The 288,358-nt window shown below is 38.9% G+C and overlaps 1 protein-coding gene and 1 long non-coding RNA gene across 15 annotated transcripts; one reads left to right on the top strand and one right to left on the bottom strand.

The window, feature by feature from the left end:
* Positions 1-16,468: 16,468 nt before the first annotated feature.
* Positions 16,469-71,562, bottom strand: LOC112132672 (uncharacterized). Of its 13 annotated transcripts, none has more exons than XR_010139294.1 (5): positions 71,029-71,562; positions 65,982-66,163; positions 31,157-31,362; positions 24,914-25,099; positions 16,469-18,458 (listed from the first exon to the last, which is right to left on the bottom strand). It is a non-coding gene; the product is annotated as an uncharacterized LOC112132672 (long non-coding RNA). The 13 variants fall into 13 exon arrangements; XR_010139287.1 differs by having other exon boundaries at positions 16,469-18,545; positions 31,157-31,365; XR_010139293.1 differs by lacking the exons at positions 16,469-18,458; positions 24,914-25,099 and adding exons at positions 25,345-29,970; positions 39,837-39,967.
* Positions 20,201-209,440, top strand: IQCJ (IQ motif containing J). Of its 2 annotated transcripts, XM_009239468.2 has the most exons (5): positions 20,201-20,321; positions 189,413-189,477; positions 196,296-196,376; positions 205,672-205,807; positions 208,348-209,440. In XM_009239468.2, the coding sequence occupies exons 1-5, from the start codon at positions 20,313-20,315 to the stop codon at positions 208,534-208,536; spliced, it is 480 nt and encodes a 159-aa protein (XP_009237743.1). In that variant the 5' UTR covers positions 20,201-20,312; the 3' UTR covers positions 208,537-209,440. The 2 variants fall into 2 exon arrangements, with proteins under 2 accessions (XP_009237743.1, XP_009237744.1); XM_009239469.2 differs by lacking the exon at positions 196,296-196,376.
* The last annotated feature ends 78,918 nt before the right edge of the window (positions 209,441-288,358 follow it).

A 288,358-nucleotide genomic window follows, 5' to 3' on the forward strand; every position in this document is an offset into this window, starting at 1 on the left:
CAACACAAATTTATTAAGGTCCTACTACATGCTATGGATTTTTCAATGTTCTGGAAATAAGAGTGAATAAAGTACAGTTTCTGCCTCTTGTGGGTACAGTGAAGCAGGGCAAGACCTGCAAATAGATAATGACCATGCAATGGAGAAGTGCCACAATGATAGCCAATAGAGGAACTTACTATGCTCAAGAAACTACTGTAGGCACTGAACATGTACTAATGTGAATGTAGTCCCCTGCAAACCCCTGTAAGGTATATACGACTATTAACCCATTTTACAGTTGAAGAAACTGAAACAGAAGTGGTTAAGCAACTTTTCCAATGTTATACAACTAGCAAGTAGTTGACCTAGGCAGCCTGGCCCATGAATTACCTAATTTCTGCTCAGTAGGATAATGCCTCCATTTTGAACCTCAGGATCTACTGTGCCTCAAATCTTTGCCTACTCCCCACCCCAATACATGCAACAGATCCTTGCTCTTCAAGGCGCATAGGAGGCGTCGATGTTCCTGTACTTCACAGCTTTTCTTGATGGGCCTCTCTTTTGGCCAGCTCCATGTCTTTTTCTTTCCCCTGATTTTGTGCTGTCTGAATTGATTTGATAGGTTAAAGCCTTATAAAAAGTAAGCAAAGTAAGTATGGGAAATCTACTTTCTTACACCTTCCCTATTACGGAAAGAAAAATAATGCACGCCAGTAATAAAATATCACTCTGAGTTCCAGGCTTTCAAATGGTACTCGGGTACATGGTTTTGGAGAACTTTGAGATCTGAGACAATGGCTGAAGCTATTTATCTTTTTAACATTCCCAAGGTATGTAAACCATTTCTAATGTAAATTAGAAAACCTATAGGCTTCAACAGTATGCTAGATTTAACATGATCCTTCATTATGGAAAAAGTATTTCCTGTTGTTTAGTTTTGTCTCACTAATGCTGTGTATTTTCTGAAACCTAAATCCATATCTTGTATCTATACACGTATAGCTATACTTTTTGAGGATTGATCAACCTCGCTACACACAGGGATCCATAACAAATTTTGGTTCTTCAGGGTAGAAGAGGATTCTAGGAAGGAATCATAGTTTATACACATAGCTTAACATCATGGATTATGTGGGGATATTGAGGGAATTTCTTATTCTCTGAAGAAATGGTCTGATGAGATACCACTAGAAAAATACACTAATCTCTAAGACAAGTGCTCAGGAGGATCAGATTTCAATACCTTTGCTATAATCCTTTCAAACAGGGGTCCAGTAGAATTATGGATATACATCAAATTCTAAAATACATATGGCCTGACTTTAATGATGCATTGCTGTCTCAATAATAAACTCATTTGTCTAATTATTCAGGTGGTTTCATAAAACAAAACAAAACACCACAACACATTGACAGCCTTCCTACTGTACTCCCTATCCCACCTCATCCATGTTTTTGTTTTCTTTATTTTTCAGGGAAGTATGCATAAGTATTTGAGCATATTTCCTCCTTTACCACTATACGTTAACTTTCACCATGTCTTAGTATTAATATTAATGAAAATAATATTTTCACTTTAATCATTAAAGACCAATGGAATTTCATTGGCATATGGCTGAGGTATAAAAAATTATAATTAATGGTGGATTTGTTTGAAGTCATCTTGAATCTAATAAATAATTATTATCATTGGCCGGGTGCAGTGGCTCACACCTGTAATCCCAGCACTTTGGGAAGGTGAGGCGGGCAGATCACCTGAAATCAGGACTTCGAGACCAGCCTGACCAACATGGTGAAACCCCATCTCTACTAAAAATACAAAATTAGCCAGGCATGGTGGCACATGCCTGTAATCCCAGCTACTCGGGAGGTTGAGGCAGGAGACTTGCTTGAACCTGGGAGGCGGAGGTTGCCATGAGCCAAGATCACGCCATTGCACTCCAGCATGGGCAACAAGAGCGAAACTCTGTCTCAAAAAAAAAAAAAAAAAAAAAAATATCGTTATTATTATAAGGCACAAGTGGCATAGTGGAAAAAGCATGGACTTTAGAGTCAGGAAGACTGACATCCAATCATAGATCTACTTCCTACCCGCATGATCTTGGACGATTTATAAACTTCTCTGAGCTTTGTTCCCTCATTTTTATAATGGAGATGACATCTGCCTTGGGAACGTTTTACTTTGTTTTGTTTTTGAGAATTGTATGTATATGAAATTTCTAACACAAGATCTAGAATGTAGTAAGTGGTAGCTATTATTATTTTTTGAAATCTAAATTTAAAAAATTTTAAGTTTATTTTTAATTTTTGTGGGTGCATAGTAGTGTATATACTTAGGTAATTTGTGTGCTACATATACACTATACTATATATAGTGTACATATAGTGTATATGTGTATATATATACTACACATGGTGTGTATATGTAGCACACAATTAATATTGGATTTTTTTGAGTATTGTTTAAAATTTACTTTGATTATTGAACATATACCTCCTTACAGAGTCTTATGAAGATAGGGATCATGTTCCCAACCAATTTAGAAATCTCACTTTCAGAACTACCTCTTCAAAAACAAAAATGTGGTTGGCCTGGGATCCACTCTCTCCAAGACCTTGCTTATCATACGTATTTTCTATTATCTTTGTGGGCCTTCTAGAAAATATAAAAAGAGATGCAGGTAATTCCAGGACCATAAACAATTCTTAACAATTGGCTCCAGATGGACTGTTTGGGTTGGGCTAGGCTTATCACTTGATAGAAACGTAGGTGCCTAGAGAAACCAAGAAGAGTCTGGGTGCAGTGGTGCATGCATGTAGTCCCAACTACTCAGCAGCCTGAGGTGGGAGAATCTCTTGAGCCCCAGGAATTCAAGGCTGCAATGAGCTAGGATTGCACTGCTGCACTCTAGCCTGGTGATATGGTTTGGCTGTGTCCCTACCAGAATCTCAACTTGAATTTTATCTCCCAGAATTCCCATGTGTTGTGGGAGGGACCCAGGGAGAGGTAATTGAATCATGGGGGCCAGTCTTCCCTATGCTATTCTTCTGATAGTGAATAAGTCTCATGAGATCTGATGGGTTTATTAGGGGTTTCCACTTTTGCTTCTTCCTCATTTTTCTCTTGCTGCTGCCATGTAAGAAGTGCCTTTTGCCTCCCACCATGATTCTGAGGCCTCCCCAGCCATGTGGAACTGTAAGTCCAATTAAACCTCTTTTTGTTCCCACTTCTGGGTATGTCTTTTTCAGCAGTGTGAAAATGAACTAATATAGTAAATTGGTACCAGTAGAGTAGGGTGTTACTGAAAAGATATACAAAAATGTGGAAGCGACTTTGGAACAGGGTTACAGGCAGAGGTTGGAACAGTTTGGAGGGCTCAGAAGACAAGAAGATGTGGGAAGGTTTGGAATCGCCTAGAGGCTTGTTGAATGGTTTTGACAGAAATGCTGATAATTATATGAACAATAAGGTCCAGGCTGAGGTGGTCTCAGATGGAGATGAGGAACTTGTTGGGAACTGCAGCAAAGGTGAATCTTGTTGTGTTTTAGCAAAGAGACTGGTGGCATTTTGCCCCTGCCTTAGAGACTTGTGAAACTTTGAGCTTGGGAGAGATGATTTAGGGTATCTGGCGGACGAAATTTCTAAGCAGCAAAGCATTCAAAAGATGACTTGGGTGCTGTTAAAAACATTCCATTTTAAAAGGGAAATAGGCATAAAAGTTCAGGAAATTTGCAGCCTGATGATGTAGTAAAGAAAAACCCATGTTTTGAGGAGAAATTTAAGCCAGCTGCAGAAATTTGCATAAGTAGCAAGGAGCCTAATGTTAATCCCCAAGACCAAGGGGAAAATGTCTCTAGGCCATGTCAGAGACCTCATGGCAGGCCCTCCCATCTCAGGCCTGGAGGCCCAGGAGGAAAAAGTGGTTTCATAGACTGGGCCCAGGGTCCCGTCCTGTGTGCAGCCTAGAGACTTATGTGCCCTGTGTCCCAGCTGCTTCAGCCATGGCTGAGAGGGGCCAATGTAGAGCTCAGTCTATGGCTTCAGAGGGTGGAAGCCCCAAGCCTTGGCAGCTTCCATGTGGTGTTGAGCCTGTGGGTGCACAGAAGTCAAGAATTGAGGCTTGGGAACCTCCACCTAGCTTTCAGAAGATGTATGGAAATGCCTGCATGCCCAGGCAAAAGTTTGCTGCAAGGGCGGGGCCCTCATGGAGAACCTCTGCTAGGGCAGTGCAGAAGGGAAATACAGGGTCAGAGCCCCCACACAGAGTCCCTACTGGGGCACCGCCTAGTGGAGCTGTGAGAAGGTCCTCCAGACTCCATAATGGTAGATCCACCAACAGCTTGCACCATGCACCTGGAAAAGTCAGAGACACTCAATGCCAGCCCATGAAAACAGCCAGGAGGGAGACCATACCTGCAAAGCCACAAGGGCAGTGCTTCTCAAGACCATGAGAACTCACCTCTTGCATCGGCATGACCTGAATGTGAGACCTGGAGTCAAAGGAGATCATTTTGGAGCTTTAAAATTTGAGTGCACTGCTGGATTTTAGACTTGTATGGGCCCTGTAACCCCTTTGTTTTGGCCAATTTCTCCCATTTGGAATGGCTTTATTTACCCAATACCTGTACCCCCATTGTATCTAGCTTGCTTTCGTTTTACAGGTTTGTAGGCGGAAGGGAGTTGCCTCAGGTGAGACTTTGGACTATGAACTTTTGGGTTAATGCTGAAATGAGTTAAGACCTTGGGGGACTGTTGGGAAGGCATGATTGGTTTTGAAATGTGAGGACATGAGATTTGGAGGAATCAGGAGCAGAATGATATGGTTTGACTGTGTCACCACCCAAATCTTAACTTGAATTGTATCTCCCAGAATTTCCATGTGTTGTGGGAGGGACCCAGGGAGAGGTAATTGAATTATGGGGGCCAGTCTTTCCCGTGCTATTCTCATGATAGTGAATAAGTCTCACGAGGTCTGATGAGTTTATCAGGGGTTTCTGCTTTTGCTTCTTCTTCATTTTTCTCTTGCTGCCACCATGTAAGAAGCGCCTTTCACCTCCTGCCATGATTCTGAGGCCTCCCCAGCCATGTGGAATTGTAAGTCCAATTAAATCTCTTTTTGTTACCAGTTTCAGGTATGTCTTTATCAGCAGCAAGAAAATGAACTAATACACCTGGGCAACATAGTGAGACCCCATCTCTAAAAAATTTCAACCAACTAACCAAACAAAACAACCAAGAAGAGGGAAAAACCAGTATGGCTATTCTGACTCAGTTTTGGCTTTAAATTCAGGATTCTTTTTGGGTTCGGAAACATCCATATAAGAAGCAAGGATCTCTTTATTTATTCAATATACATTAATGAGACATACATGTTGCTTTTCCTGTCTTTGGGCAATGTACTATTTATCTTGGAAAACAAGACATGTACACATTAATTCAATAATAAAACAAATTCCAGGAGTTACATTAACAACTAAATAGAATAGATTGTGTGTCAAAAAATTGTTCTAACATTGGAGGCCAAATTTTTATTATTGGCTTATAGAATGTTAGAATGAGAAAGAACTTCAGGAATAATTTTATTCACTGTTTCTCAACTTGAAGTCAGTAGATGCTGCTTTTTCAAGATGTTTCTTATATTTATGTAGTTAACACCTATATATTATTTAGCTAATATTTTTCTTCTTTTTAGTTAAATAAACCAGATTATACCATGAATGAAAAGAAACCAGTCTTATATGCTATAAATATAAACTCAGATACAATTAGTTAAATTCTAGCTAGAGACTTTGCCTTTGGAAGGCCCTAAACTTGAAGTCTGCCCTCTCTTCATTAATAAAGGAGATTTGCTGCTATTAGGGATGTGTAAAAGCTATACCAGCACCAAACTGAGACTTTCTTTTTGACTTTCATAGAAAAGTTAAAAAGAACATTGATAAGAAAATAATTTTCTTACTTTGAAATTCAGTCGTATTTAATACTTTTTGCCAACTTATCTACTACTTCTGCTAGTACAGATCTCAAACTTTGGGACACATTAATTTAGTTTAATCTCTTTAGTTTTCAAACTAGAAAACCTAGATTTACAGAGGTCAATATTGGACAAGACAGCACTAAAACCTGGGTCTCCTGATCCCAAATCTCTTCCCTGTGCCCTCTCTCCATAATTAAAAACACACAAAAGTAGGATGCTTTTTAGACATAACCTGTCAATTTAGAATATGGCATATCTGAACTCTCTTGTAGCCAGTTATGGATGATGCCCTTGGTAATAGAGTGATCTCTGCTTTCCTGTCTTTTGTTTAAGTGGATTTACTATTCCCTTTACATATCTGCTTGCTCATTTGTATGTCTTATTTGTAGTTAAACATAATATATGAATTTGAATTTGAATTTTGGAGGTTCTTGAAATTAAGAGACTGAATTAAACTCAACTTCAGCAAATCAATGATAACCATAAGTACCATTCCGCTCCCTCTCCCCCTGACACTGCATGTGATGAAGTGATGAACAGCTGGAGTTTTGCTATTACCCTGGGAACAGTTTATTTTGACCTTGTCGCAGTCTACCTGCTTGCTATTCCTAGTACAGTACCTCTTCTCATCAGAGAACTTGAAGCAACTATTATTTTATGCTGTTTAAAATTAAAGCCACAGTAAGGTTTAGGACTATACCAAAGCAATACACTAGGGAGAGGGGGAGGGATCTAAGATATCATTTTTCTCAGAGACAGTTCATCACATTTAAAAAAAGATGTTTTACACTTTACCTCATTGTGAATGAAAAAGAGCCCCACAGTAGCCCAACAAGGGCAGATTTAAAATCACACACATGCTTTTGGGTTTTAGTTCAGTTTTTTTTTCCCCCCTGGAAATAAGAACCATATTATCCTATTTGAATCTTCTTGTTATTTTTTTATTACTCTTGCTTTTGGTTCACTTGTTTTATTGATGTTGCAAACTATTCTTTCTAATTGTACAGTTTTATTTCCTTTTGTTGTAAGTGAATTTGTGATTAATGTCAAATAAATAGTGGTCTGAAGGCTTTAAAATGTTTGGCCTTTGTATTCATTTTTCCTTTCCTTTGTTTTTTTTTTTTTTTGAGACCAAGTCTCACTCTGTTGCCCAGGCTGGAGTGCAGTGGTGCGTGGTGCAGTCTTGGCTCACTGCAACCTCCTCCACCTCCCGGGTTCAAGCGATTCTCTTGCCTCAGCCTCCCAAGTAGATGGAATTACAGGTGTGCACCATCACGCCTGGCAAATTTTTGTATTTTTAGTAGAGACGGGGTTTCACCATGTTGGCCAGGCTGGTCTCGAACTCCTGACTTCAGTTGATCCAACCACCTTGGCCTCTCAAAGTGCTGGGATTACAGGCATGAGCCACATCACCTGGTCTGTATTCATTTTCTGTTGCTGCTATAAAGTTACCACAGACTTAGTGTCTTAGAACAATACAAATTTATTATGGTATGTTTCTGGAGGTCATATATCCAACACAGGTCTCACTGGCTAAAATCAAGGTGTCCTTAGGGCTGCATTCCTTTCTAGAGGCTCTAGGGGAGAATCTGTTTTCAGCTTCCAGAGGCTGCCAACATTCTGTGGCTGGTGGCCCTTCTCCATCTTCAAAGCCAGCAATGGCTGCTCGAGTCTTCCTTACATCACAGCACTGTGACACAAATTCTTCCTCCCTCTTCCACTTTTAGGAGTCCTTGTAATTACATTGGGTTCACCTGGATTTTCCAGAAAAACTCCTTATCTTGAAGTCAGTCAATTAGCGCACTTAATTCCATCTACAACCTTATGTCTCCTTTGCCATTTAATGCAAGATATTCAGTTTCCAGAGATTAGGATGTGGACATCTTTGGGGGGGTGTCATTATTGTGCCTACTTCATTCTTTTCTTCAAAGTCAACTCTTTAGTAGGTGGAGTTTATGAGGTCTGGTTGTGATGTGCTTTTCAAATCACTGGTCTTTCCTGCTCTCCTCCAGTCTATTCTCTCTACCCGATCCCTGTATTTCCTTCTACCCAAAGCTTTTCAGCATGTAATTATAGACATAAGTCAACGTCAACACTTCCAACAGAGGCCTGAGAGCTTCAGTTATCGAGATAAGATTATATTCTACCTTGGTCTGACCTAATTTTAATTTGGGGTGGCCTAATACAAAATGATTCACAGATTATGAATCATTCATTGCACTGACAGATATTACAAGTTGTCACCTACTATGTGCAAAAGTGCTTTTCAAAGAAGTTAAAATGTATATTTTATATGGTTTCTGTTCTTAGTGTTAGGAAAGCAAGATGAAGAAATTAAAGCAACATAAGAATAATGTATTAATACAGATTGACAAGACAAGAAATGTCACAGGCAGCACATGATCAATGATTAATTGGCAAATCAGTGCAACAGCACATAAGAGTAACGAGTTCTGAGAAAGAACTCTTTGTGTTGTGTATACCTCTTGCCCCTATATTATCCATTACTACTTAACTAACTCCATCAAGCATGGCTCCAAATCTATGGCAATTCTCCATATCATCCTTAACCTGTCCTTGTAAAAGGAAAAATCTGATACTAGATGTAAATAGGGCTTAGAAGCTCACGGCCAGATTTGGAGAAATTATGACTATTCTCATATATCAGTGTTAATAGGGCCATTTGCAGGAGGTGGTCAGCACAAAGTACTCACAGTGAGTCAGCAAATAGTTATTAACATGAAATGATACTGACTCAGCTTTTATTATTTTTTCCAAGTTGATAGACACTTTCCTAACATTTTGCTATATATTATTCAAATATTTTCATGACTTTTATTTGTTTTGGGAGGGGGTTTCAAGTTGTTATCTTCATTGCTCAATTTAAAATCAATAGTGGATTTAATTGATATAATGTTTTCTAATCATTAATGAGTATTAAAACCTAGTCTAATAGCATTTTAAGTAACATTTTGTGTCAAAGAAGTATCTGAACCATTTTCTTTCACTCAAAACCTTGATTTAATTATGATACTGGTATTATTGTACATGTTCACATGGGATGGGCTCATTTGACTATAATTATATAACTTTAGTCCCATCCTAAGAAATTTACAACTATAGAAGGCTATTTTTAAAAAGGCTTTTTTTTTGGCTTGTTAGTTTAAGATGAAAGGGTAGAATTTTTAAACCATATACTTTGTTCATTAGAGACGATTTACATCCCGACCTATTCTCTAGTAATCATGTTCTTCTTAGATGTGGATTGCTTTTGAAAGTTTTAATTAAACTGTTTTTGATATCTAAAAAGACTTTCCATAGAGTAATCCAATTCCATTGTCTGACTCTAATTTCTTGCCTCCCTAACACTGATATTTTCTTTCCATTATTTATAATTTAATTTTGTAATGACTATGATGCCTCAATTTTAATTTTGCATATGTAATCTCCATATGAGTCTCATAACAGTCTTGCCAATGTAAAAAGCTGAGATGAGGAAATTCAGAGAGCAACTGGTTATTGAGTTACAGCTAGATCTTGTGAACCTATGGAGGCAGGTGAAGTAGGGGCCGTGATATGATTTTCTGTCTATGCACACTTCCCCTCTCATCACACTGTCTCCTGTTTGAGTCTGCATCAATACCTTCATTTCATCATATCTCTTTCACCATTACTCCCATTTTGGTAACATTAAACTTCTTGACCGATGGAATTGTTTTGGCTGGCAGCAGATAATCAGGGATTCTCTGTTTCTGGTCTCATTTTGTCACTGTTACTAGTGCCAGTTATTATTAACATAGAGGCCACTTTATAGGCAGTTTTGTTGTGATGCATATGTGTATTGCAAAGCAACAAAACACAGGGCTAGCAGGAAGAGGGCTGGCCTGGTAGAGACTGGCTAGCTGCTTACCAAATTCCTTTTTCTCATCTTTCGGCTGGACTGCATTTCCCAGGCTCCGTTGTGGCAGGGGGTGGCCACGTGACTAAATTATGGACAATGAGTGTGAGCAGAAGTGATGTGCCCCACAATCCACCAGTCTGGCCCTATTACAAACCTCCTATATGTGATCCTCCATAATCTCTCCCTATCAGACACAAGAGATTGACAATGTGAGCCTGGGAGACACATGTTGAAGATGGCAGACATAATATGGAAGGAGCCTGGGTCCTTGAATCACTGCTTGGAGGAGAGTCCCGTAGTGCCCTGGGGCACTGGTATAATAATTTACCTCAACAAGACATGTACTTCTCTTAAGTTTGAGTCATTGTTAATTCTGTTACAGCAGCTAAGTTTAACTTAATTGATACACTTGGGTCTGCCAAAGATATTTCTGCAGGCCTCAATTTCTTCTTTCATAAAATGAAGGAATTTGCCACATGGGCCTTCTTGCTGTTCCCCAACCACACTAGACAGTCAGGACTTCCGCACTTGCTGTTTCCTCTGCCTGAAAAAATCCTTCTTCAGAAACTCACATGGACTGCACCCTCAACCCTCAGTCCTCAGCCTGAATGTGACCTTATCAGTGAGACCTCCTGTAGCCACCCTTAGGTATAATAACATTTCTCCCTTCCTCATCACTCCCTCTTCCTCTTAGCTTGCTCCAGTTTTTAAAAAATATATATAACACAATCGCTAAACAACTTACCTATGTATGTATTTGGCACTTGGTTAAATATTTGTTGAACAATTGCATGAGTGAAGTGCTCTCTAAGGTGACAAGCAGCTGTAAAGGATTATGTTTCCTAATTTCAAGACGTTGTAATCTAAGGAGAAATGTAAAACAGATTACAAAAGACAAATCTTAAATACACAAATGACATATGAACTTTGTTAACATATTTCTAAATATATAAGGAAAAGAGAGATTCTAAACATTACTGGCCACTTACAAGTGTTATACATTAAATTTTTCAAAATGTCATTTCATTTGATGACTCTACAAAGTCAGTATTATTGTACCCATTTTATAGATAAGGAAAGAGGTTTACAGGGCTGGAATGGAAGCTTCATGAGAGCAGGATCACATCTATCTTTTTTACTACTGTATCACTGGCATCTAGCAAAGTTCTGACAAGGTAGCAAGAAATAAAGAATATTAAGAATAAAAAGTAAAGAGTGGGTTAAATAGCTTGTCCATGGTGGGACAGTTGGCATTAGAACATACATTTGCCTGAATCTAAAGTCTGTGCTTTTTTTTTTTTTTTTTTTTTTTTTTTTTTTTTTTTTTTACTATCTGGGAATGGCAAATATGCAGCGCTGTGATCCCCTTTCTGATTCTGGGCTGTTGCTTTTTTCTGTTCTTCCTGGTGAGAGGCTGTCCCCTTAATGTCCTTATGTCTGGGATGTTTCCATTCTTCAGGCATCAGTCCAGCCATGGCCTCATGGAATGGCTTTCCCTGACCCCTTGGTTGTAAGATTGGAAGTAGCTTTCTCCGGTTACTCTCTGTGCATCACCTGTTTATTGCCTACGTCACCTTCACAACACCTACTACTGTATAAAATTATCTTGTTTGCTTTTCAGTTGTCCCTCTACCTACTATAATGTAAGCTCTGCAAAGATAGTGACTTTTTCTGCCTCTACTCTGTGCATACTGTGTGACACATTGTTAATCAATAGGTGTGTGTTGAATATATCAGTGAATCACTGAATAATTTGATCGATGTTGGCATTCACTCTTCCTGTGCTCGTGACAGGCATTACTAATCAATCATGACACTCTCTACTACTAAATCCAAACTCATACTCAGAAAAATTTGTAATATAGCTCTCTAGGCATTTGGAACTTGAAGTGTGGCCCACTGATCAATAACATCAGTGTCACCTGAGAGCTTATTGGAAATGCTCGTTCTCAGGCCCACCCAGCTCTACTGTATCGGAATATGCATTTTAACAGGATCCCAGATGATTCCTGTGCACATCAAAAGTGTATGCAACATGATTCACTCTAGGAATACATAATACTAGTCAGTAGGTTTGGCAAACAATAGGAATCCCCTTTACCATCTCTGTGTTCTCCTCCATTTCACTTGTACAAAGATAGAACCCCAACCTTAGCATTATTGTGTGTTATCTGGAGTGATTAGGTCTTGGTGGGGTTAATGTAGAAATACTTTATAGAGAAGATGAGCATCAAGTGTTTAAAAAAATTGGTTTCCCCAGTTTGAGAGCTGCTGACTATGGAAATAGATGAACATTTTTGTGTAAAGTTGAAAGAATCCCTGGTGCAAAGAATGGATGTAGGAGGAAGGGAAAGAAAAGTAGGTGCAGAGGAAATGCTAGGTTAGTGCAAAAGTAATTGCCATTACTTTTTATGGCAAAGACCACGAGGTTGGTGCAAAAGTAATCGTGGTCTTTGCCATTAAAAGTAATGGCAATTACTTTTGCACCAGTCTAATAGGATTAGGATCAAGGGCACATATGCAAAGAGCAAGGCTAGATAAGGTCTAGATGGAGAGTGATATTAGCAGTTAAAAGCAAAAAACAAAAAAAACTTCTCAAATTAAACGGGCAAATAAATTTGATATGAAGAAAGTTAGGTGCTCTTAGTGAAAATAGTTTTACTACATGGTAAAGACACAGATTATAATCTGAGGATGGCAAAAAATCAAGGCTTTAACAAAAAAGTTAATGGATAAATAGAACCATGGATATAGATTATTTGTTCATCAAGTTTTACCATTAAGGGAATCACAGTGGGGAAAGAGTTCCCCTGGAAGGGTGTTGGGTTCAATAAGTACCTCTTTAGACCCAGGCATCCAGGGTCCCTGCCCTGCCCTGACTGTATCTTAGAGGGCCTGGCTTGTGGCTTTCACTGGTCAGTGGCCTTCCTTATGGTATGAAGGATTCAAGGAACCAAGAGGACATGCCCACTTGGAGTCTTTGGCCCCCTTTTTAGTGCGTGGTCCCCTAACTCAGACTCCAGAAGTCCCTGTGTAAGTGACTCTCAGGTTGTTTCCAAGGCCTGTGAAGACCTCTCTCCTATGGCCCGGGTCTAAAATCCTGAGGGTGTGAGTACATAACTAGTGTCCACATATCCAGGCCCACAGAGTGTGCAATGAGGGTGTTTGTGGGTATTGGATGGTGGTGTGAAGAGTAGTAGCCTTGTCTTCTGGATTGTCCACACACACACCTGTGAGGCTCCAGCTATTGCAGGATGGAGGTGGGGACATGAAGAGAAGGGCGCTAGGCTAAGTGGGAGTGGTGGGAGGCTTCATCATTGCCCTAGGGCTAATATTGGACTCAGTGATGTTCTCAGTCCATTCTGTACTCCATGAATATTTTTCCCCTTAGGGGGAAGATATTTTCATAACTTATGAATTTAATTAATTTTGCTTGGATCTTCAATTAAAGAAGTTGATACACAGCTGAATGCAGTATATTTACTAATTCTTCAAACATTCAGAAGGCACCACTATGGTATTAATAAATATTTGCACTCCCACTGCAGATGTGGGACAAATCAGAGTGCTATAGGGGAAGATATGAATTTGACTCAGTCCTTATCTCTAATTCACTTCCATTTTTAGAAAATGTCTTTTATCATGAGAGCCATTCATAATACACTAAAATTAACCACCGTGTGATCGTAGCATTTGCAGTAACATCATGCTTGCGCCTGGCATCTGTGTTTGTCTCCTTGTTAATTCCTCAACCTTTCCATTTATTTTTCATGTTCACAAAGGTTAATTGACATCGACTACTATTTATATGAGGAATTCCTTGGTGAGTCTTAGTGGTGGCCACTTTGTAAGGTTTCAGTTCAGTTGAGCAGGAACTTTGATAGTCAATCTGCAAGGCTTTCTGTAAGCCTAGCACTTAATTGAAGTGTACTACCCCTGACTGGGCTGCATTGTCAGGCATGGGGGATGTTTGATGTTTTTGCTTTCTTTTTCATATGGCTTAATCCTCCATACAGAGAGTCCCTCTTAGGGTTCTTATAGGCACTTTCCTTTTTGCTAGGACATTATGCTGATAAAACAGTAGTGATTTATTGGTGATGCTCTGATGCCTTGGGCTGAGGTTGTGCAGTATGGATACAATACATCTGTATACTGCTTTTCACTTGGTATGCAAATTGGCATACATAATGTGGTTTTTACACAACAACACTGTAAAGCAGGCAGAGCACTACTTCCTCCTACACTGGTCCCTCTATAGCGATGGGAGACTTAAGGCTCTGGTCACAGTGGTAGGTGATGGAACAACAACCGAGATCCTTCTGACCAGTGCTTATCCCCTACACCAGTGGCACATGGATCCATTTCCCTTGTCATGAGGGTCAATTGTGACTGCTGTGGAAGCCCCCAGTGCTCTGTACAATTTGAGAATCAGTGACCCACACAGATGTTACTTTTTGATTCTGAGTTGGTAATTGGCCCCTAGTTACTCACTTCCCATGCCTTAGGTTTCTGTGGGTGGTGTTTGCACATTGCTCTCATTTATGTCCACTGGCTTGCCTTTCGAGGCTTAAAAGTATTGTCACCTGTTGTCACTTAAAGACAAAAATATATTTGTCTTATAGCAAAAGGTATAGCCATATATATAGAATGATACATATGTGTGCATACATACTATATTTTCTTGTGATTTTGTATTAATTTATCACCAGCTAAAATTGATGTAAAAAGATAGGCTAGTAACAGTTTATCCTCCTTGTTCATGGTTTGCTGCGGTTAAGGGGAATCAGATCAATTTTCCCTTAGATGAATAAGTGTTTAGGGTTGAGATGTCTGTCTAGCATGGCGCTATCACGCTCTTATAAAATCACCTTTTTATCCTTTGTCCTTTGGATCCAGAGAAATAACATCCATAATATCAGGGAAATAGGATTCACTACCCCCATCTAGCTTCCTGTTCCAAGTCCATGGCCAGCACCTTGGCTGAGGCTTCTCAGCAGATCCATGGTGGTCTGCCTGGGAAATATCTGTAACTGGTGGCCCCAAGGCAGTGCCAAAGCCTCTGGGGAAGGGTGGACACCAGAAACGTCCAAGTTTCCAACCCTTCTGCCTGACATGGCCTGCCAGCTTCTAACAGAATTCCCTCTAATGCCTCTGCTCACAGTATCAACGGACTCCCAGATGAGCCTGAAATGGACATGAGCATACCTCTGCCCATGCTGACATGAGTGTAGGCTTTTCAGGTTAATGGAAGAAACTGGGTGGCTTTGGAGTTCACTTTGTACAGCCCCTGACTGGTTTGATGAGTGGGGATTATCAACAATTTGCCAGGCAGCAAGCATGAGTTTACAAAAAGCAAAACCCATAGGTGGAACAATCTTGCCAAACTGCCAGCTATGATATTCTGGGTTTCATTTAATTTTAAATCCATTTACCCCCAGGTGCAAGTGGCATGGAATTACAGTATCCCCTGTGGTCCCTCCCTGGATTTAGGTGTGTGGTAGATCAGCACTTGTAGAAGCTGAATTCTTATCTAATGCTGTTTGCTGAGAGTCTTGTAGCCAAAGCCTTTTAAATCAAAGGGAATCATCAGGGAGAACAAAAAAGTAATCCCCTACCCTTAAGAGAAAGGCCCTTATGCTGTTCCCTTAACTGTCTGCCTTAAACATCTGAATGGTTTAAATAACTAGAGTGCATTTGTCTCCTTGCCTCTGTCGTCATTAGGCAGGATAAGTTTAAACACACAAGTATACATACACACACATGCATACACGCTTCTGTGGGGATACAGCCCATGTCACTATTTGTCATTCATCACAGTATATGAGATCTCTGTTATGAAATGTTCTGTCTCCAAAAACAGATATTGCTTCTCTTTTAGAAAAATATCCTTGGCTGGATCCCTGGAACTTTAATTAAAATCCTTGTTGCTCTTTAAAAAATGTTATTGCATTTCAGACAGCTTGGATGTAACACAGTGAAGCCAGGAACCAGAACGTTTTGCCGGTGGGATAAGGGACTGTGAACAGATCAAAGGATTGCCTGGCCTAGCTTGAGAAGTCTCAGGAGACAGCTCCTGGGAGAGACCTGCCACTTAACGAGGGACACACCATCAGCCCCCCAGGTTTAAAGGTAATTGTCTGAAGCAGTCACAAATTTTCTTCCATTTGTGCCCTTGACATTGTCTGGGTTGTTTTCAATAAAAAACTAAGAAGATTATTATTAACTAATTAGTTAATTCATTTATGATTTTTGGTCATTTATGGTACTCCTTAACATTGATCTCTTCAATAGACTGTGAACCACATGAGGACAGGAGCTACACCTGTTTGTTCACTGCCATGTCTCTGGCACATAACTCAGAATGTGGTAGTGAAAGTAGGTAGGCAATAAACATTTTTGGAATGGATGTAGAGGCCCATGATGTTCTGGATATGAAGGATGGGATATGAAGGTGGCTAAGACATAGTCCTTGTCCTCATGGAGCTTTCAGGCTATAGGGAATATCAAAGGTAATTAGAACTTTTGGTTATTAGGAGTTACTATTTCTTTAGTGACTTATGATGTGCCAAGTACTTTTCAGACTTTTAACTCTCAAAGGAACTTCATAAGATAGGTTGTTTTTTTTTTTTATTTTACAGAGCATGAAACAGTATGAGAGAATTTAAATGGTTTACCCAAAGACACATGGCTACTAAATAGAGAATGCTGTCTTTCAACTTGGACCTATCTGTCTCTAATAATCTTGATGGTGCTACCACCTTTGAACATTTATCTCTTGGTGTTTCAATGTCAGGATTTTCTGCTTGTTCTTAATGGAGAACTAGAGGAGATTGAAAAACACATTTTTTTTAAGTAAAGTTACTAAATGGTTTGCATTACATTTATTTGGTCAGATGAGCTTTGTCTTCATAAAATGGGAATGGGAATATCTATCCTATGCTTGTCCCACCATTGTAGTTTGGAAGTAGACAGCTCGTTTGATTTCATAGGCTCATGGCTGGAAATAATTTGCCTCATGATGTGTTGTGCCTTGAGTCTCACCTGTATTTGATTTAGATGAGTCTCTGGACTTTAGATGAGACTGGTGCTGAAATGAATTAAAACTTTGGGGCATTTGGGATGAGATGAACATATTTTTCACTGTGAGAAGAACATACATTTGGGGGGGCTAGGGGTGAAATACTATGGTTTGAATGTGTCCCCCAAAAAGCATGTGTTGGAAACCTAATCCCCAATGCAACAGTTTTGGAAGGTGGGGCCTAACACGAGATGATTAGACCATGAAGGCTCTGCCCTCATGAATGGATTAATGCTGTTATCACTAGACTGCGGTCATAAAAGAGCGAGTTCAGTTCTCTCTCTCTCACTGTCTCTTGCCCTTCATCCTTCCACCAAGTTATGATCAGGAAGAAGGCCCTCACCAGGTGTTAGCCCCTTGATATTGGACTTCTGAGCCTTTGGACCATGAGCTCATAAATACCTGTTCATTATAAATTATTCAGTCTCAGGTGTTTTGTTATACCAGCACAAAACAGACTAAGACAGTACCTGTGAAGGTTAGACTCTTCCTGAGTGAGTGAAGGTGGTGCTGAGTGCGGGGCAGTCAGGTGGAGTGGGGGAAGCAGAGTGAACCCTCTGCTCTGAGCTATTCTGAGCTTTTCTTATTTTTACTGTGGGTGAGCTTGCAGGATATAGATCAGCTGGTGCTGACAGTTTGGGCAGGGGGCAGGCAGACCAGCTGTAGAGGATGCTGTGGCCATATTCTTCTCTTATGTTTCTGAGGAAAGACATGGGACACTCTGCCGCCACCAGAGATTTAGGAATAGAGCTGGTGGTTGGGGGTGCTGTTCTTGTGGGCACTGAACCCCCTTCTCAGTTTCTTACACTCATTTGAAGAGGATCTGTTGTGGTGGAGCCGGGCGGTAACCGGGCTTCTGGCAGCATGTGACCCCTTGCTTGAAGACGCCAGGATCTACTACTCACTAGGAGGTCCTTTGGGTCTGGAGCTGAGGCAGACGCTGAAGCAAAGGATGAAGGGAATTGGCAGATAATGTGCTTTCTCATGCAAATTCCTCAGTGGTCCTCCCATGAAGAAGGGTAGAAGAATGCTGGGACTCTCGCTCCTCAGCAGAAGTGACCACATTTGACTTGCTGCCTGGGTGCCTTTAAGTCAGAAATTCTGAGTTCTTGTCTCAGGTGTGCTCTTGCATAGAGCCAGGATGCCACAGAACTGGCTTCCTCTTATGTTTTGGGCAGAGGATATATAGACTCAAAGCCTGCCCTGCCCTCTCATTCTACAGATTAAAATCAAACCAAAACAAAACAGAGGCCCAGAGAGGTTATACAAACAAACCAAAAGATTTGGGGTTGTTTCTTTTGCCTTCAGCTTTGGCTTCCAAATCCATTTTCAGCCTTGTGCACTCAGGCTCTGGGTGAACCAAGGAAGTCCAGACCTTCCTGTGGTAGAGGGATCCACAAGAGCAGAAGTGCAGGTCAGCTCAAGCAGCTGTGTTGCTTGAGTCTGGAGGCAGTGGTGGATGGGATGCCTTCCTCCTTGAATGACTCCAAGGCTCTGTAACAGCAGTCTTGAATTGCAGCTGCTATTATGGGTGAGAGGGAGGACTTCATCAGAATCACCTGGAGAGAGTTTCAAAACACACGTCCGAACTCTGCTTGCCTCATGCTACCTAGGTGTAATCCACAGTGCAAGAGATGGCAGTGAGCATGAGTTTTGTAAGTAATTCTGTTATGTCCATCCCCTGCTGAGTCCCTTGTGGTACTATTTGACAATGGTAAGCCCCTTGAGGGAGTTCTCATCTTAAGGGTCATTGTATTCTCCACAGCATCTGATGTGTAATTCAGTGGATGTTTGTTGAACGAATGGATGAAGCAAATGGCAGTGGAGAGATAAGAACAGAATCTAGGCAAATAGGCCTGAGCACTGGAATGTGAGGGGGACTGGCAGTGCCTCGGTCAATACGTATTAATCGAGCGTGCTTAAAGGTGAGTCTGGCCTTCTGCAGCAGTCTGACCACTGACTCTTTATCAGTAAACATAAATACTGTTCTGCCCTTGACCTCAAGAGTTAAAATAATAAATAGCTTAATTGGTCATCATCAATTCCACTTCAAATTTACTATAGGCATGTGTGGCCTTGAACAGAATGACTCCCATGCTCAGCCCAGGCATTTTATCCCCGAACCTCCCAAAGGAGTGTCCTTGGTAAAACAAATAAAATCAGCCTCCCACCTCCTCCCACCCATCAATAGCACATTTGCTATTGAGTCCAGGCAAATGGCCATTTGCAAGGTTGGATGAGTAGTTAAGCCACACAGGCACAATGTAATATGACAACATTCTTCATGGTAATATCGTCCTCCTCCTCATTACATTTGAATATAGATTGCCACTGTGCAATGCCTTCGACCTCACTCTCTATTTGTGAGGTTTAGGAGTTCTTCAGACAAGGTGATGTCCACGTGTGCTCCTCAGAAATTATTAGCCTATTTGTAAACCTAAACAAAATAACAGCTATCGTCTCTAAGAACTTAATTTGCCAAATCTCTTTTCTTCCTATCCTTAATTATGTATAAATTTATAGACTTAAGCCACCTGCCTGCTCAATGCTTGTATATAATCGTACCTCTTAGCTACCACTTAATGGCTCAGGGCTCTTCCTTTATACTCTCTTTGCTTCAAACTGTACATTTAAATATCAGTACTCAGCTCAGCTTCTGAGTATTAAACATTTTTTTTCTCCACTTCCTTGAAAAGCTGTGAACAAGCCTTTTAGCATTTTTTCTGGACCAAACAGTAGTGGTTTTACAAGAGAAACGAGAACTCTGCAAGTAAATCTATGTGTTTATATGTCTAAAGTGCATTGTAAAAAGCAATAAATCTAGTTTTCTACATAAAAGGAATTAGATTTTCCAGTTTACCTCTGCACTGGGATTAATAAAATGTGCAACAAATAGCTGATGGAATGATCCATTTGAAGTTTGTAAAGGTATCTAGGGAAGCTGGCTGGAGTAGGCTATTCATTTTTTCAAAAGGAGGATGCCTCTTAATTTTTTGATTCAGTCTTGTTTCTCAATGACTGGTTTAAAATGAGCTGAGAGGCTGTTACCTGCCTATTTCTGCATGGCTGAGCAAATTCACCCGTAAATCCAAGTTTCTCTTCATTTCCATCACTATACGTCTCCAAATTACAGAGAATTCATTCCTGAGCTGGAGAGGTGCCAGAAGTTTCTCATCTAGCTGTCTGTGGGCTGCCTTTTTCTTTCCCCTCTTTGAGGCTTTCTGATGCCTAGAGTGAGCTCAACTCAAAGGTTTCCAGCCTCATACTCGCCTCACATTCCCCCACAGTCACATTGAGCTCTGTGATTCTGAGGAATACAGTGTGCCAGCATCCGATCCAGTCTCCTTTCACCTGCAGGTGTTCCAGAAACTTCAAAATGCGTCTGGTAATGTATTTGCTTTTCTAAACGTGCCACTTTGATGTGCATTATATGCAGCTGCTTATTATTTTTTAAAAATCTGTCTTCTGAATTAACATGCATGCAAAAAATGTGAAAAAGAGCTTACAGAACAGTGTGGGCTTAATTATTGGTCTAGGTGTGTGTGCATGTGTCCTTGTTAATGTAGGCATGTGTGCATAAATATGTATTATTTATGTATATATGTGTCTGTGCAGACAGATTTCACTAAAGGAATCTCATTGAAAGCAACACTTTTTATGAACATCCAGATTTTCTAGTCAGATCTGTAAATATCTTACACAACAACAGCAAGTAGAGGAAAAATACATTTTTCACACCCATGCAAATGGTATGTTTTAAACACTTATTTAAAAAGCCCTCCTTTCTTGTGTGTGTGTGCGTGTGCGTGTGTATGGGGAGGAGGTGTTGATTTTTGAAAATTGGGAGAGAAGAGTTATATTGCTGCTGCACAAGAATTTCTACCCCATGTTACCTGCCTTCTTAAAACTCAGTAAGCACTGAGGGGAAGAGATGTGGTTCTGCTTTGGAGAACCCCAGGGGGATGTTGATCCGCAGTGTTCAGCAGGCATTTTAGGTATTCTAAATACTAGTGCTTGAATAATAAGTAGATGGGGTAGATTTGCTATAGCCAAATCCTCCTATGTTTTCTGGCTTGTAGGAATCACATTCACACTGTACATTTAGAATCTGCATGTGTTTATTGAACTGTAGTAAAGCAACGTTGAGAGTGCAGGCTCATAAATCACATTATTTATTTGCTAGCGTTGGGTGCTAGATTCTAAAATTAAGAGATTACTTAGCAATTAATAATGCATTCAGCATCCCTTGTCTCATTGGGTGAGATTTACATCCTTGGGACTTGCTCTTCTAGTTATAAAGATGAATTATTTAAGGTTCATACTTAATTGCTATTTCAAATTCTTAAGCTAGAAAGATACTTGCAACACTATATTTAAAAGACTTATTTTGTATATTTTGTATATTTCTAACTGGCAGTGAGCTAATTATGACTGCAATGTGCCATATGCTTAAAAATAACTGATCTTGAGTATTGCTTACTTTTGTAATAGAAACTTGTTTTCTCGTCTTCAGATTATAATAATTATTTCACTTTGCATTATGCTCTTTTTGAGATCAATATTAACTAGTTGTTGTAAAGAAGAGAAAATGAGGTAGCAAGTCAAATAGCATTCACAAAGTAGGTTTTCTTTGAACTAGTAGTTTTCTAAGAAATTAAAATAGTTTTTCACAAGTAGGTTTTCTAAATGTACAATGGGTAGTGATACTTGAAAATGGAAGCATCTTAAATATTAACTTGTTAAGTGGAGCAGATTAGCATAGCATTAATGCCATCTTGTAGTTTCTTAATATATTTAAGATGAGGTAGTAAATAGGCTAATTATTTTATATTGGCTATTATTTTTGCTTCACGATAATGATTATAAAAGCAAAAATTGCTTTTGATTTACTTCGCATTGTGGACAATTGCAAACTTTAGTAGAATAGTGGACTGAGTTGTAACAATAAAAATGAATATTATTAAGGTCAGTGTGAAAGCTACTTTTACTTTTTAGCATCCAAGATCTAATATTTTATCACATATAGAGCTGTGTACTTATAGAGGATTATGTATATTTTTAAAAATTTATATAACTCTAAATGCTGATTTTATCAACCATGTTCAATTTATAATTAAAGTATAATAGTGCAGTAAAAATGCATTTCAGTATGTAGAAATGGCCCCTTGAAACAGCATATTATATTAGGAGCCATTAAAAATCTGTGTAGGCTATTAATGTTATACTCATACATTGTTCTGTGTGTAACTGATTTCTATTTTAGGTCCTATTCATTTCCAATGGTATAAATGAACCTAAGATTGTGTCTTATTTAATGTGGGAATCTTGCCCTGAATGTAAATATCTTAATGAAGGTTTTAAATTGAATGAATAGGATGGCTGAAGATTTACTAGCACCTTTTTTCATGTGTATTGCAATATGCATAAATACATATATAGAAATATTAAGCTATGTAAAAATATTCCTTGCCTTCAATCACATTACAAAATACTCTCACTTTACTTTTGAAGTCAATTATTTTGTTTGAGGTTTCATAGGTGTAAAAAGAGATTTTGTTTTTCAGAGCTTATGTAGTACTGTGTGGTAACAGAAAAACATTCAGTGCCATTTTGTAGTGAATATCATATGTACTAAAAAGTGAGAGGAAAGAATGCTGCATTTGCCATCTGTCTCTAAGTATGACCTCCTACTGGCTTTAGACATATTGTAGACCAGGACTTTATTTTATGAAACAAATTTGTATTACCCCAAAATACCTAAAATGATTATAAAACAGTTACTTCCCCTCATGCAATAGTTTCCCTATTATGTGACCGGGACTGTCTTAACAAACATTTTATTTTTAAGGCACACATATAGAATGAAGACATAAAAAATATAATTTGTAGGCTGACCATGCATCCATAGCTGAAAATATTCATCCTTTAAGTAAGCATTTAGTAAGCATCACATTGCCAAGCTGGCTTCTAGCTTTGGGACAAAAGGAGGTGTCAAGGAGGGAAGCTCCTGTTTAAAGATACCATTCCTGCTATTTCATTATTAACCATTATTTATGGAGGCAAGACACCTTCAATATGGTTTGAGAATTGCTTTGGATTTTTTGTTTTTTGTACTACTTAGTTTCAAAAGGACAAAATCCTTGGGAGCATTTGCCAATAGAGAAGAACAATCACAGTTAGGGTGGGGAGGGCATGCTGGTCAAGAAAGACTCTCTGGAGAAGATGAGTTCTCAACCAAGCGGGGGAAGAGGTTATTAGCAAAAATTGATAGAAAGGAGAGTAATAGGAGAATTTGGGGGTGGATGGAAAAGAAAGGAGAAGTAAATCACGAGAGGAGACAAGAAGGTGATGACATTGTATGGAGAGAGGAGCCATATTGGAAATAAGAGGAAATCAAATTTAAAAAAAATTACAGAGTTGGGCTTTAAATTTTTCAAAATTAATATTCACTAACCTTATTAGAGTCTGTGGAAAATTATTTGATTAAGTAAACATTTCTCCTATTTTGTTATGCCAAACAACCTCTGTAAATGCATTTTAAAGTCTACATAATAATTTTAATTCATATTTATTGAGTATTTACTATGGGGCAGCTATGGGCCAGGCACTGCACTAAATACTTTAAATGCACTATCTTTTGTAGTCCTCATTGACTATTAATATCCACATTCTACTGGTGAAGAAACTGAGGTACCGAGAAGTTTAATTAACTTGTCTGTGTTTGTATAAGGTCAGAAATGGAGGAGTGGGATTTGAACCCAGATTCTAGAGCCCAGCCTTCTATCCACTACACAAAAAAATCACAGTTAGCTTATTTCATCTCTAGTTCCAGGTCCAGATTGGTATGGCTAGTTGTTCACTGGGTGTGTCATTTAGGTTCTCTGGGAAGAGATTCTGAGACAGAATTAGTAGTGCAAGTTGTTTATTTGAGAGTAAAGACAAATGGGGAAGGAAGCAAAATTGGGCAGGGACAGCCTTCTGACCACACAATGCAGATCTGACAAAATCTCACCCAACCCAATGGCAACCTCTGGAGGGAAGATTGCCCATTAAAGGAGTCTCACAGTGGGCAGAAATGACCAGGCCTAGTACTCCTGCTATGCTCAATCGCTGGCTGGGGTTTCCCCGAAAGAGCATGGCTGTGGCTTAAAAGTTGAGGAAGATCCTGAAAGTCCTGTAGCTGGATGTTGTCAGCTAACTGCACTTCTTGCAGCTGAATAGCAAGTTCTTTCTTGAAGGAAGATCTGAGCAGTGTACCTCCCTGGCTGCCAAGGTGATATCTCTACAAAATGTATCATAGGAACTTAGCGGTAAGGTGAGCTAAGGTGAAGAATTTAAGGAAGTACGTATGCTTTGGGTCATTCAAGTGCTGAGTGGGCACCTCAGAGTAAGTGTCTCCTTAAGTTTTGCACTCTCAGGCATCTTGCCTGTCTCGTCCTAGTCCCCAGAACCTCACATTCAACACACTTAGAATTGATCTCATCATAGTCCCTCCAAATGTACTTTCAGTCTTATCTCTCAGGAAAATCCAAGAACTGCTCAGTGCATCCTCCCACTAGTCTCTTTGCTCCCATCCAGTTCAGTCTCTCCACTGCCACAGCACCATCTATGTTAAATACAACTCTGATTTAGAATTCCAATGCATAATACTCTTCACTGGTTCCCTGTAGCCTAAAGAATGAATTCCAAGGTTCTTTCTGTGGCATGTAAAGACCCGGTATGATCTGACTGCATGGACAATCTGGACTGAAGGCTGAAGCAATTTCAATGCTTATATCTAAGGAACATTAGAATTGTTTATTTTTAAATATAGAATAGGTCATATTTAAATCTGGGGTTGAAAGATGTGTGGGAATTTGTAGAGTTAAGATTTTCCATATGGAGGAAGCAGAATCAGATGATTTGGAGGTGATTAGAAGGAATGGGGGTAGTTTGACTGAAATTTGGAGAATATATGGAAATTAATGGGAGACATACCTGCAAAAGTAAATTGGAGCTGACCGAAGAACTGCGGTCATGGAGTTTAACTTTTCTTTTGAAGAGATCTGATCAGAGAAGTAACATGATCAAAATAGGCTTGCGTGAAGGTGAATGAGGCTGCGATGTGGAGGCTCCACTGGAGAGCAATCAGGAGTCAGGGAGACCAGTAAGGAGGCTGTGTTGCTATTCCAGGTGAGAAGAAATGAGGTCTTGAGTTAGGAATGTAAAAAATAAAAAAGACATGAAAAAATATGAAGTAAAGATAAAGTAGGATTTTAAGTCTTATTAAAAGAAGACATGAGGGGAAGATAGTACTCAAAAGGGACTTAAACGTTTGAACTGAGTGATGGGAGACTTATGTATGGGAACCAGAAATGGACAGGAGGAGGATCTTGTTGAGGAAAGATGACAAGGGTCTAAGAGGTGTCTGCAGATGAACCATCTCATTTATTTCCCCAAATGAATATTACACAAATCTTTCATTTTTCTTTCATCTCAGGCACTGCTCGTTCAACTCCTCAAGTTTTGCTTGATTTTCAATTTACTGTCATTTAGAGATTTTCACGATAATCCTTTAAACAAAAGATTAAGGCATCAAAGACAAAAGTTATGTTTACAGACACCAACGATTCTAACAAAATTTAGGTTCTTTTTTCTAAATTCAACTGTAAAAACACCTTTTTGAGATCCACACAATTTCTTACAGCCAATTTGAGTAATGAATTATTATTATATTTTATTTTTTAAGAAGTTGTTTGGCTTCATATAGACCTGATCCTGCCCAGCAGAGGCTGACAAGACTGGCCTATCTAATTAAAGGTCTTTGTTCCTGGGGTAGATAGAAGAGCCAACACTGCTATCATGACTTGCAGACATCTTCTCATAGAGGAAATCTGAAACTGCTGCCTCCCACTGCCCAACTAACAAAGGGACAAAGGTAATTGATTTAACATGAACAGAAAAAAAGCTTTGCAAATAAAGATTCACATTATATATGATTGTGACACATAATTAAAAACTCGATTTTCAATAAAATGGAAATAATGGCAAAGACTTGATGCTAAATAAGCTTTAGGTACAGAAATGAATAGTAAGTTTTATAGGAATTTGCAATGCAATATGAGAAGCTCAAAGCAAATATTTAATTGCCCTGAAAACTGAACAACATAACAGTCATGTTTGCATATTCTTCCAGGCTGACTTGTTTTACTGTAGAGTGCAGGAAAGCCCTTGTAGGAATATTACATTAGCATCCATGGTGTGCAAAAAAATTTTTTTTGAGATAATCAAATTAACCTCCAAATCTGACTGAATAACTGCCTACATTGACTTGTGCCTAACAAGCTGTGACAATCAAAAGATAAGCTGGTAACCTGTTGTTTGTTTTGTGACAGCGATAACAGACATCTAATGCCTCATTCGTAACTAGGGCTGCCAGACATAGAAATACAGGATTTGCATACTCTGACCTCCAGAGCATGGAGCTATCATAAGCCATGAGTATAAATTCCCTTTTTTGTCTCAGACTTAGATATAGGACAATATGTTTTCCTGATTTCATTAAAAAAATGAATAAGACACTGAAACATAAAAGGGAGGGGTCTGTGTATGTAGACATTTGTAATTCTGTGCTCTGACTCAAAACTTTAGGGAAGCAGTCTGTATGGACGATGATTAATCTTCATGGCAGATGAATGGGGCAGGCACTGTTGGTTACTGCCTATCTTACAGATGAGGAAAACTGCTGGGGAGGCTTGATAACCTGTTAAAGGTAACACAGTGGTCAAGTAGCAGAGTGGATTTGGACCCGGGGCCTGAGCTCTTAGACATTGAGCTGGGCATGGAGGGTGTGAGCAGAAGCAGTGATTGGCTGGTGGGGTTTGCCCACCCAGAAGGCTCTTCTCTGAAGCTCTCCATCCTTGGGCTGCTCTTCTTACCTTTCCTGGGCTCTCAAACTTTCCTATATACTGTAAGGAAATATAGTTGTAAATTCAGGAACCAGCACCAAACCTATTTTTTTGATGGACTGATAATGAATTTCTCACTGAGCTTAAAAATATGTTGCTACCATATTCTAGTGATGTATGTCTCTGCAGTGTGGGAGTCCATCTGCTCATCCTCACCTAACTATATCATTCTTTTAAAATGGGCTTTGTTGATACTTGAATTGGGAGACTTTAATTCTGCCTTCAATTTTAGTCCATACTGGACAATTTGAGCTCATACTTTATGGGAGATAGCAAATTGCCACTATATGCTACTCTATGACCATGTATATGTAATTAAATATACATGAATATTCCAACTGTATAGCAGTCTGATGAAGGAAGAACTAGATGTGATGGAGCTCCCTGGTAGGCTCTGTTTGTTAGCAAGGATGACCCCATTTAAAACCCCTTATATGTCTCATTCTGAAGTCTTGATTTTCTTATCTGTAAAATGAATATTATGACAACTAGTTCCTAAAAAGAAGCATGGTGTAGTGGAATAAATACAGGCTTTGGAATCGGACATGCCCCGGTGCACATCCCCTTGCTGTCACTTCGGAAAGCCACTTTAATATCTGTGGAACAGGAATAATACTTCTTAGTATTGCTGTGAGGATAAGAGGGTGCATGTATCAGTCCTGGCATAGGGTAGGTATTCAACAAATGTGTTTAGCATATCATTAGGAGCACAGAGACAGAATGCATAAGTGGTTAAGAGCACCTGACCCTGGACCCAAACTTCCTAGGCTCAAATCTGAGCATTATCATTTATCAGCCGAGTGACCTTGGGGAATTAACTTCTCTGTGCCTTAGCCTTAGTTTTTTTTTGTCTGTAAAATGGAAATGACTAAAGCACCTTTTTATTAGAGTTGTTGGGAATTATAGGAGACTTAAGGTATATAAAGTACTTAGAACAGTGCCTGGCATGCAATAGACACTCCATGAGTGTTAAGCCCCTCTTTTGAGATTTATTTCACTTCAACGTGATTTCTTCTCAGAGCTCAAGGCCTGGAGATTCACAGTACATCTAGGGGCAGGCATTTACATTTTCTTGTTATCTAAGACCTAAAAAAATACTTGTTTTAATCCAGTGTCCACTGAAAATTAATAGTATCCATCTGAGTTTAATAGGTTCTCGTATCATCTATACCCATTGTTGGCAAAGGCGGGGCTCTCAATAGCAAGGGTGGGGGAAAAGCAAATTAGTACAACCAGCTTTAGATGGTAATTTGCATTTAAAAAATCTATCAACACTTGATTAGCACCTCCCTTTTGACCTATCAATTTTACTTATAAGAATTTTTCTACAGATGAGCTCACATAACTGAGCAAAGACATGTGGTGAAGTTTTGGTTGCAGCATTGTTTGTGTTATTAAAAATCCATAAACAACTAAGCATTCACCCAGAGAAAAATATTGAAATAATTTATGCTATATCCAAGCAATGGAATACTGCAGAGGAGAGAGCTTAAAACTGAGCAATACATGAGAATATTAAAGAGTATACAAACATACTTTTAGGAAAAAAGCATTTTGGGGGCAGTCTGTAGCATGAATGATACTGTGTTAAAAATAGTTATATATTTTCATCCATTTGCTTGTATAGTCATAGAAAAATTCTCAAAGCATGTATGAGAAACTAGTGTTTACCATTGGAAGTAGAATGTATGTGGAGTGAGTACTTTTCCATTTCACTTTATGTACCCTCTTTGAATTTTAAAACATGGGCATATATTGCTTTTACAACTTAAAAAAAGTTATTTTTAAAAATAGTCAATAAAAAATTCCTTTGTTCCTTTTACTGCCATATATTAGTTTTTTTAAAAAATTAGTCCTTCTTGCAAATGTAATCCTAAGCCTTGGTATAATATTTTTGAGTAATTGAGCCAACTATCATCTTTAGTTAAAACAGAATGTGTATCAGCTCACGGCCAAAGCTCTAATTTGCTCCCAGGGAGCACAGACCAAAATGACTAAGGAGATACCTTAACGTCAAGTCACAGGAGACTCTTAAGTCTTGTGGCAAAATTTCCTGCATTTCAAAAATTCATGCACTTAGAGATGAAACATTAAATCAAAAGCATTAGATGGGGGCAAGGAGCATTGAGTCAATGACTTTTCCTCAGGACTTGTTAATGCTAAACATGGGGAAACATTACACAGGGGACTCTTTTACATTAAGGTTTCTCTGTATTTCTAAAACCCCTCACTCGGTCTTTTGCAAAATGCTATATAAAAGTTACATTGCTTTTGGGTTTTGAGGGCGGAGGTAATTTGCATGAGGAGTAATCAAGATTCCTTGCCCTTTGTTACTTTCAAAAGTGCCTATACACACATTGTCTTATTTGATACTCACAAACAAGGTATTTAGGACAAGAATAAAGCTCATTTTCTACATAGGGATCTGAGGTTTGGAAAAGTTAAGTGACAAGCAAGTCAGCGTGGAGCTGAACACAGAAGGACTCTTGGCTGTGTCTTGGCCCAACCCTCCCCCCCTTTTTTTTTTTTGCCACCAGCAGTCAAGGGCATGGCTATACAGCAGAATCACTCCTATGGTTGTGAAATGTGAAGTGGTTTAGTATTTTCTTGGAATTACTTTTAACTCTGGTCTAGAAGGACCCAGGAATGGCAAATTGAACTTTCTCCCCAAAGTGAATTATAAACATCCTTATTTAATTGGTTAAGGAACCTCTAGTAAAATCCAGGTAGATCGAGTTTCTCATTTTGCCTCTAGTCCTTACTAGCCATATAATCTTGGGCAAACTGTTTCCTCATCTATAAAATGAGGATAATGATAGCTTTAACCTTCCATGGCTGCTGTTAAGATTTTAAATGAAATAATGTGTGCAAAGTGCTTGGCAAAGTGCATGGTAGATAGCAGAGGGTCAATAAACACCCAAGGCAATAATAATTATTAATAATATGATAACTAAATCAGGGTCCAGGTCAGCATGGCAGGCAGGGTTCTGATAGAGGCCAGAACTTTTGTCTACTTGGAGGTGACAGCCAGGAGCTGCATCCCAGAGTGGGTGCCAATCAGCTTCTTCTGTTTTGAAGGATTCTTCCCTGGAAACACAAAGAACCAACTAAGCATGGGCAGGAAAGCTACTTTAGACTTCCCTGCATGTCATTGTAGGGGCTTGGGCATTTCTGACTGAAGAGAATACCCCCAGTTTAAAACAGAGTTCACCACCTTTCCAGTTTATGATCAACAGTAAGATGAGGGAGCAGTCACCTCCCCTAAAAGGGCAACCTGATGATCTTCTTGCTCTGGGGAGTTGGTCTTCAGCCTCCTAAAATTCAACTTTAAAAATCAGATTTTGGCTGAAATCTGAGAAGCCAGAGTTCAGAATCTAGATAATAAACAATGAAAGGTCTATTTGCTAGTTATTTAGCTTAAAAGTATTTTACTGATTTCTCATTTGCGTTTTTAAAAATTATTTTTCTTTATTACACAGTTTATACTTACTGAAAAAAATATACAGAATCAAGATGAAAGAAAATAAAAATCCTTAGAAGCATTTCATATTCGTTTTGGTATATAGCCATTGAAACTTTAAAAAATAAATATGTTTTCATGAAAAGTCTAAAGCACTGAATGCACAGTTTATGACCTCAAAATCTAGGAATATATCATGTACATCTTTCCATGTCAATAGATTTTTTTCCTATGATTTCATTTTCAATGGTTGCATAGTATTTGATTGGGTAGACATTCCATAATTTAATCTTTGGATCTTAAATGCTTAGGTTGTTTTCTTCCTGCAAGAAAAATTCTTGAAAAATTATTGCAGAAATCTTTATTTCTTTATAAAAAATAAATTCCTAAAAGTGGAATTTTTAGGTCAAAGAGTAAATGCATTTTAAAGGGTTTTGATGTCAAATTGTCTTCCAGTTAAATTTGCCAATTTTACCCTCATTATTAGTACAAGCATGTGATTAATAACTATTTAGGTAAACATGGCTTCTATTTATTTATTGCAAAAGTTGAATACCTTTACAATAGCCTGTATTACTACACCAGAAATAAAGAGGATTTCTTGCTGACACCAACTCCTACTTTTGTTTTTATAATCCAAACACAATATATCTTAAGACAGTGTGTTAATTAATTCTATTCTGGAGCTTGGTAATCATGATCAGTAGAATAAACTTTACTTTTAGTGGAATATAATGGAAAGTGTAGAAATAATTTGGAGGAAAAGTTATTACGAGCACACTTCCCTGGAGCCCATTAATTCCACCCACATACCTTTTTTAAGGTGTGAGAATAAAACAATCAGGGGCGTATAAACTCTTTCACTGTGGTTATCGTCACATCAATTTTCTCTATGGTTGGAAGTAACCCTGCCTGATCCCTTCTTCACCACACTAGGCTTCACAGTAGGAACGTGAAGATTGGAACCTTTTCAGCAGAAATTATTCTTGATGACACCAGCCCCGCTGTCAGAGTAATTCCTGCTGGAAAGAAGGCATCTGAATTAATGGTCTAATAAACTGAGTTAGTGTTTCATCTTGGCAAAGGATTAATTAGGGGAAGAGAAACTAACATTTATTTGGGTTCCTATTTGACAGGGTGTATTGCATTTAATACGCCCTATCAACTTATGAGGTAGGTATTGCTGTAGGCATTTTACAGTGAAGGAACTGAAATTCAGTCAAATAAAGTGTCTTGCCTAAGGCCACACAGCTGGTGAGCTGCAAAGGTGAGATTTGAACCTGGACTCCCTGCTTCGGGAGTCTGTGTTCTTTATACTGTTCCTTCTCACTGGTTGTACAAGTCTGACTGTCTCTCCTCTAGAATAGTCATTGTAAGTATTTAGCCAACTAAACTGCAGGTTTCCTCTTAAAATCAGTATGTCAGGTTTACTTAGAGCACTCAGAATGCTGAGTCTGTTTAGAAACTTTTGTAGGCCAGAAACAGAAAATCTGCTAAACTGGCCAGACAATAAAGAGTTTATTATCTTAGGTAACAAGATATCCTGAGACAGAGGTACTCCTGCCTTTTTTCAGAGGCTCAGTGATTTCATCATGGACTCACGTCCCCCACCTTGCTGCTCTGCCATTCTCAGTGCTGTCTTGTAGGTGTCTTTTATTGTGTGATGACTTCAGAAGCTCTGAGTGCAACATCTTCATGAATACTACAATGTTCAGAGACAGGAAAATGAAATGGCTCCTCCTCACACATCCTTTTTCTTTTGTAAGAGCAAGACAAACTTCCCAGTAGACTCTCTCTTGTGCCTCATTGCCCAGGACTGTGCCATAGGCCCCTTCCTAAACCAAACATTGGCATTGGGAATGACTTAGGCCAAGATTCACCTGAGGTTGGGGAGGGTGAATGCTGATATCAGAGCCAGGCTTTGTGGCAGGAAGAACCACCAAAAATACTGCCAATACAGCATTCGAGAGATTTTGAGATTTCTTTTTGTAGTTAATTGTGTATATATTCTGGGATTCTTCAGTGGTATAAAAGTATACTGTTGCTTTTCTAGATGGTTTTATTTTTATATAACTACCAACTACAAATGAGCATGTCATTTTTTCAGTGTGGTTGACCAAATCCTTCCCATTTCCATCACCTTCTCCAATATAATTTATATTCTTCTTCTTTACCCAAATGTTCATCTATTCTAACTCTTCTTCACAGTCCTTCTGAATACAACTTCTTCCAAGAATGTGGGGAAAGTATGATTTTAATGCAAAATGAAGAAGAACCCAATATTCCCTGTCTATTAGGGTTAGTGTAATTTTTGCCCTTAAACAAAAAAGAGTATTGTCTTGTTGGAGAGACTTAAATAGAATAAACATACTTTTCTGTCATTAATAAATAATCTGATCATCTTTTATGTCAGCAATTCATTTAACCCTCACTCTTGTATTCAAACAAAACAAAAATTGAAGTGGAAGGATGTCCATTAATTGCCAAAATAATTAGTTCAGTAAAACAACTTGTTGATTCAAGGGGAAAGGTAAGTTATTTTTTTCATTGTATTGGCTTATTAAATTTGAACAGCCAATTTAGTTCAAATGTTCATCAAAATCTATGACGTACTAACATTGTGGGAAAGTAAGAGGAGCTATAGAAACTCTTATACAACCTGGTAGAGAAGAAGAATAAATAATCAACTTAGGAAAAGTATCTATAATAAACTATTACATAAGATACAACAAAGGTATATGAAAATTATAACATCAATAACAAATGTATTGAGCACTGATTATGGCCTAGATTGTGCTTCTATTTGCTTTACAGGTATTAACTCATTTAGTTCCCAAACAACTCTATAAGTTTTTTTTTTTTTGTTAGCCCTATTTTACAGATGAAAAAAACAGAGGCAGTAAAGAAGCATAAGGAGAGTTTCATGGGAATTTGGATGAGGATGCAATTCTTCCTGGGAAGTTAGGGGAGCAAGTGTTTTAGGGGAAGGATATGTGAAAAAGGTGACCTTCCAACTAGTGTTGAGGCGAGAGGCCCAGGAAAAAAAAATGGCTTTGTAGTGGGGAAAAGTGGCATCTGCAAAGCATCTCTGAAAGAGCTTTGTGTGTCCTGTGTGGCTGAAGCACTGTGAAAATATGTGGAGGTTAAGGAAAGGGAAGCTGTGGTTGGGTTGTCTAAATGGTGTATGCCCAGCTAAAGGGCTAGAGGTCTGTCATCATGAGTCAATACCCATCTAAGGTGTTTACGCAGGAGAGTGACATGATGAAATGTGGCTTTAAGAAAATGATTCTGGGACAGATAGAGACAACCAGATTGGATGGGGGAGGGCATGAAAAGGAAGAGGGAGACCCACAGGCTCTATAACCCCTCTGTGAATAGCAATGTCATTGTTCAAAATGTGAGAGAAATCTGATATCCTTCAGCAAGAACACGAACCTCGACCACATGCCTTATACAAAAAGTACCTCATAACGGATCACACACTTGAATGTAAAATGGAAAACTATAAAAAGTTTAGAAAAAAATAGAAAAATTTTGAAACCTCAGATGAGGTAAAGCCTTCTTAAACTTGTCACCAATAGCACTATTCATAAAAGAAGAAAACTGTCAAATTGGACGTTATCAACATTAAAAACTTTTGTTCTGTGAAAGACCTTGTCAACAGAAAGAAAAGTCAAGCTATAGACTGGGGGACAATATTTGCAAATGGCATATCTAATAAAGGAATTGTATCTGGAATATATACAATGAACTCTTTCAACAATAAATAACCCAAACAATCCTTTTGGAAAATGGACAAAATACATATACATACATTTCACTTGAAGAGGATATATAGATGGCAAATAAGCACATGAAAGGATGTCCAACATCATTAGCCATTGGTGAAGTGCAAATTAAAATGACAATGGGATATCACTATGTATCAAATCAGAACGGCTAAAATTAAAAGTAATGATAACATCAAATGCTGATGAGGATGCAGAAAAACTGGACCACTCAGACACTGGTGAGAATGCAATGTGGTACAACCACTCTAGAGTAAAATATGGCAATTTCTTACAGAACTAAAATGTGCTTACCATGCAACACTATAATTGCACTGTTGGACATTTATCTCACAAAAATGAAAACTGTATTCATGTAAACAACTGTACACAAATGCACATAGCAGCTTTAGTCTTAATAGCCCCAAACTGGAAACAACTCCAGTATACTTTAATGTGTGACTGGTTAGTCAAACTGGTGTGTGTCATAAACTGGAATACCATTCCGTGGTATTCTCCACTGAGTGAAGAAAAGCAGTATCAAAAAATTATATATTGTATGATTCCATTCATATAACATTCTTGGAGCGACAAAATTATATAGATGGGGAACAGATTCATTGTTGCCACAAGTTGGGAAAAGAAGAGGGAAGGAAGCGGGTGGGCTATAAAAGGGTAAAAGGAGGGATCCTTGTGATGGAACTCTTCTGTGTATGGACTGTGGTAGTCATTACATGAACCCATATATGTGATAAAATTATATAGAACTAAAACCACACGCACACATATACAGTTCATGTAAAACTGGTGAAACTTGATTAAGCTTGGTGGATTGTATCAATATCAATTTCCTGGTTGTGATATTATACTATAGTTATGTAAGATGTCATCATTGGGGGAAACTAGAGAAAGAGTATACAAGATTTTTCTTTATTATTTCCTACAACGAAAATTGCATGAATCTACAATTATCTAAAAATAAGTAAAAAAAAAAAAATAAATAACGAGGGAGAAAAATGAGTGTACTAAAAGAAGATGAATTCGGTTTGGAAATGTTGAGTTTGAGAAGCTAGAAAAGTCTAGTAGGATGTTCGTAGGACAGTTTTAGAGTGGAAGAATGGAAGACTAATTTGAAGATATTGGTAAATCTGGGAGTTGTTTGCATAAAAATAGGAAAGTCTTTGATGAGATTGCCCAGCAAGTGAGAATAAAGCCATAATCATAATAAGAGCTCACATAATTGACCTATCACTGTGAGACATTGTGCATCCTGTAGACATGTTCCTTATTCACTCTTCACAACAATCCTATGATGTAGCTACTATTACTATATCCACTTTACAGATGAGGAAACCAAAGCCTAGAAGGGTTAAGCAACTTGCCAGGGTCACACAGCTGGTAATCAGAGGAGCTAGTCTATGTGACTCCAGAGGTTACCTTCCCTTCAGCATGAAAGGAAAGCACTGAATAAAAGCACAGAAATATGATCATTTCAAGTTTTAGCAGAAACTAGAAAAACTCATGAAAATGACAGAGGAGGCAGCCCCATTAAGACCCAGGTTTTATATCCTGAGCCTTGACGGGGATTTACTCTAGTCCTGTCTTTCAGGTCTTGGAGGCACATCCTAGTTACTTGTTATCAAGGGGAATGTATAAGTTCTGTTTGTACAAGATTGTTGGATGCTGGGTCAGTTCTGAGAAGCACATGTTCCGTAGAGTTGGTGGGTGGGGATGGTCTGGGTCTATTCATGGAGTCAGTGGACCATGGGAGGGAAGTCAGACTTGTCCGGGGCTGAAAACTCAGAGACACATATGGGTGTGTCATATTGGAGGAACTGGGGGAAGGGAATGAAATGAAGGTCAGCTGTGAGGAAGCTGAGGTAAGAGTAGGAGAAATGAGCTGAACCTAGGGCTGTGGAGAGTGTACAGCGGCCTCCATTTCCACAAGGTCTGGGACAGCCAGGCCTCTCCCTTGAAGGGCAGAGCTGGGACTCACAGCCCATTTGCCTGACCTAGACTTGGGCTTCCCACCTTTTCTTTTCACAAAATTAATCAATTGGAAGGAATCGACAAAATTGATCAGTTGTCTAGTTTCATGTGGACATAACATAAAAGCCTTAACAGCTTTCAGGAATAAGGGATAAAATGTGGTTTTGTTCTTTCTTAATTTCCCCAGTTGATTTGTATCATAATTCCTGCAGATGTAGCTAAAGACTAAATCCCTAAAATATAGTGGAAAGCATTAATTGAGGAAGTTTCAAAATGATGTTAATATAATTAATGTTGACCTATGGAAACCCTAACTTGAATTTTTCTTAGGGCCTTTTTTGTTTTAGAACTATAGTACTGTCATCTTCATAATTCATCAGCTTTTGCTACAATAACATTGATTAGAAAGAATGCTCCTGGATGAAATGCGTGAATACAGGTGTAGGGCAGAGACAATATCTTAGTCTATTCAGGCGGTTAACAACAAATAACATAGACTGGATGGCTTATTAACAACAAAAATTATTTCTCTTGGTTCTGTAGGCTGGAAGTCCAAGATCAGGGTGCAGACATGGTTGGGCTCTTGTGAGGACCCTCTTCTAGGTTGCCTATTGCTGACTTCTCAACTTCTTGTTGTATTCCTACCTTGTGGAAAGAGTTATAGAGAGCTCTTTGGGGTCCCTAATGGGATTAATGGCACTAATCCCATTCATAAGGGCTCCACCTTCATGACCCAATTACCTCCCAAAGACTGCACTTTCTAATATCATCACCTTGGGGATTAGAATTTCAACAGATGAATTTGAGAGGGACACAAACATTCAGACCATAGCAGTGAGTCTGCAGTGTCAGAAATTAAGACAGTTACCAAAACCTAAAAGGGTATTTACATACACGCACACAAGGCAGCTTGAAGGACTCCCTTTGGTTAAAATTTGGGACAATTTGAATATCAGAACAATAATGGCACTAAAATATTATAACTTTTTAATAAAAATTTTAAAAGCCCATGGGTTCATAGTGAGTCTAAAAAGAAAGAGAAAGGAGGAAAGAGTGGTGCAGAAAGCTATGCTTCATAGAATTTCAGCTAATAAATGTAGAAGGAATAATAGAATTAGATAATAACTATTTTGAAATTTCTAATAAATTAAGCAAAGAGTATCAGTGGATGCTAAAATCATTTCAGGGATTCAGAATATTCTCATACTCTCAGTCTCACCCCTCAGATGAGGAAATGTGCCTCTACACATTTCCTACCACAAGGGGGAAATGTGCCTCTACAGTGGAAAGATCTGGAGGACATCACCTTCCCCAACCTAGCATCACCAAGAGGGAGTCCACTTGACATTATCTGCTTCCTGATGAGTTGCAGTAAGATGAATACAATATCACCTACATAGTACTCTTGGCAAAAATGTTAAATCAGAATATAATCACAAGGATACAGTCAGACAAATCCAGAATGGGTTTTTTTGTAAGACATTTTGTAAGACACGTGGCTGGTATCTTTGGGACTGTTCTAGCTATGGAAAGACTAAACAGAAACATAGCATCCAAATGCACTATGTGGACCTTGATTGGATCCTGGATTCTCCTCTCTACCCTGTACAAAGACCATAAAAGACATTTTAGGCCGGGCGCTGTGGCTCACCACGCCTGTAATCCCAGCACTTTGGGAGGCCAAGGTGGGTGGATCACGAGATCAGGAGATGGAGACAATCCTGGCTAACACAGTGAAACCCTGTCTCTACTAAAATACAAAAAGTTAGCCAGGTGTGGTGACAGGTGCCTGTAGTCCCAGCTACTCGGGAGGCTGAGGCAGGAGAATGGTGTGAACTCGGAAGGCGGAGCTTGCAGTGAGCCGAGATTGCACCACTGCACTCCAGCCTGGGTGACAGAATGAGACTCCATCTCAAAAAAAAAAAAAAAAAAATTTAGAAAAAATGGGGGAATGTCAATGTAAACTGTTTAAAAGATAATATTTCTGAATTAACTATTTTTTTTAAGCCAGGATAGTATATTGTGGTCATGTAAGAGAATACTCTTATTCTTAGGAGACATGTGCTGAGGTATTTAGGGGTGAAGTTTCACGATCTCTACAATGTACTTTCAAATAGCTAAATTTTCAGTGGACTTATGAGCTGATACAATTGGTTTAGGCTGTTAATTTATTGGTGACTTATTTGGACTTTCCTTATTTCTCAAAGTTATGACAGTTCATTTGAAATCCCTTGGTGGTAGTTCAAACTTTGACTTCAATTTTTATCTGCTTTTTGATTCCTTTTCACCTCCATACCTTCTTAGCAACGATGAAGCAAATGCCTGGATTTGTATTAATCTTCTGTGTCCTTCAGAATCTTCTACTCACATCTCAGTCAGCAGGTATAGGTTAGCATATAAGCCTGTAGGATTCTTACCATTTTATTAGACTCTCGTGACAATTTGGCAAGAAGCATTTAGTGTTTTCCTTGTTTCCAGCTAGCCTTTGCCTGAAAATGAATCTACCTCAGTTTCCTAGAGATTGATCATTTACAAAGAGAAAAGTCAGGGGCTTTTATATCACCACTTCCAACTCCTTTTGCTAACTAATTCTTCGATAATAGATGATATTCTCTGTATAAAGGTTTTACGTCTTTTTGTCAAGATTTGGCTCCGACATTTCCAATAAAATGCTCCACCTTTGAGTGGTGACCTCAGTTAGCTGTATTGTGCCCTGCCCTCGAAACTGACCTCACCATAATCTGGGGAGCCTGGCAGGACAGGGTCCACCTTCATTTTCATGATGAGGAGGTAGAGGCTGGGAAAGCCAGTGTATTAGTCAGTTTGCATGCTGCTATAAAGAACTGCCTGAGATTGGGTAGTTTATAAAGGAAAGAGGTTTAATTGATTCACAGTTCTGCATGGCTGGGGAGGCCTCAGTAAACTTATTAACACAATCATGGCGAAAGGGGAAGCAAACACATCCTTCTTCACATGGCAGCAGGAGAGAGAAGTGCAGAGCAAAGGGAGGAAAAGCCCTTTATAAAACCATTAGATCTCCTGAGAACTTGCTCACTATCACAAGAACAGCATGGGGGAACCTCCCCCATGACCTAATCACCTCCCATGAGGTCCCTCCCCAAACACGTGGGGATTACAATTCAGATTACAATTCAAGATGAGATTTTGGGTGGGGCACAGCCAAATCATATCAGCCAGGAAGGAGCCTTTGTCAGTCACACAGGCAATTAGTTGGTTAGGGATAGGAACAGGGCCTGGGCCTCCTGGCTCTTTGACTAGAGCTTTTTCTCCTTTACATGTTTTCTCTTGGCACAGTCCAAAATCTCTGCTCCTAGCCATTTTCAAAGTGACATTTCCTTCATTCACAATAATGGATTGAGAAGCTGCTATAGGTCCAGACCAGGACAGACACTGGAGACAAAGACAAATATTGGCCTCAAGGTTCTCATATTTGGTTCAAAAGAGCTAGATATTAGATATTACAGATATTGTAGAAACTAGATATTGGATAGCAGAGGTTTGATATTATAGAAAAGGAAGGTGGAAAATTCGTTCAGAGGGCACCTCAGTGGTCTTCAGGATCTTTTTTGTTTGAATTCTCTGCAGTTTTTTGGACAGGATCTGCTATTTTTTTTTTAACTATTGGAAGTTTTAAATATATGTCCATGATAATTTCTTTGATTCTAGAGCCAGCATAGGTCTGGGGAAGTTTTAGGAGGACAGATATCAGACCCTACCTTACACGATTCTGTCCTTCGGTGTTGTCTTTCTTTGTACATCTACAAAATGGAGAGAGCCAATGTGTCACCCTGGATGAGTTCACTGAGAAGCAGAGAATACAGGGAATCCTTGTGAATCCCTTAGAATCCTTAGAACAGAAAAATGAGATTAGAATTGCTAAAAGATGTGTGATCTCTATCAGGTCTTAACTTCATGGACTTTTGTTTTGGGAAATAGGACTTGAACTTGGATGGGTCAAATAATGAATGATATTTTAGAGGCATCTTCTTTATTATCCATGTTGGTTGATGTAACTTCATTCTCATCATAAGCAAGTTGATATTTATCTAATATGTACCTGTATCAGTAGTTACAGTATTGAAGTTATTCCACATCAGGTGTTAATAACTGCTGCCTCATGAGAACATTCACCTCTGCTCTCTCAGCATCTTCCCTGGGACAGGTTTCCCCATTCCCACTTCCAAATCCAGCAACCCAAGGATTAGTTCTTGGCACAGCAAGGACACTGGTGGTCACATATTTTGAATATCTCTTTTTCTCTAGTTATTATTATACTGTAGTTCTTAATTTCTTGCCAATCAATTGCACAATTCTTACTCTAAAATACCCTTATACCTTAGAAGTTGGCAAACCGACTGTTAAGCTATATTTCAAAACCGTGACATCAAGTGAAAAATCACAATCTGAATTTTTAAATTTAAAATAGTAAATGTGTATAGACAGCATTCTTATTCCTGTATGCTTGATAGAGGAGCTGCTTATTTTTGGAATATAGAGACCACAGATCAAGAGGAAAATTTAAATGGAATCAAGCATAAGCGAGCCTGGCGTACCTGAGGTGCTCTCTGAACACTGGTGGTTGGTCCTGTTGGAGGCAAGGTTGCTTCATGGGAAGGAGAGAGCCACTCAGTGGGCATCAGCTATCATCCCCATGTGTTTCATTATAAAGGCAACCTTCTTTGATCATTGACATCTTCTCCGCACCTCATCTTTGCCAACAGAGCTCTGGGGAGTGATCTCACAGGAGCTGGCTTTAGCTGTCCTTGACAATGCTCCTTTTTGGACACGGACCCAAGCCCGTCTACTGTGTTCCTGACTGATCTTCTTTGTGTTCAGGTTTCACCAGATACAACCCCAGGTCTTTCTGAGATCAACACTTTCTTAATGTCAAGACCCCAGCCCTTAGTTCATGCTCAGTTAACATAGTTTTTCTTAACTGTCGGAAAGACTAGACTCATTAAATTATTTTATAGTTAAATTAAAAACATTTCTATCCAATCTCCATGAGCATATACTTCAGTATACAGTTTTATGTATCTACTACTTACACACAGCAGCTGCACATTTTTAGCTACTGAGGTGTTTGACTGCTTTTCATCTTCAGAAAAAAGTAATCACATCTGGTGTGAGACGTGCAAAATGGCAGTCCTTGTATTTTCTCTTGCTCTTTTGCTATAATGAATGTCATACTAGTAGCCAGTTAAAAGCATGTTCATCTAAAATGATTCCTTTTACAAACAAGAAACAGGACTTTGAGTGCTGTACATCAGTTGTCAGGCTAATAAGATAATCTGCTTTTCATTTCAAAGTCCGTACTCTAATCTGAAAGCAGAAATCTTCTCTCTTCTCTTTGAAATAGTCACTAGATAAAGATTCTGTTATCATAATCCTATTAAAATGTATTCACTTTTGCAGTACACCTTGGTAATAGTATTTATCCTTCTAAGCACCTAGGGAGAAGAGTGATAGAAGACAAATCTATTCAAAATTTCAGGAAAAAAATAGTTGCAGAGATTGGGTATGGTAAAAGCTTAGAAATGAATAGCAACTAATATCTGTAACAGGAAAGAATAAGCATTAATTCATGAATTAGGCTTCTATTTAGGCTCTGATTGGGAAAGGTAGTAATTTTCCTACTGAAATGTCCCATACCAATCTCATGGGTCTGCATGGGTGAATGCTGGCTAACTAAACTGAATTTCTTGAGCACTGATATTCACCTGTGGCATTTCTAATACATTACTGTTTATTGGCACTAACGGCTTTGAGGTTGCAACACCATTTTAAAAAATAAATAATTAGCTTTGATAGGAGATGTGCAATCAGAACCATAATTAATGAACTGACTGCTGAGAACAGTAGCTAGTGCCCAAACTTTTAGTTGGTATGGATATTGTGCTTTCTTTTCTTCATTTTGTATGAGCAATTAAAATTCCTGGTGACTTCTGACATTCTTGCCTTGAGTGAGGGGATCTCCAACTTCCCCACACAGATGAACCAGGGGTGGTAGATTTTATTCTTGTTATGATCATCCTGTATTGATCTAACTTCATTGATATAAAAGCTACATAAAATGATTTGCCATTTCCACAGGCCTTCCTCTACACATTTTTGCTTCAAATCAAAGTGCATTTTCAAGCATCTCTGTATCTTACACTAGCCTCTAGCACTAGGCTTTTCATTTATTTCTATATAGGTCTGTCTATTGTGAATTAATGGTATATTTCAGTTATGTCTCTGATTCACATCATGGAAAATTATCCACTTTCATTCACAAAGATTTCACCTGAAGATTATTTACAAATTAGTATAAACGTAATGTTTAATGTTATTAAATGTCCTCTCAGTTGTAAAACGTATACACAATATTTGTATATTTGCAGGAAATCTGTGGATTTCCTGTCTTTTACATTTTAAAAACCTGGAGAATTACTTCTTTTGTAGGTAAATTGACTTGACTTATGCTTTCCCCTTTTAGGCACTGTCATATGATTTGATAGACATTTATAAAGCTTCCTGAGATATGTCATACTCCACTCTTGAGGTACTTGATGACTAAATTAAACACAAAATGGAGTTGTCATAGCTTATGGCTTGAATTAAGGGTATTTTAGGATCGACATTCTCCTCATGTAAAGAGCAAACATGTTTTACAGGACAATTTAGGACAAAAAGCCAAAACTAAAGCTCACCGTTTTGAAATAAAATATTTATGAAACAAGTTTTGTATTTTCCTTTTCTGGGATAAGTCTAAAATTCCCTAATGTGGGTTTTTCTCATAGAAACTTGCCAGGAATCATTCCAGTGCTGACATTTAATCATTCACTTGTCCATGGTGTTTCACATCTAAGTTGCTGGTTTGCTAGGACAGAAGCAGCACTCTCTTCTCTTTACATCAGAAAGGAACACTTTAAATGCCCAGCAACTGCTGAAGCTTAAATCTGGAATAGGTACATTGTTTTGAGAAGTAATAATGCTAGGTAGTTTTAGTTCTCCGTTTTGAAATGGAAATACTGCATTGATTTAATTTAATGTATATTCAAATGGCATACACCTATGTGGATTTCTTTGCTTCATTTCATTTTTGGGGCCCCATCTAGTGAGGCAGAGAAAGCCTTCATCCAGTCTCTGTGCTTCTTGGCCTATAGGCCTCAGCAGGGCTGGTTGGTGGGGAGTGGATAGTTTAGAAATGAGCAAAGCAGATATGGGCTGTGGCCTCATGGGGCTATCAAGCCATAAAGGGCCATTTACTCTTCCCCAAATGTCCCATAAATATTCTTTCCTAGGACTGCTGGTCATCCAGTCTCTGGCCTTCTCCCACTTCACCCCTCCTGTTTTTCCTTCCCTTCGGACCTGGATTTAGAAGTGAACTAACCCACTCCTTAGTTCTTTGGACACTTTCACTGACAGTCCATGCAAGGTCCCTCTTGTGAATTTATTTTCCTCTTAGCTCCTAATGATCACACTCATCCCTCTTCCCCAAATCATCCACTAGAATGTGTTCAGTATGAGTACAGTGATGTGTGATTCTTTGTAAAATATGTAGTCACTGTGTGTAAGTGTAATTTTATGTGTTAATGTGCTATAGTTCTCATTCTTTCTTACCTTTTCCCTTTAATACATTTTAAATATCTATTCATGTACGTGTAGCTAGTTCATTGCTTCTACTACTGCGTAGTTGTTTTGGAATAAATCCCCCATGCATTATTTACCTGTTCTCCTGGAGCTCCTCCCACCTTAGTGGTCTCCTTGCCCACCATTTTTCCACATCCTGCCATTCTAGTCGTGGTGTCTTCTCTACATCCCTCTAAAGAAGCAGAAGATATTTGCAAATCCTGTTTGCCCTTGTGAGCACCACCTAAGTAGCACTTATTATTATATACCCTTAGATTTCTCTTTAAATGTAATTTAATTCAGGAAACCTTTTCTTATCTCCCCTCAGAATATGTTTAGACCTCTGTTCTCTGCTTTATTATACCCTGTACTTCCCTTATTGAAACCAAGGTCACACATTGTTATAATGCTGTACTAGTCAATAAGCTCCCAAGGGCCTGGCTCATGTCTGCCTTCCTCACTGTTGAATGGTTGACTTCTCAGTAATTAGCCCAATGTCTGGAACATAGTAGATACTTGATAAAAATGTTTTGTTGATTGAATAAACAAATGTGTGAATGAAATCAAGACATGGCCACTGAATCCAAGAAGTTCTTAGTGCACCCAATGACACAACCAGTAAGTAATAGCATTTCCATCTTGCTGAGAAGGAAACTGAAGCTCTGAAAGATAAAATAAATTGTTAAAGTCACATATACATAAGTTATGGAGTTGGAATTTGAACACATGTGTATCTGACTCTGTATGGTCATATTTTAGACTCAGAAGCCTTTGGGGACTCAAGTATGGCTTTTTCTCATGGATGAGTTTGTTACATTTACCAACCTCCTACCTGTGGATATCTACCATTGCTTAGCCCACCTCTTCTGGAGCTGTAGGCTGAAGGGGAAGATAACAGACTAATTCATTAAGACAATTTTATTTAGCATCTACTACATTCTGGGTACTATCTTAGGACACAATGGTAGGGGTAACCGGCAAAATCTCTGTCTCAATGGAGCTTACACTCTCATGGGGGAAGACAAGGAGTAAGTAAAGGTAGAGTTGCAGATGATGTTACGAGGCTTGAGAGTGAGCCTCTGCTGGTAGTGGATATTTAGACTGGTTGGTCAGGATATTTGAATAAAGATGTGCATGAGGAGGAGCCAGCCATGAAAAAATCCAAGGCAAGAGTGATCCAGAGAAAACACTGGGGCTGGGGTGGAGGGTGGGAAAACACGTCTGGTGGTATAAGGAAGAACAAAGAGGCCCCTGAGATTGCAGCTTGGTGAACACATGTGGGAGTAGAGGAGGTAAGGTGGATAGATAGATAGATACATCATGCACAGCCGTATAGGACATGATGAGGACTTTGGATATCATCGTAAGTGTAGCAGGAAGCCATCTGAAGGTTTTTAAGCCAGGGAGTTATGTGATCTATGTTTTCAAAAAGATCAGTTTGGCTGATAAGGGAAAAAAGAGTAGAAGGAGAGTGACCAATTAGGAGATTATTGCAACAGCCTGAAGTTGTGGCTGTGAGAATGGTGAGAAGTTGTCAGATCTGGATACATTTCAGAAGTAGAGCAAATAACATTTGCTAGTTCATGGAATGTGTGTATGGAGGAGAGGAGGAGAATGGAACTGGGGAGGTGAGAGAAAGGAACTAAGGTGAATTGATTACAGGGGAATGAGAGGGAAAGGCTGACAATGGAGCAGGTTTCAAGTGGAAGGCTGGGAGCTCTGTTTTGGACATGCTTGGTTTGAGATATCTGCTAGACATTCAGAGACCTTTTCAAGTAGGAAGTTAGAATAATAGCCCAGGGCTCAGAGGATAGGTTAGATCTTGAGATATAAACATGAGAGTCGTCTGTATATAGATGGTGCTAAAGCCAGACCCCTGGAGGAGATCATTCAAGGAGTGAGGGAAGCTAGAGAGTGGAGGGCTTAGCCTCAGAATACCTCACCACTTAGTCAGGAATTTGAGGAGCAACCAGCAAGAGAGATTGAAGGAATGGCCATTGAGGTAGGAGGGTGGGGTGGGGTGGGGTGGGGGAAGCGGGGAGAGAGAGAGACATTTACTACTATTAGAATCTTTATTTCACCCACTGAACACCAAATGTTTGGGGTTTTTCCTTACACCAATAAGCCTGTAATTCTCCAGACACTGACTAGGTGTCCTACAATTAAATTCAATTATAACACTATCTACGTGGAGTTAGTGTCATACCCCACAAGTTAGGGGCTCACTTCCATAAGACTGCCCCCATTTTAGACACCAATCACAAGTTTAGGCCACCCATATTTCTGACTGATCAGCTATAAATTGGGGTTCCCATGACCCCTTCTTTGGGTTTGATAATTTGTTAATGGCTCACAGAACTATTCTATTTCACAGAAAATAGTTTACTTAAAGCTAATGTGTATGCTTTTTCATTTGCTGTTTATAATTTTATAAATCAAGTCTGCTTTATAGGAGCCACAGGTCCTATTACTTTGATTGTACAGATAGGATTACTTTTGTGAAGTCAAATATTCTGTTGTTCTGCAAATTATGACCCCTACTTTTTTTTCTTAGAGTTGTTATTCATATTCAAGTTGTCCTTTCTTTCTCAAGTAAAACTCTGATTCCTTTATCTGCCCCACCTGCTGTGGTTTAAATTTTTGTGTCTCCTCTACCCCAAACTTCATAAGTTAAAAATCCTAACTCCCAAGGCTGTAGTATTAGGAGGTAGGGCCTTTGGAAAGGTGATTAAATGATAAGGGCAGGGCCCTTATGAATGGGCTTAGTGCCCTTATAAAAAAGACTCCAGAGAGTCCCTTTTGCCATTTGTGGACACAGCTAGAAGATACCTTCCAGTAACCAAGAGTAACAGCAAATCTGCTGGCACCTTAATCTTGGACTTTCCCGTTCCAAAACTGTGAAAAATAATTTTTTTATCAGCTATCCAGTTGATAGTATTTTGTTACATGAGCCCAAGCCGACTGAGACGCTACCTAACTGCTTAAGGGGCTTAAAGCCTTTAAATTTATTTTCTGAGAAGTGACAGTCTACCAGATAATGAAGCTTCTGTCCAATTCATTTAAGAACGGTGTGGCTGAGTGTGATAATACTATTATTAATAATTTATTTAGCATTTACCGTTTTCCAGGCATTGCTCTAAGTGCTTTACATTTATTAACTAATCCTAAGGGCAACCAATGAGCTAAGTTCAGTTGGTACTCCATTTTATGGATGAAGAAACTGACGTACAGAGAGGGTTAGCACATTACCAAAAATCAAGCATCTAGTAAGTGGGGGACCTGAGCACCCAAAGCCTGAGCTTTCTAACCAACAAGATTGTCTTTATTCATTCACTGGATGTCCTGGACAAGTTGAGCATTGGGGACAGACAGGCATAACAGGCAGCTTCTCCCCTGAAGAACTCACTGTCACACTCTGCTCCTGCTTACAGGCTTCCTTACCCTAGCTGTGCGAATTGAGATTGTGCATGTTGCACCTGTGGTTTTCCGAAAAAAAAAAAAAAATTCTAGAAAATGACCAATGGGCATGAAAAGAACTTTAATATAGGGTTGGCAGAGAGGATATTACTCCCTAGTTCAGGTTAGTGAAAAGAGAATTTGCACAGTGTAAGTGGCCTGCCAGAGGTCCCAAGAAGCTACCATTGTGTTTGCTATTTTATTTAGACATTGTAAATATTGACAAATTGCAATTAAATTTCCCAGCTCTCCTTTTATGTCAGCAATAATGACACTGAAGATCTGGTTAAAATTAGTTACTTCATTTGCATGTATTTTGTTAATCATTCATTCCTTATAAACTGGAATATTTTCTTATCTCAGCAAATAAAACAAAGATAGCATCAACATTAAAAGAGATAAAAGCTTAAATCTATGCTAGTTTCCACTTATTCAAAAGTAAAGGCAGTGTTTTGTCATCTTAGGTATTTAATTTCTTGGATTGAAGGGGAGTTTCCTCTTCCTTACATAAAATAGGTGATGAGAAAAGAAAATAAAAAATTATTTTTGGTTTATTTGTAAAAATACCTTATACTCTATCAGTTACTTACATTGAGCCTTTCTTAAGGAAAAGATTCTCAGTTATTTGCATAGATATATTAGCTGTGAAACTAATGTAATGATTCACATACCTGTATTAGCTGTGAAACTCTGCAGCAATAATTTATTGGTAAATTTCATCCCCCAAGACTGGGCTCAGCAGTAAATTCCTATCATCTTGATACTTTCATATGCCTACCACTTGGTCACAGAAGCAACTATTTGAAATCACCAAAAACATCAAAAGATTATGCCATCAACTCCTTGTGCTTTGTTGTTTTTATTTTTGTCTTCAGCTGTCTAAGAAACTACTGTAATATTAAATGGCACTCACGACCATGATAGAGGAGGGAGTGGGGTTTGTGTGGGAAAGAGGATGGGGCCAACCAGCATCAAATGCCTCCTGGGTCCCAGGACTGTACTAGACACTTTAAACACATTATCTAATTTAATTCTTCCAGCAATATATAGAGGTAGGTATAATTGCTCTCAATTTACCAATGACAAGCCCTGAACTGAAAGCTCTAGACATGAGATCTCCAGGGTTATGGCAGCTTGAGTTGAGTGGAACCCAGGTTGAATAAATCTTGTACTCAGTACTTACTGAGTAGGTTGATGGAAAGCTGTTTCCATGTGTGCTGTTTTGTTATGGTTTTCCTTTTGTAGTGAAGAAGGGATTAGTTCCCATAAAAGACCTTTCTCCAACTGTGGTAATTTGAATATGTAAATCCACCTTTCTGTCAGGCTTACTTGAGGAGGGCAAGACATTTATAAAGAAATGATCACACAGCCCACAAGAGTTACTTGGAGCCTTAAGGAGCCTTAAGTTAATGATCTCACATTCTCTTGACTTGGGAGAGAACTGCATTTTAACTCACAAATAGCCAAATTTAAAAAAACAGCAAATAAAATTTCTCAAAAGCTAAGAAAGTACATAAGGCTGTAGAGTAGTCTTACTTGTATTAACTAAAAAAAAAAAAAAAAAACCAGTTGTCATTTTGTTTTGCTTTGCCAATTAAATGCTCCACTTGTCCAGCAAGAAATAATCATCATCTTTACTGGTTTCTCAAGACAGCCTCGGCACTTTCTTTGCGGGGGGGGGGTGTGTGTGTGTGTGGCCTGAACCTTCACGTGCAAATGCCTCTGTGTGTGTTGTGATTTCCAAACATGGGATTGGGACACATGGACTGCAAAAGGATTTTGTCTGATTTGTGAATTTATTTACAGGTGAACATCTTAAGATGTTCCACTTCAGTATTTCAAACAATAAATAAACACAAAAAGTCCTACCTGTTCTGACAAGGATGAAATCAGGGACTGGTACAGCAAGGGTCACTAATACCTATATACACTAGGTATTAGTATACATTAGGAGTGTATGGAGCATCACTCCTAACCTTTGTGACATTGGAGGTTTTACTATATTTAATAGTCACACAGATCAGTGTTGATAAAATGTAGTATTTTAGCAATCAGATGTGTTTTTCTCTCTGCCTTCAACTTCATGCTTTAGCAATATCAGACTATTTATAGCTTTCTATAGCTTTTTGAACACTAGAGTGGAGAGGTGGACAACGTAGGCTGCATAAACCTCATTCCTGGTTTGGCCTGAACTGTGTGGCTTAATAGCTATAGGATCTTGGGCAGATTAATTTGTCTAAGGTTTACATTTCTTATCAATAAAATGGGGATGAATCTCTTGTGAAGATTGAATGAAACAGTCCCAAAGTGCTTATTTTTGGCACAGTGCCTGGCACACAGAACCACTAAGTGAAGGTTAGCTATTATGATTATCATCAGCATCATCAACACCTGATACTTTTTTATGCTTTGTACCTTTGCATCTGTTTCCTCTGCATCTTTCCCCACTTGGTCTTCGTTCTAGCAAACTCCTTTTCATTTATTTAAAGAATGTCACTTCCTCCAGGAAGGCTTTCTTCATGTCCAATCCAGACACAATGATTTGTTCCTCTTTAGTGCTCCTTCTTCACCTTTTACTTGATTCTTCTGTGGCCTTACACGCCCTGCCATGATAGTTGTTTACAGGACCAGTCTCCTCATGTAGACCGTGACTGTTAGGAGGGTCCGTCTTTCTTACTCATCACTGTATCCCCAGCACCCAGCGCAGTCCTGGCAGACAGGGTGCTCCATGGATGATTACTCAATTGAATTTCTAACAGACATAAGCTGTTCTGCATCTGGCATAAATGGGCCCAAGGATTCTAAATCTGAGAATTGGGATGTTTAACAATAAACATGTCCTTCTCTCCACCTGCTGCATCAAGTTGAGATCCGTTATGCTTAAAAAACAAAAGCAAACAAAATAAAATCAAACCTGAAATTGTGGTTAAAGGGACTTTAGTGCAACATTGTAGACAATAGAGATGAAAAGAAAATGACCTGCATATGACTAGATCCTTTATGATAACAGAAGAGGGTTTCAGCAAACCTTACTGATGTGGCTTTGCAAGTAATAGTTTCAGATGTTTGCCCTGGGCCTCACTGCTCTGGCTGCAGGCCTACTGCTGCTGATACTCCCACATTTTATGTAACTGTCACACAGTTTTGATGTACATTTATAATTTTAATATTCTCAGAAAGCTCTAGAATAAAACCTTTATGAATACAGAGAGTGTCTTCTAATCTTTTACCAGGAAATGGATGAAAAACATTTGTCGTAGACAAAGGAGTTCCAGTATCGAAATGATTCTCTAATTTGAAGTGATACAAAACTATCCAGTAAAAACTCTTTTGTCTTGAATCATATCATATTGAACATACTTATATTTGAACTAGCTCTCTTCTCTTTGATTATATGATTTTAAATTGAAAATGATGAAAAAAAAAACTTGAAATAATAAGTTGACCGGTATTTCTCAAACTGATCTGGGGCTATATTCTTGGGGTTACATGTGTGTTCTGGGAGAATCTTGAAGGTTAGGGCTCTTGATCTGATGACAGTCTGCAGCTAATCTAAGCATCTTCTGGACCATCCTGTAACTGAATACTGGGCTTGCATTCTGCTCCTGTGGGTGCCAAATGATCACAACTTCCTAGTCTAAGGAGAAAGACCAGGAGGGGCCAAATGACATCACCCCTCACACGGTGGAATGCATCTGCTTGACCCCAAAGAATCTGCACCTTAGCAGTCAGCACTGCATTCACATTCCCAGAGGTGATTCAGTTTCAGCAAGAGCACATAAAATGGTCACATTAAAGTAATACTATTAGTTGGATTTTACTGGTTTTGTAGTTTTATTTGCATTTAATTTTAAAACTTGTTTTAGTGTGATGCTTGCTTAAAAGAGCAATAAGCATATGGGTTTAGTTTTACATTTATACATACTTAAATAACATAATTTTTGATGTAATGTGACTTTGTGTCTTGGGTTTTTTTTCCCCTCAATTGTCTGAAAGCTAATCATATAACCAGTCCATTTTGAGAAATTCTGCAATGGGTTCCATTTATGATGCTGACTTTTCTGGAAAAGTTTGTCAGTGACCAAATAGCCTCTTGTATGGCACACTGTATGCCATAGGCACTCAATAAATCCTCATGATATAAGGACAGCCCTTGGGTCTTGCCCTCATTCTGCCACATGCTTGTGAGCAAGTCTCTGGTTGATATGACCAAGTAAGTGCTTGGATTTAAGGATCTCTTTAGCTCCTTCCATCTCTAAAATTTGAGTCAAGAAACCCCAGAGATTTCTGCCATTTGTTTATTTTTCTGCCTCACTGTGCCACTTATCCTGACCCATAAAATTGGATTTATTTTCAACTTCTTAGACATCAGCAACAACAATGCCATATTTGAGTACATTCAATCAGTTTTCTTGAAACACAAACTCAACCTTTCTTGTTGGAAGTTGTAGTCTTTTTTATTTTCCTTGAAAGAAAATAAATAAAAGGAAAGCACTTAACCTAGACCTTTGGACATATAGAACTAATACATCCCTTCAGAAAGAACCTTAATATCTCTGACAAAGGCTGCTGGACAGAGGCTGAAGCATGTTAACAGTCGCCTCCCTGTCTCTGATCCTGAGGCCGTTAGTTCTCTTGGTGTGAAATCGCCCTTGCAGTGTGATAGACCCGGATGCTGACCGTAGCCTTGCACACCATTTCGTTGGGGCTTTGGGGAGCAGGAACTGCTCAGCTATGGGAGACACAAGCTGGGGTCCTCAGGGCAGTCCTTATGCTTAATGAATCAGTGAGCTTGTTTGAACAATTTTAATGTAGCCCAGATTACTAGCTACCTTAGTTTCTTTGAGTGGGACCAGCAGACCTGGAGAAAAATGGAAAGAGAAGGTGCTTTCCCAATGGAGTAGAGACTACCAGCCTCTGACATGGTCAACTAGCCCCAACTAGAGGCCTAAATCAACTTCAAAAGTTCCCAAAGAAACAGTACATTTAAGAAGATTTCTCTCTAATGTGTGGTTAATTCGGGCTGCTCTGTGCTGGGTGGCATGTTGGAAAAGGGGAATGTAATCTTATAATAACTTTTTGGTTGATGGGCTGTAGGTGAACTCAGGTTTGATTTGAAGTGAAAAACCGTGCCATGAAAAAAATGTTTATGGTTGCCATTTGGTTTAAAGAGCCCTGGGGTTCCCATCTTTATTGTGAAATATAGTCTTAGAATAAAAATATTTAGCTGTGCTTCTGTAAATTAAAATCTAGTTTCTCCTTAGGTTTATGATTTGAAGTCAAGTTTCTGACTTAAGTGAGATAATTAAAAGAAAAACAGAAGCAAGAGGATGATAGATGTGACCTGCAGCCTTGGCATACACAAAAGCCCTGGCCGTTTTTCTTCTGCTCAGTGTAGACTGTAGATTTATCATCAGGACAGCAAACGTATTTAGGAGAAGAAAAAGAAAGAGAAGTTATATATGAGCCTTTTGACAGCATCTGTCACAGAGAAGCAAATGAATATTCTTACAGGGACATTCCATTTAAAGAATTGCTTTTTATTGTCCTTTGAGTTGCTTTATGTTCATTTAATAAGCAATACTGAGTTCAAAGATAGCTCTGCCCTTACATCACTTACAATGGGAAGTGATATTCTTGGCACCTTAGTGTAACAGGCTGAGATAGTAATTACATCATCAATACCTGTCAGATGCTGGGGCAGGAAAGTGCAGAGGCAGAGTGGAGAAAGCATTTAGTGATGGAAGACTCATAACTCTAATTAACTACTGCTTATTCAATGATCTCTGACCATATAAATTGTACAAACTCTATGGAGCCTAAAATAGTGAATAAGATGAATGATAGCATAATAAGGGGGAAAGACCCCAAAACATTTCTTTTTATACATTGAAAAATGAGGAGGCAGTGATCGTTTAAGAACAGATGCAAATGTTTGAGAACATCAGACAATAGAAAGTCAAAGAACAGTTCTAGTGGATTATTCCTTTCAGCTCTATACTTGGCTGCCAAGGGTGATTTTGTTATTATTTTCTTCTCTTTCTCCCCACCCTGAAGCAAAAGAAGAAATTAGCCAGAGGTAATTTCTGGTAATTTAGTGTAAAATTGGCACTTGCTAATTTGCTGACCTGATTTTTCTGAGTTGAGGAAGGATGGAAGCTGACCTCGCACTCTCTGCATGCACTGGGTGTCTGGGCAATCTTCCCATAGGAACAGTACACTGTATTTTCTAGGTTCCTTTGGTGTATGAATAATCTTTTGTCTCTCACACTTATCAGTGACATAGGTTTAATTTCACGCGAGACTTCTTGTTTCTAAATTTTTTTTTTTTTTTTTGAGACATAGTCTTGCTATGTTGCCCAGGCTGGAGTGCAGTGGCATGATCTCAGCTCACTGCAACCTCCGTCTCCCAGGTTCAAGCAATCCTCCTGCCTCAGCCCCCCTCATAGCTGGGACTACAGGCATGTGCCACCATGCCGGGCTAATTTTTGTATTTTTAGTAGAGAAGGGGTTTCGCCATGTTGGCCAGGGTGGTCTCGAACTCCTGACCCAGTGATCCACCCCACCCTTGGCCTCCCAAAGTGCTGGGATTACAGATGTGAGCCACCGCACCCAGCCCTAAAAGGTTTTAAGTGGTCTCTTTGGGCTAAATTCGGAACTCCCTTTGCACTCTCAACCTAATGAAAATGGAACTGGTAAGCTGGAGAGCCACAGCCTCTGCTCTGGAGTGCTCTGCGCATCTGCCACAAGAAGCCTGAGACTTCAAAGCTGCTCCTGGTTTCCAAACTGCCAAAACAATACCCCCTTCTCTTAGCTTTTCCATTTCCTCTCTTCTATTTCTCTGGATCTGCTCCAGAAGCTCAAATAAAGCTGAAGAGATTTGTCAGTAAAATCGTGCAAATTTTAGTAGTCAGGTTTCCTGCCCCCCTGCCCCCTGGGCTAGTGAGGAAGGGCTAGTGTGTAATTCATGCTTTAAAAATAGCCCGTCAAATCTGGAATAGTTAGCTCAAGTAGTACTTCAAGATTTTCCATATTTCTAGTCCCTTAACTAGAAAGCACATAATATGGTTCACCCTATCTAGAAAGGGCTTTTCAACCACCTTCAGGAGGTAGTGTGTTAGTTTGAGTAGGAAAGTTGCTTGTTGACAAGTAATCCCCAAATTTCAGTGGTTTCATATAATAAAAGTTTATTTCTTGTCCACTCTCCGTTTTGGATTTGTGAAGGAGTGGAGACAGAGGCTTCCTGTCCTCCATGGCTCTGTCATCTTCTAGGCTAGACCTCATCCCTTCAACACCCCCACCCTCATTAACACATGGATGGTGAAAAAGGTGAGAGAATGGAGGATTGCATGGGCGAATTTAGAGGCAAGTCCTAGAAGTGGTATATCTAATTTCTGCCCAATTTCCATGGGTCAAAATTTGGTTTGGGAGACTCAACTAACTGCAGGGAAGGCTGGGAGCCTAGCTGTGCACCCAGAAAGAGTGTAAGTTGTAGTGAACACGTAACACTTTCTCTGCCACAGATAGTAAAATTTGCCTTCTGTCTTACTCATTCTAGTGAGGAAGATTAGGAGCGACTGGAAGCCATGGTGAAAAATACTTCATTTGCCTTTTGTCTGATCAACATAGCAAGTTCTTTGTCTTGTTTAGTTCTTCCAGAATTAATTTTTCTGCAATTGATGTTTGTCTCATGCAATTGGCTTGTATTTGCAGATCCTACAAGAGGTAATTTTAGCCTGGGAAATACAGGGAGACCCCATCTCTAAAAAAATGTTTTTTTAAAAAAAATAGCCAGCATTCTCAGCAAACTAACACAAGAACAGAAAACCAAACACCACATGTTCTCACTCATAAGTGGGAGCTGAACAATGAGAACACATGGACACTGCTTGGGGCAGGGGGCACGGGTATCATACACTGGGGCCTGTCAGGGATGGGAGGGCTAGGGGAGGAATAGCATTAGGAGAAATACCTAATGTAGATGATGGGTTGATGGGTGCAGCAAACCACCATGGCATGTGTATACCTATGTAACAAACCTGCATGTTCTGCACATGTACCCCAGAACTTAAAGTATAATAATTAAAAATAAATAAATACTGGGCATGGGTGGGGCACAACTGTGGTCCCAGCTACTCAGGAGGCTGAGATTGGAGGATCCCTTGAGCCTGGGAGGTCAGGTTGTAGTAAGCCATGTTAGTGCCACTGCACTCCAGCCTGGACAACAGAGAAAGACTCTGTCTCAAAGAGAAGAAGGAGAAGGAGAAGAGGAACAAGAGGAAGAATAAGAGGAAAAAGAAGAGGAAGACGAAGAAGAAAAATAATCTTTCAAAATTCTCACTGGTATCTGGTTCAGGGGTATATGGAAGTCTTTGTTCACTTTCTCCAACACTGTCTCTTTTTAAAAGATCTTTGGAAGAAATTTAATCTTCTCCTCAGCAGTGGCTGTATTTTCAGTTCAAGAAGATTGTGGATCTCTTAAGTTAGTCTGTTACCCTTTGCACTGTTGCCATTTTGAAGTTGAGTTAACATTCCACCTCAGGCCACCTGTAGCATCTGTTAACATGCATTTCTATGAAAGAGCTATACCTCTTGTTCTATTTTAGCGTCCTGCTCATATATATATATATATACCCGTCATCTAGATTTTCTCATCTGCTCTCTTTTATTTTATTTTGAACATCTTGAACATTTGCATATCTAAACATCTCTGTAAACCTTCACAGATCTTTTGTGCAATTGAAAAAGGGTAAAAATAAGAACCAAACCACACAAGCACACCACTTGGAAATAATCTGAGTCTTAAAAGTCTCTTCTTGAGCTTTCTGTTTAAGTTGAGATGTTCCTGAGAAGGATCACTGTTTGCTACCAGCCCCTGAGAAAGAATGAGCAGAAATAGGAGACCTGGGGTGAATGAAGGTAGGGAGGAAAGAAGAGTAGAAGTTTCAGCAGCCTGAAAATACTTTAGTTAACATTAAGGAATTATTACTTGCTAATTAATTACATTTTTGTTATACTACTCTTCTGTAAAACATTTTGAAAGAGTAATGTCTACTTGCTGCCTTTGCCACCTTGCTTTCCCCTAATTCCTTAATCCTTAGCACAACCCCCAACTAAAGCCCACATGAATGTCACTGATCCCCTTAGTTACTGCATTCTGTAGCCTTTTCCTCCCAAACCTACAGATTGTTGAAGCTCTCTTCTTCTTTGCTCTGTCCAGGTTCTCCTCCACTATTTCCGTTGTTGGAGATGGCTTAGGAGGAAGCTGGGCAACTACTAGTTGTGATGGTATGGGGAGAATTCACGTGTTAGAAAAGGGCTGTGCTTCCGACCCAGGAACTTTTAGATTCCTTCCAATTCCAGGCTCTAGATTCTGTGGTTCGCTGCCTAATCCTTTTTGGCGTTATTTCCCGTTTAGTCCTTTCACTTATTTAATCATTTAATAAAATGTTGAGTTCATTGTATGTACAAAGCATATGCTAGGAACTCTGAGCATAGCAAAGTGATTAAAATTTTGTAAAAGCTGAATTAGTAAAGAGTCATAGAACATAGTGGAAAGAGCTCTTGGCTCAGGTTCTGGTTCTGGTTCTGGATCTTCCATTGATAAACTGTGGGACACCATGAAGCCACTCAACAGTTCATTCACTCAACAAATAGTTATTGAGTATCTTCTATGTGATAGGTACCCTGCTAGGCCTGGAGACACAATGCTGAATAGAAGAGACAGTTTCTGCCCTCAGGGAGCTTACGATCTATCAGAGAAGACACAATAATATTGCCAGCTTATTTAAAAGAATGAAACAGTTTTAACACGTTTATAACTTACCCGGCATCAGATTTACTAGCTACTGTGCTAGGAGCTTCCACGTGCATCATTTCACTTAATTTTCATAATTACTCCATGATGCACCTTACCCCCAGCTCTGCCTTAAGATGATCGAACCGAGGTGCAAAGTAGTTTAAAAAATAATTCCATAAAAATAGTAAAAAGTAATTTTATTCATTCACTCAAAATTTATTTGAAAGCACTGCTAAAGTGTATTAATTTTTTCCTGAGGCAAAATAGTAAACCTTCTATGTCTTTAGTTTCATAACAGCAGCAATTATAAAATGGAATTTTAAGGTACTAAACTCAAATGATGTAGGTGTTAGCTTAAAAGAGAGAAATGGGGAAGTGATAAGGCTTGTTAGAGGGGAGAAGGGAGGTGGCTTGCAAGGCTCCCTGCAGAAGAACAGGAAGAAATCCTGGGCAAAACAGAAAGCAGAACTAGTTGGTAGACGCTCCCAGCAGACTTCCCCTTGATCCAGAAGGAATCTATTGAAGTCTTTCTGACCTCTGTCTCCAGAGAACTACTCAAATAATAGCAAAAACGACCATGACCCCAATCAATATTTATGAATGTTTACAACCTTCCAGTTACTTTTATAAACATCTTACGTGTATCAGCTCATAAAATCTCCAAAAACCTAAAAAGGTAAAAGTTATCAGTCACATTTCATAGTTTGGAAAACAAGTGTCAGGGATGTGAAGTGACTAGCTCAAGGTTACAGCTAGTCGGTGGCAGATCCAGGATTTGAATTCAACCAGTTGGCTTCCAAGCCTAGGTTTTTAATAATGAGCTATACTGCTCTTACCCCTACCTCAGCTTCTGTGTAGGTCTATGAATATAAACCATACACATACTGAACACCATTTCTATGGTCTCAACTTAGGTAATCCTGGCATATCTTGTTACAGTAACATCTTTGGCATCTTCTCCTTATATTGGAAACCCCTTGAAAGCAGAGTCTATGCCTAATCTACAATACTGAAGGAATGTTCGTTCATAGCTCTCGATAAAATGATCATTATCAGGAAAAGCGACCAGACAACAGCCTTTCTTCTTACTAACCACTCTGGAGCATGTTCTTAGAATGGAGTTTGAGGTTGAGGAAGAGAGATGAATTGCAGAAAGTTTTCAGGATATCAGAGACTTGATGGCTGTACTTACTCATGCTTTCCATAAAAACAGGTCACAACTACTAGAACTGAGCCTTGGCAATCTGTTTTGGCTATATGCAAGGGCTTTCCATGGGAGCCCATTCCTACTTACACGTGGGTATGCTCGTTTGCTGCTGTGGCAGAGGATTGGCTACCCTACTGCAACGTCTCCTGGTTCCAGAAGCTTAGCATTTCAAAACCAAGACCTTAGAATAACCAATTAGCCTAGGAGGCTGCTCAAAGTGGACATAACTCCTTGTAAATGGTAGAGGACATTTTAGTTGGGTGCTGAGGATCTGTTCTGAACTGTGTGCATTGCCATCTCCAGTCTTGTAAAACTAATCACTTTTCCCTGCTCCCTGAACATGCGGCAGACCACCAAAACTTAAAATCAAAGATACAGAATGAGGCTCAGTTTAAACGGTCCACAAATGTTGAATGTGATATTAGGCCCATGCCTTTTTTAAGACTAAAAATTATATAAATTTCTTGCTTTTTCACAGAACATTTGAAGGTGTTACTAGTAAAACATCAGAAAAAAACATTCCATGAAGTAGTAGAGTTGTATATAGAGAGCACTTTGGAAAATTAAAGCCAAGAGAAAGGAGACTAGAGATACATCAACTGTAAGGATCTTCAGAATGTTGTCAACATTGTTTTGCTCCACAGATTCTCTAAAGTGTGATTTTAAAAAAATAAGCAATGTATCTCCTTTTTGATCAAAATCTCATGCAGAACTTCAATACTGAGCCTCTCCTTTCCCCATGTATCCCCATTCCGTATGGGTTGGGGAAGAGATGAGTGGGGCTTTGGGCTTCCCCACCTTCACTGACCAGAGAAGTACTACCATCACCTGTTTTCTGTATTCACCTTATATGGAAATTCTCATTTGAAGAATGAGTTTTGCAGCTTAAAAATATCTAAAAATCCCTACTCTAGTATGAGATCCATTATTTTTTAGAATTGTATATTTCGTTATTAAAAAATGTTTTTGTGCATGCCTTCAATATATTTACTTGTTATATACATGTAGCACTTTATTAATATGTGCATTACTACATAGTCAAAAATTAGTTAAATTAGTTAAAAATGCGGTTAAGTAGAAGTTGCAGTATTTTCTCCCTGTACCCCAGGGGATCATCATGCATACCCCCAGCAATGCTGGCCCTCCACTTTGGAGAGGGTCCTAGAGCTATATTTGTAGTAGGCTGGCTACTGTAACAGCAACCTGAAAATGCTGCTTGCTTAACATACTAAACATTTCTTCTTGTGTGTTTCCCTATCCAGTTCCAGCTGTTGCAGAGCTCTGCTTCATAGTTCAGGGACCTAGGCTTCTCCTTTTGTATGGTTCTGTTGCTTTCCAGAAGTTTTCTTCCTACACAATCAGCTGGAAGATGGGAAATAAACTAGTGTGGTGAATCTGGGAAAAGGGTTTTATGCATCAAACCTGAAAATAGCATACATAACTTCCTTCTCTTTTCCATTGGCTAGAACTCAGCCATTATAGCCATATCTGGGGAAAGCTGGAAGCCCAGGAGTTTAGGAAAAAAGGACTTGGTGAACATATAGCATCGTTTCTGCCACATAAATCAATGCTGTACTGAAGAAGAGACTGTCTTCCTTCCAGTATCACTGGACTTGAAGTTTGTTGAATGTGGCATTTACAGAGGGGGGTATATGACTGTTTATAGGTAGGGAGTATGTTCTGCTGATTATAACAAAAACTCACCTAAAGTGGCTAACAGTAAAGGGTTTTAGTTTTCTTATGTCATAAGGAGTATGGCGGTAGGCAGTCTAGAACTGTCGGAGTTGCTAGAGGCATCAAGCACCCAAGCTCCTTCTAGCTCCCTTTTCATTGTGCCTATTTCTGGGTTTATATTCATTGTCCCCAGATGGCTGCTCTTTCTCCAGACATTTTTTTTTTTTTTTCAAATAAGATGAAGGGTGAACAGAAAAAGCAAACTGCAAATGCAAATGTTAGTTGAGCCTGTCCCATTTAACAACTAGCTCTGAAGTCCCTTCTGGTAGACCTTCACTCCAATCTCCTTGGCCATAACTATCCCAAGACAAACATACCAAGCCTATGCTGCAAGGGAGTCTTTAAGCTGAGCATTTTTCTTTTTTCTTTTTAACTGGGGTCTTGCACTTGTTGCCCAGGCCGAAGTTCAGTGGCATGATCATGGCTCACTGCAGCCTCGATCTCCTGGGCTCAAGCGATCTTCTCACCCCAGCTTCCTGAATAGCTGGGACCACAGGCATGCATTACCATGCCCGGCTAATTAAAAAAAATTTTTTTAGAGACTGGGTCTTGCCATGTTGCCCAGGCTGATCTCCAACTCCTAGGCTCAAGCAATTTCCCACCTCAGCCTCCCAAAGTGTTAGGATTACAGGTATGAGCCGCTGCGCCCAGCTTAAGCTGAGCATATTATCAACTTGAACAAAGCAGAGGGAAAGAAGGGGGAAGTTACGGTCTGCAGGCATTTGATAATTCAGAAATTTCAGTCTCTGCCTAAGTCCATCCTGGTGAAAGGAGGTTGGTATGTATGCCTTTTCAATTTTTTGTCTGAGCTCCAGTTGGCTGCTGGGATCTTTTATAACTGGCCTAAAAATTAAGCCATATTTTCTTTGAGGTTGATATTGTTTACGTGTTGTTTCCTCTTGGTTAAGTATCATAGAAGCCTTTTGAAACACATTTTCAAAGTAAACATGAGAGCTAGCATTTAAAGCTCAGTCTTGTATTGGTTACTAAACGCACCTGGGGCAACTGATGTTTGAAGGGAGCAGAAAGGATATACTGACTTCCATATTCTGGATTCCCTAATATTGAACCCTGCAACAATCTGGTTCTTAGAAAACAATGTACTTGACATTAGTTTATTATCCACAAATAACATTTCTTATTATACATTTAGACTATGTCTTACTCAGTTCAGGCTGCTATCACAGAGTGCCATAGACTGGATGGCTTATAAACAACAGAAATTTATTTCTCCCAGCTTTGGAGTCTGGAGGTCCAAGATCAGGGTGCCAGGTTGGGTTCTGGTGAGGACTCTCTTCTGGGTTGGGCAGGCTTTCAATTTATTGGCTTTTTATTGGTTCATTGTGCTGTGGTAAGATAGAGGGTTATCTGGGGTCCCTGTTATAAAGGGCATTAATTCCATTCATGAGGGTTCCATTCTCATGACCTAATTACATTTCAAAGGCCTCACATCCCAATACCATCACATTGAAGGTTAGGATTTCAGCATATAAGTTTAGTGGGGGGACAAAAATATTCAATTCATAACAGATTACATGCAGATTAAATGAAGACTTTCTGTAACACTCAACATTGCCACTTGGAGGAACCGTTCGATATGAGACTTTGTTAACAAGGGAAGACGTATCTCTTTTAAAGAACTGAGAAATGCTCCTTAGAAGACTTTGAGAGATACTTGACTCCCCTCGCACATTTTTTTTCTTTGTCTTGGCTGCTGGGAAACTCAGAGCCAATTTAGTGCTCAAATGAATAAGACATTTCTTATTTCAGATTCCTGATAATATTATTTCCTTTTTTCTTCGAAAAGTTTCCTTTTCTTCACTTTTAAGTATCGTCTGTTGTATATGATTTTTATCTTAAGCTGTCTTTTGAAATATAGAATAAAAATGATACGTGAATAAAGTGAAAATAAAAGAAAAATCCAGATTGTTTATTAATGTCTTATTCTACAAAAGCCATTTCTTTTGGTAGGAAGTAATTTATGCTGTCAGATTTGTCTTACAGTCTTTGGGTGGCAAAATGGCACTTTCACTTTGGAAGTAAATAAATAAGCTACATTCTTCAATCTGTTCATCTTTCTGCATTTTAACTAGAGTTTAAATCTTGAGAGGGGTTGGCATGAATGGGTAATTACTACCGAGATGAATGGTGATGATGTTACTATTATGATGGTTTTTCTCTTATTTGAACTTTCAGAGGGAAGCAGCATTTATCTTGGTCAGTCTTAGAATTTGGAGAGGTAGGGGAACTAGATTTTTTTTTTCTCTTTCAAAATAGCAAATTTTAAATGTGACAGGCAGCAAATAAGTTATGCTTGAGGTAACACAACAATGGTGTTAATGTAATTGAAATAAAATAAGCAGCGGGTTGGACACCTATTTCAGTATAATTCTGCTCAATGGCAGTATATTTGGCTTCATATCCAAAATATGAATGACCCACATCTCTATTCAAAATAACCACCTAAAGTCAGTTCTGCCCTTAGATCTGGGTAGTGTGGGCTCTCTGTCTCCTCATCTAGAAAGCCTACTCAGACCCTGCTACAGTAATGGCCTTCCCCATAGAAGAAGAATTCACACTGCCCACATGACATACATGCTCCTCTTGGAAACCTCGCTGCAGATGTTTAGGATCCTGGACACCCCCTGCCCAGTCAGCTTCTAAGATCTATGTGGAGGTGGCCAAGGGACAGCTGTTTTTCCTAAGGGTGATGATGGTGGGTGGTTTGGAGCTTGACTGGGTGGGTTGGGGTGTCTACTGACTTGCACTTGAGGCCCCTCATGGCACAGAATGGGTTATGGGGTGGGAACAGAAGGGGTGGGCAGGACAGGGGCTGTGGGCTAGGTGCTAAGGGCTGAATCACTCCACACCTCCATATTTAAGTATGAAACTCCACAAGGTCTTAGAATTCTACATTTTGATTTTCCAGCTCCAAGCTCTTAAAGAACCTAAGGAAACAATGCTGTCAGGAGTGAGGACCTTGGACCTCTGTGAAGATAGAGGTTGCCTGTCTGTGATTTAGTGGGGTGAGGAAAAGCTTCATGACACATGGAATTAGGAACTTCATCTAGATTTTCGCCCTGAGCTATGGGAATATTAGAGACAGACCCACTTAAATGTTTCTCTCCTTTCTAGGTTCTACTGTATGAAGTCCAAACTCTCAGTAGTTTTCAGTGTCCATCACTGCCTAACCTCAACCTCTTTACACTCTTGCAACATCCTTTCATGTACCTTGTGTCTCATACTATGTATCTTATTTCAGTGCCCCACTTGCCTTAAATATCACTACCTGCCATCTAATCACTCCAAGGCAGAAAAGCAGAGTCATCCTTCCTAGTTCCGGCTCCCTCCGCCCTCATTTGCAGTGAGCCACTAGGAGCTCTGGACTCCTTCCACTTCCTCTTTCTTCCTGGTCACCTGTCTGGTGCAGGCTATCATCATCTCCACATGGATTTACTGCAGGAGCTTTTGGTCTTCCCACATCTACTCTGACCTCATCCAATGCAGATCCACTTTGTAGCCACAGTAATGTCTTTCAAACCAATACTGAATCAGGTCACTCCTTGCTTGGCTGCAATGGTTACTATGAATAAATACCAAAAATGTGGCCCCCAGGCTCAGATCACTCTCCTCCTCACTCTCTGCACCCTGTTGTACTGCCCTCCTCATAGTTGTTTCCTTGGTCATGTGCTCCCAAGGGCCCCATTCTTCAGCTGTCAGCTCAACTCTCACCTCTTCAGGGAAGAAATAAGCAGGTTCCCCTGACACATGCCATCATAGCACCCTATGACTTTACTGCACTCCTTACTGTTTGGATGTATATGTTCATTTGCATGATTATCTCTTTAATATTTCTCTCTTCTTATAGACCTTACTGTGTTCTATAAGGTCAGCTGCTGTATTTATTTTTGCAACCATTGCAACACCAGGATTTATTTAGCATGGCGTCTGGCATGGAGTAGATGCTCAAAACATGTTTGTTGAATGAATGAATGAATAAATATATGAATGACTTAATGTGATTTTCCACAAGGAAGATAGTATATAAGGAGAATGACAGTAAGAGTGGTTAATACTTATGGTTTATGCTGTTCCAGACACTATGCTAAGTGCTTTACATTGATTACCTCAAGAAGCACAACATACTCGCAAGGTACAGTCTATTCTTATCCCCAACTTTATATATGAGAAAGTTAAGGCACAAAAAGGCAAGGTACCCACTCCTTTAGTGTAGGATGCACATAGTGACTTCTTTCCAAATATTGTGGTACGAAGAGGGGGAAAAATAGTAATTTGATAGTGTAGAAACCTGACAAACACCACCTTAGCCAGGTGATCAAGGTCATTATGTTGATAGTGCATATCCTTGACATGATGTGATGAAAATGGTGTGTTACCTCTGTGATCTTCCTCCCCAAAACACTAATCACAAGAGAAATACCAAATCCCAATTCAGAGACAGTCTACAAAATACCTGGCCAGCACTTCTCAAAACTATCAAGGTCATCCAAAACAAGCAAAGTCTGAGGAACTATCATGGCCAAGAGGAACCTAAGGAGACATGATGGCTTCATGGAATGTGGCATGCCAGATGGGATCTTAGAACAGAAAATGGACTTTAGGTAAAGACTAAGAAAATCTGAATAAAACATGGGCTTTTGTTGATATGAATGTCTCAATATTGGTTTGCAATAAAATGCAACAAATACTAATGTAAGTTGCCAATAAGATGGTAAACTGGATGTGGGGTATATGGGAAGTCTCTGTACTACGTTTCTATTTTTCCTGGTAAATCTAAAACTGTTCTAAAAGCTGAAATTTATTTTTTTAAAAAGGCAAGGTCACAGAGCTGGTAATGGATATAGTTAAAATTCACTGCCCTGTCATCTGACCAGATTCCTTGCTTTTAACTGGTGAGGTTTTCCCTAGGGCTGTCCTTGGAAGATATGACAACATTCCAAATTTCAAGTTCAAATTCAGCCTAATCAATCCAAATATGGAACTGATTAATGGCAGCCTTGACCCCTCCAGGGGACCAACCTGGAGCACCTCCAGTAGGAGAAGAGTCACAGGTGTGCTGTGGGATCCGTATTCCAACCAGGTTGGAGAAGGTTGTAAGCAATGGGTAATCAGAAGTGAAGACAATCCCTACACCCAGACTTGGGCTGGTCTGAGGTGGCAAGTACAGCAGCTTCTCCCAGAAAGTTATGCTGAGAGCAGGGCGGGGCACATTGCTGGCATCTGGATAGATTTTCCTTAAACTCCTTCTGTTGAAATTCCATGTATAAGCTCCAATATCCCTATCATTTATGAAACTTTCTCTGATCCTCCCAGAAAAAGTGAACTCTGGCAGTGTGAAGTCAGAGTGGAGGAGCATGTGCTTTAAAATGGATGGGTGAGCATCTTGCCTCTGCCAGTCCTGGGCATGTGACCCCAGGCTAGCTATTCAACCTCTTAGAGCCTCAATTTGCTCATCTAAAAAACAGGGATAGATATTCTTACCTTTTAGGGCTGGGAAGAACGACAGAGAAAGGTGAATATTTAAGTACCCAGCTCAGCACAAAATGAATGCTAAGTAAGAGTTAGTTCTGTGCGTCTCCTTCCCAATTTCCTGTCTCTGGAGTCAGCACATTTCTCATGCCATTATTAAGTACTGGCTTCAGTCTTTCCTATTAGTCATAAACACGACTGTGTACCCACAAGACCACAGTCTTCTTGAAGGAACAGGCTATGTTTAATTCATCTTTGTATTTCCAGTGCTTGAAACAGAACAGGGTAGGTTCTGAATAAATCATCAATTTAACTGAACTGAATTAAGCTGAATTGAAAAATCTGGGTGTTTTTCAAACAATGTTTCCTCTTAGGGAATTTGACAGAAGTGGATAAGAGCACACCCAATGACTTCTGAGAGCACCCTAGGCTTTCTGTCAGTGTTGGTGGAAGCAATCTTTCCAGGAGCACACTGACATTATTTTTTTTTCATTTGTTGATAAAGGACTTTGGTCATCAGCTGTTGATACAGTGCTTCCAAGTTAAATGAAATCAACTCACCACTACAGTGCACCTGTTTTCAGCCTCAGCTGATCTTGCTTGAAGGGCAGAAAATGAGGGCAAGCCAAAGACCAATGACAGACATAGGTGTGTCAGCCGGTGGTTGACATCCTCTTGCTGGAAGCCTTAGGCAGATTCGCTTGGCCATTAGCCACAGTGGGCCCTGGCACTGCTTTTGGCTCCTGTGTGGCACAGATTAGGGATCACAGAGGTGAAACAAATGGGCATGATGCTGACGGGTTTGTATTAATTTCATAACAAGGAATTCCATGCAATTAACAAACACGTTTTGAAGGTTGATTGTTGGCAGAGCACCATCATAGCCAAGTGAATGTGATATTAACCAAGCCATAGTTCATCTGGAGCCCATTACTGCCTTCTTCATTTCTCATTTGTCATTGAGAGGACGAAGTTTCCACCAGGCAGAGGGAGTTGGGGAGGTGGGGATTGGCAAGGGCACAGGCTTTGGGATTCTGGCTCCACTGACCAGCTGTGGAAACTTGGGCCAGAAACCTAATCTTTCTGCCTCCAGGTTTACACCCCTGTATGTTGTATTTGATTCTTATTTGCAGTGAGTGCTCATGAAATTCTTATAATGTATCCTGGTACAAAATAAGAGCTCAGGAAACTCTAGTTGTTTTTCATCCTGGCAGCATTTATTTTTTAGCCATAAAGCATCTATTTGTGTTTCAAGATTGAACCTCCTAGTTGTATATTATTCTCAAGATGCACATCAATTTCACATGATTTATGTTTATTAAGGCTCTAGAAATGACTGTTCCTGGACACAGAAAGCATAGTGCATTTAGTCATGTTGACTGAGAAGCAGTGGCAATTAGAGAATTTTATCAAATCTATTATCAGTACTTACAGAATATGGTGTGAACTATTATTATCAAAACTTTGAAGAAAGTCATATTATTGATAGTATGCTTATCAACTCAGTGGGAATGACACTTAATTAAAAATCAGTGGGGGGCTGCCTTTGGGTTTTTTTGTACAACATGTACCAAAGATTTTGCTGCAGTGCAGAAGTGTAATAAATGCTTCTCATTTAATCTGGGAGTTCTGTTACTCCACAGTGCTTATTTATGTGATAAACGATTATCATTGATCTTTCATAAGTTACTGCTGCCGTCTATTTAAAAAGAGGCCTCGGTCACTTTTATTATAGTGTGTTTGAAAGACTGTAGAGAGAAATATCTGAAATCACCACTTCCTAGTTACCATCTTCATAATACTATAAAGCAACACGGATTTTTTTAAAATTTCATTTTGTTTGAATAAACCACAGTCTAACAAGGTGCTTCTGTTTTATTATCAGGCAAAGGTGTATGTAAAAATTCATGGGAAAATGGGCTGAGGTTACCAGAGAGTACATTCATAAGAGAAATTTGGGAGGCTGTGAATTTCAAGTACGTTCTAGGGCTGAAAGTAATAACTAGAATTGGTTGTGGATATGTCTATATATGAACCAGAGGAATGGATAGAAATCCAGACATTAAGAATTAATTTCAGACTGGCTATGTCATTTCACTTGTGCAGACAAGAATCTTCTCATCCATCTGGTGATGGAATCAATGTTAGAAATATGTCTTTTCCTCTATCATTATCTGAAGATACACAAGCAGAATTCACAAATATTTTTCTAGGAATGTCTGTTGGAATACCCATTCTCAATCTTGGCGTCTCATCCACAAATCCCACACTTTTTGTAGTGCTGATACGCATGCCCCTCGTTTCTAGATTGACCTCCCCTCTGTGGAAAATCTTGTGTGGACTCTGTCAGCCTCTCTCATATTCTAGCTTACTAACATTCCAGTCCATCCTGCCTGTGTGGCCAGATTAGTCTCCCTAAAGATCTGCTCCCAACACATCACCCTTCCTTTTCCCAAAGTTTATGAAGCACCCTTTCTTCCTACCGTGCTTTGAGAACAAACTTCTCCTTCACAATGTAGTCTGACTCATCTTTTTCTACCCATGTCTTGCACAATTCTTAAATACTTCCTCATATTCTATCCAAATGATGTAGCCCCTTGTTTTCAGAACTCACATGCCCTTTGTTTTCCTGTTTCTGTCTTTGCTCATCCTGTTTCTTCAGAACTCTGTTTCTTTTTTTATCCCTATCTCTGTTTGCTAAAATCTTATCCATTGCTAAAAACAACCACGCATACCAACTCATCACATGTTCAACAACAACAATAACAACAAATTTTTCAACTTTTATGAAAAATTACTATAACAACATTATTGATAATTTGGAAAAGAGAGGAGAAAACAATCATAAGTCTCTGATGTATTAATAATTATTAGTATTTCCATCTTGTAGATAAGGAAACAGAGGCCCTAAGAGATTAAATAATTTGCCTGGGCCACACATCCTGTGACTAGCAGAAAGTTGGGATGATAACAAGTCTACACCAAAACTGCTGATTTGTGAAATAAGAAAAAATTTTCATTTCTGTCTCTTGTTTTCACTTAATAGTTTGAGAAGCTCAGGGGTAGTCCTATAGAGATAGCCATTTCCCCCTAAGTAACATCTGCAAATCTAATTGCACCTGAAAATATATTCCATTATTTGTAACCTCATTGCCTTCTAAGCTTGCGGCACAAGTTGACTAGAGGTAGGGTTCTTTGTTTGCTCAGCACTATCATAAACTTGGTGAGCATCTGTGGTGGTAGAAGCTCAAAAAGGCCAAATTTCTCTGTGTAATAGAGGGGAAAGGGATGTAAAGTTCCCAGAAGAAAAGTTCAGGGGAGAGGAATGAGAACTAAAGGGAAATCAATTGTATGGAAGGAAGGGTGTGGCCTAAAAGAAAAACCTCATAAAGAGCAGTTTTAGCATATAGAAACATTTAAAAATTGTTTCATTTTGAACTAATATACATTATCCCCGATGTAGATTCATACACAGCAGTAAGAAATAATACAGAGATATTCCCTAGGCATGTCACCCAGTTTCCCCCAGTGGTATTATCTTGGATAAGTACAGTTCAATATCACAACCAGGAAACTGACATTGATGAAATCCACTGACCTTATTCAGATTTCACCAGTTTTACATGCACTTGTGTGTGTGTATGCACAAGTGGGTGTGTGCAGATGCTGATATGTATTTGGCTCTATGCAATTTTATCACAAGTGTAGACTGGTGTGACCAACACCACAGTCAAGGGAAAGAAGAGTTCCACCATAGGATTTCTAGTGTTGCACTCCTGTAGCAAACCACCTCCCTCCTCTCCCCATCCCTAACCTCTGGGAACCTCTACTCTTTTCTCCAGCTGTATAATTGTATCATTTCAAGAATGTTATGTAAATAGAATCATACAGTAAACTTTTAATATAAAATTTTCAGTTATTTTTTGGGAAGTTTTGGGATATAAGCACCTCATCTGTATTTCTAATGTCATCTTGAAAATTGTCTATGCTGCTTGCTGTTGCTTTTACAGCTTAGGCCACGGGGAGGCAGTACGTGATGGAATGCAAGTTCCCAGGAATTGGGAGATGTAGGCTGAGCTTTGACTTTCAAAGACCACAGAATTGGTGGAACTGTGAGCCCATAGTACCTAGATCTCTAAGGGGCAAAAGAGGTACATGTGACATTGCATTAGATAATATTTGACATAGAGCAACTAGAGATATGAGTGCATTCTGGCCACATCATCTGCTAACTGTGTAAGATGTTTCCTCATTTGTAAAATGAGGATGATAATGATATCAACCTCATAAGGTTGAGGAGAAGATGAAATAAAATACATTGTGTACCTTGTCTGGCAGGTACAGTTTGAAACATTGTAGCTTCTCAGGTATAGATTTATTTCACAAATATTTATAGAGCATTTCCTGTATGTCAGGAAGCACCAGGGTCAGATATAAAGGTGAGCAAGGGTAGATTAAGCTCTAAGAAATATGTACTTCTTTTAGTTAAGTGGAGTATGGTTATAGAAAGCACACAAAAGCAGCAATAAAGCATAATTTAGTCCGATTTACTTTTCTACAGAAATATAATTTTTTTTTGTTTGTTTGTTTTAGTAGAATCATACTTCTAGTTAAGTTCTTTTTGGTTTGTTTTTATTTTTATTTGTTTTTGAGACAGAGTCTCACTCTTGCCCAGGTTGGAGTGCAGTGGCATGATCTCAGCTCACTGCAACCTCCGCCTCCTGGGTTCAAGCAATTTTCCTGCCTCAGCCTCCCATGTAGCTGGGATTACAGACGCCCACCACCACACCCAACTTATTTTTGTATTTTTGGTAGAGATGGGGTTTCACTGTGTTGGCCAGGCTGGTCTTGAACTCCTGACCTCTGGTCATCTGCCCACCTTGGCCTCCCAAAGTGCTGGGATTACAGGCGTGAGCAGCTGCACCCGGCCAAGTTCTTTTTTATAAATTAAATTTATCTTTCCTTTGTTACAATTTAACAACCCCTTCCATTTTGTTAAATAACAAAGATTGCAAGCCCATGCTCCTACTGTGCTGGAGAAAAGGAAAAGGTTTGGCATCACACCTTTGAGATCAAGTCTGTAGCTTTACAGGGTGACTTTTTTTTTTTTTTAGAAGTTTCACCATTCGAATAGCAACACTCAATTAGCTAGATGTTAATTCTTGTCTTTGTTTATACATTCTTAGGGAAAAATAAAATGTAGACTAATGATGAAAGACATATGGAAACTTATTAAGAATTATAATAAATACCTCTTAGTGCCTTTCTCATTTTAAATTTCAAATGTCATCAAATCTGTGCTTAATCTTTTTTATTTTGCTGACTTATGTGGCAGGCAGACCCCACCCTTTATTGCCTATTCCCTTCTGCTATTGATCCAAGCTGTTAATTATCACCTACCTTTCAGAAGAAAAGTGTCAATTGCTTCTTTAATCCTTAACTCCTTCATCTGTAAAATAAAACTTTATCTTTCCTACCCCTCAGGATTATTCTAGGGAAAGAATTTGGGAAGAACAGAGAAGGCAAAGTATGTAAAAGAATTGGTAAACAGCAAAGAGCTTGTGAATGTGAGGTACCACAAGAGCAGCATGGAGGAATGAGCACATACCTGGAGGTAGAAGTCCTGGGTTCAAATACTGTTTCAGCCACGTGGTGCTAGTTGTGTGACTCGGAGCAAGTAATTCAACTACTTGGGGCTTCAGTTTCTTGACATGTCAAATAAGAATGACATCACACATAAGTATGTCTCTCTCTTAACGTTGTGCTCTGGGCACTACACACCACCCCCCGCCTCACCTCCACCCAAGTCCCTCTCTGCTTTTCTCCTTTTCTCTGTGCTCTGGGTGCCTGATCCCTCTGAATGCCTCATCCAGCTCCCTTGCCAGTTAGCTGTCAATTAAATTTGGCCAATGAGAGGCATTGGCAAATCAGAAAGTTATGGGAAAGAAGCTGGGGCACTTCTTTGCTCTCTCTGCTTCTGTGCCTAGTCTCTGGCAAGGATTGTGCCCCTCCTTGAACTCAGTCTCCAGGATAACCGCTCCTAGATGATGCAATTCTCACTGGGCTTTAGTAACATTTTATTTTCCTGGAGATTGATAACAGCTGTCTACTGTTGTAAGTTTCTGGATGCCTCACCATCCCTTACTAGTTCACTTTTTCCTCGCTGCACCTCTGCACTCCTTTCATTAAGGTCTGTTCCTTTGAACCAGATGAGCTGATTATTATTCCTGCCAAGATCCCAACTGGCACAGGTGGGAAGGGATTAAATTTAAATATAAATGAACATTATTTAGCCTTGGATCTGGCACACAATAATAAACAGGGATTCTCAGGCTCTCATTTGTCTACATGATTTTGCTTAGTTTTTGTGCAGAGAGTAACTTCTTTTTATTCCTTATGGCTTACATCAAATCCACTCTTTTACACTAAGTACACACACACACAAAAATAGAGCAAGCCTGGTTTCCCCATCCAGAGATTATGCTGCCATGAATTTGCCTCTGTCAGCCCTTCCAGCTGACCCATAGATCCTCACCCTCTGTTTGGAAACTGTCTGTATTTTTGTACTAAATGCTAAAGAAAGATCATGTGCAAGTTAGCAGAGCTTCTCCTGGAATTTTTACAGCCTGCTGTTTTCAGCTGAGAAGGTCTTGGAATTTCTTGTTTGTGTGTTTTTTAAGATTTAGACTCAGAATTGGAAGTTACCTTGGGGTTGTCTCCTTCAGCCTCTTTTTCATGCATAATCCAATCCTTTTACGCTCTAAGTAACTAAGAAGTGTGATTTGAGGAAAAATTAAAGGAAACCACTGCTTTTCTCCCATGATATCCAGGCATGGATTAAGATGCTGTCATTTGAAGATCTTTCTGGCTGGATTTTTCTTCCCCTAAATGATTGAGTTAACACAATTAATTTTATAGCATCTCCTCTGGTAATCACAAATGATTTTTTATTATATAATTTCCAGTAGGAGAAAGATGGGTGAGTAATGAAGTTGTGTGACCAGAGACAAATAATGTGATTGACAATATTCAGAGTCTAATTCAATCTGTTTCCTGCCTTTGGATGCTTTAGACTCCTGGGATTTTAGGAATGGAAAGAGCCTTACTGATCACCAATCAATTCCTCTTACTAACAGATAAGGCCACTGTGTGAGGCTCAAATTCAGGAACTTACTTGCTCATTTAGGAAGATGTCATATCTAATTTTTATGGCTAATGAATTCAAAAGCATGATCTAAGTGTTGCTATTGATCTCAGGACCTTGAGTAGAGAAAGGTTACCATTTCCATTGACTATTTTGGAAAGAAAAGCAAAAACGTGAGAATACTGATCTACATGACCCTCCGTTTAAAATTAAGAAGGAAATCTGCCTCCCTGGGCGCATGCTTGCTTTCTTGCTTTCTTTCTTTGCTTTCTTTGCTCTTTCTTTCTTTCTTTCTTTCTTTTTCTTTGTTTTAAGCTAACAAGCTCTGAGAACTATAATATTTGGTTTCAGTTTTTCTACATCTGTATGTCTGAATTCTACTTTTCTTTTTCTTTTCTCTTTCTTTGAACCATGCATGACATTTGCTTGTGTGAAAAAATCATAAATTTAATAAGAAAAGAAAAGAGGTATGTAAGAAAAGCAGAGCCCTTTATTCATCAGGTATTATTGGCACAGAGCCCAGGACACATGTGGTTCTCAGGGAAAACCAGAACAAATTAAGACCTGAATAAGAAATCATTGGTTCCAAAATTCTTAGAAAATCCTTCACAAATGAAATTAATAAATATTTAAATATCTCCTAAAAATAACATTATGTCAGCTTAATTCCTTGTTCAATTTTGTATTTATAAAAATTTCATTGTCTTAGAAAACATGTGAAGATGAGATGTCTTTTCACAAATTCCCAAGTCTGCATGATAATTGCCAAGAAATCATTGACATTCTAAATTAAATGAGTTTTTGAGCCAACTAATTTTCAAGGCAAAATTGTAAATAAAAACCTTTCATTTTAATTTCCCTGCAGAGAAAATGATATTTAATGTGTGATGTGGGTACACATTATATTATTTATATCATATGGACTGAGGCCTCCAAGAACAAAATACATGGGATCTTTGAGGGGCTTAAACGTGTGCAGAGGATGACAGGAGAAGTGGGAGGAACATTTTATAGTTCACTAGAATGGGGTTCTGTACCAGTGCCCCACTAATGTTACATGAATAACATTACAGGAATAATATGACAAGCACAACCTTAGTAGAGTGGAAGGCACTGATGGTCACTGTTTCTGTTAATAGAATGTACTTATTATCTATTACTATGTAACAAATTACCACATACTTAGCAGCTTTAAACAACAATTTATTATCTCATTATTTTTGTGAGTCGAGAGTCAAAGGTCTGCTTAAATGGGTCTTCTGCTTGGGGCCTCCCAGTATGCAATCAAGTTATCCACCAGGCTATTTTCTCCTCCAAAGGCTCAACTGGGGAAAATTCACTTCTGAGCTCATTTGGATTTGCAGGCAGAATTATTTTTCTTGAACTCTTAAAAGCAGAAGAAGACTGAGGGTCTCACCTTTGCTAGGTCACAGCTAGAGGCTGCTTTTTGTTCTCAGAGGCTGTTTGGCATTCCTAGAGTCTGTCTGTGGTTCCTAGAGGCTGCCTGCAGCTCCATGCCATGCTGGCTTTTCTCCTGTGGCTGATCACTTTATCAAGTCAACAAGAAGAGTCTCTAGAGTAAGTCTGATAGCAAGATGGAGTCTAATATACTAAAACACAATTATGGGAATAATAGCCCATCACCTTTGCCACATTCTGTAAGTTAGAAGCAAGTCATAGGTCTCTTCCACCTTCAAGAATAGATGGTTACACAAGAGCGTGAACACCAGTAAGTGGGGATCACAGGGGAGCCACCTATAAGCCTGTCCAACATTCATGGAATCTAAGGGCATGAATTAACTCAGCTTTTATGATTACACATTTAGAATAGTTTTGCTTGTAGAGAGAAGGCCATGGAACAAACCCAAGAGTGACCAGAACCACATTTATACAAAGAAGAGTATACATCATTTATAGAAAGAAGCTTATACATCTTTCTTTCAGTGGCCTTTTCTATCCTCCTGGGACTCTCAGCAGATGGCTTTCTAGCACTCAGATGACTAGCATTTCTCTAAAAAGTGACATACCCAAACTTATCTTTCTTGGTAGCTGTCCATGCAGAAGACCAGCCCCACTTCCACCATCAACAATTACCTGTACTGTGTTCCATTCCCTTGGACCCCATAAGCAATTGGAAAACTGCTCCTATATAGAAATACAAACTCATAAATTCAGGGTGAATAATGACCTTATTTATTATCCAACATGAATTGCATTTTCATGATAATAAAACATGCAACACTATGTCAGCTCAGGGTTGTAAGAATTATGGGAATTTTAGTCCCTGAGGCAAGTCTACTTGGGAAAATGTTTGGGCACATTATACTAAAAATGTCAGACCTAGAAAATTGTATACCAGGACAGTTTGTGCTGATGGGAATAGGAAGGCTGGCCAACAGAGGGAGGCCGTCCTCTAGAAATTATCTGAAGCCAGTTGGACTTGTGCTTGTTCTTATGATTTTGACAGCTGTGATGACTGTGGCCATCTTTCAACTCATAGTTTCTCCTAGATTTTTGTGCATAAGCTTTGGATTTTACATTTCTTGCAAGGCTTACTTGGTATCTACCTCTGTCCTACCGATAACTCTGCTTTCTTTTCTGGGTAAGGTTTTTCTATGTCATCCATGCTTTCCTGGCATCTAATCCCAGCCCAACCACAATTTTGACTCAGCCATCCCCTCTAGGCACTGAAGGTTGTAGTGACTTTACCTCAGTATGAAGCCTCAAGTAAGAAATACTGGACTGTGTTGTTAAGACAGCATCACTAGCTGCTGTAACAAAACCTCAGAGGCTTAATAAACAGTCAGAGTTTATTGCTTATAGACACCTGAGGATAAGGCAGATGTTCCTGGTCAGGCAACTCTCTCAAAATACAGTGATGCTGGGACCCAGGCTCCTTCTACCTGTGGCTCTGCCATCTTTAACACATGACTTCCTCCATCACTCTGTACATCTGTATCGAGACATAGAGAGGGAAAGATAATGGAAGAGTGTACATGGAAGGTTTTACGGGTTAGGTTTTATGGGTTAAGTGTGGAGTAATACCCATCACTTCTTTTGCTGGCCATACCAAATGCAAGGGAGTCTGGGAAATGTAGTATAATTATGTGGCCAGGAAGAAGGGGAAACTTAGCAGCAGTTTCTGCCACATGGAACCTTTAGGCAGCCATGAAGTTATACCCACATTCATGCTTAGTGGGCGGCACCTTTAAGGAAAGGACAATAATCAATTATTTATGTATTAAACAAGTATGCAGAACTTAACATGTTAAAGATACTACTCTAAGTGCTTTTTAAATAATAATTCATTTAATCCTTATACCACCCAATAAATTAAGTACTGTCACTATCCTCATTTACAGAAGGGATCACGATGGCACAGAGTGCTTAAGTAGATTGCTCAAGACAACAGCTCCAGTAAATGGCTGGAGTGAGAATTTGAATCCAGGCATCCTGACTTCAGAGTATGTGTTTCATAGCTATGCCGACTCTTTATCAGTACCGTGACTCTTTTATCAGAATGAAACCTTTTTATTCATAAGAAAATTGGATATTTTAGTACAGTCCCCGGAGAAAAAACAATATTATCCCCATTTTATAGATTATGTAGTATAGTTCACAGAAGTTAATGGACCTCCCCAAATCACACAGCCAGAAGCAGTAAATTGCCATTGCCTTTGGGAAGAATTCCACTTTGAATTGAATTCAATGTTCCTCAGGCCACATCTGTTTTTTCTGGATGGCGATTTGAGTGTGTTCCCCTTAGAGACCATTCTGGTGCTACTTTTGTAGGCAAAAATGTGAGTATTATATCTAAGGCAAAAGATTCATGTCTTAGTTCATTTGGGCTGCTATAACAATGCCATAAACTGGGTGGCTTATCAACAGTAGAAATTTATTTCTCAGAGTTCTGGAGGCTGGAAAGTCCAAGATTAAAGTGCCCACATATTCAGTGTCTGATGATGGCCCACTTCCCTGACAGCTGGGTTCTCACTGGTGGAAGAAGCGAGGGTCTTTCTGGGGTCTCTTTTATAAGGCCACTAAAATTATTGAACAAGGGCTTTGCTGTCATGACCTGGTAATCTCCTGAAGGTCTCACCTCCTAATACCATCACCCTGGAAGTTAGGATTTTGACATATGATTTTTGCAGAGACACAAACATTCAGACTATAGCAACTCATTTAATCCAAGAAGGGAAGAGTAGATATTGTTACCTTCAAGGTGTCATGAGGTCTTAAGTATGGTGTAAATTGACAGCACAAATACAAAGAATGTTTTTGTGTTGGGTGATGCCAGCGACCACTGGTATTAAGAAGTATAGTAAGCTGGCTAGGCGCAGTGACTCATGCCTGTAATCCCAGCACTTTGGGAGGCTGAAGCAGGTGGATCACTGGGTCAGGAGTTCGAGATAAGCCTGGCCAATATGGTGAAACCCCATCTCTACGAAAAATAGAAAAATTAGCTGGATGCAGTGGTGGGCACCTGTAATCCCAGCTACTCGGGAGGCTGGGGCAGGAGCATTGCTTGAACCCGGGAGGCGGAGGTTGCAGTGAGCAAAGATTGCGCCACTGTACTCCAGCCTGGGCAACAGAATGAGACTCCATCTTGGAAAAAAAAAAAAAAAAAAGAAAGAAAAATACAGTAAGCTTTAGAAAATCCTTCATATGATTCACGTTTACTTATTGTTGAAAAATAATGCATAAAGCTATTGATGTGACCTTCACACTTCTTTGAGTGAAGGTTACAGAGTATTAAAGAATTATATCACAGTCAGTGATTTGACCTTTATACTTCCTGTTTCAGTTTATGAAAAATACTTAAAGGTCTGCCTTTTAAACTCTTCCCTTGAATTTTCAGATTTTTATCAGATTCATCGTAAGACAATGATCCTTTAAAAACATAAAACAAAAAAATTGGGACAGTATCTCTGTTTCAGCCTTTTAATTACATTTTGCAAATAGCTGTATAACTTTATTCTTTATTTCTGATTTATTGACCTTCTTATTTAAGTATCATGACCATATACCTGATCTCTTTGGATTACACCATGAGCTTATTAGTGCCTATTTTATGAATATCATGATTCTAGCATCAATAACAAATGACTCTGCTTTAAGAAACCTATTTTTCATCTCTGATGCTCTCACTATAAAAAGTGCAATGAATCTCTAAAAAAAAACCCCAAGGTTTTTGTTAAACTTAGATTTGTAAAATAAAATTTTAAAAGCAAAACAAATAGGAAAGGGATTTTTACCATTCCAACATAACCCTTTAGATTTCTGTATATCTGTATAGCTCCCTTTTGTCTTTATATATAAAATGCAAATTACAATGTTTATAGATTACTTGGAAATTTATAGATGAATTTCATTTACATATGTTATGTAATATATTAACCACATTTCTTGGAAGTAAATGTAACTACATTTACTTGTCTTCAGTTTACACGTAAAGGAACAGAGGCCCTGAGATGCACAGTGATGTGTTCCTGCCCCACAGCTCAGATGGGACAGTTGGAGGCCTGTTCTTTTCACAAAGACTGACAATCTGGTTTTTCCTGACTCTTTCTGCTGACCAAACACTAATAGGAATATTTCCACTAAAACACTGGCAGTCAGAGTCCGTTAATGAAGGAAGAGCCTTCTACAGGTTCCCAGAAATCTGCTGCGCACTTGACCTTCTTCCTAAACACGTCATTCTGATAATAGTCCTTTGGAGTTCATGTTACTATCCTCCTTTTTATAGCTAAAAAAAAACCCATAAAATTTTGAGGGACTATGAGACTTATCCAAGAGTTCATGGTTAATACCATAAAATTTGAATTCAAGCCTCTGTTCTTCTAGATCACAATTCTGTGCTTTAAAAATATTTATTTCAAAGTAAAAAGTTATTTCTAAACACTCTGTGTGTATTTAGACATACCTGTATTACACTAAACAGTGAATCTTAAGTAAACACCTGTACTGGTTTGGACAATACATAAAGTGAGGAGAAATTGGTCATTACTCTTGGCCTTGTGTGGTGGTTGTGTGCATTACTGATTGAGTGAATATGTTCATGTTAATGGTCATGTTCACGTTCAATCTTTCTTCACTCTTGGTATCTAAGCTCACCTGGTAAGTATGTTCCAGTGCTTTTAGATGAGACTATTCCCTTTTGTATTTGGGGTTGATACACTTAACCTGGTATTTCATACTTAGTTTTCTATACATATTTATTTGTGGAGCTCTGTAATGAGAGACAATTTGAGGATTTTGTCATAAAGTAGTGATTGACTTTTATATGAAAAACAGTTATTTGCCTACAACAGTGAAATTCTGAGGACAAGACCTAGGGACAATTTGTCACTCAGCCTGAAATCGAACAATTTTCTTTTCTCTGGTGCTTGGAAACAAATGATTTTATTTCCTAAAGAAGCCAAACTAACATTTAAGTAAATCTATGCCTTCATATTCATATTTTTATAAAATGGATTTACCTGAGTGAGAGAAAGATGAAATCAAGGACCATTTTTTTTTTCTTTCTTGGATTCTGTGTTGTAAGGATGTTAGATTTTATTTACATCTGTGCATTGACATAGTGATGAAAAGTGAATCCTAAGTTCTGTCAACAGTTTGGTCCTGAAGTAACAAAATTTAAAAGAAATGAATTGGTTATTTCTGTTTTTTTTTAATAGAACTATATTTGAAAACAACTTTACTTGGAAAAATGTATTCTGTGCGACAGCATATTATTAGCCTGTTTGCTGTGAGACTGTGTGACTTGGATGCACCCCAACTTCTCACTCCTGGTCATGGTTGGTTTCTTCTCCCTGGTATTATTTACACATATATTTACTGTCAAGTCACCAAATGGTCCTGTCTCATGAGGTCCGGCCCACTGCACTTTCCCCCAGCTGAAGTCTACTTGCCAAAGTTCTGCCTGGCTAGGCTGACCCTGTTCAGCAGCCAGAGGTGGTAACAAGTTGCCAACTTTTGGGGCTGTTACTGTGAAGACCAGCAGGAGAAATGCCCTGTGGGCTTGCTAAGGATACCAGGAGCAATGGGCTGGGACACCGGCCAGGGTGCTGCTCAAACAGATTCTCTTCATGCATTCACCTCCATTTGAAGCAACGGGCAAGGAGGTGGGCCTTGAGCAAATAGTTATTGAGAACTGCCCCTCTCTCCAAGGCCCTGCACTCAGTGTTTTTGAGTGAGGATTGGATATAAGATGTGGTATTATGCCCATTTGCCTAATAAAGAAATGTTGCTAAATGTTCTACATTTAGCCATGGACAGGGCCAGGATCCAAACCCAGGTCTTCTGACTGAGCACTCTAAAGTCATTAAAAGATAGGATATAATTTTTTAAAAAAATTTAAATAGATAATTTTTTATAGAAGTTTTAGGTTCACAGCAAAATTGAGCAGAAAGTAAAGAGTTCCCATGTTCCCCCTGCTCACCCCCATGTGTAGCCCATTATCAACATCCCACACCTGAGTGGTACATCTGTTAGTTAATGAAGCTACACTGACACATCATTAGCACACAAAGTCCATAGTTTACATTAGGGTTCACGATTGGTGTTGTACAGTCTATGTGTTTTGACAAATGTATAATGACATGTACCTACCATTATAGTATCATACAGAATAGTTGCACTAAATTTTTAAATAGAAATGAAAAAGGCCTTCTGACTCCAAATCTAGTGAATCTTCCATGTGACTTCAGCTGCCCCAGTAACCCCTGGAGAAGGAAAGGAAGGTCCAGAGATGAGCAGTTGTGGATGGAGCACAATAGAGAGGATGTGTGTTCAGGTCTGTGGGTCACACTGGTCTGGTTGCAAGCCTCTAGTATCTTCCAGTTTTTGAATAGTACTATATGTAAAATATCACATGTTATAAATTTTGTGCTAGCCTGAGAGGGTGCTATAATTGATATATATGTAAGCCTTTGGCATATATTCCTGTAATTAATATATATTAGGTCTTGATAATTTAAATGGCCATTTGTTTTTCATTATCATGCCCAAAATAATTTCTGTGAAAACACAAAATTCAGTCACATTTGGGCAAACTGCTTTGTGTATTTTGCTGCATTTTTTAACCATTAAGTATGTAAGTCATATCCATACATCAGCTCTTAAGAAAGAAAATTCATGTTTTTGGAACAAAACACTGAAGTCACCATCTCAGCATCACGTAGCCAATGATGAAGTGTGAGGAAGCCACAGCATCTTTGGTAGCAATGCTTATAAAACTCACATAGTCCACAGCAGGACCACATTTAAAGATTCAGGGCCTAAATCACATCTTTATTAGTATTTCTCTTAAGTATGGTCCAAGTACTGTTCCATACAAATTCTCAAGTTTCTTTCTATTCTTGAAGAGCTTGAACCTCTCAATAGTTCCTTACCCCACTACCCTAGAAGAATCTTTTTTCTCATTTCTGTTGACCTTTTTCTTTATCATTTAGTTCCTCGTCCTTTCATTGCTCTTTTCTTCACGGTCACATACCACATTATATTCTCTCTTCACCACAAAAGCTCCATGGACACTGTATTATTCTCCTGTTGCCTTAAACCCAGAACATGAGTCATTGTTCTTCTCAGAGAAGCAGACAAGGATTGGGCAGGGCAAGTTAAACATTAGTTCCCTGAGTGGTCTTGACAGGTTGGAGGAAGGAGAGAAGGTCATGAATCTCCCTGTGTCAGTAATTATCTCTAAAATAAATGGCAGTGCTTACTTCAAAATTATAGCTAGTCAACTCTTTCTGTGCTTCACAAGAATATTGGAGCCAGGAGGTACGTCTTAGTCCACTTGTGCTGTTGTAACAAAAAATCTGAGATTGGGCAATTTATGAAGAACAGAAATTTATTTCTCATGGTTCTGGAGGCTACAAGACAAAAGATCAAAGCACTGGCAAGTTTGGTGTCCCTTTAGGGCTTGGTCTCAGCTTCCAGGATGGCATTTGGGATGCTGTATTCCCCTGAGGGGTTCAGTGTTGTATCTTCACATGGTGGAAGGCAAAAGGGACGAAGGCTGTGCCCTCAAGTCCTTTTATAAGCATACTAATCGATTCATGAGGGTGGAGCCCTTATGCTATAAGGGCATAAGGACCTGCTTGTTAATTCTGTTGAACTTGGAATTAAGTTTCAACATGAATTGTGGAGGGGGCACGAACATTCAAACCACAGCAAAGTATACTAGAAACCAAAAAGGAAATTGATGTTCTGATAGATGAAGTGACCCAAACAAACTTGAACATTTATTCAGTTGCAGATCCAGGACTGAACCCAAGCCTCTTGAACCTTTGTTCTTACTATCCTTATGCAATATAGTTGTCTAAAGAGTCTTCAGTTGTGTGCAGGAACACTAGACTTGAAGGTTGTGTGTGTTCAATGACAGATAGCTGGCACATCTTTGGCATGATTTAGGGATCATAAGTATCTCTGATACCAACCCTAGGCTGAACAAACATGTAGTTGACAATTCCTTTCTCACCAGTCCTCATAAACCCTCTAAGGTGAACAGATAGATGAGAATCAGCAATGTTAAGTGACCTGTTCTTGGCAACATTGCTGGCTGAAGGATTGAGCCACAACAAATTCCCAGATCACCTGACTTCTGACTTCTGGTCTGTTTTTCAGTCTTACTGCCATATTCTATCTAGACATACACACACACACACACACACAGAGTTCCTGCTGCATTTCAAATCATTGTGTAACATAGGGAGTTGTAAGATCTTGGTATCTTCTTTGGATAGAAAAGACAACATCAGTGCCTGAAGGAGGGAATAAAGCAATGATTCATCATTAAATGAAATTTTTTATCCTTAAAGAATCAGATACGAAGAAATGGCCTCATTTCTAATGAAGAACATTTTCATCCTCTATTAATTTCCTTGAATTGTTTCCACCTTTTCTTCTAGTACTGCTCACAGATGGTTAAAAGTCTCCTCAGAAGGAAAGCAAGCAAATGAATGATCATATTCTTCTTTTTCGTTTTCTTTTTTTGCTGCTGTATCACTGAGCTTGAAGCAATGAGATCACCTCTGTTTCCTTTCATTGGTGTTATTCAGGTTAGCAGAAAATTCTGCCTCCTTCCTCTGTCAGGAGTTTCAGTCTTTTGCTTTCTTTGAAATCTGACCTCTGAACAAGGCTGTAACATCCAGAAAATAGTAGCTGAATTGATTTATTTCAGATTGTTGCTATGGTGATTTCCCTACTGATATAGACAGAAAATGAGGGAGAGAAAAGAGTGTGTTGAAAAGAATGGTGGAGAAAGGGTCAAACCAGGAAAAAGACATGAACTGTGGAAGGCATTTCTGACCATCTACTCATGCATAGAGTCAAATGTCTTCTTCTGTTTACTGTTAATTCATCCATAGTGATCACAAACAATCTATTTGCATTTTAAGAAGCAATGAAATGCTTTTATCACATAGGCAGCTAACTGTATCATAAGTAGCCTTAAAATTTCCAGAGATTTTTTTTCACAGGAATAATGAGTGTGAGTTGTAAAAAAATGTTTGTGACCAGAAGCATTTTGATTCTTGAAATAGTTTCCCTTGATTATGTTTTTTTTTCTAAATATATTTCTTGACATCATAGGAGAAAGACTTTTCTGGAGAAAAAGTGAATGTATCCATAAATTTTAATCAATCACTAATTTTTTCATCTCCCCAACTTTCTATCCATTCTTCCATTCAAAAAACACTTACTGATCCTATATTCCAGGCTCCAGTTATACATTGATACATTCAATGAATATTACTAAATTTAACAAATATGTTTTGGGCATTAAACATGCAAGAAAACGTATAGGTCAAAGTGAGATGCAGAACTGAGTAGAGTCTTTGTCCTTAAAGTGATCATAACCTGGAATAAGATGGAAAATTTAGACCCACATACATCAAAATGAAGAACCATTATTATTGTACCATAATTATTGGAGCCAACAAGTAGCTATTTCTTCAAAGGCTACATGAAGTAGATTTGGGGAGAAAACTAAAGGACATACAGGATTTTGATAGGTACATTGAAGTAGAATGGAGAGGAAGAGAACCTGTGGGAAGTGCATTCAATTGTGATTGGAAAGGGGCAATTACATTGGACTCCTTGTAGTCCAATGAACTACATGTAGTTCATTGAACTACATGTAGTTCAATGTAGTCCAACTGAACAGATTGAAGATTAACGACATGAGTAGAGACCATCCCACTATTCACTCACATCATTGCCCTTTGAAAGGCAGGAGCTGAACTTGGGACATGGCGTTAGCTCTAGTTTGAAGATATGGCAAATTGATGCCATTTGTTTGAGTGGAGGTGAGGGTAAGAAGGCTTTGGAAATAAACATTTGGAGCTGTTCTAAATCCAAGTTAAAAAAAAAAGGAGGCAGTGTAAATACAACAGAATGGAAACCAAGCGGAGTGCAGTCACAGGCACTATTTTCTGGGCCTTTCTTGCCTCCTGTGTCCCTTTGAAGCTTACTTTAGATTTCAGCCACATAACAGAAGAAGGAGAGGGGTATTCCATTCCTTCACTTCACAATGCAAGCTTCTTTTAACCCTGTCTTAACACGGGATTGGTTGCATAGATGGTGAGGGGCAAGAATCAAGGGTGTGTTCATGTCTCAAGCCTGGCCTTGACACTGTGTTTAACTTCAGACAAGTCATTTAACTTCCAGGAACCTTAGATTTCCCATCTGTCAGGGCAAAACAACTTATAAGCTGAAACATTCCATAAGACCACAATATTAGAATTGGAAAGGACTGTAATAATTTAACATATATTTTCAAATATGTAAATAAAAGCTTCAGACATAAAGGAAATATGATAATTCTCACTTTATTAATTCATCAGCTGTATCTCCTCACTGATGAGAACTTTGTGACTCCATCACATATTTCAGCCAAGATTAAATAGTCAAGGGCTGTCAGGTGGGCTCAGCTTCCTAAGACTTCATTACTATTAAAAATACACTTTGAAGAATTATAAATAATTAAAATCAGTGTCAGTTATTAAAATAAATGAACAACAGCTGTATCCCTGTTTTTTACACAGAGGTTTTCAGCATCTATGAATTAAATCACACTGCTCATTCTCTGCCAGGATTTAGCCTTGAGAACATTCTATTCATTTTTCACATTTGTGTAATTTCCCTTTAATATGCCAATGTAGAATTTATGCTAATTTTTACTAAAGTCATGCTTTCATATCAAAATGAGGTTCCATTTGAGCTCCTTTAATTTAAGGATGGGAGAATAGACAGAAGCATTTGTTTAGTGCAAAGGGAAATGATTTATTTATTTGTTCCTGGAATTCAGGCTGAGATTAAAATACTCATTCAGGCATAAAGACTATCATTTTCAGCAGGTCGTAAGAAATGTGACCAACTGATGCTGAGCACTTCCCTTTTCAATCACAGCCTTTGCTTCTCCTCTTCCTCATAATTTCTATCATGAAACAGAATAATAGGTTATGTTTTCACATTAAGACAGAAAATACGAGACCTCTGAAGAACAAATATCAACTTCTGTGGATATCTGTCTTCTTTCTCAGAACTTTATACTCTCAATAGTGGACTGAGCTTGACCTAGATCCTGAAACATCCTGCGAACTGATTGTGACCTTAAGCAAATCTCAGTGAGACCAACAATTTTCTTTCTTTCTGAAGAAGGTTAGGTTGGGGGAGGGGAATTAAGAAGATGGAAGTTACAAAATAATTAATATTACAAAGCAATTACTGTTACCGAACTTTTTTATCAATCATCTCAGTTTATTCCAAGATAACCAATATGTGAACTCTGCATGGTCATCTTGTCAACATAATTCATGGTTATCTTGTCTACATAATTTTACATCTGAATCTCTCTTTGAAACTTACTAAAAGAGGAATGACAGTTTTCAAGGATACTAACTACAGCAAGAGAATCGTGGAATCGTGAATTTGTTTATACATCTTTCTGTTAAGAAATTCATTTATAAAAGTAGTTCTCAATGTGTGGTCCCCAGACCAGCAGCATCAACAGCGCCTAGGCATACGTGCAAGATGCAAATCCTTGAGCACCACCCCAGAACTGCTGAATCAGAATCTCTAGGGGTGGAACCCAATAAGCTACACATTTTAGTATGTCCATTGTTGAACTCAAATTGGATAGCACCTTACATTAGGAAAGTAGATTGCCTGGCTGTACTGATATATGCACTTTCTTCCTCACTTACTGTTTTTGTTTCCTATGGATTCTGTGTCTCTTATAACTAATCGTGTTTTTCTCTTTAATTTTGGCTGCTAGGAATCTCACAGCCAAATTTGAAGGCTTATACTGATCTTCTAGCCTCCTTCCTATGTCTGTTTTTGTTTTCTGCCCTATTTTCCCTTTGCCCTAATTTCCCCACTTAATTATCTTATGTGAACTATTTTGAAAGATGATGTATTAAGTAAGCAAACTTGTTCATTGGCATGAGTAGTAAGTGAATATCCCTGACAGGATTTCCTGTTGTCAGTTCTCAATATGTTTATTTTATTAACAAAGTAAAAACTTCATTTGGGATATTCTCGAAAGAATCTATAAGATATATGCTTAAATATCCAGGCTTATTTTATCTGATAGCTCCCACATACTGACATCTTTCTAGTATGAAGTGATCCATTAACTTAAATACATTGAAACTGAGAAGTCCTATTTACCTCTTATAGGTACCATCTTTTCCTAATGGCAATGACATTTTTCATCAAAGATTCCCTTGCCATCAAAGTCATTCCTTTTGAAATTGCAAAATCACCTCTGCCTAATGGTTTTATTAACACATTGACAGCCAAATGTGATTGTAAAAGATGGATTTTTTTTTAACAAGTGCTTTCATTTAAGATGGATAAGGTCAAAGGTTATATAAAATTTCAGCTTTCAGGAAAATTCAAACGTGCAGCATCCACTCCTTCAGGTGCCTCTGACACATTTTGGCAACAATACCATAATTAAGAAAGTCAGGATGAAGCATAACATCAACAGTATGATCTGGGCCACTATGGATGGCGCACCTCTATCACCTTTTAATTGTGTCAGATCTGTGCAGCAAGCAGAAATATTTAGGGGAAGATTCATCCTCCTGTATGTTTTGTAATGAAGCTTGTGAGCCCACTAAATAATTAAAATAAACAAATGAAGACTAATTTGCTTACTTTTAATTTTTATCCAATCTACATTAATTAATAATTTACAAGGTAAAAATGAATAGTAGATAAAAATGACTTTTCTTCTGGTGCTCACATGGGCACAATTGTCGACAGATTCTGCCTTATTGACTGCTCATTTGTAGTAGAAATAATCCCAGAGAAAACAGTGTTCAATGTGAACCAGGCTTTAATAAAAGGAGCGGCAGACTCCGGAGGTTTTTTCTATTTCCATATAATCCCAGGATCATTTGTCTGGAGCTGTTTTTGAATTATTCATATGAACGGTAGCTCTTTCAGATATTGGATGTGAACAGCTTCTATCGTACGGTTTCACAGGCAGCGTCTTTTTTGCTGGCGTTTTAAAAATAGACCTTTTTTTTTCCTGTTCCAAATTGCTCTTGGGTAGTTCTGAGTGGGGTTGTATTAGCAAAACGTTAAACATTAAGAGGCTGTTTGGGGGCTACTGCTAAGATTTCTCCAGGTAAAAGAGAAGAGAATGGAGAAATATAATGGGAATATAATATTCCTGGGAAAGCCTTCATTTTGAAGCAGCTTTTGAAAAACTCAGCATAGTCTCCTGGTGTAAGCATTGTTTAGGAGACTCAGTTAACATTTATTCTTATTCACTGCAATTTAAACTACAAGTAAATTGAATTTGAAGGATTTACTTGGCTAAGCCTATTGTTCTTATGCCCCATTTGACACCAAGCATTGAATCTGTTCTCAGCCTTCAGGAGAAAAACAAGTCTCTTTAGGGAGGCTTCCAGGGGCAGGGAGGTGTGTTCCCTCCATCTCTCCGCTGACTCATCTCTCCCTGCCTCCTTCACTCACTTTACCTGCCAGCATGCCGAAGCGCTTTAAGTTCTCCCATCCACCAGGAAGATTCTTTGTCTCTTCTTTGCACTGTCTCTTTTGCCTAAAATGCCTAGCACTTCCCACCCACCAACACCCTATTTTCCCTGCTTTTATCTACTTCTTTATCCTTTAAACTTAGATTAGTGCTTATCTCCCCTACTCCCAAGATGGTTGTTGATTGCCTGGTTTGGAGGGATTCCCCAGAAACCAACCCAGAACAGGGATTTGAATGCAAGTAATCTCTTGGAAAGTGATTCCAGGAAATACTGATAGGGTACTGGGTAAGTGAGAGAGGGAAGGGATGGAAACCGATAGAAAGTATATTGTATCATAAGCAGTTGCCACTGTGAGCAACTGAGGCTCACCCTGCAGGGGAGCTCTGGGTGACAGTGTAGAGTTAGGCCATCCAGGGAGAAGCAAGCTGAAGTATGTCTTCTGGTTCCCATTTGCCATTGGCTGAGGGCTGAGGGCTGCTCCTGGAAGTACTGAATGAATCCCTGTGAGTCTGGCCTGTGCTATGCTGTGAAAAGAAGACTGGTGGAGAATTGCAGATGGGCTCAGTAGGACGCGTAGGCATAAACTGGAGCAGTGAGAGCCATGGAGGGTGTGTATCAGGCACCAATAGCATATGTTGCATTGTCCCCAACACACACACACACACACACACACACACACACACATACACACACACATATTCTGGGGGCTGTGCTTCTGTAGGTTGAGGGTAAGAAACTGCTTGTCCATTTCTGTACCCTTTGTGTCCTAATGTAGTACTCAGCACACAGTAACTATTCAGTGAACATTTGTTGAAGTAGCGAGTGTAGAATGATTGAGTGCCTCTGTTAGACTGCCCCACCCTGAGTTTTCATTTCCAGTGCTTCCTCATAAGCACATTCTGCCAATCATTGAGGCACCTTCATCTGCCTACTCAGCTCTCATGGTTCAGAGCGTCATATCCATGTTTCTGAATGACTACACTGGTGCTTTGATTTTCCATGAATGGATAAATATTGCAGCCCGTGCCATCCCCTGGTCCTGCATGCTGCTCTGTCAGGCTTTTTCAGGTGGAGGTAGCCAATGTTGGGAGCTGTGTGGGACTGCAGGTGGGAAGGTAGTGGGGATAGAATCAATGTCAAGCTTTTAGCCCCTGTGTCACCTTCCACCTTCCTTCCAGCACACTGGATTGGGTGGCAGATGTCCCCAGAGCGCAGCTCTTTGGAAGGAGCAGAACATCTCTTCCACCAGGAAACTTCCCAAATCCAAGGCAATGGGTAGAGAGCCATTTCCTGGAAACAATAATCTTAGCCTGGTGGTGTGGGGAGCCATTGTGCTCTCTCAGCCCACACCCTCTTTGTGTGTTCCCTCCCTGAATGCCAGCCGGCCCTGTGCTTCGGAGGCCAGCACTTCCTGCCAGAGCATCTAGGATCCAGCCTACTTGGCCTGTGTCTTCCAGTTTGGCTGACTGGCTCAGCTCTGTCCTCAGCACTGCTGTTCTCTCCAACTGAGTTCTTCAGCATGCTGGACAGCCTGTCTTTCTTTCCAACCTTCCACCTGCTGCTCTGGCCTGCTGTCTCCCCCAGCCTGTGCTCTGTGGAGCTGCCCCTCCTGTGGCTGTGGCCCTAGGAGAGCTCAGTCAAGTTACTTACCTGCACTGGTCTCAGTTTCCTTCCCAAAAAACAAAACACAAACAAAAAAAAACAAAATTTAAGGAGAGTCAGACTAGATTTTTTTTTTGAGACGGAGTCTCGCTCTGTCACCCAGGCTGGAGTGCAGTGGCACTATATCGGTTCACTGCAAGCTCCGCCTCCCAGGTTCACACCTTTCTCCTTCCTCAGCCCCCCCGAGTAGCTGGCACTACAGGTGCCTGCCACCACGCTTGCCTAATTTTTTGTGTTTTTAGTGGAGACGGGGTTTCACTGTGTTAGCCAGATGGTCTCAATCTCCTAACCTCGTGATCTGCCCACCTTGGCCTCCCAAAGTGCTGGGATTACAGGCGTGAGCCACCGCGCCCGGCTCAGACTAGATTATTTTTAAGACTCCTTCTAAATATCATATTCAAATTCTGTGACCCAAGGTTGTTCCCACTACCCTTCCCAGCCTAATTTCTAGGTTTGTGATCCATGCTCAATTTGGTGAATTCCGAATGTTACAAAGCCCTCTACTGGATGGGGCAGTGATAAGGGAGGTGAGGTGGGCACAGCAATGATTGCCGCCTCCAGGACCCACCATCTGATTGGGGGAAAATGGTCATCAAGTAGGTCCCCATGCTAGAAGCGAGTGAAGAACTGTTCCTGAGAGCTATTCCGTAAGGTAATGACGGCTGTGAAATCGGGTCACTGTGGAGCCAGGGGGAGTTTCTTTTGTGCTTGGAAGTAAATATTGAGCTGAAAAAGGCTGTTAATTCTGGCTACTTGAGGCCATGGTTTCCCTTCTCTGAGATCCCAGCATCTACCATCATGTTCTCTGGGGCCCTTTCATGGCATGAGGGAGGTGGTATGTGGCTCCTCAGGACCCTCCAATGTACGTTACCATGTGTCTGGACTAGGAGAGACCATGGGTTAATAAAGTCAGACTAAAGACCTAGGGTTAAATACTAGCTCAGCCACTCACCAAATGTGTGATTTTTACCTCTCTGAAGCTTACTTCTGTCACCTGGAACAAGTGGGTAGCCCTTGCTTTGGTGTATTTTTTGAGAATTAATTCTATGAACAATCATTGAGTACTTACTATGCCTAGGTTATTGTGTTAAACTTGGTGGAGTGGCCACACAGAAAAATTAGACATTATCTTTGCTCCTGTCTCTAACTCACATTCTAGTAAGGGAGAGAGAAAAATTTATTACAAAATAATCTGATAAATGTAACAATAGATTCAGTGAATTAATAATTTCCTCAGAAACAGGATACGCAGTTTTCAATAAAATCTATTTTGCTTCTCCTACCTAAGTAGCAAAGAATCTGCAAAAAGATGAGATAAGGTAGTACGCCATAGGTAACCCACCTCTGGAGAGCTGTCAGGGCCATTTTGCACAAAGGCAAATGTCACTCATACTTCATAACTGAAAAAATTATTTTGAGTTCTTTAATAAGTCATAGGATAATCCTGAGTCATTTTAGGAAAGGTTAAATAATGTTTAAGGGTCAGAGAAGTATATAATATATTTAGGACAGTTTAAATCTCAAAACATTAAACTTTTCTTAATTTTTATTTTTTAAGATAGTATTTGGCATACTGATGGAGTTATAAAAATTATGTAGAATTATATTAATATATAAACTTTGAGGAATAAATGAAATCAAAATTTTGCCATACATCCTTACAATGCATCCTTTAATAGCAGATTAAGAAACTTTCCTGTAGGAGCTCTGTTAGCCAATTTTCCCTTAACTCCCTCAAATAACGGAAACTTTCTGTTTCCTCTATACAATATTCTAATGGATACCCACAGCACAATGGAGGCTCTGGGTTATAGCATCTATGAATGTCTTCTACAACCAGTGGAGTTGTGTGCTTGTCAAGAGTGCTGGTTATCATAGCTATTAATTCCAGTTCATTTCTTCATTCAACAAGTATTATTTTCATACTTTGTTAGACATTGCTTTAGATATTAGAGATATGGCAATGACCAGTGTTCCTTGTATTCTAGTTGTATTTACTTTTGGAATTATGTAAATTGAATATTCCATCAACTAATGAAGAATAAATGTGAAAGGCCAACTGCTGATTTTCATGAAGATTAAGTGAAAAGCTATAGTGGGCATCTGTCCTTTGTGACTACCCAAGATCTTTTAAATTTCTTCTCTGTCTCAAGTTTCCATTTCCCTTGTGACATAGGTTCTACCAATCAGATGCCCCTGTAACTAATGTATATGGGGCTGAGCATACCCATTTTGCTAACTAGGTGGTAGCAGAGAAAATCCTAGTGCTGTCATTGTGGGGTTGGCTGTGGTTGTAGAGTAGGCTATGGCGTCAGTTCCCACAGAAGACTGGTTCCATGGTGTAACTCTTGGAAGCTTAGTCTGAGCCTGCTTCCACATCTTCCTCCCCAAATTCTGTAAGTCTCAAATAGTTCTTAATAAATTCCTTTTCTTAATGAATTAGCCATAATAAATCCTGTTGTTTGCCACTAGGAAGCCCAACTATTAAAAATCCTCTGGAAAGACCTTAAAGGTTCCTTTAAAAAGTTCCCAAAAAATCCAAACCCCCAAATTGTCAAGTTTTGTGTGGGCAAAACAATTGTGCACACTGAGGGGATGATAAAAATCCTTAGAAAGATTTCACACTTAGATTGCTTCATAATTTTTTTTACATTAGTTTTTGCTCCACTTTAAAGAAATCCAAATTGGAAATCAGCACTGTGGCACTGTAGGCATGGACACAGAACGATGAAGCCCCAATCCATGGACCCAAACACAAAGAGAGGCCTTGATTTATCATCAAGAGATGAGAGGATGAATGCACATTGATAAGTTTTTATTTAGAATAAAATATTTAAATTATTTATGAATCTTTTTTAAGATTCTTAATTGTAATCACTTTGATTCACCAACTTTGTATCAGCTCTGCCTTTTTTTGGGTGAAGAGACTTCTCGAATACTATGTGAGGCCTTTGAACTTGGCAGGCACCTCTACAAGGGGGCCTTCTCCTCATGCCCACCCTTGGCTTCTCTGGGTTTCCTCTACCTCAGGTCTAGAGGTTTGGTCTACTCACTTCTTCAAGCAAAGCCTTTTCAAACTCAAAGATGTCCTTTCAAGCCTGCTGCCTCTGGGATCTCCAAGCAAAGCTCTTTGGTTGGAATCTTTCTGAGGTTACTGTGAATTCAGGCTGTCTCTGATCAGTATTATTGAGCACTGCAGTCACAATGTCTGGCGTCACCCCTGTAGCCAATGGCCATGGTCAACACTACTGTCTTCTAATACATCGACTACTTTTCTGATTTCCTCACAGCTTTTCCTTCTCTTGTTCCTGCCTCTCCTTTTTCTCCCTCCCCTTTACTCCCTGTCTTCCATCTTATTCTTTCTCCTTCACATTTGTATTTCCCACCCCTGCTTTCATCCTCTCCATCCTTCGCCATCCCCATTTCTATCTTTCTTCCAGGCCCAGGGAGACTGAGACCCTGGTATGAAATGAAGCAGAAATTGCCTACACTGAGCATGGGCTCCCCTTTCTTTGGTGATCTTTGTTAAATAAGGTTTCTGGCTGATCTTTAATGAAGGGCAGCAACCAGTTATTTATTTATTTATTTATTTGAGACAGAGTTTTGCTCTGTCACCAAGGCTGGAGTGCAGTGGCATGATCTCAGCTCATTGCAACCTCTGCCTCTTGGGTTCAAGAGATTCTCCTGCCTCAGTCTCCTGAGTAGCTGGGACTACAGGCACACGCCATCACACCTGACTAACTTTCGTATTTTTGGTAGAGATGGGGTTTCACCATGTAGGCCAGGCTGGTCTCAAACTCCTGACATCGGGTGATCCACTCGCCTTGGCCTCCCAAAGTGTTGGGATTACAGGCGTGAGCCACCATGCCTGGCCTCAGTCATTTACTTTTGCCTAACAGTTAGCTGCCATGGATCCCACTTGTGTAACCTTAAGAGCTTTACAGAAGACTATGCAATATGCTTCTAAAATATTGTCACTATCTAGTCTTTTATAATATCAAACAAAAATATATTTGATTACAGGAAAACTTTAAACAAAGTAATTTTTACTTCAACTTCTGACATGGGAAGACAAATACCAATGATGAATTTCCAGTCACTCAGGATGATTTTAGTATGCTAATTTCAATTAGCCTTTTTAAAGGATTGTAGAAACTAAATGTCATAGGGATTAAAAATGTACATACAAATCACTTGAAATTCTAGAAAAAAAGGTAATATTTTTGGGAAAATAAAGCAATCCTGGACTTGTGGCTTTTAAAAATAATGCATATTACCATGTTATGTAGCAAACCAATGACATAGCATACAGCAGATGGGCACTCAGTGTACATTTATTAAGTGGTTGTAGATCATTTCTGAGGTAGTGAAATTTGGCTTTTCTTGCTAGTGTTAAAATTAACCAACCTATTTTGAAAATTGAACTGTAGGTATAACATATATACCTGAAAGGAATGGCAGAGACGCTAAACACATGCTGTCTCACTTCTAAATATATACACGTTTAGCACTCTTTATGCATTTTACATAGCCTCCCGATTTTTTCTAATCCCTACATGTTTTCATCAAATATTTCTTAAGCCCTGCTATGCGCTATGCTAGATCTTGGAGATGAGAGAAATCTAAGACAAAACTAGATCCTGTTCTGGAGGAGTTTCTAATTTTACTGGGAAGAATGAATATATTTAGAAAGAGGTGAATAAAATGCAGTATGGAGAAGCAAGAGATAACTAGGAAGACTTCCTGAAGGAGGTAAGCATTGATGAGGGCCCTGTGCTGGGTTTAGAAGGCCATGTACAACTCCTGAGGAGTAGAGGGGAGGCACAGGGGCCTTCTGGGTGCAGAATAAGCAGAATAGAAAGAAGAGGCTGTATGGCACGTTCCAAGAGCGATAAACAGACAGGTTTTGCTGTAGTGGAGTGTTCCAGTAGAAGAGAATGGGTCAGAAGGTTGGTGAAATTAGCAGATGAGATTCTGATTCTAGAGAGCCTTGAATGCAAGCCTAAGCAGATTGAACCTGATCGGTGTTTTCCAAAAAGCTTCTTTCAACACTAAGGCATTTCTGGAGATGACTTTGGTCATATCTTGGGGAAGGAGTGCAGGTAGAAGAGGTGTAAAGAGACAGAGCTCCAGGTGTTCCACTTTTGCATGCCCTTAAGTTCATGCATAAAATTTACTTTAGAAGAAGGGTTCTAGTACTAAAATAAATGTGCAAAAACCAGTGCCCCAATAAATAAAAAGGCCTTAAAGATATTTGAGCCTATCCAATGATTAATAACATATAAAGATTCATCTTCCAATTCAGCTATGAGAAGGAGGCCAGCCTGGGGGCTTACTAGACTATTTTCAATTTTTTAAGTCCTTATAACCTGCACCTGGCTGTTTTTACCAGTGGACCTGGCATTTCAAAGCAGCAGATAATCCAAAAGTCAGTTATATTTGAGTCTGTGTTGTGTGGCCTGATCTTTCCACTGGCAGATTTACCTTCTTAATTGTGTTTTTCTTAGTCTAATGTTGAAATTAATTTGCATTTCCCAAGCACACAATGGCTGGATAGTTGTGGAGAGGAGGAGGAGACTGAGAAGAAAAAATAAGGGAGAAGGGTTATTGTCCAGGGAAGCTGGCTCAGGCTTTGGCATTCGTCACACATCTTTGGTCTGTGGACATCTCCTCACAGGTAATTACAACCACCTATAGTATGGCCAATTGACCAGAATCCCTTTTCAACTTGCGGTCAGTCTGCTAAAATAAATGTATTTATAAGTGGCTCCCTTTTCCTTTCTCGCCTCTTCCCTCCATATCCTTTTTTCTCATGATTGTCCTTATCTTCTTAACAAAAACAAACATTTGCCAATGTTTCTGGTCAGTGGAAGCCTTAGGCAATGTTGATGGATAAGCAAACATTTATATGATGAGTAGTGAACTCATTGTAGACTACAATTAGGTCTAAGGTAAAATGTTTTTTTAAAAATGTTTTGAATAGGTGTTACATTTATATGGTCTCAGTTTAATATATGCCTATAGGTATAGATACAGATATAGGAATGTGTGAAGGTGAAAGTGAACAATTTCCCTCCTGCCCTTGTCTAACATCTACATGATTCTCATGGCCTGGCATACAAATAATACTATTATTAGAATAATTTCTCATATATCCTTCTACTTTATGCACATACAAATATATATTCATTTCCTCTTATTTACACATGAGGTTGCATACTACGCCTACATTATTGTGCATGTTATTTTCTCATATAACATATCTTAAAAACATTTCCACTTCAGTGCTGAGGGAGCTCCCTTATTCTTTGTGTAGATCCAAATAATATTCCCATATGGTTAGGCAGCAGTTTATTTAACCAGTTGTCTACTGAGAGACATTTGGGCTGTTTCCAATCCTTTTCTATCACAAACAATGCAACAATGAATATTTTTTTGTGCACCTGTGCAAGTAGGGGTGTATATAAATTTCTGGAAGTAGAATTACTGGGTCAAAGAGAATATTTATTTGTAATTTTAATATAAATTGCCTTATATTTATATGTGCAATTTTCTTTTAAACCAGTTTTTCTGTTATAAAATGTTTTAAAGGTACTGTTTTGTGGAAAAACTACAAATCTTTTTAAGATTAATTTTGAGATGTTCCCTTACACGCAGCAGTTCTAGAAGCTGCAGGGCTGATGTATCTTACAGAGCCATTGTATTAGAGGCCAGTGACAGCTGCAGTGTTGATGCTGGAAGCCCTGTAGGAGGCAGAACAATACTTCCTTGAGAAAGTGGAAAGTTCTTCTGATGAAGAACAATTACTCAGAAGTTTTGTGAGTTCAGGTGGTGAAGCTTCTTAGTGGTGTCATTGGTCTTCCTTCCCTAGTGGTTGATTGAAAGGGGTTTCCGGAATTCTCAGAACCCAATTTTGGAGAGCTGCCAGCATTATGATTAGTACAATGCTAGTTATATTTGTCTGCAGGAACTCTTAACCTGGGATTCATGGACTGTTGAAGTCAAGGATTGGTGAACTTGGGTGGGAAAAAATACATTTTTGTTTTTACTAACCTCTATGTGAAATGAAACATTTTCTTCAATAACAACTGTAAGTAAAACCAGAGTAGAATTGGCAGTACCTGTGACTTTGTCACTAAAATAAATGAAGGATGTAGCCGTGTCACACTATAGTCATTGCAAATATTCTAAAACATCATTTACATTCATCATCATGTCAAATGGTGAAGTTATTAGACCCACTCCTAGTGTCCTAAAATTTATACTTGGAATCTGTTTTAATCAGGTATGGTAAGATAGCAGACACAGACATGATTTTCATGAAGGAAGAGGTTTATACCTACAGGTATCTAGAAACTGGAGGCCCAATAGGCCACACAGAGCCACATGGGAAGCACTGGGGTTGGTCAGGAGGCAGGAGAGGAAGAGGGGAGAGCATGGCCCATTAAAGGAAAACCCCTTTGTTGTAGTTTTAATAGGAAGAAAGGTGAAGCAGCATGGGTGTGCTGAGTAAACTAAGATTAGATAGTCTGAATGATTTTGGTGGACTCTGGGCTATAGAGGTGGTCCCTCCTTGTCTGGTACCTGGCTATGGGGTAATTCAGGACAGGGAGAATATTGGCTGGGTGAGTGAGAGCTTGATAAAGGAGAGGGTTGGGGCTGTGGGCTCTGAATTGATCGTAATCAATCAAGTCAAGTATATCAAGTATATCAAGTATATTCAAGTATATCAAAGGTGTGTTTGCAGGAGGGTAATTTGCTCTTTCTAGGAATTAGCTAGCTCTGGGAGGTACAGCCTCTCCATGATCAAGGCTTCAAATGCCAACGCATCAAGCACACAGAAAAATTTAAAAATCGTCAATACAGCTGGATAGTTATTTTATGTGTTGACAAATAAGCGCAGGTACTACATAATCATAGTTGTGCTTTAAAAGTATTTTAATAACTATATTCCATTCTTATTAGCTTCCTTTGTAAACCCATGTAATTTATTTTCTGACTTCAAAAACATTATCCTGAAAAGGATACTGCTATGGTTTGTATGTTTCGTTCCCTCCAAGTTTCATGTTGAAATGTGACCTCCAATGTTGGCCGTGAGCCTAGAGGAGGTGTTTGGGTCATGAGGGCGGATCCCTCGTAAATGGTTTGGTGCCATCCCCATGGTTATGAGTGAGTGAGCCTACAACTTTCCCTCTCTCTATCTTACTCTCTCTCTTTCTGTCTCTCTCTCTCTCTCATTATGTGACACACTGCTCCTCCTACCTTCCCACCATGATTGTAAACTTCCTGAGGCCCTCACTAGAAGTAGATGCCGACCCTATGCTTCATATACAGCCTGCAGAACTGTGAGCCAAATAAACCTCTTTTCATTATAAATTACCCATCCTCAGGTATTCCTTTGCAAATCTGACTAACAGAGATACCATGGTCTTCATCAAATGGCTCAGATGACATAAACTATCAAGAGAGACAGTTTCTTATTGATTAACGCTTCTGTATTTTCTATTTTTCTTTCTTGTGGACTGAGGTCCAGCAAAACTTAGGACAGAAGCAAGATATTGGAAGAGATGCTGCCCTGTTTCCATCACCAACACTCACACCTTCATCCGGGGGAGGAGGTACTCATTATGGCTGTAATTTTTTGAGCACTTACCACATATCCAACATAATTCTATTATTTTTTTTTCTTTTTTGAGATGGAGTCTTGCTCTGTTACCCAGGCTGGAGTGCAGTGGTGTGATCTCGGCTCACTGCAACCTCTGCCTCCGGGGTTCAAGCCATTCTTCTGCCTCAGCCTCCTGAGTAGCTGGGATTACAGATGTGTGCCATCACGCCCAGATAATTTTTGTATTTTTAGTAGAGACAGGGTTTCACCATGTTGGCCAGGCTGGTCTTGAACTTCTGAGCTCAGGTAAGCCTCCCACCTAGGCCTCCCAAAGTGCTGTGATTACGGACTTGAGCCACCATGCCCAGCCTCATTTTTCATGTATTATCTCACTTGATCCTTGTAACAATGCTAGAAAGTAGGATGCGATTATCAGTCCCCTTTTACAGGAAGAAACTGAGGCGAAGAGTGTTTATTATCTGCCCAAGGTCACACACTGGTGGCAGAACCATACTGGAGGTTGGGAAGTGTGGCTTCAAAGCCCACACCTGAACACTGTATACACTATGCTTGAGGTATGAGCACATCAGGCCTCATTCTCTGCATATGTGTACCAGGCAGAGAGCATTCTCTTTCACCATAATTACATGGTGATTAACTGCCTTAACTTACAAAAGCTTAGAAATCCATCTGAGTGCAAATCTGGGAATCTTTAATCTTTAGGTTAAATATGCAAAGTAATTTAGAAAAAAAATCAAGAAATGAATTCAAAGTATAATTGTGCTATATTTGTTAATAGCTTGGCAAGTTAAATTCGCCCAAGTGGTAACCCCTTTAAACTTACTTTATAAAACTTCTAAGGGATCATAAAACCCAAAAGTAAATGAGTCATGTCAAAAGCTTATCCTTGGGTTCTCTGCCAGAGCCATGATCACTCCTGGCCTATTTGCTACAATAAGAAAGTCTCAGGTTATACTTCCTGCTTCCCCACTGACCTGCCTTTTACAGTACTAGGTATGTGTAAATCAGATGTTCACAAAGTGGGGAATGGCCATATTTTCTATGCTACTGAATCTCAGGTATATTGCTTTGTCTTACTGTCTTTAAAAGTATTTTAAAAATGCTTACTAAACTCTCAGTCAAGCTTTGCTTTATTGTGTAAGCCTACTATAATTAGAATTAGGTTCAGCTGGCCGGGCGCAGTGGCTAACACCTATAATCCCAGCACTTTGTAAGGCCGAGGTGGGCGGATCACCTGAGGTCAGGAGTTTGAGACCAGCCTAGTCAACATGGTGAAACCCTGTCTCTAGTAAAAATACAAAAATTAGCTGGGCATGGTGGCACATGCCTGTAATCCCAGCTACTTGGGAGGCTGAGGCAGGAGAATCACTTGAACTTGGGAGGCAGAGGCTGTGGTGAGCTGAGATCACACCATTGCACTCCAGCCCGGGTGGCAGAGACAGACTCCGTTCCCTCCCCCCAAAAAAAGAGGTTCAGCTGCATGTGACAGAAAGCCCAAAATAACAGTGCATTAAATATCATAAAGTCTTTTTTTTTCTCTAGAGGTCTTTTGGAAGGTATACCATGATTAAGCATTTTCTAGATCTTAGTTCCACTATTCTCACATTTCATTCTTGACTTCATGGTCTAATGAGGCTGCTAGAGCTACATCAACCACATCTTTATTTTAGGCGGCTTGGTGCTATACAGTACTTGTATTTACATCTTATTCACCAAAATTAGGCACGTGGTTACATATAGGCAAGGGAAACTGAAAAATGTACCAAACTAAAAAGTAGGAATTTTACTGCTATGAAAGAAAGGTGAAATGGATGTAGGCCTGTAGTTAGCAGCCTTTGCTACACAAACTACTTAGTTACCTTAATTATGATTGAAGCATCACTAGGGACAAATACCCTAAGCTCAATTGCCTCACGAGGCAAATAAATGTCTTGAATGTTCTATTTGCATGTCCAAATATATACTGTGATGATAGCACATATCACAAGGTGTTAAGGTGTTAGCCCGCCCAGATGGCACATCATGTTAACAGGGTCTTCTGAATACAAATGCTCAACTCAGGAACTGACTCCAAGAGTGGTAACTTCAGGTAATATGTGCCAGAGAAAGACAGATGTGGGTGATGGCAGGACTTTGGTTTATCCCTCAGATTATATTACACAGGCAATTGTGTATTCTCTGTGAACATAAAGCTATGTCTGTATTTTCAATTACAACAGAAACTATACTGAAACAAGCCTCATTTTGTGAAGCTGGGGCTATTGTTAAATTCTGTTGAAGTACATTTTATAAAATGTTAAAGCATCTTTTTTTTTTTTTTTTTTTTTTTTTTTGAGACAGATTCTCGCTCTGTTGCCAGGCTGGAATGCAGTGGCTCGATCTTGGCTCACTGCAACCTCTGCCTCCTGGGTTCAAGCAATTCTCCTGCCTCAGCCTCCCGAGTAGCTGGGACTATAGGCATGTGCCACCATGCCCAGCTAATTTTTGTATTTTTTTTTTAGTAAAGACAGGATTTCACCATGTTGGCCAGGGTGGTCTCCATCTCTTGACCTCGTGATCTCCCCGCCTAGGCCTCCCAAAGTGCTGGGATTACAGGCATGAGCCACCGCGCCCGGCCAAAGCATCTGTTTTTTTGTTTTGAAGTAAATTCATATGTGTCTTTGGAAGTCTTTGGCATCTTGCAAGTGCATCATGCATTTGAGTCACTGGCTCATTTTCCCACTTTTCTGATTTTCAAAGAAATAATTTTATTGATGTTTTTCTCCAGCAGGTGGAAATCCTAACAGATTCATGCAATGCAGGAAGGAGTTGCTAAGCAACCGTTTCCACTGTTTAAAAAAAAAAATCCAAACAAACCTTCCTTTTAAATACCAGCAGCATGTGAAAAATTAGATAACTCTTCATCCAACTTTGAGCAAACTTATATAATTTACAAAAATTATATCATCCATTTCTGTTTCCTGCTCTTTTGTAACTTTCATCAACAATGGCACAATCTTCAAAGATGCAGTTTTAGATCTGGGTCAAGCTAACTGTGGAGCATAACACATACAGTTAGAAATCCTGCTGTACTCTCAATAATGGCTTTGCCAACCTGACATCCATTGACATGAGAATTCTTATAATCTGTCTTTGATGTCCTTGGAGTTAAAATTATGTTGGGACAAGTTTTGGGTTCTTCAGAAAAGTGGATTCTTTGTGGGCACTGGATCATAATTAAACTTTAACACTAGCTCCTTTACTCCCCCAAATAAATTAAGTGATTTAATATAAAAGAACTAGCTCAAGAATTTGGGGATATTACCCTTTCTAGCACCAAGTGCAGCAGTGTGCAATTGGGAGCATTTAAATATATTTATCAGATTTTCTTCTGTGTGAAGGCTGGAGGATGGTTTCCTCAGGTTACAGGAGTACTTTATGCAAAGGAAAAATTGAAGGATCCCTCTAATTAGCCAGTAGCTGATTTCAAGACAAAGGCTCAGAATTCTTCCTAGAGGAAATATTAAAGAATATTTTAGTATTCGAGGTGTACTCCCTCAGCAAGTTTTCCAAGAGGCTGTTGGGAGTGACCGCTGGTAAGCTGGGGTAGATCCTGTTGTTATGGGGCATGTGTCTAATGTATCTGCAAATACTAGGGATACTGGAAATTTAATCCTGCCTATATCATAAAATTAAATTCTGTAGGAGGCAACCCTGGTATTTCCTAGTTTGACTGGTGGACTTGCATATACAAGGCTGCCATTGATCAAACTAAAAATTGGCAAGGTTTGCCTTTGACCCCTACTTATTTATTCTGCTGGGAACTCACCCAACATTCCTGTTGCCCAGAAATCAATCCCAGCACAGGTATTTCTTGCCATTTGAACATGCAAATCTACTGGATTCAGCTACTGTGAAATTCTTGTACTTCTATAGCTTTTTATAACATGAGTTTTCATAGTCCTTATCTCATTTGCTTCCTATAGCAGCACTATTGATAAAGCAAAGCGGAATAATTGATTTCCATTTTATGAAAAGGAAAATTGGTCATCCACGTCATGGAGCTGAAATTGGAACCGAGAACTTTCTACTTTCAGTTTAGGGCTCTAGTCATAACATTGCAGCTCATAATTTCTGTTTTGCATCTCTTTTTTAGTGCACCCTGCTAAATGATTGATTAATAATACATTAAAATAAAGTGAGTTAAATTCTCATTGGGTCATCTTAGCTTAAAGTGTTGTCCTTTACAGATAACATTTGAATCTCAATCCTGGAATATAATGCCATATTTAAGTGGGCATTTAAAGCGTCACGAATTGTTTTGAAGATGGAAGAAAATATTTTCAGGCAGAATTCTTGAATTAATTAATTAGTAAGTCAATATTGGATGATTTTCTACCAGGTTACCAGCCCTGGTGTTACAGAAGGAAACAAAACAGACATAATCCCTACCCTTATGTATTTTACATCCCAGGTAGCTCATTTGTATCTGCAAAATAGATATACTTTGTCTATATCTAAGATTGCCTCTGCTGTGAAGGCAAGACTATCAAATGCTGGCCATGATAGAGGAGGAAAAGAAGAGAAGACAAGAGATAAAACTTAATTCCATAGGTTTACGAACTATTCTTTGTCACTTCTTTTCAGAGAAGTTTTGCACCACCTAGATGGGCCCGCAGAGGCAGGGAAGGTAAGGAAGATTGGTAGATGCTGGCAGTAAAATTGTTGCCCAGGTGAGCTGGCCTTTTTCCCCCAATTCTAGGACCATCTGTGGCCTCAGAGAGGGGGCCACAGTGTGTGGTGAGAGGGCACTGATGGTGTTGAGTAGACTGGATGTGAGAACAACCAGTCCTGTTTCGAAGTACATCTGCAAAAGTTCTCACTGCTAGGGATCCGGCCTTTACCAGTCTCCTTTCACTGTGAGCTAAGTGCTTGAAGGCCAGTGGGGAGGTCCTAGAAAAGGACTAGGCTGGGGATGAACTTGAGTCCCCTAGTGACTGAAGAAGCTTCTTGAAAAAAATCTTTTAAAACAGGAATGCTTAACAGGCAGAGACTGTCCTCCTGCAGCAAAAATACTGTGTAAAACTCATGACTTGAAAAATTACTAGTGATCAATGGTTTTAAAACATTTTGTCAGTTATACCTGTAATATAAATTTTTATATTAAAAATTCAGTCAAATATAATTGTGGTTCCTCCTCCACCATAACCACTACAATTAAGTGATTTTATAAATGGTACCAATGGTCATACCTGATTAGACACTCATGTTACAAAATAACTACTGTATTTGAGTAGGCATGTAAGTGACTGACTTTTTCAGTGACTCCAGTGTATGTCATTTCATCCATGAAATTAGTAGTTAAGGACTCTGCATGTCTACCCCCCATTGTTTAATGAAACAGCTTATTTCTAACAGTGATGATGAGTACTAGTATAGCTAATAGTTGATTTATCTTCATGAAATATTCCATAACATTCATTGGTTACTACTCTTGAAACAAAACACTTTTAAGCCATATGTTAAAAAAAGCCCAAAGAACAGAAACTTAGTTTAACATAGAGTCAGTGGACCCACATACCTGAAGTTACTCTTCCATGGGAATTGTTCTCTCTGTTGGTCTGGCAGCAGAGAGAACAATTCTCATGATGCCAGGCCGTCATTCTCATGATGATGAAGACGATGATGATGATGATGATGATGATGATAAATACCTGCCATTTATTTTAGCACATACTCTCTGAAGGACACTGTGGCACCATTCTGATCTCTTTTTTATACATTATCTCATTTAATTGTCATTTTGACTCTATAAAGGAGATACTATTGGTATTCGTTTCTTATAACTGAAGAAACCAATGCTCAGATGGTTAAGTAACTTGCCGAAAAATGTATAATTTGGAAATAAATGTTGAAGATGAGTTTAAACGACTACAAAGCCTATGTTCTTTTTTTTTTTTTCCTTTTCTTTCTTTATTTCTTTTTTCTTTTCTTTTTTTTTTTAGATGGAGTTTTGCTCTTATTGTCCAGGCTGGAGTGGAATGGTGTGATCTCAGCTCACTGCAACCTCTGCTTCCAGAGTTCAAGCAATTCTCCTCCCTCAGCCTCCTGAGTAGCTGGGATTACAGGCACACACCACCACACCCAGCTAATTCTTGTATTTTTTAGTAGAGAGGGGTGGTTTCACCATGTTGGTCAGGCTGGTCTTGAACTACTGACCTCAGGTAATCCACCCGCCTCGGCCTCCCAAAGTGCTGGGATTACAGGCATGAGCCACCGCACCCTGCCAAAGCCCATGTTCCTAATCACAGCATAGCTCTAGCAAGTTACCAGAATAAAAATGAAAAAGAGGGGCATTTAAGAACTTTGGCTTGTTGCTTCACCCACCTCCAGAGTTCCTGACTCCAGCTTAGATCAATTGGACCCAATTGTACTCCTTGAACTTGAGGGTAATTTTGAAGGTGAGATTCTGGGTGTGTGTGTGGAGGCAGCACTGCAAGAGGGTGGGAAGAGTCCTGAGGACTTTACCTGCCTTTGATTGTAGTTCCTGGGTGGTTTAGAGGGGTGAAGTTTGAAAACCCAGACGTGACTTGTACCCATCCAACTTCAGACTTCCACCCCTCATCACTCCAGTTCAGAACTTGCAAGCAGATTGTCTTCCACCCGTTTCTAGAACTGACCATTTTTATGTACTCTGGTGACTCAGTCCTAGAAGGAAGTTTACTTTCCCTTAGTAAGTGGTTAGTAAACTTTCTTGCTGCACAGATGTCTTTGATCATCTGATAGAAGCTGTGATCTCACTCAGAAAAAGATGCACAACACACTTGCATACAACTCATTATTTATAATTTTAAAGGATTTGGAGACTTCCTAAAGCCCATCCATGCTTCCACTGAGAGGTCAAGGTACTCAAGTTAGGAAGAAATCTTCGGGGATGTTCAGTGTCATAGACAAATGTTTTTCAGTATTTTTTTCAAGATTATAAAGCATATTGAAAGCAAGGAAGGAAGGTAGAGAGAGAGGAAGGGAAGAAAAGAAGACATGAAATGTCAAACAGTATCAACACCCCCCACCCGCTTCTCCTCCAGCTAGAATAACAATTTATGTAAATAATTTTTGAAGATTTGTCTAATTGGGGCAATTCTAAAATGTAGGATGGACACTAACATTCAATTTTGGCCGGTTTGCTATTTTGAAAGCAGACTGCAGCCAACAAGCCCTTAATGAACATTTTTTATACTAAACTAAACTTTAGTAACTTTAAGATCTTTAGAAGATGAGAAGCCACACATTCCTCCTGACTCAGCCTATGGTTCTTTCAGCCATTTCCGGCTCCTCACCCTTTTTTTTTTCTTGTTTTTTCTTGGCTTTGTGATGGTCAGAGTCAAAGATTACCTTAGCTGGGGTAATATGCTATGGCCAGTCCTTGCCATGGGCAACAAAGGTGGGAAATTTCAGCTCCTCAGACATCCCATGCGTGGTAGCAAACAGCCCTAAAGCCTTAGCTGTGGATTCCTTTCTCATAGCCCAAGTTAAAAAAGAACAGTGAAGTCATCTGTCATTTTAGTTTCATCTAATATTAGCTTTCCATTCCCAGCTAATTAAGGTGCAATATTTTCTTTAGTCATTCTCCTAGGCATGATTGTATTTAAATAACTTCTCCAGTTTCTTCATGTACTTGTGGAAAATTTTCTCCTTTTCTCTCTATAAGCTAGTAATTTAGTAATCGGCCAATTCTTTAAAAATTACATGCACTAAAACATCCAAACCCCATCTTTAAAGTCATTCTCAGAAACCAGTAGGTAAACAAATATGGCCAGTGTTTAGTTGCACTAGTTATTAAAAAAAAAAAAAAACCATCAATGAGGTACTATTAAACAGCACTCCCCCATGAAACTAGCCAACGTCTCTCTCTATCTAAATCTATAGTTATCTGTCCACATCAGTGTTATCGATGTACTTTTCCGTTTGTTTACATACATGAATATAGGAGTATAGAATACAGGTATACATAATTAAACATTATAGATATCAGGGTATATAGGCATTTGTGCATCAGAGACACTGTCCTTATCCAAAGAGCCCATGAGTGCTTCTCAAAGATTAGCCAGATATCAGCTTGTTAAACACAAGTTCCTGGAACCCACCCTAAAGATTCTGGGGTAGGGCCTGAGAATTTGTACTTCTAACAGGCTCCCAGGTAATGCTGATGCTGCAGATTCAAGAATCATGTGTCAATCATCCCTGCTCCAGATTAGTGGTTCTCAGGCCTGCTGCATATTAGAATCACCAGAGGAGACCTTTAAAAAAATACTGATATCTTTATTGCACTCTAGACAATTAAATCAGCACTTCTGAGACTATTTCTCGGGCTTCAGTAGGTTTTAGAAGCTCCACAGGTGATTCTTAAGTACAGTTAAAGTTGAAAGCCATTGCTTTTAGACCAGTGATTCTCAGACTTGGGTGTGAATGAGAATCTCCTGGAGGGTTTGCTCAACAGAAATTTCTGGGCCCCACCCCCAGAGGGTCTGATTTAGTAGATGTGTGATTGACCAGAGACCTTGCACTTCTAACAAGTTCCCAGGTGATGTTGATACTTCTGGTCAAAAGACAACATTTTGAGAGATGCTGCGTTAAAATTTAGACTCTCATGATGTGTGATGGCCGACTGAATCATAACACTTCCATGGTGTCACTGCAGATTGTCACATTTGGGGAAAATATTGTAGCAATATATATATTAAGAATCATAAACATCTTCATGCCTGTTGATCTAGTAATTCTGCTTTGGGGAATCTATCTGAAGAAAATAGATATGGAAAACAGCTATAAGCTTGATGTTCACAGAATTGATTTTTATAATGGTCAAAATATTATAAAACTTAAAATGTCCGTAAGTAGGTGATTAGTTTAATAAATCACGGGATATCCCCATAATGGAATAGTCATTAAAAATGACAGCTGTGAAAGTTAGCAACATGGAGAAGCATTTGTGATTTAAATCTGAATAAAAAATGTATAAATGTTGTGACTTACAACCATGAAAAAGTATACATAGAAAAAATATCAGAAGGAAAGAAACTAAAGAAATAAAAGTCATGCTAAGATGATGGAATTTTTTTTTTCCTTCCAAATTTTCTTTGACTGTGTTTATCAATTTTATAACTATAATTGCAACAGTATAACAGCATCATAATATGATATATAACATATATATATAGTTGGCATCAAATTACTCTTTACCATTTCTCTTGTGATAATGTGGCTTTATCTTGGTTTGAAATAAAACTCCTAAGAATCCTGCATTTGCCTGCAGATCCTAATTGCAACTTTTCCTGAGTGACAGCACATGTCCTCTCTACTATGGTTCCTGCTCAGATATTTTCTGAGTGATGCTAATTACCCAGAGGTGACACAGAAAGAGCTTAAAGGTTCCTATTAGGCAGGAAGCAGCCAAAGGCGGGTGGGGGAGTGGGGGAGATGTTGATTTTTTGGTTTTATGATGAATGATAGAGCATACAATGAAACTCATCTCTATTCACTATGCCTTCAATATCTAAAGGATTTATAAGAATCTCCATTTATATCCTCATCTGTACTGTTTCACCAGAGGTTTTGAGAGTTACTTTCCTAAGTCACTGCATAAGACAATATATAACAGATCAAATCCCAATGAATGGAAATCAAATGACTGGAAATATTATTTCAGGAGATTGCTCACTGTAAGTAAAATAGATCTAAGACTTAGATGGCCTGGGGCAATCTTGTTTTGCAGACCTTTTTATTACTAAATTGCCTGTCATAAACACCCTCTTTGGCTTTGGCCATGCCATCTTTAGGAGTAAACCGTGAGCAGACCTTGAATATCGCACAGAGCCTAAATTGTCAAAAATGTGTATAATACCACACTTGGTCTTTAAGCATTCCTTAATGCTAGGTTCTTTTCATTGTACCAAGCATTTTTATAGTTTATTTTCTAAGCTGTTGACACTGATACAATGTTCAGAAATAGGTTGTCCTTGGAACTCAGATGGTTTTTATATATCTTCAAAATGTTTTCTGTATTTTGGAGGGTACATTTTCTATTATTATTTTTAATAGAAAAGTGTTGATTTATAAGCAAATTTTACCAATTTACTTGCTGACTGTCGTTTCTTTTATTCCATTCCTACATCGCAGGATAGTTTTACATTTCCCTTTCAGAATAATTTCTCTTCTTGCCAAAGATATCTGTGGATATTAATTCTCCTATGCACCTACAAATGTCATTATTTCCACCCTTTCTAATTAATTAGGGTAGAGAATTCTAGATTTTCCCTTCATACTTTGAAGATATTCTGTACTGTCTTTTGACTCCCTCGCTGCTGCTGCGAAGTTTGCTGCCAACTGATTGTCATTCCTTACGGATAATCTTTTCTTTCATTCTACAGAAAGGCAAGAAAAGAAAATCTCTTTTTTCTTGATATTCTTCAATTTTACTACAGAATGTATGAAAGCATATTACATTTTATCTTTTTTTCTTGTTGCATGTCCTTTTCCATCTGAAGACTTACGTTTTTCTCTAATTCTAAAGAAATCCTTAGCTGTTATTCCTTCTGAAAGTTCTATTAAACATATCTGGAAACTTCTCATTAAATCCTATATGTATCTTAATTCTTTCATAATTTTCCTCCATTTATGTTTCTTTACTCCATGATCTGAGAGTTTCTCAATTGTAGCTTTTAACTCATTAAAATGTTATCTCATAACATTTATGTTCAATCAACTCCTCTGAGAATTTTTTAAAAATTTCAGTGACTATCCTTTTTCATTTTTAAAACTTATAATTCTTGTTTTTTAATATTGGCCAGTTCTAGTTTTGTATTCTCTTGTTCTTGTTTCATAAGCTCCTATGCTTGTTTTATGGTTGCCGTCTTCCAGATTTCTCTAAAGATTCTAAGCAATTTTCTGATTGCTCAAATATTTCTCTACCTTTGAATGTAACATTTCCTTTTGGTTAGAGTTTTTAACCTGTATTATATGATTAAAAATAGATTTGAAAATTATTCTCTCAAGGTGCAAATGGGTGGATTAAAAACATTATTCTCCACTTAAGAAATTAATGTGCACAGGAGCACAGAGATAAATACAAATATTCATCTTTCCATCACTAAAAATAACATTAAAATTTTGTCATAAATATTTCAAATCATTTTTAGAGAAGTGGATCATTAAGAATATATCTAAAATATACTTTTATTTGTTTTTAACTTCATTCTTTTTGCTTCAAATGTTTGATCAATCAAAAAATTGTTTAAAATCTCTAACAAAATCAAGAAGATAGCAACTTTCTTAGAAAGGCTGATCTTTATCCTAAAGTTGGGGATAATATTTCTTATCCACATTTATCCATATTTGTACACATATATTACACAGAAATTTATTTATAATTTTGTTTCTCAAAATTTACAAATGTGATTTATTGTATGCATTATTTTGTAGTATTTTTTTTCTTAGCCATGTTATTGAGATCAATGATAATGCATATAAGTCATACATTCTTATACATATCTCACCATAAATATGTCTGAGACTCTCTCAAGACAACATATTTGAAATAGAATTGCTGAGTCATAAGCTGTGAACATTGTCAACTTTACTAGATATTGGCAAGTTGTTAGCCAAGTGATTGCTCCAATTTATACCCTCTTCCACCAGCAATATAGAATTGCCATTATTTATCTTGTCATTGATACTTGCATTGCTGATTTTAATTTTATCAGCTTTATTGAGGAGCAATTTACATACAATAAAATTCACTAATTTTAATGTACGATTCTATGAGTTTTAACAAATGTATACAGTCATGTAACCACCACCACAGTTAAGATAGAAAACAGGCCAGGTGCAGTGACTCATGCCCATAATCCCAGCACTTTAGGAGTCTGAAGCAGGTGGATCACTTGAGCCCAGGCATTCAAGACCAGCCTGGCAACATGGCAAAATCCCATCTCTACAAAAACAAAAGCAAAAGGAATTAGTCAGGTGTGGTGGTGCATGCTTGTAGTCCCAGTTACTCTGGAACCTGAAGTGGGAGGATCACTTGAGCCCAGGAAGTCAAGGCTGCAGTGAGCTGTGATTACAAAACTTCACTCCAGCCTGGGCAACAGAGCAAGACCCTGTCTCAAACAAAACAAAACAAAACAAACAGAACATTTCTATCACTCCAGTAAGTTCCCCTCATCCCTTTTCATGGTCAATTCCCTTTCCCATTCCTGGACCCTAGCAACCACTGGTCTGCTTGAGTCATCAGAGTTTTCCCTTTGTTGGAATTTTGCTTAGCTTAATGCTCTTGAGATTCATGCAGGTTGTTTCATATATCAATAGTTTGTTTCTTTTTATTACTGATTAGTATTTCATATAGATACTCTACAATATGCTTATCGATCAACACTGATGGAAATTTGGTTTGGTTCCAGTTTGGGGCTATTATGAATAGAGCTTCTATTTACCTTACAAGTCCTTGTATGGAATAGATAAATGTTTAGAGCTGGAACTACTAAGTTGCATGGTAAGTATTTAGTGTATCATAACCCGACAAGCTGTTTTCTATTATGGCGCTACCATTTTACATTCCTACCATCAATGTATGGGAGTTCCAGTTGTTCCACATCTTTGCCAACACTTGAAATTGTCAGTCTTCTTAATTTTAGCAATTTTAGTTGGTGTATGTATTTCCCTAACGAATGATGATGTTGAACATCTTCTCATGTGCTTATTTGCCTTTAATATAAGCTCTCTGGTGAAGTTTCTTTTCAAATCTTTTGTCCATGTTTAACCAAACTGCTTGTTTTCTTAATATTCAGTTGTAGAAGTTCTTTATATATTATGCATAAAAGTCTTTAATAAGATACATGTTTTGCAAATATCTTCTCCCCGTCTCTGGTTTTCTTTTTTTCACTTGTTTACTGTAACTTTTTAAAAAGCTAAAGTTGTTTTTAATTTTTCTAGTTTTAGTTTGTTATTATTTTACCGTTGTCTATTTTATTTTTTAAAATATCTTTTCCCTTAGAAATTGATATACCCATTTTAGAATACTGATATAGAATGAACAGATTTTTAAAACCCAATATTTAATTATTAAATACATATCTTACTACACTTAACAGTGATATATATTTAAAAGCAACACTAGATTTTGAAATGGTTTGTGGGTCTTGGAGGTGAAAGTAAAATTTAACTCTTCAGTAATAGCACTGTTTTCTAGGACAGTGTTTTTAGTAGAAATAGAATGCAAGCCACACATATAATTTTAAATTTCCTAGTAGCTACATTAAAAAATTAAACAGGTAAAACTGATTTTAGTAATATATTTTATTTAACACGACATATAAAAAATGCTATGATTTCAAAATGTACTTAATGTAAAAATTAATGAGATACTTTATTTCTTTCATATACTCCAGTTAAAAAATTTTTAATGTGGCACTAGCTGCATTTCAAGTGTTCAGTAGCACATGTAGCTGGGGGAGGGTACCATATTGGTCAGGGAAGTTCTAGAGAAAAGGCAAACTTTATTTCAATTGAATAAGCTCTTACAGCATCCACAATACTGTACAAAATGGTGATAAAATATATGAGATTCAACTGTATAGCCAGGAGAATATAAAAAGCTAATTTCATCTTTGAAGATTTCCTGGAAACACTATTGGGTAGTTCAGTAAAGCTGTGTTTGATTGTTACATGCTAGAAAGTGGATGTTGATCCCAAAAGATCCTGCTAGTGACAGTAACACTTTTAACATTAAATAGAAAGCAGTGGGGAGGATTTGGGCTAGAAACTCCACATCCAAGTTTCTTTTTCCGGGCCAAAGAATTAATAGTTGATCAATATTATTGTTTAATAATCCATATCAATGGGGCTCTTTCTGAATTGCCTTCATAGGTTTGATTATCACAAAATTCCCACACAATATAAGAAACTGGGTGTGACATCTTCTTTCCTCACCCTGCTCAACAATCCTTATATAAAGATTTCCTGGGTGACTGCATGCCTGTTAGAATGACTGACAACAAACAATAACTGACAACGCTATGTGCTGACAAGGACTTGAAGCAACTGAGACTCTTTGCTGGTGGAAAAAGAAAATGGCACAGCCACTCTGGAAAAGTGTGGCAGTTTCTTATAAAGAAACAAAGTTAAAAAGTTAGTTTGTTAAACATATATTTATCACATGACCCAGCAATCCCACTCAGGTATTTCCTGAGGTGAGATGGAAAACGAAATTCACACAGCTCAGGGATTGCTAAGGACCAGAGCTGGAGGGAAGCGTTGACTATGAGGAAGCACAGGGGAATTTTTTGATTGCACTGGTGGTTGCATGATTGTAGCATTCGTCAAAATGCATACATCTGTACACTGAAAAGAATAACCGTTATTGTAGATGTTATTCAATTTTTAAAGAAGTTTTAAAAATGTGTTGGGCAATTAGTGAATGCTAGGACCAAAAGAGGGGAGGGAGAAAGTATGAAAATAAATACAGTACCAATTTATACAAGTAATGGAATTTGACCTGAAAATCAGTGTTGCCTCAATTTAGTTCAACTCAATAAATTCACATTTGGGTGCCTACCCTGTGTCAGGGATAGATAGTGAATAAGACACAGCTGGCTGCTAACTTCAAGAAGCAATGTTCATTTTTGTGAGACATATGCAGGCATATGATGAACATTTTTGTAACTCGCTCTCCTCTGAAGCAAAGCAAATATAGTTCTAAGAATGTTTGCTGCTTGAAAGTAAATCCAAGAATGTTGTTCAGAAGGATACCACATAGTAGTAACTTTTAAAGATTTCTTTATTTCTATGCTTTCTCATATCTGGGATGCCATTATTCTCAGAGTGAATTCCCTGAAAGGTAGGTGACATGAAGTAAAAGAATGGCTTGCTACTAGCAGCAATAGAAAGGAAACTATCATGGGATGAGGATGTGCTAAGATATATTGCACATCTTGGTGTTGATGGTTCCGTATAGGCTTTGACTTGACTGGCAACCACTTAATCTTGGATGAATGACTTGTTACCCAGTAATGAAACCACTTACTCTGACAACTGAAGGCATTGCAGTCCTTCAATCAGCCCAGAAGTCATTCCTGATGGGAATACAGTGGGAGTCTTGGTATAGGTGAATATTCAGACAGCTGCAAAAGTGTTATTTTCTCAGAATGCAACATCCTCTGTGTAGCTTGAGCTTATACACATACACACTATACCAACACTGTTTTTCTTTCCATGCCCCTCATGTTGCACCCTTGCGTTGTATGCTTTCTCACCTTTTCACTGTGTTCTGCTCTATTGGAAGGAAGTGGGCTTGTTAGATAGCCAGGTAGATAACAGCAGCTATGTTTGCATAGCATTTAATAGCTTTAGAGTGCATTAACTCTCAAACAGCTGTATACAGTGGACAGGGGAAGTGTTATTACCTCAGTTGTAGGAGAAAACAGGAGGTCCAGAGGGGTCGTAAGTTGTCCAGGTTGCCCAACAGGAAAAAGATACAATCAGTTCTCAAGTTTGAGTCTTCTGATCAGGGCACTTACCCCTGCACGATGATGCCTCATTATTGATTTTGATTTTGATTTCAGATGCTGTGGGTGCTGACATATCTTTGTGTGTGTGTGTGCACATGCATATAATTATGCTAGAAAAAAATATATTTTGGAATAAACCTACATGTTATCTGTCTTCCACACTGGAGGACGGGCAACAGACACCACACTCTCTAGCACAATGTCCGTGAACAGGAGTTATGCAAACTGGCAAACTGGTGTTAAATAAAGGAATCCTTCCTTCTTTTATTCAAACGCTAATCATTGCCCTCATGTCATTTGATTTTTTTAATATGCAGTTTGGATGCTAGACATGGAACCAGGGACAGTAGGATGGTAGCTCCCTGGTCTTCTGTGTTTAAGAGGTTAATAGTTTGGGAGTATTTAAGAGTTCCACATAATAGTTTGGAACTATTGGTTTTGAACTGTTTTTCATGGTCAGAGGTTCTAACCTCTGCATCTACTTACAGCAGCAGTGACCCTGGAAGCTTTATATCCACTCTGATTCTTCTTGATTTCAGGGACTTTGCGGGAACCTATCAAACTGGTAAAGAGTTGAAGGACTGGTAGCAATATTGATCTTACCAACATAAGTAGTATTTACCATGATGCAGTTACTTCAGGGAAAATAAAAAGGCTCTCAAAAGTGTGAATCATCTTCTCACTGGAATCTATTATGTCTCATATTTTTTCTTCTTAGATTAAAATATCTATCATAGACGTGGGGAAAAATTATGCGAGACATTAGGCCAATATCAGTTTTACTTAAGCACATTTCTATGAAAAGAGACTGACAATAGCTATAAAAATAAGTACAATTTATTAAGCATTTAATAATAATAAACCTTTAATACATTATTTTCTTTCTCCACAATAACCTTCTGAGGAAGTTTTGAATGAGAGACTGAGACTTAGAGGTTAAATAACATTCAGTCAAAAAGTGGAAGAGCCCAATTCAAATTCAGACCTGCCATGGCCATGACTCTGTGACCAAGACACAGACCTTTCTTTTCTCAAGTAGATTAAGATATACAAGGAGCCCTGAGAAAAGACTAAGCCTGTGGAGAAATAGCAGTTCATGGTAGGTGAAATGGGAGCCACAAGACGAGGGTGAGCAGATGTGCTTTTAGATTTGAGAAGAAGCAAAGCTTTCACTTGGTAAAAGGCGCTAGGGCAGAAGAGGCTTTGTGAAGGTCGTGGGACCTGAGGTGGGGTTGGAAGGAAAGGTAGTATTCCTGTAATAGACAGGCATGTTTATCTGTAGCCTATAAATATAAATATGCTTAAATCGAACATTGATTCTGCGTTATCAGCAGAGAACAACACATGCAAATTTTGGCTCTTGAGGTTTTATTTGAAATCATTTCTTGACTCATGGGTCAAAACTCAGGACATTTCTCTCTCTCTTTCTGTCTCTCTCTCTCTCTCACACACACACACATATATACACTCCTAGTGATTGTGTGCACACATAGGCAAATAGTATAATTAATATGATTTTTAAAATTATCTGCCTCAGGATGTCCTTTTTCTTAGAAACACTAAAAAGCAAAGTGGCATGATATCAGCCATTTAAAAATGATTCAGCAGAAAGTGTATATTTATATATGTTTAAACATTATATATAGACTGTTCTTTAAAAAGAGTATAGTAAATGGATGAATGGATAGATGATTGATAAATAGGTGAATAATTGGATGGAGAGAGGGCAGGAGAAAGTGAAAACAAAAACATGTAGTATGTTAACTAATAAATGTAGATTCTAAATGAAGGATATATGGGTATTCATTATACTATGTTTTAACTTTTCTTTGTTTAAAATTTTCCATTAAAAAGTTGAGAGAAACATGGGAAATTCGGAAATGGCAAAATAAGTAAATAAAAACCACCCATAACTCTATCTGATATAGCCACATTAATACACTACAACATTTGGGTGCATTTCCTTCTAGTCTTTTTTCTAGATATATGTTTTTAAAATTTACAACATTTTGTCATCAAGTTATATGTCCAGCTCTGTAACCTGCTGTTTTTCACTTAGCACTGCGACCCAAGCATTTTATCACATCAATAAAAGCCCTCAATGAAAAAATATATTCTTGATTAAACGTACATGTTGTTTTCTCCTCTTCCCTTCATAGCTAAGTATCTTCAAGAGTAGCTGCTACTTTCTCAACTTCCATTCACTTTCCTACCCACTGAGATCTGTTTCATCCCCACTTCTCCATGGAACCTACCTGGGCAATGGAAACCAACACCATGTCTGGTGGATATGTTTCAGTCCACCTCTCACTGTTGCCTTGATTCTCCTTCTTGAGATTTCCTGCCTTCTTGGCACCACTCTCTCCTGCTGCCTTTCCTACCTCAGTAGGATTCTTCTAGGCAATTTCACAGACCTCTCTTCCTCCCCATTTCTTAGGCACTATGCTCCTCAGTGCTCTGTTCTTTGTTTGTGCTCTACTTTTGCTGGCATTCTCACTGGGAAGGAAGTCTAGCCACTCACTTGGTTTTAACAAGTTAACAAGTTAAAACCAAGTAAGTGGCTAGACTTCCTGCCCAGTGAGAATGACTTCTGAATCTACCTCTTTATCCCTGAGTTCTCACCTGAACTGAACTTTGGGCACAGAATCTCATGGCTGACTGCGAAATCCACCAGAGATTTCCACAGTCCTCTCAAGGCAAAATGTGTAAACTGAACTCATCATTGCCATCTCCTTCTCAGCTTCCCCATTCCACTCAGGCACCCTTGCTTCCCTGAGTTACCTATCACAGTGAATTGCTTCATCTACCCAGATTCCTGAGCTGGAAGCATAGAGTCCTTCTAGAATCCTTCCACATCCATAAAAACCAAGTTCTGTTGACTTTCTCTTTTCCACCTCTCTAATCTGTCCAATTCTGTGTTCCTATTGTGACTGCCCTGGCTTAGGCTCTCATCAACTCTTTCTGAATTCTTGCACCATCTCCAAACTGGTGTTCCTTACTTCTGCCTGGTCCATTGTCATGCAGCCACTAGAGTGAACAACTTAATAAGAATTCAATCATGCCATTCCCCTCTTAAATTCCTTTAAAGTGTCTCTCTTATCTTTCCTATAGGACAAAGTCCCAGCCTCTTAACGTGCATCACCAAGCTTTATGTGACTTGATCCCTGCACACTGGCCTTGTTTCCTCTACATTTGCTTTAACTGTATGCCTCATTATATACATGCATGTAGCTCAACAAATGCCTTACCTCAGTTTCCTTGCTGTTTTTTCCTTTTTAAAAATATTCTTTCCCTACTTCTTGGCTTGGCTATTCCTACTAATTCTTACCAACAAAATTATACTTTTTTAAAAAAAACAGGAAAGCCTCTCTATACCCCCAATGACAGCTGTGCCCCAACAGCACTCTTTACTCACCATGGTGGGTGGAAGTGATTTGTTTTCAAGCCTGTCTCTTCCTCCACATGGGAGCTCTGAAACTAGGAAATCTATCTCATTCACCTTTGCATGTGGAGTTCTGCACCTTACTTGGTCCATGACAAGAACTCAGCAAATATTTAATGAATTAAATGTCTATCTAAGTAGTGTAGACCAGCCGCAGACAAAACTCCTCAGACAACGAGTTAAAGAAGGAAGGGGTTTATTCGGCCAGGGTCATCAGCAAGACTCCTGTCTCAAGAGCCGAGCTCCCCGAGTGAGCAATTCCTGTCCCTTTTAAGGGCTCACAACTCTAAGCGGGTGCATGTGAGAGGGTCGTGATCGATTGAGCAAGCAGGGGGTACGTGACTGGGGGCTGCATGCACCGGTAAGTAGATCGAAACGAAACAGGATAGGGATTTTCACAGTGCTTTTCTATCAATGTCTGTAATCTATAGATAACATAACCGATTAGGTCAGGGGTCAGTCTTTAACTACCAGGCCCAGGGTGTGGCGCCAGGCTGTCTGCTTGTGGATTTCATTTCTGCCTTTTAGTTTTTACTTTTTCTTTCTTTGGAGGCAGAAATTGGGCATAAGACAATATGAGGGGTGGTCTCCTCCCTTAGTAGTAGCAATGGAGGTCTCTGAGTGTTTGGTATGTACAGAAAGTATGTTATGAAGGTGATAGGAGTAGGGAAAGTTCTAGTTCATGTCTGGAGGAGTAGGTATTCATAGGACTCCTTTGATTTGGCACAGGATAGCCATCAGATACAGCCACTGCATGGCAAAGTCAAAGTCAAGAGGAGGTGGTTCAGAGTTAGAAAAGGATGAAAGGACATTTCAGGGAAATAATTATTTTTCTATTGCATATGTCTCATTCACATATCTGGTTCATTTTGAGATTGTTTTAAATAATTATGATGAGTATTTGCATAGCTCTTCATACTTTATGTAGGTTTTTATTTCATTATGAAGTCTTTTTTGACTGATTTCCCGGCATCTTACCACTATACCTAGGAGTGATGTCTCCCTTCTTTATGCCCCCTCTGTACTTTGTCTGTTATGCTCCTTTCTCTCTATGTGATCTTATTTCAGGCCCAAATTTTAAATTCCACATATTTGCCAATGACTTCCACATTTTGTTTTTCCAGACAAGACCTCTCTTAGCTCCAGACTCTCACAGCCAACTGTCAAGGTTAGCTAGGCTTGACAGTAACAAATAAGCCTTGAAATATCAAAGACTTGTTACAATAAAGTTTTATTTCTTGATCATATTTCAGTCCAATGCTAGTTGAGTAGCTCTCCTTCAAGAAGTAACTTAAGGATCCAAGCTGCTTCCATCTTTTTATATTGTCACAATATACATAAAAGGCAATGTGGAGGATCAAGTGAGACATTACACTACTATCCCTTGAGTTGCTTCATCAAATATCTCACAGTAATCTTTGATTCACCACTATCTCCATATCCACTATCCCCTGCCATTAGCTCTCCTTCCAAAATGTTTCTTGAATCCATCTATGTATGATCATCCCTATTCCTGTTTAATTCAAGACCCTACCATTGCTTGCCCAAATGACCATAGAGTTTCCTGCCTTTTCTCTTGCCTCTCTACAATCTAGTTGCCCACGCAGCAGCCAGAGATCTTTGTAAAACCTAAATCAGGCCCTTTCCCACCCTTACTTAAAATACTTCAGTGATTTTTCATTAAACTTTGAATAAAATAAAAACTCTTTGCTATGTTCTACAAAAGTTTGTGTGATTCACCCCCGCTCACCTCTCCATCTTCATCTTACATCATTCTTCCCCTAACTTACTATACTTAGGTTATGTTTGCCTTCTTTATATTACTAAAATAAGATACCCTTGTTTCTACCTTGGGCCCTTTAAACTCATTCTTTGCCCTATCTGAAACACTCTTTCTCCAGATCTTCCTGTGGTTGGTCCCATCATATTATTTGGGTCTCAGCTTAAATGTCACTTCCTCAGAGAAGCCTTCTCTGATTATTCATTCTAAAGTGGCCCCTGAATCATTTCCTGATAACTTACAGCTCTTCTCAATGTCTAAACTTATTGAGGCATTTATTTGCTTGTCTGTTTATTGTCTCTCTCTCCCTCTCTCAATTAAAATGTAAACTTTAGAAGAACAGTGTCTTTTTGTTTGCTTGTTTACTTTTTAGCTGGTGTATTCCCCAAACCTACAATAGTCCAACACACAGGAGACTTACTAAATATCCATGAATGTGAATAAACAACATCCACAACTATTTTTGCACATTTCTTACATGTCTATTTCTGTTACATTCCATGGTTTTTGAGGACTGAGTCCATCATTTTATTTACTTTTTAAATCAGGTAGACATATTTGGATGAATCTTAAAATTGATCTGGTATATTGATCCAGTTTCTGTTGTAGAGAACAGAATCCAGTCTAGCTAGTATAATTAGAAGGGAGCTTGTTAAAGTAGAGTACAGGTTTACTAAATTTAAGAGGGCTAAGGAAATAGGCTCTGGATTGAATTTGCAAGAGCATCTCCAAAATTTCCACTCTGGAGCCATGTCACCAAAAGAACCACTAATTTTTGTATGACAAGAAGTTACTTATTGAATTCAGAAGCTTCCACTTTAGCTGCTGGTTTCAAAATCATGGCCCCATAGCCACAAGCAGGAAGCATCCAACATCAGTAACCTTTCATAATCTTAAATCCTTTGCCCCTACTTCTGTCAGCTCCAGAGCCATATCAGGCCCATTACAATCCATAACAGAAAAATGAATACTCTGAATCCAGATTCTTGGTAATCAGAAAACCAGGATGCTGGGACCTCTGTAAGAGCTGCCACAAAACAACCCTCTACAAATGTGCCTACTAATGGAGGCAACAGAAATAAGACTTTCCTTGCCTGCCCCTTCCATATCTCACAGGAGGGCATTCTGATTGGTGGAATCTAAACACTCTGAATCCCAGCTGCAAGGGAGTTTCTAAAATGTAGTAATAGTGTGTTTTTCAGCATTCTAGTCTCTGTGGTATGGTGGGCAGTCTAAAAAAAGGATAGAAAGGATCCTGAGTGCCAATCCACTATATTCATCAAAGCTATGGTTGTTAGACCATTGTCATATTAGTTTTCTATTACTGCATAACAAATTATTTTAAAACTTAACAATTCAAAACAGAAAACTATTATTATCTCATAGTTTCTTGGGGCCAGAAACTCAAGAATGTGCTAGTCAGTGGTTCTGACTCAGCATCCCCAATGAAATTGCTTGACTGAGGCTCGAAGATCCACTTTCAAAATGACACTCACATGATTATTTGCAGGAGGCTTCAATTCCTTTCTGGCTTTTAGCAAGAGGCTTCAGTTCTTCACTTGCTGGGGTGCTTCAATTCTTCATCTTTATAGGCCTCTCCATGAAGCTGCTTGATTGTCCTCAAAACATGGTATCTGGCTTCCCCAGAGCAGGAGCTCTAAGAGAGAGAACGAGGAGGAGGCCACAAGCATTTTAAAACCTCATCTTGGGGAAGTCACAGACTCTCACTTCTGCTATATTTTATTTGCTAGAAGGAAGTCACTAACTCTAGACCATTTTTAACAGAAGGGGGGAATTAGACTCCAACTTTTGAAGAGAAGAGTATTACAGAATTTGTGGACATGTTTAAAAACCACCATGGTTACCTTTACCTATCAAGGGTTGACAGGGCAGGGCGATAGGGACTAGGATGGAAATTTTAATGGAGAAGGAGAGAGACACAATAAACAGATAAGCAAATAAATACTACAGTGAAGGTTGACTTAGTGAGGGATGAACTTTAGGGTATGGGGTGAGTCTGATTGGTCTATGTCAGCCAGAGTAATTGTATATCCCCAGCACCTAGCATGACATAAATGCTACACTATTTAGTGGACATTAAGACTAGTGAATGAATAAAGGAAGGAACGAAGGACTTTTTGAATCGGTAGGTGATGGCTGGATGAATACATTCTAATTTTTAGGATCCTAAATCATAATTAAACTAATCCTTCAAATATGGTGTTTCACATGGCCCATCTGGTTACATTTAGTTCTGTGAGTTGTTTCCTTAACAATAAGACAAGCATTTCAAACACTTCACAAAATCCAAACATTGTGGAAGACTAATTTGAAACCCTTATGCATCTGTTATTCAGAATCAGCAAGTAGAAGCCCTAGTCAAGTGCAGGTCAATCACCCCACATGCTCTAGATGTTATTAAGGAGACAGCCATTACTTTTGAGCAGCAGAAAATGTGCTCATGCTCTTGGCTCAGCAAATTCAGATGGGAGGAAAGGTGACTGTTATTGTTCTATCTTACTTTCTTTCTTCAACAGACTGAATTGCTATTTTTGAAAAGTTGCTTCCTGTCTAGCAAGGTGCAGTTAATGACAGCAGCAAATTTCTCACTCATCAATCTGAACTAGCAGGTCTAAACCAGCACAGCACTTTTGAACATGCTGCTGGTGAGAGAAAACGGGATGTCAGACTGGTTATCTTTGAAAGGCTTTCTTGAATCACATGGCTAGGTTTCCGAAGAGTGAAAAACAAGCCTGAGGTGAGGGCATTCTGTAGCTCAGGTGATGAGTTTTGAGGACTTTATTGAGCTGCCCATTAAAATGTTGACATTGGGCATCCAGTCTTGTGATTTGCCTCAAAGTTTCTGCTTTGAAGACACTGGATTAGACAAGCTATTATAACAGAATTTTTAAAAATCTAGATAACGTATTCTACAGTTAAATAAAAGCATTTTCAGCATTTATTTTATTCAGCATGTATTTACTGAGCTCTTATTAGAAACTTGCTGATGTGCTAAGCCCTGAGAATGAATATAGGGTGAACAGAGAGAAAAGGCTATTGCCTCTGTGGCCCATAAAAGGCCAGCTTTTTATTCTTGGCTGAAAACCCAATACAGAACCCAAATAAGGCCTTGGACTTTTGACCTCTACTTGGTCTGGCCCAGAACTGGAAGATAACTTGCTTTTGATAGACTCTTTGGAATGAAACCAAGGAGCCTATTGCCTAACGCTACCTCATTCGACTTGTTGTTCTACTTTCAAATTCATAAGCAAACACTATGAAAGCTGTGACTACACGTCCTTTTCAATGAACTTGTGTCTGCTATAGGTCCTGTGACCAACACGGCAGGGCTTCGCTCCTGGTGCACCATGCTTGGCGTGGTCAGGCGGCCACAGGCCATGCTGTAACTGTCAGTCCATAGGATGAGTTGGGATTGTCCATGCTGTAGGTGGCAGGAACCTAGAAGTCGCTCTGTTCTTAACGGCAGACGTTATCAGGGAAGCTCAAAGGATGGCACCAGGGTCCGTTTTTCAGCATTGTTCCCTTTGGATGTCTCACAGTGTCCATCGGTGTCCTTCTCTTCATGGTCGCAAGGGAGCTGTAGCATCTGACGCCCCATAATTCTCACATTCTTGCCCTGAGAGTGAAAGCTTTTCCTCCCTAAGGCTTCAGCAAGCAGGGCCTGGAATCCCGCTGCTCTGATTGGCTGCATGCCCTGTTTTAAACCAATCACTGTGGCCGGGTGGGTGGGACACTATTAGGCTTAAGCCAATGAGAACTCTTCCTCTGGAGCTGGGCATGGGTCAGTCCACCCAAGCTACTGACCAGAGAGGTGATTTTTTTAAAGGAAATTTGGGCACTATTTGAACAGGAATAGTTATGGATGCCTCTGCCACCATCATTGGTGCTCTCAGCCTTTTTCTTTCTTTCTCTTTAAAAAAATACTTTCACCGGGTGCTGTGGCTCATGCCTGTGATCCCAGCACTTTGGGAGGTCGAGGCGGGTGGATCATCTGAGGTCAGGAGTTCGAGATCAGCCTTGCCAACATGGTGAAACCCCGTCTCTACTAAAAGTACAATATTAGCCGGGTGTGGTGGCACACACCTGTAATTCCAGCTACTTGGAAGGCTGAGGCAGGAGAATTGCTTGAACCTGGGAGGTGGAGGTTGCAGTGAGCCGAGATCACGCCATTACACTCCAGCCTGGGCAACAAGAGTGAAACTCTATCTCAAAACAAAAACAAAAACAACAACAACAAAAAACAACAAAAATTATTTTTAAGAACAGCTTTAGATTTACATAAAAGATTGGTAAGAGCACAGAGAGTTCCCATATTTCCCCTATTCCCAGTCCCAATTTCCCCTATTATTAACATTTTACATTTTATGGTACTTTTGTTACAATTACTGAACCAATATTAAGACATTATTATTAAGTACGGCCTGTACTCTAAGATTTTATTTTTGCCTAATGTCTTTTTCTTTTTGAGACTTCCATTCAGGATACTTTATTACATCTAGTCATTCTGTCTTGGCTGTGGCAGTTCTCTTACTTGCCTTGGTATCTCCCCCTTCTCCTTGTGACTTAAAATCTAGGGTTGACTTTACCAAATCAATGTGCCCAGCTCATAGTAGGAGTTGGGGAAATTATTCATTGAATATTAAAAGCTGACTTTTATATTCTCAGTTCATTTGATGGTTTTAGGAATGTTCCCTTCATGGGGATTTATACCTTAAACTAGAATCTGATTGAAGCCAGAGGGGACAATGCTCTGAGCAAGAAATTACAGGTTCAGTTGTGGGGGAGGACGTAGTGATGGGGTTGGGAGAGGGAATATTGTATTTAGCCTTTGGGGACTTCATGGCACATCTGAATTCATAGTATAGATGCAAGCCTCTGTAAGGTTCCACATTATGGGGCAGAACTTTGACATAATAGAGGATAGGATGCAGAAGATAGCCATCTATGGTGGTATGTTTGGGAGGGAAAATTACTAGCCAAATAAATAATAGTGACTACGGGTAACTTGCTTCATCCTGCCAAAGGAAAGGTAAATTTAGAAAGAGAGGGTGCAGTTCAAGTACATGAGAAAAAGTTACATAGATATATTTGCATTTTTCATACCCTTTGAGGCTGGGGACAAGGGGATAAGGATTGCTAATATTTTTTATTTTGGCTTAGCTATCTATAATTAACAAATCAACGTTTAGTCCTTTACACTTTGCTAACAGCCCCTATAACCTTTAGCACTGGAACATTCAAGACCAGTATTGTTCTAGCAAATTTTGGCTCTTTCATCATTTTACTCTGTACAAACTTCATCCTCTGGCACTAGAGGGAGATGGTGACAGGTGATTCCTGAAACTGATTGGAGTAGACAATGAAGATCTAGAAACTAATTGTGTGTATTTTGCTGCCCCAGGGCCTTTTTAGTGGCCGATATACTCCCACCCACCACAGCAACTTTGCCAAAGAACATTGGTGTTTAGTCTTTGCCAAGAGTAGGAATTTTTAGTCCTCTTTCAAGAAGACTCAGGTTTGAATAAGGCAGAGAGGCCGTCACTAGTTGTTCCCCTTCTAAAAAGAGGTGTCTGATATTCTGTGGATCCAATCTCAGGCTCAGACAAACCGTGAGCACTCCTGTGAAGCAGGCAAACCTGGACTTCCAAGTCCTAACTGTTCTTTCCCCTCATTGCTGATCTCTCCCTCCTCAAGTCTGCACTTATGCTAGGGTTCTTCAAAACTCACTCAGGAAATGGCCTAACAACCCATTTGTATCAAGATATGAATGCCTGAAAATATTCACCCTTTGTCAAGAAGTGAACCCTTAATCATAAAGATTCAGGCCTCATTGGACTGTGTCTAGGGCATGGAGAATAGATACAGTTTTAGGCAGGATCCCTTCCATCCCAGTGTTCCTGATATGTGGCCCTAAGTACCAGTTCCCTGTGTGTGACCAGAGGATTAGCACCCTGCTCAGCTGCAGTGGGTGGAAAAATCTCTCCTTTCTCAACCAAGACTCTTCTGGATTTGTGCCATCATTTGATCCTGGGATCTTGCAGTTCTCTCAGCATATAATCAAGAAAAACAGCCATCTGTCTCACTGCCCTGTGTTTCAAATGCAAGTTTTCAATTCAGCAAACATTTCCTGAGCACCTACTTCTGCCAGGGCATGTTTAAAGCTCTGGGCTAGATTTGGTAGTGCTGACTTCCGAGACTTACAGTCTCATTAGGGAATGCATTCTTCTCTGGTAATGGAAGGACACATGAGTGTTAAGGTGAAGCTGAGGAGAGGGGCATGAATCATTAGTAGGAAGGACTGCTTCAGAGGCAGCTGCAAGTTTAGCAGTGCCTTGTTGGATTTGACAGGAATTGATGGATGAAAGGAAAGTCATTCCTCATAGTAAGACAGCCATGAGGTGCATACTTGGATGAAGCTATAGCCGAAGGGAGGTCAATGGAGTCAGCATCCTGGGATCATTAAGGATGCAGCAATGAACTGAGGTGGACCTGGGTCCGGGTTCTAGCTTCACTGCTACCTTGGACATTTTGCTGAACTTTTCCATGCCTCATTTTCCAATATGAGAAATGTGGATAATAATAGTAGCTACCCTGTAGGCTTAATGTCAGGAGTAAAAGATATTTAGGTTAAGTTCTTGGAAAAGTTCCTAGCACATAGCAGTGGCTCAAAAGGTGTTCTTGTATAGTTAGGGGAACATTAGACATTGTACCAAATAAACCTCCACATTGCAATGCTTAACACAATAAATATCTGTTTTTACTCATATTTCAGTCTTATGCAGATGTTCCTATTCTCAGGGATTCTTGAATTCAATGACTTTACTGCCCCCCAGGAATCTCAGTGCCCTTGACATGTAGTCAACAGATTGGAGTGGGGAAAATGCAATTCCTCTTAGCCTTTACACAGGCCTGAAAATAACATTTCTTTTTTTGGTGGAAATGGGTTCTGCAGCCCTAGTTGGATGCAGTAGATAGTGAGAAACACAGTTCCTGGCTAGACAGTGGCTTCCCAGCACCATCTCTAGGCTCAGGATGGAGGAGCATGGGTTTAGGTGTACATTTAGCCATCCCTGCCTCAGTTAAGATGATGAAGATGCTAGGAGGAGGCTGGGATTGGATCATGGAGCATCTTGGTTTACAGACTGAGGACCTAAGATGATTTTGTCTAAAGACATTAGGGTTTGGGGGACAGAAATGGTATATCTCATTAGACACCATCTGAAATTCATTGCTCAGTTTTTATTTTTCCTCAGGGTGGGAGTGTGATACTTCCTGAGGCCGACAGAACAAGTGGTCATCATGTTTTCCCTGTCATTGCTGAAATGAAGTGGGCGATGGGATTTATAGCCTATATAAGGCTTTGAGTCAGTTTATTAGAGTGAGTTCATGCAGAGGGTTACCCAAATAGCCCTCCAAGTTGAGAAATAATAACACTGCAGCTTTATTTCTGCTTTTATCTGAGGAGCTACAAAGTACTTTACAAAGCCTGACAGCATCCCCCTAAGGTGACTAATATTATAGCTATTTTAGCAGGGAGATTTTATCTCTGGTACAAATTAGTATAAAGCCATTCTGGAAATACTCTGGCCAAGGTTAAAAATTCTATTTGAGAAACACAGGCAGTTGGACACAAGCTCTGTTTCCCGTTCTTCCCATTAGGGACTATATAGAAATCTATATTTTATCATTATGATGATTTTCTTGTTGGTATCTTTGGTACATTCCTCCATAAAGGAGACCAGTGAAGCCATTGAAACCCTTCCATACATTTTCATCAGAAAATGATTTCCCTTAGGAAACTGACCTTTCCTCTTCAGAGAAGTGACAGTCCTATAAGTTCAAGAGGTGAGAGCAAAATCTATGCTCTTAGAAAAGTTCATGCATGACTATGCCAAAAGCTTTAGTGGGACTTTGCTGTCCAAGGTGTCTTTCTAGATGATCTTGTTGGTAAAATCAGAATTTTGGCTCCTTTAGGCATACCCTCCCTGGCATCTCTCTCTGTTTAAATGTTATTGATAATTTATGTGCTTTGGAGACAGATCTCTTTTTAGAATCCAGGCATTACCTCTCCCATCAAGGGCAATTTGGGGTGGAGGGCAGTTTCTCTTGTGTTCATTACATATAAAACTTGTATCCTGGTGCTGTAGGTCCAGTCCCTCAGACTGAGATGGATATTTGCATGCAGGGAACTTCTTGGGGAGTGGTTTTATGAACCACATACATAAGAGAGTGAAGGAAGCAGAGTTGTGGAGATGTAGAAATTGAACTGTGAAGCAACTGTGACAACTACCTCAGCTAGTCCTACTGGGAACTCTGGAGCTACCATGGCCCTTCAGAGTTATTTGGAGTTGAGACAAAAGGACCTGGTTTTTGATCAGCCATTGCAGTTGATTGCCTGTAGAAGGGGGCAGAACCTTAGGCAAGGAGGCCCTCTTCAGCCAAGAGCAATTCCTTAGAGAAATTATATTGTGCATTATCAGTGGCCAGTGCCTGGCATCTGGGGAAATGTGTGTCTTGGTCCTGAAGGGTGGCCTGGACAACACACCACAGCATGCACTACAGGTTATTCGTTGCATGCTCAGGTTCACTGTCTTGAAATATTAAGTTACCTCATCTGGCAACAGGTCCTCAAGAATTCTGGTTAGCCTCTCTCAAGGGGAAGCTTACAAGAAGAAGGTTAGAAGAAGAACCTCAGCCCTGCAATGCAGCTGACTCTCACCATTTACCTCCTCTAAGATCCATTCTAGTTTCCTCTCATCCTCAGCTAGCACTTTTACAAGTCAAAGTGGCTTATCTTGTGAGGCAACCCAGACTGTCATCTCTAAGGTGTCTTAAACACTGGTCACCATCCTTTTCAGTCTGTAACTGCTACATTTGACCTTCCAAATTGGGTAGGAGAGTACTGACAGATACCCTAGTAGACACATGGTCAGCGGAAAATATCTCTCTCTGCAAACCAAGACCTACAGACCTAAAGAGCTTAGAGTTGTGAAGATGAGACACAATTTCTCCAAGTGGGTTACTAACAGTGATGATAGTGGGACAACTTCTCCATCTACCTAATGATTCTAGATCCATATATTCTAAGTATTGGTGGTGTACTGGCCTTGAAAGCTGTTATTTCCAATCTGATACCTCAGGGAGTCTTCCAAAGGTCAGCTTAGTCCAGCAGCTTCTGGGATGTTTGATACATGATAGGAGCAGCAGTCCCATACTCATCTGAGTATACCCATATGAGTATGCCCGCTGCTGCTGAGTATTTCTACCTCTCCCCAACTCTGCTTCACTCTAAAGTGGTTTACTTGGTTTAATGTGATGTTAAGTGTGATTCCATGTTGGTGGATCAAAGATTCTATAAGAATTGTATGGTAGTACAGGCTAAGAACTTATGAGCAAAGGAAGAAAATCTATACCCAAAATATGTGTTAATTCCAGTCAAAATGATTCACTACCCCTTTCTATTAGAATGTAATCAACTTGCCACCAGTTGGATACTTGGTCTTCTCAAGGAATGGTGCTATATGGAGGATCACTGGTCCTTTTCACTGGCAGGCGGGACATTGGTCAGCAGTGAAAGCTAGATAAGACTTAGTACAAGGGACCTCATGATGTCTGGCTTGTGTGTACTCTCCAACTCTACCACCATAGATATTTTGTTTTGTGACTGTTGTGCCAAAACTAGCATGGCTGATGACAGATGCTGACTTACATCAAATCCTGTCTACTTGATTTTCAAGGGGTATAGATGTCCAGAAATCCTTCAGACATTTTGATATTCCTCTTCCCTCTGTGTATGGTTACTTGAGTAAATGGTCATAGGTCTTTTGGGGGAAGAACTGAGGAAGTCATTACCATACACACTTGCTGTGGTGTTACAAAATCCTTTTACTCAGTAACTCAGCCTCTTCTTCAGTCAATGGGTTCTAGTCTGAAAACTTTCTCAGATATGAAATTGATGAAAATTGTGTGAGAGATTTTTATTGAAGAATTACCCTTGACCTCCTGATAATCCATCCTTAATTTCTCTTGATTACTTGGCTATCAATATCCTGGTTGGCTGCCCATCTATCTTGCCCTGGAGACACTGCATTATATTAACCATGTCGATAGCTGTCTGTATGTTAAGTGCCACTGGTAGCCATTCTGACTTCGCCATTTGCTACGATAATTGTACCCACCTTGTTTCTGATGATTCAGTGGAACCTTGTTTCTGATGATTCCTGTCAGATCCATTGCTGTAAGGGAGCCCAACACTGTTGTTCTATAAAACATCTCCTACAATTAGCCCTAGACTAGAGAAGGTGGCCACTGTCAAGCTTCTTGATGTGCTTGTAGCTTGATTAGCAGCGCATTTCTTATCATTTTAGATGCTCAGAGTATCCTCTGATCCCTCTGGGTTCACTGAACATAGTTGACTGATGGGTTTTCTAGCCTTGCATAGTATATCTATTTTAACATCCTACTTCTTTGAACCATTTGATCTTTTCTTCCATCTTCTGCCACGGCAATTATGGCATGACTTATTGTGAACCATGTAAGCTTCCTAGAGTCATCCTACAGGGATATTATTACCATCCCCCAAAGTCCTTGGCAGGATTTAAATTCTGTATCACGACCGGGTGTGGTGGCTCATGCCTGTAATCCCAGCACTTTGGGAGGCTGAAGTGGGCAGACCATGAGGTTAAGAGTTTGAGACCAGCCTGGCCAACATAGTGAAACCCCATCTCTTCTAAAAATACAAAAATTAGCTGGGCATGGTGGCATGTGCCTGTAATCCCAGCTACTCAGAAGGCTGAGGCACGAGAATCGTTTGAACCCAGGAGGTGGAAGTTGTAGTGAGCTGAGATTGCGCCATCGCACTGTAGCCTGGGTGACAGAGCAAGACTCTGTCTCAAAAAAAAAAAAAAAAAAAATTCTGTATCACTGGAGCACGTTTCCATATCTATAAACTCTTCCTTAATTCAATCTCATTTGTACTCCTTGATCCAGCACCCTGAGGATCCAGTCCTACATACTGTGCTGACTCTGCTGGTATGTATTGCTAGGTCCTGTGCTCCTTCAGGGCATAGTGCCTTTCTTCTCTTAGAAGACCCAGCACTTCTCCAGCTGGTTATGTTAGAGCTTGACCCTGGTTATTGGTTTGGTGGCCAAGAGAGGAGATTGGGATAGACACTGATAAAGCACATGTTGTTTTTCAAGTAAATAGTCTGCAGTATTATGGTCAAGCAATGGAGGAGTGGTAGCCTTTAACAGGGAGGACAGGGCCTCTTCTGTAAGCTTAAATGGTTCAGTGTGATCTGGAGTTCCAAGAGTTTCAAGTATGCCAGACCTGATGTCCCTATTACAAGTTTCAGGGTCTTATTTCATCCCAAACAGTACCTTACTCTTCTGTTGTGAACTTGCTAGGGTAGTGAATTCAGCCTTCTCTGAACACAGCTATCTTTACGATTAAGTACTCAGCCTGATTCTTCAGCATCCTGGTATAGACCAGCTTAATCTTCCTAGTTGAGCCTGAAACATAAAAGCTATCACCCCCGTAGTGCAATTGAGACTTGAAGGTCTATCAGACCATCTCTTGAGAAGAAAAAGGAAAATTAGTCTTTATTTTTGTTGATGGGTCCTCAGTAGCAGACAGACAAGACACCAATAATATCTCAGTAATTCACCCTGTTGCTTGTTAAGTGGACAGTACAGTGTCTTGCATAGGATAAACACCCAGTGGTGACAATCAGGATAATAATAGCAAACTTTTATTAAATGTTTTCTCTGTGCCAAACACTGTTCTAAGTTATTTTCACACATTAGTGTACTTACCCTACAATTAGCCCTGTGTGGCAAACAGTGATATAATCCCCATTTTTTAGATGAGGAAAGTAAAATACAGCAACATAACATAAGTAAATTTCCCAAATCCACACAGCTAAGTAAGTAGTGGAGCTGTGATTTGAACCTATGCCTAATTTCAGAGCCCATGCTCACAATCAGTACAGTATTTCACTTCAATTGCTAGCAAATGGTAGCTATTATTTTTATTGTATCTTCTAACAAGTCTCTGATATATAATAATGTTATAAAAAAGGACTTTGTTAGAATTTACATTTGAATCTACATTTTAATGGATGGAGCCCATTTTGAAATGAGAAATCCTAGGTCTTTAGTGTCTTTCTTTAGGGATATGGCTCCCAAAATTGGTATCTATTAGAATCGCCTGGGTACCTTTCAAAACTCCCAACACTCAGGCCACATGCCAGAACAATTCAGTCAGAATCTCTGGGAGTAAGACCCAAACATCAGTATTTTTTGGAAATTCTCCAGGTGATTACAATATGCAGCCACATTTGAGAACTGATGTTCTGGGCCCCATCTGCCACTCTGCCTCACAGCTGGGCTCTGCACTTGGCTTTCTTTCCTCTCCACAGGGTCTTCCTAAGGGAGCACATTCATAGTCTACAACTGTAATGGCTCATGTCTCTTTCTTAGTTCCCAGTCTTATTACTGCACTACCCCTATGAAGTAGACACATTATTAATTCCCATGTTTCAGAGAAATCAAGGCACTGAAATGTTATGTAACTTACCCAATGTCACAGAGCTAGGAACTAGCAGAGCTAGGATTCGAACCTAGGCATTCTGATTCTAGTCCATGTGATTGACCATTAAACAATACCACTACTTACTAGACATAGATATCTCCATCCATTGCTTGAATTTTATGTGCCAAACTAAACTCCTAATTTCCCTTATCTCCAGCCTTCTGTGTCCCACCCACCCCCCAAAGATGAAAACAAATGTTGATCATTTTCTGTACTCTTTGTCTTCATTAAAGGCACCTGGTTGGTCTTTCCACCTAAAATTTAAGATTGATCCTGAATTCTTCTACTTCCTTTGCCACTTGTATGTAAGCAATCTATCAGAACATTAGGCAGAGATAAAAATATGAGCTGACAGGAGGGAACAAGGCTTTTCTGAATGAGCAGTAGAGTCTGACTAAAGTGAGGAAGTGGGTGTAGAAAGTCCAGTAAGAGCTTCATGGAGGAAGTTAAGAGTAATTAAATACTAAAATCCAATCAGTTGTTACCTCCTATTGATTCTGCTTCTTCAAAATTTCCCACATCTGTCATTTCTCCATTGTCACTACCATTGCCCTAATTTAAACCTCCATTCCCTCTCTTCTAAGCTATTGCTCTTGTTTTTAACTATTCTCTCCTCCCTTCAATCTGTCTTTGATCCAGTTAAAGCTGGCTGAAACACAGGTCTGGCCATGGCATCCGAGCCTTCCCTGGATCAGCTGGTGAGAGGAACATTTCCAAATGTAGGGATAATTTGCATAGAATATTAGAAAACATAGAAAATAATGTGCATTGATCCAACAGATTTTCTCCTGAAGAAATAGAGACTATGCAAATAAAAAGTCTAGTTATACCTTGCAGATCATAGGATCCAGAACAAAGGGTCACAAACTCAGTTTCTTACAGGGCCAAGTAGGAGAGTATCGGGGTTAAGAGAGATAGGAGAACTGAGACAAACTGCAGAGTTATAGCCCTGTGCAAAGGGAGCAGCTACTCTCAAGTAAGCACATTGTTACCTTGTGGTACTGTGGACCCAGTGTGGTCAGCTTTTCCCGTTTTTTTTTTATCAGAAGCAAGAAATTCAATTTTAATATGATATCTTTTGGTTTTTAAATGTTAGAAACCAAATCAAATTTTTTTTTTTTACTATTATAGCACACACATACAAACCATGCCCATGGGCTGATGTGTTCTGTGGCCTCTAGTTTGCAACCAGTGGTCTAAGGAAGGTTGTTTTCTCCTCATGTACTCTGACTCTCTGGTTGAATTATAAATACCCTGAGGCCATGAATTTTAAAAATAGGTCCTAATGAAAAGTGCTTTCCAGCAATCTCTGAAATGAGCCTTTATCCTATTAAACAAAGAATGTGTGCCTGAAATTGAGAAGTTTCCTCAATGGTTATAGGGTAACTAGATGGACTGTGAAATTTTAATCAAGTAGAAAAGCATGTGTACTATGCTTTTTTCTGTACCACCATTTCCTTGCAAAGGCAAGTTTCTCTGATTCTGAACAACTGGAAAAGAAGAAGGGAGAAAATAATGGTATTTAACATTACTGAGCATCTAGTATATGCAAAGCATGCTGGTTGGTAGAATAAATATGGTTTTTAGAAATGTACCTGAGGGAGCATTTACTTCCTGAGTATATTCTTCATATAAGCAATAGGCTGACATGAGGATGTGAAGACAATGATGAAAAGCTATTATCTTTGCCATTGAGATACCAGTAGTTAGACTGTTAGGTAAATGGAAAAGATAATAATTTCTTTCATCAAAAAAGGGAGTTCAGTGAAATAAAGTAACTCATCAGAGACCACATAGCTAGGAAGGGGATGAGTTAGACCACTTGCCTGTTAAGACTGTCACATGAAAGGTATTGGCTGGAAAGAGCCTATATTAGTGTGTCTTGGCTTCTTTTTGCTGTCTTAGACAAGATAATCAAGCAAAAATTGGTTGGTATGAGATTCAAAATGGAAGGAAATGTAGAAATTTAGAATCCAGGAACTGGGGGCTTCACTGGGCTTTAAAAGCCAACTGCTTCTGAACTTAAGTAATAAAAGAGAGACTGAAGAATACATTGAACAATAAAGTCTTGGAAAATCTTTGCAGTTTGATCAGACAGATTTCCAACTCCTGATCTTCTCTTCTTTTGGGTATCTGCCTCCGTTTACCTGGCACGGTCAGAAGAAAGATTAGACCCTTTAAGGAATATTCACTTAGAATATTCAAAGAAATGTGGAATTCTCCTATTTCTGGATTCAGATGTCTAAAACAGGAAACATTGTGGTGGTAAGTTTAACTGTTGTGTATTCAGATAGTTGTAGTAGGCAGAATAAGGGCCCCTCAATGGTTTTGATATCTTAATCTTCCCAGGCGGTGAATATGTTACATGACAAAACAGATTACAGATTTGATTAAGAACCCTAAGACCAGGAGATTATTCTGCATTATCTGGGTTGGCCCTAAATGTAATAACAAGGTTCCTTAAAGGAGTCAGAGAAGATGTAATGACCAAAGCAGATGTCATAATTAGAGAAAAAGTTGAAGATGATGCACTATTGGCTTTAAAGTTGGAGGAAGGGGCCACAAGCCAAGGAATGCAGGCAGCCACTATGCACTGGAAAAGAAACAGATTCTCTCCTAAGGCCTCCAGGAGAAACAGAGACCTTTAATACCTTCATTTTAGCCCAGTGAGACCCATTTTAGACTTCTGAGCTCCAGAACTGTAAAAGAATAAATTTGTGTTGTTTTAAACTACTAAGTTTGTGGCAGTTTATTACAGCAGCAATAGGAAAATACACAGTTAAAGTGACAATCACTGATGTGGCAGGAGGAAAGCTGGTCTCTATCTTGATTAGACAGGTTATGAGGGTACTACTCAGAAGAAACATTCATCTGGAGCTGACAGGAGGGACCAAGGCTTTTCTGAAAGAGCTAAAACTTTAAACCATTATGTGTGGAGCAGTCTCGGACCCATGATACTGGGTCACAATGGTCTTATGATTAGAGTATAAATCTCAGTATCTTCAAAGTAGTCCAGTTACAACTTAGAGAAAAGGACACCAAGACCCACAGGAGCAGCATAGTGTAGTGGCTAAGAGTACGTATCCTTGAGCTAGCTTTTCTGGGTTCAAGCTACTTCCTAGCTGTGTAACTTTGAGTAAGATACTTAACCTCCCCAGGCCTCAGTTTTTCTTCTGAAAAATAGAGAAAACTGTAATTTATTCATAAGATTGTTATAAGGAGTAAAGACTATATATATATATAAATCTAAATTATATATAGTTATATACATTTGTATATATGTATGTATATATGTGTTTATACATAAATATATATATATATATATATATTTATATGTATCACTTTGAACAATGCCTGGCACATATTAAGTCCTCAATAAGTATAAGCTGGCACTACCACTTGCCACATTGAGAGTGAATGGATAACATTGAGATTCATAGCTGGTTATTGGCACAGCCAGAGCCAGTATCCAGATGTCTTATCTCTTGATTAAGGGGCCTGTTTCCCTGTTGAGAAAGTGACCTTCTGAAGTAGCTGGTGGAGGAGAAGCAGTTAACCACCTTCTAGTGGTATGATCATGACTGTGGCATCAAAGAGGAAGTGGAATGGCCTGGTTTAGCCTGCTCCCTGGATTTCTTCATGAATCAGTCAGGGTTATTCTGCTGCAACCACAGGAATTTCTTGAGCTGACTTAAATGAAAGAGAACTTGATAGGCTTAGGTGGTGTTGATGCAGGGAGGGGACTTGCAGAATTAATGGGAAGCCTGGAGACCTAGGAAGCAGAAGCCCCAACCACCATCCTCCAGCAGGAAGGGACAGGTTAGGGTGCGAGCACTAAGTAATCTGATTGTTTGGTCCTTGTGTCCCCTTGCTCAAGATTCAAAGTCCTGGAAGAGAACATCTAATTCATTGAGCTTCAGTCATATGCTTTTCTCCTGGCTGTACTGGGACAGAGAGGAAAAGGATATGGCTTCTGGCATCCCTGACATAGCAAGATTACACTCAAAACTACATCACATCTTTACTGATTTCTAAAAAGCCTCCTGGACAGATGAGGGGAGAAGGCTAGTGTTGGCCACGGGCTGAGGGTGGGGTCCCACCTGTGGCTGAGCTGAGTGAGATAGAAGTGTGTAGTTGGGAGAGGTGATTAAAGAAGGAATTATAGGAAATTCTGTGTTCTGATGAGAAGTTTCCCTGTATAGATTAATGATATCTGTAGAACTGAGACTGGAAAGAGACAAACATAAGAAAGAAGTAAAGAAGTATATGTAGTAAAAGCTAAGAGAAATTTCATCAGTAATCACAGAGAGGGCTTGAAACTGACCTGGTTGGGGCATGAAGTAAGAGAGTTAGGGAGTGTGCTTTTTCAAGAATAAAAGGCACTAGGATTGAAACTGAAGAGTAATAGGCTGATTACATTTAATAATTGTATAAGAAACTGTACTTACCATGTATATATACCCACATAAGTTAAAATTAATTGTAGCCTGATTTAGTACTGGTACTTATAACAGACGCTACTCTGTAATTCTTTTGAAAAGTGAAGATTTGGGTTTTATATGGTAGTGTGATTTAGAAAATGCCAAACAAAGGTATTTTGTAAACAATTAAGCACGTTAGTGGAGAAAAAAATGCGATTTAGAAAAAACATTGTCAATATTACTAAAATATGATTTTATGATATTTTTATCAATGCGTCTATGTAAGCACCAATGGGTGACTCTTTGTGTATCTTTGTGTGTGTGTGTGTGTAAAAACCATTTATTTTGGAATGAGTTGAATGGAAGCTCAAGTCTGCTGAGAATTGGAAACATTAGAAGCAAAACTGTTGATAACGATTCTTAATCTGTTTTTTTTTGTTGTGGATTTGGAAGTTTCCTGTTGTTATTGTTGTTACTCTTCTCCATCAGTAAGTGAACAGGTAGCACTTATTTATTGGGCACTTTGGTGCTAGGTTGGTGAATAGGACTTGCCCTCATGGAGCTTATAGTTTGAAAGGCCTGTTTTCCAATGCACATAATGTGGAGCATAAAATATACTACACTGGAAGACAGAAGACATGGGTGGGTTCTATGCTGGTTTCCTCTAACTAGTATGTGAACCTGGGCAAGTCATTTCACTTCTTATTGGTTGAGTCCAATTGACTCAAGTTACCTGAAATTGTATGCAAACTCATGTGTACATGAATGTATATATTATCTGGGGGAGGGTGTCCATAGTTTCATCAGCCTCTCAAAGATCCATTTGTAACTTTAAAGACTCTTTAAAATTCTAGTGGCTACAACTTGTCCTGAGTTTTAAACTCCAGTCCCCATTTTGAAATGTTCCAAAACAAGAACAGTTGCCAGCCTGAGACCTGGAAAGAAGGTAAAGATAATTTGGTGAATCAGCATTATTTTCTAAACACAAAACTCAGGGCCAGATGGTTTATCAAAACAGAAGCAAATAGAAACATAAAGATGCGATTTAATAGCAGGTTCCTCAGTTTTTGTCCTCTGGAGGCATTTCCAGCCATTTGTCTCAGTTTCCCAGGTGCTTCCTGTGGATCCTTTCACATTCTTGCTCTTGGTGCCCAAGTGGGTTCTCTCTTGAAGCAGATAAGGATATAGCGGCGGCTGTTCCTTCGTGTTTCCTCTTGGTCCTGTTGGCTTTTCCTAATCCGCACCTCCATTGCCAAAGCCTGGGGAATGTTCTATAGTGGCAAGCTAAGCAATTTTTATTTTCTTTTTTATTTATATATTTTTAGAGACATGGTCTTGCTATGTTGCCCAGGTTAGTTTCAAACTCCCAGGCTTAAGAGATCCTCCCACCTTGCCTCAGCCTCCTGAGTAGCTGGGACTATAGGAGTGAGCCACCGTGCCCAACTTAAGCCAAACAAATTTTAAATACCAAGTCACCATTCTTGTTTTGGGTCTGTAGAACATAATTTCACAGATTGCTGGGTGTGCCTTTTGAGGAAAGGAGGGAGCCACCTCAGTCAGCTTTCTTTTCAGCTCAGTGATCACAGCTGAGCCCACAGACAAGTAACACAGATTCTTTTTGATAAGGTACAATGGGTTTTTAATTGACTCTTACATTTCTAACTGCTTTTTGACCCATACCTGATAACTGTTAGTGGATCTAGCATTCTTGGAAGTGTGTCATTAACAAAATCTCTTTCTCCTGGCTGTTTTCTCTTACCCAGAAATTAAACAACTCCTTTTCCTCCTTCATTTAAGATGTAAGCTCCTGGTGTCATTGGAGGAGTTAGGGAGAGAGTTCTCCCTTTTCTTGGGTCATCTAGTATGGAGTTGTTTACTGAAGTGACTCAGAGCATGGATTTGAGCATGTCAGCAGCAGTTATGGAGAGTGTGGTCTGTGAGGTGATTGTGCTCCCTTTAAAGATGAGGAAATTGCAGCTCAGTGAGCTGAAGAGTGATGAGAATTCAAGTTTACAGCAGTAATGGGGGCTGGATATTCTGGGTCTTAGGTCTTCTGGTTTAGTGTGTGCTCCTTCTGTGACAGCATGGCCACAAACATCACACTCAATTCCACTCCCTTGCCCAGCCATCTACCCCATCACCACCCTCCCCTCCTAAGAGGTTTGAAATTTCTGTCATTAGGAGTAACTCATGCATCGAACTCTAAAGGTAGCCTCATAGTCTCCACAAAGCACTGTTAAGTGTGAGTTGTAGCTGAAAAGAGAAAGACAGGGGAGAAGGAGGGTGCTGTATCGGTGTGTGTGTGAGAGAGAGAAGCGGGGAGGTGGCAGAGGAGACAGAGGGATTGAGCAAAGCTAAGCCCTGCTTATGAGACACAGAGACACCTCTGAGGGCAGGTCACCAGAATGAACACCACTCTCCAAGTGGGTGTAAGATTATAAGATGGTGTACCAGGTGTGTGAGAGGTCTGAGTCCCCAGATGGGAGGATATTCAGTCCTTGTGTGTATGTCAAGAGCAGTTTTTTGTGGCTATGAGAAGGTTGTGTCCCTGTGTGGTAAGAGGGCAGGTTCCTCAAGTGAGAGGGTTGAATTTTTATATGTTTTAACAGGGTCAGTTCTCTATAGCTGTCAGTGATCAGAAGGTCATGGCTCTGTGTATGACAGAGAACCAGGCCCCAGTAGGCATAAGAAATAAAAGACCCATGGGTACAAAAGAGCTGAGTCTCCACCTATGAAAGGCTGGGCTCCATTTATGAGGCAATGAAATAGTTATCTACTGCTGCATAACAAACTTCCTAAAACTTAGTAATATAAAGCAATGACTGCTTAATTTTATCTCACAGTTTTGTGGGCTAGAAAACTGGGCAGGGCACAGTGGGGATAGCTTGTCTCTGCTCCTTCTTGACTGCAGCCTCAGCTCTGATGGCTCAAATAACCATAGATGATTGAATGGTTTTAGTGGGGCCATATATCTGTCTTCTCAGCTGTGGCTGTTTCCTGGTTCTTCTCTAGATTGCTCCTGCTGAGGCTGAAATATTTAGGGGGCTTCTTCTCTCATGTCTGGCACCTGGGCTCAGATGGCTAGAACAGTTGAGGTTGGCCAGTCATCTGTTCAAGTGGCTAGTTTGAATTTCTTATGTGGTGTCTGGCTTCCCCCAGAGCCAGTGCTCCAAAAGACAAGAAGTGGAAGCCATTAGTTTATCAAGGCCTGAGTCCAGAAAATATGCAGCATCACTTCAGCTATATTCTATTGGTTAAAGCAGTCACAGAATTGGCCCAGGTTCTTGGAGAGGGACCATAGATTTCTCTTTTAATGAGAGAAGTGTCAAAGAATTTATGGCCATCTTCAATCTGCCATAATGATGGATGAGTCTTCTTGTAAATAATAGGGCCAGGTCTTCAGGTATTTGAGAGGACAGAATCTGGGAGTGTGAGTGTGAATGAAGGTAGGAGAATTGACAAAACAGGGAAGTTTCTGAATGGGACTAAAAGAATATGTGCCTCTGCAATCTGCACTTTACTTTCTGCATCTCCTGTGTCCTTGATGCTTTGAAGGGGTAGCAGGCCAGGGATGTCCTGCTATGGATGTCAGATTAGTGACAGGTCTTCCTTATCTTCCACTCTGGACCTGTTCCTCCTGGTCTCACATGTTTGTTTCCAGTTTGACCAGCAGCAAGTAATTCTGCACCATGCAAAGACTCTCTGCTAGGAGTTTGGCCAACTGCAAAGACAGAAGGAAGAATTCCCAAGACAGTCTCACTTCTGACACCAACCACAAGTTTGGGGGCTTCCAAAAACTACCCTCAGGTTTCAGAATTTGCTAGAAGGATTCACAGAACTCACTGAAAGAAGTTATACTCGTGATTATGGTGTATTACAAGAAAAGGATACAGATTAAAATAAGCCAAGAGAGGAAACACAGGACAGAGTAAGGGAAGTACCAAATATGGAGCTTCTGTGTCCTCTCCCTGTAAAGTCAGGACATGTTAGTTTCCCAGCATCAATGTGTGACAACATACTCAGAGTACTGCCAACCAGGAAACTGTATCCAGGCCTCAATGTTCAGAGTTTTTATTGGATTCTATTATGTTGGCATGATTGATCAATTGTCTGTGTGATCGATCTCAGTCTTCAGGTCAACTAACACTGTGTGACCCAGAGCCCCACCCTAAATTACATTGATGGTCTTTCTGGAGTGTCCAGCCCCAACCCCAATAATATTGTTACTAATTTGACTAACTCAAGGACTTCAGCCAAATAAAGATTACCTCACAGCAGCTGAAGGCAAAGGCCAGACATCTTTTTGGTAGGGTTAAATCCTTTACTACACAGTCTGATAAAGAGAAGGCAGCAAGCTAGGTGGAGGGGTTTGCTTCATGTGATTACTCTTTGTGACATCCAGGAATTAGGATGACATGTTTCTCTGTGGCAGGCAAATTCTGGCAAATTGACTGTTTCTGCTTCCAGATTATAAAATGCTTCAGGTTTCTTTTCCTTCTCCATCTGCTTCTCCTGTTTCTGCTCTTCTTTTCAGTGTTCTCTGCAGCCCCCTACACAACCCTGGACACCACCTTTCACTTGTCGGAAACATTAAGAGAATGAACTGAGTGGGCAGTTGAGAGCCTTAACTTCTCTCTGCCACAGATTTTTCTTCTTTCCTTTATCTTCTCTATTCTTTGCTTCCTGACTGGGTAGAGATGGGAGTGTTAGTCTGGGCCAATCCCTCAATCCTCAAAATTTCTTCTTCCATTCACTTCCCTGAATCCTTCTTCTTCAATTATTCCTTGTTTTCAGATTCAGTTTCTCCCTTTTCAGTGGAACATGCTAAAACCCACAAACTCTTCTTCTAGCCACCATTTTCAGTATTTCACTATCTTCCATTTTTAAACTAAGCAATTTATTCCTTTTCCTTTTTTTTCTAGCCCTCTCCACCAATAGAATCACAATGATTGCAACTGGTATTTATGTGGTGCTGAGCAGTTTACCAAACACTATTGCATGCCATGGTGGGATCCCTTGTTTTTGTGTACCTAGTATCTGTTCCCTTTCTTTAGGTAGCAACACTGCAATTTTGCAAAAAAATGCATTGTCCAATTTAGGACTAATAATCTTGCTGGAACTGTCAATCAAGATGTTCACCTTGATCTTGCTGTGTGACCCTGGCTGATCATTCAGGGTCTCTCTCCTTAGAACTGGAGTCTTAGCTGAGGAATCAAGATTGAAAGTGGATAATGTATGTTCATCTTTGTGATTCTGATAAAACAGGTCACATATTAGATTCTACTACCACATTCCCTGACCTTGCCTTGTTCATGTCTTTTCCCAAGACCTAATTCTTCAGCTTTTCTTTTAATTCTATGAGCTACCCTATATCCTTTTGACACATTCTTCCTTTTCCTCTAAGCCAGTCAGTCAGCTTCTGTTGCTAGCAACCAAAGAACTGATAGCCCCTTTTGTTTGATTCTTCATTAATCACATATAAAGTAAAGGAGATAAGTAAAACTATATTTACTGAAATTTTCTAGTTTAGATCTTTCAAGTAAATTTGAAGTTTGAAAGGTACTGTAGCTTTTCTAAAATCTTGTATTGTTTTATCACTTCCAAATTTCTTGAGATATTTGTATTTGCTGACTCCCTAATCTAGGCTTCTCTCCATTCTTGAGCCCTACTAATTTGGTTTCTGTATCTTGCCTTCCTTTAAGATTCTGGGATATTGTTACTCAGTAGCCAATATCCAAATAGACTTCTACTGAAACCTAGAATTACTATACAAAGCTTCTGAGCCCAGTAGCCTTTGTTCTACATACAATACTAGTGGAAGGCATTGTTACACTTAGTGTCTATTTACAGCCCCTATTTTGTAACTTCCTTTTGCTTTCATGCCATAAAGCCAAACAATTAATTTCATAGTTAACATTCTGTAATTTTCTTCTTGCTTCAAAACCTTGCTTCAGAACCCTAGTGGCCACAGCATTCAACTGTATGTAGTCATGAAAAACTGTAGAAAAAGGCTTTATTGTTTTACTTTCTGCCAGCTTTTTTTCCTGTTAATAAAATATGAAAGTTAAAAGCTGTGGCATTTCAAAATGAAGAGCTATGGGGAAATTCAAGATACTATAAAATGATCAAAGCGAAAAATAAATGTCCAATATACTATTTTGAAAAAAAAAATAGATGACTTTGAAACTCACTTGTCTGTTGTTGCCTTGATGGGTTTCAAAACTATTGCAGCTCTGGTGTCGTGGGGGTAAGCAGGCCTAATGGAGTCATATTCTCGTAGAAGTTGTAAATAAGATTTCTGATCATTCATCAAAAGCTGATAGAAAGGGAAGTTCAGTGTTTAGGGAATACAGCAAAACAAGGCTAGAAAGTTGTTTTAAAAAGATCTTTTTGAAAACATTTGTGTCCTTCGCCCACTTTTTGATGGGGTTGTTTGTTTTTTTCTTGTAAATTTGTTGGAGTTCATTGTAGATGCTGGATATTAGCCCTTTGTCAGATGAGTAGGTTGCGAAAATTTTCTCCCATTTTGTAGGTTGCCTGTTCACTCTGATGGTAGTTTCTTTTGCTGACATGAACAGACACTTCTCAAAAGAAGACATTTATGCAGCCAAAAAACACATGAAAAAATGCTCACCATCACTGGCCATCAGAGAAATGCAAATCAAAACCACAATGAGATACCATCTCACAGCAGTTAGAATGGCAATCATTAAAAAGTCAGGAAACAACAGGTGCTGGAGAGGATGTGGAGAAATAGGAACACTTTTACACTGTTGGTGGGACTGTAAACTAGTTCAACCCTTGTGGAAGTCAGTGTGGCGATTCCTCAGGGATCTAGAACTAGAAATTCCATTCGACCCAGCCATCCCCTTACTGGGTATATACCCAAAGGACTATAAATCATGCTGCTATAAAGACACATGCACACGTATGTTTATTGCGGCATTATTCACAATAGCAAAGACTTGGAACCAACCCAAATGTCCCACAATGATAGACTGGATTAAGAAAATGTGGCACATATACACCATGGAATACTATGCAGCCATAAAAAATGATGAGTTCACGTCCTTTGTAGGGACATGGATGAAATTGGAAATCATCATTCTCAGTAAACTATCGCAAGAACAAAAAACCAAACACCGCATATTCTCACTCATAGGTGGGAATTGAACAATGAGAACACATGGACACAGGAAGGGGAACATCACACTCTGGGGACTGTTGTGGGGTGGGGGGAGGGGGGAGGGATAGCATTGGGAGATATACCTAATGCTAGATGACGAGTTGGTGGGTGCAGTGCACCAGTATGGCACATGTATACATATGTAACTTACCTGCACATTGCGCACATGTACCATAAAACCTAAAGTATAATAATAATAATAATAAAAGAAAAAAAAAAAAAGAAAACATTTGTGGTAGTTATTAGAAATCTAGTTCCATCTGGTTGGTGGTGGGAGGGGTAATAACGAACTTCATCTCAAACCTTTGGGGCACTTAGAAATTATGCTGATTTTTCCAGTTTGCATTCCCAGCTGAACAAGCTGAAAAACAAATGCAGGCAGATCTTCTGACTTCATCTGTACACATTCAAAGAAAGCAAATACACAATAGTCTGGAGGCAATTAGGGCTGTGGTGCAGAGCATCATTATTTTAAAATTTATCCTTTAGCAGAGTTGTGACAAGATAATGAATGTGCATTTGCCGGTATGGGAGTGGAGCAACTTAGAAGGGAGAAAAAAAATGAGCTCATTGAGTCTTCATGGACCATCAAGTCCAGAGACCTTTCCGTGTTAAATAGTCCTTTGTTAGTGTCTCTGGGGAGCTCCTGACAGATGATACAAAGGGCCCAGACTATTCCTCAAGGAAAACCTATCCTCAGAATAATGCACAATGCTCAGCCTTTGCTCCCAACCTCATCCCAGCCCAGCCAGTCCTGTGGAATGCTTTGCAGTTTCCAAGCTGCTCTACTCTCTCTCCCTCTGTCGAGAGAGACCAGGTCAGCCATCACCTACCCCAGCTGATGTGCCTGCAGAGTCCACAGATTGGTCTTCCCACACTCTGCCCACTGACAGTATTCTCTGTGGTATTTTTGGCTCCTACTGTTCTCCTCTGAGATGAGATCAGGTGCAAACCTAAGCCTCTTTGTTGGCATCTTGGGATCCTGATATTTTTCAGCCTCTTTCCAGGGTACTTGTCCCCATCCAGGATTCTTAAATAATGGACTGAGATCTACTCAATTCCTAACAATCCTCATTTTGCAAAGGGGAATTTTCTTTTCTCCAACTTCTTATTTGTGAGGGGTCTTTGGATTAACCCAACACTGTTACTCTGTGTAGTGGGTTGAATAATGGCTCCCCAAAAGATATTTTCATGTCCTAACCCTTGGATCCTGTGAATGTGACTTTATTTGGAAAAAGAATCTTTGCAGACATGATTGAGGATCTCAAGATCTTTTGAGATGAGACAATCCTGGATTAGGGAGTATTGTAAATCCAATGACAGGTATTCTTAGATGAGAAGAGACAGATTCAAGAAGAAACACAGAAAGAAGGCCATGTGAAGACAAATAAATAAATTGGAATGATGTCAACACATGCCAAGAAACACCTGGAGCTGATAAGTAAAGAAGGCAAGGAAATACTGGGTAGAAGAGGGCGGAGTCCCTGGCAAGGGTTTCACTCACAAGCCTGAACCCACGGCCCTAAATGAGAACTTCACATCCCTGTTTTCCCACTCAAATGTTGCCTTTCCCAGGACCACCCTGATCTGCCACACCCCCCGATCCTGTACCCGTAAAAACCCCAAACTCCACTGGCAGAGGAACACAGTGGTGTGGCAGAGAAGAAGAGAACAAGTGGCTGAATGTCTGGAGGAGAAGCAGCAACTGAACGTCAGAGACTGCAATAGATGTGGCTTAACTTCAGATGGCACGACTTTGGTGAGGAACCCAGCCAGAGATGGCTAGGCTTCAGGGAAAGATCACTTTCTTCTTGCACCATCCCCCTTCCAGCTCCCCTTCTGCTGACAGTCACTTCCACTGCTTAATGAAGTCTCCCCATTCACCACCCTTCAAATCTGTGTGACCCGATTCTTCCTGGATGGACGGACACCTGAGAAGCTGGAGGAGACGCCAGGTACCAAAAGGGCAGGGTGTCTGTCACCCTGACCCTCCACTGAGCTGATTAACACTTAGCCATCCGCAAACACCAACTGCTAAAAGGGCACTGCTTGTAACACACATCCTCTGGGGCTCAAGAGGTCATGGGCAACCACTAGACACTGCTGTGGGCGGGTATGGGGGGTTGTTCCTGCCAGCGCCTAACAGCACTCACCACAGCTCCTGCACCCATTTACCTGCATGCTCTCCCTCCCACAAGGGGTTTGAGCTGGAAGCTGAGCAAAACAAGCCACCCCTGTTTCAAGTCCTGTAAGGGAGTCAGGGAACTCTGCCATCTCAGAGCCATCAGAAGAGGCAAAGATCCTCCTGTAGAGCATTTGCAGGGATGCAACCCTGCCGACAGCACTCTGAGGTTCAGAAGGGTTGGGTCTGCTTCCACCCTTGAGTAGTTTATATTGTATTTTAGTTGATAGCACAGGGCCTAAATACATTTTTTAAATATCATGTTATTACAGAAGCTAACTGTGAGGACAGACACAAGACACACCAAAATAAACTGATAAAGCTAAGAAAAAGTGAGGTCATGAACCCAGAGGAAGGGACAGTTGGGTGGCCTGGAGGGGCTGCTGTGACCTGAAGGAAGCAGAGCCCAACCAAGAGCGGCCAATGGGAATGATCTTCCCAGTGCAGACAAAAAGGGGTGCCTCGTCTGTAGGGAACGTAAGAAAACAATAAAATCAGCTAAAAATCACTCTGCTTTTTATTTTTTATCACCAAGGGCCAACAATTTGAAACAATGTCAGTAATAAAATGACCCTCCCCACAAATCTTTCATTTGTGTAAGTTTTAAACAATTGCTGCACTACTGCTGAGTTTTAATACTGTATGTGTAGACCTCCAATTAACCCATTTTTGTCACTTAGCCTTTCATAAACAATGTTCTCTAATAGAAGTTAATTTGAGTTATATAGTTGGCCCCTGAAATGTTCTTGTTTTGAGATTAAGTGTATAATGGTAAGGAATGGTTTGAGGTCATTTTGGGTGGTGTTTATGTCTCTGACTCCTGTGGTACTCATATCCCTGTGTGTGAATAATAGATTCATAAGAAGCAACAATCACACATGGATTCTAAAGACAAGGAAATAGCTTCAGTGACTTCAGTTGTATCACTCAGTGACTTCAGTTGTATCACTCTATGCAACCATTTTGAATTTTTATTTGTGATTGATCACTTTTTTTTTTTTTTGAGACTGAGTTTCACTCTTGTTGCCCAGGCTGGAGTGCAGTGGCCCAATCTCGGCCCACTGCAACCTCCCCCTCCCAGATTCCAGTGATTCTCCTGCCTCGGCCTCCCGAGTAGCTGGGATTACAGGCATGTGCCACCACACCCTGCTGAATTTTTGTATTTTTAGTAGAGTTGTGGTATCTCCATGTTGGTCAGGCTGGTCTCAAACTCCCGACCTCAGGTGATCTGCCCACCTCTGCCTTCCAAATTGTTGGGATTACAGGCATGAGCCACCGTGCCCGGCCTCAAATTTTAAAACTATGAAATAAAGTGCAAATTTCAAGGAGTACTATTTGTGTTAGGTAAGTGCAAATTTAACTCGTATGTAAAATATATTACTGAATTTGAATATCTTTAAAAATGAAATGAATTATTTTAAATCAGTTGAAAACTAAAGAGCAAATCAGTATGATTATTACTGATTATCAATGGCTGTTTCTGAAAATATTGTATTGGGGGAGGTATTAAAAAATAATCCTTTCTGGGTGTCAAATATGTGAAGTACACCATTGTGGATGAGGAAGGCCACGAAGTAGATAAACGTTGGTTCACTCCTCCAAATTTAAATCTGTTGCTTAAAATTATCCTAGCCAACTTGAATAGCATTTTAACAAAACTTTTGCAGCAAACAAGGAGGTTATGTAGATTATTAGGGTGACTGTATATTCTGGTTTGCTGAGGAAAGCTTCAGTTTAAGTGGTTGCTCACTGTCATCATTAATAAAACTTCTTTTCCCTCTCAAAGGTGTCCCTCACATTGGTCACTCTGTAGATGAGGGACAAGTTGTGCCCACACAGAACAAAATTTAGAATCTGAGATACTGTTTTTAGTTCTAAAGAGATGAATATTAAGGATTGCCTAGTAGTAAGAATGGCAATTGACAACTTTACTTTCAATTGCGAATTAATATTAAATAACCAGTGAGTAGTGAAGGGAGATCATGAGTCTGTTTAAATGGCAATAAGGTGCAACTCTTTTCATTGGTTGGACTTGCAGATGAGTAGTGTAGAAGAAAAGCACTGGTGTGGATCATCAAGTTTCTATTTCTTTGCTTGACGGTTTTGAAAGGACTGTTAGAGTGATGATATACAATGTAGACAGAAGAGAAGTTTGAGGGTGAAATTTGAAAATTATCAAAACTGGAGTCAAATCAAGGAGAATGGAAAGGGAGGCCATGCCAAGTATTGGAGGAGGCAGAGAAATGTATGTGGTGGACGGTGTGGGTGAGAGCGGCTGAGTTCAGTAGAAAAGTGTCTAACTGCTGAGAGAATAAATCTATATCCTGAATTTAAAATAAAATCCCAATGTGACTTAGATACTAGATAAGACCAAATGATGCAAGCCGTGGGAGAATATTGTTCCACAGAGTAGCTATGAATGGAAACCACTATAACTGTGCTGTGTTCTTCTGTTTTTCTTTGTCTTCCTGTGTGCCCTTTTGGATAGGAACAATTATCCCCCTGCATTAGCTGAATAAATTGTGAGCTATCTTTTAAAAGGCAGTGTAGTGTGGTGGCTTGAAGCATGAACTTTGGAAGTAGAGTACTTGTGTTTGAGTCCTACCATTATTACTTTGTAGCTGTGTGGTCCTATGCCAGTCAACCTCGGCACCTCAGTCTTATCTGTAAAATGGGGGTCATGATATTGCTTACCCTGGGCAGTGGTTGTGAAGATGAAATGAATTAAATGTTTGGTACTTAGGATGAAATATGGATCCTGATAAGTACTACATAAATGTTAGCAATTGCTTAAGACTAGGCTAAGAAATTACTTCCTCTTGGGAACACTTTCTGGCTCCACTTCCAGGCTATCGTGGGGCATCCTCCAATAAGGCCCTGTGTATAGCATGCCCTACACTGTAATTATTTATTTTATTTTATTTTACCACTCATATTAAACTCCTTCCACTAAAGATTGGGTCTCAAAGATTTCTACAGCCTGCTGTCTAGCTGAGTTCTTCATAATAGTATGTGCTCGATAAATATGGATTAAATGGATGAATGAATGAATGCTGGCAATTCATCTCTTCAGGTCTCTGTCTTTGAAAGGGAAAATACTCGAAGGGAAAATATTAAGCCAACTTTTGTGGCAGAAGGCTATGAAAAGAGGAATTTACTCCTCATCCACTAAAACCTGACTTTTGCCCTCAGTATATGACTAGACTGGAGGAGCAACTTTTGTTGTCACCATAAACATCCTTCTGTAGTAAACACCAGTAAACACTTTTCTTTTCTTTCTTACTTTCTTTCTTTTTTTCTTTTTGTTAATATTGGGTGATTTATTGAGCGAACTTACAGACAGAAGTGTGGTCTTAGGCAGCAGCAAGGCAGGTAGATCTCCACACTGCTGCTCCTCAGACCCAAGGCTTCTATCGCACAGGGAAAGGGGATGCCTGCTCCAGCAAGACGATTAAAGGGAATCCTCCAGAACAGGTAAGAATGCCACGTGTGTCGCAGCCCATAATTTGTGGACAGCATCAAGTTTGCTCTGTTCTTACACTAGTTGACAGTCAATAAAGTAAAAACCAGGAGGCATTCATGAAGCTAATCAGAAATCAACATAGCAGATTAGCATTCAAGGTGGAGCCACTTTTGTCTCCATGGGTGCTGACACTGAAGTGGGTCAAACCATCTGGTTTTATTCTAGTTGCTACCAATCACAAGCTGCATGACTTTGGACAAGGTGTTTGGCCTTTCTCATTTCTGTTTCCAGAGATGAAATGGATCTCAAGGCGCATTTTAAGGAGTTTCAAGTTTTAAAGGAGACTATATATATTGAAGTGTTTCAAAACTGCAAAGTACTATATAAAGAATTATCACTGTTTGTGTTTATGTCAACAATTGAACTTGTTTATGCTTCATATTGGTATGAGAAATTTTTGTTCTCATGCCTTCTACTTTCTGGAAAAAAAAAATACACAAAACACCTTCCTTGAATCTTAGCTCCGTCACTAGTCATAATGCTGTTTTGCTGCATAAATTATGAATGAATTTTTAAAGCAATGGACCCCAAATATTAACTTAAAAGTCTTCAAAATGACTTCCTAAATATTAGATTCAATCACCTTCTTTCAAATTCCTCAAATCAGTTTCATGTCATCACAGTTTTCTATTCTTAACTTCTTTATCATTTGTGGCCTCTTTTTGGAAACTCCTAAGTTGACTTCTGTGACCCCATTTTCTCCTCTAGTTAACTGGCTGCTGATTTTCAATCTACTTTTGGGGCTTCTTTCTTTAACCTGTCCCTTAAATGTTCATGTTCCTCAAAGTTTTATCTTTGTTCCTTTTTAGTTCTTACTTGGCACACTTTCCCTGGGAAATCCTATTCATTCCTATTACTTCCTGCTGATTCCTAAATTTCTATCCCTAACCTGGACCTTCCGCTGAGTTGCAGACCTGTTTGCTGGACATGTCCATCTAGACCTTAAACTCAACATGACCCCATACACAGAACATTATCAACTCCATTCCCAGCTCAATCTGTTCACTCTCCCTCCTTCTATTCTTATAAATGACACCATTATTCTCTCCGTTAATGGAGTAAAGAAGTTGAGAATTATTATAGACAACTCTCCCTTTTTTCCTGGTACAACCTGGGGGTAGCTCCAGCTGTTTGGCCTCCTGATGATCTCTTGGCTTCACCCCACCTTCTCTAGATCCTCACTGTCATTGCCTTAGTTCCTTAGTTCAATATCTTGCTGGAACTACTCCAAAAACCTTCCTATTCAGGTCCTACAGGATTCACTGGTTTTTTAATTTAGTTTTTTGGCTTGAAGTTTCTAATCAAATGAATGTTTCAGATTCAGGCTTTTCACCTACATAACATGGGCTTTAGATCCGTAACTTTCAATGACTCAATTTCTACATGTGGCCAGGGCAGGATGCTGGCAATGATTTTCCTCCACCCATTCGCATATGTTGTAACTTCCTTCTAACTCCCAGCCCTATGAAATAGGCCCTTTCCATCTTAGCACCAGTGTGGGGCCTGCACAGACATAAGGTGAAATATGCGTCCAATCTACCTTTCCTGTGAGTTACAGGATTTCAGCTCTGGCTCATATCTATGACTATTGGTTCTTTCTTTGTTTCTGGCAGCTGGAGGTTTTATTATTATTATTATTATTATACTTTAAGTTTTAGGGTACATATGCACAATGTGCAGGTTAGTTACATATGTATACATGTGCCATGCTGGTGTGCTGCACCCATTAACTCGTCATTTAGCATTAGGTATATCTCCTAATGCTATCCCTCCCCGCTCCTCCCACCCCACAACAGTCCCCAGAGTGTGATGTTCCCCTTCCTGTGTCCATGTGTTCTCATTGTTCAATTCCCGTCTATGAGTGAGAACATGCGGTGTTTGGTTTTTTGTCCTTGCGATAGTTTACTGAGAATGATGATTTCCAATTTCATCCATGTCCCTACAAAGGACATGAACTCATCATTTTATACTGAATGGGCAAAAACTGGAAGCATTCCCTTTGAAAACTGGCACAAGACAGGGATGCCCTCTCTCACCACTCCTATTCAACATAGTGTTGGAAGTTCTGGCCAGGGCAATTAGGCAGGAGAAGGAAATAAAGGGTATTCAATTAGGAAAAGAGGAAGTCAAATTGTCCCTGTTTGCAGACGACATGATTGTATATCTAGAAAACCACATCGTCTCAGCCCAGAATCTCCTGAAGCTGATAAGCAACTTCAGCAAAGTCTCAGGATACAAAATCAATGTACAAAAATCACAAGCATTCTTATACACCAATAACAGACAAACAGAGCAAAATCATGAGTGAACTCCCATTCACAATTGCTTCAAAGAGAATAAAATACTTAGGAATCCAACTTACAAGGGACGTGAAGGACCTCTTCAAGGAGAACTACAAACCACTGCTCAAGGAAATAAAAGAGGATACAAACAAATGGAAGAACATTCCATGTTCATGGGTAGGAAGAATCAATATCGTGAAAATGGCCATACTGCCCAAAGTAATTTATAGATTCAATGCCATCCCCATCAAGCTACCAATGACTTTCTTCACAGAATTGGAAAAAACGACTTTAAAGTTCATATGGAACCAAAAAAGAGCCCACATCGCCAAGTCAATCCTAAGCCAAAAGAACAAAGCTGGAGGCATCACGCTACCTGACTTCAAACTATACTACAAGGCTACAGTAACCAAAACAGCATGGTACTGGTACCAAAACAGAGATATAGATCAATGGAACAGAACAGAGCCCTCAGAAATAATGCCGCATATCTACAACTATCTGATCTTTGACAAACCTGAGAAAAGCTGGAGGTTTTTCTTTCTTATTTTTGAGTTTGGCTATGTATCTATTATTTAAAAACTGTATCCAGCAAGTCTATGTGTTTGGAGCCACAGGGCATATTGCTACCCCCTTTCAGTCTGCCACCCTGATGGGAAGTCTGCTGTTAAAAGGTCATTTCGAAAGAAGATATTGGGGAGAAAAACAAATCTTTTTCCGCTATCTTTCTAAGTTATTGGCTGGGACCCCTATAGTAAAAACAGGTGAACAAGAGAAAAGTGTACAAATTTACTTAGTGTAAATTTTACACTACTTGGGAGCCTTCACAAGGAAATGGAGACTCAAAGAAGTGGTTATACCTGTGTGTTTTTATGCTGGGCTTGATGAAAAATGGAAAGTCATGGAGAAATGTGGCTGAGACAAAGGAAGTATGAAGTAAGCATGATAAACTAGGGGAAAGACCAAACTTAGCAAGGCCTGTTTTTCAGATTCCTCACTTCCTCTTCAGAGACAAGGAAGCTTCCTTCCTCCAGGCCTAGGCAGGACACCTCTCCCATGAAGGTTTTATGACCTGCTCAGGTGAAGGTCAGAAAGTTCTTTCTGCATGCTGTTTCTCGTATTCCTTCAGCTTAAAATATTCAAATGCCAAGGTGCCATATTTTGGGATACTGTGTTCTCAACCCTATTAAGAGTAAAATCATAACTCTCATACAGACTTAAAAACCAACATACAATGAGAAAACCAGCAAACGTGTTACAGCTGTTTCAAAGAAGTAGAAAACCAGACACATTTATAAATCAGGAATATTTAAATGAGTGTGCAAATGGAGGTAAAATGAACTTCCATAGTGGGAGAGAGAAGTCAGTTGGACTTCCACCAGACAGGACAGTATTTGTATATCTGTAGGCAAGAATTATTTTGCATTGCTATCAGTTATCTACAATTTGCAGACTTGAAAAATAGCTCAAAGGCGATGAACAGCTGGACTCAGTTCAGAAGGATGTGCTGCATGTTAACAATGCATTATTTTTTAGTGAAGCACAATTTTCTCCTACATTATACTGTAATGAGTTGTTTCATATTTGTTTCCCCTACAAGATCAAGTGTCTCTCAGGAATAGGGGCTGTGTTCAAGTCACCACTGTACAACCAGGGCCTAGAACTACTTACGTTATATTAGGAAATGTCTCACTAAGTGCATATGGAATAAATTAATGCATAAATGTCTCTCAAACTTTAAGATTTTTCTCCCTTCCCTTGAAGAGGGGAAAGTTTTGAGAAAAAGAAAGCGTGTGTGTAGGGCGGGGGGTGGGTGGATGGAGAGAGAGAGAGAAAGAATTGAGGCTCTTCTGCTCCCCCCACTCTTCCCTCCTGTTAACTCCAGGCATCCAATGGGCTTGCCACCGATTGTCTAGTGTCAACCTGTTATCAATGCATCACACAGATGTAGGTGAATAGCAAATGAGAGATCCTTCTTTTTAAATTGTCTGTCAACCACGTCTAATTTTTTAAAGCATATTTGCTGAAGTATCTTTCTTTTGATAAACAATGCTATTTCTCCTCCTGGAATACACATAAAGAAAATTCATAATTACTTTCTTTTCAGATGCTTCTGCATGTAAATTGCTTAATGGCTGCTGCCCCTTAGGTCCTGCCTTATCAGGGGGATCTTCAGGGCATTGCCAGCAACACCATCAGTCAGGCAATTTGCAAGAATAGTTATTTAATAAACATCCAGCCCCCTTATCACTGTTCCCTGCAGGATTCTCATTAGTCGGTAACTTAATTCAAGCTTGAAAGATTTCCATTATGGTGCCCTTTGTTTCCTGCCCATTGCCTAATTTTCTGTTCAGCAGGATATTTTTCTGCAGCCTGTGACTTGTTTCTTGACTGACTGACATACATGCATTTTTTTCCCAAAATAAATGAGTTTGTAGAAACGCACAGTCCATTTCCCATTAATGGTGTGTTCAGTTGGCAATACAACAGGATGCCAGAGAGGTGTTATCAAAACAACCCTTGAAGTTATCTTTAAAAACAAATAAAGTGACTTAAAACAATAGAAGTCAATAACTTGACTTGCGAGTATATGTGAAGGCAAAAAGACAATTCAAACTGCAAAATCAATTAAACAATTGAAATAATAGCTCCCATCTTACCAACTTAATAGCTCAATTACCTCTCCTTTTTTTGTCCAACAAATTTGAGTGCTCTGAATTGAAATAGATCATTTAATCAAAAAGTTTGAAATATTTCAAAAACCTTAAAATCTTGCAGATAATGCTAAGTCAGTCATTCTTAGCCCTGGCTGCACAGGTTGCACATTATCACCACCTACAAATTTTATAAAATTCTGTTGAACGAGTCCAATCTGTCGATGTTAAGATTTAATTGGTTTGGAATGAGGCCTGAGAACAGGTAATTTTCTCCCTAGGTAATTCTAATGTCCAATCAGTGTTGAAAACCTCTGTAGAAATTTTGCACTATAGCACTTATAAATAGTATTAAATTGTTGTTTTCTTATGGGGTGACTGAGTTGTCATCCAGATTTCAAGGTAGTCCTTCAAGATATTTTTCTTTTAAAAAATGGAATTATATCTTTTGTGTTGGTTGAGTGTTATCACATGCTTGGCTGCCCTTAATCGTAGTGGCATGAGAGTTTGTAAGACATAATTTCTGCCATATAAGAATCAGGAATGTTGATTCCTACTCAATCTTTATTATTTGGGAATAATAATCTTGAATGTGTGTATTGTACTCAAAACAAAATTCAACCTGCACAGCTCTAATAAATCAAGGTGATGTTACTTCTTACCAGAGGTACTCTCCTTCCTGTACATATCTTGTCCTTCCTTCAGGGAAAATTCTTCTACTTTGTTTCCACTGCCAAGACATTCTTGTCCTTTTCTCTTTTATGTCTACTCCACATTAAAATCCCTCCTCCCCAGTTTCTCCATTTACCTAGCAGACTCTTCATTTCCTGGGTCTTCCCTGCAAGATTACCTCCTTAAGTAGCCTTACCTGACTATCCTCCCTCTCCACCCACACTGGGTTCTGCAGCCACCTATGGGCTCCCAGAGCCTGTTCTTCCTTCTAGATATTTGCCCTGAATCACACTGGCCTCTTTTCTTACCTGAATCTCCCACTAGAAAGAAAGCTCCTTGAGGACAGTGGCTGCATTCTCTTCACTATTACAGCTTTGATGGATGGCTCATGGTAGTAATAACAACAATATATAATAATATTATATACAATAATAATAATAGCAAATACTTATGTACATGGTAGTCACTGTCCTAAGTATGAATATTATCTATTCATACAAGTCTCATAAACAATCCTATGTAGTAGTTATTGCTATTATTCCCATTTTAAATGTGATGAAATGAAGTTTTTAAAAAGTTTATTAAATTGAATATTCAAGGCCAAACAGCTAGCAAGAGGAATTGCTAGGATTTGAACCCAGACATTCTGGCCCCAGAGTCCACGAGTTCTTAATAAATATTGTTGAATAAACAACTATATAAGAGGGAGCATAGAGTCCCTCTTTGTGTGTGTGTGTGTATGTGTGTGTGTGTGTGTAAGAGAAAAAGAAATATATCATCAGAAGTTCAAACATACAGATAGATGAAAGATCATAAGTCAGTCAGTAACATGTTTGGGATGGGTCTAGAGGTCAGGTGAAAAAGGTAAAAATACTACAATACTGTGCCATAAGTTTTTTGAACCAGTGTCTTTTATATAAGAAGAGAGGACAAGAAGTAATGTCAGAATATGCCTGTGATTTAATTGGACCGTTTGAAACTCTGTAGGTGACCAGGCCTGGGGAAGATTTGAGAGTTTTTAAGTTGAAGAAGTGTTTATATTATTAGTGAGGGTGAATATAAAGCAGGAAGAATTTTCTACTTCAAATTTCATTTGGGGGCTGTTTGGAGTGAATCTTTGTATTAGTTTTCTATTGCTGCTGTAACAAATTATCACAAACTTAGTGGCTTAAACCAACACAGATTTATGATCTCACAGTCCTGAAAGTCAGAAGTCTGAAACAGGTTTTGATGAGTTAACATCAAGGTGTATGCAGGGCTTTGTTCCTCCTGGAGGCTCTAGGAGAGAGTCAGTTCACCCTTTTATCCCAGCATGTCTTGGTTTATGATCCTTTCTTCCGTCTTCAAAGCCAGCAGCATAGCACCTTCAAATCTCTCTCCCTTATTCTCACCCCTCTGCCTTCCTCTTAAGAGAACCGTTGTGATTACATTAAGCCCCTCTGGATAATCCAAACTAATCTCCCGACCTCAAAATCCTTGACTTACATCTGCAAAGATCTTTTTGCCATGTAAGGTACCAAATTCATAGTTCTAGGGGGCATCTCTAGGGGCCATAACTCTGTTTACTAGAACCTTACATCAAAAATCTTTAGGAGAAGCATGTCTGATCAAAGGACTCCCCCATACATTCTGTCTGTCTGGAGGTACTGAGGAAATAAAACTACAGACTCAGAATTTTTTTCAAACTTAGAATTTAAAAAAACCTGCTTTTTATAAGAATTATGTCACAGGAAGGATGGAGGGAAGTCTTCAGCCAGAGGCTAGAAAATACCACATTTCAATTCTATGACACATAAAAATTACTGGCCGCCTTCTCTATATGGGGATACTTTAGTGTCCACTCTGCGTACTGGCCTGTGGTCAGCAGAGGATATGACCTCTTGACACTCAGGAGAAACAAGACCATTTGATGTTCAGAAGAGGAGGAGAAGGTAAATTTTGCAGTTATAAATTAGCAAGCTTCAAAAAGGTTACTTGAAAAGAGAGTCAATTCCAGATCTTTCAAAAGGATCACAATGGCTTTATAGTAAAAATATTAAAGATCTCTCCTTTGCTAGAGATTTTAATTTTCTTCTGACTGTATTGACTTGCAGGCCTGTCTTAACAATATGGAGGGGCTAGTCTCATTGGGAGATACATGTTAGTGGACCGATATTCTACAGTTGGGAAATGACTTGTGGTCTCAGCTGGAAAGACCTCGTAACTTCCACTTCACATCCAAGCCTGCAGCGCTCTCTCAGTGTCAGTCCCACCGGACAAGGCCCTGGGGGAGTGAAGGAGAAAGCCGACTTAAGTGGGATGCTTTCCTCTGCACTCAGTGGTGTCTCTGGAGGAGTTTGACAGGTTTCCCTTTGCCCTGTATGTTTTTGAAATTTTTCCCTGTTGAGGCATGAAAAAAACCTAATGGATGAGGGGCAAGTCTACAAGTGGCGTGCTTCCATTCTTTCTATATCTCAGATTTCTATGACATGTGCTCCCTTAAGAGTCTTTGATAATCCATTTTTACTCTCACTTTGTCAGATTTTAAAAGGCATCTTCTGCAGCAGGTTAAAAATGGGAAAAGGGTTATGGGGATACAGTCGAGCACACAGCTCTCCATGGCCTCTGTTATGGACTGAATTGTGTCCCTGCCACCCCCAATTCACATGTTGAAGCCCTAATCTCCAATACCTTAGAATGTGACCGTATTTGGAGATAGAGCCTTTAAATAGATAATTAAGGTTAATTGAGGTGATACAGTGGGGCTCTAATTTAAGAGTGGTGTCCTAATAAGAAGAGGAGGAAACACCAGGGAAGTGTGGGCACTGAGGAAGGGTCAGCTACAGAGCCATCATTTGCAAGTCAACAAGAGAGGCCTCAGAATAAATCAGTCCTGCACCTGCGCTTTATCTTGGACTTCCAGCCTCCAGAACTGTAAGAAAATACATTTCTAGTGGTTCAGCACCCAGTCTGTTGTATTTTGTTATAGCAGCTCTAGCAAACTAATGGAATTTCTTCTTTCTCCTGTCGTGGGGACTGGAGACATTCCAGAAACTGGCTGCTCTGTTGTCCTGGGTTCCAGCATCAGGACAACAAAAATACCACACCCTAATGGAGGATCCCCGATGAACAAGAACATGAGCAAACATTAACCTTGTGGTTTTAGAAACTAACATTTGGGAGCTGCACAGCCTAGCCACTAACTATGGGCTTGTTATTTCTTTCTTAGAAACAAGAAAACAAAGTTACAGTTCAGGTGACTTGCCCAAAGTTTTCTGTCCTCTGGACTAAAGCTTCCATTACAGACCCACACAGCTCCCACACCACTGTCATTTACATGCTGCGTTACTTCAGAATTTGAGCTCAGAGAAGAAACCTAACATTACAGGGGAATATATGTACTATGGAAAGAATAAAAGTAAGGTTGACAGCATTTGAAAAATAGAATAAGGCAGCAGAGATCAGGTAATTTAGGAAGTCGGAAAAACAACACCTGTTTCATTGTTTTGTTTTACTTTCTTTCCTTCAAATTTCAAAGAGAAGACAACGTGGTTTATGATCATGGAGTTAGAAAAGGCCAGAATTCAAATGTCCACCATTCTATGTGATCCTAGACAAGTGCTTAACCTCTTGGAGTTTAAATTTCTTCTCGTTTAAAATGGTGATTATTAAAATAGTGGGGGAGAATTTAATAATATAATCAATATAAGGTGCCTGGCATGAAGTAGATGCTACATAAGTTCCAGGCCTCATTCGTTAACAACTCAGATGCTTCATATGAGACCTTAAAGGGTTAAGTAAGGCTTTTCTGAAAACTTCTTTTTAAAATGGTCTCTGCTGCAGTCCTAGAATTCTGAAGGGAAGGGCCTGAAGGTAATTGCCCTTGAGTATTTTCCTGCAGAGAATAAAGTCATTATAAATTACTACAATTTTCTTTAAGTAGAGGCAAACACTAGTGCTTTAAAAGCACATAATATTCTGCTCAACATCTCAGAGACAGCTTGGAGATGTGAATATGGATCACCTGTCAGCTTTCTACATTTTTCCCTCTTGGTCCAAATTCTTCCAAGTTAAAAGACAAGGCCCTGCTGTCTCAACCCCTTAAGCCTTACCAATGCAGTTTTCAAAAGCAGTTTTAACTCCATCCACTCTCTTCCAATATGGTACGCTTAACCTAGAGTCAGCCTCTCTGCCAGGAAAGTGACAGAACCAAGAAAGAATTAAAAAAAATTATATTAGAATTGAACACTAAACTGGAAGACACACAAGAGTGAATAAACAGATGGTGCTTTAAGAGAAATAAAAGGTTAAAAAAGAAAAAAAATCTTAAACTAAAAAACAAAGAGAAAACAGAGACTTGAGAGAATCTGACTAATATTGAAAAACATGCAAGGAAGATCCAACATATTCAATCCCTATAGAAAAAGTCAAAGCAAGGGAACCAAATACTAAAATTATAATACAAGAAACTTTCCTGAAATAAAAAATGATCCAAATAGAACTCCTATATGATCCTGCAATCCCTCTTCTGGGTAGATACCAAAAGTAAACGAAATCAGTGCCTCAAAGACATTTGCACTCCCATGTTCCTTGCAGCATTATTCACAGTAGCCAAGATACAGAAACAAGTGTCTGTCAATGGATGAATGGATAAAGAAATTGTGTGTGTTCTACACATACACATGAAATATTATTCAGTGTTTAAAAAGAAGCAGATATTGCCATTTGTGACAAATTACAAGGAGATATTGCCATTTGTGACACTATGGATGAACCTGGAGGATATCATGCTAAGTGAAATATGCCAGGCACAGAAAGAAAAATATTGCGTAGTGTCACTTCTGCAGGTTTCCCTTTCCTCTATATGTGGAATTAAAAAGTCAAATTCATAGAAACAGAGGAGAATGCTGATTACCAGAGGTGGAGAGAGGGAGGAAATTGACAGATGAAGATCAAAGTTTACAAACTTGCAGTTATGTAGGATAAATAGGTCTAGAGGTCTAATGTACAGCAGGAGGACTGTAGTTAATATTGTATTGTGTTTTGAAAATTTGCTAAGAGAGTAGGTTTTAGGTACTCTTGCCTAAAAATAAAAAAGCAAAAGCAAAGAGTAACTATGGAAGGCAATGCATATATTAAATTGCTTACCTATCATAATCATTTCACTATGGATATGTAAATCAAAAGTTCATATTGTACACCTTAAGTTTATACAATAAAAAATTTTCTTTTTTTTTTCTTTTTTCTTTTATTTATTTATTTATTTATTATTATACTTTAGGTTTTAGGGTACATGTGCACAATGTGCAGGTTAGTTACATACGTATACATGTGCCATGCTAGTGTGCTGCACCCACTAACTCATCATCTAGCATTAGGTATATCTCCCAGTGCTATCCCTCCCCCCTCCCCTCACCCCACAACAGTCCCCAGAGTGTGATGTTCCCCTTCCTGTGTCCATGTGTTTTCATTGTTCAATTCCCACCTACGAGTGAGAATATGCGGTGTTTGGTTTTTTGTTCTTGCGATAGTTTACTGAGAATGATGATTTCCAATTTCATCCATGTCCCTACAAAGGACATAAACTCATCCTTTTTTTATGGCTGCATAGTATTCCATGGTGTATATGTGCCACATTTTCTTAATCCAGTCTATCATTGTTGGACATTTGGGTTGGTTCCAAGTCTTTGCTATTGTGAATAGTGCCACAATAAGCATACGTGTGCATGTGTCTTTATAGCAGCATGATTTATAGTCCTTTGGGTATATACCCAGTAATGGGATGGCTGGGTCAAATGGAATTTCTAGTTCTAGATCCCTGAGGAATCGCCACACTGACTTCCACAAGGGTCAAACTAGTTTACAGTCTCACCAACAGTGTCAAAGTGTTCCTATTTCTCCACATCCTCTCCAGCACCTGTTGTTTCCTGACTTTTTAATGATTGCCATTCTAACTGCTGTGAGATGGTATCTCATTGTGGTTTTGATTTGCATTTCTCTGATGGCCAGTGATGTTGAGCATTTTTTCATGTGTTTTTTGGCTGCATAAATGTCTTCTTTTGAGAAGTGTCTGTTCATGTCCTTCGCCCACTTTTTGATGGGGTTGTTTGTTTTTTTCTTGTAAATTTGTTGGAGTTCATTGTAGATTCTGGATATTAGCCCTTTGTCAGATGAGTAGGTTGTGAAAATTTTCTCCCATTTTGTAGGTTGCCTGTTCACTCTGATGGTAGTTTCTTTTGCTGTGCAGAAGCTCTTTAGTTTAATTAGATCCCATTTGTCAATTTTGGGTTTTGTTGCCATTGCTTTTGGTGTTTTAGACATGAAGTCCTTGCCCATGCCTATGTCCTGAATGGTAATGCCTAGGTTTTCTTCTAGGGTTTTTATGATTTTAAGTCTAATGTTTAAGTCTTTAATCCATCTTGAATTGATTTTTGTATAAGGTGTAAGGAAGGGATCCAGTTTCAGCTTTCTACATATGGCTAGCCACTTTTCACAGCACCATTTATTAAATAGGGACTCCTTTCCCCATTGCTTGTTTTTCTCAGGTTTGTCAAAGATAAGATAGTTGTAGATATGCGGCATTATTTCTGAGGGCTCTGTTCTGTTCCATTGATCTATATCTCTGTTTTGGTACCAGTACCATGCTGTTTTGGTTACTGTAGCCTTGTAGTATAATTTGAAGTCAGGTAGTGTGATGCCTCCAGCTTTGTTCTTTTGGCTTAGGATTGACTTGGCGATGTGGGCTCTTTTTTGGTTCCATATGAACTTTAAAGTAGTTTTTTCGAATTCTGTGAAGAAAGTCATTGGTAGCTTGATGGGGATGGCATTGAATCTGTAAATTACCTTGGGCAGTAAGGCCATTTTCACGATATTGATTCTTCCTACCCATGAGCATGGAATGTTCTTCCATTTGTTTGTATCCTCTTTTATTTCATTGAGCAGTGGTTTGTAATTCTCCTTCAAGAGGTCCTTCACATCCCTTGTAAGTTGGATTCCTAGGTATTTTATTCTCTTTGAAGCAATTGTGAATGGGAGTTCACTCATGATTTTTCTCTGTTTGTCTGTTATTGGTGTATAAGAATGCTTGTGATTTTTGTACATTGATTTTGTATCCTGAGACTTTGCTGAAGTTGCTTATCAGCTTCAGGAGATTTTGGGCTGAGACGATGTGGTTTTCTAGATATACAATCATGTCGTCTGCAAACAGGGACATTTTGACTTCCTCTTTTCCTAATTGAATACCCTTTATTTCCTTCTCCTGCCTAATTGCCCTGGCCAGAACTTCCAACACTATGTTGAATAGGAGTGGTGAGAGAGGGCATCCCTGTCTTGTGCCAGTTTTCAAAGGGAATGCTTCCAGTTTTTGCCCATTCAGGATGATATTGGCCGTGGGTTTGTTATAGATAGCTCTTATTATTTTGAGATATGTCCCATCAATACCTAATTTATTGAGAGTTTTTAGCGTGAAGGGTTGTTGAATTTTGTCAAAGGCCTTTTCTGCATCTATTGAGATAATCATGTGGTTTTTGTCTTTGATTCTGTTTATATGCTGGATTACATTTATTGATTTGCATATATTGAACCAGCCTTGCATCCCAGGGATGAAGCCCACTTGATCATGTTGGATAAGGTTTTTGATGTGCTGCTGGATTCGGTTTGCCAGTATTTTATTGAGGATTTTTGCATCAATGTTCATCAAGGATATTGGTCTAAAATTCTCTTTTTTGGTTGTGTCTCTGCCCGGCTTTGGTATCAGGATGATGCTGGCCTCATAAAATGAGTTAGGGAGGATTCCCTCTTTTTCTATTGACTGGAATAGTTTCAGAAGGAATGGTACCAATTCCTCCTTGTACCTCTGGTAGAATTCGGCTGTGAATCCATCTGGTCCTGGACTTTTTTTGGTTGGTAAGCTATTGATTATTGCCACAATTTCAGATCCTGTTATTGGTCTATTCAGAGATTCAACTTCTTCCTGGTTTAGTCTTGGGAAAGTGTATGTGTCAAGGAATTTATCCATTTCTTCTAGATTTTCTAGTTTATTTGCATAGAGGTGTTTGTAGTATTCTCTGATGGTAGTTTGTATTTCTGTGGTATCTGTGGTGATATCCCCTTTATCATTTTTTATTGCATCTATGTGATTCTTCTCTCTTTTTTTCTTTATTAATCTTGCTAGCGGTCTATCAATTTTGTTGATCCTTTCAAAAAACCAGCTCCTGGATTCATTTATGTTTTGAAGGGTTTTTTGTGTCTCTATTTCCTTCATTTCTGCTCTGATTTTAGTTATTTCTTGCCTTCTGCTAGCTTTTGAATGTGTTTGCTCTTGCTTTTCTAGTTCTTTTAATTGTGATGTTAGGGTGTGAATTTTGGATCTTTCCTGCTTTCTCTTGTGGGCATTTAGTGCTATAAATTTCCCTCTACACACTGCTTTGAATGCATCCCAGAGATTCTGGTATGTTGTGTCTTTGTTCTCGTTGGTTTCAAAGAACATCTTTATTTCTGCCTTCATTTCATTATGTACCCAGTAGTCATTCAGGAGCAGGTTGTTCAGTTTCCATGTAGTTGAGCAGTTTTGAGTGAGATTCTTAATCCTGAGTTCTAGCTTGATTGCACTGTGATCTGAGAGATAGTTTGTTATAATTTCTGTTGTTTTACATTTACTGAGGAGAGCTTTACTTCCAAGTATGTGGTCAATTTTGGAATAGGTGTGGTGTGGTGCTGAAAAAAATGTATATTCTGTTGATTTGGGGTGGAGAGTTCTGTAGATGTCTATTAGGTCCACTTGGTGCAGAGCTGAGTTCAATTCCTGGGTATCGTTGTTGACTGTCTGTCTCGTTGATCTGTCTAATGTTGACAGTGGGGTGTTAAAGTCTCCCATTATTAATGTGTGGGAGTCTAAGTCTCTTTGTAGGTCACTCAGGACTTGCTTTATGAATCTGGGTGCTCCTGGTATTGGGTGCATATATATTTAGGATAGTTAGCTCTTCTTGTTGAATTGATCCCTTTACCATTATGTAATGGCCTTCTTTGTCTCTTTTGATCTTTGTTGGTTTAAAGTCTGTTTTATCAAAGACTAGGATTGCAACCCCTGCCTTTTTCTGTTTTCCATTTGCTTGGTAGATCTTCCTCCATCCTTTTATTTTGAGCCTATGTGTGTCTCTGCACGTGAGATGGATTTCCTGAATACAGCGCACTGATGGGTCTTGAGTCTTTATCCAATTTGCCAGTCTGTGTCTTTTAATTGGAGCATTTAGTCCATTTACATTTAAAGTTAATATTGTTATGTGTGAATTTGATCCTGTCATTATGATGTTAGCTGGTTATTTTGCTCGTTAGTTGATGCAGTCTCTTCCTAGTCTCGATGGTCTTTACATTTTGGCATGATTTTGCAGCGGCTGGTACTGGTTGTGCCTTTCCATGTTTAGCGCTTCCTTCAGGAGCTCTTTTAGGGCATGCCTGGTGGTGACAAAATCTCTCAGCATTTGCTTGTCTGTAAAGTATTTTATTTCTCCTTCACTTATGAAGCTTAGTTTGGCTGGATATGAAATTCTGGGTTGAAAATTCTTTTCTTTAAGAATGTTGAATATTGGCCCCCACTCTCTTCTGGCTTGTAGGGTTTCTGCCGAGAGATCCGCTGTTAGTCTGATGGGCTTCCCTTTGAGGGTAACCCGACCTTTCTCTCTGGCTGCCCTTAACATTTTTTCCTTCATTTCAACTTTGGTGAATCTGACAATTATGTGTCTTGGAGTTGCTCTTCTCGAGGAGTATCTTTGTGGCGTTCTCTGTATTTCCTGAATCTGAATGTTGGCCTGCCTTGCTAGATTGGGGAAGTTCTCCTGGATAATATCCTGCAGAGTGTTTTCCAACTTGGTTCCATTCTCCCCGTCACTTTCAGGTACACCAATCAGACGTAGATTTGGTCTTTTCACATATTCTCATATTTCTTGGAGGCTTTGCTCGTTTCTTTTTATTCTTTTTTCTCTAAACTTCCCTTCTCGCTTCATTTCATTCATTTCATCTTCCAGGGCTGATACCCTTTCTTCCATTTGATCGCATTGGCTCCTGAGGCTTCTGCATTCTTCACGTAGTTCTTGAGCCTTGGTTTTCAGCTCCATCAGCTCCTTTAAGCACTTCTCTGTATTGGTTATTCTAGTTATACATTCTTCTAAATTTTTTTCAAAGTTTTCAACTTCTTTGCCTTTGGTTTGAATATCCTCCCATAGCTCGGAGTAATTTGATCGTCTGAAGCCTTCTTCTCTCAGCTCATCAAAGTCGTTCTCCGTCCAGCTTTGTTCTGTTGCTGGTGAAGAACTGCGTTCCTTTGGAGGAGGAGAGGCACTCTGCTTTTTAGAGTTTCCAGTTTTTCTGCTCTGTTTTTTCCCCATCTTTGTGGTTTTATCTACTTTTGGTCTTTGATGATGGTGATGTACAGATGGGTTTTTGGTGTGGATGTCCTTTCTGTTTGTTAGTTTTCCTTCTAAGAGACAGGACCCTCAGCTGCAGGTCTGTTGGAGTACCCGGCCGGCCCTGTGAGGTGTCAGTCTGCCCCTGCTGGGGGGTGCCTCCCAGTTAGGCTGCTCGGGGGTCAGGGGTCAGGGACCCACTTGAGGAGGCAGTCTGCCTGTTCTCAGATCTCCAGCTGCGTGCTGGGAGAACCACTGCTCTCTTCAAAGCTGTCAGTCAGGGACATTTAAGTCTGCAGAGATTACTGCTATCTTTTTGTTTGTCTGTGCCCTGCCCGCAGAGGTGAAGCCTACAGAGGCAGGCAGGCCTCCTTGAGCTGTGGTGGGCTCCACCCAGTTTGAGCTTCCAGGCTGCTTTGTTTACCTAAGCAAGCCTGGGCAATGGCGGGCGCCCCTCCCCCAGCCTCGCTGCCGCCTTGCAGTTTGATCTCAGACTGCTGTGCTAGCAATCAGCGAGACTCCGTGGGCGTAGGACCCTCTGAGCCAGGTGTGGGATATTAATCTCCTGGTGCTCCGTTTTTTAAGCCAGTCGGAAAAGCGCAGTATTTGGGTGGGAGTGACCCGATTTTCCAGGTCTGTCACCCCTTTCTTTGACTAGGAAAGGGAACTCCCTGACCGCTTGCGCTTCCCGAGTGAGGCAATGCCTCGCCCTTCTTCAGCTTGCACACGGTGCGTGCACCCACTGACCTGCGCCCACTGTCTGGCACTCCCTGGTGAGATGAACCTGGTACCTCAGATGGAAATGCAGAAATCACCCGTCTTCTGCGTCGCTCACGCTGGGAGCTGTAGACGGGAGCTGTTCCTATTCGGCCATCTTGGCTCCTCCCTACAATAAAAAATTTTCTATAAACAGCGACCTCTCTATGTACCTGAGATTACCAACCCAGAATAATAAATGCCAAGACATATTCTAGTAAAGTTATTCAACTCTAAAGAAAAAGAAAAATAGCCACTAGATACCTATGCAAAAAGTGTATGTGACTTAGCGGGAAAAGTTAGATTATCATCAAATTTTCATTATGCCAGAAGAAAATGGAGCAACATTTATACTACTCAAGGAAAGAACATGTTTGCCAAAGATTTTATATACTTGAAAACAAAACTTCCAAGTATACAGAGCACAAACTGTTACAAACATCTAAGAACTTTAGGGATTTTGCTTCTGAGAGTCCTTGAGGAATTTGCTAGAGACTAAGCTTCAGACAACCAAAATGATGAGAGAGATGTGAGCCTATGAAGTGATGGCAAGCATTCAATATATACTCACTAAAAAGTTCAGATGAAATTAGTGTCAAAAAGGAAAGAATATAATAGGTAGTGGCCATATGCAATTATATAGATAAAACTATTTGAAGAAACGGGGGATAAAAAGGAGTATAATACATGTAAAAATGTGACTTTTTATTGATCGTAGTCAGTGGTGGTAGTATTAGTGATGTTACATGTGTAAGTTCTTATGTGTATGACATAATTGCAGAATGAATAAGTAATATTCTAATTCTGTCACCTCACGTATCCTTGAGAACTAAGACTCTGGTTTGGAAGATGGAGATACAGACATACCGTAAAAAAAGGTTTAGTTAAAACCCTGCTGTCCTGAAATTGAATTAGAAATATCAGAATGCACCCATGAGGCATTTTACCATATATGTTCCAGCTCTGTCTACCAAAAAGTCTTAGAAATAATGACCAGTGCAGTAATACATGTTGAGTATCTGTAATCTGAAAATCCAAAATTCAAAATGCTTCAGTGTTCAAAACTTCCTGAGCACCAACATGATGCCACAAGTGGAAAATTCTATGCTTCCTGTGATGAGTGCACAAAGTTATTTAAAGTATTGTATAAAATTACCTCAGGCTATGTATGTAAGGTGTATGTGAAACACAAATGAATCTGTGTTTAGATGTGGGTCCCATCCCCAAGATATCTCATTACGTATGTGCAAATATTCTAAAATTAAAAAAATCAGAAATTAAAAGCATTTCTGGTCCCAAGCATTTCAGATAATGGATACTCAACCTGTAATAATCATTTATACACCCCAGATTATAATATTAAAATATCATTTCCCACTAAAAAAAAAAAAAACAAGACTTAAAGAAATGGCTGACTCTGGGTGTGTGACACGAAGTATATAAGCCTGGACCATTTTGTCAGAGCAAATAGCCACAAAGTTAGCTGAGGCTGCAAGAGTTGTGTCAAAAGGACTTAGGAGACAATTTGGAGAGGCTCCCACTGCCCCAAAGTAGAACAATTTGAGTTATAGTAATAGGAGAAATAATAGTAATTAGAAATACCCAATATTTAATAAGAAGATAAAACTATCAAATTTGTTTGCATTCATGAACTCCTAGTGATGTTAAAAAGAGAACTGGCCACCTTTGCAGGATAACAAAGAACCACTTCATCCTGAAAATTGATAAAAGAAAATAAGATTTGTCCTTCTTCTTTATGAATATACTACTGAATAAGCAAACAGTAGATAAAGAAAAGTTTCTTTATAAATTTGTTTCATGTAATATAATCATATAATTAACATAGAACCATTTTCAATCTGGCATAAATTAATGGATTTAGGTACTGAGCTTCAAAATCTGTCATCAGCAGAGATATAAGAACAGTAGACCACTATGAACTTCCTGATGGAAGTATACGCTACCACCTAATGCCTCTGCAAAAGATCAAAGTAGAATCTAATCAAGCTTTTGAACCTAGTTTCTTGTTGAACTTCACCATGAGCATACACTCAGTAAAATCCAGACTGGCAAACTCCACAGGTCAACCTGCCTGAGTTCTTGAGCAAACTAATTATAAGGAAAAGAAAGACATAAAGGGCGAATCTGTACATTTTAAAAATTTAAATATATAACAAATTCTTTCTTAAATGGGAAACACAAAACACTGGCAAGGATGCAGAGAAACAGATTAACCCATGTATTGCTCGTGGGAAAATAAAATAGGTAAAGCCACTCTGGAAAACAGTTTAACAATTTCTTCTAAAATTAAAACATATAACCCATAAAATTTGGCATTTATCTCATAAAAATAGAAGGTTGTGTTCAAACAAAAATATGTACCTGATAGATTTATAATAAAGCTATATCTATTGATAGCAGTTTTATTATAATAGCCAAAAATTGGAAACAACCTAAATGTTCTTCAATGGTTGAATGATCAAGCAAACTGTGACACATCCATACCCTGGAATACAACTCAACAGTAAAAAAGGTACTATTCATACACACGAAGTGAATGGACCTCCACAAAATTATGTGAAAAAAGAGCCACCCTCAAAAGGTTACATGATGTATAAATTCACTCGAATATTCTTAAAATAACGAAATCATAGAGATGGAAAAAAGAGTAATATTTACTAGAGGTAAGGATTTGGGAAAGGAGGGGTGGTTATGGCAGTAAGGGGGGAGCCGAGGAGCCTTATGGTAATGGAACAGTTATGCATCTTGATCGTAGTAGTTGTTAGCCAAAGATATGCATGTGATGTAAATTTCATAACATTATAAACACACAAATGAGTGAATATATAATTAATGAAATTCAAATATAGTTTGTGAATTGCATCAATGTCAATTTCGTGGATTTCATGGTATACTATTAAAGAATAAAACATGTTTCTTTTTAGTCACAACACTTCTGACACCAAATATGGTGTTTTTTCCGCCACCAAGGAATTCTCCAATTCTCTGTTGACACCAACTGGGTTCATTCAATTCACCAACTGGGTGCAGTCAATTCAATTCTAATGCTATTTACCTAGTGTTAGCAATAGATACCACAAGTTAAAGGGCTCACTCCAACACTACCCCAACTTCAGATGCCATTCATAAATCCCAGGTTGCCATCTATACTTCTGTCTGACCAGCTACAAACTGGGGATTCCCATGACTCCCTCCTCATGTTTGATATTTGCTGTAACAGCTCGAAGAATTCAGGGAAACACTTTACTTACTATTATTGGTTTACTATAAAGAACACAATTCACAAATAGCCAAATAGAAGAGATGCACAGGGCAAGGTACGTGGGAAGGGATGTGGAGCTACCATGTCCTATCCAGGCATGCCACCCTCCAAGCACCTTTAAGTGTTCACCTGCCCTTCACACCCCATTTTTTAGGGGCTTTATGGAGGTTCCATTATCTAGGCAGGATGGATTAAGTTATTGACCACTGGTGATTGAATTCAATATCCAGTCCCTCTCCCGTCTCCAGAGGTCTGGGGTGGGCTGAAAGTTTTAATCCTCTACTCACATGGTTGGTTCCTCTGGCAACCAGCCCTCATCATGAAGCTATGTAGGGGCCCAGGTGCCAGTCATCTCATTAGAATACTGAAGGACAGTCATCATTGTGAAGATTCTACGCATCTTAGAAGTTCTTATGTATGGAGCCAGGAGCTAAGACCAAATATTATAATGAAAGATGCTCTTATCACCCCTATCACTCAGGAAATGATGAGAGTTTTAGGAGTTCTGCGTCAGGAACCACAGGAAGAGACCAAATATATATTTCTAATTATATCACAACTACAGTTATGCAAGATGCTAATATTGGGGGAGGAGGAGTAAAAGGTGTGTGGGACCATTCTGTAAATTTCTGGAACTTCTGCAAATCTATATTTTTAAATAAAGAGTTTTAGAAATGGGTAAGACTAAACAATAACATTTCAGGATGCCCAATTGGGTGAGAAAAGTATAGAGAAATGTAAGAAAGTGGTTGCTTTGTAAGTTGTGATTCTGATTAGTTCTGGAGAAAGGGAGGGAAGTATAATCAGGATAGGGCATATGAAGGGGCTTGTGACATGTTTGGCAAAGTTCTATTTTTTGACTTGGGTGATGGTCACAGGAGTTTACCTGATGACTCACCAAGCTATACATGTTTTATGTAAGTGTTGTATGTTGTATTGTGTGTGTTGTGTCCATGTGTATGTATGTATACATTCTCTAAATTTGCTTTTGTTTGTGGAGCAGAGGTGAACAGGATGCCATTTAAGCACACACAGTAGATTGCTTCCAGCTAATACCAGAGAGCTGCTGAAATCAGGAGGCTTAATGAGTTGGTGCAATGCTCTTAGGTTTATGTCTTTGCATTAACCGGGAAAACCTCCAAATGATCCAGGTTTAAGTAATGGGATGCTTTCTAAATTGTTATAATTAGACAATTTTGGTGGCAACGAACAAACAAAATGCCATGTTTCACCATGAGAATGCACGTTTTTAAAGATATCAGGAAATTCATAGGTTTGGCCGTGGCAAATTATAATCTAATGAATTTGCAATTATCATAAATTATTTAGCCACCATGAAACTGTAGATAATTGGATTTCAAGGTCTATTAAAGTTTATAACTACTTATATTGATATTTTTGAGACCTGCTTACCTAGAGTAAGCATCTTTATTATTTTGTATAGGGGATGGTGGGATGAAATATCAAGATTCTTTCCCTTAAGGGGATATCCAAGAATGCATTGGGCTTCGTTCAAGTTACATCTGGGTAAATGCTGGAAGTTATTATAATGGACTCCAAATGTGACATTATGGATTCAATGGCTGTCTCCACACCTCAGAACTTCAAAGCTGCTGATGGCAGAAAATAGCCAGGTCTGGAATGGATTCTCAACAAATATTAGCTAGACGGAGCATATTGTACACATCAGGTTTCTCTTTCTAATTCTGGCGGGAACATTCCTCAAAGAGGATTATTCCAGAGTTCTACATAGCAAAGGAGAACCTTTACCCAAAGACTATGTTGTAAATGTTTTTTCGAAAAAGGAATGCATTTTCGGAAGAGCTTTTCCAATACAGGTGAGAACATGGATGTTGCAGAAAATACAGGATGCAATCCCCAATTTTAAGACTTTACAGATATTAAGCATGACTATTTCTCATTGAAGAGAGAGGGGTAAAGAATGGTCAGCAAGACAATTTAATGTAAATAGGGAGAAGAGGGAAGAGTAGTCATCAGGCTGGGGATGAGAGCTTTAGTGAACTGTGCACTGCGGGGTTAGCACCATGATTCTAGGCAATTCTGAATAGTAGAGACTCCATTGCATATTCTGTTCCAGTAATTTCTTACTCCATCTCTTTCCTTCCTCATCCTCTACCTTTAGAAACCCAAACATTTTTCCCCTGGTTATTTCCACTTGGTTTTTAGATAACAGTTGTGTCAATATCTTGAGCACATAGAGATTACATGTCTAAAAGATGTAATAGTAGTTTTAATAGCAGAAAGCTCAGCTGAGATTTAATTTCCTCTTTGGGATGCAGGCTTTCTTTCTGAACATGCTGCTGTAGCTGTCTGAAGGAAAAAATACCAATTCTGACATAACTCAGTTTAGAATAAAATACCTCTCCTTATCAATGTTGTTCGTCTACTTGTTATGAAGCAATTTGGGGCAATCACTAAGATTATGAAATGTAATAGTGCACTAATGGGGAATTTCACATATGAGCAGAATAAAGTCATCTCATTGGGAATTTCTTGTTGACTTTAAAAAGTGATGGTCTGTTTACATAAACCTAATATTTTCCCTTTGATGTGGGTATCTCTATTTAAGAAAATTAATATGTGGTTTAGAATGGATAAATCTATAGAAGAAAGACTTAATCTTCTGCACAATCTACCTTTGATGTTACTAGACATGGTGTGGTACTCAGTTGTTGTTAATAAATTATAATATGCAGGGGGTAAATGGAACTTCTAATCCACAATGGTGTTATAGCCTCATCACATGACAAAGCAGATTTGGCCACACTGTCTTTTGTTTTCTTGTCTATCTGCCTGCCTTGTCTCTGTCTCTGACAGTAAATGCCATTTTTTACTGAATAAGCCTCTATTCCACACCCTGGAACTTTACATTTTAACTTTGGTGGCATTTCTATCACTCTTTCCACATTCTGCACACAGGCATGCCATTCCAGTCGGCCAATAAGGAGCAACTCCCCAGTGGTGAGCACATGGGTCCACTCTTAGCATTTTCTTGGCCCTCTCTAGAATATCCACTTTCAAGCTCCATTGTCGTGCATACAACAGTCAGGCTTCTTTGATCTCATTCTGTCCTGAATGTCAAAATGTTTAAGTCAGTTTTTGCATAGAAATAGTCTTCAACAACTCCTTTCCTTCGCTCTGGTTATATTGGGCCTTTCAGGCTGTAGGAAGACAGGGGCTGTGTCTTCTTAATAGCTTCCCCTTCCACCATTGTAGCCCCATCCGTAGCAGTGTCTAACACTTGATTACGTTTCTGTTAAACAATGAATGGAACAATGATTAAATGACTAAAAGTTTTCTTGCTTGCGGCCCTTTTTTTCATGTTCTTTCTCAACTTCTGTTTTTAATTTCATGCTTTCTGTGTTGTGGCTTCTACTCAACCCCAAAGTCTCATCCTCCTCCCCTCCGCCTCCCCCTCCCCCTCCCCTCCCCCTCCTCCCCCTCCCCCTCCCCTCCCCCTCCTCCCCCTCCCCTCCCCCTCCTCCCCCTCCCCCTCTCCCTCCCCTCCCCCTCCTCCCCCTCCCCCCCTCCTCCCCTCCTCCCCCTCCCCCTCTCCTCCCCCTCCCCGTCCCCCTCTCCTCCCTCTCCCCCCTCCTCCCCCTCTCCCCCCTCCTCCCCCTCTCCCCCTCTCTCCTCCCCCTCTCCCCCCTCTATTCCCCCTCCCCCTTCCCCTCTCCTCCCCCTCCCCCTCTCCTCCCCCTCCCCCTTCCCCTCTCCTCCTCCTCTCCCCCCTCCTCCCCCCTCCCCTCTCCTCCCCCTCTCCCCCTCCCCTCTCCTCCCCCTCCTCCCCTCCTCCCCCTCCTCCCCTCCTCCCCCCCTCCCCTCCTCCCCCTCCTCCCCTCCTCCCCCTCCCCCTTCCCTCCCCCTCCTCCCCTCCTCCCCCTCCCCCTCTCCTCCCCCTCCCCCCTCCTCCCCCTCCCCCTTCCCTCCCCCTCTCCTCCCCCTCTCCCCCCTCCTCCCCCTCCTCCCCCCCTCCTCCCCCTCTCCCCCCTCTCCTCTCCTCCCCCTCTCCCCCCTCCTCCCCCTCTCCCCCCTCTCCTCTCCTCCCCCTCTCCCCCCTCTCCTCTCCTCCCCCTCTCCCCCCTCTCCTCTCCTCCCCCTCTCCCCCCTCTCCTCTCCTCCCCCTCTCCCCCCTCCTCCCCTCCCCCTCTCCCCCCTCTCCTCTCCTCCCCCTCTCCCCCCTCCTCCCCCTCTCCCCCCTCCTCCCCCTCTCCCCCCTCTATTCCCCCTCCCCCTCCCCCTCTCCTCCCCTGCCCCCTTCCCCTCTCCTCCTCCTCTCCCTCCCCTCCCCCCTCCCCCCTCCTCCCCCTCCCCCTCCCCTCTCCCCCCCTCCCCCCCTCTTCCCCTCTCCCCCTCCCCTCTCCCCCCTCCTCCCCTCCTCCCCCTCCCCTCTCCTCCCCCTCCTCCCCTCCTCCCCCCTCCTTCCTCCTCCCCCTCCTCCCCCCTCCTTCCTCCTCCCCCCTCCCCCCTCCTCCTCCCTCCCCCTCCTCCTCCCTCCCCCTCCTCCTCCCTCTCCTCCTCCCTTGCTCCCCCCTCCCTTCCTCCCCCCTCCTCCTCCCCCCTCCTCCTCTCCCCCTCCTCCTCTCCCCCTCCTCCTCCCCCCTCCTTCCCCACCTCCTTCTCCCCCTCCTTCCCCTCCTCCTTCTCCCCCTCCTTCCCCTCCTCCTCTTTTTCTTTTCCTTTTTCCACATTAGAGTTACTTGCCACCTCAATCACAGTTTTGTTAATTTGTTTTAAATTCCAGCTTTCATTTTAGATACAGGGGGTGCATGTGTAGGATTGTTACATGGGTATATTGGACCCAGGTAGTAAGCATAGTACCCAATAGGTACTTTTTCATCCCATGTCCCTCTCCTCCTTACCTCCACCCTCTTATAATCTGCAGTGTTTATTGTACCTATTTATGTCCAGCTAAGCTTAATATTTAGCTCCCACTTACAAGTGAGAACATGCAGTGTTTGGTTTTCTGTTCCTGCATTAATTCTCTTAGGATTATGGCCTCAACTCCATCTAGATTTCTACAAAGGACATGATTTCATTCATTTTTATGGCTGTGTAGTATTCCATAATGTGTATACACCACATTTTCTTTATCCAATCCATCACTGATGGGCAGCTAGGTTAATTCCATGTCGTTTCTATTGTGAATAGCATGGCAATGAACATACAAGTGCATGTGTCTTTTTTGATATTTTTAATGAATATCTATTCCTCTTAACACTTAAGTTATTGCTGTGTGCACTTAAGAATTATGCTGGATGCTAAAATTTATGATACTTGATGTATCCAGGAGATTATAATACAAGCTCAGAAAACCCAGCATCTACTGGGTCTGATAAGCAATCAAGTGTAGAAGTAAGCTTTCCCTTCCCTAAACAGTGATGCCTGCTTCGTACAATCTCATACAGAAAGAAGGCGTTAGACATAGATGGATTTCACCTCCCTCCCTGACAAGCAATGAGGAAATATAATAAAGGCCTATGGCATTTAAAAGAAGAATGCTACCTTCACAAATACTTTTTAAAAAACTTTATCCATTGTTAATAGAACTCATACTATTACATACTTTCTAGCCATATTAACTTAAAAATTACATGATATTCACTTTCTGTCTTATCCAGGGTAGTGTTTGTCAACTTCTCCACCCAGAAATCTCAAAGGCACAAAATAGCGACTATGTGTATTATTGTTGGGGGTGTGTAGGAAAAATAGCCATATTCAAACCTAAATGTTATTTGAGGCCTCCTATTTTAGCTCTAAAATTAATTCAAACTTTGTAGTATATTTTGAAATCATGCTTTTGCTGTTCATGAAGTAAACTTGATATTCTGGGAAGATGTATGCCTGACCACAAGCTCCACATACCCCTAGTTTGTAGCTGGCACACCCCAGTTGGCCAAAGTAGGGTTTGTAAGTTAGAAAGATATTTAGAATTAATGGGAAAAAAGATTCTGCTCCCAACATTTAGGCTACGTAAGGAGAACCAGACATCTTATATGGGCAACATAAGGGCTCTACCCAGCATAGCCACATCCAACTGTAAGAGTTCGAGGAGTGAAAGCTTACATCAAATGAGGAAACTTGGAGACATTTCAACAGGAGATGACATTCCAGGCAGTAGAAATCTTTATATATGGGTTCAGTGAAAATATAGTTTAGGATCTGGTTTTTAGTTTCTTGTTTCTTCCCCCCACATCGAATCTGTGATCACCTTATCTCATTCATGTTTTCTGATAATCACATTCTTATGAATTCTTTTATTTCCTGCAAGCTAGGAAATAATAAAATTAAGCTTGTTTAAGAATCGTTCCTTTTGATGTGCTGCTGGATTCGGTTCGCCTGTATTTTACTGAGGTTTTTTGCATCAATGTTCATCAGGAATATTGGCCTGAAACTTTCTTTTTTTGTTGTGTCTCTACCAGGTTTTGGTATCAGGATGATGCTGGCCTCATAAAATGAGTTAGGGAGGAGTCCCTCTTTTCTATTTGTTTGGAATAGTTTCAGAAGAAATGGTACCACCTCCTCTTTGTACCTCTAGTAGAATTCGGTTGTGAATCTATATGGTCCCGGGCTTTTATTGGTTGGTAGGCTATTAATTACTGCCTCAATTTCAGAGCTTGTTATTGGTCTATTCAGGGATGCGACTTCTTCCTGATTTAGTCTTGAGAGGGTGTATGTGTCCAGGAATTTATCCATTTCTTCTAGATTTTCTAGTTTATTTGCATAGAGGTGTTTATAATATTCTTTGATGGTAGCTTGTATTTCTGTGGGATCAGTGGTGATAGCCCCTTTATCATTTTTTATTGTGTCTATTTGATTCTTCTCTCTTTTCTTCTCTATTAGTCTGGCTAGTGGTCTATCTATTTTGTTGATCTTTTCAAAAAACCAGCTCCTGGAGTCATTGATTTTTTTAAAGGATCTTTTTGTGTCTCTAACTCTTTCAGTTCTGCTCTGATCTTAGTTATTTCTTGTCTTCTGCTAGCTTTTGAATTTGTTTGCTCTCGCTTTTCTTGTTTTAATTGTGATGTTAGGGTGTCGATTTTAGATCTTTCCTGCTTTCTCCTGTGGGCATTTAGTGCTATAAATTTCCCTGTAAACACTGCTTTAGCTGTGTCCCAGAGATTCTGGTATGTTGTGTCCTTGTTCTCATTGATTTCAAATAACTTATTTATTTCTGCCTTAATTTCCTTATGTACCCAGTAGTCATTCAGGAGCAGGTTGTTCAGTTTCTGTGTAGTGCCGTTTTGAGAGATTTTTTTTTTTTTTTTTGAGATGGAGTCTCCCTGTGTCACCCAGGCTGGAGTGTAGTGGTGTGATCTCAGCTCATTGAGTGAGTTTCTTAATCCTGAGTTCTAATTTGATTGCACTGTGGTCTGAGAGACTGTTTGTTATGATTTCTGTTCTTTTGCATTTGCTGAGGAGGGTTTTACTTCCAATTATGCGGTCAATTTTAGAGTAAGTGCTATGTGGTGCTGAGAAGAATGTATATTCTGTTGATTTGGGGTGGAGAGTTCTGTAGATGTCTATTAGGTCCACTTGGTCCAGGGCTGAGTTCCAGTCCTTAATATCCTTGTTAATTTTCTGTCTTGTTGACCTAATATTGACAGTGGGGTGTTAAAGTCTCCCACTATTATTGTGTGGGAAAGAATCATTCCTAAAGAGGGCTTTAAATGAAAACTTTCAGGTAAAATAGGTGGGGGTTGGCTGAGAGCTGTGTGACAGATCTTCTGGGACAGATAGGACTTAACATCCAGGTATAGAGATTTGTTCCAATATATAATGCTCTCCTAGAGACTGCTCTCCAGATAATTGAGGTAATGCTGTGCTATTTAATGATAATATAGACACTGCAATATATTACGACCCTTTTCTTTCTTTTTTAAAAGATTCTCTTATTGATTTATTTAAACCCACATCTGGACTGACTCATCCCAAGTTTTTGAGTTCATGATCTTATTCTGGGTTTTGATGACACGTTTATGTTCCAAGAGAATTAAGTTGGTTGGGGATGGAAAGAGAGGGCATGTCACTCAGAACTTAGTATGAAGTCCTGCCAGACCCAGGGGCTTAGGCTTTATCTGCTAGGTGAGGGGGGTCAAGAAAGGTTCCAAGGAATTGACTGTCCTGATGAGTTTGGCATTTCAGGTTGCTCCTTCTGGCAGGCAATAAGTTTTCAAATAAGGACAGTAGAAGTAGATGGTGTTCCAGAGGCCATTTGGCAAAACTGGGTAACTAATGGGAAATGGGTTGAGAGTGAACCAGGAGAAGATACTTAGGTTAACATCCATGTTTTGAGGAAGCTGAGATACATAATAATAAAAATCTATGTCATAGTTAAAATAACTAATGTCATCGAGCACCTGCTATTTGCCTGGTGCAAGACTGAATTTTTAATCATCAAGCTTTGAAATTTGGTACAATTAGTGTCCCCTTTTACAGATGATAAAACTGAGACTCAAAGGAGTCACACAGCCCAAGATTACACAGGAATGGAGCAGAGCTGGGCACTACAGGAATGACAAGACAAGAAAGACATAATTGCTATCCTTGGTGTGACACTTAAGGAATCTCTCTATGGATGACCAGCACTTTAGAGTACACAAAACATCTTTAAATATGTTATTTTAGTTAATCCCCACATAGTATTGTATAGTAGGCATTGCCATCATCATCTTACACATGATGAAACTGAGATCTAAAGGGAAGGAGTCGCTTTCTAAGATCAGATAGTAATTAGGTGACACATCTAATTTAAATGATAAATCCGAGCAGTTTGCAGAACATTACAACTTCTTTACAAATGCCATGAGTGAGATACTGCTGCTACTCACACTGGTGTAAGTCCCAAGTCATTCATGGGAAAAGAAAGAGTGCAGATGATACAGTTTAGATTCTGCAATCAGACTGCTTATTATATTGGCACCTCATTTCTTCTATAAGACCTTGGACAAGTTACTTATTCTCCTAAGTATGTTTTCTTATCCAAGAAATGGGAATAATAATGGCATATTTTGCTATTTTTATAAGGCTTCGGTGATAATTTTTAAGAGATAATTCATGCAACATGCCTGGAGCCTAGTAAAATTCAATTAATGTTAGTAGTAATAAAAATAGTTCAAAGAAATGATATAGAATTAGTTGCAGAAGGAAATACTAAAATATATAAAATCACATTTCAAATGAATTTTGAAGAATTTCAGAAGGTATAAGAGAAGCAATCCTGTGGCTAGGGAGTTAGGAATGTTTTTAATCCTGAAGATTGTTTTTGTTTAAGTTAGCGGTAGTGTTTATGAGCAGAAAAGTTAAATTATTGGAGATGGGCCAGGCACGGTGATTCGTGCCTGTAATCCCAGCACTTCGGGAGGCCAAGGCAAAAACATTGCTTGAGGCCAGGAGATAGAGACCAGCCTGTATAACCCTGTCTCTACAATAATAATAATAATAATAATGTTTTAAATTGTTGAATATGTACTTAAAGAAAAGCAATTAGGTAGCACAATGAAATAGTCCCAGAGAGAAGAATCAAGGCCCTGAACAAGGGTGGTAGTGGAGGGGATAGAAAGGGGGAGATAGATCGGTATGAGGGGCTGCAGGGCATTTTAGGAGCTCTTACCAGCATGCATTTGGATTGCTTCTTCACAACATCACTTAGTAAATATATAAGAAATGCAAACTCATTTTCTAACGCGGCTAAGCAAAAAAATCTAATCTGGATGGTGTTTGCTACACTACAACAAAATTCATTCCAGAATCAGGTATAAACAATTTGGGAGTTACATGTTGTTCTGATTGCCTGCACTTTGTTTTTGTGCTTTGGTGCAAGAAACCTGGAGTTGGTGTATGGATTCACATATCCACATTTGCTATTTTGTCTGCTTTCTGAGAGGTATTTATTTGTTGGCTTCTGTGCTTATTTGTACTTGTGTTCTCATCTTGAAGCATGGTCTCTAGGATAATTTTCTCAGAAGGCAGAAATATATGAAATGTAAAAATATCTACACCCTTGTGCCTATACCTATATTTTGATCTCAGTTGTATTTTTATAGTTGTCCTGCTGTTAAGCTGAATTAACATTGAGCAAAGAGACCACTTAAAAAATTTTACTAGTAGTGTTTCAATTTCTGGTATCCTAGATTTAATGGAAGTGGTTAGACATCTTGTAATGAGCTGGTTCTTCATTCTATAATGATAGTTTTTGAATGTCATGATCTAAAACTAGCAAAAGTTTTGAGACCATGTACTACTTATGGAAAGGTGAGGGGAATATTTAAGCCTGAAGGGTATTTTTCACAATAGCACTGGGCTGGCTTATCCTGTCTAACAATCCTGGATCCAGTGCGAGTGGATTGCAGTTTTCTGGTGCTTATTCAGATTAGGGCAAAGAGCTGGCTTGAATGATCTAGCTGTAAGTGTACCCTTCCAGAAGTACCCATCTACTCTTGGAAGATCTCAGGGACTGAAATTATCTCAGATCCAAGGTTACCAGGGACAATGACTTAACCAGTCCAAATTAGGTTTATACTTGCTATGTTTCCACTTAGATCGGGTGTTTGACATTTTTACATGTGGCAGGCAAAAGCTTTTATGTCCTAATGTTTATGAACATAGCCTGATTGGTCAAACAAGAATAATGAGCTATCACAACAATTTTCAATTTTCATAGGCACATCTTATGTTTGTAAGTTTCTAAGTTTACAATGTAGAAGGCAGGTAATGTTAATAAGTCCACTGTCGACAAGTGTAATAAGGCCCAGGACTACCTCACTCAGTGATTACTGCTGTAAGATCACAGTCCTTCTGAATGTTGTTGGACATTCAAAATGTCCTTAAAGTGTTAGAAACAGGCAAATCTCTTTTTAAGACTACTACCTCATGTATGCTTCATGTGCCTATAACTTAACTGAATGAATCCTTTAAATGAGCTGTTGATGTCCTATTTGCCATTTTTTTCCTCCCAAAGAAATTCGTGTTTAGATGCAAGGTAACTTCTCTGTGTGAAATTTACAGGTTTGCCAGGCATAGAAAACATTAATGCATAATACATAAACAAAATGTATGCTCCTTTTGCAAAAACAAAAAACAAAAAACAAAAAAAAACAAGGAATTTAGTCCTTGCTTTCCAAAGGGAGAATACATGAATCTTGCATTTTTATTTTTGATGCCTTTTTGCCTTTAAATATATGAGATGACTATTAATGCCCATATTCACAGCAGGGATAGAAGGGAAATGGCAGTAAATCGTAAAGCACTTTTACATTATAACAAGGCCTGTGGAAGCATTGTAATTCACACAGTTATTTCAACAGAGGTTTGGACTCCCTCCAATTTAATTTTCTGAAGTTGGGCTGTGCAGCTGGGTCATTCCTGGTCTAATCTGGGAAATGTATCTCTTAAGGCTGTGGATCAGAATACCAGCCTCCCAGTTGTCACCAAGGAGCATCATTTACAGCCACTGAGGTCTGAGGGCAAAGCATCAGAATCACTTAATGTGGACACAGCAGCCTAGCTAGCTTCATAAATTCTGTTGCAAAGAGCAATAATCAATATTTCATGTTTAATGATGCGGAGCTAAAATTACTATAGATTTTATGTCTTCTACTTTTCCAAATTATGCAAACATTAGTAACCCCGTTTTTAGTGCCCTTATTACACTTCCATTAAAAAACGGATGGAGGGGAGCGGGTGAGGAAGCCTGGTAATATATAATGAAATTATTGAATGGTCAAAAGCATCAAAAGTGATTTCGGTTTTTAATTCTTGTTAAATAGTTGCCCTTAGGTTAATATATAATTATTTCCAACACAAAAAACCTGATTTATGTAAGTGGCACAGGTTTTGTCACCCACAGCTACACAGTGAAGTAAACTGCAGATTGTTTTCACATTTTAAGTTAACTTAAATGCTCTGGGATATGCTGGGATCAAATGATCATGATGTAAGTCAGAAAAGTTAAAAGGTTGGCATTTAGAAACAAGTGAACAAGTGTACTTTAAAGAAAAAGCAATTTTGATTGGATTTCTGATTTTAAACCTGTCCAAAGAACATACGCTGCTTGCTTAGACAATAGAAGCGGTAGAGATTGAAAAAGGAGGAAAAATAAAAAACAAACCAGAACAGTGTTTTATTATTGGGCAGGTCAAGGAGCTGACTAAGCAGCCACAGTGATGGGCTTGTCTAACCTCTTAGCTATTTCACTGTCTGTGACAGAAGAAAAGACTGCAGGATTGAGACAGGAGGGTGAAGCCAGACACAAAAGAACAAAATTCAATACCCACCATTCATTCTAATAGTTTCACACCCAAGTTACTTTAGAACAACTCTTGTAACAGTGGGAAATAGTAATTTTTCACCATAACAGTGTAGCCTAGATTCCTTTGCCACTCATAACACAGACTTCATTTGGAGAAATGGGATTAAGGATTCTGGAACGCTGTGTGTCTGGATTGTACTTGAATAATTCAACTTGTATTTTGCAGAGAGGTCTAGCCTACATTTAAAAGAAAAGAAGCAAATAGAGCATAGTAGAAATTGTCCTATTATTTGGTAAGTCGAACCGAACCAGGTTCAGGTTCTTGAGTAGTGATAGCTTCTCCTATAAAGATTAATTATCAAACACACATGTTCTTCTGGTAAATAATATGATTAATTAATATGATTAGTTAAGTTTATTTGTTTATAGAAAAAGAATTGCAAAGACAGGGCATACAAAAGAAACTTAGGATTCTTGAAGTTTCTGGATTCAGAGACAACTCACGTAAAATGGCGATGGAGAGTTTAATGAAGTGACTATTTACATAGATGTGGTGGAGTAGAGGAGAAGCCGCAAGGAAGAAGGGAGCATCTGGTGTTATCAATAGTTGGATGGGGCAAAGGAAGGAAGAGGAACAAAGGGTAGGTCTTGGAGGGGTGAGAAAATGGAGCAGTTATGGGAATATGCACTATCTTGTGGGAAAGGCCACTCTGTGGAAACTATGGCCATTAGTTATGTCCAACCTGTGCTCCAGCAAGAGACGAGAACAGAGAGAAAAAATATTCAACTTCTTTCTTCTGCTACCCTCTGGTCTCATGCCAGTGCCTCCCTCTGCTCAAACATCCCCCAGGGCCATAGAATAAAAGGTCTAATAGATAAAGTCCAAAATTATGAGCCTCTCAGACACAGGGAAGAATGGAGAAGAGTAAAGACTGTATCTGACAGGCAGACAATAGTCAGCAGATGATATAAAATTACTTGGGATTTTTTGGGCCATTAAGCTACTAAAGTTTCTTTTCCTCTTAGAATAACACATTCACTTATTCAACAGATAATGTCAAGCACCTCTTCAATAACTCATTCTGGGAATAGGCACATCAAAGTGAGTAAGTTACCATCCCTGACCTTGAAAAGCTGAGTGGGGGAGGCAGGTAAAGAGTAAATACTAAAAATAAGGATCACCAGAGGTTGCTGAGGAAGGAGGGTGGGGTACTCAACTTTCTTTTTGGGTTAGAAATATCTGCTTGGAGGAGGGGAAAATTGGGGTCTTCCCGAAAGAAGAATGGTGTGGATCAGTAGAAGAGTTAGAGACATGTTGTCACTGAAATGTCCAGTAGGCACGTGAGTTCTGGGATTTTGTGATGAATCATTTGACTGGGCTCAGAGAAGAAGTGTGTGCAGGGGTCAATGAGGTGGAGTGGAGAGAGGCAGGCTTGGCCCTGTCACACAGACCTTGGCTGAGGAGTTTGGAATCCATCCTGACAGCAACAGGGAGCTAGTAGAAAAATGGCATTGTTTTCTAGTAAGAAAATGGTATTGCCAGATATAAAATCAGAGACAAATGGGAGTAGCAAGAGAAACCAATGATGGGATAGAGCTATTTGTGTTTGCTTTTAATAGTAAAATAAAACAAGGCTTTCGCAAAGGATGAAACTCTGAGTGAAGATCTGTGGAGTAATTTGACTTGCTTATCCATCTCTGAGAAAATGAGGACATGGTTTGGAACTTCCAGGCCAATTGAATTGAAGTGTTTTTGTATAGTTAGCTTAAATAACCAAATGATGAAATCAATCCTCCAAATTGTCAGCAGAGCAGCTGCTCAGAAAGCTCTTGTTAGTCATTGACCTTATGTTTAATATGATTTCCTAGAATGTGGATACTCAGATATTGAATAAAGTACTGCATCAAAGCCCTCCCCACCCAGCAAGCTTTCTGCAATGAAATATCCAAGGAAAGGAGAGTGGCTGGCACAAATTGCAAAAATGCTTTTCTTTATGCACCCTAAGTCCCCAGAGAAAAAAAGAATAGAAGAAAGCATGCCACAGCCACATCTTGGAGGAGAAAGTGCCAGGACTGGCAGTAGCTCCATTTCTTTTCTAATCACGATGCAGGGGGAAGAAAAAATTACAACCTAAAAATTCACCTTTGGTTTTTAAGAATAGTTAAGATTTCTCATTCAAACTATTTCCTTTCTGTATCAGAGCAGCTTCAAGTCTGACCATTTCCAGTCCTGCACTGCATAATGACGTTTGGCCAATATTGATCACATATACAACCCATAACAACATAACATTACAAAGGTTGCAATACAATATTTTTACTGTGCTTTTTCTAGATTTGGATATGTTTAGATACACAAATATTTACCGTTGTGTTATAATTTTCTTACAGTAACATATGCTTTATAGGTTTGTAGCCCAGAAGCAATAGGCTGTATCACATAGCCCGGGTGTGTAGTAGGCTATACCATCTAGGTTTGTGTAGGCATACTCTGATGTTCACACAATGATGAAATCTCCTAATGACAAATTTCTCAGGACATATCCTTGTTATTAAGCAACACGAGACAATATATGACCTAGATTTGTTACTTATGTCATTGGAGGTGCGGTGTGATATGACAAAAAAAAATAGGTAGGAAGTGTAGGGGAAAATAGAGGATAAATGTGGAGGCTTATTCTTAGAATATGGAACCAGAGTCTATAGGACTAAAGAGTAAGTTTTACCCTAAAAATAAAGTGACGTGTTAAAGATTGCAAAGGATAATCTATCTATCTATCATCTATCATCTCTATCTTTCTACCTATTATAATTACTCTGCCTATATGGTAGATATTTGCTTTCACTTACTATAAATATCACAAATGTGATAACAGAGTTAAAACAAAAATAAAGATGTTTATAGATCATGTAGTTAAAGAGGTGGGGAATGATTGTCCTAACTGCCTAAAAAGAATCCTTGTGGCAATTAAATATTTAATTTTGCTTAAGCTTCTACCAGCCAAAGCAAAACAAATGACCTCATTAAGACTTATGAGTTGTTATTGTTGATGAAAAGTAGTGTACTATTACATCAAAAGGGGCAAATATACCCTACTACTAAATTCTAAATTGTATTTCTCTTTCATTCCATTATATAAAAAAGAGATCCAGTAGCAAAATAGACAGTGTTTTATATAGACACTGTATAATAAATCTCAATCCCTACCTCACCACAACATACATAAAAAGTAATTCACCGCCAAGCACCGTGGCTCACACCTGTAATCCCAGCACTTTGGGAGGACGAGGTCCAGCACTACAGGAGCGCACCACTACACCCGGCTAATTTTTTTGTATTTTTTAGTAGAGAGGGGGCTTCACCTTGTTGGCCAGGCTGGTCTCGAACTCCTGACCTCAAGGGATCCACCTGCCTTGGCCTCCCAAAGTGTTGGGATTATAGGCGTGAGCCACCGCACCTGGCCCCGTCAGTGTTCTGAAAAAGACATTTTTAAAAGACATGGCCAAAACATTGAACAATGAGAACACATGGACACAGGAAGGGTAACATCACACTCCGGGGACTGTTGTGGGGTGGGGGGAGGGGGGAGGGATAGCATTAGGAGATATACCTAATGTTAAATGACGAGTTAATGGGTGCAGCACACCAACATGGCACATGTATACATATGTAACAAACCTGCACATTGTGCACATGTACCCTAAAACTTAAAGTATAATAATAATAAAATTTTTTAAAAAAAGACATGGCCAAAACAAAGCAAGCAAACAACAGCTTAGTTCTGAAATTTTTATAATGCTATGGCTCATCTTAGAATTTTGTATTCACTAGTCCTAGGTTATGGCTCACATGGTAACTTCTCAGGATTCTTTCACTTGTATAAAAAACAACAATGAAACAAAACAGAAACCTCAACTGAAAGTGTTTTTTTAAAGTGAAAGAATCTGGCCGGGAGCAGTGGCTCATGCCTGTAATCTCAGCACTTTGGGAGGCCGAGGCAGGCAGATCATGAGGTCAGGAGTTCAAGACCAGCCTGGCCAACATGGTGAAACCCCATCTCTATTAAAAACACAAAAAATTAGCCGGGTACGGTGGTGGGTGCCTGTAATCCCAGCTACTCGGGAGGCTGAGGCGATTCTCCTGCCTCTGTACTCCAGCCCGGGTGACAGAGTGATACTCTGTCTCAAAAAAAATGAAATGAAATAAAATAAAAAATAAGTAGAATCTATTGATAAAACTGAAAAGTCCATCAATGTGCTGGTTTCAAGCTTCAGTTTGAAACAGATGTTCACAGCATCACCCTGGCTCTGGCCTCTTGGCTCTTTTTCCTTTGTCTGCATCCTCTTTGCTGTATTATATTTTTCCTTCAGTTAGTACCTGTCACAGATGCAAATACTTCTGTCACAGTTCCAGTGTCCCTCACACTTCAAAATCCTAACACTCCAAAATCCAGAAGAATAAACTGAAGTTCTTTTCCAAATCCTAAGGTAAAGATTAAATAATTAACATTGGTTGAGCAACTACTATGTGCTGGGCACTATTCTAGGCACTGAAAATATAGTGGTGGATGTGACGAAAAATCTACTTCCATGGTGCCTACAATGTAGTGAATGGAGACAATCAAACACAAATACATTAGGAAGTGATGAAGATCATAAAGAAGTGAATAAGAGCATAAAGCATGGTAAATATACCACAAGTGATGGGTGACATTTTAGAGAGTTCAATCAAGGAAGGCTTTTTTGAGAAGGCAGTATTTGAGCAAACACCTGGATGAAGTGAGGAAGCCATGTGAGGGTAATGTTGACTGTAATTGTGCACAGAATTAATGTTCGGTGTACAAGGAACAGCGAAGATAAATGATCTAAAAGGGAGCAACTGTGGCTGTTTCTGAAACACCCCGAGACCAATATGGCTAGACAAGTGTGGGTTGTAGTATAGAGGGTGGTAGGAAATGAGGTCAGAGAGGTAGGTGGGGGTTCGTGCTACATAGGGCTCTATAGGCCGTGGTTTTGAGTTTGGATTTCATTCCAAAAGTGATGGAAAACCATTGAATTATGAAGAAGAAAACATCACTTATCTATATTTGTTTAACTATGATGAATCAAGAAATTAGTAGGTTGATCTTCTTGCATGACAAGTATGTTCAGATGTTGGTAGATCAGAGTTGAAGTGGCAGCTCCATGGTTTCATCAGGGTCCTAGGTACCTTCTGTCTTTCTATTTTATTATCTTTAATGTGTGGTTTTCCTCCTTATAGGCACAATGGCTTTTGCACCCTGGATTTCACTACTATGATCCAGGCAGGAAGAAGAAGGAAGACCAAACATTAAAAGCCACATGCCAGCTGAATCTTTTTTTTTTTTTTTTTTGGTATCAGAAAAACAATAGTTTATATGGAAGCCCCATTTAGTAGACTTACGCTCATATTCATATGAAGAAAAATTGATCTCAATTCTTACTACACACCACACACAAAAATTAATTGACCATACACCTGAATGTAAATGAACTATACATTTTCTAAGAGAAAATATAGGAGACTATATTTGGGGGCAGGAAAATATTTCTTAGGACACAGAAAATACTAAATAACAAAAATAAAATAAAACAATAAATTGCATTGCATCAAAATGAAAAGATTTGCTTGTCAAAATATATTGGTTGGGAAGAAATATTACTACTGCTCAAAAAATAAGACATATAACTCAGTTAAAAACAAATGCAAAAAATATCAACATTATTAATTATCAGAGAAATGCAAGTTGAAATCACAGTAAGATATCACAAATCCAGGAGAATAATTAAAGTGAAAAAGACTGACATTGAATATTGGTGGGAATGTACAGCAGCTAGACTTCTCTTACATTGCTGGTTGGAATATAAAATAGCACAACCACTTTAGAAAACTGTGGAAGTTTCTTTAAAAGTTAAACATGTATTTACCTCATGAGGTAGCAATTTCACTCCTAGATATTTACTGAAGAGAAATGAAAACACGTCCACAAACACACTTGCCCAACAGACTTGTTGTGCAAACAGATTTGCACAGCAATGATCATAGCAGCTTTATTCATACTAGGCCATATGGATATGAACACAATTAGAATGCCCATTAACAGGAGAATGGATTGTTGTGTATGTATACAATAGAAAACTACTCAGCAATAAAAAGAAATGAGCTACTGATATATGCAACAGACAGCATGGACAAATGTCAAAATATAATGTTGAGTTAATTAAGCTGGACACAAGAGAATAGATAAATTTATACGAAAGTCTAGAACAGGCAAAACTAATCTACACAGATAGAAATCAGAACAGGGGTGCCTTTGGGAGAGGAAAATTGATTGTAAAGGGGAACAAAGGAACTTCCTGGGAATGATAAATGTTCTATATATTGTTTTGGCTGTAACTCCACCAATGGAAGCATTTGATAAAACTCACTGTATTGTACACTTATAAGGTGCATTTCATACTTTGTAAATTATACTCTAATTAAAAAAGAAAACTCAGGTACTACAAGACCACTCAGGTTGATGTAAGGAGAAGTGACTGATGCAGCCTAACATAGGAAGCAGGGCAATAATTAGAAGACTACCATGGTTGGCTTAGACCAGACTGAGAGGTGGCCAAGTTCCAAATATATTTTGAAAGTGGGGTCAATAAGATTAGCTCATTGATTGACTATAAATGGTAAGAGGAAGAAATGAGTAAAGTCTGGTTCTTAGGTTTAACTCTTCATAGCTTGGTGAATAGTGATGCCATTTGCTAAAATGAGGAAGAAGCTGTGAAGAAGGAGGCTTGGGTAGGAGGGTATAAGCAGGGAAATCAACATTTTGGTTTTGAGCTTGAGATGCTTGTCAGACATGTGCATGGAACTGTCAAGTAGGCAGGGTGGATGCAGAAGAGTGAAGTTTAGAGAAGAGATCAAGTACAAATGTAAAATAGAAGCTGTGAGACCGGCTGAGATCCCCTGAGGAGTTAGGATAGATAGAGAAGAGGACAGATGGCTAGGACTGGCAGCTGGCCTGTTTCCAGAGGTTTTGTAGGAGTGGGGAAGATCTGAAAGCAGCAATGAGGAGCAAAGAGGGTCCCACTCAACCTCCACACCGTGTAGTATGTAGCATGTGGGGAAGAAATGGCCACCTCTTAAGAGGACTGCAGGAGAGAAAGTGGGCTCAGGGACTCAGCCAACTTTTCCATCTGCAAAATCCTCTATATACTAGACCTCTTTTCTGAACAATTCTTTGCTCTTCTTGCTCTAACAAAAACTTAGCTTCCCAGAACAGTGAGGCATAGTTTAGTTAGAACAACATAATTAAGGGTATATTCAAAGAAGTTGGGGAATATACAGGATTTTGCTGATGACAGACTGTAAAGGACCCACTGGAAAGGTTGGAAGGATTGGGGAGAAGTGGGTGATTAGGCCACATTCTGGAATGCAGTATGGGTTTAAGAGATTGCGTGATGGGAGAGGTGATCTAGGAGACTTGGGTGTCTGGTGGGTTATAATCATGTAGAGACTAGTCCTGATGGTCTTTTGGATGTAATTGAATAATTATTTCTAACTGCGGCTTCCCCTTGGGACTGGTCACTTTGACAATTTCTGGTGGGGGTAAGTGGTGTGGTAAATGGTATGGTAGATAGCGTGGCCTCCGGGAATGGTGGTCTTCCCAGGAACAGGGTTCTGTGAGTCTTCCTTAAATCCTGCCATGATTGATAAGACTGAAGAAGGGAGTCTCACCAGGAACCTGGGCCAAATCCTGTCACACCTCTGTGGCCAGAGAAATGAGATTACAGAGACTGCAAATGCCTGGAATTCAGGGATGGTGTATGTGTGTATGTGTGTGTCTGAGCACGTGGGCTATGGAGAAGAGGTTGCCAAGAGTTACTAAGAGACAAGAGAGGAGGGTTGCTGAATGGCCAAATGCAGCATGCAGTCATTAGAGTCTCTTACCCAGCAACCAGCAATGACAATACTGTTGAGTAAGTGAATTTGGAAAGAGTGTGGGTGGATCTATGTAAACATATCCAAACTCTGAAAAAATAATAGGAAACATTAGTGAGTAAAAAAAAAAATCACACAATTTGAGTGACAATATTATATTCTAATTTGATCAAGGATCATGTTGTATTTTTGTGTGTTTAAACGCTTAACCATCGCAAAGTCCTGAATTCTTTTTTTTTTTTTTTTTTTGAGTTGGAGTCTCACTCTGTTGCCCAGGCTGGAGTGCAGTGGCGCAATCTTGGCTCACTGCAAGCTCCAACTCCTGGGTTCACGCCATTCTCCTGCCTCAGCCTCCCGAGTAGCTGGGACTACAGGCACCCGCCACCAAGCCTGGCTAATTTTTTTGTATTCTTAGTAGAGACAGGGTTTCACTGTGTTAGCCAGGATGATCTCGATCTCCTGACCTCATGATCCACCCGCCTCGGCCTCCCAAAGTGCAGTCCAGAACTCTTAATGTTGTGTTGTATCAATTTTGCTAACAGTTATGCTTGAATAGTATTGCTTGGAAGTAGCTGGTGACAATTTGTAAGATATATCTTTTCTTTTTCACAGGAAGAACTGAAAAGATTGCAGAATCCTCTAGAACAAGTTAATGATGGAAAATATTCATTTGAAAAGTAAGTAAAAAGTATTAAGTTAAATCATTTGCAAGGTTGGAAAGCTTGAGTAAAAAGAAAATCTTTCTGGTAAAAATAAGTGAGTAAATTGGACAGTTTTTTATGTTATCATTGTGGCCAGAGCCCAGAAATGTGGCTCATTTGAGATATAGGTAGATAAATGTATGACTAGTTGAGCAATGATACACAAACTCTACTGCTTAACAGAGTAATATGATGCCTGGAAGATGTTTCTGGTGGTATGTGTGAGGGCTTGAAACTTAACTCTGACCTGTCTTAGTCTTTTAATCAGGGACATTTGTAGAAGGCAGGCACAAAATTTGTAAAAAGTACAAAGCTAACACTAAGACTAATAGACTGAACATTCAAATTAACACTACAGAATGGGACAAAATTGAGCTAAAATACGCAAAACAGAAGAGATGAAATTGAACAGAGATAAAAGTAAACATTTCTAATATACCCTGTGCTGTTGAACACTCACAGACTCATCAAATTCTAATTATAGCCTTTTGATATAGGCATTATTATTTCCATTTCACAGATGAGGAAAAACAGGCTCAGAGAGGTTTCAGCAACTCCATGTATACTCAGCTAGTGAGTGGTGAGAATGGGAAATAAACCCGGGTTTGGTTGCCTCCAGAATCCTTGCTCTCAATCACTGGCTGAGCCCCAATGTACTCAGGACCAGTCAAGCTGGTTGGGTGTCATGCTTGGCTCTGGACACCACATTTAAGAATCACATTGACATTCCCAAGAGTATTAGAAGAGGTCAATTAAAATTGTGAGAGTTCTGGAACCATGTGAGACTACTACAAAGAGCTGAGGATATGTAGCTTGGAGAAAAGAAGTCTCAGAAGAAATGTAATAGCTATCCTCAAACATTTGAAGAATGTTCCTATAAAAGAGAGGCTAAGTTACTCTTCGTGCTCCAGAAAATAGAGCAAGAGTCAATGAGTAGGATATATGGAGAAACAGCATTGTGACTCAGATAAGGAAAAACTTTTGTAAAAGTTCAGCCTACCCCCAAACAGAATGAACTTTTTTAAGAAGTGAGCCGTGGAGGGGCAGAAGGGCATCACACCTTTCCTCACTCATTGTAAGGAGCACAGCCAACACTCCTGTAACAAAAGACAGGTTAACAAAAGAAAAGCACAACAAACTTATTTAATCAGGGTTCTTTATTTTATTTTATTTTTTTGAGATGGAGTCTCACTCTGTTGCCCAGGCTGGAGTGCAGTGGCACTATCTCAGCTCACTGCGACCTCCGCCTCCCGGGTTCAAGTGATTCTTCTGCCTCAGCCTCCTGAGAAGCTGGGATTACAGGCACGTGCCACCACGCCTGGCTAATTTTTGTATTTTTATAGAGTCAGGGCTTCACCGTGTTGCCAGGCTGGTCTCAAACTCCTGACCTCAAGTGATCCGCCCACTCAGCCCCACAAAGTGTTGGGATTACAGGTGTGAGCCACCGCGCCCGGTCTATTTAATCAGGGTTCTATGTGACATGGGAGCCTTCAGAAATGAAAACCCAGGGAAAATTGTCCACTTTTATACTTAATTTTGATGAAGAATGGACAGCCCTGTAGAAATGTGATTGGACGAAAAGGAAGGATCTACTGTATGAGATGGGAAAACCCAGCAAGGCTGTCAGTTCAGATTCTTCTTGGCCTCTCTGTGCAGCATTCCTTCCTCTTGGGCATGGGGCAAGAACCTCTGGAATGAGGGTCTTAGGACTTTCCATCAGGCTAGGTAGGTCAGAAAATTTGTTTATGACCAGATTTTATACAGAAAGGCAGGGGAAGGTAAGAGGAATATTTTTAGGTTTTGTAGCTTGTTTGGGGGAGAAGGGTTCTGGTTTCTATGACCTGCCTTGTGGAAGAGGAATTCTGGTTTTTATGGCTTGCATCATGGAAGAAAGAGGGGCAGGGGCAGAAGGGCAAGAGAAGGTCAGAGAGAAAGTGACTTTGCTCTGAGGCCTCTTCTCCTTCGGTTCAAAGAACTCAGCATGCCAAACACCATACTTTACAGTATGTGCTGAGCCCCAGTAGCTGATAAGATACTGGAAGTGCCCAAGAAGAGTGTAAATGACCATACATCTGAAATGTTGTTAAAAAATATCCTGGAAAATTGAAAACTTTGGGTCTGATGCCTCTTTCTACTTTTTCTTAGCTTTGTCAGTCTAGACAAAATTTTTAACCATCTTGCCCCACTATACTCATCTTTAAAAATGAGAATAGTAGTCTTGACTTGACAGTCTTATTGAGAGCATTAAATGAGACAGCCCAAAATAGCCTGATACCTTCAATGCTGGCTCCTTTCCTTTCCATCTGGGCAAGGGTTTGGGCAAGACAATCTCAAAGGTTCATTCCATCTGCATGATCCTAAGAATCTGGCTGGCATGTCATCAGATTGAAAGGCAGTTTCAGCCCTTTGACCAAATGAAGTTTCTGTTCATTTATTTTTATTATGCCTGCTCTTGTTAATATGAATAAATAAGAATAAAATAGTAGAATTTCCCTCCACCACCACCATCACTAGCTATATGTAAACAATAACTAAAGAGTTTTTTGCTGACACTAGAATGAAGACTTTTCTTTTATAGAGATTAGTGTTGTAATGACATTAGTTCTAGATCAGTTATTTTTCACCTTGGCTGCACTTAGAATCAGCTGGGGAGCTTAATAAAAATGCCCTGGCTTAAGCTTCACTCTAGACAAATTGAATTAGATTCTCAGGGGATGAGGCCCTGGAATCAGTATTTCTTAACAGCTTCCTTCATGTAGCTCTAACGCGGAGTTGGGGTTGAGAACCAGTAGTGTAAATATATTTTAGATTCATTTCACTTATTCAATAATCTCCTCATGCAGCTTAATTCTCCAAGGACACACTTTCTCTATGATGTTTGGCCCATTTATTTATTAAACCTGGCCATGCTGGTTTTTCATCATTTATTTTTTTTTTTTGAGATGGGGTCTTGCTCCATCGCCCAGGCTGGAGTGCAGTGGTGTGATCTTGGCTCACTGCAACATCCACCTCCTGGGTTCAAGCAATTCTCCTGCCTTAGCCTCCTTAGTTGCTGGGATTATAGGCACCTGCCACCACACCAGCTAATTTTTGTATTTTTAGTAGAGACAGGGTTTCACCATGTTAGCCAGGCTGGTCTCGAACTCCTGACCTCAGGTAATCCACCCGCCTTGGCCTCCCAAAGTGCTAGGATTACAGACGTGAGCCACTGCACCCAGCCCATTATTGATTTTAACGTAGGAAATGAAGTTTTTTTTGTTCTGCTAATTGACCACAATTCTATATTAAACCTCTCACTAACACCAGCATGTATCTTTCTCAGCTGTCTGCTCTCAGGAAAATATTTGAAAATTAATGGTATATATGTGGGCTTCCATCTGCCCCACCCTACTCCTTCCGCTTTATTATCCAGAGGCCTGAGAAAGCTAAAATCTTCTGGAAATGACCAGTTTGTTTTGTGTGCTTATTTTTTTTCAATCCCGATTGAGGAATTCCAGCAATGGGAATTAAATACTTCCTTCAAAGCACATGGGCCCATGGGGATAACCTTTCCTTTCATGCTTGTCCAGGACAGAGAGAAAACAAGCAGTGACCACCAGCCCTAACAACTATACCCATTTGCCTGGAATTCTGGAGATTTTTTTGGTCTGTTTCAGGTCAGGACTATGTCCTTGAATGCTGTCAAATTTGATTGAAAAATTGGTGTACTTTGAGTGAGCAGATTAGGCATTTCGTTATAGTTGCAGCTGACTTAGGTGCTGCTGTAAATCATCTCAGCTACTTGAAATGACCATAAGTTAAGTGATAGTGGTGTCAGAACAGCTGATTGGTTATTCCCCCTTGGAACATTACATTTATTCTGAATGCTCAACAGGGTTTTGTGGTAGACACTTAGTGTGAAGGGGAGGGAAGCTGCAGCTCCATACTATCTGAGACCATTGGCAGAGCCAATCAAATGCATTTGTGTACACACACACACACACACACACACACACACACACATGAGCTTAGCGAAGCTTGGCATGTGCCAATAAACAGAGAAGAGCAATTGGTAAGGCCATTAATTGGAAGGCTACTTATGACTCCATTGTTTAGGAAAATCACTTATTAACTTAAGTAAGACCTTAGGCTGACTGCCATATTTTTGTAAATATTAAATCAGCCTGAGTTTCTGGTAGGAGATGTGTGATTGCAAGTCACACATTGTACTGAGGAGTAATCATTTTATTACCTACAGACAATTATTGATGGAATGAATTAAAGCTATCAGATTTAAACCAACAGGTATTGGTAGTTTATAGTTTGGTGAGGATATATAAATTATACCCCCAAATTAGCAAATGTGTTAATATTATGAAAGTTTTATTTTCTTTATGAAAACATTAGCTCTGTCTTTGTTGCATATCTACAGGCCCTACAATATATAACTTTATTGCTTAATTTGTAATTAATAAGTAACAAGAGTCTTAAAGTATCCTTGTCATAAGTCTATATATATAATATATAGAATTATAAAAATAAGACTTTCTGTGTTAGTCCTTTCTCACACTGCTATGAAGAAATACCTGAGACTGGGCAATTTATAAAGAAAAGAGATTTAATTAACTCACATTTCCACATGGCTGGGGAGGCCTCAGGAAACTTGCAATCTTGGCAGAAGGCATCTCTTCACAGGGCGGCAGGAGAGAGAATGCGTGCCCAGCAATTGGGGGAAGCCCCTTATAAAACCATCAGATCTCGTGAGAACTCACTGTCATGAGAACAGCAGGGGGAAACTGCCCCCATGATTCAATTATTTGATTATCTCCACCTGGTCTCGTCCTTGACATGGGGGGATTATTACAATCCAAGGTGAGATTTGGGTGGGGAGAGAGCCAGATCATATCACTTTCTGTGCCCACCTACCCAGGATTAGGTTCCTCTGTGAATCTCCTTTAATAATATCTGTCACACTTGCAAATACTTGTGTAATGTTCATGTTCTCCTAGATTGTGGGACCACAGGAACAGGGACCATGTCTAGTGTTTTCACCATTTTATCCTCCATGCTTTGCATCATTCCTGCCACACAGGAGACATTAAATATATGTGTAGAATGAGTGATTAACAATGAATTAGTAATGGACCCTGAATACCAACGGCACAGAGTAAACAAGAGTGCTTCCTTGCCCCTCAACAATCAGGGTGAGAAACCCCAAGCTATCTTGGGGTGCTGACAGCACCTACTTGCCATGTAGGAATTTATGTGCTCTCCTATGTTTCCCCTACCGCCTGGACATTCCTTTCTAAAAAGAAAAAAATACATTCGTGATTCTAAGGGATCTCTCCAGCACAATTTTATTCTTTTTTTCCCTTTTCTTTACTACCACCGCAATCCTAGTCCTCATAACCTGGACTATTTGAATAGCTTTCTAACTAGTTTCATTTCACTCTCCTTGCTCACTCCCACCACAAATCATCCTTAAACCCTCCATTTATCATATTTCCCTGCTCTAAACGCATGGAGCTCCCTGCTGCAATAGATTGTGATCTACAGTGTGAAAAGCTTTTCACACTGTAGATCATAATCTATTGATGGTTTGTTAAATAAATTTGGTAGGTCACCACTGACCTTTTAAAAAAAGTTTCAAATATAATTCAAAAATCAAAGTATATCACATGTAGTTGGGGGAGTAATGTTTCTTGAAATTTTTATTGCACACACACACGTGCCCCTACCTTACTACATGCATGAGTATTGAATTGGGATGTTAAACATATTACCTATGAAAAATTCAGTCAGTGGGATTAAGTTTAATAATCCTGATATTAAAATACTCCAACCAGTGCCTTCTGGTGGAGAGAGCAGTGAGATACGAGTTTTAATGTGGTTCCTCCTGTACAGTAAATTTAACATTATCTCTCCAAGCTTCAGATTTTTCAGCTGTACAGTGGGAAAAGTGACTTAGTTAATGGAAGTTACTGTGATAAATAAGATAATACACATAAAATGTCTATGACAGTGTGTTATACATATTATGGGACCAGTAACTATTAGCTTTCTGCTTATCAAAGCCTATTTCCTTTTGTTCTATTTTTTTCATCCACTTTGACCAAATTTCTCTTTATTTTCTAAAAATATCCTTTGAATGTTTTCACCTCTACTGTATGTTTTATTGTCTTCCTCATATGTTGCCCTTCACTCTCAACTTACCTACTTCCTATCCGTCCTTCAAAACTCATCCCAAGAGCTGCCTTCTCCTTGAAGCCCTTCTTGATCGTTGTAGCACGAAGAGTGCTATAAGCTCACTGAAAGCAGTGATCATTTCTCTATAGCCCTCTGCCTTTCTACAGGTCAGAGATCCATGCTTTGTTCCCAGTGGAAGCCCTGAAATGGCTTAAAAATGAAAGGAGGAAAGGTCCAGTGGCAGTGGTACTACTGGGGATGAGTAAGGTCTTCTCTACAACTTACTAGTTGGCCAGTATCATGGAATTTATAACCATCTCCTTGTGTTTTTTCTCCCCCTGAAATTGTCCAATATGCTCCTTTTCTTTTCTCTTAAAGGAAATGATTTTCATACCATAGCTATAAATGTTAGTTGGGAACAGCAAAAGGACAACAGAAATAAAAGTCAAAGCCACATTTTTTTTTCATGATATGGTTACTCATTCATCATCCATCAACAGGAACTTTAATAAATTAAAGAAAATTGAATCTATATCTTATTTTACACATAAGTATAAATTAGCAGTATTATTGCTATAAATGTTAGCCTTCTGGATTGAGAGATACTGAGACATTATTTCTGTTTCTAGTCACCAGCTGGCCATGGATGCAGAGAATAATATTGAAAAGTATCCCCTCAATCTACAGCCCTTGGAATCAAAGGTGAAAATGTAAGTTATTTCAAAGTATAAATTAAGCAATTAGTTCTAATTTTATGAATTCCTGAATAAATCTGGAATTTTCGGGTACAACAGTTATGCATCTTTATTTTACATTCATGTCCTGCACATTATTTCCTCCCTCTTCTAAGCAGGAACATAGCTACTTTGGGTGCACAGCACCATCTACTGGGTAGTACAGGGAATTATTTGCTTGCCATTGTTTTTACCGCTTTTTGGTTTTTCCATTTCTTGTCTAGTACAATCCTTTAACTTCCACTAGCATTTTCCTTTGCCTTTCATCTTAGTAACTTGGTTAATTCTATCTTTGAACAATTTGGTTATTTCCACCTCAAGCCATCTATTTATCTCACACACACACACACACACACACCCTTTTAAAAATCCTCTTCTTTCTATTTCAGCTTCTGTTCAATTATTTTGGGAAAATGTTTCTTCTCTTCTTTTTTTCTCACTTCCTATCCTTTTCTTCTTATCCTCTGTTAAGATACCCAAATGTAAGACTCCTCCCCCTATTATAAATGACTATTACCTTAAAATAGTGCTAACAACATCTCAATATTAACAAAATTAAACTAACAAGATCCAAAGTGAGAAAGACTTTATTATAGAACAAAATATTAACCTTCTAAAACCATTTTAAGTAGAGAAGGGGCCTATTATAATGACCTTGGAAGCAATTTCAAAAATATTTATGACTGTTTTCTGAGATCTTTTCCTGTTCTGATTTTCCTTCAGAAGCATATATGAGAAATGCCAGTGAGTGTATATTTAATCTCTCTCCCCACCCCCTCCCTTACAAACACACACACACACAAACACACACACACTCAGTATAACACTCCAAGAAGCATGAGAATTTAAACGAGAATGTTAACATATCTGAGCTTGGCCGGAATCACTGATCTTTTTTTAAAAGTGCAAGGAGGAACCTTTTAGAAAAGAAATCACCCTAAAGAAGGGCACCTTGAGGTGTGTACAACTTTGAACAACAACAAGTTGTTGCTGGACTTAGGAACTAAAACAGAAATCACACAAATACATAATATTCTGGTGGATAAAAGCAAATACCAATACATACCCCTGTAAATCTATGTTAACCTTGGTCACCAGTAAAAAGCTTGCCTCTGCATGAGCATAGAAGGCTACCCCTCAAGATAAAGTCCAAACAAGACTTCTGAACCAGTGGGGTGCCCAGCTAGAAAGTTCTGTGTCACACTTACTAAATACATAATGAATCAGGCTATCGAATCATTTTGTGTAAGCAGTGTGTCAGCCTCACTACACAGGACATTAGTTTGCAAACATAGGTTGTTTTATCATTAGGAATTTTCTTATTAAGATAAGGTTCTATTAAATGAAAATGTGCTGGTGAAAGAAAAGTTGGTGTATGAAAAATTAGAGTGTTTAATGTGAATGCTGAAATTAAGTTAGAAAAACTCCCGGGTCTTTTTCAGTTCCCATCACCTTCAATATGTAGGGGCTGTAGGGTAGGTACCAGGAGAAGGACAAGGCAGAGAAAAAAATCTCTGTGCTTCAGATTCCAGGCAGCTCAGAGAGCCTGAGATTTTTATTTGTTGATTTGTTGGAGGAGTCTCAGCTCAATGAGGTGCAAACAGAATGGTTTTTATCTCTTCTAATAATTCTGGATCCCATTTCTGTTCACTGGAGAGAAAGGAGGGAGAGAAAACTTAATCTTGCCCAACAATAGAACTTGATCCCATTGGAGAGTTTAGTCTAGTTCAGTGACTTTTGTCTAATCTGGTTATTAAATTCTTAACTCTCATGGCAGGTTGAAAATCTCCTCTCTACATACATGAGACCTTTTCTACAGCTGTGTATTCTGCTTCCTTCCTTTCCCTCTCCTCTTTCTATCTCCCCTTCTCTCCTCCCTCCTTCTCCCTTTCCTCCTTCTTCCTTCCCTCCCTCTCCCTTCCCTCCTTCTCCCTTCCTTTATCAGTGTTACTTCTCTCACCCCCATGTGCTAAATACCAAGACTGCCCCAGGTTTCCTATGAATAGATGGCGGACACTTTCACTCTCAGCAGTTGTTTCCTTTAACAACTGTCCTGTGTTTTGGGACTCTGAGGGAAGGGATCACTGGGTCTCCTGTAAGCCCCCCCAATGGTATAGGCTGCACATCCTCAATGGGTTTGTGCCCCTTGTTCTGCGGGGGCTTTGCCCCATGATGCACCAAGCAGTGCCTTCCTCCAGCTGACCGTGGCATCTTCAACAGGGACAATCTTGGGGTATTCTCATTCCTGCTTTCCAAGAGAAGTTTTTTTAGTCCTGAAGAGCATTGGGTATAAAAAAATGTGCCCTTGTCCCAGGTACCACAGTCACCCTCTATTATCACAGGCTTTCTCTTAGGGTCTTTTGACTTCTTTTGGTGGGGACCAACTGAAAGTCTATCTTCTCATGGGGGTAGAGGGAAGTGAGGGTCAGTCCACCACAAAATCCCCTCTCCTGAAGGCTCTCCTTTCCCCTCCCTGATGAGAAAAGAGTAAACAGTTCCCATACAGGGTGTCTGGCTAGTCTAGTGCCTGCAAGCCCTGAGGGTGATGGAGGTGCTGTGGCAAGGCAATCTCTGAATGTAAAAGAGAGGAAAGATGAGACCTGTTCTCAGGTATGGACTGCCTTCACTGTCTACCTGTGGTAATCCCAGGATGGGGTCAGAATAGCAGGAAAGGGTCTCAGATGCTTCCTCGTACTCAGGACATCGTGAAAAGGAAAGAATTTATAAGAAAGTGCAAACCTGCGTGTGGCAGCGCAAAGTATCAGTGGCAGGAGGCAGAGGCCTGTCAGAAAGTGTGGCTCAGTGAAAAAATGTGTGAGTGTCGGGGAGGGTGTGTGTATCAAAGTTGAAGGGAGTGTCACAAAAGGTCCATTACCTGGTTCATGAATGCAACTGTTAAGAGGTAATTTTGAGTATTAGACCAGAGGATCAAAAGAGTGCATCAAATTGCTTTTTTGAAAGTCAGCTCAATAAATATGCTCAACCCCTCTCCTGGTTTTTATTATTATATTTGATTTTGTAATGAAACAACATTTAGGTTCTATAAAGGAGAGAGAGTGGCAGGGAGAGACAGAGAGAGAGAAAGACAGACAGAGAGAGAAAGACAGAGAGACAGAGAGAGAGAGAGCATTCCCAAATGAACTTTAAAGATGTTTAGTAAACCTTTATTAAATTGCATTTGAGAGTAATACATATCTACTTTAGTCAAAAATTTAATTAAAAGAAGATATGAGAGAAGAGTGGTTGAGAGCACAGACTTTGGAATTTGAGTAACTTAGGTTCAAATCCCAGCTCTGCTTTTTACCTGCTGTGTGACCTTGGGAACACCAGTGGCCTCTCTGGGCCTCAGTTGCACTCCTCTGTAAAATGAGAATGCTAACGTGTCTTATTAAATTGTAGTCAGCTTTCAATGAGAAAATTCAAGACGAGACATTTAGTCTACTGTATTTTTTCCATGCAAACATACCTTTTTCAAACATATTTTTATGTCCTCTTGGGCTAATAAAATATTGCCAGGAGGGATCCTTAGATTATTTGCACAGGTGACTTCAAAGTATTTGAAAGTGTTTGATATGTCCTTTCCTTAAGTAATTATAATAGTTTTTCTAGGAGCTCTATTTGTCAAGTTTGGGCTAAGTAATTTACATACATTATCCTTGACTTCTTGCAAGGGTTACAAAGAAGTTATTCTTACTCCTATTTTATGGATAAGCAAGAGGGAGGCCAGTGTGTTTAGTATTTTGTCTAAAGCTACAGCTCATGAGAGGTAAACTAGGCAAGAACCTCTATGACTCTAAGCACACTTTATCATGAGATAAAACATTTTCTTCTTTGAGCTATTTCTGGGATGCAATGTTAGAAGAATTACATTTGTTAATCACCTACTTGTCATATATCCTAGAACTGTGGAGTGGTCACTGCCCTCAAGGGTTTTACATTCTAGTGGGGGAAGAGGACTTGTTTGAAAAGAGGCATTTGGATTGGCCTAATCTGATACTCTTCTTTTTGGATGTTTAATAGTATTGCAGGACCACTATTTTCTTTCTTAGACTCAGTAACCCTGGGTGCATTATTTCTGAAGTGCCTTCTCAGTCCTCATAAAGAAAAGAGTGTTATAGATCCGGGACCCAAATTGCCCAAATTCTCATGTGTGAGAACTTTGGCATTCTTGACAGTCTGCAGAGTCATGGGTATTTGAGAAGAGACCTGTGGAAAGAGCCAAGAGAGCATAGGCCCTGGTGCATAGGAAGCATCATCCATCAGTGTGGCAGTGAAGTCGAGAGCTACAAACCGAGTGGATGCTGGAGTGGAGGGGAAGCAGGCTGGAGAGAGAGGGCAGTTTCTGTGGGAAACCTGCCTGTTGCATGCAGTGGCTCTGTATTGACATTTGAGCAAGTTTGTATCAGGATACAGTGTTGGGATAGATAACAAATGATGAAAATATGATATATCTGTTAGGATAGTTTTAGCTAGCTGCACATAGAAAAATCAACGAACAGACTGAAATAAGTAGAGGTTCTACTTCTCTACTCACAGTCAGTATATGACAAGCCAAACTCACTGTCTCCATCCTGCTTCTCTATTTCTGCCTTTTGCTGAACCATAAGGAGGGAACAAATGTAATGGGGAGACAGGGATCTGCTGAGTGTTGGGAATGATGATCAGTTCCCATCTTGTTTCCTGAGACCGGCCAGGACTGTTTGGTTGTAAGTATCAGAAACTCAACTCAAACTAATTTATAGATGTAAAAAAGATTATATTGACTCACATAACAGAAACACCCATGGTCTAACGTGCTTTAAGCACACTGAAACCTGGGCGATTGGGCAAGGTTATCAGGCATCTGTCTTTCTTCTTCTATAAACTCTGCTCTTTCCATGATTCATTTTCCTGCGGGCTCTCACAACATTGCAACAAAGTGGCCACTGCCAGCTCTAGGCTTGCAGGTAGTTTCAGCTCTACTTGCTGAAACTTTGGATGAAAAAGAGGGCCTTTTTCTCAGTTGTCTCAATACAATCCCCAGAGCAGCCTTTAATAGACCTGGCTTGAACCATGTGTACATCTCCAAACTGAACCAACCACGGCCCTCTGGCTAGTCAGCCCGGGGGAATGGGCCACCCTCTACAGTGATAGGGTAGGATCTGTTTCATCCAAAGCTCATGGGTAGAGAGTTGATGGATCCACAAAACCAATGAAAAGGAAAAATTAATATTGGGCATGCAAAATCTACCCATGTGATAATCATGGTGCCTCCCTCACAGCTCGCTTGTGGTAAGGATTGAATGAGAGAATGAACACAAAAAAGAGTTCTATGTATATCAGCTATTGTTTCCAAGATACTCGGATTTGATGTATCCTCTCTGATGGTGTCCTCTTTTGTCCATCCCTAAATTCAGCCTACTTGAGCTATAATGTATTTTGAATTTTTTATAATTGTTTGGTAACATATAAGAAATAGTACTTTCTCATAAAAAATCAAGATTTCTGGCTGTTCTTGAAAAGTTGAAACCAATTATCAATTGCACCAAAGCAGGGTTGCCCACACTGCCCAGTCTGCGCCGCACTGCACAGTCTGCCCCCAGCCTGACCCCAGGTGGCTTCTGAGAGCCTCTTGCCATCTTTGTAGCCTCAGACTTACTGCTCTTCTCTGGGATCCTCCTGCTTCCTGCCTGGTGTCTTCACTTCTGTGCCTTTGCCCAAAGATCTTCTTCCTCTCCATCAATCTCAATCCCATCCATGCTTCAGGACTAATTAAAATGCTAGGACTCCCTCAAGCCTTCTCTAAGCACCCTCGCTCTCTGAGAACCCTCTCCTCTCCTCTTCTAGATAAACATATGCATTGGCAACCAGGACTGCACAGGCTGTGAGTCCCCCAAGTGGCTGTGAGTGCATGACAGAGCCAACTGCGCTGTAAAACAAACAGGGATATACAGAAAAAGGGCAGAGGCAGGCAGATTGTGCCACCTCTGCTATGAGAGAAGATACACAGGAATTGACCTAGCAAAAAAAATTGTTGAAAATGTATTTGTCATCTGTTTAGAAGTAAACCCTTACACTTTATTTATAATTCAAAATACAGGAACACACAACACGTGCTTTCTTACTTCAACAAGCCTTTAAAGAATTATAATGAATAGCATTGTCTAGTTTCAAAAAAAAATGTCAAGGTAGTATGTAATTTACTCTGTAGCCACAAAGGAGACTTGTGAGCAGGAATTATGGTAAATCTAGGAGAAGAAGGCTGAAAGTGATTCCTTATGATTGAGAGATGAGGTGCTTCTAAATTTTATTTTAGTTCCCTCTTACAGTAAAATAACATCTGGAGATGGTATTAAGACAGCTTAATATTGGAACAATTTAATCTTTGAAGGTCATGTTGTAGGAATGGCCAAGGGGAGTAAATAACATGTAAACACTTTTCTATGATACAGAGAATAACATAGCATAGCTCCATCATTAAAAAACAATGTAGCAATTTTGGGTAATAGCCTGGTGTGACATGCTGGCCCTGTCATTTTTTGACCCCAAATGCTAATTTAAAGACTCGTCCAGCTTATCATCTAGTCTTTAAAACTGTAATTATGAAGGACAAGTAGTAATGAGAAATATATATATCATATTATAGCATGTTTTAAAAATAATAAGATCATGTAATAAATTTTTTTCACATATGTGGATGACTATAAAATAAATTACAAAATAAAACAGCTCCTGTATTAAAGTCAGTGGGTGCACAGATGTTTTAAATACATATTTTCAAAGTACTTAATATTGTCACCTTATAAATTAGAAAAGAAAAGGATATCCATTAACTAGGAAGAAAATTATATTGTCTTCTTAATATCTGACTTAAGGAGAACTGGTATGCCAATTTCCAAATTCCGTAAAACCAGGAGGGAGAAGAGGATGTTTAAGTGCAAATTCCTTTGCAAACCTCTCATCTCAGTTTTGCCCAATGTTATTTGGTTCTTTAGAGGTGTCACACCGCCCTCTGGTGTTCAACAAGCTAAAATGTAGTATCTCCAATGGCCACTATATTTTGTTTTTGTATTTTCTGAATAATGAAGACGATTTAAAGGGAAAAAAGGACAGTGTAGAATACCTCAAAGTCCTATAAAGTTGTGGGTGTTCTATTGGTTGTCAACATTTTCTAATTTTTAACCTGCCTTTAAAATGTTACACATTCTGAGCTTTTGATGGGCAGGTTTAGAGACTTTAGGAACCTTCAAGCAGCAGAACTTGTTAGCTGGGCTCTGGGATACCCCAAGCAACTCAGAGGATGTGAACATCACCGACAGCTTCCTTAAGTTCACTCCTCCCTGATATAGTGGGTCCTGAAGAAGCAACAAGACCACCAAACTCAGGCAGGCAATCTTACAGGACTCCCTTTCCCATTCTGCTTAAAATCTTTAAGCCAAAGAAAAACAGAGAAATAAAAATGCACTTTGAGCAAGATTCCATAATAAAACAGTGAGCAAATATAATTCAAATTCGTGCCAGATTCTGCTTTAGTGGGGATTGAAGTATGTATAATCTGAAGAGTCCTTTAAAAAAAAACTCTAAAAATATCTTATTTTTACAATTCTATACAAATCATGAAGAACCCCTCATCAGGATCTTGGAAGAGGCTCCTGGTCTTTAAGTAAGAACCCCTAAAGCTTAAGTTTCCTAGCTTCAGGGAATTGGCTACTGACCCAAAAGTATTGTTTTCACTACAGTTGATGGACTTTTCCTTGAGCATTATAATTCCCAGACCTTTAATAAATTAGGGAAAACATACAGATTCAATAATGTGGTCACTTTTTTTGTTATTTATATGCTGTGACCATTGAGAATTGATGATCTTTGAACTATTCCAGCCAAATGAGAATAAATAAGTTTTTTCAGAAATAGTTTTTTCAGAAATGACATAGGTTGTGTGTGAAAGAATTACAGAAGATCAGATGCTTCCAGGAGTTTAGAAAAGATAGTGATAGAATTAATACAGCTATCTTAAATTATTTTAAAAGGCTGAATCCTAACAACTGGTCTGCATGAACTGTTAACTCCCAGAAGAGGTTAGACTGTGTTCAGTGACCCCCTATGAAAATCGAGATGTTAATCTCAAAGATCAGAAGCCAGTCTGATATGGTTTGGCTCTGTGTCCCTACCCAAATCTCACCTTGAATTGTAATGATCCCCACATGTCGAGGGTGTGACCAGATGTAGATAATTGAATCATGGGGCAATTTCCCCCATGCCGTTCTGTTGATAGTGAGCTCTCAGGAGGTCTGGTGGTTTTACAAGGGGTTCCCCTTTACTCAGCAGAGGTGCCTTCTGCCATCATTGTAAGTTTCCTGAGGCCTCCCCAGCTGTGCAGAACTGTGAGTCAATCAAACCTCTTTTCTTTATAAATTAGCCAGTCTCGGGTATTTCTTCATAGCAGCATGAAAATGGATTAATACACAGTCCATGGGGGAATCACTTAGCTTATATTAAGAAGAGTTTTCTGTTATCCTAAGCAGAAGATAATTTATTTTTTCTGATACTAATCACAGAAAATAACTTCCTTAGGTGAAACCTGAAATAGCTGCCTAATGACATTACATTAATTCTCTGAGTAGTATGTAACACTTTGTCCATTTCTTTATTTATAATCTTTGTCCATTTCCTATTCCCTTCCACAGTATATAAAACCCATGATGTGGTGCTCTCGCCTGCTTTGTGCCCCACAGCAGGGACACTGCATTTGGCCATGCAGACTGCGCTGCACATCACTGACACCTTCACCTTGCGGTCATGCAAAGGACAGCTCTGGAGCTGTGCATGGCAGAGTCCCTGTTCAGAGTCTGTGGCTGACCCTGGCACAGAATGGCCCCTCAAAAATCACACATTGAAAGAATGCAGTAGTAGTCAGCCTATTTATTATTCTCATTTAAAATATAAGATGAAAAATTGAAAGAGTTTGGTGTCTCATAAATCAAAGTACATTTACTTGTGCAAACTAGTTTGTTTTGACTGATGAATTTTATTATTAAGTTGACTCTTTTAGGCCAGTTGAGCGCAGTCAAGTCTGTGAAAGTCAAACCAGTAAGGTAGGGAGACAGTCTCCATGGCTGGATTGAAGTTAAAGTTCAGGTCTCCTGATTCACTGCATCACATTCTGTGTGTTCTACTTCCCTTGTCACCAAAGCCAATTCCTTCAGACTCCTTGTGAGTTTCTGAGTCTGTGGGCCATGATCCAACAATAATCCTGTGTGTGCTGTTTTTTGTTTTGTTTTGTTTTTTTCAGCATTCAGCGAGCATGGCGAGAGTACCTGCAGCGGCAGGAGCACCTGGGGAAGAGGAGCCCATCCCCACCCTCCCTCTCCTCAGAGAAGCTGAGCAGCTCTGTCAGCATGAATACCTTCTCTGACAGCAGCACACCCGTGAGTGTCGTGTTTCTTTTTCTATGTCCCGACTTGACATTCAACTGAAAGCCTAGACTTTGGTTCTGAGAGAGAAATCTTGGGATGTGAGCAGGTGGTTTGTGACAGTGAAGATCTACGTAGCTTGTTTGCTACACAGGAACCCATGGTGAGAGTTTTGTCACCTCAAAATAAAGACACAATTCATAAGCACAAAGTGAACTTTATCAAGTCTGGAGAAAATAGATTGCGTTTATGTATTCTCATTTCTCTATTACGGAGGTGTCTTTTTTCCTTGTCTTTATAATAGCATATTTCTTTTAGTATGTGCTGTGTGTTTCTTTTATTGTGTGGTGCTAATATGATAGAATATAAGATTGGTTATAAGGAGTAGAAAGAGAACTTTTATCAGAAGAATTGAAAGTGCTCACACACTCAGGGGTTGCAACTTAAATGTCTCCAGGGGCCAGGTAAGTCACCCTCATGACTGAGGTGGCTGAGCTGTGCCCCTAGCTACATGGAGAACATAGACCTCACCCGAAGGGCAGTGCACTTGGCTCCTGACAATGTGTCACCATGTGGTGATACAGGCAGGCATGGCCAAATATGATTTTCTTTCTTCAGGAGATGTCAGAAATCTGTATTTTTTAAGTGTTAGCAGCCAGTAAGAAAATTTAAAAGGTAAAGCAAGCATGCCTACAGACCACAATTGACCTACAGGCCACCAGTTTAAGAAATCTGAGACAGAGAATTAAGGAATAAGGGAATCTGCTGGAAGTCTTTATTTTTAAAAAACACCAAAAGTGGGAAGAAATCAGTGATGAGGGATTTATGAACCAGGATTTTGTGGATTTAAGCATTGTGATGATTTGTAACCAGTCACTGAAATGCTGAAAAGTTAGAGAAATGAAGTAATTACACAAGTATATTACTTCCAAAAATTTTTCCTTTGCTTTTGGTTATCATGTTTATTCTGTGGTAAAAAGGTTTCCCAACACTCAACGCAATGTATTCTTTTTGGGATCAGGTAAAAGTTACTGTATTTGAAATGTTTTCAGATGGTTGCATTGCATATTCTCTAATAAATGGTTTTGCCTAGATATGGATTTAAAGAGAGAGAGTAAGTTGAATTTATAGCAATGCAAATAAAAGTAGCAGAAGATCCATTTTTAATTGACAGCAGAAATTGAACATTTAGTGAATCTTCACTTTTTAAAACAATTATTTAGAGGAATGACTTATCCTAACTGACCTCACTGTCACTAGAGGGCACTCGTGAACTACACTGGAAAATGCCAGGGCTTCTCGTTTGTATCTAACTCATGATTTGTGAGGTAAAAACTAAAGTGAGAATTGAGTGTTTAAGATGTCTTTGCTGTAAATGCCAATAGAAAGTGCAAATTAGATGACTTTGGGATTTTATTTGAATGATGGAAACTCAATATTAGAAATCACTTTGTGAGTTAAATGTTTGGATTTACTTTTTTGTACCTTCTCACAGCCCCAATTCACGACAATTCTCAATTGCTGCTGAATCCAGTGATATCTAAAAGTTTTAGTGTTGCTTTAGGGTGCTTAGACTTTTGGTTTTATTGGACTCCTATGAGAATATATGTTTGTTTTATATTTGTACTGCTGTACTGCTTCGATTCTAGAATAAGTGTTTTGTGCATAAATGCGTGTTCTTCCCTGTTCACGAGACATCAAGTTCATTTATATCTCTGCACAGCTTCACTAACAGTTCTACTTTATTTAATTTAGCTTAGCCTCCTGATTCCTTGTTGGTTTTTAGTAGAAGATATTTCCTCCCTCAAATGTTCCCAGCAATTTGTTCTCCCATAAGGTATATCAGACTGAATTGGGGGTGCATCCTGTAGCCCCACCATATCATCATCCTTTAGCTCTGTGCTCATGTGACAAGGATGACAGTATTCAGTGAATGGCAGTCTGGCTCACCGATGATTGCCTATAAAAAGTGAGAATCAATGCCTGTAATCCCAGCACTTTGGGAGGCTGAGGTGGGCAGATTGCTTGAGGTCAGGAGTTTGAGACCAGCCTAGCTAACATAGCGAAACCCTGTCTCTACCAAAAATACAAAAATTAGCTGGGTGTGGTGGCCTGCACCCATAATCCCAGCTACTTGGAAGACTGAGGCAGGAGAATGAACAGCTTGAAACCCAGGAGGCAGAGGTTGCAGTGAGCCGAGATCGCGCCACTGCACTCCGGCCTGGATGACAGAGGGAAACTCCGTCTCAAAAAAAAAAAAAGAGTTAGAATCAGAACAGATTTTCAAAAAGAATTAGCTGTCAGAAAGCAAGCAGGCCCTGCCCAGAATTCTAATAGAAGTTATTGATTATAACAATGACTTAAATATTGATAATGACAGTGATGTGACATTAAATGTAAAAAATAAAATATGAAAATATAACATGTTGGGATGCTTCCAAGTCTCTGGTTTGTCACTTAGGTAAAATATCCAAGTCATAATTTAAAAGAAAACTTTATGTGTAGTTGTTTGGAGTTTAGTGAGCTAAGCTTGTTTTATCTGCTGTGATCATCAGTTTGCCAGGGCCCCTTTTGGGAAGATTCATCCTTACATCTCTTGGGAGTTGCAGTCACCTGGGGACAAGTTGCCTGGTGGAAGGAAGGTGATTCTTCTCTACCTTGACCAGCCTGCCAGACCCACTGGGTTCATACATACTCTCAAGGAGCCCCAGATAGGAAGACTTGGTTTTCTCACCCTCCAGTGAATGGACCTCAAGTTTATGGAGGGAATAGGATGACCCCTGGCCTACACTGACTAAGCCTGTCATCAAGAAATGAGCTTCCTCTAACAACCATGAGTCCATTTGGAACTTCTGTGTTAAAAGCCTTCAGTGCAAGTCAAATGTTGTCAGTGAGCTGTGTCCCTGGGGAGTTCTTTAGGCCCTGCCTCTTGCTTGATCTTTTCCAGGTTGTTGAACCTCAGCCCTCTTTCTCTGGGTTTAATCTATAGCTGTTACTGCCTAGACAATTTTCTATCTTCTCATATCTGATCAGCTGCCTGTCTTGTCCCAAGTCCCTGCCTTCCTTCTACTAACCTCTAGCACAACCTTAATGGAGGCCAACATGCCCTTACCTAACTTCTGGACATTGCCAGCTGCTCTCCAGCCCCACTCCCATAACTGCAATTATTGCCTATCTCAACTCTCTACCCCAGGCATGTACTACACGGGAAATCAGCTCACTAATCTGGTTGAGTTCCTGTGTGGAGCTGATAATGATGCTTCTGCATGCTTCTGCTCTGATTGTTTTGGCTAAGCCTAGTGGTTAATATAGTTCTTAGAACATTTCTGCCTTAAAATATATAACAAAAGTAACGTTTAAGTATAAGTGCTCAAATTCATTATCTTAATACAAGCTGAGCACTTGTTATGTGGCAGGCACTCTGCTATTATCTTGTTTAATCCTATCAGTGATCATACAAAGAAACGCACTATTATTATCACCATTTTACAGATAATTAAAATGAGACTTAAAGAGATAACTACCTTTTCTTGGGCCACCCATTGGGTTGGGGCTCCATATTTTATTCTTCCACTATATTACTTGAAAAGAAGGCTGCATTTAGACATGGTCAAGCAATCAGTTCATGCATTTCTAAGACTACTTCACACTTTGGTAGTTATAAGCAGTGAATGAAACAATATTTTTAAAACCCTCATTTGATTTTATAAATTGCTTCATTCAATGCTCCTTGATTAAAACCTCAAACCTCAGCTGTTCAATGCCAAATGAAAGAGCAACAGAAGGGAAGATAATATTAAGTTATGTTAGCAATTTGCATAATAAGTGCCCTTATACCACAATGTATCATGTGGTAACAGAAAAATTTGTTTTAGAAATAGGAATTTTGAATAGCAACTGTTAGGGAATGGAGCTTGTGGATATCAAAATGATTTTTAAAAAGAGTAATCTTTTCTCCTTAAAAAATATTAGTTATTGCACAAAGGACAACAGTAGGAAATGCCCTGTGTATTTTTTATTAATCAATTTCATATCATAAAATATTTAACACTTTTCGTTTCCAGCTCCCAGAGATCTGTAGCTTGTCTAATAGGATTATCACGGAAAGAAACCATAGCATGGTATTTTCTAAACTCCATTTTGATAACCTTTTCAGAAATTATTAGCATGATCTTATAAATAAGTCTGGAAAAATCTCTGGAATTATTTAGAGACATTCTCAATCTTTTTTGGCTTAGAATTATTTCCTCCTGCTTGGGTCTTGCTTTGTGGTCACGCCTCTCTCTCCCATTGGTTCCCATTATGATCTGGCCTATAGGGGGCACTGTGGCTCATGGAATGAGGCGCTGCCTGGGTAACAGGATGTGACTTAAAATAGCAGCTCTGCCACTATTTCTATGTGTCCAAGATATATCATTTGAGAGGACATTCTTCATCTGCAACTGGAAATAATAACCACCTCAGAAATGGATTGGGATTGCTGTGAAGGTTAAACGGCACTATGCGTGTAAACTACAGCACAGAACCTGGGACTCTAAAGGCTCTCACTAAATATTAGTTGATTTTGAATCTGCTCTTGAAAACATTCAGTGAGTTTATTCAAAATGCTGTGGAAAAATTGTGGAGAGCAGAGATGGAATTTTTAACTTGACACTGATTGAGGGGCACAGTACTTGTTTGTGATTCCCCAAGTGAATCCATGAGAATCAACTCATGTCCCAGAATGAATATGAATGTATATATTGGAACTATACATTACAAAGGTAATAAATTAAGCATTTATTTTAGTGTTGCTCTTACTAAAGATTGATTTTCCAGTTCTGAAGATGAACTGAGTCCTTTTGCATCTAAATGAGTAGACCTCTTCTGAGAGACCACCCCCACACTCAGAGTAAAAGCAAGCATAGATCGCTGTCCTTCCTTCCAAGACCTGATGAATAAGGAACAGGCAGATTCTTAGGACACTGGGGAAAGCAGAATTAAGTGCCATTCCTGCAGCTGCCCAACTTCTACCAGCAGACCTTACTTCACTCCTGGTCAAGAGGAATTATAGTCCTGAGCAGGGTCAAAACCAGCGATTTGGACCAGCTGAAGACTCTGTTACCTCAGGTGTTCTGGAGTGAAGGCTGTGGGATGCTTAGGTTAACAGCACTGCTTAAGTGTCCTGGCATTTAGCAAGAGTGTCTGGACATTCAACAGCCAGCCAGATGACCCACCAAACCTTTCCAAATATACTTCTAAAAGTCAGTCTTACCCTCAACATTCACCAACATTCAAACTGCTTCATTACCCTCAAGCTTCATTGCCCTTTTCAGATTTACAACCTCCAGGCTTTAAATACATCAAGAAAACTCTGGTGACTAATTAGGGAGAAAGTCTTGTTACAAAGTCACACTTGGTTGGGGGAAAACTCAGCCCTAAAAGAGGATTTCTGGGACCCCTTCTAATACAATTTTGAGATATTTAAAACTATAGAGAATATGGGCCGGGTATGGTGGCTCATGCCTGTAATCCCAGCACTTTGGGAGGCTGAGGTGGGCAGATCACCTGAGGTCAGGAGGTCGAGACCAGCCTGACCAACATGGTGAAACCCTGTCTCTACTAAAAATACAAAAATTAGCTGAGGATGGTGGCGTGCGTCTGTAATCCCAGCTACCCAGGAGGCTGAGGCAGGAAAATCGCTGGAACCTGGGAGGCAGAGCCTGCAGTGAGCCGAGATCATGCCACTGCACTCCAGCCTGGGTGACAGAGCAAGACTCCGTCTCAAAAACAACAACAACAACAACAACAAACCAAAAAACAAACTATAGCGAATGTAAGCTTTGTGCTACTTAATAATTTAATAACCTAGATTTTTTAGGTCAGGGACAGGTTACAGTATTAAGCTCAGCTGTTATAAATTTAGGTCCCATGAATTCTAATGTTTCAGTACCCAAACATTATCTTTCATCCTTCCTTTCAGACCCCCAAATAGCACAAATTCTTTGTCTATTTGTTCTAAATTTTGGTTCTGAGAATATATTAACCATATATAAAAAGAGAAGACTTCTTAGTATTTACTTAGAAGTGGATACATTTCTCTTCTTTCAAACCAGAGCCTGAGAGAGTATTTCATTTTCCAAAGTTTTACAAATTATATAATATATAAACATATATGACAGTATGCATAAATATATTTTTATATAAAATAGTATCTTTAGACCACAAACATCCTCTCCCTTTTATGTCTCTAAATATTGGCTGATAATATAGATTCCTTTTCCCAAATTATCCTTTTAACATCATGGTTTGAGGGTAATTTTTCTTGATAGGCTTAAAAATAAACATGTTGTTTTGGTTTGGGGATTTAAAATTTTTTCAAAAGGACTGCTAATATTAAACATTGCGTGAGTTCAGAACGATATGCAAAATTGACAGTTAATTGATCACTGCTTCATTCATCCATAGTAACATAATAAATCTTGCTTAGCAGTCTCTACACTTAATGACCTATGAGTATAGATGTAAAAATCTAGACATCAAGTGTGTCACCTTTGATAAAGATAGTTGAGAAATAACTTGTTTTCTGTGTAGTTTACCTTAAGTCCACTCTTGGCATTTGTCCTCATATAAATTCTGTCTTTATTCTACAGCTTAGTGAGATAAATTGTTAGATCTCTAATTTAGACACAGAGTGCACCCTACATAATAAATCCAGTTTTATTATTACAAATAAACATTCCAAAGAACAGAAAGACAAACATTGCATGTTCTCACCTATTTATGGAATCTAAAAATCCAAAACAATTGAACTAATGGGCAGAGAGAATAGAAGGATGGTTCCTAGAGCCTGGGAAAGGGAGTGGGAGCCTGGAGGGGGGCAACGGGGAATGGTTAACATAATGGGTACAAAAAAAAAAGAATGAATGAATAAGGCATACAATTTGATAGCAGAACAGGGTGACTATAGTCAGTAATAACTTAATTGTACATTTTAAAATAACTATAAGAGTATAATTAAATTGTTTGTAACACAAGGATAAATGCTTGGATGGATACCCCGTTCTCCATGATTACTTAATGGATAATAATGTGATTATTTTACATTGCATACCTGTATCAAAACATCTCATGTACCCCATAAATATATGTACCTACTATATCTGCAAAAAACAAAAAACAAAAAACAACAAACCAACATTCCGCTCATTGAATGGGTATAAAAGATGCTTTAGGGTCGGAGGAGAAATTAGATGTGGTGAAACTGGAGTGTGATATATTATTGTATTCCATTTCTTCTGGAAAGCTCATTAGCCTAAGGGTCTTTTGTAAATCAGACATCTTTGGGGGTGGGGGATAATTATTCACATCCCTGGATTAGGTCTACATTCATTCACTCGTTCAACGACTATCTGAATGTCTACTGTGTGCCAGGCCTTTGCCAAGCACTGGGGATACAATGATCACCAAAAGAAAACAACCTCTGCCCTTGCAGAATTTACAAATTCCTCAGTCATGGCTGACAATTCCTGTAACAAAGCTGTTGATAACATAGGCAATAATAACTATTAATTGATTAATTGTGTAGAAGGTTTAGGTGCTACTATTAAGAAAAATCTTACTGCTGAAACGTCTTCTAGAGCAGAATTTCTCTGAATGTGGCACCTGAAATATTACTTTTATAGGACATTGGTAAATGTTAATTGGAAAAGAGGTAAAATTAGTCAATTTATTTACTTTATGACTTCTTCGAGCCTTTTGAAGTTTCTACACATTTTGATTCTGCAGGAAGGCTGTATTGTTTTCGTATTTTCTATGCTTCTTTTTTTTAACTTAATTTAATTTTATTTTGTTTATATTTACTTTTATGATTATCTTCTCTTTTTATTATTATTATACTTTAAGCTTTAGGGTACATGTGCACAATGTGCAGGTTAGTTACATATGTATACATGTGCCATGCTGGTGTGCTGCACCCATTAACTCATCATTTAGCATTAGGTATATCTCCTAATGCTATCCCTCCCGCCTCCCCCCACCCCACAACAGTCCCCACAGTGTGATGTTCCCCTTCCTGTGTCCATGTGTTCTCATTGTTCAATTCCCATCTATGAGTGAGAACATGCGGTGTTTGGTTTTTATGTCCTTGCGATAGTTTACTGAGAATGATGATTTCCAATTTCATCCATGTCCCTACAAAGGACATGAACTCATTTTTTATGGGTGCATAGTATTCCATGGTGTATATGTGCCACATTTTCTTAATTCAGTCTATCGTTGGACATTTGGATTGGTTCCAAGTCTTTGCTATTGTGAATAGTGTCGCAATAAACATACGTGTGCGTGTGTCTTTATAACAGCATGATTTATAGTCCTTTGGGTATATACCCATTAATGGGATGGCTGGGTCAAATGGTATTTCCAGTTCTAGATCCCTGAGGAATCGCCACACTGACTTCCACAATGGTTGAACTAGTTTACAGTCTCACCAACAGTGTAAAAGTGTTCCTCTTTCTCCACATCCTCTCCAGCACCTGTTGTTTCCTGACTTTTTAATGATTGCCATTCTAACTGGTGTGAGATGGTATCTCATTGTGGTTTTGATTTGCATTTCTCTGATGGCCAGTGACGATGAGCATTTTTTCATGTGTCCTTTGGCTGCATAAATGTCTTCTTTTGAGAAGTGTCTGTTCATGTCCTTCGCCCACTTTTTGATGGGGTTGTTTGTTTTTTTCTTGTACATTTGTTTGAGTTCATTGTAGATTCTGGATATTAGCCCTTTGTCAGATGAGTAGGTTGCGAAAATTTTCTCCCATTTTGTAGGCTGCCTGTTCACTCTGATGGTAGTTTCTTTAGCTGTGCAGAAGCTCCTTAGTTTAATTAGATCCCATTTGTCAATTTTGGCTTTTGTTGCCATTGCTTTTGGTGTTTTAGACATGAAGTCCTTGCCCATGCCTATGTCCTGAATGGTAATGCCTAGGTTTTCTTCTAGGGTTTTTATGGTTTTAGGTCTAACATTTAAGTCTTTAATCCATCTTGAATTAATTTTTGTAAGGTGTAAGGAAGGGATCCAGTTTCAGCTTTCTACATATGGCTAGCCAGTTTTCCCAGCACCATTTATTAAACAGGGACTCCTTTCCCCATTGCTTGTTTTTCTCAGGTTTGTCAAAGATCAGATAGTTGTAGATATGCGGCGTTATTTCTGAGGGCTCTGTTCTGTTCCATTGGTCTATATCTCTGTTTTGGTACCAGTACTATGCTGTTTTGGTTACTGTAGCCTTGTAGTATAGTTTGAAGTCAGGTAGCTTGATGCCTCCAGCTTTGTTCTTTTGGCTCAGGATTGACTTGGTGATGCGGGCTCTTTTTTGGTTCCATATGAACTTTAAAGTCGTTTTTTCGAATTCTATGAAGAAAGTCATTGGTAGCTTGATGGGGATGGCATTGAATCTATAAATTACCTTGGGCAGTATGGCCATTTTCACGATATTGATTCTTCCTACCCATGAGCATGGAATGTTCTTCCATTTGTTTGTATCCTCTTTTATTTCATTGAGCAGTGGTTTGTAGTTCTCCTTGAAGAGGTCCTTCACGTCCCTTGTAAGTTGGATTCCTAACTATTTTATTCTCTTTGAAGCAATTGTGAATGGGAGTTCACTCACGATTTGGCTCTCTGTTTGTCTGTTATTGGTGTATAAGAATGCTTGTGATTTTTGTACATTGATTTTGTATCCTGAGACTTTGCTGAAGTTGCTTCTCAGCTTAAGGAGATTTTGGGCTGAGACAATGGGGTTTTCTAGATATACAATCATGTCATCTGCAAACAGGGACAATTTGACTTCCTCTTTTCCTAATTGAATACCCTTGATTTCCTTCTCCTGCCTAATTGCCCTGGCCAGAACTTCCAACACTATGTTGAATAGGAGTGGTGAGAGAGGGCATCCCTGTCTTGTGCCAGTTTTCAAAGGGAATGCTTCCAGTTTTTGCCCATTCAGTATGATATTGGCTGTGGGTTTGTCATAGATAGCTCTTATTATTTTGAGATACGTCCCATCAATACCTAATTTATTGAGAGTTTTTAGCATGAAGGGTTGTTGAATTTTATCAGAGACGTTTTCTGCATCTATTGAGATAATCATGTGTTTTTTGTCTTTGGTTCTGTTTATATGCTGGATTACATTTATTGATTTGCATATATTGAACCAGCCTTGCATCCCAGGGATGAAGCCCACTTGATCATGTTGGATAAGCTTTTTGATGTGCTGCTGGATTCGGTTTGCCAGTATTTTATTGAGGATTTTTGCATCAATGTTCATCAAGGATATTGGTCTAAAATTCTCTTTTTTGGTTGTGTCTCTGCCCGGCTTTGGTATCAGGATGATGCTGGCCTCATAAAATGAGTTAGGGAGGATTCCCTCTTTTCCTATTGATTGGAATAGTTTCAGAAGGAATGGTACCAGTTCCTCCTTGTACCTCTGGTAGAATTCGGCTGTGAATCCTTCTGGTCCTGGACTCTTTTTGGTTGGTAAGCTATTGATTATTGCCACAATTTCAGATCCTGTTATTGGTCTATTCAGAGATTCAACTTCTTCCTGGTTTAGTCTTGGGAGAGTGTATGTGTCGAGGAATTTATCCATTTCTTCTAGATTTTCTAGTTTATTTGCATAGAGGTGTTTGTAGTGTTCTCTAATGGTACTTTGTATTTCTGTGGTGTCTGTGGTGATATCCCCTTTATCATTTTTTATTGCATCTATTTGATTCTTCTTTTTTTCTTTATTAATCTTGCTAGCAGTCTATCAATTTTGTTGATCCTTTCAAAAAACCAGCTCCTGGATTCATTAATTTTTTGAAGGGTTTTTTTGGTCTCTATTTCCTTCATTTCTGCTCTGATTTTAGTTATTTCTTGCCTTCTGCTAGCTTTTGAATGTGTTTGCTCTTGCTTTTCTAGTTCTTTTAATTGTGATGTTAGGGTGTGAATTTTGGATCTTTCCTGCTTTCTCTTGTGGGCATTTAGTGCTATAAATTTCCCTCTACACACTGCTTTAGCTGTGTCCCAGAGATTCTGGTATGTTGTGTCTTTGTTCTCATTGGTTTCAAAGAACATCTTTATTTCTGCCTTCATTTCGTTATGTACCCAGTAGTCATTCAGGAGCACGTTGTTCAGTTTCCACGTAGTTGAGTGGTTTTGAGTGAGTTTCTTAATCCTCAATTCTTGTTTGATTGCACTGTGGTCTGAAAGACAGTTTGTTATAATTTCTGTTCTTTTACATTTGCTGCGTAGAGCTTTACTTCCAACTGTGTGGTCAATTTTGGAATAGGTGTGGTGTGGTGCTGAAAAAAATGTATATTCTGTTGATTTGGGGTGGAGAGTTCTGTAGATGTCTATTAGGTCCGCTTGGTGCAGAGCTGAGTTCAATTCCTGGGTATGCTTGTTGACTGTCTGTCTCGTTGATATGTCTAATGTTGACAGTGGGGTGTTAAAGTCTCCCATTATTATTGTGTGGGAGTCTAAGTCTCTTTGTAGGTCACTCAGGACTTGCTTTATGAATCTGGGTGCTCCTGTATTGGGTGCATATATATTTAGGATAGTTAGCTCTTCTTGTTGAATTGATCCCTTTTCCATTATGTAATGGCCTTCTTTGTCTCTTTTGATCTTTGTTGGTTTAAAGTCTGTTTTATCAAAGACTAGGATTGCAACCCCTGCCTTTTTTTGTTTTCGATTTGCTTGGTAGATCTTCCTCCATCCTTTTATTTTAAGCCTGTGTGTATCTCTGCACATGTTTCCTGAATACAACACACTGATGGATCTTGACTCTTCATCCAGTTTGCCAGTCTGTGTCTTTTAATTGGAGCATTTAGTCCATTTACATTTAAAGTTAATATTGTTATGTGTGAATTTGATCCTGTCATTATGATGTTAGCTGGTTACTTTGCTCATTAGTTGATGCAGTTTCTTCCTAGTCTCGATGGTCTTTACATTTTGGCATGATTTTGCAGCGGCTGGTACCGGTTGTTGCTTTCCATGTTTAGTGCTTCCTTCAGGAGCTCTTTTAGGGCAGCCCTGGTGGTGACAAAGTCTCTCAGCATTTGCTTATCTGTAAAGTATTTTATTTTTCCTTCACTTATGAAGCTTAGTTTGGCTGGATATGAAATTCTGGGTTGAAACTTCCTTTCTTTAAGAATGTTGAATATTGGCCCCCACTCTCTTCTGTCTTGCCGAGAGATCCACTGTTAGTCTGAGGGGCTTCCCTTTGTGGGTAACCCGGCCTTTCTTTCTGGCTGCCCTTACCGTTTTTTCCTTCATTTCAACTTTAGTGAATCTGACAATTATATGTCTTGGAGTTGCTCTTCTCGAGGAGTATCTTTGTGGCGTTCTTTGTATTTCCTGAATCTGAATGTTGGCCTGCCTTGCTAGATTGGGGAAATTCTCCTGGATAATATCCTGCAGAGTGTTTTCCAACTTGGTTCCATTCTTCCCGTCACTTTCAGGTACACGAATCAGATGTAGATTTGGTCTTTTCACAAAGTCCCATATTTCTTGGAGGATTTGTTCATTTCTTTTTATTCTCTTTTCTCTAAACTTCCCTTCTCGCTTCATTTCATTCATTTCATCTTCCATTACTGATATCCTTTCTTCGAGTTGATCGCATCGGCTCCTGAGGCTTCTGCATTCTTCACGTAGTTCTCGAGCCTTGGTTTTCAGCTCCATCAGCTCCTTTAAGCACTTCTCTGTATTGGTTATTCTAGTTATACACTCTTCAAATTTTTTTCAAAGTTTTCAGCTTCTTTGCCTTTGGTTTGAATTTCCTCCTGTAGCTCGGAGTAGTTTGATCGTCTGAAGCCTTCTTCTCTCAACTCGTCAAAGTCATTCTCTGTCCAGCTTTGTTCCGTTGCTGGTGAGGAACTGTGTTCCTTTGGAGGAGGAGAGGCGCTCTGCTTTTTAGAGTTTCCAGTTTTTCTGCTCTGTTTTTCCCCCATCTTTGTGGTTTTATCTACTTTTGGTCTTTGATGATGGTGATGTACAGATGGGTTTTTGGTGTGGATGTCCTTTCTGTTTGTTAGTTTTCCTTCTAACAGACAGGACCCTCAGCTGCAGGTCTGTTGGAGTTTGCTAGAGGTCCACTCCAGACCCTGTTTGCCTGGGTATCAGCAGTGGTGTCTGCAGAACAGCGGATTTTCGTGAACTGCAAATGCTGCTGTCTGATCGTTCCTCTGGAATTTTTGTCTCAGAGAAGTACCCGGCCATGTGAGGTGTCAGTCTGCCCCTACTGGGGGGTGCCTCCCAGTTAGGCTGCTCGGGGGCCAGGGGTCAGGGATCCACTTGAGGAGGCAGTCTGCCCGTTCTCAGATCTCCAGCTGTGTGCTGGGAGAACCACTGCTCTCTTCAAAGCTGTCAGTCAGGGACATTTAAGTCTGCGGAGGTTACTGCTGTCTTTTTGTTTGTCTGTGCCCTACCCCCAGAGGTGGAGCCTACAGAGGCAGGCAGGCCTCCTTGAGCTGTGGTGGGCTCCACCCAGTTCGAGCTTCCTGACTGCTTTCTTTACCTAAGCAAGCCTGGGCAATGGCGGGCGCCCCTCCCCCAGCCTCGCTGCCGCCTTGCAGTTTGATCTCAGACTGCTGTGCTATCAATGAGGGAGGTTCCGTGGGCGTAGGACCCTCTGATCCAGGTGTGGGATATAATCTCCTGGTGCGCCATTTCCTAAGCCCATCGGAAAAGCGCAGTATTCAGGTGGGAGTGACCCGATTTTCTGGGTGCCTTCTGTCACTCCTTTCCTTGACCAGGAAAGGGAACTCCCTGACCCCTTGTGCTTCCCGAGTGAGGCAATGCCTCCCCCTGCTTTGTCTGCACACGGTGCACTGCACCCCCTATCCTGCACCCACTGTCTAGCACTCCCTAGTGAGATGAACCCGGTACCTCAGATGGAAATGCAGAAATCACTCATCTTCTGCATCACTCACGCTGGGAGCTGTAGACCAGGGCTGTTCCTATTCAGCCATCTTGGCTCTTCCCCTTCTATGCTTCTTTGAGCATGAAACCTGAAATGAGTCACATCTTACTGGGCTTAATGGATCCATGGAACACACTTTGAGAAACATTATCCTAGAGTTACTAGTTGTTAAAGGAAAATTCCAAGAACTCGAATTTTCCTCTAAGTGGCTCAATAATGCAATTAATGAGTTGAACAATGCATTTAGTAAAACTTCCAATGAAAGTTTTATACACAACGTGTCCTTTTTATAGGCCTCTATCTGTAGAGCTGTATTATGCAAATGAAAATTTTATTAAGTTAGTTCACAGATAAAACTTGTTGCATTAACTGGTTCATATGGTTTATATAAAAAACAAATCTAATCAACAAAACAATAGTACTAGAAGATGGAGTTTTAGAAAGTCAATAAATAACTCATTTTCCCTTCTTGATTTAGAAACTTATTTTCAGAAATAAGAGATTTAGGCAGAGGGAGATCAAAATCTCAACTTTATTTCCAGTCAAAGCTGGATTTGAGGGTGTAACTCTGACTGTGGCAACATTTGACCTCTTACTGTTGAACTTTGGAATGAGAGAAACTTACCAGTCTCACCTACAGGGCAAGCCACTGTGAATCCTGTGCAGGGAGCTGGATCCCACACAGAGACGGAGGGAGGGTGATCCTGAGCTGTAGATGCCCAGTTCCTTTGCCTAATCCTCCAATCAGTGTAACTCTTTCCACCTTTGTAGAGAGGAGAAAAGGATGGAAATCAGAGGCTGGGTGTCTTTAGGAAAATGCTTTCTTATGGAAGCCTGAGAAAATGAGAAGAAGGAGGCGCCCAACACTGGATACTTCAGGAAGCAAAAATTGGGCTTTTTTAAAAAAATCATTTTAAGAATCACAAATACTTTTTAGTCAGTTTGATTTTTGTATGATTTTATATATTGTAATATATTAGTGTTTTCCAAATAATAATTACTTTTGGAACTTTTTATAAAATTGCATATTCCAGAACCACAACAGGTCTATCATGTCAGAATATCTGAGAAGCAGCATGGGACTTTTATTTATTTATTTATTTTTGAGACGGAGTCTCACTCTGTTGCCCAGGCTGGGGTGCAGTGGCATGATCTCAGCTCACTGCAATCTCTGCCTCCTGGGTTCAAGTGATTCTTCTGCCTCGGCTCCCTGAGAAGCTGGGATTATAGGTGCCCACTACACGCCTGGCTAATTTTTGTATTTTTAGTGGAGATGGGGTTTCACCATCTTGGCCAGGCTGGTCTTGAACTCCTGACCTCATGATCCACCCACGTTGGCCTCCCAAAGTGCTGGGATTATAGGGACTTTTAATTTTTAAAAATTCCCCAGATAATCTTCATTATTGTTAAAGTGTAGAAAATACTAAACTGTAGAAATTGAACAAAAATATCTGCTTTATTTAGGAAACTTAAGTGGAGCAGAACATTTAGGTGATCATTTTTCTCAGTTTTTATTTGGATATTTTAGCATTGTATAGATATGTGGTGAGAAGCTGGTGAGGCAATATTTTCCTGAGGAGATGCCAGAACAATCACCGTTGCTTTAAGAGAATTTGTTCAGTGGCACTGGTTGTGTGGAAAATTGTTTTCTCCTCAGATTTATGGTTCTTTCTCAAAAATATGACAGAATACTGTGCTCTTAAAGGAAAACTGCTTTTGTTTGATCTATTTGGCCTTAAGGGAGGGAATAGATTTAATAAGCACTAATTAGATTAGTTTCAAGTTATTCTTCACTTGGTCTATAATAATTATTTAGTTGGCATGAAAGGGGATTAGATAATTTATTAACTGGCAGAAATGACAATTATGGCTGAAAATAATAAATTATGGCATATGACTAAATAGAAAGAGAAAAATATGTTGCAAAGAATGATCGTGGACATTGCTCATTTAAACATTCTTTAAAAGAATATGTGTACTATCAATTACCAGTTAGGTGTGCAGATTAGTAACAATATAGCTAATTTTCTATTTTTACTTTATTCAGAGCTGAAAAACATCTAAAAATAGTGAGTTAAAGAAAGTTTTTCTTTAATCAACACTTAAAAATATACTCCAATCGTTTCAGAGATAGTAAGATGTTTTTATGTTTATACAACTTTTTAATTTTGTTACATAAACTGTTGTTAGAAGTTGAAGATGGTTGCCTTAATTTTTATTTTGCAATCTTTATGGATTGAATTAAAAAATGATTTTTGGACATGCTAAATATTCTGAGAGGTGTTTAGAAGTAGGTTCTATATCCTTAGAGAGCCTCTAGTTCCCACAGCATCTTCTCCAGGCAAAAGCCCTTCTTCAGTATATTCACCACAAATTAATGGCAGTTATTCATTTTTTAAAGCAGTACCAGAAGCTGATCTTAGCTTAAAGGGAGACTTCATCTCACATATGAGCAGCAAATTGATTTTCTCTTCATGGCACTGTATCGATAGGGTTAAGTATTTTGATAGAAGACCATGCTATTTAATATAAGTAGATTTTCAAGAAAATCACTATGCTAAATACTTCACTGGAAGGACTTTATCTATATACAGCAGCAACTGTGACCTGCTTTAGAGATGACATCATTGGGTGTCATGTGGCTCTTTATACGTTTCAGCCTCAGAAAGAGATAATCTGTGAAAGCCACAGAGCCTGATTTCTGCTGTGATAATCTTCAGCAGACCGAGGCTGGGGCGAGAATGAGGCAGACCTGTTTACATGGTGTGTGCAGTGCCTTGTGGAATTCTTAACTCTATTTTATTGTGTTATTTTTAATCCAAAAGTAGATCAGATGATAGCATGAAGTGAATCGGCTGCTTTGGACTAATGGAATCTTCTTTTCTGCATTAAGATCAAGAACTTTTCTGGAATCCTCTGTTCTCTGAGTAGCCTTGTCTTCTCTGTGTGTTTTATCAATTTGAAGAACACTGGCAAAAATCAGCAAACTTCATCTCCCAAAAAGCTCTCGCTCTTTTTTGCCAATACTTGAAGATTTCTGCTCCAAAAATCTACTTTGAGCTGCTTGAGCATGGTGGTTGATAACCGAAGGGCAAAAGCATCAGTTATTTAGTGTGTTTTATAGAAATTTTTTAGATAACCTTACTAGCTAACCCAGGTGACCCTTTACGGATTTCTTTCAAAGCCAATTTGAATAAACAACTCTTCCCTCTCAAATGGGCAAGAGTAACTCTTCAGCACCATGGAGAGGTCCGGGCAGCGTGTTACAACGTGGGACTGTGACCAGGGCAAGCACTCTGACAGTGTAAGTTTTACAAATGTCTGCCATCTATTTTAGGTGTATCATATTTTTACATATGAAGAGAGAAAACTTCAAAGTCGAACTAAGTCAGGTTAAATTTAAGCTGATGGCCTTCATTACATTTTTAAATTCAAAATTAATCATTTAAAGTATATTGGTGTGTTCATTTGAAAAAAATACTTTCTCATTGCATAGTTAGTATGTGGATATTTGGTGCTTTGAATTTTGAGAATCTAAGTTTGAGTATTCTTTTTTTTAGTACACCAAAACTAATTGCATTGTAGTGGACAAAACAATGGCTTTGGAAATAGCATTTTAATATACACATGTAAATAGTTCCAAATGTACAATCTGTTGCCCTTTGTATGCACAAGACTCTCTTTGGAAAGTAGGTCCTGATTTGTACAGTTTGGGAAGATCAGTGTTAAACTTTTTCACTTTAGATTATACTTTCAGTTACCAAAAGAACAAATGTCTAGGTATTCTAATGTCAATACGTGGGAGATATTTGATGACTTACAAAATCTCAAATTTATTGGTTTGAAATGTATAGAGTGGCAGTTTATTATAAGTAGAAATAACAGATAATTTTATAAAATTATATGTGGACTACTGAAATAGTACTTTTAGCATTATTGGAAATAATTAGTTTCAAAATGTTCAATTTAAATGTTCAAACCAGAAATAAAGAAATATGGTTTCTTCAAAAACATCTTTTAACTCCATCTTTAAGACTATCAAATGTGTAGTTCTATGATATTATGATATGACACAACCAACAAAGAAATAATACTTTGAATTACTACCCATAATGACCCCAACAGATATTTTGATTAGCTACTCAAATTTTTTTCTAAGAGAACATATTGTCATTAAAAAGTAACTTTAACAAATCATGATTCTTTTCTCAGGCCAATTAAACATAGTTTGGAACATTTATTTTTGCAGAATCATTTATCTTAAAGCCTAATAAAATATATTTTTATATTATTGTATTATAAAATTTATTTCCTTTAGTAGTTTTCTTCATATTTAAAAACCAGTAGTAAATGCAATTTACTCAGCTTGACCTCCAATTCAAATATAATGGATTCTTTCTGTTATGGATAATTTCCAAGTGAATTACTGTTGCTTCTTAACTCTTCAGTAATTTGGCATTTGATTTTGGGATAAATGGTACTTACATTTTGACAGTGTATGAAGTGCATAATTTTAGAGGATGTAACAATTTTATATAAAGGAGACCTTAGTATACATTTTTGTCATCTTTGCTCAATAGATCCACTGATAATTTCCATAATTGATGTCAGTATTTAAAAGGCCGCAGTTTTTGAAAAGAATGAAAGGTAGATTTATGATTTCAGTTTCTTTAAGTTTCATTTCCCAAAATTTTATTATTCTGCTTTGGTTTAATAGGTAAGTAGGACTTTTCACACACCATTGCATGTACCTCCGTGATTTTAAACTTAAATTGTTCCCTTATGGTAAACTGTATCCATTTGCAGCCCCTGATGAACTTTGAACAAATCATTCTGGTTTATTAAATTGTACATTCTAATCCAGAAGAATCCAAGACTCATGTCATAAAAATGCATCTACTTGCTCTGAAATGGTGTCAGATTTTATTCTGATTCAGAAATTTATTTGATCTTTGTCTCTGTCTCTCTGAAGGATGTGACTCATTTATGATATTGTCAGAAGTGTAACTTTCATATTTGCTGCTTTTTTGCAAACATTTTAGTGATATATTTATAACTACAGTTATCCAGCACACACATTTTTCTGTAGTTGAGATATTGTTGTCTATGTATTTATTTAACCGGAAATTGTTGCTGTATGACAAACTACAAACACATGTTTGCTTCTGTTTTGATAGCCTTTCAATCATTATTGAAACAGTCACCTGAACAGTAGAAAAATGTTCAGAGCTAAACTGTTAGATATTCACATTTCTTTTTCTTTCTTTCTTTTTTTTTAAAAATAACATTCTGGTGGTAGCAGATGTATGTGAACAATCTTAAATTTAGTTGAGTGACATTTTGCTTTTCTTGCCAATGTAAAAATATGCTCCCAAATCTCTTTACTGTGGTCCACCCACCCTTGCAAGGGATTTATAACCTTTGGCTACAAAGAATGTAGGGGCATATTTATTTATGAAAGCCACCCTAGTTAGGATGCTTTGCAGGGTGGCTGAATATAGAGGCAGCTAATTGGTGGGTGTGGCTTTTACTGCTGATTTTAACCCTTTTTGGCACTAAGAAAGATTAGTTGATCTTGGAAATAGTTCTTACATCCAAGGTATTCAGACTCATCTCTGTTGCATCAGTCTCCATCACATATTCCTGTAGAAGCGACTCCCCTAGCTACAGCCCCAACAGGAGCAGTTCCAGCAGGGAAGAGCCTGAAACTGGAATATGTTGCAAGAAGGTCCTAAATGGTAGCTTCTTAGAGGGACATAGGGATCCTTGGGGTTATTTCAGTGAGCAGGATGCTGATTGATTCCAAATGGGTTCTAGGCTTGTTTAGTATGTCTCTAACACTATAAGGGGCACGGTGGACATTAGAAGCTCAAGAAAGGTACCCTAGCATCCTGGAGAATCACTATAGATTGATGATTCATCAAAACTTTCTATCAAGTGATTTTTGTCCTCAGTTACTACATTTTATTGTTAGTTATTCCTTTCTCTGTCCCAATTTTATTTGCAAGGTACGTTCCTACTTTGTATTACATGATGGAACTAACTAGATATGACCTGACTGATTTGAGATTTACATTAAATATTACTAGAAATGATGGAGTAATCTTACCTTTTCCAGAGAACAGAAAAGAGCTTAGGGACTTTTCATGCAAGATATACACATTGCTGAAAGTCCAAGAATATTATCCAAATAGAAATGTCTGGATATTATGCTTTTCTCACTCTGACTAATTTTTCAAATTCCAGTCCCTCTAAATGGATTTTACTCTCCTCCATAAGTAAACTTAAGTTGGAGCATGTAAAGAACAAGTACACATCCAGGCAGCCAGTCCTAGGGACGAAGTCAGCCCACTTCCATCTTGCCTAATTTGTCCTGTAATTCTGACTCTCATCTTGGATTTTTCACACCATCTCATCTACACTTTTGGAGCTGACACACTGCATCACACAGTGCCTGACTCCATTAATAAGACCCATCTTGATGCAGTACACATTTTGAATCCAACATTCTGAATTGACCTCAGTAGCGTGCTTCTCTAGAATGCTGTTTTAGTGCTCGATCTCTGACTCCTGTGCACCACAATGGCAGGAAAAAAACCCCCACTTCTCCACGTTGGGTTTCATTTTGTGTGCTTTGAAGCTGATGGAACTGTGCTGTGTAGAATACAATGTTGGTATAGAAAGCACATACATTGACTACCCATGGTATAGTAAATATCTATTTTTAAAAGCAGTCAAAGACAGACTCAGCCTAATGATGTGACAGTAGATATAAAAGAATATAAAGTTTCAGTGCCCTAGAGCAATTCGTACAAATTTGCTTACATTTAATTTTTGTTAAGATTCCTAGAAATATAAATACAAGCATTGTATTTGGACTTTAGTATGGCTTGGAAGAATTTTCTCTGATGTCTTGGTGGAGAAGATAAAGATCTGTGAATGGAATAATAATTTGGAGCTAGAAACCAATTTACTGACCCCTGGGCAAGGGAATTTCTATCAGAATATGTGACTAGTAAGGGACCTCAACACTGAGCAATCAGTGGAAGATTTATGGAGAAATTAAAAAAAATATTTACAGGCTGGCACAGTGGCTCACGACTATAATCCCAACACTTTGGGAGGCCGAAGTGGGTGGATCACCTGAGGTCAGGAGTTTGAGACCAGCCTGGCCAAAGTGATGAAACCCTGTCTACTAAAAATACAAAAATTAGTGGGGCATGGTGGCAGGTGCCTGTAATCCCAGCTACAGACTGAAGCAGGCAAATCACTTGAACCCACTAGGTGGAGGTTGCAATGAGTTGAGATCATGCCATTGCACTCCAGCCTGGACGACAAGAGCGAAACTCCGTCTCAAAAGAAAAAAAAAAAAAAAGGATGGAGCTATTTTTCAGTGGTATAGGAATAAAGCATTGAGCTTCTCATCACCAGAAATATGAGTCACACTGAGTCACACTGGATGACCCACATAAAAGATGCTATAGAAGGGGACTCCCTAATGGTGTGTGTGCATGTGTAGCAGAAGGGCTATGTGATCTCTAAGGTCTTTTCCAACTTAGACATGGATAAGGGTCATCAGTGCAGTGTCATCTCATTAAAAAAAGAAAACAATAATTTCTTCATTCAACAAATATGTATTGGGTGCATACTCTTGTGATTACAAGAACTGAGATGATTAATTCTCCCTGAGCTCCTTGAGAAACCACCCACTTGAAAAGAAGTAAGGGGAAAACTGGGAAATAAAACCCCAGGTGGGTTTTATTTTAAACCTCAGGAGTTGGGAAAAACCCAGGAGGGAGAGTAAGATCCATCACTTGGATCTATTTGAGAAGGGAAAACTAGGTTAAAGGAGAAAAAAGCAGAACTGGAGTTATAATTTATCTTTTCATTATCTCTAGCATAGAGATACTACAATGCATAAAAAAGAAATGAAAAATTTAGAATTCATTGATTGCTAATCAATTCTGTGATTCTATTTAGGACTGTCAAATCTCTAATGAGCTTTTTTGCTCTTTTGCCTGTATCCTTTCAATCTGTGTAGCTATAGCTGCATCATATGCCTTTAAAGATTCTGTTCCAATTGTCATCTGTTCTTTTATAAATTGGGAGAAATCCTGAAGCTGTAGACCATCAATTCAAGGGGTCAATATCAAGTCAGCATAGCTACTGACCCTGCTCTGAATTTGAATCTTTGCTTGATTAATTTATCATACATGGTGAATCTAGGCTATGCTATAACAAAGGGATCCCCAAAAGTATAATAGCTCACGAACAGCAGTTTATTTCCTGTTTAGGCATCAGTACTGTTTATTCCTGTTTAGGCATCAGCAATACAGTGGGGTGACCCTTCTTCATATAGTCATTCAGAGAACCCAGGATGGTGGGAGCTATGCCATCTTCAACACATGGCTTTCAAGACCACCTTACAGTTGTCTCCCTTCTAGCAAAATAGAAAGGAAAAAGGGCACATGTGGGAGGTTCTAGTGGGCCCATTCTGAAAGAGGCACACGTCACTCAACTCACATTCTTTTGACTGAACCCAGTCACATGCTGATATGGTTTGGCTGTGTCCCTACCCAAATCTCACCTTGAATTGTAGCTCCCATAATCCCCATGTGTCATGAGAGGGACCCAATGGAGGGTAATTGAATCATGGGAGCAGGTTTTTCCTGTGCTGTTCTCATGATACTGAGCAAGTCTCATGAGATCTGATGGTTTTATAAAGGGCAGTTCCCCTGCACACATGCTCTTGCCTGCTGCCATGTAAGATGTGCCTTTGCTCCTCCTTCACCTTCTGCCATGATTGTGAGGCCTCCCCAGCCATGTGAAACTGTGAGTTCATTAAACCTCTTTTTCTTTATAAATTGCCCAGTCTTGGGTATTTCTTCATAGCAGTATGAAAATGGACTAATACACATGTCATACCTAACTGCAAGAGAGACTGAGAAATAGCCTACAGGTTACATAGAAATAAGAAAATAAAATAGATTTTGGAGCACTTAGTACTTTCTGCCATACCTGGACTTCTGTTCTACTGTGGGAAGACTTCTTCTTCCAAACCCACAGTTCCTGTTGCTGTAAACCTGGTATAGCCTGCTAGATCTGCCTGATGTTAATTTTACTGCAGCCTTGACCATTGCTAATTTCAGTCTTCCAGGTTGCAAACTACAGAACTCGACCCTAGGTAATTTAAGCTGAAAAATAATTTATTAGAAACACAACAGATAACTCACTAAATTGACAGGAAGGCTAGAGAATCCAGGCTCAGAAAAAGAGGAACTAAAGGGAGTTGTTTGGCCAGAAACCCATGGAAAGGCACACACAAGAGGCAACATTATTGGAATGATGTTGGCCTCATAGTACATTGGATGCAATGGTTACACAGTTCAAAAATACCCCTCACTTTTCTGAGACACTTCTTCCAGATCCAAAGTCCTGAACTGGGCCATGCCATTGACTGGTTTAGATCATGCATTCAGGCCTGATTGCTAGAATTCAGGGAAGAGAATTCCTTCTATAATGGGGGGTAGAGTCCTGGTGCTTACTGTAATATGCATAGTAGTGTATTCTGTAATTATTAGAGGGTCTCAGATAAACTAAAAAAGAAAAGCCAAACTCCAGTGTCCCTGATGTTGTAAGATGCCCCTGATGTCACATTAGATCTTCTGATGACCATGGTGATTCTTGTTGACTCCAGTTGGCCACATGCCTAGACTATGCTTTATTGCTATGCCTAGACTATGCCTTGCTGCCCCTCCTGGAATGTGTGTTTTCACCACTTTCACTGGTTTATTATACTAGCCTGCCTAGTAATCTCTAAGAATCTTTCTCTGGCCCTTTTTGATGCTAGCTGAGCTTTTCAGGTCCTTTCCTAGAACACTTGGCCTTGTTTGGAGAATTTAATCTAGACCTGGGACCTATGTGATAAGTTGCAGGGCCATCACTTAGACATTTGACTCATCTCCTGGGGGGTTTTCTCATCTGTAAAATGAATAAGTCGGCTCAATTCCCACTAGTCTCAAAGGGACACGAAAGCTTAACAAGATCGTGCTTCGAGATATTTGGAACACAGGGTGGCATTATCACATTATTATTTTCACAAGCTGTTAACCTGAAGGGGGAAAATAAAGAGTGGAAATTTAATGCCAGAGAGGTTTTGGCACTTTGTCAATTCAACATTAGCTTTGAGGGCTTTTGGAATTTTGCCTGAAATTTTCAACACCAAGCGGCTAAAAGCTGTGTTTTTCTGGGCTTGTGATATTCCCGTCCCCAGGGATGGCATTAAGCACTTGCAAAGGATGAACTGTGCCAGGCCTATCTTCCAGTGTCCCACAAACAGACAAAAAAGCAATGCACACTCTAAATTGCTGTGCGAACCCACATTTTCTACTTGGAACAGCACCTCTGACTTGTGCCAGTAGAAAAGGGATGATGGGAAGGGAGTAATCCACGAATGCACGTGTTAAATATATTCCCTATGTGGCATGTGGGGCAATCGTGGCTGGGAGGCTTCTGTTTGGATGCTCGGATGGACCCTACTGAAGATCACAGGACCTTTATAGGTCTTTCACGATCTCCCACATCAGTCTTTTTTGAAAGAGAGCTATTGCTTATGCAAAAGTCACCTTTGCCAACTAAACCAAAGACTGGGCTAATTAGAAGCTAGGAAAGAGAAATACATCCTCTTGGAACTTCATTTTGGGATTTTGGAAGGAAGAGAAAGGAAGGAAGACCTGCTAGAATCTGGGGAAACATTTATTCATTCTCTGTAATTAATGTTCAAGCTATGTGATCATAATTACACCGAAATATTCTAAGTGGTTTACTTTATTTGGACAAGAATTATTTTCAAATACATAGGATTCCACATATGTGCCTAAAACACATATGCACATATATTTTTAAAATAATATGCTTCATATATTAAAAGATGATAAATTTTCAGTGTCAAGAGCTAAAAAGTATAGTTTTGAATGAATGTGCTTACACTTCTTAATGTATATACATTTTGTATTTTCATGAAGACCTACAAATCTGTGCTTTGTCAGTGGAAGAAGGGAGCTATTTACATTTTAGAGCAAAGTACAGTGGTCACTAATTTATCAAAAACTGATAGGAAATGAGGCTTCTGTATAAATGAAATCTATCAGTAATGGACGGTTACTTTTTTTCAGTCAACATATTTTGAATGACATTGTTTCTAAACTACATTGTAATATTCTCTGTCTCATTTTATAGCAATGCCTATTCATTTATCGTTATAATATATGTCTGTATTCATTTTAGAAAATATGAAATGTTAAAAAATGTATCTCACCATTAATCCAACAAAGACCCCTATTGTTAACATTTCAGTGAATTTCCTTGGAGTTTCTGAAATGTGTATAGACTAGGTATTAATATGAATATATATAAATATAGCTCTTAAACATATTTTCAACATTTTTAACTGTGCTTTTAAAAACTTAATATTTTAATTTCTGTGTCATTAAAATTTCTTAAAGTTTTATGGTACAATGTGAATGAGTAATATGAAATCACATAGACATATAATTTATTGAACTATGCCACTATAGTTATCAATGTCAACATTGAGTGTTCATATATTTTCATATTTTTGTTTCCTTACAAGAGATTACTGTAAGTGTAATAAAAATTTATATGACTTTTTAAGGATATTGATATACATTGTTACATCCCTGGAACTGTTGTGCTAGTTCTGTTAATTTAATAGATTGAAAGTGGCCTGTGTTTAAAACCTGAATTTCTTTTTTAATTGTTGAGGCTTAACATTTTCACATTTTGTGGCCGTGTTGATTTATTCTGTGAACTGTCTATTGTTTCACTGAGATTTTATGTGTTAAATATTATGTATATATTATTAAGCTTTTGCATTCGTATATGTGGGATATATTTTCCTAGATTGCATATTCCAATCTTTAGAATTTTAAATTTTTTTTGGAAATAAAACCTACTTAGTATCCCATTCACCTATGTATTTTTGTGTTTTTTGAAAACTGGTTTCAACTTTATCATTTGTCTTAAGTTCATTGAAATTTTGGTGTATGGCATAATGAGAAATAATAGTCTTATTTTATTCCAAGTAGTTAACCCTTTACCTGAGCACCATTTACTGAGTCCTTTGTTCTCTACTAGTTTGTAGCAGAGAACAAAGGACTCAGTAAATGGTACTCAGGAATCTTTACCATATGTTAAAAATAAATCCATTAGAATCTCTTTCTGAACTACCTCCTGAATAGACATGGTTTCACATGTCTATTCTAGTACCTATATTTTACCGTCTTGAATATTGTATTTATATGATGAATTTTAATATATAGTAGGGAATTCTCCACTTCATATATTTTCATGTTCTTGGATGGTCAAACTCATTCCAGATAAACTTTACAATTGTATAGTTAAGAAATTATTTAGAGACTTTAATAGCAATTGCATCAAATCTGTAAACTAATACGAGAACTGATACCTTTGCAAATTTGTTCTTACCATCTAGGAACACTGTGTAGATAAATAAATATTGATATAAATATGCATAAGAACATGAATAGATATAGATATCAGGAAAGATTTGAAATTTCATATGTTTTATATTTTTTATTTTTTTTTTTGAGACAGAGGGTCACTCTGTCGCTCAGGCTGGAGTGCGGTGGTATGATCTCAGCTCACTGCAACCTCCGCCTCTTGGGTTCAAGTGATTCTCCTGCCTCAGCTTCCCGAGTAGCTGGGATTACAGGCCCATACCACCATGCCCAGCTAATTTTTGTATTTTCAGTAGAGACGAGGTTTCACCATGTTGGCCAGGCTGGTCTCGAACTCCTGACCTCAGGTGATCCGCCGCCTGCCTTGGCTTCCCAAAGTGCTGGGATTACAGACGTGAACCATCATGCCTGGCATATTTTTTACTTTACTTACTATGATTATTCCTATGTAAATGGATTATGGATTATTTCCGTCTTTTTTTTTTTTTTGAGACGGAGTTTCGCTCTTGTTGCTCAGGCTGGAGTGCAATGGCGCGATCTCGGCGTGAGCCACCGCGCCTGGCTATTTCCTTCCTTTTTTTCCACCTGTAATTGGTTATTACTAGAATATAAGAAGCAATGGCTTTTTGTGGTATTGATTTGTATCTTTTCAACTTATTAAAATCTCTTAATAGTACTTCAGAATTTTTTTAGTGGATTCTTTCGAGGTTGTTAACCATGTAATTTTCTCAACTGCAAATAAATTGCCTCTTCCTTTCCAAAAGTCTTATTGTATTGATTAGAAAATTCAACCTAAGCAACATAGGTTGTCTTATTATCCATAGTTGATGCGATGAGTTATGGTCTGTTCTTGCATTGTGGTATTGCTGTTTGGTTTTAACGGGTAGTTCTTTAGATGTTGCTTTTTATTTCTATTTTATGGTATGTTGTTTAAGTTTTTACAACTCTGCTTAAAAATGAAATTCACCTGTAGTTTGTATTTCTCTCAAGTTTGAATCAGGGCTATGCAAGCTTCATAAAATGAAAAGCTTCCTAGATTTTCCTTTGGTCTCTAATTTCATATAGCATGGTAATTACATGTTCCTTGAAAGTTTGAAAAAATTCTTAATAAAACCGTTCAGCCACAATGTCTTTTCTTATAAATATTTTAAAATAACATTTTCATTTCTTTCATGGTTATTAGATATTCAGGTTTTCTACAATATCATAAGTAAATTCTGGCACTTACTTTCCAAGATATATCAGTGAATATCTTGAGATTAACTATCATATTATTTTGTTTAAAATTTCTCTCTGTATACTCCTTTACTTTTAATATTTATAATTTTGTTAATTGAAATTTTATAACAATCAGCTATTGTGTTAATCAATTCTGTATTTTCTAATTAATACACTTTGATATTTTAATGTAATATTTAGTTTGCCTGTTAACTTTAGGTGTTTTGTTTTGTTTTTTTGAGATGGAGTCTCACTCTGTTACTCAGAATGGAGTGCAGTGGCATAATCTCAGCTCAGTGCAACCTCTGCTTCCCGGGTTAAAGTGATTCTCCTGCCTCAGCCTTCTGAGTAGCTGAGATTACAGGTGTACGCCACTACACTCGGCTAATTTTTGTATTTTTTTTTTCTTTAGTAGAGATGGGGTTTCATCATGTTGGCCAGGCTAGTCTCGAACTCGTGGCCTCAGATGATCTGCTTGCCTCGGCCTCCCAAAGTGTTGGGATTACAGGCTTGAGCCACCATGCCTGGCCAACTTTAGGTGTATTTTTGTTGTTCCATTTATTTTTTCTTCAGTTTAGTGCATAGTTAATTTATTTGCTTTGATGAATTAATATTTTAACAACAAAGTTAGAGTTTTGAATTTGTTCTAATTAAGTTGTGTTCTCAATCTAATAAGCAGTATCCTCATTTTCTTTGTATTGTAAAGATTTTGTAATTACATATTTTTTCCTATGACTCAACTGTTATAGAAGCATTTAAAATTTTTATTTAATGACAATTCTAAAAATGTTAAATATTAAGACAATAATTTCTTATTTCGTTAAATTGAAGCCATCAAAGATGGCCTTTACAATTTTTACTTTGGGGTATTTGTGTAGGGATTGTGTTTTAGTTTTATATAGAAATATAATCCTACATTCCACTGATACTTGAAAAGAGTTTCTGATCTTTCTTTTTAAGGTACAAAGAGTTCTTATGTTAATTAATTAATCAAATATTCACATTCTTGATCCCTACTTTATTTTTTGTTTCCGTGATAGATAACAGGGATTCCCTGATAGATAACAAATAGATAGATATCTATTCGCTGATAGATAACAGATAACTGATAGATAAGTTACAAAACTTATTCTCAACATTTCTGAGTTATTTTAACTGATCATTTCATAAGCAGTATGTAGCTGAATTTTGTTTTAAACATAAACACAAGTTGTTTTTACTAATCAAGAGCTCATTTTAATAACATAAGAACAAACGATTATTAAGTTTGATCTTCTTTTGCCTTGTTTTTGTTTTGTGTTTCTCCTATTTCATTGCTTTTTTTGTTTCTCATATCAATTATATTTTATTTATTGTCTCAAATAAGTTGGAATATAAACATTCAGTTTTTATTCTGTTGGTAGTTAATTACAGATGTGTAATAATAATACATGTATCTGGTTTTAATAATGAAAACTAAAATTTCATGTTAATTTATCCTTCTGCAATATTTTAAGTGAATATTCACTCATTCAATAAACATTTGTTGAGGACCTACTCCTTGCTGGGCATTGACCTAGCATTGGGAGTACAATAGAAACCAGGATAGATGCATTTCCTATTCTCTTTAATTTCTCCCCTATCTCATTATTCTCCTTTTCACTTCTCAGTTTGTTGCTTCTATATCTCTTTTGTTTATATTTAAAACTTGTCTTTCAAGAACTATTTTTTGACATATGCATTGTTTTGTGATCTTTTAACAACAGTTAATTAGATTTAGTGTATATTTTATTCATTGTGTTTATTCATGTATTTTTTACTTTTATTTTAAATTCAGGGGTAAATGTGCAGGTTTGTTGTAATATAGGTAAATTCCATGTCATGGGGGTTTGGTGTATAAACTATTTTGCCACCCAGGTAATAAGCATAGTACCTGATAAGTTAGTTTTTTGATGCTCATCCTCCTTCCTCCCCCCAGCTTCAAGTAGGCCCTGGCGTCCATTGTTCCTTTCTTTGTGTCCATGTATTCTCATCATTTAGCTCCCACTTATAAGTGAGAACATGTGGTATATGGTTTTCTGTTCCTGTGTTACTTCACTTAGGATAATGGCCTCTAGCTGCATCCATGTTGCTGCAAAAGACATGATTTCATTCTTTTTGTGGCTGTATAGTATTCCATGGTGTATATGTACCGCATTTTCTTTATCCAGTCTACTATTGACAGGCATTTAGGTTGACTCTGTGTTTTTGCTGTTGTGAATAGCACTGTGATTAGCATACATGAGCATGTGTCTTTATGGCAGAATGATTTATATTCCTTTGGGTATATACCTAATAATAGGATTGTTGGGTAGAATGATAATTCTGCTTAGAGTTCTTTGAGAAATGGCCAAACTGCTTTCCATAATGGCTGAACTAATGTACATTTCTACCAGCAGTGTGTAAGTGTTCCCTTTTCTCTGCAATCTTATCAGCACCTGTTATTTTTTGACTTTTTAATAATGATCATTCAGACTGGTATGAGATGGTATCTTATTGTGGTTTTGATTTACATTGCTCTAATGATTAGTGATGCAGCATTTTTTCATATGCTTGTTGGCCACATGTATGTCTTCTTTTGCAAAGTGTCTGTTCATGTCCTTTGCCCACTTTTTAATGGGGTTGTTTTCCGCATGATGGTTTGTTTAAGTTCTTTATAGATTCTGGATATTAGACCTTTGTTGGATGCACACTTTGCAGATATTTTCTCCCATTCTGTAGGTTGTCTGTTTACTCTGGTGATAGTTTCTTTTGCTGTGCTGAAGCTCTTTAGTTTAGTTAGGTCTCATTTGTCAATTTTTGTTTTTGTTGCAATTGCTTTTGGCATCTTCATCATGAAATTTTTGCCAGGTCCTGTGTTCAGAATGATATCTCCTAGGTTATCTTCCCTTGCTTTAATAGTTTTAAGTTTTATACTTAAGTCTTTAATCCATTTTGAATTGATTCTTATATATAGTATAAGGATTTTTAACTATTGTTTATACTACACTTTTTCTATTCTTATATTTATTTTTATTTTATTTCACTTTTTGAGACAGACAAAAAAACTTTATATACTTGAATATCAGGTGATGTGTTTTTGAGGCACTTGTGCATGAAGTTTAGCTGGGCTGGGTATAAAATTGTTGACTCTTTATGATTCATTGAAGTATTCCATAATTATTGCTTTATTATCTTTTAGTAATTTGTGTTGTGAAAATTTTAATGAAAATATAGTTTTTATTTTTATATTATTATTGGAGAATAAACTGCATTCTATTTTAAATTACTGTCTAGCACACGATAATTATAATAGCTAAAATTTATACCACATTGCTATATGCTAAGTCTTCTTCTAAGTATTTTACATATGCTAACTCCTTTAAGTCCTTTTATAATCATAGCAATCCTATAAAATGGGAACTGTAATTATTCTTATTTTACAGGTGAAGAATCTGGGTCACAGAGATGCTAAGTAACTTTTTCTGACTACATGGACAGTAGCAAGTGAAGCTAAAAGGCAGGCAGCTCAGCATGCTGGATCTTAACTTCCATGCTCTGATGCCTGTACTATTAATAAACAAATATTTTTCAACTTAAAATAGGAAAGTAAATGAAAATATTAAATTGTTTTCTGTAGGGTTCAAAACATAGCTTCATGTATGATATCAATTTCTTGATATTTTTCTTGATTTCTTCCAGAACATAATATCCTTGCTTGATAAAAGTAGGGAAAAGATGAGAAAGAGAAGAAAAGTATTGATGTGCTAGAGGTGACATATGGTGTCTGATTTGATCTTCTCAGTACCACTTTGAGATACACTACATGAAATAAAATTGTAAAATCATGTCATACGAGTTCAAGTCCAGTGTTACTCCCTCTGCACTGTGAGTCTGAAGGACAGTCTATGTGCAGGCTATAAAGAAGAAATCAAAGACAACTACACTCTCAGCTATGCTCCTACACATGAATAAAGTTACTTTTAGCAATATAATTTTTAAAAAATAAATAACATTTCTAATTTAAAACGATGCCTAGCTAGTATCCCCTCATGCAACTGCTTCTAGTTCTCCATTAGCATACCTACGAAGTCACAGTAAAAAATGAAAATGAATATTACCATCGAAATCACAGATGACTGACAACCTTTCCCTAGGATCTTAGAGGCATGTGCACTGACAATAGAATCAATGAAGGTGCCTGTAACCCCAGCACTTTGGGAGGCCGGGGCGGGAGGATCATCTGAGGTTGGGAGTTCGAGATCAGCCTGACCAACATGGGGAAACCCCATCTCTACTAAAAATACAATATTAGCTGGGTGTGGTGGCACATGCCTGTAATCCCAGCTACTCAGGAAGGCTGAGGCAGGAGAATTGCTTGAACTTTGGGGGCAGAGGTTGCAGTGAGCCAAGATTGCGCCAGCCTGGGCAACAAGAGCGAAACTCGGTCTCAAAGAAAGAAAGAATCAGTGAAGGTGGACAACGTCGAGAACACATGCTTCAGCTCATGAACAAAGCAACCTCAAAATCTGAACTGGCAAGGCGAATGGGAATGGTCTGATTGTGGTGAGGGTAGTCAGATTTTTGTTGCTCCCTCCCCATGCTCCACACATCGCACCACCTTTCTTTAGTCACATTAATAACTTTCTTCCCCTCAGTCTTTCCTATGTAAGTCAATACTGAGCTGATCAATAGAAATACTGGAATTCATTCTTCTTTCCTTCCTTTCTTTACCACTATTCCATCTTTCCCATTTACATCTAATCAACCACCAAATCTTGTTGAGTTTATCTTCAAGAATGTATCTTAGATATGTAACTTTTCCTCATCACCATTGCCAACACCCTGGCCTAAGCCACCATCATCTCTCACCTTCATCACTACCATAGCCTCCTATGCTGAGTTCCCTGCCTGCTCTTATCTAGTCTCCACAAAGCACCCAGTGTGAACTTATTAAAACTTAAACTGCATTAATATTACCTGCTTATTTCAGTAGCATCAAATTTCCCTTTATGTAAAATCCAAATTCCTTGCCATATCCTAACTCCAAAGTCCTGTGTGATCTGGTCATTGTCTCTTCATATTGCCTCAGCCACACCAGCCTATCAGTTCATCAAATATATAAAGCTCTTATTTATTTATTTATTTATTTATTTATTTATTTATTGCCTTAGAGGTTTGCATATCACAGTCCTTGTGTTTGGAATGTTTTCCCTCTTCTTCACCCGGCAGCCTCTCCCTCATGATTTGTGTATTAAGTAGCAGCTCCTTATAGAAGTTCTTCACAACTACCATTATTCTCTCAAACTGCACTCTAGTGTTTTTCCTTTATCTTGTTTATCACAATTTATCACTCCTTAATTAAATAATTTTACTTGTTTATATTGTTTGTCTTTCCATTAAAACCGTAGGAGGGCAAGGACCATACCTAGTTTCTGTGAATGCTCAGGGCCTGCCAAAGGGTTGATACTACATAAACATTTCTTGAACAAATGAATCATAGAATCCACCAGATGCTGCAGCCCTCAAGAAACAACAGGAGAGGAAATAAAGGGCGGCATATTTCAACATGGTGGCACATTTCAACATTCTTACAAGTGAAGGGTAAGATAGAGGGAAAATCTTCGGAACATTCACAGATAGCATTGTGGTATTTTTTATACTCCACTAGAGCAGAATGCCAGAGGGCAGGGGTAAGAAAAGATTCTGCTCCACCCAATGAAGCTACACTAAGCAGTTGCCTCCTAACATCAAATATGGGGCATGAGGCTATGCTTGTCAAACAAACTTTTTATCTACAGACCTAAGAAGAAGACATTGGTAATGAGGAACTAAGTAATTTAGAATAGGCTTTCCATTGAAGACAACTAAAAAAAGGTGGATAACACATAATACAATATTATACAGCTATAAGAGGGAGTGAAGAATATCTTAATTTACTCATACAAAGTGATCTTTGGGATGTATTATTGAAAAAACAAAAGAAAGAGCCGGAAAGGTATATACAGTATTCTACTTTTCATGTAAGAACAGCAGAAAGGGGGTGGTAATAAGTGTCTGTACTTGTATGTTTTTGTTTGCCAAAAAAGAAACAGCAAAAGGAAAACCTAATGGAACTAACGAAAATGTTTACCTATATGTGGACAGAGGAAGCATAGCAAAGTGGGCAGTGATGAAAATAAAACCTCTTTGAATATACCTGGTTTTAAGTTTTGAACTTGGAACAAGGTAAATATATTCATAGAAGAAAACCAAATAAAAAACAAAATAAGGGAATCTCCAAAAACAGAAAATTAATGAAAACAAATGAATCTAATTGTTTGTGCCATAGCCACACAAAGAAAAAAATTATTTCAGGTGACTTTGGGACATAATATTCTGACTACCGGTAAAAGATTTTAAAGAAAAACATTCTTTAAAGGAATATTATGTAAGGGAATACAGAACTACAAGGAAATCTTAAACTTTACTCTATAGTGATATTGGTATTACTATACTGTAATTATTTTACAGTGTTTTAATTTATAATTAACATAATGCAAGTAATTACCTTACTGTTGTAAGGAATCAAGATTTTTAGATATGAGAAAAGAAATTCAGTATAAAGCTAAAACATTATGTAAAATTCTGCATTATTAAATATAAAATAGCAGTATAAGTGTAAAATTTTATTTAAAAAATGTATATTCTTAGCTCTTTTCCATGAAAAAGCATAAAAGAAATAACTCAACAGAAATTTTAGTGCACCTAGTTTTTGGTCTCCAAATACTATTCCAGTCTGTAAAAACCAGAATTACTTAGAAGAGCAGCTGATTCCAGCTCTCAGGCAAAAAATATACAAAATACACAAGGAAGGTTCCAAAGACCAATAGAGTTGTGTGAAAGTACACAGAGGCTTTTCTGGCCAAAGATGAGAATATTTGGGCATAAAAAAGATAATGAAAGCAATTATTGGCAACAGAATAAATATGTAAAAGCCTATGTGTTTATAATAAAACTATAAAAAGACAGAAATTATTGGACACCACTGTAACAAGTAGAGCAACACTCTTTAAAAATGTGTGATTAATATGAAAAAATTAAGCATATATTAAGTTTCTCCAGCATGAACTATATTTTGAGCAACCAAATAAACCTAAGTCATAAGATCAATTTCTGCTTTACAAAGTTCCAGGCAATAAATATAGGAAAAGTGAAATGATTAGAAAATCACAATTTTGCAACCCCAATGAAATAATACATTATGATCTAAGACAATCATGAACGGATGAAGCCACAAGATGAAAGGTTGATGGGAAATTATACCAAGGACACATCAGGTTGTCATCACTTGAACCCACTTATTCATCAATCTCAGCATCAGTAACAGTGTATCTTCTTGCTGTAATTGAACCCAAAGTACACAGCATCACCACAGTACATATCCCTGTAAAAATAATAAAATCCAAATCTAATCCAGTCTTTGTGGCTAACTTCCACTATAGGAAATATGGCAGGTGAAGGATCAAGTTAAATGACAACTTAAAGAAGCCAACTGAAAGACTAATGTGTGATATTCTGTGAGACATTGACTCGGGTTCTTCAATAAATCAATGGGATGAAAAATAAAATTATTTTAAAGAAAGAAGAAAGGAAGCTACTCTACATTAAATGAGATTTAAAGGATGTAACAACCAAATACAGTATCTGGGCTTTGTTTGGCTTCTGACTCAAACAAACCAAGACAATTAGAAAAAGTTTAGTAGTAGATAGTATCAAAATACCATTAATCCTTTTCTTAGTTGTATCGATGACAACATAGGCCATAATTATTGAAGAAAACTTCGATGTTATTTTAGAGATAGATATTGAAATTCTAGGGGTAAAATAACCTGATATCTGGCATTTATTTTAAAAATAGTTGAGAAGGAAGAAGAGAAAGAAAAAGAGACAGGAGGAAGACAGGTAAAGAGAGAGGAGGGAAGGCAGAGAAAGATGTAAAGTATAAGAAAATCTTTTGAGAAGTGTCTGTTCATGTCCTTCGCCCACTTTTTGATGGGGTTGTTTGTTTTTTTTCTTGTAAATTTGTTTGAGTTCATTGTAGATTCTGGATATTAGCCCTTTGTCAGATGAGTAGGTTGCGAAAATTTTCTCCCATTTTGTAGGTTGCCTGTTCACTCTGATGGTAGTTTCTTTTGCTGTGCAGAAGCTCTTTAGTTTAATTAGATCCCATTTGTCAATTTTGGCTTTTGTTGCCATTGCTTTTGGTGTTTTAGACATGAAGTCCTTGCCCATGCCTATGTCCTGAATGGTAATGCCTAGGTTTTCTTCTAGGGTTTTTATGGTTTTAGGTCTAACATTTAAGTCTCTAATCCATCTTGAATTAGTTTTTGTATAAGGTGTAAGGAAGGGATCCAGTTTCAGCTTTCTGCATATGGCTAGCCAGTTTTCCCAGCACCCTTTGTTGAATAGGGAATCCTTTCCCCATTTCTTGTTTTTATCAGGTTTGTCAAAGATCAGATAGTTTTAGATATGCGGCGTTATTTCTGAGAGCTCTGTTCTGTTCCATTGATCTATATCTCTGTTTTGGTACCAGTACCATGCTGTTTTGGTTACTGTAGCCTTGTAGTATAGTTTGAAGTCAGGTAGTGTGATGCCTCCAGTTTTGTTCTTTTCGCTTAGGATTGACTTGGCGATGCAGGCTCTTTTTTGGTTCCATATGAACTTTAAAGTTGTTTTTTCCAATTCTGTGAAGAAAGTCATTTGTAGCTTGATGGGGATGGCATTGAATCTATAAATTACCTTGGGCAGTACACTTCTCAAAAGAAGACATTTATGCAGCCAAAAAACACATGAAAAAATGCTCACCATCACTGGCCATCAGAGAAATGCAAATCAAAACCACAATGCGATACCATTCTCACACCAGTTAGAATGGCAATCATTAAAATTCAGGAAACAACAGGTGCTGGAGAGGATGTGGAGAAATAGGAACAGTTTTACACTGTTGGTGGGACTGTAAACTAGTTCAACCATTGTGGAAATCAGTGTGGCGATTCCTCAGGGATCTAGAACTGGAAATACCATTTGACCCAGCCATCCCATTACTGGGTATATACCTGAAGGACTACAAATTGTGCTGCTATAAAGACACATGCACACGTATGTTTATTGCAGCACTATTCACCATAGCAAAGACTTGGAACCAATCCAAATGTCCAACAATGATAGACTGGATTAAGAAAATGTGGCACATATACACCATGGAGTCCTGTGCAGCCACAAAAAATGATGAGCTCATGTCCTTTGTAGGGACATGGATGAAATTGGAAATCATCATTCTCAGTAAACTATCGCAAGGACAAAAAACCAAACACCGCATGTTCTCACTCATAGGTGGGAATTTAACAGTGAGAACACATGGACACAGGAAGGGGAACATCACACTCTGGGAACTGTTGTGGGGTGGGGGGAGGGGGGAAGGATAGCATTAGGAGATATACCTAATGCTAAATGACGAGTCAATGGGTGCAGCACACCAGCATGGCACATGTATACATATGTAACTAACCTGCACATTGTGTACATGTACCCTAAAACTTAAAGTATAATAATAATAATAAATAAAAAAGAAATAAAAACTAATAAAGGTGACATGAAATATTAAAAAAAAGAAAATCTTAATAATAGTTAAAATCGGGGTAATGGATACATGAGAGCTCATTGCAACATTCTATTTTGTATATTTAAAATTTTTCAGAGAAATAAGAATGTTGAATTTATAGCTTGATGAAGTAAATAGAGTCTTGGTTAGTTGGCTAGTTAAGTGAGACAAATACTTTATTCCTCATTATAAGTGATATGTGTTCTTTGTGTTTGCCAATTATTTAATATAAAGACATTAGGACTACAATGCTTTAAAAGGGGGCATGAAATAACTATCAAGAAAGGGAGCAATTACTTTGCTGAGATCTAGGAGAGGAGGGGAACCCAGAAAGTAGAACTCAGCGTTCAAGGTAGTACATCCCTCATAAGAATGTCAGGAGGACTGAGAAGTTAGTGATTGTCAAGTGCTTGCAGCAATGAGTGGAATGTGCATGCTAGTTAAATAACTAAAATAATTTTTAATATGTAATCGGTTTCCCTCCTACATTATCCATATTTCAGTTTTGCTTTATTTTCAATTAGTTTTTATTGATATATCATCATACAATGTACAAAGATTTCTGGATATTGGCATCATACTTTTTTGGTTTTGTTTTAGGGAATCATGGGATGTATATAGGGTTTCTATTCTAAAAGCACTAGTCTTTCTTGGGCTGGGCAGATTTTTCTCATCCTGTTTATAGCTACCTCCTTGTATTTTTTCTGGGGTTGATTGTCAATATGGGGCATCTTCGCAATGACCATGTCATCTGATGGTCATCTCAACACCATATAATGATGTCCATAACCAATATTACTTTGTGTAGATTAAAAATAATAGCTGTTAAGCAACATTTCATCAGGGTCACATGATAACCAATAATTAAAACAATTGTTTCAATTTGGTTGGCTGTTTTAATATTTTCATACATTACCTATGGTAAATGGATGCAATAGAGATGCTAGAACAAAATTCTAGCATTATCTTTGAAGTTCTTTGTTTGAATATTCACTATGTCCTCTAACAGTAAGAATGGCCCAAGATCTGCCCAGCCATGTTCCCATATGGATATGGGTACCAAATCTGAAGGGAAAACATCTATTTTCAAAAAGGGCTTGTCAGCCCAAGGAAAAGTGTCCTTGAGGCATTTGTGAACTTATACAGGTCACCAAGTTTGCTCCATTCATTCATCTCAAGGAGCATCAGTGTTTGTATAGAGGCACGAAGGTGGTATACGGGTGAGAAGGTGGTACGGAGGTCACAATTTTGTTTCTTGCTCTTGTCCTCACCTGCTCCAATCTGTGGCCTGAAGCTACACTGCAATTCTGATAGGTCACTATTAACAATGCCAAGTAGCAATCTGTCAGGAAGAATTATAAATGAGCCAAAGAGCAGGTAGTTAATGCAAAAGGAATCTCAGACAAATAGGAGGCATAAGTCTTTCCTCCATACTTCCTTTCCTTTCTTTATTGTCCTGATACCAAATTAGCTGCTGGAGCTTAAAAGCCTATTATTCTCAGGATGTCTTTCAGACAATTTAACTCAGTAGTTATAGGGCAAAAAATAATTCTCTCTCTTGGAGGTGGAAGGGAAGGGGAAACAGAGCACACACAACTTCTTTCAGATAATGTTTTTCTTTAGAAGAAAATTAAAGTGACATAGGGGACTTCCAAGAACCAAGGGGCCCACAAATTAGTGTTAGATTCATGGTAGAAATCCAGGCCAGATACTACAGGGCAAGCTGATTATGGTTCCCAATACTGTCCAAAGACAGTAATCTGTGAGTATCATGTCTTAGGTGCTATGTGACTATCCATCTTGAATGGAGTGCCTGTGCTGGACAGCATGGACAAGTTAACCACTCTAGGACTCTGCTTCTACACAGACGTGATAAGGAGGTTGGATTAGTTGCTCATTTGGATCTTTGGAAACTGCTATTCTAGTATGATGGCTTCATGTGCTAGGGCAAATGGCCTGCTTCTGAAACTCACAAATATTTGTTTTGGCAGGATAAGAAAAATGTGGATTATTTTCATCTTACTATTTAATAATAGCAGAATGTCTATGTGGTTCCATCTCTGCCTCAATAGTAAATGACAAATACTAATATAATCAAGTTGATTTGGGGTTCTCAATAAGCTCTCACAAGCTGGAACTGCTAACGAGATGCTTTAAAAATATTCCCCTTTGTATAGTGAAACAACTTTGGAAATTGTAACTCAAGAATATATGGGTATTTATTTATAGCCCACCTTTTGGCTGAGATTTGAGATGACGTTTTTCTTTCAACAAAACTCTCAAGTGGCACACCATGATTTGTAATTTTATTTGGCTATTGTCTGCATATGCAGACAATTGAAATGCAGAAAGTTGAAAAATTATTCAAATCCTGCCAAGTGTATTTACAGTTCCTTTTCTGTGACTCAGATTCCCTCCTTCAAAACATTTTAAAGTCTCCATATAGAATCAAGATTGGACTTTTCAGCGAAGGGAAAAAGTAAATGAAAGAGACCAAGTTTTTGTCTTTTCTCAGAGAATGATGAAGTAGATTTTACAGTCTTAAACTACACTGAAGGGCTGGGTTGGCAATAAATCTCTACTGGCAACTTGAACTACTGAGTCTCCATTGATGTTTCAGACCTGTGTCTGACTGGCTCATAAGAATTGGGAATACTCTTCATAAGCCCCTTAGAGTGGATCAGAACCAGATCATCACCTGAAAGGGAAAGGTAGTTTTCTCCTGAGTCCTTACCTCATTACAATTTTTTCTTATCAACTGACCCAAATTTAGGCTTTGCAGATAGAAATGACATGTATCCGACAGCATATTAGCCTAAATGATTCAATATAAAGGTCAAACCTCACATAAAAAAAGAGTCCAATAAAGAAGCTTACAACATTCCTCAGAATTGCTCTTCTCATTTAATTTAATAATCCCAGCACTTTGGGAGGCTGAGGTGGACAGATCATGAGGTCAGGAGTTCGAGACCAGTCTGGCCAATATGGTGAAACTCTATCTCTACTAAAAATAAAAAAAGAAAAACTAGCCAGGCATGGTGGTGTGTGCCTGTAGTCCCAGCTACTCAGGAGGCTGAGGCAGGAGAATCACCTGAACCCGGGAGGTGGAGGTTGCAGTGAGCCGAGATCACGCCATTGCACTCCAGCCTGGGTGACAGAGTGAGACTCCGTCTCACAAAAATCAATCAATCAATCAATCAATAATAAGATTTGCCCATCTTAAAATATTATTCTCAGCACTCTCTCCTCTCTTGCTTCCCTCACATTCTTCCTCAGGCTCCTTCATTTTTTCTTTCTGCCTCCAGCAGCATCGTCTCTCATCCCTGCTTACATATCCACCTATAGAGTCCTTCCTCCCATCAAGCATGTCCTGCTTCCAGGTCCCGTCTCTCAGACTCTGAGAAATAGTGCTTTAACTTCTGCCAGCCCTTGCAGCATTTACTGTATAGAACTCTGTTCATGTTGCCCCTACCCTGTGTTAGAACTATATATGCTTATGTGTTTTCTTCTAGACTGTATACTTGAAGACAGATGTGGTTGATGTTGACCTTTGTATTTATTGCATGATATTCTACATAATGGATATTCCATAAATTTTTTGAATTGAATTCACTTGTATTTAGTCTTTCTTAATGTATAATTAATAATATACACATATGTGTCAATGATACGGGAAAACAAAGTAAAATGAAGGTTAAATGTAAAGAGGAAACAAGAGTAGAAACTTCAGAGATTATCAGTGTTCATTTTTTGCACTAGGATGCACAGTTAGGTTTCATTGCCTCAAACCTTAATTTCCAATAATAAATAATGTCATTCCCGAGAGAGGAGGAAAGGAAAACAACCAAAATTTGAGGAGTCAGGGATTATGCTTGCTGCTCCTTTTTTTTTTTTTTTGGAAATAAAATATGTTTACTTGTGAAAATATTTGAGCCAAAATTATTTCACATGTGAACATAAAAAATAGATTTAAGACTATTCTCCATTTAGCAGAATGTGCTCTGAATTTCCCAAGTACCCCAGAACCTATAGATGGAGTACTTTCTTATTTTAATATGTTTAATTGACAAATAAAAATTGCATATATTTACGGTGTACAACATGGTGATTTGATATACATATATATTGTGTACCAATTACCACAGTTAAGTTAATTAACACATTACCACCCATAGTTACCATTTTGTGTATTTATATGTATGTGTGGTAAGGACACTTAAAATCTGCTCTTTCAGGCTGGGTGTGGTGGCTCACACCTGTAATCCCAGCATTTTGGGAGCCTGAGGCGGGCGGATCACCTGAGGTCAGGAGTTCAAGACCAGCCTGGCCAACATGGTGAAACCCCGTCTCTACTAAAGATACAAAAACTTAGCTGGGCATGGTGGGGGATACCTGTAATCCCAGCTACTTGGGAGGGTGAGGCGGAATTGACTGAACCCGGGAGGGGAAGGTTGCAGTGAGCCGAGATCGCACCATTGCACTCCAGCCTGGGCAACAAGAGCAAAACTCTGTCTCAAAAAGAAAAAAAAAAAAATCTGTTCTCTCATCAAATTTCAAGTAAACAATACAGTATTATTAACCATAGTTACTATGCTGTACATTAGATACCTACGATTTATTATCTTATAAACTAAATATTTATACTCTTTGACTAACATCTTCCTATTTCCTTCACTCCCTAGCCCCTGGCAACTATCGTTCTACTGTCTGCTTCTATGGGTTTGATTCTTTTAGACGTTATATATAAATGAGATCATGCCTTGTCTTTCTGTGTGTCTGGCTTATTTCACTTAGCATAATTGTTCTGCAGGTTGATCCATTGTTGTTGTAAGTGGTATGACTTCCTTTTTAAAGGCTGAGTAATATTCCATCGTGTGTGTGTGTGTGTGGTGTGTGTGCGTACATAATCACCTTTTCTTTATCCATTTATCCATTGATGGACTCTTAGGTACTTCCATAGTGTGGCTGTTGCGAATAATGCTGCAGTGAACATGAGAGTGCAGATACCTCTTTGACATACTGATTTTATTCGCTGTGGATATAAACCCAGAAGTGGGATTGATGGGTCATATAATAGCTCTATTTTTAATTTTTTGAGGAACCTCCATACTGTTTTCTATAATGGCTTTCCCAATTTACATTTCCACTAACAGTTGCGCTTGGTATTTTAAGACAGGCATTGCTATTCTCATTTTTCAGGGAGGTCGAGTCACTGCACAGCCTGCCACAGTCAATAGAGCTGGGACCAGAATCTGGACTCAGGAGTGTGGGATGCCAAAGGCCTAGCTCTTCTAATGTGCTGTACTGCCTTCCTAAGCAATAATGATGGTAAAATGTTTTTTTAAAAAAATATATGCAGACACACTGCTGTCAAAGAAAGCCCAGTTTTCTTTTACAAGTTTGCTTCTGTATTCCGGATGCCACTAATACACTGTCAATCAGAAAAGGGCAGGATTTGTAAGTTCCAATCAATGTAGGGTCACCCTGAGGTCTTTCAACTTCCCTGTACCTAGAACGATCTTCCCCCTAGTAGCTGCGCCCTTATCCTGTCACTCCATCAGGGCTTTGCTCAAAGGACATCTGTCAGAAAGACTTTCTCTGACCATCCTGTGTAAATCAGCAGCTCCATCCCCACCCACCAAGCTTTCTGGCTCAACATACTGTATTTTTCCTCAGAGTATGCATCCCCATCTGACACATCATGAGATATTTGTCTATTTGTGTGGTGCCAGTCTTCTGCTCACTAGAATGTAAGCAAGCTCTATGAGGGTAGGGACTTTGCTCTGTTTGCTTGCTGATGTATCCTCAGTGTCCAGAGAGTGCCTGGCACATGGCCACCCCCAGTATATATTTACTGAATGGATGAACAAACACAGAAAAGACCATTCTACAGCTCACATAGCTGATTCATAATTAGTGCTATTGGCAGTTCCTCAATGACTAGAAAATTTGGAATATTTTTCTTCCCCCAATTTACATTCCTGGTGTCCAGAAGATTCCTGCCTTTGCTCACCTTACCACTTCCCAAACTACTCCCTACAACTTCTCTCTTGCTTTTGCCATAGGTGACTTTTATCACAAATCACCCACATAGACCTAGAGTTGTTATTAATTGTTGTGAAATTTCTTGCAGCAAATCATACATGTCACCTGCGGGCTCCCCAGCATCTTTGTAGTACTATACACAATTCAGCACATAATTTATAGATTAAAAAGAAAAACTTGTATTGCTGATTTATTCACATTACCAAACTTGACTACTCTAATAGCTTATGTTTGGAGCATTTATTAAGGACCATTTAAGTTAGATGCTGATAGAATAATATAATATATGGACACTCTTGTATTGCCTGCAGAGCTCTCAGTCCTAGTTTTGCGGATCAGATCTGCACCTGAAGCCACTCAAACACTTCACACCCAAAGCCAAGTGCTGCAGAAGCCTCTGTGAAGAACAATGTAGAAGTGTTTGTAAAGGAGCAATAACATTGCAAGGCAAGCATCAGAAATAGTAAAGGGGACTGAAAGCATAGAAAATAAAACAAAAAGTTTCAAATTTTTTTAAATAAATATCGTTGGCCCATGCCACATCTTTTCTGGATTAAGCTAGATGGACATCTTGTGAAAGTTCATTTTGGAGAGTTTTTTGTTTTTGGCCCCAGTTCACCTACTCCAGCCCTCTTGCATCTCTGTAAAGCCTCTCCTCTCTGTACCTTTTGCTTCACCATTCAATGCATGAGTGTCTTCAACAAAAAACTTTTTGTTGAAAGTCTAGGATTTACCTTCTCATAATACAAATTCTCAAAGCTTTATAATGAGTCAGAAACTTTCCACGCCTTCTAACAGAAAGAGCATTAAATCATTATTTAATTTTAAAACATATGGTTTACTGAATTCTTTATTGATTTTACAAACAAGATTATTTGGCTGACTGAGTGTATGGGTGTGTGTACTTTGCTCTCTCAAAACTGTCAAATTAGTCTGCACAGGAAGATGCACCCCTTATGTTTCAGTCATTCAAGTGCCCTTTATCTCTAACAGTCTGAGCTTCAACAGGGACTGTTTTATCCTCTTACCCATGTGAATGTGAATAGGAAGCCTATACAGGTGCTTGTTTGAGTAATGGAATTTATGACAGACCCAGCCTCTGTTCTATCAAATTCAGGATACAGATGGCTCTTTGAATACAACAACAACAAAAAATCAAGGCAAAAGAGTAGGATTTGAAGGGACACCCATAAAACCAAGGTGACATAGGCATTTACTATACCAAAAAGAAAGGTTGTTTAGATTTGTTGCCAGAACGTAAAAAAAGAAAAATGTGTGTTCCTCATTTCCCTGGCTCTGCAGCTTATATTTTCAACATCTTTGTGAGGGCTTCTGTTGCCATTGCATTACTTTCTGGCTGTCTGGATGGGTTGCTCTGGTGTGGAGCAAGGATCCTCACAATGATCCCACACTGTCTGCAGGCCACTCCTGATCTTCCACAATGTATTTCTGATGCCCACAAATGGTCTTGGGCTGGTTTCTTCCCTGATGTAGCCTTGTTTACCATGTGAGGGAGTGAGGTCCCACACATTGGATCTCAAAGAAGGTTCAAACATACACTTAAGCATTCCTGTGATAATTGCCAACCCATGGGGGACAGTAGGAGACTATACATTGTCCTGTCTGGCTATGTCATTCCCTCGTACTGCATAGTAAAGCAAGACCTTGGGGAGGTAGAGGTTAGAAGTGGGGGCCTCAGAAGGTGACTGTGGAGTGTCCTCTTTCCCTGAGGTACCTGTATTTGCCTCCTTTGTCTGTAGCCCTCTCAATTTAATCTCAATATTCTTGCTCCCTGGGAAAGCTGCTTTTTTTTTTTTTTTTTTTTTTTGAGATAGGGTCTCACTCTGTCACCCATGCTGGAGTGCAAGTGGCATAATCGTAGCTCACTGCAGCCTCAAACTCCTGGACTCAAGGAATCCTCCTATCTTAGTCTACCAAGTAGACGGGACTACAGGCAAGTACCACCACACCCAGCTAATTTTTAAAAAGTTTTTTTTTTTTTTTGTAGAGATGAGAGAGATCTCAGTGTTGCTCAGACTCATCTGTAATTCCTGTTCTCAAGCATAAATCTGCATTTTTAACCAACACTTCAATAGGTTCTAAGGCAGAGACTTCAAGGAGAATGCCTGCTACGTGCGAAAACCAACAGCCTACATAATAAAGCCGAGTCCCTTAGTGTGGTATTGGTGAATTTTTCCAGCTCCCTCTTCTGCTCCTCTCCTGCACCCACTTCACTTAACCCACAACTCCCTGCAATTAACATTTGGCCAAAACTGAACTCAACATTTTCTGAACACACGGAGTTACATCAAAATTCAGAGCTTTTGCACCGACTACAATGGCCTGTTTTCATCTTCAGGCCTTGCAAAGTCCTGCTTATTCTGAAAGAGGCAGTGTGGAGCCACTTTATCTGATAATGCCCCATGGCTCCCTTCTTGCCCTTTTATGCCCCCTCTGTCTTCTTTCTCAAGCCATAATTCCTCCTCTCTCCCTCTGTGGGGTTAATTCGCTTACACTTCTCATTGTCCTTATCATACTCAATGGAAAAACCAAATCACCTCCTTAAAGTTTTTCCAGATTTTGTGAGATATGCTGTTTCTTAAATATCCATGACGTTTTCTTAACCTGCCTTATGTCACCTGTCACATTCTATCTTAAAATTAATGGTACATATCAATAATATGTACTGCTAATAATGTGCTAATTATGTAATGTAATTATGTTATGTAGTACCACTAATAAAATTAATAGCACATATTGATAGTACATAGTACATATATGTATATATATAGCACTTGATATGTGTCAGACCCTATTCTAAGCACTTTTCATAATTAACACACTTGAGCCTCATATCAACTTTTGGAAGTGTCACTATTACCCCCCATTTTGCAGGTGAGGAAATTAAAAACAGAAGGGCTAAGTGGCTTACAAAGTCACACCACTACTAAGTGGCTAAGCCATAGTTCAAACCTGGTTAGTCTGGCTCCAGAGACCATGCTCCTAACTGTTACTCTACATAGCTCCTCTGTATTTTTGGAGTTGTTTATGTACTTATGACTTTTTTTTCTTCCATCTTGGCATCCTGTGGCTTCTGGAACATGGTGAGCACTCTTAAAACACTTGAGGAGTGAAACTACATGGGATGAGTTTTTTTTAGGAGGTCATAGAATTCTCACGTTTGGGAACTGACATGATTTGACTCTGTGTCCCCACCCAAATCTCATCTTGAATTGTAATCCCCACATGTCAGAAGAGGGGCCTAATGGGAGGTGATTAGATTATGGGGGTGGATTTCCCCTTTGCTGTTCTTGTGATAGTGAGTGGGTTCTCATGAGATCTGATGGTTTAAAAGTGTGGCACTTTCCCTTTCAATCTCTCTCCTGTTGCCATGTAAGATGTGCCTTGCTTCCCCTTTGCCTTCTGTCGTGTTTGTAAGTTTTCTGGGGCCTCCCCAGTCATGTGAAACTGTAAGTCAATTAAACCTTTCTTTATAAATGACCCAGTCCCAGATATGTTTTTATAGCAATATGAGAACGGACTAATACAGGAACCCTTAGGGAAAAAACTTCATTATATCTGAGACTGAAATTTCTGGTGATGGTAAAGGGCAAAGCATAAATCCTTATTGGAAGTTAGCATTTTCTCATGATTCTTCTTCTCTTGCATACCTTTCCAAGTAGTTTTCATTTTCATTTGTTTTACATTTTCTTAAGATATGTTCACACTTATATTTTAAACGATGGAAAGAAAAAGATCACTTGCAAATGCCAACTGGGAAGAGTGTTTATTTTAAACAATGCTGTTCCGGTGCACCAGCTGCTGCTGTTATGCTTGCATATTGGTTGCTAGGGGTAGTGAGGAGAATTAAGCCTGTGATGTCAAGATGACAAGTTGCTTCGACCCCATGTTCTATTGGCTAGGATTTTTCTGAGATGAAGAAATCTCAATCCTGAGCAATTAGCAAAGTACTTGGTTTCAACTTGCAGAAATAACTCATATTGCAGAGATAACTCATTGTAATCTAGTAGTTTTCTAAAGGTAGAAGAAACTCAGAAAGTAAATATAGTACCTGGGATTTTAGGATTCAGAATTTGGACAAGAGTTTTTAAAAGTTTACATTTCCCCCAAAGGATGATTAAACCATTACAGAAAGTTAATATCAGTGCTGTAAAATGAGAAAAGGAAAACCTGCCTTTAATGCCAGGGTATGTTATCTGTCCAAAAGGGGATTTATTTAAATATGTCAGTTGCCATATCAACACTGGAAAAGAGACTTCACTATTTTAGAAATTATCCCACTATGAAAGTAGGTTTGTAGATTCAAGTTTATACAGAAAATATTTGTGTGTGCATAATGTTGCCTGGAATTTACATTCAAACTTATTAAAAATTCCTTAAGCACCTGCTACAAGTAAAACATTGTCTTAGGAATGCAGAGTGATCAACCATCCCAATTTGCTTGGGGCTGCCCCAGTTTTGGTACTGAAAAATCTCATGTCCTGGGAAACCCCTCAGTCCTGGGCAAACTGAGACCGGTGGTTACCATACAAAGAGAAAACCAAATAAGAGTAAAATTATGTCCAAACACTTTCACTGTGGCTAGGAACACAAGTTGAACACCCTAATAATCAAGGAACACAAATAATAAAAGCTTGCATTATTGAGTGCTTATGAGGTAAGTATTATACTATTATCTCCATTTTAAAGATAAGCAAACTGAGACATAGCAAGGGTAAGTAAGTTAGTTAGTGAAGGCACCAGAATTTAAACCCAGAAAGTTTGGTTTTAGAGCACACACTACAATCAGCACTGTATGAAAAGTTCTCTAAGGGCAGAGACAGGCAGAGACGGGAGCACTGGGGAAGACATCATGGAGGTGCTAGATGGCTACATCTTGGCTTTAAAAAGTGAGCAAAAGTAAGAGTTAGAAAGGAGACGAAAGTATCATTTATAAATGGGAAAATCACACAAGCAGTGGTCTGTAGTGATCACACAAACAGTGGACTGGAATGAAGAATGGGCTGAACCTTCTTTTTCCAGAGGCAGAAAGGAGTAAGTTTTAGGGAAAAGGATGGAGCCCTTTTCCCTAATAGGGGGGTATTGAGACAAATGAATGTAAAGAGAGAGAGAGAGAAAGAGAGAGAGAGAGAGAACAAACAAAAGAAAAGAAAAAGAAAAGAATACAGAGGGAGAGGGAAGAAGGGAGGGAAGCAGGGAAGGGAGGGAGGAAGGAAGGGAGGGAGAAGCTTTCATAGGAGAGATTTAATATCCTGGGTCACAGAAAAGGTCACGTACTGAGTGGTGGATTGAGAGCTAGGGGAAAGGTGTGAAGGTTTACAAGCTCCTTTCTTGAGCTGTTTTAGGAAATCCACAGGTGTCCAACAAGAGGATTCCTGAGCAGTAGGAGGGAGTTGAAATTGCACAGTAATAATTTTTAATTCAAAAAGAACATAGCCATATTATAAGAAATTCTGGAAAATGGAGAAATCTTCCATAAAGTATGCTATAGTTTTAGATTTTTACCATATGTTTGTTTCTTTCACACCTAAAATCATAGTGTACTTATAGATCCAAATCATGCATTTGTTTTTTACTTAATTTATTACTATAAGTATTTCCCATGTTATTGCATAGTCTTTATAACCATCATTTTAAAGACCAGTTAATACATTTTCTGTGGTTTTAAGATTCAGAATTTGGACAAGAGTTTTAAAACTTTACAGCTCTCCAAGGATGATTAAACCATTACAGAAGGTTATATCAGTGTTAGGTATCTATCCTGGGTATAGTCCACAATTTCCTTAATCATTATACTTCGTTAATATTTCTAATGTTTTCCTTCCATAAATGAAGCTAGAATGACATCTTCAGGCTTATATTTTTCCCACAATCTAACTAGCTCTCATATGGGTCTTATATTTTGTCTTTTCTTAGCTTCCATGTGGCTATGAAGTAATAAGATTCATTTTTTCACGTAAACATACACATGCTAACATATCCAAGCGTGTGTTGTCTCCTTTAAAGAAGCAAAAAGTGTTTCCTTGGAGAAGCATTTACTTATCTTGCTGGCATTTTTAATGACTTTGAATGCTTGGATCTTTTTTCTTCTTTGTAATTCCTTCAGATATACCTTTGCCACCTGGGAATATTGGCCTGTGCCTTGTCTATATCCTCAATTCTCATTATTTAGCCACATCACTTCCTGCCTTAGAGAACTTAGCATTAAATAACATTGGGTTTGACCAAAATCTTTGTTACCACCCAGACTTTCACCTCAGAAATCCCTGCCTCTGTTCCCAGCTTCTGACAACAGCCCATACATACCCTTTTGTCTCTCTCAAACCCCGATCCCTCCCTGCTGCTGATGGAGCTCATAGAGATCTCTTCTTCCCATTTTTTTCAAATCTTTAAACCAGCTCTTAACTTCCCAGCTTTTCCCTCTTATGCCTGTGACTTCCTTCATCCCCTCTTCCAGCAGCCCCCTGTCCTGCCTCACCTTCCTACTGCCCTGTCCTACCAATGCTGACCCTGGGCCAGTTCACCTGCATGCAGTCTCCACCCCGACACCTGGCCCAGAGCCCTGCTGGGTCCAGTAGCAGGGGATACCTCACAAATGTGGCCTCCCATCCAAGCTGTGTCCTCAGGCTTCTCAGCAGCCTTTCCCTCTCAGGGACTTCCCCAGTCTCCCATGTCCCTGACTACCTGTGTTCTTCAGCTCTTGGCTCTTGAACAGTAACTCCTTTGTTATCTCAGAGAAAACAGAGGCTGACGGGTGTGAACTTCTTGATCTTCTCACTCCATACCTGTAAATTTGTCTTTCTTTAAATCCTGCCTTTCTTTCTTCTTCTTTTTCTCAGAGAAAGTATTGCTCCTCTTTCTGTCTAAAGCAAATCCTTTTACTTTCCACTGATACTGTCCCATTCAGATTCCTCTGAGACCATGTCCCATCAATAATAAGTTCTCTTTCATTTCCACTGGTTCCTTCTTTCAACATGGAGATACACTTAAGACTCTCCCATCTTAAGGGAGAGAGGAAGACAGAGTTATAATAAGTGCCTACTATATGTTGGTTACTTGAGAATATATTATCTTATATAATCCTCATAACAGGTTTATTAGGCGTTATTATCTTTATTCTTTGATTTAGATAAGAAAACCAAGATTCAGGGAGGTTAAATGGACCAAAGTTTTAAGTTAGTAAGTGGCAGAGCCAGAATTGAAACTGACTTGGTCTAATGGCAAAACCATGAATGCTGCCCTATTAGCCCACTCCAATTGCACTTGTCTTTCCCTTCACAATCATATTTCTTAATAGAGTAACAAATCACTTAAGTTCTACTTCAACCTGATTTGCTAATGAGTTGTCTCTGTGGGATTGTTTAAGATGTATCTACACACTGAATATGGAACAAAGAGCTTCTTACCCAACCTAGATAGCACTTGATTGGTCAGCAATGCAGAAGGAAACCTTGCTGACCACGGTTTCTTTGGCTACCCACTTGACTTGTGGATATTAATCACCATCTGCAGTAACTTTTTCCACAGGAAGGGTAATACTATATACATGAATAATAACAGTCAGTGGTATGATGATGAATGTTTAACAACTGCTCTCTGAATAAAGATCTTTGATTAGTAGTGTTTGCCAATTTCTATAGTGAAATACTCCCACCATGAGGAGTATTTAATAATGCCTATGTTTAATAACTTTCTTGCAAAATCCTAAAAATTTAACAATCACAAGCCTTTCTGAGCTGGTTCCAGTACACCATTGTATTAGCTAACAGTTATTGAGTACTTATTAAGTGTTTTCAGCATTCTAAATGCCAAGAAGTATTATCCCACTAATCCTGCAATACATTTTTATCCATTTCACAGATGAAGAAACTGAGAGATTAACTGGCCAAGGTCATGCCATTGTGTGTGAGATCTAGTATTATACTGAGCACCCAAAAATGCTATTTTCCTTTATGAAAAATATATACAAACACCTCACTACTTTAGCCTTCTTTATTTCTAATAATGTTTTAAGGATCTGGTTCAAATTTTGACATCATATGATTTATGGAGAAGATGTATATTTAAAATAAATATGTAATTTTCTACCTTAGTAGAAGTAAGTGCCAGGAAGGCAGGAGTCTGATCTTCTGATGATTCTGCATATCTAACATTTAGCTCAGTGTACAGCATGTAGCAAGAACTTATGAAAAGTGCTGAAACAATGTAATATGGTAATTCTTATCCCTTCCACGAAAGTCCCCTAAAACCTCTGTAAGGTATGTAAATGTATTTCAAATAATTAAAGATTTTATGTTTATATCCCTTGACAAAATAATACTACTCTCTGGATTTAATCCTTAGGAATTAATTCAATAGAAGGAAGAGAAAAAACAAATTATGCAAAGAGAAAAAATGTTCATTGCAGTGCTAGCTACAGAAGCAGAGAAATGAGATATACATAAATATCCAAAAATAGGGAAAAGGTTAAATTACAATACATTTCTTCATGTGACTTCCAGGTAGCCAATAAAAATGGCAAGTTCATTTACCAAGATGAAAAAATTAGAGCAGGATGTAAAAGTTTATTCACAACTTGATTGGGAACATGTTAATGGCCAAGAGTACAGGGTTTAGATTTGGACCTGGACTCGATCCCAAGATCTTTTACCTTGTCATGCTACCTAGGGCAAGTTGCTTAACTTTCCTAAGTCTCATTCTCCCCTTTAAAATGAGGACAACACTCTCAGAGTCATTGTGGGGACTAAATGAACAAGTATGGACAGTGCCTAGGACAGCATCAGGCACACATATCTATTACATATGCATAGGAGCAAGGGCTGGCAGGGAATATGGACAAAGAAAAAATAATTGATGTCTTTGGGTAGAAAAACTGTGGCTTAATTTAATTTTTTTTTGAGAGTTTGCTATGCAAAAGCTCTTTAGTTTGATAAGGTTCCACTTGTCTATTTTTGTTTTTGTTGCAGTTGCTTCTGAGGACTTAGCCAAAAATTCTTTGCCAAAGCCAGTGTTAAGAAGAGTACTTCTTAGGTTGTCTGTCTTCCAGGATTTTTATAATTTGAGGTCTTGCATTTAAGTTTTTAATTTATTTTGAGTTAATTTTTGTATATGGTGAAAGGTAGGGGTCTAGCTTCAATCTTCTGCGTATAGCCAGCCAGTTATCCCAGCACCATTTATTGATTAGGGATTCCTTTCCCCATTGCTTGTTTTTGTTGGCTTTGTTGAAGATAAGATGGTTGTAGGTGTGTAGGTTTGTTTCTGAGTTTCCTCTTCTGTTCCACTGACCTGTGTGTCTGTTTTTGTACCAGTACCAAGCTGTTTTGGTTAGGGTGGCTTTACAGTATATATATTTTGATGTCAGGTAGTGTGATGCCTCCAGTTTTGTTCTTTTTTTTTTTAGGATTTCTTTGGTTATTTAGGCTCTTATTTTTGGTCTCATATGAATTTTAGAATAGTTTTTGTTCTGTGAAGAATGACTTTGGAAGTTTGATAGGAATAGCATTGAATCTGTAAATTGCTTTCAGCAGTATGGCCATTTTTTCTGATTTTGATTCTTTCAGTCCATGAGCATGGCATGTTTTTCCATTTATTTGTGTCATCTGCAGCCTGCAGAATGGGAGAAGATACTCACAAACCATGCATCAGACAAAGGCCTAATATCCAGAATCAATAGGGAACTTAAATCAACAAGCAAAAATAAAATAACCCCATCAAAATATGGATAAAGGACATGAAGAGACACTTCTCAAAAGAAGACATACAAGTGGCTAACACACATATGAAAAAATGCTCAGCATTGCTAATCATCAGAGAAATGCAAATCAAAACACAAACAGATACCATATTATACTAGTCAGATGGCGATTATTAAACAGATGCTGGCGAGACTATGGAGAAAAGGGAATGCTTATACCCTGTTTGTTGGAATGTAAATTAGTTTAGCCACTGTGGGAAGCAGTCTGGAGATTTCTCAAAGAACTTAAAACAGGGCTACCACTTGACCCAGCAATCCCATCACTGGGTATATACCCGAAAGAAAATAAATCATTCTACAGAAAAGACATATGCACTTGTATGTTTATTGCAGTGCTATTTACACTAACAAAGACATAGAATCAACCCAGGTACGCAGCAATGGTAGATTGGATAAAGAAAATGTGGTACATATACACCAAGGAATACTATACAGCCATAAAAAAGAATGAAATCATGTACTTTGCAGCAACATGAATGGAGCTGGAGGCCATAATCCTAAGCAAATTCATGCAGGAACAAAAAGCAGCTACATACATCATGTTCTCACTTATAAATTGGAGGTAAACATTGAACACACATAGACATAAATATGGGAACAATAGAGACTGTGGACTATGAGAGGGTGGCAGGGGGGTGGGTTCAAAGACTACCTATTGAGGGCTATGCTCACTACCAGGGTGATGGGATTGCAATATTCCCATGTGACAAATCTGCACACGTACCCTCTTTATCTAAAATAAAAGTTAAAATTAAAAAAAACAATTATAGTGGACATAACATAAATATACTTCCAAATATTTAAATGGGAAAAAATTGTGTTACATGACATATATGCAATAAATAAACAACTAATGGAAAAAGGAAATAATATTTAAAATACTAAGGTTAGTCAAGTTTAAAATAAATTAATCTCTTATTTAGACTCCTGTCACTCCAAACAAGTGAAGTCAACCAAATGGACCATGATGATTTCTCTCAGGGTAGTCCTGTGCAGGACTGATGCTTCTGTGTTTCCTGCTGCTCGTGAACTATTGAGACTCTGCCACCGTTCACTGGTTCACACAATTTCCGCAAGACAAATGTGGAGTCAGACTCATTTTCATGCTATATGGGTATGCAGAGTCATGCCCATCTGATGATAACGATGGTGTTGCCTGTTCCTTGGGATTCCTGCTCCTGTGGAAGGTGTCTTGTAACCTTCCAGGTTATCAGATCATACACTACTGTTTTTCTTCTTTCTCCTTGTTCATCTTCCTCTCATCAGACTAAAATTTGTAAAGATGAATTAAAGATGCCTGCATTATTTATCCCTTGACCTGCAAACAACCAGTAACTTCTTGGAATATTTCAAAACCTAAGCTTTAGTTCTAATAAACTTTATTTGGGTGAGCACTTTGCGGGGTCCACTGTGCAATATTTGAATCACAATTTTACTAAGAGGAAAATCATTGAGTGCTTAATATATCTGAAGTCATTATGCTAGAGTTCCATGTAGCAAGAATCAATAATAATTACCTTGGTGTAAATTATTTTCATTCTTTAGGGAAAGCCTCAAGACTCAAAGAAATTTTTAGAGAGAATAGTTTTCTGAGTCTTCAACTCAAGCAAATATAAAATCCAGGGTTCAGTGTAAGCTCAAGGCTTGTCACTACCTGCTCAAATGTGAGAGCTGGTGCTTTAGGCATGCCCAAGTCTGCCAAGAGGCATGCATCCTCTTATTGGTGGGGGCATTTAATTGAACCAAGACAGTCTTTCTGCCTGACCAGGGCAACTACTGATGAGAATAAAATTGATGGGAGATGAACAGTTAACAGCAGGAGATACATGGGAACAAGAAATAAAAGAGCCACAGTCAAACTGAAGAATATTGCTATAGTATATTATATTTGACATTTACTGCTGTGTCTAATAATGCATCCCTTACTTCTCTCTCGCAGCCATGTTACTTCATTATTTTAAATTTTAGAAGCTTTGTTTTTTAAAAAATGACAAAAATCTATTCTTTGTTCCTCATTAGGGTGCATATTTAATTGAGTTCCTCTGTTCATTATATTTGAATGTTGCCATTCAACCAGAGGAAGGCTGGCAAAAATCATGTAAATGGCTATGCCTGGCTTTTCCAAAGTATTTAAAATTCTATCATTGTTTCCACAAGCCACAGACGGTGGGTTATTTTTCATGGACAGACAGTGCATTCTTCTCTTGGGGTTTTTATGGACAGACTGTATAAAATGATAACACAATGAATGGGGTACCAGCTCTACTATATCAAGGGCTTAAATCAGCTATTTCAGACAGAAACTCAATGTGGTAGAGAACGTTTCAAATAGGTTGGCAGGTACAGGCTATCACACAAAATTTCAACATCTTTTGTGATTAATTCTCATGAAAGGTTAATGACATTTTTTACAATAAATTAGAGCTAAGGTGAGGGAGATTTTGGTAATACAGGTTCAGGTGGTGACCTGAATAAAATTGATAAGATTTGCATGCCAGAATTGAAATAGAGATATGATCCATCTTCAAAATGACAAGGGTTTGGATGAGTGTGGAAGATATAGCAAAGGTGAATCTTCTACTTACCTATTCATAGTCCTTGCCATGTCATATGATAGTTTTTATGATTTTATAATGCCATCTTTACTAGAGCACATTCCCCCACTTCCATGCTCTCCTTTCCTAAAGGGAAGTTTCTTCTCCGCAATTGTTTAAATGAAGCTATTTTAAGGTTAATTTATAATTAACCCTAAGTGAATCATAGTCATTAGAGCTTCTTTTTTGTTGTTTGTTTTAAATCTGTTTTGGAAAAAATGGTCTAAAGTGATTTCTTAAAGCTATCTCTAAGGAGTGTGAAGAAACATCTATTTGCAATTAATGATGCGGAAAATCAAGAATTACCCCCAGTTTGCCAATAAAGAATATTTTGCATCAGTTTGAAATTCTCTTTAATGGAAAAAATTCAAATAGAATTAATTTTTATGCATAGCCTTTGATACAAACTTAAATTTCTAGCTACCCAGGTGTGATATGTGATCCAGATCACTTTTCCAGTTGTATTTCTCTTGAGAATCCTAAGTTTTTGTGTAGGATTTCTTTATTCAGAATGATTATGGCTAATAATCCATAATTATTAAATTTAATAATCAAATGCAACACTCAATATTGCAATAATATGTTAGGTAATATACACCAAAATATTTGTTCTAAATCTTTGAAAGAATTTCTGTATTCTATGAGTTTCTCATTTAATTTTCTTCTAATTATTGTGATTTGTATACTTGTAAAGAAATCATATTGTGCAATGCACTGGAAAGTACCATATTTTGACTATCTAAAAAATAATACAGAAAATGCAACTTCAAATACTCATAAATTATAATACTCTTCATGATAAATCCGTTTTATTTATTTTCTTATTTATGTCTCATTCACTCCCAAGAAGGAGATAAGGTGGCTTATAGTTAGAGTGACCATATAATTTATCTTCCAAACTTTTGAGAGTGAAAGTTTAATCATCATGCTGGGGCAAAAGACATAAGCTAGCACTATCCCAGGAAAGCTGGAAGATATAGTCATACCAAAAATCTCAAATACAATAAAACCATAGCCTAGACAACATAACATAAAAGGGCAAAGAAGTTAAAAGACAGAGTATTGTATGTTGTGTCTGGAAAGACATTCAAGCATGCTTGCCTGGTTTTGGTCTTTCCAGACACGACATACAGTATATCACTTAGCAGGTTATTGAGCCAGGGATCTCCTATATTAATATTTTCTAAGTCATAAGGAATCCCGTATTAGTTAGGGTAGGCTAGCTGCTATAAAAAGGAACTCTACAGTCTCAGTGGCATAAGACAATAAATGTTCATTTCTCACTCACATCAATGTTCATCACAGATTGGTGAGAAAGTGGTGATCTATGGGCCATGGCTTAGTAACCTAGGCAGACAAGGGTTCCCTTCTTTTGAACCTGGCATAAGGAAGGAAGACTTAGGTTATAAACATTCAGCCAAAAAAATGGCAGAAGAGAGAGGGTGTGGAGGATTGCATGGAATTTTGTGCCAATTTCATAAGTAACGTGCATCACCTCCTCCCACATATTGGGTCCAAAACTCAATTTCATGATCCCATCTAACTGCAAGGGGAACTGGGAACCATGTTCTGACTGTCTACTCAGGATGAAGTGGAAATGGGGTTTGGTGAGCACCTATCAATCTCTCTCTCTCTCCCCCCATTTTGGTCACCAAGCACTCATTTCACACTTCATCCTTTAGGTAGAATGAGGAAATCTGAATCCCTGCGTGGACTTCAGAGTCTAGAATCTCTGGGAGGTGCCTGGTCCAATTTAACAGCTTCAGAGGTGGCCTCTTACCATCTGCTGACCTATGAATTAAAAAGGCAAAAATTATCAACTCTCACCCTCCTCTGTACCTTCAGCAAACCATAGTGGAACAAGGATAAACACCATGGCTGGCATTTTTCAACAGGGAAAAACAGATAATCAATAGTCAGCTAGAAAGCATTTTTCTTACCTTTGCTTTTGCAGATCCTTGCATTATTCTTTAATTTTAATCACAAATGTCATCTCCTTTCCTTTTTGCTATTATTCATCTTGAGAAATCGCCAAAGTATTTGTATCATATTAAGAACTTATTAAGTCTGTTTGGTCTCTTGTAGCTCAGATTAGTAACTATGAAGTTACTTAGTAAAATACTCTATAGTCCTTATTATTTAAAGCATATAATGGAGTTAACAACAAAAAGCTTCTTTATCAGTGATTTATAAGGATTACAGAAGAAGATTTATTAGCTCTAGAAGAGTTGAGGAAATTACTTCTGAAGCAAGATACGCAGGAAAGAAAGAAATAGTACAAAACCAAAGTTATTTGGTTTCATGACATTTAAATTATTGTTAACTGGCATATATTGGTCTGTGCCTCCCCAAACTTGGGCACTTTCTGTTTGTTTTTCTGTTTAGTGCCTAGGGACCATAATGACAGCGACTACATTTTGTTGGCACAAATGCCACTGCTGCAGAGAATTGAGAAAATATGTGAAACTTTGATAATATTTGTGGAAGATTTTAAGTCCTGAAATAAGAATAGAAGTAAGTAGTTGTATGCAAACATTTTACATTTCAAAATAATTTTAGATTCACAAAAGAGTTGCAATCCTAGTACAGAGAGTTTCTGTGTACCCTGCATCCAGTTTCTCCTCATGTTAACATCTAACGTAGCCAGGTACAGTTATCAAAGTAAGCAATTTAAACTGGCATAATATAACTGACCAAACCACAGACTTCATTTAGATCATTATTTTCCCACTAATTTTTTTTCTGTTCTGGCATCTGATCCAGGATCTCACATTATATTTTGTTGGCATGTCTCCTTAATCTCCTCTAATCTGCAACTGGTCCTTGTTATTGCCTTGTTTTCTATCACCTTAACTCCTTTGAAGAATACTATCAGGTATTTTGTAGAATGTCCCACAATTTTGGTTTGTCTGATGTTTTCTCAGGGTTAGACTTAGGTCATGAATTTGGGAGAATACCACAGAGGTAAAGTGCATGCTTTGCTGTGTCATATAAGGAGCCACATGATATTACCCTGACTTATCACTAGTGATACTATCTTTGTTCACTTGTATAAAGTGATACCTGTCAGGTTTCTTTATGGTAAAGGTACTATTTTTCCTTTTGTAATTAATATATATTTTCAGGGAGATAGTTTGGGTCCGTGCTTGCATTTTATCTTTCACTGCAGACACCTGCTTTTCCCTAGATTCTGAGTAGTTGATGGCCCTACAACCTCAGCACTCTGAGGCGTAGAAGTTTGTAAACTTACTGTTTGTCAGTAAAATTTTGTTGTAAGCTTGAGCATAGCACTGTTTCCATCTCTCAGCAGAAACTGGAAATCCAGTATTTGGAGTTCAAATAAGTGCTCTTCATATTAACTGTTATTGTTAGTTGTCAGGAGATCAATACTCCATTTCATTCTAGAAGATCGGTCTTAGTCAAATTTCATCATCCCATTTCTTCTGTTAGTGATGTGCTTTGGAATCAGTATGTGACTGACTTGTGGCCAATGAGATATGAGGGAAAGCATGCTCTTGTTCTCCTAAGGAAAAATTATTTTCTCTTAATAGGGGAAAATAAGTAAAAGATAGTTCACCTTCTACCACTGGACATAGGTATGTCTGGATATATTGCTTAAAGCTCTGGCTACCATCTTGTTTCCAATATGAAAATGAGGCCAACACTGAAAACAGCAAAACAAAAGCTGGAAAGAACCTGGATCCTTGATCATATTACTAAGCTGTTGCTCCAGTCAACCATGGAACTGAGCCTACCTATGGATTTCTAGTTATGAGCAATAGTAAATTTCTTTATTGTTTAAGCCAATTTGAGTTTTGGTATTTCAATTACTTGGATCCCAATGGCTTGTAACTGATATCACCACTTTAAGGAAAGTATGATTTTTGTGCAAATATATTACAGCTTATTTATCTGTTCTATTGTTAATGGGCATTTGGATTGTTTCCAGTTTTATTGTTTAGGAACAGTGCTGCTATGAACATTCTAATAGATGTCTTTTGTTGGAATGTCCACATTTCTTTTGCATGTACATATAGCCAAGAATGAAATTTCTCAGTTATAAACAATGTTCATGTTAGGTTTTAGTAGCTATTGCCAAAGGTTTTCTAAAGGGTTTATATTAACTTACACTCTTAGCAGAAATGTGTGAGAGTTGTAGTTGCTCCATGTCCTTGTCAACACTTGGTACTATCAGTCTTTTTGTTTAGGACTTCTTTTTTTTTTTTTTTTTTGAGATGGAGTCTCGCTCTGTCATCCAGGCTGGAGTGCAGTGGTGCAATCTGGGCTCACTGCAAGCTCTGCCTCCCAGGTACATGCCATTCTCCTGCCTCAGCCTCCTGAGTAGCTGGGACTACAGGCACCTGCCACCACGCCTGGCTAATTTTTTGTATTTTTTTTTTTTTTTTTTTAAGTAGAGACAGGGTTTCACTGTGTTAGCCAGGATGGTCTCGATCTCCTGACCTCGTGATCCACCCACCTCAGCTTCCCAAAGTGTTTAGGACTTCTAATGCTTGTATAAGTATAGTAGTATCACATTGTGACTAATGATTTTTATATACATATTCATAATTATATCAGTTCTAAAGTAATGTCTATATACTTTATCATTTTAGAATCATAGCCTAAGTATAAATTGTTGGGAAACCATTAGAAGACAGTTAATAGTCATGCAAACTTAAGTTGAAGGTAAGAGAGTAAGAAGGGAGAGATATTAAACTTCAGTGTATGTTGTTCTATAAATAAGCTCTAGTCTATTTCTAAGGGTAGGTTTTGTTTGTAGAGTAGAACAGCAAGATTAAAACAAAAGACAGAAACTGCTCCAACTTATGACATGTTAGACATAAAACATACTCACCAGTAGGAGAGACATAAAAAGGCACAGCGAAAAGAAGGGTCTTCATCAAGTCACTTATTTTTTTGTCGGGGAGGGGGTGGGGGGCTTATCTGTAAAGTGAGGAAATGGAGTTAGAAGATTTTCCTACTTTCTTCGCATTCTTTTAATATAAATATTGCTTGTCATCCACATCAGACCCTGAGACTAAGTCTGAGGCAAGGAGGGCTCCTAAGGCTCAAATCATTGCCTATGACCCCTGGAGATCAGGTACCTAGACGGTAGGATTTCTTTGGTTCTTTGGTTCAAATCCATATTAGTCAGGGTTCTCTTAGAGCGACAGAACTAATAGGATATATATATCTATAAAAGGAAGTTTATTAAGTATTAACTTACACGATCACAAGGTTCCACCATAGGCTGTCTGCAAGCTGAGGAGCAAGGAGAGCCAGTCTGAGTCTCAAAACTGAAGAACTTGGAGTTTGATGTTTGAGGGCAGGAAACATCCAGCACAGGAGAAAGATGTAGGGTGGGAGGCTAGGTCCATCTCTCTTTTTTACATTTTTCCGCCTGCTTATATTCGCTGGAAGCTGATTAGATTGTGCCCACCAGATTAACAGCAGATCTGCCTTCCCCAGCCCACTGACTCAAATGTCAATCTCTGTTGGCAATACTCACAGAGACATATCCAGGATTAATACTTTGTATCCCTCAATCCAATCAAGTTGACACTCAGTATTAACCATCACAAGTCCATCCCTTGTCAACTTGAACCCATACACATCTCTTGAGATCATACATAATCTTCAAATAAAGACAATAATGAGGTAATAATTACACCTAACAGAATACAACCATCCTTCGTACAACTGGAAATGCACCAATCCCAAACCCAAATACTATTACATAAAGTTAACAATACTTAAAGGCTTATATGAAGTAAATAAATCCTATGTCACATGATAAAAGAAAAGAAAATGAAGATATTTTCTTAGTACAAGTGTATACCTGCACAAACATGTTTTTAACAAAAGGAGGAAATACTCATGACAGTTACAGTCCTCGTTTCTGCAGCTGGTCACATGGCCGTAGCTGGTATTTATGACTACCTTCTTCTACTACCCATTCTGTATTCCCTTTGCCTTCAGCAAGCACCTCAGTAGGTTGTGGGGGTTTTTCCTGGTGGAGTAACCCAAACCTTCATACCTGAAAGGTCTGGGTCATTTGTAGTCCTGCCTGGATTGTACTGTTGTAGTTTCCTATTGACGTTAATCACAGGGCATGGTAATACTCAGAGATGCCCTAATGGATCTCCTGTATTCCATGCATACTCTTCTTTACCTCCATTGTGGAGTAGTAGACTGATTTCATCTTGATAGTCTGGGTCAATCACCCCAGCCAACACTGTAATTTCCTTCTTAGACTGCTGACTTAAAGGTAGGAGAAGCCCAAAGTGTCCAGGTGGCAATCTTAACTTCCAGTTTAATGGAATCATTGTTGTGTCTCCTGGTGGCAGTGTTCCTCCCTCTGGAACTAAGACCTCTAGGCCAGCAGAACGTAATGTCATGGGAACAGGAAGCAAAAATTTTGCCAGTGGATCACTAGGGGTGATGGTGAGTGTTGCCACTTCCACTTCCACCTGTTGATTCCTGGACCCATGAATCCTGGTTATGGAAGAAACAGTACCAGCAGAATGTAATGTCGTGGGAACAGGAAGCAAAAATTTTGCCAGTGGATCACTAGGGGTGATGGTGAGTGTTGCCACTTCCACTTCCACCTGTTGATTCCTGGACCCATGAATCCTGGTTATGGGAGAAACAGCACCATATATTGGATACTGGTTCAGAGCATACATGGCCTTCTGGAGAGCTTTGCCCCACCCCTGCAAGGTATTGTCACCTAGTTGGCATTGTAATTGTGACTTCAAAAGGCCATTCCACTGTTCTATCAGTCTAGCTACTTCAGGATGATGGGGAACATGGTAAAACCAGTGAATTCCATGAGCACAAGCCCACTGCCACACTTCTTTAGCTGTAGAGTGAGTGCCTTGGTCAGAGACAATGCTGTGTGGAATACTATGACAGTGGACAAGACATTCTGTGAGTCTATGGTTAGTAGTCTTGGCAGAAGCATTATGTGCAGGATAGGCAAACCCATATCTGGAGTAAGTGTCTATTCCAGTGAGGACAAACCTCTGCCCTTTCCATGATGGAAGAATTCCAATATAATCAACCTGCCACTAGGTAGCTGGCTGGTCACCCCCAGGAATGGTGCCATATCGAGGGTTCAGTGTTGGTCTCTGCTGCTGGCAAATTGGGCACTCAGCAGTGGCTGTAGCCAGGTCATCCTTGGCGAGTGGAAGTCCATACTGCTGAGCCCATGCGTAACCTCCATCCCTGCCACCATGGCCACTTTGTTCATGGGCCCATTGGGTCATGACAGGAGTGGCTGTGGAAAGAGGCTGAGTGGTGTCCACAGAACGGGTCATCCTATCCACTTGATTATTAAACTCCTCCTCCGCTGAGGTCACCTGCTGATAGGCACTCACATTGGATACAAATATTTTCACAGTTTTTGACCACTCAGAGAGGTCCATCCACATACCTCTTCCCCAAATTTCTTTGTCACCAATTTTCCAACCATGCTTCTTCCAAGTCCCTGACCATCCAACCAAACCATGGGCTGCAGCCCATGAATCAGTAGTATAATCACACATCTGGACACTTCTTCTTCCATGTAAAGTGCACAACCAGGTGCACTACTCAAAGCTCTGCCCACTGGGAAGATTTCCCTTCACTGCTGTCCTTCAAGGATGTCCTGGAAAGGGGTTGTAGTGCTACAGCTGTCCACTTTCAGGTGGTGCCTGCATATTGTGCAGAACCATCTGTGAACCAGGCCCTAGTTTTTCTGCCTCTGTCAACTGATAATAGGGAACTCCCCCTGAGGCCATCAGTGCAGGCTGGGAAAGAGAAGGCAGGGTGGCAGGAATGGAGACCACGGGCATTTGAGCCACTTCTTCATGTAACTTACTTGTGCCTTCAGGCCCTGCTTGAGCCCGATCAGGTATATATCACTTCCATTTGATGACGGAATGCTGCTGAGCATGACCCACTTTATGGCTAGATGGGTCAGAAAGCACCCAGTTCATGATAGCAGTTCAGGTCGCATGGTGACTTGATGACCCATAGTCAAACATTCAGTTTCCACCAAAGCCCAGTAACAGGCCATGAGCTGTCTCTCAAAAGGAAGGTAGTTATCTGCAGAAAATGGCAGGGCCTTGCTCCAAAATCCTAGAGGCCTCTACTGTGATTAATCTATAGGAGCCTGCCAAAGGCCCCAAACAGCATCCCTATCTGCCACTGACACCTCAAGCACCATTGGATCTGAATGAAAATAGAATTTCATTCTATTTTCTTTCCAAATAATTACAATCGATAGAGACTGAAAAAAATGTATAGTGCCCAGTGGTCATATGGCCCAAGTGGCAGAGCAGCTTGCATAGCAGCCTGGACCTGTTGCAGAGCCTTCTCCTGTTCTGGACCCCACTCAACATCTGAATGTGAGCATTGGTGATATGAGATATGGATACTTCTCTGGAGAAAAGGGTTCATTTTCTCCTTAGGCTGAAACTCATACTTGTGAGCAGCAATAAAGGTCAGTGTAACAAAGGTTGGGGCGTGAAAAGCTCCATTGTTGGTTTTGAAAAGAGAGAGCTAATTATAAGACAAACGACTGTTTGGACTCAAAAACTTCTGACAGAAACATCTGCACATTGGTAACTTAAATATCTGTTACAGATGTCAGTGAAAGTCTCCATGTTTATTTAGGGTGACCCTTTAAGATCATGGATTGTGACTGAGAACTGGACCAGACAATGTATTCAATGGATATGTTAAAGTTCTATTAAAATGTCAATGGAAGCAACATTTTCTTGGGCAGTGATGTTAATATTTGAAGTCTGGTTGAACAAGCAGATATTTTCTCTGGCATTAAGTCTTCATTTTCTATTTGCTTTGAAATTTGTTGCTCTTTTTTTTGAAAACATCTATCCACATGTTGTTTTCTAGTTTTCAAGTAAAATTCATGATAAAAGCATTTCCTCCTCTTTTATAATCATGGTTTACTCCTCATTTGAATCTGTCAAGCAATATTTAGTGTTGGCCAATTAAGTGTTTTAGCACTTCACAGATCTGCTCTGTTGATATTCTAATAGTATCACATCATGGCACAGATAATGAGACATAGGTTTGCTTGTTGCTATGCTCAAAACTTTGTGTACCCCGAAATTCATTGTATTGAAACCTAATCAGCAATGTGATGGCATTAGAAGGTGGAGCCTTTGAGAGGTGATCGGGTCACGAAGACAGAGCATTTTAATTGTTTGTCTGGTTACTCCAAGTGTTTGAGGATTAAAAACCATTTCATTTAAGTTAGTTTTTAGTTCTCCATTAATTATGGTTACCTAATTAACTTGCATTATAAGGAACTGGTATTAAACAAAGAAAAATTTCATTCTATTTTCTGCCCAAATAATTATAATTGATAGAGACTGAAAAAACATGTGTAGTGCCCTTTTAAAGAGGCCCCAGAGAGCTGCCTTGCCCCTTTCACCATGTGAGGACATAGTGAGAAGTCAGCTATCTGTAGCCCAGAAGAAGGCCCTCACAAGAACCTGACCATGGAGGCACCCTGATCTCAGACTTCCAGCCTCCAGAACTGTGAGAAACAAATTTCCATTGTTTATAAGCCACCTGGTCTATGGTATTTCGTTATAGCAGCCTAAACTGACCAAGATACTTGGCTACCTGGTTCTGGTGGTTCAGCTCTGACAATCAATCAAATTCAGGCTCAGATCTTCTTGGCATTTTGTACTTAAGAGCCATTTATATCTGACATATGGTGGTAAGTGCCTTTTTTTTTTTTTTTTCCCTGTTAGGAATAGTAAAACATTGGCTGGTTAAATCCTGGGCATTCCTATTTGTGAAGTGCATTTTTGTTTATAGGGTAATTTCTTAATTTCTACAGTTTCCAAAAATGTGCAAGGGACAGCATGAAACGAGTGTGTACCATGCAGTATCATAGATGCGCTTTCAATAACAGCTTCCTTATTTCTCAGCCATGTGGTTTTTGGAAATCCATTTAATCTCATTCTGTCATCTAAAAAAAAAAAAAAAAAAAAAAGATGGTATCATCTACCTGGGGGGCTATGCAAATTTAGATGTAATAAATTCAAAGTACCTGGCATGGAGTGAGTACTTAATACTTGGTAGTTATTTTTATTTATTTTACTTTTTTTTGAGACAGAGTTTCTGTCTGTTATCCAGGCTGGAGTGCAGTGGCACGATCTCGGCTCACAGCAACTTCCGTCTCCTGGGTTCAAGCAATTCTCCTAACTCAGCCTCCCGAGTAGCTGGGATTATAGGCGCCTGCCACCACGCCCAGCTAATGTTTGCATTTTTGGTAGAGACGGGGTTTCACCACGTTGGCCCGGCTGGTCTAGAACTCCTGACCTCAGGTGATCTGCCCACCTTGGCCTCCCAAAGTACTGGGATTATAGGTGTGAGCCACTATGCCTGGCCTTGGTCGTTATTTTAATTACAAGAAACACTTCCTCTCCCTCATGCATTCATTGTGTCCTCAATGAGAAGTTTCTCCTTTCTGCAATGACAAAATCTCTGCATTTCAGCTGGATAAATAGCTAGGAATCTGAGAAATAAAGAATTCTGATATTCCAGAGATGGTTGAACATAATCTGCTTCTTTTTAATGAGGCGGATTCTGTTAAGATAAATATTTGAATATTAAGAGATTACACCAATGATTGAATCTTTCAGGCAAGAATTGAAGTATAAAACAGTGGATATTTATTTTTTAAAATGATTATTTGTATTGGCTTTTAGTTTTCTTTTTAAATAAATCTGTACTATTTAGAAAAGATAAACTCATCACCTACTCAGGTAAAGAAAAAGAGACATCTTTAACGTTTTCTAGATAATGGCATGCATCCTAAACATTGTTATAAAATAATGAAATTTTGAATTTCTTTTAATAAACCTCTTGACTTACAACAATGTTATTTCAAAATTATATTACTCTTTTTGTTAGTAGGAATATATATTTCATGAGTTACTTTTTCTAAGCAGTATTTTAGTCAGATAATACATATCTTTTGCTTTAAATGCATTTTATCTGTGTGGAAAGCAGTATTACAGGCTACATCTTTGCCAGTAGTTCGTATCACTTTGTCTAAGCAGAAGATACTAAAGTTGGATAGCATTGGGGACAGAATTAGATAACTAGATTTGACTGATTAGCTAACAGAAGCTAAGTCCAGCTTCCTAACCTTGAGTGTGACACTATGCTCCTGAATTGTCTAATTGAGCATCCACTGTGTGGAAGACACCATTTTGGTGTTTCAGCAGTGTCAGTCAACAAAACAGAGCCAAATTTATTTTCTGCAGAGCCTATTTTTTGGTGTGGGGGCTGTGAAAACAGCATAAAATCAAAATTATCAGATGGAAACAGAGAGACCATACTATTGTCTTAATATAGTCTCTCTGACTTCTTGAAATTTACTGAAAGCTATGGGATCTCTGGCCCATTTTGCTGACTTTCTGATAACCCAGCTCTGCTGTCAGAGTACAAGGAATCAATCCTCCACTTCACCACCCAGCCGGAGTGCTGAATGCCACTCACCACCGCAGGGTCACCAGGGGGCGCAACTGAGTCTATGGCCAAGTGAAAAAACATTCGGCTTAAGAACTGGCCTGTCCCCAGCTGAGCGCATTCCTTAGAAAGGAATATCACTAGATAATTTAATCTGGAGTGTGAGGTGGGATGGGGTTGCCTTCTTCACTAGGAACAAAAATGTTCCAGGATGCTTGTTAAACCTGACTCAGGGCAGAAATCTGCACTTTTAACACCCTCCCTAGTCCTTCCTTGCTCTACTAATTATGGTGCAGGGTGTCTGGCCTTTCTTGAGGTGGAAAAAAGAAAAGGCTGGCAGAGCAACAAAGTTCTCTCATAATAATGTGGTTGTTATTGAACAGATATGAGGCTATGGAACTCTGTTCTGAAAGAGTAATAAAAGTTGGGAATACCAGAGATTTCTGTCCGTGACTCCTCAGTGACCATCACAGTTAATGGGCAATATCCTCTTTGTCACCCACAGCTCCAACTGTAACTACTCTGTTGCAAGGGCAGCATTCCTGATAGTGGCGGACTGGGAAGATGTGCAGTATTTGATTAGCTTGGTTTCTCTACTCAAAAGATTGGCATTAAAATTATTTTTGTAATATGTTGCCATATTTTTAAGCCTGAAAATTATATACTAATTCGGATATCTCAATGGCGAAATGACTGCTCTCCCATTATTCCAAATGTTGCAAATTTAGATTTTTAAAAAGTAATAGATTATATTTAAATAGGTAATTATACAGTTAATACCAAAGTCAAAAGAAATGAATGATATAGGTGCATAGTAATTTTGCCTACTAGTTTTATTTCTTAGTCTTCCACTTTGTCTCTCTGAATAACCATTTGTACCAATTTAGAGATATGTAGGCATCTATGGTTGTATACCATAAACATTGCTTTGTACCCTTTTTTAAAATTTGTGGGTTTTTTCTAATGATATGTCTTGGTGATTGGTCTGTGTACACACATATTTATATACCTTTTTCTTGTTAATAGTTGCACAGTAGTCTGTCTATGCATGGGCCGTAATTGATTTTACCTGTCTCCTATTGATGAACATTTGAGTTGTCTTCAGTCTTTATTAAGCAATGCTGTAATGAATATCTTTTCACATACATCTTTGTACACTGTGGAAATAAAGACCAACCAAATGAGAAAAGCAAAGGCTATGTATTCAAAGCTTGCTATAGTAAGGAATCAGCCACTGTCACTTGGTTTGGCAGAGTATCAAAGGCTGGCAGAGGAAAAGGGAATCTTTAAAGTAGAAAAAAGTGAAGGCTTCAGGTATAAAGGCTGATTGGAGGCTGTGGGCCTGGGAATGCTATCAGTGAGCTAACTAGAAGTGGGACATCCCATGGAGTTGGTTAGGAATGCATATTTACCTTTTTTTGGTTCATCCTAAGTTGGAAGCAGGGACCAAAAAATAGCGAAACTGTCAGTTATTAATCAATAACTGGCCCTTTTTGAGTGATTGCTACAGAGTTAGCGTTTACCTTCCTGGATTGTTACTAGAGATAGCAACCTGGCTTCCTGCAAGTCTGACTTATAACAGGTTATTTATTATAGATAAGGGGGGAGTAATTTCCTGGGCAGGTTACTGCAGCTTGTGAGTCAGAGCTGCATTTTTATATATGGTCCAGCTATTGTCTATTTGTATATTCAGTCTCTCAACACATATGTGAATATATTTGTATATATTTAATATGGTAATATACTTACTATAAATAAAATATTTATTTTAGAAATACATTCCTGAAAGTTGAATTGAGTCAAAGATTTGTGACATTTAATTTATGTATGTCTTGACCAATTACAAAATTTGATAAATTTATAATTCCCATACTCTTCTGGGGATATAACAGGGTATATTACCAAACTTTTTAATCTTTGCCTGTCTGATAGATAAAAAATCATATCTCAGTGTAGTTTAATTTATACTTGAGGTTAAGAATGTTTTTTCATGTGTTAAATAATTTTTTTTTCTTCTTTGTGAAATATTTATTCATGTCTCTGTTATTAGCATATTTTTAAGTGCTCCCAGGCCAGGGAAGTTATTGATAACAGAGTAAGTCTCTGGAATTATTACCTTAAAACATTCAATTTGGAATCAGGCCCGGGAATATCTAAAATATTGGGGAATAGAATAGATTATTAGAAAAGTTAACTTCTTTTCAAACACCTCTAACTAGCATCTATCTTTTTCTCTTATGGAGGATTAATAATAGAGGGACTAAAAGTATTGGTGATAGAGGCAGAGTTTTAATCTGGAATTCTAATTCATTTTTGCTTTCATTTTCTATGTGAATCTTGAGATATTCAACTATGACATCAGAAATAGAATTATTACTTATCTGAGTGATCTAAAAAAAGCAATAATGAAACAATGAATATTATCTTAGATACTTTTTCCATACAATGTAATCTCAAATAGTCCTGACCAAGTATGTATTTGCATTTGGAAAATGTTTCTGTCTTCATAAAGTTGTATGTATTAGTGTTTATAACTGAGACCAAATAGTGTTCACTAATTAAGGTCCTACTGAGTTTGGTAGCTTCTTTATGCATCAGTTCCATATGTCCTACACCATAGACTGTATCTCTGCCACTACACTAGATTTTAGAAAGAAATGAGACCTTATCCTCCCCTGTTCAAGTCACCGTAATTATTAAGATAAGAATTAGCAGGATTTTTCCATAGATTTTACATTTTCTCCTCAACTCTGTTTTGATATTTCTGAAGATTTTCTTTCCAGAAAAATATTTGTTTTAATGTCTCCAGTTTGATAGTTGAAGCAACACACTTGTAAGCCAGAAGTAAATCATAAATCATTCATCTGTAAGTTTACACCACAATCTTTGATATTTGAAGAGAGGTTATACATACACATACACACATGGAATCAGATGCCTTTCCCAGAGAATGTTAAAACAAAATTTGTCTTACCCAGTCTGGGAAAGTTGGCTTCTGTGGGCATTATGAAAGCTGGAATTGCTTTGATGTGATTCTGAATCCAAATGGCCTTTTAATCTAAGCTTCTCTATTATCTCCATCTATGTGTTTGTAATAAATACATTAATTTATGTGGGATACATTCTTTTCATACTCATTATTTCTTGCTTTCCTTATCACCATCAGCCCTTGCAAATTTCTTTCTTTTATTATTAATTTACTCTAAAAGCACCTGGATCTGGTCATAGGAAGGTTGAATTGCTCTCCTCAAAAAACAAAGCACACATCCTCTGATACTGATGTATTTACTATTTATATTTTTTTCTCTTAGTGTTTCTGATTTTGAGAGAAAGAACTATCATCCTCCTAAAATGCTCATAATAGTAATAGCTTTATATGTTGAAAAGTTTGCATTACTGTAGTCATGGTTTTTTACAGGTAAAATGCCTATATTGGTTCTTCTTTAATGTTTATGATTGACAACATGATTGGACACTTGTAATGTGCCACACATTGTTTTAAGAGATTTACATGTATTAATTCATTTACTCATCATATTAACCTTATTGGTTATGTAATACTGTTATTCCCATTTTAAAGATAATGTCACTGAGACACAGATAGGCTAAGTTACCTGCCGAAGGCCTTAAGCAAATAGGGGAATTAGGATTAAATTAAAATCCACAGACTGGTTCTTGACTACTTCTCTACTCTATTTCTTGAATTACCCAATCCTTCTTGTGAAAATGCAGCTTAATTTGATGAACACTTCTTATCTAGACCTCAGAGGTATAGTAAGTTAAATACTATCTCCTGAATATTGAACCTGGACTCAGTATTATTGTACTATTACCTTATTCTGTTGGCTAAAATAAGTATTCCAAAAGTACATCAGCTAAGAAGCTGTAAAACTCATTTCTCTTATACACGATTTATCTCTTCATATGTTTAACCATTACAATTATGTCCAAATATTATGTGATAGAGTGAGTTATCTCTTTTCCCATCTCTGCCCTACCCTTGCCAAAGATAGCCCATTTTTAAGGTCCAATTCTTTTATTAGTAAGAATGCATGCTAATTATGATTTATACATATCAATAATAAAATTATGAAGATTATATTAAGGTTAGATTTGTTTAATATTTTACTATTTTCCTATGTATATTATATTCATTTGGTCTTCTTACAAACCTCCCCTATGGTCCTAGCTATTATCTTGATCATTTTGTGAGTGAAGGAACTGAGAAACAAGGAAGAAAGTGATGTGCCCCAAACTAATATTTGGCTAAGTATAGATTTGCACTGGGTACTTTTATAGCTAGTTCTGGGTCATTTCCACAAAAGCATTACTTGGCTGGAGTAAAACTATAAACCCAATTGTATTAGGCACCAAGCAGATCCAGATAGAATTATCCTGTACGAACACAGAGTTTCATCTTTTATGATGATTGTGGAGATCTTGGGTGACTTTACAAAATAAGAAACTTTTAAAAACTGGCAATAGGATCATTTAATATGAGGATAAAGAATCTAAAGGATAGCCTTAAAAATGTGATTTATAATCATGAAGGTTTTTATACAGAGGAAAAAATAATTGCATTTAGAATTTCCCTAGTAAAGAAAATTACCTGCTCTAGAAGCTGTTAACTGCTAGACTGTTGGTTTAAAATCTTAAAGGGACAGGTAAATCAGGAAGGGCATGGACTTTGGAGCTGGGCAACCAGGATTGCATTGCCAGATCATGGGGCAAGTAGTAACTTGTCCCATCCTCCTCTTCCTCATTGGTCAAATAGAAATATTAATACTTACTCAGAAGTTATTGGGTGGTGGTCAGGCAAGAGGGAATCTTTAGCACAGTGTCTAGAATGTTCCAAGTGCCTAGTAATTCTTGGCTCAGGTTCTCCCCTTGGGTATTTTGAGGACTGGAAATCTAGGCAATATTGAGATTATTAATAAAGATTTCAAGTCAAGCCCTCAAGAACACAAGTCACAGACCCCAAAACTTTTGGAATTAGCAGGGTTTCTTTAATTAAAGAGTCCTAGTAATATGTTGGTAAGGAGGATGGGAGCTGTGGCAGATGTGTGTGACGTAATTTTGTTGCAAATGCAAATTAGTTTTCCTGTCATTTGCTAGCAAGCCCACTGTTTATAATAACTGTTCATAATGAATCAAGCTGATATTTTCTTCATACATTTTCCCTTAAGGTCCTAATAACTCTACTTCTATGTTTTATGGTTACACATTGTGGAATGAGACTCTGGTGGAAATGCAGTCCCATTTTATAGCCTTTATAGAAATGAGAGGCAGAGAAGAAAAGCAAAGGAAGCAAATTAGTGGTCAGAAAGGGTTCCAAGACAGAAATGTGTGTTCTTCAAGCCAGGCCTGGAGGGTATATGAGGAAGATAAAGGGTGGTCCAGGAAGCCTCCATCAGTGAAGTAGTTGAACATAATTAAAACTATAGCAAAGATTCTTGGACTTGGTTAGAAGGAAACCCTGAGTGACCTGAACTAAATGAGTTCTGTCCAATTCAGCAAATACTTACTAATACCTACTATGTCCCAGACCCTTTATAGCCTTACAGCTGTACCATCCGATATAGTAGTCATTAGCCACATGTGCCTATTAGAATTTAAATTATTGAAAATTAAATAAAATTAAAAACCCAATTCCTCTGTTGCTCTATTTCTCAAGTTCTCAAGCCACAAAACATAGCGTGTAGTGACTACTATATTAGATGGCATAGAAGAGTATTTTTTTTTTATGACAGAAAGTTCTCTTGGACAATGGTGCCCTAGGGGTATATGGATGGCCAATATTTGACTCCTGCCCTTGAGGAATTTATGGTCTTAGAAGGCAGAGGAACATGTAAGGAAGGAAGAAAGTTAGTGGGGCTGTGACAGAAGTATGTCAGCACACAGTTGTGGGACCTGAGGATAGGGTGATGAGGCCTAAAAGAGACAGTGGTCAAATATAGCAGGATGAAGGAAGAACAGCTTTTCAAAAAGGCTATGTAGAGGGTGGAACATGATCAGAGTCTTAAAAGATATGTAGTTTTTCCTCAGGTGGAAAAGGGTGGAAAAAGGCATTATAAGCAAAAGTAGAAGTGTGAACCAAGAAGGGAGATGCAGCGTGGAGGGTTGAGAGAAATGCTGTCGTAGCCTGGCTGGAGTGTGCTGCCAGAGCTAAGCCCCAAGAGGCAGGCGGGCCAGGTTGGGGTATTTGGGCACCACACCAGGGGTCAAGACTTGTCTTCTGGGCTGTGAGAAATCAGTGAATGGTTTTAAACAGGAGAATGAATTTTGTGATCAGATTTCTATAAATGGGAATGGAAAAAGCTAGGAGTTTGTTTCCAATGGGATGCTCTTTTGAACACTGCACATTTTACTGTGTCTTCGGTCAGATTATTTAACCCCCGTGAGTCTCAGTTTTCTCATCTACAAAATGAGACTTATCTCCATCTCACAGGAATGATAGGATAAAATAACATAATGTAGGTAAAGCAGCCAGTACAGTTCCTGGCACATAGTAGGTGGCCAAAAAGGCTTAGATCCTTTCCTTTTGGCCTTACTGTGGCAAGGGAAACAAAAATGAGTGAGATTCATCTGTACCCTCAGGGAGCTTAAAGCAGGGAGTGGGCCTGTGTGGATGAGTAAAACAAGGACACAAGTAACTATGTCCACACCCTACACACACCCCAAACATACATACACACACACAGTCATACTAACACCTAACACATATGCACGTACACACATAATTTCTCCTGCCCGAGGAGATAGTCTAAGCTATGAGTGAGGGGGCTGGCATCAACTAACCTGTGGGATGGTTTGTTTCTCCTTCATTTTCAATGAAAGAATGAGTGCTTAAAAGCAGAGAATTGATGGAACCATGGAGAAGATGATGTTGCTACAGGGCAGGAAAGAAAAGATGGTCTCTGGTGTGGTCATGAAGTAGCAAGAGATGGGGCCTATAGGTAACCACCCCTCAACCTCCCTCCTCTCCAACAGGCTGCCCTGGGACTCCCTGGCTGGGAGGCAATATAATGGGAAGGCACAGTGGGATGGGGTTCAGAGTTAGGGCATGAGGATTAAGTCTAAGGTATGGAGCACTGGCTGTGGAGTTTGTTAGATTTCCTATTTATCGATATAAAAAGCCATCTATATTCAGATTTTATACCAAATCCTGCTTCTTTTCTATAGCCATCACCTTCCTTCCATTTTTAGTTTCCAACATTTCCTATTTTCTGTTAACAATCGAAAACTGTATGTAGTACACTAGAAGTCTAGTTCTCATTGTAAATTTATAGCAGTGTTTCCCAATTGGAAACTCTCAACTAGAACATGGCAGGTGGAAATTAAAGTGAAGGTCACAGCACCCTCAGTATTTTTTTTTTTCAAAAACATACTTTGGCTAAAGTTCTATTAAGTTAGAGTGGTGACAATGGTTATGCCCTATTGATCTAAAGCTCGAAGTAGCATTTATCTCCTGTTAATACAACACTGGAAAACTAATTGTCAATATGTACAGTTTGATGCATAATCTTTCAAAATACTTGGTCCATTGAGAATGAATTAAGAAGGACACTAGGAGGTGAACACACTGTTTATCACTGGCTCCTATCAGGACTATTGTGATATGTGGAAGGGTAAAACCAACCACATCACCTTTTCTTTAAGATTGTCAAGAGGCAGTTACAATCATATACATTTTCTCTTGATTTTTAACATAGACATCAAAGTATGTATAGATCAGTAATTCTTTTTTCTATTTCTATGTGTTCCTTAGAAATGTAATTGGAGAGATGGCATCATGTAAGATTGCACACTAGTCTGGCAATTATTTGTCATGAAAAATGTATTAAGAATGATGGATAACTTTAAGGTCCATAAAAAATATGAGGCCTGTTGTAGTCCTAGAATTCCAGAGCTAAATTTTCTTCAAGTCAAATTAGTATTTTGTTTGTTTCTTCTTTTGGTGCAGTTGAGGTATCCTAATAAATATTCGGCTTAGAGCATTCCACTTAAAATTTTTAATCTTTGTAGATTTATAGTATTGCGATTCCACTGTCAAAAATGACAGATACTGATACGTATTTTAAGGTAATCTTATATGATTATTTTTCAGTGCACTGTATCAATCAATGCCCTGACAGGTCATAAAATGTTACAGCTCATAAAGAACTAGTAAATACTCAGTTTTCAAGGTACAGCAGAAGAACTATAAATTAAATTGATTATATAACTATAAAATAATTAGTCCAGTATTTCCAGACAACTTTTTAAAAGAACTTCCCTGCCATAGATCACTGTTTGAAAAGGAACTGGTCCCTATTAAGTCTGTCCAGTTTTGTACACTGTGCTTGAGTTTTTCTCTTCTACTTTACATCCCAGTAGCTCCCCTCTACTTCCTTCCTCAAGGTGAGCTTGTTCCCTCCTTGGGCTTCAACTACCTCCTATATGTAGGAGTTTCTAAATTTGTATCTCCTCCCCAGACATCTCTTCCAATACATAGATTCAATGCCTCCATGCCTATTAGGTATGTCTTGGATGGGATTTCCCCACAAGCAGACCTTGAGATAAGGGTTTGAGTGCAAGTACTTAATTTGGGAAAGTGTCCCATGGGCCCTGATAGGGGAAGGAAGACATGATATAGGAATCAAGAGTTGGTCATGAGGCAGATTTCCACTGGGCAGGGGGCACTGAAGTTCAGTCCTGATGGGGAGCTCTGGGAGACAGGACACAAGACACCTTAGAATTAACCTCCCCCAGAGGGATCCTCCAGAGGGCTGGGGAGTGGGGTCGTTGATCCTCCAGCTCCATCTGTCATTGCCTAAAGGCTGCTTTTGCAGGTGTTAAATGGTCACTCTTTCCTTCGGATGTCCCTCCCACAAGAAGGAGCAAAAGCCTTCAGGTGGAAAGTTGCAGGTGTATGTACTGACAAGGTGAGGCCAAAGGGATATAGGTGAGGACAGGGCACTGCAGTGTCTGAGAGTGACATTTCCACCTGAGTGTACACAGATTCATCAAGCTCCGCATATCCAACCCTAGCTCCCCAAACTTGTTTTTCCTCTACATCCTGGAGAATGCGCTACAGTGTACTCCTTGATCCAGGCAGGAACCCCTCTCCATCCCCCTACTTCCTCTCACAGATGAAATTCTATCAATTTCATCTCTTCAAAGATCCTTACTCTGTCCACTTTTTTCTCCCACCACACTGGAAATCCAGTATTTTCCCCACACTTTTCTGTATTAACCTCTTGACTTTCTCTCTGCCTTGAGTCACACCAACCTATAATCTTTCCTATAGACAGTGTGAGGGTTCCAAACTGAAAATCTGACCATGTTCATTCTCTGCTTAAAGTCATTGATGATAGCACAGGGTACTGCATGTGAGGTCCTTCATGGTTTTATATCATCCCATATCACTATTCCCACCTCACCATATACTGTGCATGCTTCCCTGGGTCTTTGTGTAGACTCTACCTGGTCCTGGCTCATCACCATAGCTCAGGTGTCACCTCCTGAGGGTGTCCTTTCCTGACTCCTCACCTTCCCCATCCCAAGCTGTGCAGCTGCCCCAAATGTGGCTTTGCTTGCTCATATTTCTTAGCATACTACAGTGTTATTGCCTCCTTCTTTGACTATCTCTTCAACTCAGCTGTTAAGTTCTCTGAAGGCAGTGACTCTATATTAATCTCAAATTTTTAGCACCTAGCACAATACCTGTTCATAATAGGTGCTCAATAAATAGTTGCTGAACTAATTTGCCTATATGAGCCTATTTAATCCTTAAAGCAGTCCTATAAGGTAGGTATTACTGGCTTTACAGGCAAAAATTTTGAGGTCAGGTAGGCCAAACATCTTGCTCAAGATCACAGACCTAATAAATGATCAAATCAGGATTTGAACTCAAATCTGTCTCCCAAGTCCATATTCTTTCCATTAAATCATGTTAATTTTTATATTGTAATGCTCTAGACACTTCTTCTATTTCACTGTTTATGAAATTAAATAGCTTTAATCTTTTTATTTTTCTAGAAATAAGTGTGTTCACAGGTGGCGTCTAGAAATGCAATAAATATTCAGTCTCCAGGAATATGAGCCCGGCAAGGTTTGGTGTGGAGCTTGCTGAGAAGAGCCTATGACTTTCTAGTGGAATTTTTATGCTTTGGGTTAGATCATGGGAATGAATATCCATGGTTAGTTTGTGATGCATCTAAGCTGTGGAATTTCGATAAGCATCCATCAGTTTGACAGGCAAAAGGATATATATGAGGGCCTTGGGGGTGGGCAGGGTGAAGCAATTTGGAAATATAAGCAGTAAATTTTCATACATCACTGATTGTGACAGCGAAATGATTATCCATCAATTACAAAGCAGTTAAGTAGATATGTTTCTGGGTTTTCACTGAACTATTTATGTATCCAGGTCTCCTGGAAGAGTTGCTCCTGCACCACAGTCCATGCGGGACAGCCTGCATCAGTTTCAGTGCCTGTTGGAGACACAGAGAGGCTATTGGATTTAGGAACAAATAAAAGGCAAAAAAGAAGAGATGATACTGAAAGAATGTTACTTTTCAGATAAATCATGTACCTGGGAAATTATAAGGAAACAATTTCCCCAAATAAAACCATGTCAGTCTAACAAAAGGTTATTTTTTTAGTGTTGTGTAACATAAAAGAAAATACCAATTTACTTATATAAAAAAGTTATTAAGTTGTTTATAAATTCAAAGTTGCAAAGTACATTTCTTTGCATCCATGTAAGTTCAGGGTCCGTTGGATCCCTGATACAAAATATAAGAATTGGAAAATTCAAATAAGAATTTATGGGAAGAACAAATGACAAAATAAATGTGAGACACTTAGGGTAGTATCTGGGATATAGTAAATAGTCAATTAATGTTTGCTATGATTATTATTCATATTATTATAAGAAATACAATTACTGAATGAGGTCTTGTTCTTCTGTCTTGCTGACATTAATCAGTGTTCAGCTATTAGCAATTTCACACACATACACAAACATACACACACACACACTCCACTGACTCTTCCTATGAGGCTGAAATTAAAATTCGTGATTTATCAGATACAATACCATCCTCAACGAACACAGCAGATACAAATGACAAGTAGAATATAGCAAAGACTACTCCTACACATATGGGCCTTCTTACAATACTTGTTTCAGAGGTATTTGCTTGAAGTTATCCTTTAGTTTAAATCTTTGCATTAGTCTGATATCAACAAAATATCATAGGATCCTTTGTGTTAACCAGCTCTGTCTGTGGAAAAAAAAAATGATTTCGTATTAAATTGGAGACAGGAAGTACTAACATTCATGTGATTTCTCAAATACACATTGGAATTTAGGGGGTGATCAATTAATCTTTAGTCCTAATGGGCTGGACCTGTAGTTCAAATATTTAATTCTAAGTTCTAAGAATGAATGATATCTCCCTGTTGAGCCAAAAAAGATAATTAATAGAAAAGAAAGCAAGCAATAACACATACCTACCAGTTTTAAAACATATAGCTCAATACCTTAGTCAAATATATTGCCAAAGATCATGTTTTATGGGGAAAAGAAAAACAAAACAATATTACATACCCCTAAACTTGTAAAGCCCCAAGAGAATATATCATTAGAGAATCATCTTTATCATATGGAAATATTGCTTGATGATATCTGCTCATTCCAAATTGACCTGACAGATCATCTGAAAGTGTATGAAGAGGTTGTTGGCGAGACTGTCTGACCAGTTGATTTTGCATGTCAACTCATGACACAAGGGAGAGGCAATGAAGATAATCTATAGAGATTTTCTATAAGAGACAGTTATATATTTGGTTTGATATGCACATCATAGGCCTTCAAGCTTGCTCCCATATCAGTGCTGGAAAATCCTGCCCTTTAAAAAACAAACTGCTGATTTTTAAAAATTTAGATGCAGTATTACTATTATTATTTTGGTATACACATCTATGAGTTTTGACACATGCGTAGGTTCAGGTAACCACCACCACAACAGGTATATAGAACAATTCCATACACTCTCCAAAATTTCTTCATGCTGCCTCTTACAAAATTTCCTCATGCTGCCTCAAAATTTCCTCATGCTGCCTCATGCTGCCTCAAATCATCCCCTAACCCCGATGCCTTCTATGAAAAGACATACAAATGAAATTATTCAGCATGTAACTTTTAGAGACTGGCTTGTTTCACTTAGAATAATGCTTTTGAGAGTCTTTCACATTGTTGCATACACCAATTGTTGGTGCCTTTATATTGTCGTATTCCATTGTATGGTTGTACCATACAATTTCAATAGATTTGTTAATCTAGTCTCCAATTTAAGGGTATTTTAGTTGTTTCCAGCATTGAACTACATGTATAGACATTCATGTACAGGTTTTTATGTAGACATACGTTTTCTTTTTCTTCTTCTTCTTCTTCTTTTTTTATTTTTTTTATTTTGAGACCGAGTATTGCTCTGTCACCCAGGCTGGAGTGTAGTGCTGCGATCTCAGCTCATGACAACTTCTGCCTCTGGGTTCAGGCAATTCTCCTGCCTCAGCCTGCTGAGTAGCTGGGATTACAGGTGCGTGCCACCACACTCGGCTAATTTTTATATTTTTAGTAGAGCCAGGGCTTCGCCATGTTGGCCAGGCTGGTCTCCAACTCCTGACCTTAAGTGATCTGCCTGCCTCGGCCTCCCAAATTTTTTCATTTCTAAATTACTAAGTTATTTACCTTTGGGATACTCTGAAAACTGCCAAACTATTTTCCAGAGTGATTGGACCATGTACTCCCACCAGCAGCATATGAGAGATCTGACTCTGCCACATCCCTGCACTTGGCGTGACCAGTCTCTTTTAGTTTAGTCATTCTAATAGATGCCCTGTCTTTTCTTTTTATACTTTAAGTTGTAGGGTACATGTGCACAATGCGCAGGTTAGTTACACGTGTATACATATGCCATGTTGGTGTGCTGCACCCATTAACTCGTCATTTAACATTAGGTATATCTCCTAATGCTAACCCTCCCCACTCCCCCCACCTCACAACAGGCCCCGGTGTGTGATGTTTCCCTTCCTGTGTCCATGTGTTCTCATTGTTCAATTTCTACCTATGAGTAAGAACATGTGGTGATTGGTTTTTTGTCCTTGCCATAGTTTGCTGAGAATGATGGTTTCCAGCTTCATCCATGTCCCTACAAAGGACATGAACTCATCATTTTTTATGGCTGCATAGTATTCCATGGTGTATATGTGCCACATTTTCTTAATCCAGTCTATCATTGTGGGACATTTGGGTTGGTTCCAAGTCTTTGCTATTGTGAATAGTGCCACAATAAGCATACGTGTGCATGTGTCTTTATAGCAGCATGATTTATAATCCTTTGGGTATATACCCAGTAATGGGATTGTGGGGTCAAATGGTATTTCTAGTTCTAGATCCCTGAGGAATCACCACACTGACTTCCACAATGGTTGAACTAGTTTACAGTCCCACCGACAGTGTAAAAGTGTTTCTGTTTCTCCATATCCTCTCCAGCGCCTGTTGTTTCCTGACATTTTAATGATTGCCATTCTAACTGGTGTGAGATGGTATCTCATTGTGGTTTTGATTTGCATTTCTCTGATGGCCAGTGATGATGAGCATTTTTTCATGTGTCTGTTGGCTGCATAAAGGTCTTCTTTTGAGAAGTGTCTGTTCATATCCTTTGCCCACTTTTTGATGGGGTTGTTTGTTTTTTTCTTGTAAATTTGTTTGAGTTCATTGTAGATTCTGGATATTAGCCCTTTGTCAGATGAGCAGATTGCAAAACTTTTCTCCCATTCTGTAGATTGCCTGTTCACTCTGATGGTTGTTTCTTTTGCTGTGCAGAAGCTCTTTAGTTTAATTAGATCCCATTTGTCAATTTTGGCTTTTGTTGCCATTGCTTTTGCATGAAGTCCTTGCCCATGCCTATGTCCTGAATGGTATTGCCTAGGTATTCTTCTAGGGTTTTTATGGTTTTAGGTCTAACATTTAAGTCTTTAATCCATCTTGAATTAATTTTTGTATAAGGTGTAAGGAAAGGATCCAGTTTTAGCTTTCTACATATGGCTAGCCAGTTTTCCCAGCTCCATTTATTAAATAGGGAATCATTTCCCCATTTCTTGTTTTTATCAGGTTTGTCAAAGATCAGATGGTTGTAGATGTGTGGTATTATTTCTGAGGGCTCTGTTCTGTTCCATTGGTCTATATCTCTGTTTTGATACCAGTACCATGCTGTTTTGGTTACTGTAGCCTTGTAGTATAGTTTGAAGTTAGGTAGCGTGATGCCTCCAGCTTTGTTCTTTTGGCTTAGGATTCACTTGGCAATGCGGGCTCTTTTTTGGTTCCATATGAACTTTAAAGTAGTTTTTTCCAATTCTGTGAAGAAAGTCATTGGCAGCTTGATGGGGATGGCATTGAATCTATAAATTACCTTGGGCAGTGTGGCCATTTTCACGATATTGATTTCTACCCATGAGCTTGGAATGTTCTTCCATTTGTTTGTATCCTCTTTTATTTCATTGAGCAATTGCAAGGCTGGTTCAACATATGCAAATCAATAAACGTAATCCAGCATATAAACAGAACCAACGACAAAAACCATATGATTATCTCAATAGATGCATAAAAGGCCTTTGACGAAATTCAACAATGCTTCATACTAAAAACTCTCAATAAATTAGGTATTGATGGGATGTATCTCAGAATAATAAGAGCTATCTATGACAAACCCACAGCCAGTATCATACTGAATGGGCAAAAACCGGAAGCATTCCCTTTGAAAACTGGCACAAGACAGGGATGCCCTCTCTCACCACTCCTATTCAACATAGTGTTGGAAGTTCTGGCCAGGGAAATCAGGCAGGAGAAGGAAATAAAGGGTATTCAATTAGGAAAAGAGGAAGTCAAATTGTCCCTGTTTGCAGATGACATGATTGTGTATCTAGAAAACCCCATTGTCTCAGCCCAAAACTCCCTAAGCTGATAGGCAACTTCAGCAAAGTCTCAGGATACAAAATCAATGTACAAAAATCACAAGCATTCTTATACACCAATAACAGACAAACAGAGAGCAAAATCATGAGTGAACTCCCCTTCACAATTGCTTCAAAGAGAATAAAATACCTAGGAATCCAGCTTACAAGGGACATGATGCCCTGTCTTCTAATCATGTTTCTGTCCTCTGTACCATTAGGGACCACCAGTGGCAACTTTCCACCCAAATTGTTCCACCAAGAAATCTTCGAACACATTCTCCAATTTATAATATTAGCCTTGTTTCAATCCAAAATAGTGTGTGGTGGCATGAGATACTCCTAAAGACTATCAAGCATTGTAAAATCA

The sequence above is a fragment of the Pongo abelii genome, chromosome 2 (assembly GCF_028885655.2).
Source record: "Pongo abelii isolate AG06213 chromosome 2, NHGRI_mPonAbe1-v2.0_pri, whole genome shotgun sequence".
Classification (NCBI taxonomy): Eukaryota; Metazoa; Chordata; class Mammalia; order Primates; family Hominidae; genus Pongo; species Pongo abelii.

Bases quoted from the DNA above. Each gene is read 5' to 3' on its own strand.
- IQCJ (XM_009239468.2), top strand. The intron at 196,377-205,671 runs GTAAGTTATTTC...TGTTTTTTTCAG, and splicing joins TTGGAATCAAAGGTGAAAAT to CATTCAGCGAGCATGGCGAG. The intron at 205,808-208,347 runs GTGAGTGTCGTG...TGTGATCATCAG, and splicing joins TCTCTGACAGCAGCACACCC to TTTGCCAGGGCCCCTTTTGG.